The sequence below is a fragment of the Sturnus vulgaris genome, chromosome Z (genome assembly GCF_052056855.1).
Source record: "Sturnus vulgaris isolate bStuVul1 chromosome Z, bStuVul1.hap1, whole genome shotgun sequence".
Lineage (NCBI taxonomy): Eukaryota > Metazoa > Chordata > Aves > Passeriformes > Sturnidae > Sturnus > Sturnus vulgaris.
This window is the reverse complement of record NC_142283.1, coordinates 47,074,930-47,283,288: the sequence shown is the minus strand read 5'-3', so window position 1 is coordinate 47,283,288 and position 208,359 is coordinate 47,074,930. Positions and strand designations below refer to the sequence as shown.

At 39.2% G+C, this 208,359-nt stretch overlaps 4 protein-coding genes across 20 annotated transcripts; 1 reads left to right on the top strand and 3 right to left on the bottom strand.

The window, feature by feature from the left end:
- Positions 1 to 16,513: 16,513 nt before the first annotated feature.
- On the top strand, positions 16,514 to 108,249 carry FOCAD (focadhesin). Of its 2 annotated transcripts, none has more exons than XM_088156668.1 (44): positions 16,514 to 16,610; positions 20,947 to 21,035; positions 23,927 to 24,001; positions 25,943 to 26,097; positions 30,587 to 30,691; positions 35,715 to 35,816; positions 38,399 to 38,603; positions 40,770 to 40,976; positions 41,415 to 41,502; positions 42,145 to 42,347; positions 47,500 to 47,757; positions 56,097 to 56,201; positions 56,603 to 56,704; positions 57,772 to 57,902; positions 59,486 to 59,612; positions 64,725 to 64,859; positions 65,240 to 65,290; positions 67,014 to 67,097; positions 68,575 to 68,704; positions 71,356 to 71,544; positions 71,778 to 71,899; positions 79,119 to 79,211; positions 81,105 to 81,193; positions 83,873 to 83,914; positions 85,175 to 85,283; positions 85,537 to 85,653; positions 86,008 to 86,246; positions 87,652 to 87,741; positions 90,510 to 90,657; positions 92,489 to 92,608; positions 93,463 to 93,585; positions 94,442 to 94,519; positions 94,890 to 94,961; positions 95,117 to 95,219; positions 96,339 to 96,419; positions 97,490 to 97,618; positions 98,586 to 98,701; positions 99,920 to 100,180; positions 100,802 to 100,891; positions 102,513 to 102,690; positions 104,068 to 104,165; positions 105,031 to 105,282; positions 106,416 to 106,491; positions 107,821 to 108,249. In XM_088156668.1, the coding sequence occupies exons 2-44, from the start codon at positions 20,979 to 20,981 to the stop codon at positions 107,892 to 107,894; spliced, it is 5,409 nt and encodes a 1,802-aa protein (XP_088012794.1). In that variant the 5' UTR covers positions 16,514 to 16,610; positions 20,947 to 20,978; the 3' UTR covers positions 107,895 to 108,249. The 2 variants fall into 2 exon arrangements, with proteins under 2 accessions (XP_088012794.1, XP_088012795.1); XM_088156669.1 differs by having other exon boundaries at positions 16,557 to 16,603; positions 20,945 to 21,035.
- Positions 108,250 to 113,161: 4,912 nt separating this feature from the next.
- HACD4 (3-hydroxyacyl-CoA dehydratase 4) lies at positions 113,162 to 130,879 on the bottom strand. 2 transcript variants are annotated; one of them, XM_014870400.2, is made up of 7 exons: positions 130,759 to 130,879; positions 126,613 to 126,716; positions 125,606 to 125,733; positions 119,669 to 119,781; positions 117,195 to 117,301; positions 116,364 to 116,495; positions 113,162 to 115,638 (listed from the first exon to the last, which is right to left on the bottom strand). In XM_014870400.2, the coding sequence occupies exons 2-7, from the start codon at positions 126,707 to 126,709 to the stop codon at positions 115,556 to 115,558; spliced, it is 660 nt and encodes a 219-aa protein (XP_014725886.1). In that variant the 5' UTR covers positions 126,710 to 126,716; positions 130,759 to 130,879; the 3' UTR covers positions 113,162 to 115,555. The 2 variants fall into 2 exon arrangements, with proteins under 2 accessions (XP_014725886.1, XP_088012796.1); XM_088156670.1 differs by having other exon boundaries at positions 125,606 to 125,703.
- A 6,855-nt stretch (positions 130,880 to 137,734) lies between these two features.
- On the bottom strand, positions 137,735 to 138,440 carry LOC106863721 (interferon omega-1-like). Its single transcript, XM_014894594.2, has one exon. The coding sequence runs from the start codon at positions 138,287 to 138,289 to the stop codon at positions 137,735 to 137,737; it is 555 nt and encodes a 184-aa protein (XP_014750080.1). The 5' UTR covers positions 138,290 to 138,440.
- Positions 138,441 to 145,111: 6,671 nt separating this feature from the next.
- Positions 145,112 to 194,282, bottom strand: TJP2 (tight junction protein 2). Of its 15 annotated transcripts, none has more exons than XM_088156777.1 (24): positions 169,475 to 169,614; positions 168,814 to 168,922; positions 165,603 to 165,659; positions 163,527 to 163,651; positions 161,212 to 161,314; positions 160,203 to 160,782; positions 158,632 to 158,735; positions 158,337 to 158,490; positions 157,207 to 157,315; positions 156,956 to 157,095; positions 156,393 to 156,459; positions 155,093 to 155,243; positions 154,245 to 154,353; positions 153,402 to 153,612; positions 151,831 to 152,018; positions 150,702 to 150,797; positions 150,515 to 150,594; positions 149,852 to 150,062; positions 149,337 to 149,437; positions 148,751 to 148,963; positions 148,337 to 148,447; positions 147,013 to 147,354; positions 146,493 to 146,578; positions 145,112 to 146,042 (listed from the first exon to the last, which is right to left on the bottom strand). In XM_088156777.1, exons 2-24 carry the CDS (start codon positions 168,835 to 168,837, stop codon positions 145,868 to 145,870), a joined length of 3,537 nt encoding a protein of 1,178 aa, XP_088012903.1. In that variant the 5' UTR covers positions 168,838 to 168,922; positions 169,475 to 169,614; the 3' UTR covers positions 145,112 to 145,867. The 15 variants fall into 15 exon arrangements, with proteins under 15 accessions (XP_088012903.1, XP_088012904.1, XP_088012898.1 ...); XM_088156778.1 differs by having other exon boundaries at positions 165,603 to 165,656; XM_088156772.1 differs by having other exon boundaries at positions 168,814 to 168,837; positions 169,475 to 169,561.
- Positions 194,283 to 208,359: the final 14,077 nt, after the last annotated feature.

Sequence of the window (208,359 nt, the reverse complement as noted above, 5' to 3'; positions counted from 1 at the left end):
TTGACCTCTCCCCAAGACCACGATTTCTATCTTCTCTATTTTCATTTCGGGAATGAGCGTACATTGTCCAAAGTTTAGCATGACTTAGTAATTCCTTTGAAATCGCTGATCTGCATCTTCCTTTTCTTAAAGATGTTGTAAGCCCTAATTGATAAAACCGGTACTAAGAATTGAAAGGGATGAATACAATTTGTAAATATTCCACAAGTTATAACGTGATTTGAAATGTGTATGAATGTCCATGTATATGAATACCCATGTTTTAAAATTCTGATTTGCATATCTGAAACTTCACATATCTTCTAATAACCTTGCATTAGGCAAACTATAAAATATAAGAACTCCTGCTGAGTCCATAAACGCACCAAAGCCGATTCTGGCAAGTTTAAAACTGTTCTTCAGTAAGGACTAAACATGTAAGCAAGGCCAGAGAGGCTGGACCACCACTGAGCTTAATGCAGTGTGCTTCCAGCTGTCAGGACACATCAGAACAAAGCATCTTCTTCCTAGCTTGGGATACTACTGGAAGGAATGGAGCTGGATCGTCCTCTGGAGTCTTTCTATACTGACTTATTTCTTACGTATTTGGACAAAATTATTTGTCCTCTTGACTTAAAAGGGGACTGAACCACTACAAGCTGTTTTCCTATAAAACATACCAGGGTCACAGTGGAAATGCTTCTATTACCTAACTTCATTAGAATGAAGTGTCTTTTTAGCTACTTGACTGAGACCACTCGGTTGAGTAATCATTACTCAGAAACATCTGCTGATTCAGGCTCAAATTTGGAAAATAAAAGGTTGTTTACTATTTGCCAGTTCTGAAGCAATTATGATTTTTAAAAAACAAAAAAAAATCCAAACGCAGCATTTGTATTCAAGCTGAATGGGTTGAGATGCAATTACAACTATGATTTAAAAATCTAAAAATTTCATGAATTCCAAATATAATGTTTGGCTGACAGGAGCAGAATCAAAGAATGATCTCAAGCTGTTAAGTGACAAACTGGTGCAACTATTGACTTCATTTTGGATTAACAGTTAAAATAAACATTCTTTGATCTCATTATAGCAGATGGATGTAATTATGTGCATATGAATGTGCAAAGACACACACTTAAAGAACTACAGAGTTATAAAGGTGAAGGCAATTTTCTACAAGTGCTGTCCAGTACTGCTTAAACAAGCTTTAGCAGGGAATAATTACTCAGCCACTGGAAAATAAGACACATTTATTTTCTTAGAGGTGTTTAACAACGTAAATGTTCATGTAATCAACTCCTGCAATGCTAAAAATTCTTGCACTTTTTATGTGTGCTGAAATAACAGATACAACTGTAGGCTTCCTGGAAGGCACCAGTCCCTGTGTTCAGATGTCTTCAGTCATACCTGCATCTGACACATAATGCATAGATCCCTGATCCCTGATTTCCATAGAATACGAGTCAACATTTCTGCTCAGTATGCAGCTAACTGTGTATACAGCATAGATGTGTTAGTGCAGCATTACATCTGACCTAACAGGAGCTGTATTTCACAGCTGTACTGTTGGTGATCCCACACACTACTGAAAGGAATTGCTGTCTTTCTGTATTGTTTCCTTATACAAGGCAGATATGTCTTAACGCCACAAAAAAAGAAGACTGTTTCACAGCTCATTTGGATACATTGAATTGTCTTCAATATTTCAAACACAGCTGTTTTATATTTCTATTTGAAGTTCAAATTTTGTGACCCAAGTCTGACTGACTCTTAAATAGGCCTTGTTTTCAAATATTTCCAAAAAAAAGCAATGAACTGAAAAAGCTAATATACTGGGTATAAATGAAACCACAGTGCCTTTTAAATGTATCATCAGTCTGAATTTCTCTATATTTGAGATCTCTTATTATGCAGACAATATAAAAAAATCATAACCCATCTTGATCCAAGCCAGATATTGATTACAATAGCTTGAACCAGGGCCAAAAGTTAAAATAAGCATACAGCTGATCTTACACATACAACAAGGAATATGTCTAAGTTTCTTTCTAATGTGACTCTGGCTGCCAGGACCTAATGGCAGAATACTGTATCTGGATTGGCTTTCGTTAGTTAGCTACATAGGATGAACAAATGCCAAGCAGCCTGAACCAAATGTGTGCCTGTTTCGAGGTTTTATTGGCTTTTCTATTTCTAATCACAAATCAAATGGAAAATAAACACTTTAGATGGAAACATATAAGCCAATATAAAAGATCTGCAAGACCAAGGGCTGCATGATTTAGAATACAATATAAAACAGTGTCTAACTCACCACTGGCCACCTCAGAAGAGTGTAGTTATAACAACAGAAGATAAATGCAAAAAAGGTCTTGGCGATGCACAATATCACAGTATAAAACATTAAAAATAATTTTTAGTGGCCTCTAGGGACACATAAGGAAATTCAGCGAGAGTGGAAAAGTCCTGTTGAAAGATCGACAAGGAAGTATTTAGGGGTTTAGTTCCTCACAATGGTGGTAAATGCTCCTGTTAGTCAAAGAAATAAAGTCAAATTCTGTACTCTGTTTACAGCTGTGTAATGACTAAGTTCAGAGAACTTGTTTTGGATTTCCCCAGCCATAGCCAGGACAGTCTGAGCACATGTGCAAGGGAGATATCAGGGAGTAACTTCACTGAAAGCAGTGTTCTCAGTTTCTGGCCTGACAGAAAATCACCCCATTAGCAATCAGTCAAGTATAAAGCAATTATGTGACCATCTTCACTCTGCATCTAGTTCTTGTGGTGGCAGCAACCTCAATTTGAATGCAAGTCATGGCACCAAAAACACTGTTGTGGATTTACGCTGTCTGCATGCCAGGCACCCACCAAAGACTCACTCTCCTCTGCAAATGGACAGGGGACAGAAAATACAACAAAGGGTTCATGGACTGAGAGAGAGACTACTCATGAAATACCCTCATGGGCGAAACAGGCTTGAATTAGAGATATTAACTGAATTTATTACTAACAAAATCAGAGCAGGATAATTAGAAGTAAAATAAGACCTTAAAACCACCTTATTCCCACTCCTCCCTCCTTCCCAGCTCTACTCCTTCCCCCCAGCAGCACATGGAGACAGAGAATGGGGGTTATGGTCGGTTCATCCCCTGTTGTTTCTCCTACTGCTCGGGAAGGGAACTCCTTCCCCTGCTCCATGGGGTCCCTGCCATGGGAGACAGTTCTCCATGAAGTGTAAGAGTCCACTCTCACATGGACAACAGTCCTGCACCAACTGCTGCAAAGTGGGTCACTTTTCCACGGGGTGCAGTCCTTCAAGGACAGGCTGCTCCAGCGTGGACCCCATGGGATCACAAGTCCTGGTGTGGGCTCGTGTCTCCCCAGGTCTGCAGGTCCCTGCCAGGACCCTGCTCCAGCCCAGGCCTCCCATGGGGTTACAGCCTCCTCTCAGGCATCCACCTGCTGGGGTGTGGGTCTCCTCCACGGGCTTCAGGTGGATCCCTGCATCCCTGTGATCCTCCATGGGCTGCAGCTGCTTCACCATGGTCTGCAGCACAGGCCACAGGGGCATCTCAGCTGCAGCACCTGCTGGAGCACCTCCTGTCCCTCCTTCTGCACTGACCTTGGTGTCTGCACAGTTGTTCCTCTCACATGTTCTCACTTGGCTCTTCTTTGGCTGTGATCATATCTGCACAACAACTTCTATTTTCCTTCTTAAATCCATTATCACAGAGGTGTTACCACCATTTCTAATTGGCCCATCTTGGCCAGTGGCATGTCCATCTTGGAACTGGCTGGCTTTGGCTCTGCCAAACATGGAGGAAGCTTCCAGGAGCTTCTCACAAGAGCAATCCCTGTAGCCCCCATTACCAGAAACCTGGCCATGCAAACCCAATACACCACTATTACGTAAGTTGGCCATTATCCAATTCAGGAATTTATGCATAAGATGACCACTGCATCTTGGTCATAGAATACTTATGTTATTCTCGAGCTTCATTATGAGAGTATCAGAAAGCTACAAGACTATACTATCCTGGCACTTTTATTGTGAGAGCCATAAACCAGCCAAATCTTTACTTCCAGTATCACCAGAAAATGAGTGAGAATCTTAAATGGCTTAACATTACCTTGGTTTAAAACTCCTGGTGAAAAAAAGATTTTTAAATCAGTGATAAGTACTCATAGAGCCCCTGGATCTTAGCTGTCATCATCTTTAATTAATTCATTATTATGTCTTTACTGATTCAGAACATAATTTTTTCCCCAACTTTATGGATGGTAAATTGAAATAAAGAGACTAACTAAATTATTTAACCAGGAAAAAATCAGAAAAGGTATGAAGGTTGAAAGCAGTTAAACACAGTGAGAAGAAAGTTTGGCCCTGAAAACAAAAATATAAAAAGTTAAGAAACAGAAGAAAGCATGTAAGCAAAAGTAGCATTGGAGAACAGAGAAACTGAAATACACAGCTAGTTCAACAATCAATAAGAAATTATTTGATAGATATGCCATTTGAGAAAACATTGAAAAGTTTAAGGAATATATTACATACTTATTTTCAGAAGTTTGGTTTTAGGAGCTTGATAGGCACATTTCAGAAATCTAAACAGAAATCATATAAATAAGAAATAGCAACTTTCACATATGAGAAAGTTGTAAAGCATGATTGCTCAACATATGGGAATCAGCCAGTAATCAGCACAGCATAGTCATAAAGGTAGAAGTAATTTTTATGAAGTTATAGAGAGGAACAAAACAGAATTCAGATGGGTGGACATGTTTTGTCAGCTGCTGGAAGGGAATCAGTGAATTTGCAGTTTGTATATTCTGACTTGCCATACAGGATTCAGATGCCCTTCCATATAAGCTCTCTGTGGTCCACTGAATTAAAAAGATTTTAGTAGAAAGCAGGAGTAATTAATTTAGACTCCTCCTAATGGTAGGCACCTCTCAATGAACAATGAATTTCCTACAAAAATGAATTTTCATCACCATGTGACATCAATTCCAGACATTCTACATTTACATTTACATCTATATTTACAATTTTCAATAAAAACTTCCCAGTGCTCCAAAAGATACAAATTCAAAAAGCATGCTGTCCTGATTCACTGCAATTTCTACCTTTCAATGCTGTGCTGTCTCACCCATTCTCCATTAATCTGTTCCTCAGACAGCATATTTTAAACTGACCAAAACTATACATTTTATCTGCTTCAGACTGCAAATACATACAAATATGTATGAGTGTGTAGCAAATAAATTATATATATATATATACATATATATACACAAACATAGAGCAAGAGCAATGGTATCTCATCACATCATTCATCAATGTTCTACCCTTGCATCCCTCCCTCAAGTAAATCCTTGAGACTAGGGTGAAGAGGTGCAGTGATTCTTATGAAATGCATGCCAGGAGCCTTGCAAGTCTTTCAGGGGAGTTATAGAAAGCAATACATTCTCCCCTCAGGCTCATTGTCTTCAGGCCAAACAACCCCAGCTCCCTCAAGTGCTCTTCGTACATTTTGCTCTCCAGATCCTCCAGTAGCTTTGCTCCCCTTCTCTGGACACATGCTCCAGCACAGCGTCTGTTCTGTAGCAAAGGAGGGGCCCAAAACTGAACATAGGATTCAAGATGCAGCCTCACTAGCAAGGGGATGATCCCTTTTCTGGTCTTACTAAAGTTACATCACGACTTTCAAACACATGCTGTTAAATCTAAACAAATGAATAGTCCTGTTAATCTTAATGACAACAGTTGGAATACTTATCTATTTTTAATTACTCCTGAGCAGTCTTCTTGTAATTTTGTGATTTTAGCTAATGTTCATTTAAAGGAAAAAAGTGGACAAAAAAACCCAATAAAGCAATCTAAATCACATCCTGTCCTAGGGTGATGTTATGGTGTTTGTATCTCCAATCGTGTGTCCTGATTATGTTTGGTATTATGTCCTGTGCTTCCAGGACTGAGTCTGAGAGTGAAGCTTTGTTTTGTCTTGTTATCAGCCGGCTCACCTCCCCCATGGTCTATGTTTAGGAGAGGTTTCAGCTCGGTTTGCTTGCTTGCCTGCTTGCTTGCCTGCTTGCTTGCCTGCTTGCTCGCTTCTGCCTCTTTTTCTTTCCTTCGCTTTGCCCTTGCTTTTTTCTTATTAGTTAGTTCAGCTAGGCAGTCCAACCTTTTCCCTGGACTGTTTTCTCTTCCACCCCGTCCCCTCCCTCTCCTGGATACCATCTGAACCTGTTCCGGACGGGGACCTGGGAAACCCCAAGAAACACCGGGAGGCTACACTCTGTCACCGGCAGCAGTCATCCCCAGCGCCAGAGACTGATAACTGAGCGACCACTCGCCAGAGAGACTGAGTTTGTCATCCCTTCAGAACGGTGAAAGAGTTTTTTTGTCAGCTGGTGTTGTCTTTTTTCCCTGTGCTGGGGAGTGTCTTGCTTGTTAAATAAACAGGTTTTTTCTCCCACTCTTCTCCGAGGAAATTCTTCCCGAACCCGGTGGGGTGGGGGGGAGGAGTCGTGGGGTTTGCTGTCTGGGGGCTCCTTCTGGAGGTTTTCCCCCAAATTTGCCCAAAACCAGGACAAATAAATTGGCGCCCAACTCGAGGCTCGAGAAAGTGGGAAAAAACCCTGTTCTAATAATAATAATTTGGTTCAAATTCTTTTGTGTTGGTATAGAGCAGTTATTGGCTATGTTGTTGGAATTCATGTCTTTTGGGGTGGAGGCCTGCATGGGTTTTTGGTCCCTAGGGTTTTTTGAAGTCTTAATACCTTTGTGGTCCCTGGGTTTATTTGCTTATCCAGAAATAGCTCCGGTATTGTCCCTAATGCGTAGTTTCTGTAGCAGAGGGGCATTGACCAAAATATCCATCGGGCTGGGCTTGGTTTTAATGGCCTGCAGGAGATTTATAAAGGTGCTGGAATCTGTTCCAGGAATGTATGGTTCTTGGTTGTGGTTGTGCACTCAGTTTGTTAGAGGAGAAGCAGGGGATGAGGCTTTTCAGCCTTTGTTCTCCTTCTTCTCCTCTGAATTTGTTACATCCTTATTAGAGAATGTTCAGTTCCCCCTGAGTGTTAAAGAGACCATCTTTCTGGTGTTTAATATAGTAAGCTTTCTCTATACAGTCTGCAGTTTCTCTAGAATGAGAGCTGAGATTTCTAGAGGGGCTGAGACCCCTGACCCCAGAGTAGAGCCAGGCGTGAGGAATCCTGAATGGTGTGGGAAATGGGAGGATATGGGCCAAATCTTAAAGGAATTTTCTGACCCTACATCCTGGGATTTTCCATGTGAACAAATTCAGAACCCAGCTGAGGTGGCAAAGTACCTGAAAGAGAAGTGCCATGGTAATTCTAAGGAGAAGAAGATCATTGCAGTGAGCTGGGCCCTGGCATATGCTTACCGTACCCTGCTAGATACTGTAGGGCAGCAGACAGAGGAAGGGGGACAGGCAGATAAATCAGCCACTATCCCAGTCACTCAGGCTGCAGCCAACACCCCAGGCTCGAGGCCAACAACTACACCAGACAGTGAGCCTAAGCCAGCAGCTAAACCTGTCAGTAAGCCTCAACCAATGGCTGTTGCTACCAGCACGAGAAGTGGAAAGTGCACAGACAAGACTGATCGACCAGTGGATGATGATGATGATGATGATGCAGGAGAAGGACCCTCGACGCCTCCTGACATAAAACCAGGAGTCAAAGCAACTGGTAAAAGATCAGAGGCCAATATTGAGTCTTTTTCCCTAAAGGACCTCCGTGGCCTAAGAAAGGATTACACCCGACGACCTGATGAGTCTATAATTAGTTGGTTGGTCCGTCTTTGGGATGCTGCAGGCGAGGCTACAATTCTGGATGGCACTGAAGCCAGGCATTTGGGATCCCTGTCACATGATCCTGTCATCGACCAAGGAATGATGAGAGGGCCTAACCCTCACAGCCTCTGGGCACGGGTCCTGGACAGTGTAGCACAAAGATACCTGTGTGCAGATGATCTTTATATGCAGCAGACCCACTGGAAGACGATAGAACAAGGGATCCAACGCCTGAGAGAAATGGCAGTGGCAGAGATTATCTTCTCAGATGACATAACAACTAGGAATCTGGACTTGGTACCATGTACATCTGTGATGTGGCGAAAACTTGTACGACTTGGGCCCCATGAATACGCTTCTGCTTTAGCAATAATGAAGCGGGACGAGAGGGATGAGACCGTGCTTGATATGGCAAAGAAGCTCCGAGCATATGCAGATGCTGTGCATGGCCCAACACATGCCAGAATTGCAGCTGTGGAAACACGTCTGCAGAAATTAGAATACAAGATAGAGGACAATCATAAAAGACTCAGGGAGAAGATTAAAGAGGACCTTCTCCAAATCTCAGCAGTACAAATTAGAGGCCCTGGTATCCAACGCAGACGTTCCCCTGATGGGGAGAGGAGGTACACCCCACGAGCTGAGCTGTGGTTCTTCCTACGTGATTGCGGAGAAAACATGAGGAGATGGGATGGAAAATCTACTGCTGCTCTGGCACAACGGGTGCGTGAATTGAAGGAAGGCAAGACCCAAAGAGGAAGTTCCACCAAAAGGAGAGCAGCTCCAGTTGCCCGTAGCCAAGCTGCCAAGTATGATGATGATGATATATCTGATCCCCTTGAAGGAACCTCTAAGACATATGCCCAAGGAAAGAAGGATAAACAGGCTTAGAGGGGCCCTGCCTCTAGCCAGGGAGAGGCGAGGGAAAATCGTGTCTTCTGGACTGTGTGGATTCGTTGGCCTGGCACATCGGAACCACAAAAGTATAAAGCTTTGGTTGATACTGGTGCCCAATGCACATTAGTCCCATCAAGATATGTGGGGGCAGAATCTGTTTCTATTGCTGGTGTGACAGGTGGATCACAGGACTTTACCTTGGTGGAAGCTGATGTGAGCTTGACTGGACATGAATGGAAAAAACATCCTATTGTGACTGGCCCAGAGGCCCCATGCATTTTGGGCATAGATTACCTCCGAAGGGGGTATTTTAAAGATCCAAAAGGATTCAGGTGGGCATTTGGGATAGCAGCTGTGGTGACAGAGGGCATCCAGCAATTGAACACCTTGTCTGGACTGTCTGAGAATCCAAGTACTGTAGGACTTCTGAAAGGAGAAGAGCAAAAGGTACCAATTGCCACTTCCATAGTGCATCGCCGATAATACAGAACAACTCGAGATGCTGTGGTTCCCATCCATAAAATGATCCGTGAGCTGGAAAGCCAAGGGGTGGTCAGCAAAACCCACTCACCCTTCAACAGCCCCATCTGGCCTGTGCGTAAATCTGAAGGAGAATGGAGATTGACCGTAGACTATCGTGCATTGAATGAGGTGACTCCACCACTGAGCGCTGCCGTGCCGGACATGCTGGAACTGCAGTACGAGCTGGAGTCCAAGGCAGCAAAGTGGTACGCCACTATTGATATCGCCAATGCATTTTTCTCTATTCCTCTGACAGCAGAGTGCAGGCCTCAGTTCGCTTTCACATGGAGGGGAGTGCAGTACACCTGGAATCGACTGCCCCAGGGGTGGAAGCACAGTCCTACTATCTGCCATGGACTGATCCAGACTACACTAGAAAAAGGTGAGGCTCCAGAACATTTACAATATATTGATGATATCATTGTGTGGGGGAACACAGCAGCAGAAGTGTTCAAGAAAGGAGAGAGAATCATCCAAATCCTCCTGGAAGCCGGCTTCGCCATCAAGAAGAGTAAAGTTAAGGGACCTGCTCGAGAGATACAGTTCCTGGGAGTGAAGTGGCAAGATGGACGGCGTCAGATTCCTACTGATGTCATCAACAAAATCACAGCTATGTCCCCACCAACCAACAAGAAGGAGACACAAGCTTTCCTAGGCACCATAGGTTTTTGGAGGATGCACATTCCTGAGTACAGTCAGATCGTGAGCCCTCTTTACCTGGTCACCCGCAAGAAGAACGATTTCCATTGGGGCCCTGAGCAGCAACAAGCTTTTGCCCAGATAAAGCAGGAAATTGCTCATGCAGTAGCCCTTGGCCCAGTCAGGACGGGACCAGATGTGAAGAACGTGCTCTACTCTGCAGCCGGAAACCATGGTCTGTCCTGGAGCCTGTGGCAGAAGGTGCCTGGTGAGACTCGAGGCCGACCATTAGGATTTTGGAGTCGGAGCTACAGAGGGTCTGAAGCTAACTACACCCCAACAGAGAAGGAGATCTTGGCCGCCTACGAAGGGGTCCAAGCAGCCTCAGAGGTGGTTGGCACAGAAGCACAACTCCTTCTGGCACCCCGACTACCAGTGCTGGGGTGGATGTTCAGAGGAAAGGTTCCCTCAACCCACCATGCCACCAGTGCTACATGGAGCAAGTGGATTGCCCTCATTACACAGTGCACCCGGATTGGAAAACTGAATCGCCCTGGGATTTTGGAAGTAATTACAAATTGGCCTGAAGGTGAAAGTTTTGGTGTCACAGATGAGGAACAAGAACCAGTGACACGGGCTGAAGAAGCTCCACCATATAACCAACTGCCAGCAGAGGAAACACGCTATGCTCTATTCACTGACGGTTCCTGTCGCATTGTGGGGATGAATCGGAGGTGGAAAGCAGCCGTATGGAGCCCCATGCAACGGGTAGCAGAGGCCACTGAAGGAGAGGGTGGATCCAGTCAACTTGCTGAACTCAAAGCGGTTCAACTGGCCTTAGACATTGCAGGAAGAGAGAAGTGGCCAAAGCTTTACCTTTATACCGATTCATGGATGGTTGGAGACCTACCCTGTGTCTCATGCTACAGCCCGTAACACCATCCTGGGCCTTGAAAAGCAGGTCCTTTGGAGGCATGGCACCCCTGAGAGGATTGAGTCAGACAATGGGACTCATTTCAAGAATAGCCTTATCAACACTTGGGCTAGGGAACATGGCATTGAGTGGGTGTACCATATCCCCTACCATGCACCAGCTGCAGGGAAAGTGGAAAGGTACAATGGACTGTTAAAAACCACCTTGAGAGCATTGGGTGGGGGATCATTCAAAAACTGGGAGCAGCATTTAGCAAAGGCCACTTGGTTAGTTAACACCCGGGGTTCCACCAACCAAGCGGGCCCTGCCCAGTCTGAGTCCCTGAATATAGTAGATGGAGACAAAGTCCCAGTGGCACATATCAGAGGTTTGTTAGGGAAGGCAGTTTGGATCAATTCTGCCCCGAGTACAGACAAACCCATTCGTGGGATTGTCTTTGCTCAAGGACCAGGTTGTACATGGTGGGTAATGCAGAGAGATGGAACAACACGATGTGTGCCTCAGGGAGATCTGATTGTGGGGTGAGGCAGCATGAGACAGAAGGAAATATGTAAGTGTCAAAGGTCTGAGCAAGTGAGATAGAAGGAAATGTGTAAGTGTCGAAGGTTTGAGCAAGTGAGATGGAAGAAAATGTGTCCGAGTAAGTGAAAGATGGAAATTTCTACTTGCTGAAGTTTTTACATGCTGTTTAGTATGTTCACGATATGGAGATAAGGGGTGGAATGTCCTAGGGTGATGTTATGGTGTTTGTATCTCCAATCGTGTGTCCTGATTATGTTTGGTATTATGTCCTGTGCTTCCAGGACTGAGTCTGAGAGTGAAGCTTTGTTTTGTCTTGTTATCAGCCGGCTCACCTCCCCCATGGTCTATGTTTAGGAGAGGTTTTAGCTCGGCTTGCTTGCTTGCCTGCTTGCTTGCCTGCTTGCTTGCCTGCTTGCTCGCTTCTGCCTCTTTTTCTTTCCTTCGCTTTGCCCTTGCTTTTTTCTTATTAGTTAGTTCAGCTAGGCAGTCCAACCTTTTCCCTGGACTGTTTTCTCTTCCACCCCGTCCCCTCCCTCTCCTGGATACCATCTGAACCTGTTCCGGACGGGGACCTGGGAAACCCCAAGAAACACCGGGAGTCTACACTCTGTCACCGGCAGCAGTCATCCCCAGTGCCAGAGACTGATAACTGAGCGACCACTCGCCAGAGAGACTGAGTTTGTCATCCCTTCAGAACGGTGAAAGAGTTTTTTTGTCAGCTGGTGTTGTCTTTTTTCCCTGTGCTGGGGAGTGTCTTGCTTGTTAAATAAACAGGTTTTTTCTCCCACTCTTCTCCGAGGAAATTCTTCCCGAACCCGGTGGGGTGGGGGGGAGGAGTCGTGGGGTTTGCTGTCTGGGGGCTCCTTCTGGAGGTTTTCCCCCAAATTTGCCCAAAACCAGGACACATCCTTAACTTCATTCCTTGAATCCTCCTTAGGTTTTGCTGTGCTGCATCATATAAGCGAAAGTAGAATGCAGTTTGTTATTTTGGAGACTACTGAGGTTCAACTTCTATTACTCGCCCTTGGCTGTTCACAGTGTGTCTCATTCATTGTTGCCCATGCCAGTACGAAGATGAACCACCTTCAAAGTTAGATCTGGATTGTGCAAAGGAACATCAGTTACATCTGCCTGCAGTTTACTTGAAGTGTTCATCATCTGCTCACATTAGTGATGTTTGACCCCACTGCATCTTTTCTAATGTATATTATCCAGCACTGGAAGAATCCATTTGTACTTGTGTACCCATTGTGGCAATAAGGCTGGAGTTATGTACTGTTTCAAAAGTATTTCCACCTTGTGTGGAACATCAATTTGTTACAGTGTATTCCAGAACAAGGGGATAACTTCTTTCCAATACTTTAGCTGCTGCCCCCACTGATTCAACAAAATCAGATCTAGTTGTACAGAGTAGTATGAAACTGGTCTCTGGTGAGGCCCTTATTTCAGTGTTATCACTCCACTAGCTATTCATTTTCATTCATGCACATATAAATTGAAGGGCTTTGTAGGATCCATGAGCCTGAGAGTGAGAACTGATGCCAAAAATTCTTCTATCTCTTTAAAATCTCTCTGCAACTCTATATAATCAATGGGAAACTGAAACAGTGCAACACTGCTAGCAATTAGTCCATACCAGAAACATGCCTCAAACTTTCTACATTACCCTTCACTAGAGCAAGTGCTGTACAGGCAGTCAAAAAATGCCACGGCCTTGCTTGCACTAATACAAAGGGCGTTTTTATCTATGAACTCCCACAGGATAAACTTCAATATGGCATTTCAAGCCTAATCTCGTGAGTTGCAGAGCTCTCCCTGGCGAGAGTTAAGCAATTTCCACTCCTATTCATCTCAATAGCCTGTGAGGATGAAAATCAGGGACTTTTTTCTCCTTTCTGCCCTCACACTGGATTTGCATTGAAGTCCATGGAAGCACGGGTAGAGTGATGGCCCTTCATAGCTGACTACTGTTTGGAGCAAAAGCAACTGCATTTGAAAGTCGAATGCATTTTAAATGAGACTTCTTAGTTATAAGGGCTAAAGACATAGCTGACTGGGCAGGTCCATTTGCTAAAACTGTATTTCATTATCAGGCTCAAGAGATTTAAAATAAATATATTTCAATAGTGGCAGGCTTTGCTGCTATTGATTTCTGCAATATATTCTTAACTGGAACTTTCGTTATTCCTCTGCTTCATGATTAAAGCTAGAATTGCTTTCTGGTTTGGATAAATTCCATGTAAGAAATGAGATATGCAGATTAGGACATTATCAGAGCTATTACTGTACGATTTTCATTTACATAGTAACCTTCACTGGGAGACCTCACAGCACATTACAAATGCTGCCAAGAGAACCTTCTGGCACTTCTTGGAGAGCATTACCATGCATCACCCCTCATGGGATTAGATTGTCCCATAATAGAACAACTTAGAATATTCCAGAAAAAGTGTAACTGGAGACAAGGACTCCTGCCTAGTTTTCTTCTCCTGGAAGAAAATTCACAAGCCAGAGAACAAGACAGTTGTTTTTTTGCTGACCTTTTCAAGAACTCTTGTCACACAAACTGAAGGGTGGTAATCCTATTTGTCAGCCTAATAAAAGTCAGCTGACTTATATTTTTATTATTTTCTGTATAACAAATAGGCCACATTAAGACCAGCAGTAAATCGTGTTGGAGACACCTCCCAAAGGTGTCAAATTTCTTTCAAAAGGGAAAACTGATTTCAAAAATTTGCTAGGGAAAGTATTTTTCGCCATAATCTGCAACTGATACAAAGTGCTCTGAATCAAACCCAGTTATGGCTTTGACACCGATGACTCCCCAAGTATTTCTCCTACTTTAATGGAAGACCTTGAAAGTTGGGGACATCACTTCAGGCCACTACAGAAAACATATCTCGGTTTCACAGCCAGGTTATATAAGCCTTTTAAGTTGAAAGCGATCAACAGCAGTATCTGTAAATTTAAGTATGCCCTTTAAGAGATATCTTCTGTTTTTTTCCTGCTTCTGAGATATCAGCATAGAAAAATACGTTATTAAAACCAATTGAGACCATAGGACAGTAAATGATTTCACGAAGATGAGATGGGATCCTTTTGTCTCAAGCCACAACTGAGTCTCTGGAGCTACCAAGAGCTCCTTGTGAGAGCATTCATGTTACATACACTCAGTGTTCTCATGCCTCAATGTCTTTAGATGATCTGCATGAAACTCAGGGCTTAGAAACAGTGCTAGCAATTACACACCACAGTCAAGTAACCCAGAGAATGGATGTGATATTCCTGATACTTTCACACCAGCCATGAAACCTCTGGTGAGCAGCTTGTCAAAGCAAGATGCTTCACAGTATCAACACACTCAGAATGGTCTGCACCAAAATAAATTACTGTGTGCTCCTTTAATCTCAGGAGATCTTATTGTAGTTTGAATCAAACTGAAAGCCATTTTGGCTAATGCTCATTTGAGCAGTAGCAGACTTGGCACTGTACTCGGAACTAAGGCTCCCATGTCTAGGGCACAACATGGAGCTAACACACAGATGGAGAAGTTCCTCTGGATTGCACTCTATTGATATACTTCACCTGTCAGGAAAGCTCTGCAACCTGTCAATTATAAAAGGAAAAGTGCTGTATAGGCAGTCAAAAAATGCCACGGGCCTTGTTTGCACTAGCACAAAGGGAGTTTTTGTCTATGAACTCCTACAGGATAAACTTCAATATGGCATTTCAAGCCTAATCTCGTGAGTTGCAAAGTTCTCCCTGGTGAGAACTAAGCAATTTCCACTCTTACTCATCCTAATAGCCTGTGAGAATAAAAATCAGGGACTTTTTTCTCCTTTCTGCCCTCACACTGGATTTGCACTGAAGTCCATGAAAGCTCTGTATGAGTGGATTGATGGCCCTTCATAGTTCACTACTAATCACAAAATGTCAACAGACCAACCTGTCAATAGCGAGATGTCCTTAGATGAAAGAAAGCATGGAATGGGCAGAGTAGACTGAACACTGCCTTTGGATTCATGTCATCACTTATGGTCACCTAGAGATGGACTCAAATACATCCTCATTAAAGTTCCTACAGGTCCTTTTCCCTCATCTTATGATACTTCAGCAGCATGCAGACATGGGAGCCCATCTTGGCCAGAGGGTCCTGAACCAAAACCCAAGTCACAAACAATTGTATGTGCTGCTTGAAAGCAGTTGCTGGAGAGAGGTCACGGATAAAGCAAGCAATCCACATGTTCTCTGGGATCTGATTGATCTTCCCTTTTTATTGTATACGTATAGGCAGCTCAAGAAAATACAGTGAGCCACTTCTGGGCTTTCAGTGCCTCTTGGAAATGGCAGTGCATGTGTTTCCACCAATTTGATGCAGGCAGTGGCAGGACTCTTTGAATATCATAAACTGCCTATGGCTTTAGCTTGTGAAACTGAAAACGATATATCCTTGATATTTTAAAATTAAAAACCTGAAAAAATACTAGACAAACTTGTCCACATTTACTTTTGTTCCTTATTTGTCAGCATTCCACTACTTTCAGCTCAAACCAACTCAGGCAAGATAACCTTGGGAGAGAATAACCTAACAATCTTCAAACAAATTCCTTTCAAAATATTTGTGAATTTTTCTGAAGGTATTTTCACTGAGAGCCATTCTTATGTTATACATGCCTTGCATTAAGTTGTGTATTGCTTTGATGTTAGGGAACAGAAGTGCTGTTTTGTCTTAACTCTTAACTGAGAATACAGCATCTGTCTCAGATGTGTGATTACCAGTTAGTAGTTACCAAAATACATCAGAACTGCGCTTAAATAAAGGCTTCTTCTGCCTTTGAGAGAGCTGCACCCTCAGTGTTCTTAGAGCTGTTTTCTAACCTAATTGATTCTGTGATTATGTGGTATCATGCAGCAACTACAGCATCATTTATTTTTCACGTCCCTGCAGCTTGCTGATGACTGCCTGCCAAAGCGTTTAGGAGGCTGACGACACTCACTCTGCAGTAACTATGAAGCCGATAAAGATGCGCGTTCTTCCGTGTGTAGGGCATCGCTACCGAGTCCCCCGTCCTTCCCAGCGGTACCGAGCACCAGCGTAGCCCCGGCAGCGCCGCTGAGGGCGACCGGGGAACCGCGCCGAGCTCCTCCCGTCCCGCCGCCGCCGCCGCGCCTGCGCCAGGCGCCGCGCATGCGCAGTGTGCGCGGCCGGTTCCGGGCGCAGCGGGAGGGAGGCGGTGCGGCCGTGCTGGAGGCGCAGCGAGCCTGGCCCAGCCCGGCCCGACCCGACCCAGGTGAGGGGCGGTGGGACCGATCCGCGGAGTAAGAACGGCAGCGAAGTAAGGGCAGCTGCTGCTACTGCCTGTATGAGGGGGTGTTGTTTTTGTTTAAAGCTGGTAGCTCCGAGACGTTTGTGTATGTCGCACGAAAGCGATGAGGGTGTGTGCAGGGATTCTCACTCCTGGCTTGGTAGGAGCACCGGTTTGAATCCAGAGTCCTTAAAACGGAGCCAAAGGCTCTGAGCCCACAGATGAGAAATATGGTCTCAGCACTCGCCGCCATCATTTTCTGTTACGTAGCTTAATTTACCTTGGCAGAGTTTCTTCTGGAGAAGTGGACCAGATCCGAAGGTGTAGTGCCGTGACAGCTTCTCTCTGGTTCACTTGAATTAGCAATGCTTGTCCCTCTTAGCATTAGGATACTTTATTCAATTTGCATGGCAAGGATGTGGTAGCGGAAGGGTTACAGGGGTGGCCTCTGTGAGAAGCTGCCAGAACCTTTCCTCATGTCTGACAGAGCCAATGCCATCCGGCTCCAAACGGAGCGGTCACTGCCCAGGGCCAAGCCCATCAGTGAGGTGGCAGCACCTCGGGGACAAGTTTAAGAAGGTGAAAAACCTACACAACAGCAGCCCAAGGAGAGAAGTGAGAAGATGAGAGAAACAGCCCTTCAGACACCAAGGTGCAGGAGGGAGAGGAGATGCTCCGGGTGCTGGAGCAGAGATTGCTCTGCAGCCCATGGCGAAGACTGTGGTAAAGTAGCACGTGTGTGTTGCAGCCCATGGAAATCCATGGTGAAGCAGGTGTCCACCTGGAGAACCCCATGCCCAAAGGAGGCTGTGACTCCATGGAGAGGATCCCGTGCTGGAGCAGGCTCCTGAAAGTGGGACCATGGCGAGAGGAGCCCATGCTGAAATAGGTTTTCTGACGAGACTTAGGACCCACACTTGAGCAGTCTGTTCCTGAACAAGCGTACCCCATAAAAGGGATCCACACTGGAGCAGTTCGTGAAGAACTGGTTGGGACCCCATGCTTGAGCTGGGAAAAGTATGACTGCGACCTCATTTCCTAATCCTCTACTCTGTTCCGGGAAGAGGTAGAAAAGTTGGTAGTGAGTGAAGGTGAGAGTGACCCCAGAAGGAAGGGAAAGTTGGGGAGAACGTGTTTCTAGATTTTTTTTTTATAATTATTATTTCTCATTGTTCTACTCAGATTTCATTGGTAAAAATAAATTTCCTTTACTTCAGTCAGTTTTCCCTGTAACAGTAATTGCTGAGTGGTCTTCCTGTCATTATGGCACCAGCCCTTAATCATATTATTGCCCCTTTACCAGTGGAGGGGCAGTGATGGATCAGTTTTGTGGCTATCTTGCAGTAAGTCAAGCTCAAGGATACACAGGTGCTTATCATTTACATAGACTAAATTGGGAGAACAAGCCAAGGTCCCTTCCTAATACCTTGTTTTTTCTTTCTTTATCTTGTGTGTCTGTATGTGTGTGTTCAGTGGGTTTTTTGGGGTGGATGGCTTTTTATGTGTGTGGTTGATGGTGTATAATAGAATGTCCTGAAGTGGAAGGGATCCGCAATCATAGGATTGTGGAGGTTGGAAAAGACTTTCAAGATCATCAAGTCCCTCATTTAACTGAAAACCACTACATCAGCTAAACAGTAGCCCAGAATGCAACATCCAGTCATTTTTTGAACACTTCCAGGTGATTCCACCACTTCCATCCTTGTGGGTTTTCAGGACTTCACTGCATTTGGTAGAGAAGAAGATTCAGACCAGTTTTGATGGGAGGATTGGACGAGATGAGCTCGAGAAATCTTTATTCTTAAACTGTCTGATTCTGTGATTTGTACTAGGAATAATACACATGGGTGTGGATTTATCAAAGAAAAATCATGCCTGACCCACATGATTGCCTTTAAGAAATAGTAATTGGATTTGCAGTCAAGTGGAGGGGTAGGTGTCATTTTCCTCCTCTTGAACAATAGTGTTTCCCACCCTGTTCCTCAGTCAAAGGTAGGATGTGTACCTGCTGGCAGGGCTGTGCTCTTCATGGACTAGAGGAATAGGTGGTGGGACTCTCAGGAATTTCAGCAACGACAAATACCCTGTCTTGGCTCACCCCTTACAGGCTGAGCTGGGGAGCAGTTCCATGAAGCAGACGTAGGCCCTGGCAGGTGTTGTCCTGGAACATGTGACAGAGCTTTGTTAGGGTGAGGTTTGTCTGTCTTTGCTCAGCACTCCTTAGATCTCATATTAACATGTCCAGTTCTGGATCCTTATGTAGGAAGAGAAAATGACCATAAGGACTGAATTCAGCAGAGATCATTGAGATAATAGGGCTGGGGCCCTTGTCCTGTGAGGAGAAGCTGTGGTTTCTAGGATGATCCAGTGAGGAGGAGGAATAGTTGAACAATGGTACCCAGTAGCAGCCCTGGCACTGATGGGAGGGGGATGAAAGAAAGCGCAGCCAGGCGCTTCATAGGAGTTCATGGCAAAAAGAGCTAAAGACTGATGACGGAGAGAAAGCTTTTGTTGATTAGAAAGTTCAGTAAAATGGTGCATTTCCTGATCTTGAGAGGCTTTCAAAGCCAAAATGGAGCAAAGCCTTGAGCAGCCTGCTCTGACTACATGTCTGAACTTCCTTTGAATGGGAGGTTGAACAAAAAGCATCTTTAGGTCTCTGCCAGCCTTGATTATCCATGTATCTTGTAAACTTTGCAGGCATTCCTTATGCATACACAGTTGCCTTTGCTAAGGGTGAATGTTGAAGACTGAGGAACTGTTTATGTGTTATTTAAATGCATTTAATTGCACTGATACTGATAGCTGTTGCATTGTAATTATCCATAGATGTTTAGTTTAGATTGATACAAATTTGAGATTTGTGCAAGAGCAGTGGACTTCCAGTCTGTCTGGAGTAAGCTGATTTGTACTTACATTGTAAGTATGTTCTGTGCTTGTAATAATCCTCTGTAGTAGTTTTTACTTTTAATGTGGTTAAAAAAATTACGTGCTAAGGAATACAATGTAATTCCAGTGTGTTCATGTCAAAACTGCCCAGGAAGCAACCTTACCTCATTTTGCTGTTTGCTGGATAGAACTGAGGGGCCTTGAGTTTATATATACAAGTAGGCTGATACATCTAAATCCACTGGCGTTATTGGCCATGCTCAACAGATCTAGATGTGTCTGGAATTGTTTGCTGAAAAAAGAAAAAAAAAATTTTTTTTTTTTTTTGTAAAAGGAAAATATCAGCTCTGGTTTAATATGTGTTGATTTCATGGACACCTATTGTCTCAAAATGCCGTTACGTCTATTCTAAAACTGTACAAACCCATACCATGAGTAGTGATGGTTTTTTCTCCTGCACTTTCAGACATGTAATCCACAAGTATATGGGAATTATACCATAACTGCAAGGAATTTGCATTCACTGATCTATTACTGTAGCTATTAATTTTGAGTTTTCCTACCGCAAATGGTTTTTTTTGTGGCACATGCTGCATTGCTTGTATCAAGCAATTTAATTCCATCTTTTTTCGAATCAGTGGCAAGGCTCTGAATGCATCACACTGATAGTATGTCTTGGAATTTGGGTATTTTGCATGTATATATTTCCTCAGTGCTTATTGCAAAGGATTGCACTTATGTTTTCAACAAGTACTTTTTTGGTGTTTTTAAGGAAGCCATTCCAAGTGACTGGAGGTGAGTTTGTTACAAACTGAAATATTTGAGTATTTGCAGTGGCCGTCAGTTTCATTGATGTGTATGCAACAAACTGACTTCTAATTTCTCTTTAACAGAAGTTCATGTGTGCTTGTGATCACCTGCATATTCCAACTTACAGAGCAGGTTTTCCCTTCAAACGTTCCAGCCCCTAACTACAATTATCATTTGCAGTCTCATAGGTTGGTCTTTTTTTTGCATGAAATGATGGAAAGTTTGCAGATAATTTTGCATTTTAAATCATGTTCGTGAGACTGTGAACACTCCTTTTGAGCTGTCTCATTTTCAAGTCAATGAAATATACTTAAAATGCTCTCAAGAATACATGCTCTCAATACACAAATGCTGTGCCATATGGAATGGTATATTTATTGCAGCTTTAAGAAATGTCTGTAACCCATTCTTGGTGCAGGACCAGTATTCAGCATTTCTTGGGTTCAAGCCCAAAAGACAAGGTGATATTGTAGACTTCAGAGGGGGAAGAATATGCTTTAATGCTTGCATCTGTTGTTAACTACAACATAAACCAGTGGGATGGGACGGAGTGGGGGAGGTGGTGTAGAAAATAGTATGCTCTTCTTCCTAGTCCTAAGCATATTTTTTTAATCTCTCGCAGAGTGAAATTTAGTGTCATGTGACAGAGCCAAAATGTTGGATGACATCAAGAAGCGATTTGAATTTCCTAATGCAGTTGTTCAGTCACAGGTAATTTTAAAAAGCATTAAAACAAATCAAGTTGTCTGTAGAAATGTTTGTTCCAACAGCTGCTGTTTATCTGCCTATTTGTTTGGTTTTTTTTCCGAAGTCAGAAAACCAGGAAAACAGAGTATTCTTAAATTGCAATCAAATCCTAATTGCCCTCTCTGTGTAATTGAAACATAGGACATAATTGCTCATCACTGTAAAGTCTCTTCAGGAAAATCAGAAACTTTCCATGACTGGAAGGTTGGAGTGTGGCCAAGTGTTTTTCAGTGACCTTGTGATCTCAAGAGAAGACAGAAATTACCAGTGTTATCAATATGAACTATTACTTTGCAGTACTCCATAGAACTATTCTGTTTCTTTCCTGGTGATGAGAACTGATGAATTACTGCTATCTTATCTGTCATCAAGGGATAACTGTATGCAGCTCAGCTCAGCCCCCTTAATTTTCTGATCCATACATTGGCTCCTTGTAATTTTCGCCTGAAATGATCATGTACAAAAAGTGTTTCTCGTAGTATGTTTAATGGACAGGAAGGAGTGGTAATAATAATAGTCTCTGCTTAAAACATGCACCTTCTTTGCTTTGGCCATTTCTCATTTCAGTATTAAAAATTACCTCTCTGTAAGTTCATTGCTAATTTCCATGTTTTCTTCCTCATCTTGTTTTGAATCTAGGATTAAATATGCTCCCATTTGTTTGGTGAAATTAAGTTGATTGGAATGCAGTCTGTGCAACCTGGTGCCTCTCTTGCCTCTTCATTTCAGTCAGTTTGCCTTGGTTTAACAGTAATTAGGTTTGAAAGAGAGATGCACAAGTCCACTTGTCATCAACTTGGCATTTGGGAGAGAAAGTCATGTCCCTGAAAGCTGGAGTTCATCTGAGGTCTAGCAAAGTGTCTTGCACTGCAGATGCATTTATATCATTACTAGCCTTGATGAATAGGACTCAGCAGCATCTTTGAAGCACTTAATTTTTCTTTAGTATGTTCCCTTGATACACTGTTGTTTTGCTTAAATGTCTTGGGTCATTACTGCAGCTGCACAGCATTAAGGTCTACTAATGTGCTTTGGTTGATTTTTTCCTGTGCTTTGGCTATCTTTGATAGTTTCCACTTGTATTCTGTGACCCCTGGAAAGCATTCTGTGATCTTCAAACTATAATCAGGTCAGGATTCAACTTCATGAGAGTTGTCTTCTGTTTCTGGGACCAACCAAGATATCTGCTCTGCAGAATGTGTAGTCTAAACACGATCAGAAAAGTGAGGAACTTGAGCATAGGTTTGTAGGTCATAAAGTTTTACTGCTTAATCAGGTTCTAGAAATGCAGGAAGCTAATATGTATTTTGACTTTTCTGTATAGCTAGGTCATTGCAAAAGCCAAGTTCCTATTGATAAGCCCCTTTTCCCGTGTAACAGAAGTGTCTTAGGGATGTAGGTGTGAATTAATTTCTGAAGGTCCTTTTAAACAGGAAAAAGTAAAGATAACGTGGGCTTCCCTTGGTAAGTGCACTGAAAGATCTGCCTGGGGAGCACTCTGTTGCTCTTATTATGGGTTAGCTGCAGACAGAGATAAATGGCTGACTTGATCCCAATTTCTCCTTTTGTTTCCTCAGGACTAACATTTCCAAATGACCTTTCTTTTTAAGTAAAATGTGTTAAAGTACATATCCTTCCCGTGAAAAGCATAGTCCCTGTAGTCTAGGAGTGTTTAAGGTGCTGTCTTTCCAAGAAATGTAAGCTCTAATTTTTCAGTTTATTATGACAGATTAGCAACTAGTATATAAAGAAACCTCAAAGCATTGAAAATAGTCTGTTCCTGTCTTTTTATACAGTGAAATGCTAATTTAATTTTTATTCTTTGCTGGTCCAGTTTATTTTTCCCAGAAGTAACGATCTGTCATTAGCAGAGAAGAGTAGATGGTAGCAGCTGTTCTGGGTGCATTGCTAGTCTGAAACATTTTTGCGCTGTTACTATGAAAACATGTCTTTCTGTCTTTCACAAAATGGATTTTTTGTGTAACAGTATCAATAATTATGAAACAAGACAAATTAGAGATTAGTCAGAAGTCAAAAGCCTAGGTTCAGATAACCTGACACCTTTGAGTGTGTTTCGGTTCATGTTTAGATTTTGAAAGACAGTTTGAGGAAATCAGACTTCTACTAAAATAGAAGGAGGAGCTTAGTCTTCACCTCAAAAGAATAAGCCTGGGCTGTTGTGGGGAACTGAAACTTTTTGTTTTGAAGACCTTGACTGTTTAAAACTTGTTAATGATTTCTGCTACAGAATAGCTTAATGAGGAATAATGTTAATGTCAAATGCCCTGTTTAAAGTAAATTAAGTATTTCTGACAGGAGCTGTGATAAAGGGATATACAAAATGCTTAAGGCAAAACTTGTGACGCAAAAATTTAGGCAAGTTACGTAGATGTGCTGTGTTTTGCTTCCTCTCTTGCTTCTGCTTCACTATATAGTACAGGATTTAGTGATTACTAGTGCTTTTAAGGACATGGAGATCTGTCAAGCGTTGGAGATACAAAGTTTATTGTAGTTCTGCATTAAAATATCTCCAATTCCTAAATACCTATGTATCTCTAGAAAGAGGCCTTTGGACTTATGTGGAGCCCTGTGGAAACTTGTTTCTTTTGTGCCTCAGCATAACAGTACAAGTGAGTGAAAATACATTATGGAAATTTTTGACCCTAAAGCATATTTCAGCTTCAATATCCATAAGCTTGGTGTTCAGTCATAACAAAATGATCATATGCAACATCATTTTAAAGACTTCTTAATGGATAATTTAAAACTCATATATTTTTTATTTCTCCTTGTTTCTTTTCATTTTATTTCTTTTAATGCATCTGTGTGTGGTTTTTGTGTCTTTTTCACTTTAGGCAGTGGGCCATCTGATTGCTGCAATACTGAAAGAAAAAGTTTCTTCAAGGAAGATTAGTCAGGCTTCTGACCAGGTCTGTGGCATTTTTTCATTTTTGTCTCCACTCTCATTCTTATGTGATTATTCTATTATTCTTTTTCTAGGTTTTCCCATTCTCCACTGCTTAATTTTAATACAATTCTAGAAGTTAAATATGGTTGTTATTAATATTTATTTGGGTATACAGAAACAGCTAAACTCTAGCATCAGAAGAGCAGTTTTCATTCCATTACAAGACTTAATGGCAGAAGCTGTAATCCTGAAGAATACCTATATCTAGCTATGTTCAGTTTAAGAAAGTAATTTAGTTATGTTACTAAGAGTGAAATACAACTCTTTAGTTGAAAATTTGTTTACACTGCTATAAAAATTTCAAGAAGTATGACATTTCACATACCGGCATGTCTCCACATCTGTCACTGCAGGAGGACTGCAGCCACCATTTAATGGGACTGCTACCAACACCCTGACTGACAGGGTGTCAGGTTGTATTCTGACTCTGTCAGTGTTTGGTTTTTTGTGTTACTATATTTTTATTTTACTAGTAAAGAACTGTTATTCCTATTTCCATATCTTTGCCTGAGAGCTCCTTAATTTTAAAATTACAATAATTCGGAGGGAAGGGGTTTACATTTTCCATTTCAAGAGAGGCTCCTGCCTTCCTTAGCAGACACCTGCCTTTCAAACCAAGACAATGCATTGGTGATATATTTAATATCAGCTAGCTAGAGATTGTATTTCTTCAGGAGAGAGCAGGATGTAAAGGCGTACTTTGCATTTTAAATGAGTCAAACTCACTTAAGAGCATGTCTTGTTAACAGAGAGGTGTATGAAATGTTGGCAATTGCAAGTGCCACAGCAAATGGGAAAGGTGTTAGTTAGGATTTGCTCTTCTGGTGTTTCTCCCTAGGAGCTGACATACCCAGAAATGAACAGAAATTGACCTGTGGATTTTTTTCCACACTGGGGAATTCACCCTGACAAACCCAGGAAATTGCTACGTTTTGATGTAAGGGAGTATTGGAGGTGTGTAGTTTATCCAACAGAAGCTGAACAGTCCTGATCATAATCATGTTCCCAAATTATGTTCTGTTTTGAGCTACAAGCTGATGTTTTCCCCTTATTGCTGCTAATACGAAGATATTAGACTGAAATACAGTCACACCTTCTAAAAAGCTAGGAAGCAGAAGGTTGTGCTGGTTAGAAATTGCAGACTCCCTTTATATTCAAGAGCATTTTACAGTGTTGATTGTTTTACAACCTTCTTTGTTCTCCAGTTGGTAGTTACAAACTACTCTGTGAATACTAATTTACCATGGAAACCAGGTGCAGTTTCAGTGGCTACTGCCAAATCTTCATGCTTACTAGCAAGTAGAACTTCATGTGTTTAGTAAAGATGACTTACCTTTGTATCCCTGTCTTTAGCTGTCTGTGCTACACCTTGGTGTAGACAGAGCTTTTCATGGCAATTTCTGAGTTGTCTCCAATCACATCCTTATTTTTTAAATCAGGAAACTGGTGATAATCTGCCTGTGGGTACCCTATCCCTGGATGTGTTCAAGGTCAGATTGGATGGGGACCTGGGCAACCTGACAGTGAGCAGCATCCCTGCCCATATCTCAGAGTTGGAATGAGATGGTCTTTAAAGTGACTTCCAACACAAACTTTTCCATGATTCTATCTGTATAGGCACAGCTGAAAAGTTCATCAGCATTACCTTTTTGTCAGAGACAGTAAGTGTTATGCCCTAGCATGGACCTAGACAGCAGAGAGCAAGAAAAGTGGGAGCTGTCTCTGCAAAGTCTTTTCTCAGGAGTAGAATCTGTACCCCGGCTTGTGCTCCGTACCTCTTGTGCTCTCTAAGGCTTCAGGAGAAGCAGTTGAGCTCGTTTTTATTTAAAAGTGTGTTTGAGATGAATGAAGATAAGTCATTGTGGGCCTTCTCATTACTTGTGGTCTATGCTTTTGCCTTCAGACCCCTGCTCTGAACCTGCTTTGGGAGAAGTGCTGCAGTGAGAATGTTGCCTTGCGAACAGCCTGCTGTGAGGGCTTGGTGGCACTTGTGGTGGAGAAACATGCTGAGCTTGACTACGTTCTTCATGGAGCTCTCAACCTAATTCCCTCAGCAAGGTAGTGTTTGGTTGTGTAATTTTTGTCAGCTGGTTATCAGTCGTTGCTTTTCCCTTAAAAAGGCAGAGGAAGAGGAGAAGTTCTGTGTATTTTCAGATACAAAATGGCATTAGGGACTGCTACTGCCCTGCCACTCTGCTGAAGGATGTTGCTTTCACCTTTGCTATGTGACAGTGTGGGTCTGACATAAGAGCTCTTAAAGTATTCTATGGGTGTAAGCTGAAATTATTGTAGTTCAGGCTAATGCTCTGAACTTTGAACTGTGGAACCTCAGAAGTTAATGAACTTCTTAATTTTGTTGCCCAGTCATAGAAAGGAGAAAGCAAATGGCAGCGACTTCCATCGTGGAAGAGTGTGTTGTGATTTAACCCCAGGTGTCAGCCAAGCCTCACACAGCTTGATCATTCACTCCCCCACTGTAGGATTAGGGAGAGGGTAAAAGGTGGAAAACTTGTGGGTGGAAACAAGGAAAGTTTAAGAGGGAGAGTGAAAGCTATGTGCACAAGCAAATCAAAACAAGGAAATAATTCTCTGCATCCCACAGGCAGGCAGGTGTTCAGCCGTGTCCAAGAGAGCAGGACCCCATCACAAGTCATGGTGACTTGGGAAAACAAATGCCTTCAATCTAAAACCTGTTTTTCTTTCCCTCAGTTTTATATACTGAGCGTGATGTCATATGGTCTGGAATATCTCTTTGGTCGGTTGGGATCACCCATCGTGGCTTTGTCTTCTCCCAGCCTGTCAAACACCGCCAACTTCCTCTCCAGTGTGGCAACAAAAAAGGCCTTGCCTGTGTGTGAGCTCTGCTCAGCAATAACAGAAACATCTCTATATTATCAACCCTGTGTTCAGCACAAATCTAAAACACAGCCCCATACCAGCCATTGTAAAGAGAATTAACCCTATCCCAAAACCAACACAGAGGGAAATTATTTCATCAGTCTGTCAAAAAACTGGTTAGTCAAATAAAGTCACCATAAGAATACGTATTGGGATTAGGAATGCTGCAGTTTGTTTCCTTGTCTGCTGAGGAAGAAATCACTTTAGTTTGAAGTTACTTCCTCCTACAATTCTGAAAACTGAGTGCTTACATCTTATAGGAGTCTTTTGACCTAGACTGCCTGTCCAACGTAAAGAGAAAATGCAGTGAGGGAAAGAGGCACTGTGCATAACATTTAGAAACAGGAAGTCAAATGATGATTAGGGAAAGATTTAAATTCAAATTTACCAACCTTATTAAGTTCCCTTTTGACTGCTAAGTGGCGTTCTGCACCAAGCTGTGTAATTCTCTTGCTGGAGGCTGGTAGAGTTCCTTTTAGACAAGCTAGCTATTTAAAGCTGTATATGTGATACATTATGCTGATGGACTCAGCAGAGAGGTTGCAAGAATCATGTTGCTCAAGACATGTTCTTCATCCCTTCTCACCTCCACATAATCAGTTTTGCACTAAGGTGTCTCATATTCAGTCTGAGCTAAAGGTGAACTTAGGTCTGAGTAAAATAGTGAAATGCTTAAAAATTTTTCTAACCACATGACTTCTTGTTTACATCTAGGATCTTGCTGTGCTGATGCTAATTCTGTGCTAGGTTTGCTATAAAACTACAGTTTCCTAGAGAAATTTGTAAATAAATTTGTAAATACATTTTTGTAATATGGGTAATCTCTGCAAACCTCTGTCCTCCAAATGACAAAGAAGAATTTGTCTGTGAGACAAATGACTGTGAGAATATGAATCCTGTGGGATAAGGTGGAGTAAAAGTTTTGTTAGCTGTGATGATTTTTTGCCTTTTCTTTTTATATACCTTTTACGTGTTCTCAGTATTCTTAGCATACATAGTTGAAATTCTTTAATGTGATATCTAAGTTTAAGTGGTGGTATTCTGCTAGTCCAGAAAACCAAACATGCTAAAGGCCTCACAGTTGGGGGCTGGAAAACCTTAGGTTATCTTGAAAAACCAAGGCCCTTTCTAGAACATATTTTGTAAGCTAGGCTCAAGCCCATCTGGAGGGAATACTTCAGATTAGGGAGATGTCATGCCACTCATTTAAGCTCTTCATTGGGGTATCTTAGTCAAATATGCAAATTTGCAAGGAGTACAAAATTGTATACACGATATATGGTGTGTGCATTTCGGCGTATTCCACTTTGAGGAATTGTTGCACCTAAGGATCCTTATTAAATACCGAGGTAAAAACCCTTTTCTCCCATGAGCATGTCTGGCTCATAATTCTAGGACCAGGGAAAAGGCAGCAGCTGTGGCCTGCAGACTAAGAAATTTGAATTTCCTGTTTAGCTGAGAGTTTGTTACAGTATCAACAGTTTATAAGGTTATGAATATTAATACAGCTTTGTACTTCAGAAAATTAAAAATGTAAAATAGAATCTTTAGGATTAAATTAACCTTAAAAGCAAATTCATAGTTACATATTGAAGAGACTATGATCTGCCCAATTTCTACACTATTTGAAACTTTAAAAATTATTTTTCATGTGTGAAACTAACACATGACTGATTGCTATAATAAGTGCTGGCAAATTATGTAGTAACCTTTTATGTATTTTTGGCTTCTTTCCCACTGCCACCTACTCCTCCCCCAAACTGCTACAATTCAAACCACATACACTATGGATTGCAAAGCAGGGTTTATGTTGCCTAGCCACAGAAGTCTGTGGTTTAAAATGTCTGTAGCCTCAGGAGCTCATTAAACTGACAATTTCAGATTGCCTCTTTTCAATGCTAGTACTTTTTTTTTACCTTCCCTTAGAATTGTAGTCTGCAGTCCATCATCCTGTTCCCTGCCAATTTTCATCTGTGTGGCTTTGCAGTGCTTGGTATATAGTGTTGCTAAAACAAAAATAAGCAGCCAGTGGCAGCTAGCAGAAAGGTATTTGCAACCACTGAGCACTTTCAATGCTAATGGAGTTAGGTGTATATTTTATTGGCAAAGACTACTCGCATTGTATTCTTGCTTCTCTTTTGTTGTACTGGGTTTTGCAGGGGCTAAGTGCACCTGCTGGATTATATTTTGTCAGGTCTATCAAATTATGCACACTAGAAAAGACATTTTGGCAGAGATTAAGATCTCATGTTTATCTGAGTTAACTTGTGTGGTTCACAGTACCTTCTCATTGTATATATTATCGTACTGTAACTGGCTCTTAAATGTTTTCTTTGATGCACTAAGTTTAAACTTAATGGAATATCATATTTATGTGCATGTTTGTGTGTTTATGTATATATAGGAAAGATGTTTACGTATGTAGATACATACATGTGTATTTTCACATGTTTTTAGGATTGGTTTTCAGCATTCTGTTAAGATGATGATGGGAAAACACTGCCTGTGTTCAGTAATGAACAAGGATAAATAATCTACTGAAAAGCCTGTGAACCAAATAATTATGGTACTCTTAAAGAAACTGTCAGAAGTATTTCTGTGTATATGCATGTTTTCAGAATGTTTTTATTACTGACCATCTGTGCCTGTAGGAGATGGGAAATGGGATGGAAATCCTTTCAATATGACATGCCTTTGTGTTGCTTGTGTTAAGGAGATGAGTGCAAAGCCTAAAGCATCTCTTCTCTCTCCACTTCCTGTTTGGGAATTAGGACCAGGAATACAGAATTTTCTGAACAGGAAAGACAGTTTTCTTATCAAGTGTTTTATGGTTTGTTTTTTTCCCCTCCTTGCTGCAGTTACCCAATTGAAGCTGGGAAATGCACTTGGAAACTCCTATTTCAGTGGCTTTTTGTAGCAGTGAAGAATCTAAAAGGTTGTTGTATCTATCCCTCCCCTACACCCGTCCAAAAATCTCCTTCCTCCTCTGTCTTTTAGGTTGACTGTATTGGGGTTTAGAAGACTGCAGCACATCTGCCTGTTAGTTGCTTTGAAGCAGAGTTCAGTCGTCTTGTATTGTCAGATTTCAGTATTTTGAGAGCCAGGTGTCACAGCAGCCAGTCATTTTAAAGATGACAAGCAGCCACAGTCCCCATTTTATAAGTGGTCTGGTTTTGAAAGAGAGAGAGAGAGAGAAATACAAGCATATTCTCTCACTTTTGATGTGGGTCAATGCTTTCCATCACAGAAGACAGAATATAGTATTTTGCCTGCATCTGAACTATAAAAGTAAGCATTCAATACCACCTTATGGAAAAGAGTCTGTCTTCAGGTGGTGGCAAGTATGGTAAAGGCTTGACAGTTACAAGTACTATTTGCCTTGTATTCCCATTCTTGTAATATATGGTAGAAGCAACCTGTCAAAAGTTTTAATTGATGCATTAATATTCTCTTTACTGTTTTGCTCATTATGTAAAAAGGAAAACAAAGACTCGTAAATGCACAGCTTGCCTAGAACTGTGTGGGCATGTGTCAAGAGGTCTTTAAGTAGAACTCCAGGTCTCAAGTGTCAGTTTTGTTCCTTCTCTTATGTACAAATCAATTAATGTAGCTGTATACGTGACAGTAACTCAGCTCTTTTTGTCAACAGGAATGTGCACGGTTTAGTAAAAGCTATATGCAAGTTAATACAAATTCAAGCTATTCAGCTGGGAAAAGATGGAGATGAGTCTGTCTGGAGTCTGTATGGAATCAGGTTAGTTTTGCATTCCTTTACTTAGAAATACTAATAACTTTCTGTCTGATTTACAGAAGAAAATAAAAGGAAATTAAGTTAATACTGAATTTAGATCTTATTCTTTTTTGTGTGTTTTGCTTTGTTCACACTGTGCACTGTTCACAAGTGCTGGCACAGGTTGCCCACAGAGATTATGGAATCTCCGTCCTTGGAGATAACAGAACCTGATTGTATGTAATACTGGTAGCCTTTACTAGCTGGCTGCTTGAGCATGTGAATTGGACTGGATGATCTGAGTAGGTCCCTTTCAACCTAAATGATGATCTGATTCTGTGATTTTTAAATTATTTTTTTTGGTTGAAAGTTTTGAGGAGTTTTTTAATACAAGGATAAGATTGCCACCATAAGCTCAAAAGGAACAATGGCAGTGAGCCTTTGGGAGTGGGGCAGTGGGAGGCAAGACGGAGAGAAAACAAGTACTAGTACTTGTTCAAATACTGGATGATTTGTAATTTTTTTTTTAATAAGTATTTTATTTTAAGGCTATGAATCACTTCCTTCTCACTTATTTTTCCTGCTTTATTCTTATTATAACTCAAGTTCCTGAAATGTCGTCGTTGTTAAGGTAATTGACATGTAAAAATAAAATACTTAAAGATGCATGTAGAGCTACTTATCTAAAGCTTCTTGTCATGCAATAGCGGACTTTTGAAGAGGACATCTAGTGGCTTTATCCATCCCTTGCGAAACCGTGACATTTTACTGACATTAAAAGCCTCTATTGTATCTTTTCTGGTGAACAGAAAGGCTCAGTAGATGTCATGAATGCTTTTCAAGTTACTTTTTATGCATTTAAGAGGTATCACTGTAGGAGGCTGTAGCTATAAGGGTTTAAGGCTATAAAATGTATTATTTGAGAGACAGTGATCATGTCTTTAATTGAGCAAAATGAAGTAGTGAAGAAAAGCTAAACAGGCTTTGGAGTGCTGGATGTGTTTGCATTCCTGAAATCCTGCATGCATTTGTTTTTGTAGCTACATGAGTTCTCTGTACAAAATCCCTACTTGTATAGAGCAGTTTTAAATGAAGAGGCAGGTAATGAACACAGAATTCTTTTGGAACCTTTTTTAAAATCTTCTGGTAGAAGAAGCTAATTAAAGTAACTTAATTTTGGCATTGCATGAAGAAGCGTGTGGTGAGATATGGCTGGAATAAAGAAATAGCCTCTGCCCAATAGGGCAAAGAAAAGTCATTACTCACTAAAAGAGAAATTACTGGTAACATATAATGAAGGTAATTTGGTAATTCAGAATGGTATAAAGTAAAGTAATAGAGAACTGAAAATAAGAAGCAGACTTTTATTTAGCCAATATGGGTATTGTTTTCCCTTTTAGTTACAGTTAACTTTAATGAAGAGAAATTATTGTTTAACATACGGTCAGAGCCCTGAGCCCTGAGATTTTGAAACCTGACTTCTGGTTTTTAGTGTACAGAACAACCTATCTTTTCATTGTTATGTAACAATTTTTGTAGTTGTGCTCCATGAAATGCCATTAAAACCTGTTATTTTGTAAGAAATAGGAAAATGTATATAGTAGCACAGCAACAGTAATGTCCCATTACAGTATTCGTACATTATGCTGTCAACTGTGCAAAAGTATTCCGTATGGAAATCATCAATGAATAATAAAAATGCATCAGTACATTCACAAGTGGTTTGCTATTGTCACCAGTATTACAGGGTAATAAATAAATGTGGTTTAGGCCAATGTTAATTCTGGACAATAGAATTAATTTCATAATAGAGCTTCTTGGGATCACATTATATCATGATCAGTTCCTGAAAAGAAATGGAAGAAAATTAATGTCTTGCAGATTTGTGCATTTAATTATACAATGTTTTTCTGGGATGAAGATAGCTGCAGCCAGAACAGTGTTGATAACACACCAGTGTTTTGGCCTCTGCTGAACAGTGCTATCCCTCCAGCCCACTGTCATCCCTCAAAAGGCCAGTAAGGAAGGGGTGGTCAAGACTTTGGGAGGGGACATAGCTAGAATAGTTTACCCAATCTAACGAAAGGGATATTTCATGCTGTATAACACTGTCCTCAGGAGTAAAAGCTAAGAGGAAGGAGCCAGGATTGGATTCATTATTAAGGTGTTTGTCTTCCGAAGCAACTGCTATGTGTACTGAAGCCCTACTACACAGAAAGTGGCTACACATTGCCTGCTGATGGAAAGTGACAAATATATTTTTTTTGTTTTCCTTGATTTCTTTTCCGGCCTTTGCTTTTCTTTGCTAAACTGCCTTTGTCTTGACCCAGGAAGGGCTCCTGTTAGCCTTCTCAGTGCAGATGGTTTAAGATACACATGTCCAAATATTGGATATGATTTTTTTCTGAAAGCTATTAGCCTTTTTTATGAACTAGTATTTTATGATATTCTTAATGATTCATCATGCATGATTTTATTTAAAAGCTTTAAATAGAAGTTATAGAGAGCTGCTACTTTTCTGAATTCAAGATTCAGAGCAGGTACCAAAGTCCTTTAAAAATGCATGATTAATGGAGTCAAGTGATGTTCCTGAAAGCACCAGCTTTCTGAAAGGACCAGGGTCATATCTGCATATGCAGAAAGGTATATTGACTGCAGACATTGTTTCCTCTTAGAAAAAAGAAGTCTGTCACTGAATTTGTCATTTAAATCAGATTGGAGCTTACTTCTGTTCAGAGATGTAACAAAAAAGTTCGAATGACCTAAAAGTTAAAAATAAAGTCTGTTTTATTGTTACCCCTCATGAAAATTTATCTTTGTTTGCCTGGACATTTCCAAATTATGAGTGGGTAACCACCATGTCTGCTTGTTTGTTTTGCTTTATCTTGAACCCACTAGCAGAAATATAAGGTAGTGGTGCTGTAATGTCATGTAAGATGCTTGCTTTACAGTGCTGTTCTTGCAATTCTTAAGATGGTGTTGAAGAAATTGCATCTACACACTGCTAATAGCATTATCAAGTGGAACAATTTTGATTTGCACTTTTTCATGTTTCACTGTTAGTCACTGTTCATTGTGGAGCTTAGCTGACTTTCGCTATCCAGTTCAGTGCAGTTTTACTAGTTTCAGAACATACAGGATCTGTAATAAAAGGTTTGCTTTTTTTTCTAGATGGTAAACCATTTTAACTTGAAACTTGGTATGTCAGGTGCTGACTTTAGGAAGGTTCCCCTGGCTTTGGTGTCATTGCAGCATTTAAATTATGACTGGAGACATATTCTCTTGATTAGGAAAGGTAGTTAAAATATGACAAAGACATTGAAATAAGAAGCTGCTATAACCCTATATGTCTTTACAAGGACTATGTACTTTCAAGGTCCTGGCATTGCATGTGGACAGTATTTCTAGCTTACTGCCTATTAAAGGTCCAGTAAAATATTTACAGAATCTAGGAAGGTGGACATACGAAGAATATTTATGTAAGTTGACAAATGTTTGAGAAATGAATGTGAGAAGTGACAAGCTTCTAGCCCCAAATATGAGGGCCAGACCTGTAATATGCATCGTTGGTATTCTTAGTAGATGGCATCTGTTTTCTGAACCTGTTTCAAGTAGTCCATAGTGTCAGCCGGATTTCTGAAAGAAATTTTGTCTTCAGATTATTTATTTGCCTGAAAAAAACCCACGTCTTAAGAAGAAAAATTATTTGATGAGTAGAGGGAGAACCAGTATTAAAAAACCACCCTCTGTTTTTAGCTGTGTTGTAAGCACATAGCAAGGAAAATGAGTCATTAGGTATGTAAATACTCTGCAGCCAGCTTTCATAATTTGGTGGGCCTTTCATTCAGCTGATGGCTATGTAATTCTTTGATTATCTTCACAACCAGTCAGTTTCCCAGGACTCGAAAAATGTTACATTGAGAATGTAAAAAACCATAGTTTTTAGTTTAAGGATATGGTTGTTAGATGATGCTTTTTCATAAATAGTGTCTTGCTAGGCATAGCATAACTCTAAGCATTCCTGGTTATAGCAGGTAAATATTATCTCTTTCACCTAGCTGAGGGAAGCGTTAATGTACCATCACATTATGCATTTCAAATTTGTCATGTGACAGGAAGAATTAGATTTTTATTCTTTTATGTGTTCTTTCAGATCTCATTTGCTTCACCTGGAGCTGAGTTGGTTCAGTGCTGCATAAGATGAAGTGCATGTTGTGTTGCAGTGTTACTGGATATGAGCGTGTCTCAGTGAATGTTGTCTTCTCTAATTAAAAGACGGTTGAAAATTTTGGCTTTTTGCTCCTCAGAAGTTTTTAGAACAATGATAATAAGTGAAATACCATTGTGAATCCTTCCTAAAAGGCGTGTCTGACTGTCACTCATGTAGTGTCTGAAACTGAGGCAGTGTCTCTTGAGATATACCACTTCAAGGAGTGGCTCTCAAATCATCTACTGCTGTGTAGGTAAAACTCCCTGAAGGTCTCTCTGGTGTGTACCACAGATTTGTTGGATCTGTGAGATGGAAAGATGGTTAACCAAGCTGAAGGTGGTTTGTACCAGATTTATGCTGCCTTTCTCTCTTTACCTTTCCACTCATAGCATAGAAAGGTTTGGGTTGGAAGGGTCCCTAAAGATCACCTGGTTGCAGTGCCCCAGTCCCCAGACAGAGACACCTTCTTCTAGACCATATTGCTCTAAGGCTCTTCCAGCTTGTCCTTGACCTGTAGGGGTGGGGCATCCAGAACTCTGGGCAGTAAGTTACTCTAGTTAAATAACTTTAGTTTTGTTTCTGACAGAAGAAATTCTGTATTTCAGGCTTTCTTCCCAGGTTTTCCTCCACCCGGAGGAAATTTTAATCTTGTTTCAGAAGTTTTGAGAAAATACCCTCTTTTGAAAGTGTAGTAATCTTAGCAAAGCTGGTAAAGGGAGTTGGTGAAAGGAGAAGGCTAAATTGGCTGTTTCTACAGCCATGCTTATTTTGAATATAGCTGTTTTGCATACTTCCTTTCTGTGTTATACATATAAATGTGATTTCTTTGTCTTTCAGGAGCACTCCTCATCCGTTAATCACTGTCCTAGAAAACAGACCTGATTGCTGGCCAATTCTTCTACAGCAGATAACAGTATTTTTCCATCAGTGTCCAGAGAGGTAAATGAATGAAAAATTTTTAAAAACTAGCACATGTAGACAGCTGAATCATATCACTGTAACTGTTTTGTTGAAGGCAAACAAGCTGTAAGAATTCTGTCTTTTGTGCAAGATACCTGTAAAATTTAATTATATAATTTTACTATTTAAAATAATAATAATATAAATAATAATTATTAATTAATTAAATACTGGTATAATTCATCAAAAATCCATTTCATAACTTTTTATCAACTATGTAGATAAATTTTGTATGGGCAGCTGGTGCAAAATTGATAGCACATTTGATTTTTTTTAAAAATAAGCAATTTGGCTTATCAGCGTTGTCAAAATTTTGACTGCTTAGTCATAAAATGTGAATACAATGCAGCTGTAACTCATCTATACAAAATGGTGGGATGATGAAGGAAAAGTGAAGATGATTAAATCCCACAGAAAGGATGAGATCTTGAAAAACAATGTATGCTTTCTGATAGAAAAAGAAAAAAAATCAGTGGCAGAGCCTTATTATAAAGCATCATTAAAAAGACCAAATACCTAACAGCCAACAACAGCCTTTTTTTCATGCTTACCACTAAGGAACTTGTCCAATAAGCTTCAGTGTAAGACAATAAATCTGGCATTCACAAAGAACAGTTTTCACTGATTATACACCTATATGTATGCTTTTCAAATAAAAATATCTTTTTTCTCCTGTTTTCTGAAAGATTAATAACAGAGTAAATGTGCAAAGAAATCGGCTTCTCTATTCCGTTGTTCTTTGTAAAGAAACAAGTTAATCTCTTAAATTTCTGGTGGGCTTAGATTACATAATCTAACAGGAAGACTTTCAAGCAAAAGTATATTTTGCTCAATTTAATTGATCCGAGTATTTTTCAAATACTCTTAATTCTTTCACTCAGCTGCTAAATCTGGGATTCACGTAGAGTCCCCTCAGATGTATAAATGAGGAAGTGAACTGTGGATTTTTTTTCTGGTGGCTTCTTTTGAATTAAAGCAGGGGTTTTTCTTAGTGGAAAGGAAAATCTGTGACGCTCCTCTTGGTGCTCTTTTTTCAAGGTCTCTGTGGGTAAAGACCACAGAGACTGAGAATATGGAATCATAGAATAATTTAGTTTTGGAAATGCCCTTCAGAACACTGAGTTCAGCCGTTAACCTGATGCTATCAAGTCCACCACTACACAGTGTCCCTAAGTGGGATGTAAATAAGTTATGTTGATGAAGACCTGTTACTGAATTCTTTCTACAGTTTTGCATCAAGACTGGGTCTTGTTTAGAACTGAGTTTTGATTTCCTGTTGATGTGCTTGATAGTAGGAAGGCTCTGCAGAGGGATTTGGACAGGCTGGATTTATGGGCTGAGGCCAGTGGTATGAGGTTCAACGGGGTTCAGCCTCAAATGCCAGGTCCTCCATTGTGGTCACAACAATTCCATGAAGTGCTACAGACTGAGGAAAGAGTGACTGGAAAACTGCACAAAAGAGTGCCAGTTGACCGCAGCTGAACATGAGGCAGCGTGTGCCCAGGTGTCCAGGAAGGCCAGTGACATCCTGGTTTGGATCAGAAATAGCGTACAGGTATCAGATACAGGACTAGGAAAGTGCCCATGTACTTGGCACTGATGAGGCTGTGCCTCAAACAGTTTGTCCAGTTCTGAGACTTTCATGACAAGAAGGACATAGAAGTGCTGGAGCAAGTCCAGAGTAGAGCAATGGAGCTGCCAAATGATCTGGAGCACAAGTCTGATAAGGAGCAGCTGAGGGAGCTGGGAGTGTTTAGCCCAAAGGAAAGGAAACTGAGAGGTGACTTTATCACTCTCTGCCTGAAAGGAGGCTGTAGCCAGGTGGGGGTCATCCTTTTCTTCCAAGTAACAAGTGACAGGATGAGAGTAAATAAACTCAAATTGCATTAAGGGAGGTTTAGATTGGATATTAGGAAAAATTCCATCATGGGCTTGTCAAACATTTTAACAGTCTGCTCAGGAAAGTGGTGTAAGTATTCAAAAAGACCTGTAGATGTGACATTTGAGGACATGATTTAGCAGTGGGTACGGCAGTGCTGGTTGGACTTGACTCTAAACAATTCTATGATTCTGTATTTGTTATTAATTTGTATTAATAACAAACAAAATTTGTTATTCTGTTAATTTGTCTGTATTGACCATCAGCTTTATTTGGCTGTTTTAATAATGTCAAGGACAGCTTGTTTTCCTAACGTGGTCAAGCCAAAAGATTTGTTCAAATACTTCTTCAGACCGGCACATTAGTCTGTCATGACATTCAGCAAGCAAATTCACCTTCTTGAATTGATGAGGAGAAAAGAATAAAATTAGGAGTGTTATAACCTGAAGGTCCATATTGAGTCTTTTAAAAATTGCACTTTGAAGTATGGTTACTGTATTGGGTCTCATGACATTACTCAGTTGTGTTAAGTCAAAGTCTTTTTGTGAGACTTAATAATGATCTTCTCAACACTTTTTTGTTAATTTGTCTTGTGAATGTTTGCAGGTAATGTCGCATTACTTCCTTCTTGTTGTGCTTTCAGTAGAAAGCATTCATGGCAAACCTATTTCTTGAACTGCAGGGCAGAGGCTTCATGTGTTGGCATAATGGCTTCATTTCTAAGATACCTGTATTGTGAACCGTATCAGTTACGAGAATATGCTGAACTGCGAATGGGTTTACTTAAGATCTTACTGCAGCCTCATGGGCCAAAGCACAAAGAAGCACCCTCTGTGCTGGAATGTGAAATTCTTCAACTTCTGTGTGATTTGATTCCACACTTGCAGGTACATTTGTTGCCTGACCCTACTTTTTACAAATAGATATCAAAACAGCAGTAGTAATATTATTATTGTCTTTCAGGTGTGCAAATATAGCATTCTTTTCCATTTTCGATACATCTTGTTTGTTGATAGTATATACATCTAACAAATTGTCTATTTCTGGTAGAAGGTAAAACTTTATATGTTCAAATCTGATACACCTGTTACGATGTAAATTGAAACCCATTTACCATAATCACTTCTATCTAGTTGCCTCAGTAAACATACAGTAAACTTGGAAAGTCATGAGAAAATTTTGTTAAATGGCAAGATATTTGTTAAAAACAATTTTAACTTAACAATTTTAAAAACTTAACAATTTAAAAACAATTTTAACTTAAAATGAATCATATTAAAATTAAATAAACTACGTGAGAAGCATGATCTAAGTACTTCTAGATACTCCTTTCTTACTCTTTGTGCCAAAGTGATTAGTGGATCTCAAAACAAAATTTAGTCCTTCTGGAACATGCTGAAGGTTCTGAATGTTTTTTTAAGTTGCACAGTGATACATGATAGGAGCTAGGGATTTAATCTTACTGTCCCCTTTGGTGACAGGCCTATGATGCTGGCTAAACTAAAACACTCTGCTTTTCCTCATGCTTTACTGTGATATCTGTTAAGCTTTTTTGTATCTATCTTTTCCTTCTTCTTTTGATATTAGGACAACAGCTTGAGATGTATTCAGCCAAACACAAGGTGTTTTGTCCTTATTGTGGTGGGAGAGAGGGTTCATGAATATGCGTAATGTAAGGCTAAGTAGGCTTCTTATAAGGATATTTAGTAGCATCTTTCTCCTATGGCATTTTATTAGGAAAGTCTTCTTTGAGAAAAGCTACTTTTCACAGTCTTTTGGAAAACATATAGCTTGCATTATACATACATATTTATCTTGATTATTTTAGTCACAGAGAGATTTCTTATTTTGTCTCAATTTTACCCAAGCTTCAGTATAAGTGTCTTGAATGTATGAATTCAGATTTGAAAACATTTACCCATAAAAATGGCATTGAATGAAACTTACAAAATTAGTTATGGACCTTTCTTTCCTTCTTATATGTTGGGGCTTCGTTTTTTTTTTTTTTTTTAGAAACTAGAAATCAGTTGCATGTTTTCAAACTCACATTAATACTTGAACATTTTTATCTTGCCTGTCATAGAACTTTCACAATGGAAGGTACTTCCCTCAAGAAGCCTATTTGATGGACTGGTTTATAACCTGTCAATTCTTTCCTCTTCTTTCTGTGAACCTCAGGTTGTTCTTACCCTTTTATTTTAGCATAGCTAAATTTAATCCTCTGTGTAATATAAATGCTGGAATGTTTCTCTGTCATTTTGTCTGACAGTGTCAACCAAGCTGTCAGAAATACAGCTCTTTACCTGTAGAAACAGGAGATTTCTGATGATAGGAGATTATTTATAGAACAAAAAGAGAATAAAAATCAGGGTGCTATGCTTAATGCTGGCTCCAGAGTTTGGCTTGGAATAGTGTGTTTGTCTAGAAGAAGAATTTTCAAGGACGGAAAACAACTGTCATCCAACACGTGGGGACATTGAGACAACCTGCTTCTTGAAATTTTTTTAGCTGGCTTTCAAATATGGAGATACTGCTTTTGAGTATCATACTTCAGCTTTTAGTTTTTGTGGTAGCTAGATAGCATGGTGTTACAATTGAGTAACACCACTGCCTTTCTCTTTTGGGACAAATGTTAAAATCTTGGGTATATTACAAAGGAAATATTATAGAGCCAGATGTTTCTGTTATAAGAATATTTACCTGTTTCATGAAATCCCCACACTTTTTTGTGTTGTTATGCGAATCACAAGAGCTGAATTAATTGCTGTTGCTTTGAGTAAAAAGGGATTTTTCTCATCGGCCACCAAGAAATGTTTTCGTTCTTTCACATGTTTCTCATTTTACTTCAGAATATCAAATAGCAGTTCATAAGTTGGTTTTTTAAGGGAAGTTGGATAAGGGATTCCTGGCATTAGTTTATAAACATGTTTCTTCAAAGATGTAGTACTGTATGCAATAGAAACGTAGCAGAGCTCATAGAGCTTATTTTAAGTTCTGCATAGATAAATTGTCATGTGTTTTGGCTTTGTTTTCTTTTAACCACTTCTCTGCAGCTTAAAGACTTACTGCAAGTTACAGAAGCCTCGTTTTTCCTGCAAGAGCTGTTCCTCAGCCTACTACGCTATCCTTTGTTTTGGAGAATTCAGTTATCCCAGCTTAGTCTGCAACTGTTATGCTTCTGTGAAGTGTGTTTAAATATAACAGGAGAGTGTTCATCTTTGATCTCCCTAATAGAGGACAACTTTGAGCTCCTAAAAGAGGTAAGAGTATATGGTAAAAATGTAAAATAGTTCTATTAAATTTAAAGATTGTCATGTTTAAGACAGTAGAGACGCTTACACATGACATTCGCCTGCAGGTGACCAGGGTTGATGTCAAAAGTCTCTAATTTTTTTCCCTGTTTGAATACCTTCCAAAGGTAAAAACTTAACTGGTTCTGTATATATCAATTAATCTCTTAGTATGGAAATTTGTTTAAAGAGAGTTACAACAGTTAGGACAAAAATAACAAAGTGTTCTAATTATTTGGTTAAAATACTGTTTCTACACAGTTATATTCTTCATTGCTCTGTCACTGCATGTGCACTTACTCTGGCTCATGAAGATAATCTTGAAAAGTGTGGTAGTTTCCTGTTTGTTCTGTTTAATGTCACTGACAAAAAAAGGAGACTTGGAATTTTTTTCTTTTTTCCTCGTAGGTATTTCCAGTGGACCAATGTATAATTGGGCTAGCACTTCTACTGTTGCAAACTCCAGAAAGTCAGCAAAAGTCTGTCTTGAGTCTAGGTAAATCTCATCTTACGAAAGAGGAATCCACAATCTTAAAATTATGTCTTTGTTTCTTCATATCTATGAAATAAACACAGCATTCTGCTGGAGCTGGATTGGGTGCTGAAATGAGGTTTCTTTATAAGCAGAATTTCTCCTGAATTTTAAAAGTAATGGCAATAAAAATAAATTTTCATGCTATGCTGACTTTTTCCATTGATGTTACTGTATTTTAAGCTCCCTGCTGTCTTGGAGCTTATCAGTTTCACTTTTCAGCCAACAGGATATTCTTAGCTGATGTTCATGCATCCTGAATGGTTTCTTTATTGCAGGTATTGAGAACAGGTGTGATAATCATGGCAATGTTTAGCTGTGCTTTTGGCTTAGCAGTTTTGATTAGCATAGTTATTCCAGTAAAAACAAAGGTCTGTGCTACATTCAATTTTTGTATTTTTTGCTGCCATCAGGTACTTTGCTATAAACAACAGAAATGTGTGTCTCTCTAAATGAAAAATGACAAAAAATCTAGTACCCTTTATATAAACATACAGTAAATATGGGGACCTTTACTTTGCTCAAAAAGTGTTACCTAGAAGTGCCTGTGTCATGCCTAAAGGTACCAATGTTCATTCCATTTTTTCCTTAACTTGTTTTAAATAGCCTACAGGCTCCTTTCATGTTCAGAAACCCAGGACATTTCAACCACAGCCCTTACTTTGGTGATGCCTGTGCTACAGATCTTATCTACTGCAGCAGTTGGAGACTGCCTATCAGGGGATGTTTCTGAAACTACCAGGCAGCAGCTGGCTGTAAATCTTTTGGGAATATTAAAGGAGAAAGGTGTGAAGGATAAAGAGGAATCGGTAAAGTGATGAAGTTTCTTTCCTTTTTTGGGGGCAGGTTGGGGAGGCATTTACAAAGTCTTCTGCATGAAACCTATCTGCTTAGGAAAGACTCTGCATGTGTGAACTTCTTTGTGTGATACCTTCTGTGGGAATGTTTGAAAATATGTATAGTCCATAAGACCTAAAGCAGTGGTGAAGTGAAAGTTTATTTGTTTGCTGGATATTGGTTTTATTCAGCAAAGAAGTTTTTTTTACTTTAAGAGACTGTATAGATTGAAGAATTCACTGTATTATTAAGCAAGTAACAGGACTTAGAAATCAATGCTACATGTATTTACTACATTTCTTTCTCCGCATCTTTTTCCTTACTGCTATGTGTGACTGTTATGTAGCATTCTTTCTACCGTGGCTGAAGAGAGTTACAGAGCACCTAAGTATCAATTAGCAAATTTTGGCTCATTAACCTGAATCTTTTTATATGTTCTGTTGGGGATTTTTGGGTTTTAGTTATTTACTTATGTCCCACTTCTTTGCCGTGTAGTAATTTACCCTGTTTCAAGAACAGGTGACAGCAAATCACTTTGATCAAGATGTGTCTAGTACTGGGCTAGGTAAACTCCCTTACTTTACAGTCCTGTTTTGTGTAGAGAGAGTGTGATGTGGCAAGCTGGAGCCAGATATAGTGCCATTTCTGAGTCCTGCCTTGACTCCTTGGCCTGGAATCCCCCAACTTCATCTTCTATATCTCCAAATCTGAAAAGGCAAGCCCATTTGTGTTCCTAATGAAAAACAGCTTTTTTAAGTTCACAAAAACCTTACACTTCATAATGTGCTCTGAGAGCATAGACAGTGGGATGGCAGTGGTTACAGCTCACTTCCTTCTAATGGGACTTTCTGGGTGTCGGCCTGTACAGATGCCAGTGGAGGTTTGTTTCAGTGGAATGTCTTCAAAGCTCGTCAGTCCTCTATGCTCTGTGTCACTCACCCACATGTTTTGTTTTCTTTTGTGTTTTAGAACCTATTTTAATTTCTTGTCGTAACTCTACTGTATTACTGTACAACAATATTACAGAGCATTGTGTTACACTGGCTTCCTGTATCAGGACTTGGTTATACTAATTCTGGTATTCTCTTTGCTTCAGAAAAGCATGTGGAAGTTTTTCTGTTAAGGGCTTAAATAATTTTTGATGACTAACTTTTTCTGTTAGCCGTGTTACGACTGAAGACAGTTGTCTTTGCTGAGAATTCTTTAACAGTCTCTTCACTTGTGTCTCACTGATCTTTGCAGAGTTCATAGCAAGTAGCTTGGCAGATCTTTGGTAATTCATGGTTCTCAATGCAAATGGGGAGCCAATCATTTTACCTGATTGTTTGTAATAGTTACGCCGATAGCCTTTGGTTCTCAACTAAAAGATTAAAAAATATAGATTCTCTTTAATGGTCCCATAGTTAGAGTGAATTTGTGTTGTAGGACCGTATCAATGGTAAGAGAAAAAAATCTTAATTGAATTATCTTTTGACTTCCTACATATTGGAAACAGACAAGAAAAGAAGTAGTAAAAAGAAAGCAAATGCTATGTCCACAGTGAAAAAGCTTTGAGCGAGCATATAGAAGAGCAAACATGGTTAAGTTACGATAAATTTTCATAGACTCACAGAACAGCCAGCCCAGGCTGCGAGATCATCTGGTCTAGCCTTTCATAGGAAAGGGAGCTTAGATGAGATTATCTAGTATCCTATCCAATCGCATGTTGAAAACATCCAATGATGGGAACTGTACCATGTCCCTGGAGAGGTTGTTTCAGTGAGTGATTGTTTTCACTATCAAAAATGTCTTTCTTGTAATGTCATCCCTGACCTCCTCCCAGGCATCTTGTATCCATTGCCCTTTGTATTCTCCATGTGGCTCTTTGTGAAGGGAGAACTTCTGTCCTCTTGGTAACTGCCCTTCAAGTACTGTAAAATAATGACATCCCCTTTGAACCTACACTTCTGCGGAGTGAACTCATGGCACGCCTTTGGCCCCTCTTCAGTCCGTTCACATCTGTTTTGGAACTGTGGGGGCCAGAACTGGACACACTACTCCATGTGCAGTGTGACAAGTGCTGGTGGAGTGGGATGATCACATCTCTCTGTTAGCAGTGTCCCTACAGGTACAGCTCAGGCTCCATGTTGCCTCAGTAGCTGCAGCAGTGCACTTCTGACCTGGTGTCTCTGTGTTGTCTGCTGGGACCCCTGGGCTCCCCTTGGCAAGGCTGTTCCACAGCTCATAGGTCCGAGTCTGGCTGGGCTCTTCGGTTTTGCGCTCCCAGGTGCAGGACTCTGCACTTCCCTTGGTTCAGCTTTACACCGCTCTTGTGGCCCAGTCTCCCAGCTTGTTCATATCTCTGAAAGGTGGCTCTCCCTGCCAATGTGTCCCTCTCAATACCCAATTTAGTGACACAGCAAACGTGGGGAGTGCTTTTGGTCCCATCATCCAGATCATTCATGGAGATGTTACAATGTGGAGCCCAGTACTGATTCCTGGGGGGCCCCACTTGTGACAGGCTGCCTGCCTCAGTAAAACACATTGATCAGGAGGAAAGAAAGTATTGAGAACCTTTGTTTTGCCAGCATTATCAGTAACTTTTTCCATGTCCTGTCTAGTAATGTGTCTGTGTCTTCCTCAGGCTTCTGCTTAACTGCTTATGTATCTGATCAGCCATTTCTTCTTTTTGATATCTCTGGCCAATTCTAGTTCCAGCTGAATCCTGACCTTCATGTGTGCAACCCTGTAAACCCTAGCAAGAATTTGTAGTCCCCAGTGGGTATTTGGCCACCTTTTCATTGAGGTTATGCTGCTTCTTTTGCTTTTAACAGCACTCAAAAGTTAAATGTCCTTTAATGGTTTTGTTTTTTCTTTTGCATTGATGGTAGTGGGGAATATTTCTAACTTTCATGCCATGATTTTGAAACTTAGAATGGGGCTAGGCCTTCACATATGCTTCGCCATTGAGGGATTTTTTATATGTATATATGGGTGTATATATGTGTGTGTGTGTGTGTATGTAGGTGCATGTATATACGCACCCCCCCCATTTATATATATATATATATATATATATATATACATATTTTTGTTGATAGACTGAAATTTTGTACTTAACTCGCTTGATTTAGAGTGTAGCAATAAAATAAAATTGTGATCATAGCCTCTCAATAAAGGGAGAATGTAGTGAGTACAATTATTTAGCAGAACCTTTTTGGGATGTAATGTGGAATGGGAAATATCAATAGAATATTTCAGGCTCTACCAATTTTAGCAGTTTTTCTCAGGCACTTATAATCATATGAAAACCAAAACAAATGACAACACCACCACTGCAAATACAAAAAACCGCCCACAAATAAACAAGTCCCTCCCAAAGAAAACTCCAAACGAAAAATCTTTCATAGTCTGATCTTGATTTCAAGTCCTGTTATCTTCTACAGGCAGGCAACTAAATCCTGAAACTCTTATTAGCCCTCTGTGTGTCCTTGGTTAAAGTTTAAATACCTTTCTCAATAAAAGGAATTATCACAGCTGTATCCAGAAGAGATTTTTGGCTCCAAGTGATCTTGCCAGCCAGAGGAGATAGCAGTTTAAATTGCTGATTTTCCATGTACAGTAGCTGTAATGTGTAAGTAATGGAATAAGCTAATTTTAATGTCATTTTTTTAAGTAATCTAAAATTCAAGGGCATTTACCTTCCAGTAGCCAAAATAGATTTACATGGAATCAAACACTGTGATTGAAATGAAATTCTGCAGTTTTAATTAGAACAGCTTTTGCCACTCAGAGTCTTTATTTCCCTGGCTCTTTAAAGCTTAGTGGGCCCTAGCCTTTTGGATTCTGAATTCCACTTTTAATGTTCATTTGGTGATCTCTTCTCAAATACTTTCTTCACCTTAGCTTTATATAAATGTTCTTCACCTGATTACTGCCTGCTAACTGCTGTCTTGATAATGTAAAAATATTTTGTAAGGAAGCAGATAATTAGTGGGAGGGAGATGTCATGTCTGGTATTAAACTTTCCTGTTTTAACGAAAAACTTTGAACTTTATTTTACAGGAGCTTTAAAATATATATACCCTTATACAAAAAATACGACTTAAAAGAATTCCTCATTTGTGTTTTACAACTTTAATGCTGCTAAATGCTATTTTCCATGACTGCAACTGTTACCAAAAAGGCTCAGTAATATATGATCTCTATATTCCTGGTTAATGCCTCGTTTTGTACCCTTCAGTGCTTAGGACAAATGCAGGAAGTTAGTGTGGCCTTGTCTTAACTCCCTATGAGAGTGACTAATAAGTCATGTTCCAGCTAATACTTCCTTATTTATTTGTGTTAGTGATTAATATGTACTAGCTGATATCTTAGTTTTGAGAACAAGGGTTGTGTGTCACTCCAAAGAATGATGAGAAAAATGCATAATGACTTGATGGCATATTTTTGAGGTATTCTCAAGGAGAAAAGATATCCGTATCCAAAGACCACATCCAAACAAGTCCATGGAAATAGTTCGCATGTATCGATGTTTCAGAAATATAACCCAGTCTGTTACTGAGCATGGATGCTTTGAGGAGAGTTCTCCATGCATCCAGGAATGCTATTAAAGTAATGTTATCTTTCTAACCTAACAAATTGGATAGAGTTTACTTCCCTGTTTTCAGTGACACGGTAGAACATTTTGTTCTGAGAAGCAAAGCATTTCTTAAACGAAAAATGTGAAGTCAGGTTAACTTAAACTGTGATATTAAGTACTATTAAGAGTTAAGACAGTTTTTAAAAATAATATAGATGATAGTTAAAATTCTGGGATTATCCTGTCATTGTCAGAAATGTAAGTTTTTTATGTACTCCAGAATTACAATGTCCATTTTAGTCGGCTAGTAGCACTGCACTTACCATCAAGAGCAGGAGTGATGGATGTCAGGTAAAATGGGAACTCCTGAACAGGGAGTTATTAACCCATTGAAACATGTGTAGTGCAAGAATTCATATAATTTATTTTTTTTTAATTAATCTCAGTTTATTATTTATATTTATTTAATTGGGACCATTAAAAATGTTTTGGATGTTACGATTGTTTTTTAATGGTATATTATTTGTTTGATTGAGACTTCAATTTGTTTCACTTCTTCTCAGGTGTCCTGCAAACTCCTTTGCCCCATAACCAGCTCTTACAGTTCATTGTACACAACCTGGAAGATCATGGAGCTCATGAGAGAGAAGTCTGCAGTTACTAAGTGGTTATCTTCAGTGAAGTCACTGCTACCTGTTAGCACTCAAATACCTGTCCATGTTTTTCTTTTGTTGGCTTATCTATTGATCCAAGAAAATGGAGATAGTCTTCGTGATGTACTCCAGGCTACAACAGAAATAGCCAAGGTTGATTGTTCTCAGGTAAAGATTTTTTTTTAGTGGTTTGGGATTTTTTTTCCGGAGTTGGGTTGGATTTTGTGACCTGAGAGGGGCGAGTCTGCCGCAGCTTCATGATCCTAGGTCCAACAGGTGGCAAGGCTGCATTCGCAGTAGGTACAGTATAGATCCCTCCAGCAACAGATGGTGAGTGTGTTGAGAATGTGCCCTCTGGATCCCAGTCGCACCAGCTGTTGGCATCTGGACACTGCAGTTGCTGATGCAGACTGCCCCTCTTTCTGCACAGACATGCACACACGTATACTCTCAGCTTGCTCTCTTTTGTATGCCACTTAGAGCAAAATATGTGTATTGTCTCTGTTTTGGAGTATTTTGTGGTTGTTTAGACTTAGGAAGGAGACTGGCTTATTTGTGGATATTATCCAGGAAGCATGAAAATACAACATGAATTATTCTCTGTGTTCTTTTGTGGTTACTGGGAGGCTGTCAAGTCCCTTGTGACATTTTTATTCTTGCTACTTAGAAATATGTACATAGTCTTTGTCTCCTTCAGTACTGAGTTCAAGCTAGAATTATACGAGATCCTTAATCTTACCTATGTAATCTGGAAAGATGAAGAGGGTTGTTTGGAAACAGCAACGTAATACAGAAAGTATTGTACAGAAACAATCATAACTTATTTGTAAAACAGGCAGGAGAGAAGTGTTGATTCAGCTTTAATTTATGCCATAAGGACAGGCTTTTTTTCCTTGGGGGTTTTAAATTGCTTTCTTCTCAAAGAGTTTGCATGTTCTACAGCACAAGAGTTTAAAATGTTTTGACTGTGTTGTTTAAGTACATGCTGGAAAGCTGGTAGCATAAAAATCTTATCTCTAGGAAATGTTATCTCCAGGAAAGACAAAATCCTTTAAGAAGCAGAAAGGTTAGAAGTAGAATGATTTTGCTGGGAAATAACACTTTTTACCTCCTACAAGCCATTTAGACCACTTGTTGAGAGGAAGGGTACGGAGCTAATCAATGAAATGGGAAAGAATATAAAATTTAGAAGTAATGAAAACTGTGATCTGACTATGTCAATGTGATACTAAGCCAGAAGTCAGAAATGAGTCTTCCAGATATATTTCCTCTGGTATCTGATACAGGTTTTTGAGGGAAGACACAAAGCTTAAGGAATCTTGTAGATACTTTGTTGACCTACTTTTTTTTTTTTCCAAAGTAGTAATTAAAACTTCAGTTTCTCACTTAAGTAGAAAGCACCTGTGTTCAAAAGTTAGGAGGAGGAAAAATTAATTGCACTTCTGTGTAAAAGAAAAGCTCAGCTGCTGTAGAACCACCTGGGTATCTCTTCTTTAACTTTGTTTTTTTCTTGAAAATATTTCTGTAAATCAGCTTTCAAAACTATTATGAGTGGTAGACCTCAACTATGAGTAATTTGATATGTTAACTATATAGTTTGTAACCAGGCATCAAGGTCTCAGTCCTTGTTAATTAATTATTCTCTAGGAAATACATCTGCCCTGTTGTGGGGATCTTTCTTGGACTTCTGATCCAAGCTGCTGCAAGTAAGGCAGGTTTTTTCTTGTGCCTAGCTAGCTGTGTAAAAATGACCGAGATAGCTCCAGGTGCTCTAAGAGTGGGTTTCTATTTTTGTGGGCTCTAACCTGTTTTGTTGCATTGAGTCTTTGAGTTGGATGATAAACCAGTGGCATGTTACAGGAAAGGGAAAGGAATAATGCTTTGTTAGTTAACTATTTGATGTAGTTTTTCAAAATGTAGTTTAATGGTCATACAAGAAAAGTAATAACCTGCTGAAAAAAACCACAGAAGTAATATGGTATCTGAGCAAAAAGGCCTGAAGTCTGACTGTATGGAGTGACTGTTGTGAATTTCATTGGATTAATCTAAAACACCTCCACTGACTTTAAATTAACAAGTTTAGAGATAAATCAAAGAGCAAGTCAGCAGAATTACAGAAGCCTTAGAAAGATACAGAGAGAGTTATTTAACCTGAAGCTATTCATGTTTAGCAGTATGTGAATAGTTTTTCTGCTTTGTTTATTCTCATATTAGGCTAAAGGTTTTGTTCGCCAATACAGTAAGAAAGATTAATGGACATATGCTGTTGAGCTAACTGTGGTGGTCAGACTACCTTAGAATTAAGAAATCTTCCAGGCTCATTAAAAAGTCCTCCCTGGCACTGGGAAGCATAGCTTGTGTCCGAAGGCAATGAGAAGACAAAGTTCAGACTTCATCATGTTTGTTATTTCCCTAGCAGTCAACAGAAGTCCACATGAATTAGCAGCCATGGCCGAAATGCTGAACTCAACCTGATTTATTGATACTTTCTTACTGGCTCACATTTTGTCTGCTGATAAGGCGTGTAGATGGGGAGTTTTAGTTTCTAAAATTACCGTGGGCTTTAAAATACTGTTCTGCAAAATATGTAATGTAATCAGGTGTCTTTCTAGTAGTATCACATAAAGCAATCAGTATAATTGGAAATATAGCAGATGTTCTGCTGAGTAGCATTTGAAAATTTGGCGTGGAAAAAATAGTGTGCTTCATTGGGATGATGTTTCTGTTCCTAGTCCTCAGTTAACTGCAACCAATGGCACCATATTCTCCAGTTAGCAATATTTAATGCATTGCTGTCTTCTAAATGACGTATTTTACTCAAAAAGATTTTAGTGCTTTGAAACTTGAACTTACTGTCTGGCTCATTTGAAGGTGACATCAGCTGGCATCTGTCTTATCTTTTGACAAGTTATTTAATTCTGAGTCTGCTTAATGGCTCCCCAGAGATTATTACAGTATAGCACTGCGCTGAAAGATAATCACATAATTTCTTGTAGGTGCAGTGCTCTCTCTAAGGCAGAAGAATTACCTTAGAATTGTCTCATCTTTCTCTTGCAATAGCAGTATAGCAAGAGAAAGTATTGAAGCTCCCGGATGGAGGTTGTAACTGATTACGTCAATAAACTCAGTCAGCAGTGTGATGAAAAATAACACTAACATTTTGATGGCGGAGTTATACTTCAGGAATTGCTGTATTTGGTTCTACGTTTTATTCAGTTCCACAGAAATAAATGGTGCTTTATAAAAGATGGTGGATGTAGCTGGTTAGAATGTAAGTTAAGAAAGTGAAAAACTCATCACAGCAAGCTTGTTACACGTTTAGAGTCTTCAGTTCCTTAGGGCACTTTCTGAAGGATGCAGTGGAAGGTGGTATGCAGCATAGTAGTTAGAAGGCTATTCTGAAAAAGAAGGAAGTAAGAGGACAGATATGGAAAAAAGAAAAACAAAAAATGACTGTTAAGCCGAATCACTTGAATCTATTCCTTTGATGTTAGTGGCACTTAAACATCACTTGTAACACTTAAAACACTCTCTTAAACACTTATTTGTAACAGGTATATATATTCTGATTTTTTTAATCTTTGAATCATGTCCAAATCAAAGTAAACTTGCCTAGAAGTTTACTAGCTATTACTTCAGCACCTAATGTTGTAGAAGTTAAATCTCCAAAGGGCAAAATTAAGAAGTGTCTGCTTTGGAGCCACTGTGAATTACCTGTACTCCAGCGGAGTATGGAGAGGTATATAGTATATAGAGTATATTGAAATGCTGAGATGTCGAGGTGAAGGTCATAACATAAAAAGAATTGTGTGCTGGAGGTTTTTGTTGTTGGTTATTTGTTTTATTTTTTAAGTGATGTAGACAGTCACGAATTCTGCTGCTAGTAAAATTCTTTTACTTTGTTGCTCACAAAGGGGCACAATGGTTGTAGCTGTGGATATTGAATTGAAAAGCCACAGGTGATTCCTGTGCAAAATCTAGTTGAAGAATTGTATTTCAAAACAAAATAGTCAGAAAGAGAGATTGCTTTCATGTTTATTCCAACGCTTCACAGAGTTCACTAACAGTAGCTCCCATTTACACACTGAATGTTGTTTTTGTAAGGTGTCTGTTGTCTAAACTAATGGAGCACTACTTAAGAAACATCACTAGGTTTAAAAATTATCATACTTGATCTTGCACACATTTTTCTGGTTATGCTTTTTTTGGGGTGGGGCGGGGGAAGGTGGGGGAGGTCCTTATCCTGTCGATGAAAGAGGCTACAGAATGTTTCTCTACATGTATATCCTCTTTCCCCACTGAGTAAAAGCCTTATTAAGATGCAACATAATGGTTTTAGGTGAAGAATTGTGGAGTAGTGGTTCTGGACTTTCACTATGGAAAAAAAGCCCAAAAGAATTTTGTAAAGGCTGAGGAATTAAGAGTAGCACATGGGCTGTTATGCTTTCTGAAGTCAAATTGCTGCACAGGCTGCAGAGACACATGAAAATCTTAATGCAGTCTTTCTAATTGGATGAATTGTCTTGTGCAGAAATTGTTATTACACTCTGTGAAACCCTTAGTGTGCTGCAAGTAGAAGAAATTAAATCATCTGTCTGAGGTCACTGGTGGATATAGAACAAGATTTATTACAGTTATTTGAGGATTATGATTCTGTAGGGGACATGCATTCTTTATGGTCTTTCAACTGCTGGAATGAACTATTTTAGTGGTAAATGACACCTTCTGGGAAGTGCATCTGAAGATGCATTGTTTTCTGTTCTTTGGGGTTTGGGAGTTCATTAATACCGAAAAATGTAAAATACTTTTTTATTCATGTAGGAAACATGTTTAAGGATATGTTGAACAGAATTTGGCTCGTTCAAACGGTGCCTGATGCTTTTTTTGTTTGATTCATTATATAAACTTCAGTGAGTAGCTGTAGGGAAAGAATCATGTCGTAGTCCAAGCTTGTGGACAGACTCTTTGTAAGTCTTATGTGTCTTATTGGCTAGGATCCTGCTAGAGTACATAAAACTTTTGAAAACCTAGCTTGTGTTTTCTGAAAAGAGCTTCTCATTTTTGAGAGAAATTTATTTTATTGTTTTATAAAGAAAACTTAGCTACATTTATGAACTTACCTGAAAAACTTGTTCCTTCATTTGTCTGAATTGTCCAGTAGTTTTGTCTTTTTCATTGAAGCAAGAAATGCCAGAGTATTTTATGCTTTCAGAAATCTTCTCATTTCACTGTCTTGCCTACTGGACAACTAGGTTGATGATTGATCTGCCAAAAGCCCAGAAATGAACCTGCTATTCTCCCTTAGCTTGTGCTTTTGAAGAAAAACCATTGCCTCGTAGCTCAGAAAAAAGAAATCATGACACCAAATGGCAGAGGATGTATTTATTAAATTATATAATTTTGTCTCACATGTTAGTTTTATTTTAAAAGGGAGAATTGTTGAGAAAGCACAGCATCATTTTTGTGATGCAAGTTAGTTTTGAAACGAAACAACATGATGTCAAAACCCTTCAGATTCCTATTGATAGTCTGACATCTCTAGTTAGACTGCATCCTCTAGTACCATATGGAATGCAGAAGGCAGTGTTGACAGGCACCATGCCTCCCATTCTGAAGCTGATTCCTGCCAACTGGGAGCTAGTGAATTGTCATATCAGCTTTGTGAAGCTGTTGTGCCCTTGATGAAGATGTAGCGTAAGTTTAATATTGACATTAATCCCAGCATTGTATGAGAGAGATGAGAAGAGGAGCAGCTTTGCTGTACCAGAACATTTTGGAGTTTTTCCTAATCTTACAATTGAAATACACAAAAATATTAAAATCAAACAGACTGTAAAGGATAATACTTTTAAAGAAGTTTCTAACTGTCTTTACAGTGGCACATGCATAAATATTTCCTGAGAATTCTGTAAATCAAACTTAGTATCTGTTTACTAGATGTTAGTGTAAAAGTCATTGTAGAACATTGACTGAATACATGTTTACTGTAGAATAAACTTTGTAACAAGATAATTAACATAGGCACAGGACTTGAAATGAGCTTCCCATCACAGCTGATGAAGTCTGGGCTTAAGCAGACTGACTTTAGAGGGTTTGAATGCTATTATAACTAAGGATTATGAATATTATTTATTTTTAATATCATTTGGGCTCACTGCTGGTGTGCAGTCCAGTATAGCTACAACTGAGAAAAATGAAGGAAGTAGTCTATTGACTAGAGAACTAGCTTAAGATGAAGCTGAGTTGCCAAAGAACCTGCCTCTGGCAAGAGGAAGGGGTGCTCTGGGAAGAGACTGGAAGTAAGCAACTCAGGTAAGGATGTTGATCATTATAATGACATATCTGCAATCTCTACTGCTGTCTTATATAACCTATTTGCCCAGCACAGCATGTATCAGGGATGGATATTATTTAAAGGATTCACAAAATCCTCTATCCTCTGAGCTGAGAGCCTCCCAGTTATTCTGATGCATATGAAATTTTTTTGGATATTTTTTTAGAAGATATTTCTTCCCTATTCACATATTGACAGTCGTATGAAAAACGTGTGGATCAGTGGAGGAGCATGTGTGACCTCCTTGAAACTTAACATGGTGTTGCAGTTTGCTCTGTTAGCAACCTGCTCCAAAGATATCCACTGCACACTGTTTACTCATCACCCTGAAGTTTACCTTGTATCATTCAAAGATTTAGGTAACAGTATATCAGGTGATATATTTTTTCTGGATACTCAAGGTACAACTGGTAGCCAGAAATTAAAATGCTTTCCTCTATCAGGTCTCCTTTATTAAAGGGGACTTTTTGTCTACCTGCATTATTTGGTTTCTGTGCAGCCTTACCATTTTGATTTAGCCAAAGTCTTGATTTAACCAAAACAGGTTCTAGCTTGAAGGATGTTGAGCCTTCGGCACTCAATTCTTCTTTTGGGTTCTCTTTAATCAGGAAGTTAATTTTAGTTTTCTTCCTGTATACTAATGTACACAATTTTCTCTCAGGCAGTGCTGTTGTCTCCTTAGCATGGGTAAAGTGGGGGAATACAACTGCACAGACTAGCTTAAACAAATCATTACAGTTGGGGAGTGGGAAGAAAAGGTCAGGCAGCAAATGAAACCTCATGTTTGGAATGCAGGTTTCACGTTTTTGTGTTTCAATATTAATGTAGACATTAACATTTAATCTTATTGCTGAATTTTAACTGGGACTAGAATTTACGTTAATCAATTCTGCCATGTGCTAGAGAAGTGGTATAACTTACTTCCCCCATGCCCTTGTCTATTTTAAGGAATATCATGAGAGCAAGGAACATCAGTGTTTTCAACAGTGTTGCCAACAAGGTACAGTGAAGAAGCTTAGCTCTAGCTTAGCCAAAATCAGGACACAACAGAAGCCATAAAACTGCCCAAATTTTCTTAAATCCGAAAGTTTGAAAGAAAGGGGAAGGGAGGCTGCTAGTGGGAAGATGCTTTCAGTTTGGGTGTGAAAATCTATTCAAATTAATACTGCCCTAAATTCTCAGCCTGATTTATTGATTTTGCTTTGAAATATTTACATAAAAGTCAGTCCTCTTTCTAGGCAGATCATAGGGTGATGACTGATTCTACAGAAGGTAGATAACAACCTTGAGAAATAGAGAAAAAAGAAGACTAGTCAATTCCACAAAAATCTGGAATATTTTTGGTTTATAAAGGGATTTGTTCTATTTCAAAATGTTGAATACATTGGAAAATGGAAAAAAGTAATGCGTTATAGTTAATTCATTAGGTAATAAATGGAGATTCCAGAACTTAGTTGAAGTTTGTTGAAGCACCAGTTCACATTTCTGAAATGTAAAAACAGTGAGGACTTATATTTTTTTTGGTCTCTGATTTGGAACCAGAACAGAGCCAAGTGTGCAAAATCCCAGAGCACTTGAATTATTAATTGTTATTCTTCCTGTGGACTGAGACAGATCTATTTACAGAAAAATGTTATCATCTGCTCATGTAAAAATGCATGTTGAAGCAAATGTTCTATCAGATTTTCCCAATTTTTTTAACCAATATCTGTGTAAACCACTCATATATATATTAATCTCATATATAAATAGCATATATATTTGTGTGTGTCTGTGTGTTTGTATATTAAGTAATAAAAAAAAAATAGACATCAAGTAGACTTAATTTGCAATTAGATTTAATCACACAGTGATAAGAAGGTGGAAAAGAAAAAACTGCCGCACCTGCTGGTGTGAAGATACTGAAAATATGACCCAAAAGGGAATGGAGAAATACAAGTCCCCTTTATTTTATTATAACTTAAGCAGCAGCTCTCTAGAAGTTTTGTACCATATAGTGAAAAATGCAATAAATGATATTGTATTATGTGACAGGTTTGTCATATACACAGGCAGAAAAAGATAAATAAAAAAATTAGATTTTCTAATATATTGGGACAAGTTCATTGTCTTTTCTAAAATGTTGGCAAATTTGGCAAATTCCAATTTATTTCCTAAATTTTTTCTATTTTAGGTCCCAAATCTGATCCCAGTTCTGGTATTTAAATTGGGAAGACCTTTGGAGCCTGCACTTTACAGGGAGATATTGTATACATTGCCTACACTTGGTGTACATAAGGTCAGAATGAAAGATTTTTACTAAAGTGAAAACTGTATCAATAAAAGGTCATATATTTATAAAAACTATTTAGAATGAGCAGTATATAGCTTGCTTATCTGATTTTTAAGCTTCTGCATTACTTTGTAATATTTTGGATGGGATATAATATTTGTTTTAAAGTGAAATGTACATTATGCTTTACTGTCTACACTGTATGATCATTATATATGTCATGAGAGGACACTCTTGGACTTGTTATTTGCAAAAGTTTTTTGGAAAATGACTTTCAGTTTATTTCTGATATTGCAGTTGGATGGTTTTTCCTGGTCATACTTGGTTGTAAAATAATGATTTGTAGATTACTCTTTGTCCTTGGACATATAAAATAACAAAAACACTTGGTTAAAAATTTCTTTCAGGTTTGTGTTTCTCAGATTCTACGTGCCATACACATGCTTGGGAGCACACCTAAGCTCAGAGCAATTGCCTCACGGCTGATGACATCATTATGGGAAAGACAGGTTAGAAACTTCTTGTCATGTCACTATAATAAGTCCAGTTGAAAAACTTCATTACCACTAACCAAGGAAGAAAATAATAGTGGAGCATTGCTTATCAGCACTATGAAGAAAATGGTGTTAATGGTGCCTATACTGATCTTCTAATGGAATATTTCAATAGTATGTCTTTCATAAACTTTTCATTTCATGACATTTCAGACAGTGATTAGAAAAAAAATTGTTTGAAGGATGGCTTTTTGCGAACAAGACCTTAGTATTGTGGTTTATCCCCAGCAAGCAATCAAGTACCACACAACCAGTCACTCACGCTGCTATTCACCAACAGGATTGGGGAGAAAAATCAGAAGGGTGAAAGGAAGAAAACTGTTGAGTTTAGTAGGGAAAGCAAAAGCTGCACACACAAGCAAAACAAGACAAGGAATTACTTCACTGTTTTGCGTGGGCAGACAGGTCTTCAGCTATCTTCAGGAGAGAGATCATGTGTAATGTTGGCTTGGGAAGACAAATGTCATCAGCCCAAATGTGTCCCCCTTCTCCCTTCTTCCCTCTACTTTATATCTTGAGCATGATATCATATGGTCTGGAATGTCCCTATGGTCAGTGTGGGTCACCTATCCTGGCTGTGTCTCTTCCCAGCCTTGCAAGCATCCCCAGCTTCCTCACCAGCATGGAGAATGAAAAGCAGAAAAGGCCTTGGCTGTGTGTAAGCTCTGCTCAGCAGTAACAGAAACATCTCTGTGTTATCAACCCTGTGTTCAGCACAAATCCAAAACACAGCCCCATACCAGCCATTGTGAGGAGCGTTAACTCTATCCCAGACAAAATCAGCACAAGTTATGTACAATAATTTGCTTCTGGTTTTTTTAAAGATGCCTAGAGACCTGATCTGCAAAAGCCAGTTCAATTTCAATGTAGCATTAGAGCCGAATAATGAAAAAAACCAAAATACGGTATGCAATAATAAAAATCAAAGTGGTATGTAGAAGTCCTGTAGAAGTGCTACCAATTGAAAATCTGGTCGCACTTTAAAAGATGTGATGATAATTTTAAAACTAAATCTTTTCTAGGATCGAATTTACCCAGAACTGCAGAAGTTCTTGGCGATGTCTGATATGCCCTCTGTGTCTGTTGACAAAGATGCTCAATGGGAAAAGCTGATTGCTAAAGCTGCTTGTATAAGAGATGTATGTAGGCTGAGGTAAGTGCAAGTGTTTGTAAGTGTCTTCGTAAGGAAAGAGTTGTTTTCAGAAAAGCTACATCATTATTTTTACTTAATCCTTTACTTTAATTGTGAGTAATATTTTTCAATTTTCAGCACTGACTCAGCCGTTGCTAATCTGAGCAGCTACTACGTTTAGGGTTTTCTATTATGACGATAGAACACACATATAAATGCTGTTAAAATTAAATTATCTTCATCCTGAAACAAAAGATGAATCCTCTGCTGGTCCAGGATAGAAACTTCAGGCATAACACTTCCAGATTAGAAAAAGGGAGAGATAAAACAATAGAAGAAAGAACTAATGGTCTCTCTTTTGATCTATTCAAAGAAAGATACAATTTTTTTTCTGAAAACCATATTTTGTCACATTTACATTTTTTGTCTTTATTCAGATATGATACACAGAACACTGTTGTGCAAGTCTAACTGGATAATACATTGAACCTTTCTAGCGCTAACAATCCATGAATATCAGTACTTCATAATAATTTACAGTTCCTGTAAAAAGAGTATGTTTAAATGCATTAGTATTTACTTCCTGGTTTTATGTGCACCATATCATCTTTTCTATCTGTCACCTACATTGGGTTCCAGCTTTCACTTTCCTTTATGAAGGTCAGCTAATTACAGCTGAGAAGATGCATATCTCTTTTAAGTATCAACTAAAAACAAGCTTCTAGAGGAAATACCTTTTCATTTAGTTCTTCAACCTACTTCCATTTTGCCAGACAGTATTTTCCAAGAAAATTTTTAAAAGTGAAAAGCGAGAGAGAAATCGCAGTGCACCTGTAATATTCATTTTGCCAGGTAAGTGGTATAGCTGGAGTTCAGGTGTATGCATGTTCTTCATGCTTTTAGAACTCATTTGGAAGAATCTGTGAGCACATAAGTCACAATTTACCACACATATAAATCACCTACCAGGTGCCATTTACCAGAACCTCTTACAGAGATAGTATGAGGAACTGTTGAACACCTTGCCCAGCACAACCCAATAAAACTGAATGGACAGTTAGAAGACTGGAAAGCTAAAGCAGCCCATGCAATCACTGAGGGAAAGACAAGTGGCATTGCAGCAGAAGAAAAACAAGGAAAATACAGCTATCTGATGTAAGAGGGACAGAAAACATTTGGTGCCAGAATCTCCACCAATACACAACAGGGACTGCTTGCAGAATAATGCAACAAAGAATCATAAAATAGTGCATTTTTAATAGTGCATTTGGACTTCCATTCTCAATCCCTTCTTGAATTATGTAATTTTTAGTGAATACTATGCTTAGACAAAACCTTCCATAACTCAATCACTCCATGATCTTTTATTTGGAATTTGATGAGTACTGATTTAATTCCTCATGTCAGTCAGCCTTTAGAGCGCTCTGTCATATCCTCCTTGTATGTTTTTTTTTTGTGTGTGTGTGTGTGTGTGAACTTCCAGTTCTCCGCAGTTTTAGTTGTCACTTAGATAAAACCAGCACCTAATAGGTTTTTGTGTGTAAATTATAACTTGTGTGAATGTGTGAATATTGCCTCCTATTTTCTTTTTTTTTTTCCTTTAGACCATACCAGCATGGAGCAGATATGTTGGCTGCAATTTCCCAGGTATTAAATGAATGCACAAAACCTGATCAAGCTTCACCTGCTGCCATAGTATTACAGGGTCTACGGGCACTTTGTGAGGCTGAGGTAAGATTAGATTGGCTTGTTCTTGTGTTTTGAGTTTTGCTTGTGGTTCATGACCTTTTTTCCCAGTTGGCTTTATTTTAAGAGTACATTGAGTTCCTGCAGAATTTCTTTTTCTTCTAACAAATTTAATTCCTCTCTTCCAACCTAAGTTAATAGTTCATGGGAAATTGTACTGTGACCTTCTACCACAGCAGATCAGCCCTTCAGTGCATGGGCTGAAATTTTGAATCAGCTTTGCGGTTTATTGCAATGACATCCTTCCATGCATCTTTCCTCGAGATTTGAAAAGGAAGACTGTTAGGTACATAATTCTGATTGGCTGAAATGCACTTAAATAATGTAATTTTTGTATCTTCTTAGCGGCCTGCCCTGCTGTTTCTAATTCATAGAGTGTACCAGATAGGGAATGCAACCACTAGCAGCTGGGTGGCTTCTGTTTTACCTTCATGTGTTCATTGCTTACAGATGAAGAGTCAAGTAGCTTTGGGATAAGCTGCCCAAAGAGATTTTGCTGTGTCCTTCCCTGGAGATTTTCACATTCCTTTTGGATACAACCCTGAGCAACTGGATCAGTTCTCATTGTAACCCTGCTTTGAGCAGGAGGCTGGACTGGAAATATCCTGAGGTCCCTTTGAACCCAAATAGTGATGCTATATCTCTAAGTTAGGAGACAAGGTTCTTTGTTTCCCAAATCCCAGACATTGATATCCTGGTGTTATGATTCAGGCACAGACATGCTGTGAATCTGTCACTGACAAACTGTACTATACAGGCCATCTGAGTAGTGAATTATATCCTGCAGGAATATTTGATTACCCATTCTCTGCTAAACAGCAAGTTTATGTTTATCTGCTAATACATGTCCACTGCAGTGTTTACTGCAGTAAGGCCAGCCTTGCCGCATTATTTGAAATCACTTAGCAGTTCAAGAACAATATAGTGAATCATCCACAGATACTTATATTCATTATGATTACAAATCTTCCAACAATGTCTGCAAAGAAACAATTTATTTAGGGTAATTTTTTGTTTGCCTTTGGTGTGAAGCTTGGTGTCTTAAGGTCACATAGGTTCTTTGAATGCTGGCTTTGGTATTGAATTAGTGTTTTCGCAGGCTGGATTATATTTAAACTTCATCTTGCAAAGAAGTAGGAGTTAGATATATGATAAATTTCGCATCCTACTATAATAACCTCATTTGAGAACAGATGTATACTGTATCATTGTTGAGGACAGGAGGCTAGGACTACTCATGATGGAAGGAAGGAAGAAAGGAAGGATGGATGGACAATTTTGTGGACATGACCAGTTTTTCCTGTCCAAATTCAATTTGCCTTATTTCCCCAAATACAGTGTAACGGTCTGGGAGACCAAATCTACCACCTAACTATTCTGAAACTTTAGCAGGGAATTCTGTTGTGGTTTGGCAAGCTGGGTAACCATTTAGGTGAAGTAATTTAGTCTGTCTGTTATTTATTATTTAGACTGTAGTTTGCAGTGCAGAAAGAACGTAATCATAGAGATTGGTTTTGTTTTGGTGTTTTCTCTCTCTGCCACTGACTTAAGGGAAAGGGATGTCTCCAAGTTTTTCCATGTGCAGCTGCTTAGAAGTAGGATTTTAGAGAGCACTGAACTTTCAATCAGTTTCTGAAAAAGAATAATAAAAATTACGTTTTTGTACATAGAGAGTTCACTCAGTTGATTATGGAACCCTGTACATCATGTGGCTTTGTCAGGGTTGAGTTCTGAGAGTCTCAGAAAGGCTCCTTTGTTACAATAATAACAAAATGTGCTGTAACATTGATTAATTTTTTTGGTTGACTCTTGTGTAAGAATAGTTATCCTTTCGGCTGACTGCAGTAATTGTTTTGTATAAAGAGAGTGGCTTTATTCAAAGTGTATCCTACATGAATAGTGTTAAGAGTATAAACCTAGCTTTTGCAGGACTTGCAAGAAGGGCTGGCTGCTTCTGCCCCTCTCTTTTTTTTTTTTGGTAGGAGTAACAAAAGGTCTTTAATGAATAGTGATTTGCACATCAAAATTGGAAAAAAAATCACAACAGTTCTTCCCAGATCACATTTCCTGTTTCTCAGCATGTAATTTGTTTTTTCCCCAGTGATTTAAACAGAAGCTAATGTACTTCATTTGAGGCTATCCTGGCATCTAATTGATTTCGTGTATCAAGTACAGTATACAAGCTGAGAAACATTCAAGAATAAAATTTCTAAGCATGTGTTTAAATCCTCTTACCATTGAAATGTAGTTGTTCTCTATTTCTCTGCTAAGATTTCTCACCCTTTAAGGGCAGTAGGTCATCTGAAGCAAAAGTGCTTTGTTTCTCTTCAGCATCTGTAAAATTTAGCTTTTAGTTTTTTCCCATTCAGCAGTTGGTGTTTTGTGCAGTGGCAAGCTTGATATTTTAAAATAAATTTTGAAAATACAAGAAAACATAAGTATAAACCAAAATGTACTGTACCAAAAGTGCTGTGTGATTGTCAATGTCTCCAGATGACAATGACATGTTAATTTGAACAAACCAGAATGAAAAAAATCCACATAACAAAAAATGAAATCAGACTTAAGAACTTTTACTGAAGTATGACACTAGAATGTCTAGATCTGTAAACACACGTTTTCTGAATAGCACCTATACATTTTTTTTCAGACAGTAGTTGGCATACCAGTGTTGTAAAGTTCTCTTATCTTGCTAGTTTTCTAGAGTGTTTTGCATTTTCAGAGGACAGCTTTGTAGAGCTGAACAGAGACTGTAGAGTGTCTGTGGAATCACAGGGTTTTTCCTTGGGGATTCATGACTAGCAGATAAATTTCATCACAAGATATTTATCACATTTGCCAATTGCTCCAGGAAGACGCCATGTCAAGGTTATTACTGCTTTTATAATGTTTCTTTATTTACTGTGGGTTTTTAAAGTACCAGTTTCCCACTGTTCCCATCTCCCTATTCCATCAGTTTACAGTACATAATTTCATAGGAGCTTTCTGTAGGACAGCTGTTAAGTTGCAAGTCTAGAAAATACCATCTGAAAGGAATTGTACAGTCTTAAGCTACATCTGAAACTTCTGTTAGGATGCTGGCTATTTTTGAAGGCCTTTTTTTGCCTCTTAGCTGAAGCTGGAGAATGTGTGTGTTACACTAGGAAAGAATGAAATTAAACATGCTTGGCTAGCTGATGATTTGTTAGTCTTTCTAAATTACAGTATCAAATTCCACGAATGCACAACTTTTTTTCTATACATATTAATACATGTTGTGCTTTCCAGACAACTAATTCATTAAAAATTCAACATTTCTATATAGTCGAGGAGAAACTTCCAGTGCTAATAGAAATGTCTGTCTTTCTGAGCACTGGAAGACCTTTCTTCTTATTCTTGCAGTCTGTTTTGAAAGAATGGAATGAGAGGTATCATTTTCCCTTGGAATGTTACCAGATGAGGTCTTTCTAGCCATCAGTGGTTGTTACCATAGAAACACACTCATGGGTTTGCTATTCTTGAAAATTATTCAACTCGAAGTATATCTTTGGTTTTTAAAACTGCACCCTGATATGTGTTTGAGTGACACTTAATTTGGCAATTACCTGCATTCAGAGATACAAAACATTCTGGTTTTTCAGTGCAGAATAATACTGAAACTACCTTTCTCAATGCCTTTATTGAATATCTTCATAAACATACCTTTATTTGATTTCATTACATAAATACATTTATATTTCTCAATGTCTTTGTTTTCTGTTGCTTTGTTTTAATTTCTTATGCCGGAAAGACATTTTCATTCATGGCATTTGCTCAGACAGTTAAGTCTTGATTTGAAGGTTTTCACTTTAGAATGCTGAAAATTATACTTTGCTTTTCCATTGCTATTTTAAAATTTTTGTCTAGACTTTGGTTCTAAGCATACATGGTTTGGGGTTTTTCTTTGTGTTGTGGTTCTGTTGGGTGGGTGGGGTAGGGTGAACAGAGTTATAGTTTCTTGGGGTTTTTGGTTTTGTTTGCTGGGGTTTTTTGTTTATTTATTCAGTTGTATTTTTTCCTGTTTTGTACTCTTTGTTGCAGTGGAGCCTGAAATCTAAAAGACAAGTAGCAACAACATATAAATTATAGACAGATTTATTTTAGGTGTGGTGGCAAAATTCTGAAATGTTAATTCCTCCACAGGTAGCAACATTAAGGTTTGATGAAATCCTCCATGAAATTACTTAAGTTTTCAGGAAAATACAGGGCTCATTAACAAGAGAAAGCCAGGGCAACTGAAAAAATCTCAAAAGGAAAAAGAAGAAAGTTTTAGTACCAGTATTGCTGTCTAGTCAACATTCCTGAGAAACTTGACTACTGCTTTTTATGACTTCTGATAATTCTTCAGCTAGAAATGTACCACTGACTGAGCATCTTACAGACTTTTTCAGTGCCTGGAAATGCAAAATGTTGTACTGACTGCTTGTTGAGCTGTCATACAGATTTTTGAAGGTGAAAAGAAGCTGGGTGATGTGTGTTGTTTCCAGGAAGGAAATTATGTATCCTGGAAGACCACTTATGTATCCTGTTGTGCTCTAGTTATAGTGTAAATGTGTTCAATATTAGGTATTAGTGTTTAGTATTTATTGTAGTTTGACAGTTTCTGTATTCCTGAACTTCTGTGTTTTGCATTTGTTCTGCAAATTTTTTTGGCTTTTATTGTTTTTAAAGATTAAAGGCATTTTGCTTTGGAGGGCTTCCAGCAAAAATAGATTCCTTGGTGGCTTCCTCTGGTTTCGTCCTATTGAATTCCCAGAGACAGTTTGATTTTTAGCTAATTTGACCAAGTTAAGTGGAGCACTAATGTGGTATGAATATACATGTATAGCTCTGTGTATTGCTAACAGTGTGTTATTTATTCCTACCGGTAGTTGCTTTCCCTGGTGAAGTATGGTGCACTATTACTGTGTTATGCCAGTTGATCTACAAGTGAATTTTTAAAAATGCTTGCATTTTTACTTTTTATGAGCCATATATTAATTCCTTTTCTCAAGAAGTAAGAGTAAGCACTGAAAAGAAATGTTGTTTAAGTGAAGTTGGGATAGCTGTTAGTAATGATGTCTCCCACTTTGCTTGCAGGTTGTTTGCATCCGTTCTACATGGAATGCTCTGTCACCAAAGCTGAGTTGTGATACAAGACCACTCATTTTAAAAGCACTAAATGAATTGTTTTCCCTGGTTCCCTCATTAACAGTGAATACAAATGAATTTGAGGTATGGCCTAAGATGAGTCTTTCTTTTAGTATATCTTTATATATAAACTTTTGCATAAACCTGCTTGATTTTGATAAAATTGCACCTACTGCCTAGTTCAGATTAGTCAAATGCATGTTTTATACAGTTTCACTGTTTTCACTTGCGTTAGTGAGACCTGGGAGATAGATGGGAAATTCCTGTGTGAGGTTTATCCATGGTTCCCCTCTCACAGAATGTGAGGACATGTGAATATGTCTGGAGTTCAACACTTCAACCCTTCCACTTTCGTAGCTCAATGTATGTTCATGTGGCAGTAAGTTGTTTCAGGTAATTGCCTCTATTTCAACTGTGTATTTTGTCAAAGAAAACATAAATGCATGTTTCCTTTGCTTTTGTAGAAATTCAAAGCTCAAGTTATCAGTTTCCTTTGGAACAATACACAGAACGAGGTAAGTGATATACTTGAAAACTTTAATTTCTGATGTCAGCAACAGGATATTAAATTCTGTACTTTTCTGTCAAGACACTGTCATTAATCTCCCTTTCCAATAGGGTTTTGTTCCTGTTGCTTAACACTGTTTCTGAAGCAATGTACTACACGTAAAAGGTGGTAACTGACGTAACTTCTGCCATTTCCAAGGAGAATTACAAACAAACTGTGCACTAGTATGTCCTCACCTCACCTGCCACCTCCTGGGGGCAGTTTGGGTCACCACAATATAAGAAAGACATTAAACTATTAGAGAGCATTCAAAGAACAGCCACAAAGATGGCAAAGGGCCTTGAGTGGAAGGTGTATGAGGAGTGGCTGAGGTCACTTGGTCTATTCAGCCTGGAGAGGAGGAGACTGAGGGAAGACCTCATTGTAGTCTGCAGCTTCCTCACAAGGGGAAGAGGAGGGGCAGACACTGATCTCTGCTCTGTGGTGACAGTGACAGGACCTGAGGGAATGGCCTGAAGTTGTATGGGGGGAGGTTTAGGTTGGATATTAGAAAAATAGGTTCTTTCCTCAGAGGGTGGTTGGGCACTGGAACAGCTCCCCAGGGAAGTAATCACAGCACCAAGCCTGACACAGTTCAAGAAGTGTTTAGACAGTCCTCTCAGGCACATGGCGTGACTCTTGGGGATGTCCCAGGCCGGGCCAGGAATTGGACTCAATGCTTGCAGATACCATCCGACTCAGTATATTCTGTTAGTCTGTGAAACTAGTTTGACTTCTGGAAAATTTCAGCCTTAAAATAGTGAAGCATTCTTGACAAAGATGCTGCTGTGACAGCTAACTCAGTTCATTTGTGGAGTTTTGTAATGCAGTGGGAATGTTGGACTAGCATCACCAGGGGGCTGGTGGAAGCAGTGTATTTTAGTTTAAGACTTCCATCAGCCTATTTCAGTGAACTTTTTAGCCCCATGGTTAATCCCAGATGACAACTAAGTACCATGCATCCACTTGTTCGTTTCCCTTCCTTGTGGTGGGTTGGAGAGGAGAACTGGAAAAAAGCCCCATGGATTGAGACAATTGAAGTTAATAAGTGAAATAAAGTATTTATGTAATAATAATAACAACAAAAATAACAATAACAGTAATAATAGTAAAGAAAGGGGATATAACAAGAAGACAAAGAGGAATAAAAACTCAATTACAAACAAGTGTTGACAATTTCTCACCACCACTGAGGGATGCCCAGTCCATCCCTGAGCAGTAATGGTTACCTTCTGGCCAACTTCCTTGATTTTATGTACTAGGCATAAAGTTCTATGATATGGAATATAATTTGGTCAGTTCAGGTCATCTGTCTTGGCCGTGCTCCCTCTGAGCATTTTGTGCACCGGCACACTGGCACAGGAAGCTGAAAAGTCTTTGATATGAGTAAGCACTTTTTAGCAGCAACTAAAACATCAATATGTTATCAACATTATTCTCATATCTTGAATATTTTTCCCTGAAGAAGAATGCTCAGAATGCTTGTTATCAAGCCTAAATAATTGGTCTTGCTACTGTCATTGTGTATATAAAAAGTAAGCAATTGAGAGTATGCCTCAGGAAAATATTGTTGAACTCTTTTTCAGCATTCACTGGTTACTTGATAAACTCTTTGAATGTGGAGTTTCCAGCTGGTAGCAATATTATATACTGTGTTTGTGATTTTCTTTTTCTTCCTGTTAATTTTCTAGGATGCCCTTGTAGCCATTTCAGCCTATAAATCACTCTCATCATTTGACTCTGAAGAACATACAATTCTTCATCTTCCTGGACAGGTAGCCATGTTATATGTTTGAACATAAGCGCATCTGACCCTTCCGTCTGACACAGGTTATATCCTCTTTAAAGGGAAACCAGTCCTTGTGCCTTCTCTGCCAGAAATTCAGGAGAGCCTCCTGAAGGAATACAAGCTCCTGCTGATGACATGAGATGATGCCATGTGTGATTGGCAAAGCTAAGTCTTATGAGCAGGGAAAGGCATGAATGAAACATAGTGCTAAGCAGTCAGAAGGTAGTTTTTCTTATTTTTTGTTAATAAATTAACAGCTCTTTTTTTTGGCAGCTGATTTGCATTTTATGCTCTTTTTTTAGTGCTTGCATTTGGGTCTTGTCACTAAGCAGCTCTTGTGATAGCTGTTTCTTTCATGGCAGTCACACTCATGGATAGGGCTTTTTTTTCAAGATAGGCCCATCAGTTTGAAAAGCAGGTGCAATTTTTGGAATTAAGCTGAAAAGTTTCCCCGTGTTTTTGTTGTGAACTTTTACAGCAAAATATTTTACTGTTTCATCGGTAAAGGCAGTCAGAAGGGAGTTGAGATACTTACTAAAAGGCTTTTTAAGTATGCAGAGGGCTGTTAAACTCTGAAACTTCTGATTAGATGACTCAATAACCTAACAAAATGAAAGGGTACAAGGAGATGAACATAAGGTCGCCTAGGTGACTTCTTTTTATATTGTATGGGACCAGACAGTACTCAGTAGTCCACTGTTACTTCATGGAATAGTGAATCCTATGGCTTTGTAATAAAAGCTTTATTTACTGCTTTATTATATGATAGGCTCCATTCATGGGTTGTAACTGGCTGTTACGAAAAGGCTGGAATATGCAACTTTAAAATTAAAAAACGTTATTTTTATAAATCCATGAGAAGAGTTCAGCACAAACCTTACAAATTAAAAATGTGTTTTACATAGAAGACCACAGGATAGAATAAGGGAAATACATAAACTCTGCTGCAAGACTGTCTTTCACAGTGGTACATAGTTCTGTATTACTAGTATAGTTATTTGATAGTCGTATTACTGGTGCAGAAAGTGAGTAAATATGTTTTAATTGAAAGCAATGTAAATATGTTGCAGTTTTTCAAATTCCAAAACTAATATGTAAAAGTATTTTCTAGCAAAAATTTTTATTTATATTAAAGTGCCAATATAAAACACTGTTAAACTGAAGAAGAATCAGGGTGAAAGTAAAGTTTTATAAATATTAGTTCGACTGTAAGCATCAAGATTAATTTTACTATTACAGATATGTATTTGCATACCCTGTGATTTTTACCAACCAGTGTTGCCTTTCAGTCAGGTAGAAGAAAAGCTTTTATTCATTAAACTTCAGATTTATGAAATGGAGTGAAAATAATGAAACCGGGAACTTTTCATATTTAATTGATATTTTTTACTCTTGGAATCATGACTGGTAATGTGGACTTGGGATTTTTATGCTGACATTTAATTTTTTTTTAAATCTTCCAGGCACGACCAGTTGACTCATTGGAAGAGACAGACATGAATGAAGATGAAGAGGATCAGGAGGCAAATCTATTTGTTCCGGGTTCTTCATATATCAAGCTGTTGTCTCTAACACCAGCTGCTGTTTTAGGAGGTATAATATGTCCAGTGTTTGAGGTCACTTTGCAGATACGGAATCACAGTGACTGTACAGATCTGTGGCTCTTTTGGAATGGAGTGTCGTGTTAAAGTACAGCCTTCCTATTTTTCATTAACAAATAATGGGAAAAAATGTAAAGTAAACAATAAAGCCCACAACCCATTTCTAGGAGGATGGTGTGACAGAGGTCCTGTTGGTGGGGAAAAAAATGTTTATAATTAAAAATTATTTACCTGTCCTAAAGGGAAAACCATTTCCTTATTATTTACTTCAAGTTTACTTCAAGTACTCGTTTCATCACAGTGACTTCAGTAGGGAAGACTGAACAGATATTTCTGAAGGTAACTTTGTATTTTAGCCCAGGGCAGATTGAAGTAAAATAAGTTTTATATTTATTGCTTTGTAAACAGTATTATGGTATGAAAACAATGGTGTACACAAAGTCTGCTTAATTGATTAAGATAGCAGTGCTGTGCTTAATGCATAATTGTAGTGATAGTGATACTGAAGTATGCTTCAACAGATAGTCTCTGACACTCGTTCTGAAACCTGTGCAGGTTGGATTACCTTCAGTATTTGAGATTTTTGCCATTCACTTGATTACTTTCAGAAATGCTCATTATCTTACACTTACAAGATTTGAGATATTGTGCCAGGACATAGACACTGTTATTTCATTTTTTGTAGAATATGTGGGATCTTCATGTGTGATTGCAGACTGTAAACATTGCCATGAGATAGTAGGTGGTGTTTTGTAGTATTTTCCCCCAGTGGGGATTTCTAAAAGAGTCCATTCATCAAACTCTGCATGAACTGGCATCTGGAGTGTGTAAGCCTAATAGAGAGCCCTAACTACTAAATCCTGGAAGCTTTGTGATGGAGAATGGCATAACTTAGTTGAATGAAAGAGAGTGATACATCTTGACAGAAAACGCAATCTGTGTAATGAATGCTGAGACAGCCAGTTTTCTAGGGAGATGGGAAATCAAAATGAAATTTCAGGTGAGCAGACTGGATTCAGAGATGCAGCAACGACAGACTGGTATCAAAACAGTTGAATCCAAATATTCACTGAGCAGTTTCTCCCTCAGAGGTGTCTTCTAACAGTTAACATAGAGTTCAGAGCACTTGAGCAAAAGCTTTAATGACTGGCTGGACTCGTTGTTGAGAGTGAATTGCTTCACCAGGAGAGTATGAAACTGGATTAATGAGGCAATGTCCAAGACAGGCCAAAAGCCATGGAGTCCCTGTTCTATGAGAGCTGAATCTGTGTCATCTCATTTACTGGAATTCTCGTGTTGCATGTTACTGAGATTAATAACATGTAACTACTTACATGGAGCATTGGGAAGTGTAGCTTTCGGTAGTATTTTGTCTCAAACTCCTTTAAAAATGGTTTGTCACATCAGTTTTCATATTGTTTCTACCTTTTAGATTCCCAGGATATCAGAAGGGGTATGACAGGCTTAGTTTTTAATTTTGATAGTTTTTCATTCTGTGTGCCTGAGACTTTTTTCAACCCTGTAGTCAGAGAACTAAAAAAATTAATAAAAAAACTCTAAGCTTGATATTGTTGTTGTTGTTGTTAGTAATAGTGGTAGTATCCTTCTTGCAAAGGAGATGATGATAATAATGATAGCATCAACAACAACAAAAATAATAAAATTATTACATGTGGTACTAGTTACTTTTGTTTACCCTCAGATTAAAGTCAGTCATTGAAATACTGTATTTCTAGTATTTGTTGCACATCTAGTTGTTTCACTAAATTTATCCAGATTTTGTAGTTTGAGTTATACTTGTCAGTCTAGAGCCTTGGCTTGTCCCCTGCCTGAAGAATTGCTTCTGAATGGCTTCTATTTATGTCTTTTGGCACAACCAGCAAATGTACTAATATGACAGCAGTGATAAGCTGTGAAACAGCTCCCTCTTTGAGCAAATTTCTTCCATATTGTTCTAGCCATCCAAAACAAAAAAGTTTTTATAAAAGTCTAGAGGAAGTAGGTGGATAGTGTATTCATGTCAACAAACACCTACTCCAATAAAACTGAAGTGTCGAAGGTTGAAGACAAAGACTTAGAGTTTCTGTCTGTATCACTGCAGAGAAAATTGCTCACTGCATTCTGTGAGTTTCGTTAGAAGGATATTGCAGGTAGTGGAAAAAAAATCCCAAGATGCATGTGCCCTTCCTGACATGCTAGAAAAACGGGATTTAGACTCCGCTATGTGACCTTCTGTCAGCCATGTGCTGTCGTTACTGTTATTTTTGTAGCAATCAAAGAAGGTAATCAACAGCTCATGGAATTGTTAAGGCTGTATTTCTTTCCAACCATAAATATACTATGTCAGATTTGAACAGAGTAGCTTTATACTGGAACTTCCTCACATTTCTTGTTTCCAGCAAGTTCCCATGATTTTCAGTGAAGCTGTTTCAACTTCACAGACACTACTGCTTAAGGAAAAGAAAGTCCCCAGATATAGATATTCCTCGTCCCACGCTACATCAGAGTTAAACTGCTGCTCCACTATGAAGTGGAAGAGAAGTACTGGTGTCATTCTGGGCTTTCCAGGGTTAGTTTTGTCTCTCAATCATCAGCTTCTCACATTCCCTTTCCTCTCGCTTCATTGCATTGCACTTCATCAAGCGTTTGAAGAGTTTGCAACATCACTTGTGAAACAAGAGATGGCCAACATGCCCCGTGCTGTGTATCATTCTGCCTTAAGAGGAGGGACCACACGCTCAGACCAGGGGAAGACAGTGGCAGGTGTTCCAAATTTTTTGCTGAAAATGTATGAGAGGAACAAGCAACCAGGCATGACACCAGGCCTGGCAGGTAAGCTGCCACTTTCTTGAAGTAGACAAGTATGCATGTTTTGACCCAAAGATTTCTATGAATCTGAAGGTGAATCAACTTAAGAAACTATGTTTCATGCCGCTTAAATATGCTTGCATGTTCTTTTGAATTGTTGGCTTTATTAAGTTAACCTTACTTTGCTTTGCGTTCTCCCTTGACTCTGAGTGAGTGGTGGCATTGAATTTTCTGTTCCCCTTCCCTCCCTCTTTCAGCTGGCATGTTGCTGTGTTTCGACCTCCCAGTGCACATGGGCAAGGATGGCAAGCCTATTAATCGATTTCTGGCCAGCAGGGGCCGCAATTTTCAGCAAATGTTGGTCGCCCTCATTCATGAGGTAAGTTGTTGCTGGCTCTTCTTCACTTTTTGGAACTATTATACCTCCTTCCCTGCTATCTCTTTTGTTTAAGCTTATTGGGTGTTGGTAGCAGCTAGTGATGGCATGTATGAATGTATCAAAATTAACTGAAGTTGTTGTGAGAGACAGCTAGAATCACAGAATGATCAAGTCTGATAATTAGCCTACCACCATGGTCATCCACTCTCACTAACTTGAACTTAACATGTAAATACTTTTTCTTTTAAGTGCTTACTGCTGAAATGCCTCTTCTGAAAATCAGGAGAACAGGTGACCTTTGCCTTTTCCTGTCTTGCAGACTGCTATACATATATGACTGATACCTGTCATATGTAACCAGTTGTAGGTGAATAGTAGGCCTGAGCAATGATCGGGCTCTATGAGGAAACAATATCTACACCTTGCTAAGACTTGCCTTTTTTTTCTGTCTCTTAAACGTTTCAGCTTCCTGACCTATTAGGGTTGTGCCACGAAAACCGTGCAGTTAGCTTCATGTGGTTTTAGAAAAATGACATGAAATAAGCCCTCTCTCAATCATTAGAGAAAATGAAGTGTTTGTAATGAATATCTAAGTTCATCTTTGAAGATTTTGGACAATAGTGAAAAAAAAAACAAAAAAACCCAACAACAGCAACAACCAAAAAGCCAACAACAAAAAACCAAAAAAACCCACCCAAAATCCTCCAAACAAACAAAACAAACAAACAAACAAAAAAACCCAAACCCACACACACAACAACAACAAAAAAAACACAAAAAAACCACACAAAAAACCCCAAACAAACAAAAAAAAACAAAAGAACAAACAACAAACAAACAAAAACAACAAAAAAACCCCCACAAACAAAAAAAAAAAACCAACAACAACAACAAAAAAAAAAAAAAAAAAAAAAAAAAAAAAAAAAAAAAAAAAAAAAAAAAAAAAAAACACCAAACCAAAAAAAACCCAGTTCAACTGGATACAGGGAAATAAGGATTCTTTCCTAACTTTATGCCAATGGGAGCAACTTTTAACACAAGTAGCTTTTGTGGTAGCTTTTGTGCTAGCATACAGATGTAACTTCTGCTTTCAATATAACATCTGAATAATTTTGGTCCTTCAGGACTGAAAAGGCACAAAAAATAATCATGTCTTATGGCCACAGACACACCACATGGATCCTAATGGAAGTTCGGCCAGGTGTACAAGACAAAAGCCAGTCTTCATCAGTTGGACTGGAGTATAGAAATCCGTCCCTGACTCTATATCATGAAGTCAGTGTCAATGGGATTATGAAGTACTTCAAATGTCAAGTTCTTATCTCAAACCAGAAAAATTTAGAAAACCCACCCTTGAACACTGATGTCAAGATACCTAACCATGTATGCAAATTTAATAGATGTTTTTCATCTCGATATCTTTGCTAATAAAGAATGAAAGCAGAAACTGGAGATAATACCCCTCATTATCACAGGAGTGTAAATTAATAAATGTTTTCTAACTATTTGGAAGCTCCAGTGGAGAGCACCAGGGAAAGTCCACAAGAATATTTCATCTGTCAGAGGAACAGATTCAGATTAATGAGTTAGGAATGAAGCATGGACTTCCATAGTATCCAGAAAGAAAAGCTCTGCATTCTATATAATTGCTTCATTCAGAGAGACTTGAATTCTGTGACAGAGGTTCTGAAGAAAAACATGTTTAATTACCTTATCACAGAAGGCATTCATGGATGTTTTATATCTGTAAAATTATAGTGGAATGAAGATCAGTTCTAAACTTTGTTCTAAACACTTGCCTGTTGCCCTAAAGCATCAAATTAAATCTTGATAAAAAATATTTGTGTGTACTAACAGTAATTATAAAATCCAGCAGCATATGGAAAATTGACTTTTCTTTTGTGAATAAGCTACCTTCATAGAAGCACAACCTTGAAGTCGTTCACTGAACAAAATATAGCAGTTTAATTGTAGTGAATGTGGTGATTTGTATCAAGTTAGTGAATACATAGAATGACTGAGGACAAACATTTTACCAAGTCTCCCAGTATTTTACCTAGTTGATTGATTCAAGGTGTAAAACTAAAAATAAATCCAAATATGTTTATATTTTAAATCTAAACACAAAATATCTTCAGACAATGCTAACTTCACCATTTTAGAAAAAATCTACAGTAACTATAAAATTTTGATTAAAAAATCACTATTTCTGTTTTCAGTTTACACTGCTTTAAGAGTCAAGGGTTTTTTGTGCGTTTTTCCCTTTGTACATAGAGACAGGGTGGTCAGCAAAGAGTTGTTTGGGTCTTTGGCTAGGTGAGAAGCACGTCCCTGGACTCACCAAACTAAATTTCATGCTTTAATGTTTGTTTCATCCTCAGTGTAAGGCTAAGCTATAAACTGCCAAATTGGTTGAAGAAAATTGGGTTGGTAGGACCTAGACCCATCTGATTCTTGCAGTCCTTTAGTCCTTTAGGAATTAATGTGTTCTTGCAAAGTCATTACTTCACAGTTCAACACATAGCACTAAGCATATGTTTTAGGAGTTTAAATTACTCGAATGAGTCTTTTTTGCTACTGCTTTTACTCATTATTTTGGGAGAGGGAAGAAGTTGTGGGGGTTAATCCTTATAGTGACATTTTAAGTAAGGAGTGTTCTGTTAATAAGAAGTCTTAGAGTTGCCTTTGAAGCATCAAGGTCTGCGTAAACCCCTGAATAAAGTCTGAGGTCGATGTAAGCATCAAAAAAATACAATTAATTGGAGATAGCAGGTTTCTATTTATTTTATCTCAAAAAATCTCCGACAGTTGGCATTTTCTTAGTTAGGACTAAGTGGCTACAACTATACTGGGATAATAACATTTTTATGTCTTCAATGGTTAGATCTATTCTCACAGCTATAAAATACGAACCTGCAGGTTGTATATCTGTCTGTATCTGTGCATGCATAGTTGCCATTATTGCACACAGATTTTGGCAACTTGGGCAAGGTGAGGGGCATGAAAATACCTGTTTTATTTTTATGAGATTCTTTATGTGTAAAACTGTGATGCCTGGTATTCTGCTACCAAAAAGAAAGCGTTATATGATGTTTGTATGCAGAGGAAATATTTTCTTCTTCTATGTTGAAAAGTCTTAAAAACATAAAAATAACAAATGTCTGGGTTTTGCTGCCATTCAAATAATACATTAACAGCAGCAAAAATATAATTTACTATTCAACTTTAATAAGCCGTACTTATTCTATCACCTAGGTGCTATTCTAGCTGAGGAATTGGATGCATCTGTGATATCTGTCAGCAGGATCAGACTAAGATGCAGAAGGGTTTTTTTGATGTTACTTGAATAAGTATCTCACAGGAAGAAGAAAATAGTTTCAATAAACTGTGGTATGTTTCAAATGCGAGCTGTATTGCTCTTTAGTGGTCACTGGTGAGTTGAAAGAGGAAGATCATCATTCCCCTAGAAATGGAGATGTGCTGTTTGATTATTAAACATAGCTTGCCAGCCTCTCTCTGAGGGAATATGTAAGTTACTGTAGTCACAGTGGTCAGAGTATAAACCATGGGTTTTCTTCTTCCCTATGGCTACCTGGAACACACTGTACAAGAATCTCCAAATATTGCCTGTGATTGTTTCAGGTTTTGCAAGTAATAGAAATTGCTTCATAGAAATTCATAGGAATAATTTCTTATCAGATGCCCTTCATCTGTTGTGAAAACGATTGAGGATGAATAGTCATATATGTTCACATCATGTACCATATATTTTGATGGTTCTATTCATGTGTGTTTTGGGTTAGAGTTACTAGGCTTTCAGCTAGCTATCCATCTTTTTGTTCTTTAGTGTAGGTGAAAAGAGGACAGTTCATCCTGCATGCAAGAAGCACAGAGGAAGACTGCTAGTGGCAGACCAGTGTGGTAGATGGTGGCTTTGGCACTCTGAAATGGTGCAATTTTTAGGGCTTTTTTTAAATGCAGAATGGTCTTGCCTTTGCGTGTTTCTCAATATCCAATGTGTTGAAAATAGCACAAGTTGCTTTTTCCTATTTATGAGTCATATTTGCAAGCACAATTGCAAAGTTGAGTGGCAGAGGTGAGTTATGCAGTATTAAATATTTCCCTACAAGTAATAATCATATTAGGCACTCTGTCTACTCATGGAAGAACTATTCCCTGCATGTATTTTAAAGTGTGTTCAATTTTATGTGCTGTGATGACATGCATCTTTGAAAAGCAAAGTAAAAAGCTCCCTCTGTGCTTTTCTTTCTTGGTTTGGTTTTGATGTAATCAGGATACTCAAGAGTTTATTCAAACCTTGTACGTGAAGTACCTTGAGATGATAATTGGATTTTCTTGAGCAGAATTCATTGTAGTGTATTCTTCTGTGCCTAGATGGTTGAAGTGCTGAATATGAACTAGTGTGTGCTGGTTTCTGCTACTGAATTTACTGAGCATATTTCGTCCAGTGATAAAACAGTATTCAGAAATTAAGTTTCTGACAGATTTTTGTTTTCCTTGTCCTCAGTCCTACTGAGGAAAAAAAAGACAATTTTTTTCTCACAAAGAAATGTTAGGGGGTGGATTTGGAAGTATATGCATGCAAGTATGTTAAAAAGAGCCTCTAAGCAAAACTTAAAATTAAAAGAGAGGCTGTTTCACCATTTCCTTTATACAGATACATTATGCTAGCCTTATTTATGCAAGGACTGAGGTGGCACTTTATATGTCCCAAATGCAAGCAGGGCATTTGGATACATGCCTAAACTTTTCATTGACATAAAGGTATGGTCCCAAACACATACAGGAGTAGTATCTCATGTGGTTTGCCAGCATTACCTGTCTTGCATTTTGACCAACATGGTCTACGATTTTGTGTCTTTTCAGGCAGATAGGTCCTTCTTAAGCATCAGTTGACAGGCTCAGGTTACTAGCTCCAAGCTCATGCCATTTCTTACTGCCTCAGATATCAGGTTGCAGCTCTTCCTTAGAAACTGCTTGGCTGCTTGGTCTCGCCAAGTGATGTTCCTAAGAAAAACCCTGCATCAGTGAGGCAGTGTTCCACAAGCACTCATCCTTGGTTCTCAGTTCCCTTGAGCATCTCATTCTCTGCACTTTCCCACCCAGCCAATATTTTCTTACAGATAAATTGTGCACTTAATCTGAACTTCACTTGTCACCTTTGCCTGTGGTTGCTACCACACTTCGTGTAGTTCTTGTTACCCTTGATATCCAGCAATAGACAACAAGTAAAGGTTAATGGTTTCCTATACTGAAGTAGCAGCCTGCAGTACTGCTTATATGAAAATCTTCAGCACTATATCCAGTCATTTTCAGTTGTAGATGAATTTTTGAGTGTTCTTTGTTACGTCAAGATGTTCAGTTTCCTCTTTCCTTCTTCATATTGCACATACATGCAAAATGTTTACTGCCCTGAAGAAAGTTAATTAATGAAAAGCACCTCAATATTTCTATTGCGGTCAAACACATCTGCAAATTTTGGGTGTTCCTGATAGACCATGTTGTCTAGATGCTTGAAACATCTCGAGATGCCTAAAGCTTTGTAGTTCATTTCTGCATGAATACCTGCAGTATTTCACAGCCCTGCTTTTGACGTCTTTCACAAGTGTAGATTACATAGTAAACTTAAAAAATCACTACAAGACCAGTTAAACCTGAATCACAGAATTATTTAGGTTGGAGAAGACCTCATTGGGGGCCATCTTTGACAAGTCACCACCTTCTCAACTAGACCATAGCACTAAGTGCCACATCTCAACATTTCTTGAACACCTTCAGGGATAGTGAATACACCAGCTCCTTGGACAGTCCATTCTAATGCTTAACAGCTCTTTACATTAAGAAATTCCTCCTGATGGCCAGCCTGCACCTTCCCTGTCACAGTTTGAACTATGTACTCTTGTCCTGTCCCTGTCTGGGAGAAAAGGCAATCCCCACCTGACTATACCGTCCTTTCAGGTGGCTGTAGAGAGTAATAAGGTTCTGACAATCCTCCTTTTCTCCAGGCTACACAGCCCCAGCTCCCTCAGCCAATCCTCACAGGACTTGTGCTCCAGATACTTCACCAGCTCTGCTATCCTTCTCTGGACACAGTCCAGCACGTCAGTGTTGTTTCTGAAGTGAGATGCCCAGAAATTAAGACAGGATTTAAGATGTGGTTTCCCTAGTGCCAAGGACACAGAGATGATCATTGCCCTGTTTGTGCTGGCCACACTACTGCTGATCCAGGCCACAATGCCATTGACCTTCTTGGCCTCCTGGGCACAGCTGGCTCATGTTTAGCTGTCTGTTGACCAGCAGAAATCTAAATAGTCCAGTGCAGAAGTCTAAAATAGTTTCAGAGTAGAGGCAGAGGGGAAGACTGGACTTGCTGCAGATTCCTCAGGAACCCAAGGAAAGCAATTCTAACTGGAACCTTGACTTCTCATAAACTTTTGGAGGAATTGATAAGCAGAGATGAGAAGGAGCTGTGAATATAATTATAATTAAAAGGAAGGACTAGTGTTCATGAGTCATTATTAAGACGAGATTTCCTTTTTTTACTACTGGTCATATCTATATTGTCTGCAAAATGGAGTATGTTATCTTTTTTGATTGACTTTTAGAATGTTTTTATTTGTATAGGTGTATTAGTACTTATTTACAAGTCCTTCAGGTTCACTGAAAGCAGTGGTCATGGAGCTTTAGGACAGTCCTTTTTTTTGTTACAAAATCCAAGTGAAGAAAGAATACTGACTGCTTTATGTAGATCATTAGGGACATAAAATAGAGGTGAATAAGAAGGAAGACTCAGGAAAATAATGATACAAGGGAAGGTCAGTTATTTATCTAGGTTAACAATTCTGCTTTTAGAAACATCTAAGATGTTCACAAACTATAGAGAAACATTTGCCAGTGCTGCTAAGTGTTGTGCTTATTGCCTCATATGATTTCACTGTCTCTCTGGGATCAATTATTTGTTGCATTACCTGAAACAACCACTTTTGATTGGCCTGTTTAATGAAGTTGAAAGTCACTTGATGTGGGTAAAATCAGAAAGGAGAATAAAGTACATGATCATTTTAGTTTCCTACAGCCATGTATAATGGCCTGTGGAAATGAGTGAATGTTTGTCTGTAAATCGTAGACTGGAGAACATAGATTCTGCATATGTTAGATTTTATGTAACTGTTTCTAACCTTTCTGGTGTGTTGCACAGGTTAATATTCAGCCTTCTGAATGGCACCACTCCATACTGCTGCCACAGACGTGGTTAGGATTTATGAGTCGAACCTACAGTGCAGTCCTGCAGGTAATTTTGAGCTATATAATATTATGGACATTAATGCTTATTCAAATGGTATGGATTTTAATTTTACCAGCAAGAAAACTCATACAAGTTACAAAAAAGTAAAGCTTGAGGTGCTTAATTATAACATTTATAAAAAAGAAACAAAACTGAGTCTTCAGTTCCTGACAGCGCAGTCTGGGATACTTTGTAGAAGTGCAGTTTCTCTTTACAATTCAGGTTCATGCAGGTTTGTTCATGTGTCAACTTGCAGAATATGTCAGTTTTTAGAAGAAATTTTAGCTAGAACTCTAACGTATTCCTTGGGTAGAAAGTTTGAAACAGTAGTACCACAAAGGTGACAGAAGCTATCAAGGAATGATTCTATTAAAAAGAACGTCCCCTTAATCAGCATGTAATCCTGCTGCACTGCAGGAAGCTCCTCTTTCAATTTTTTCAACCCTATCTAATGATTAGGATAGATCTTAAATTCTCTCTTTCATTAGGTTAGCTGACGTGGTATCTAGACCATTGTAGTATAATTTGATTTTCAACGGGGAAATTATCTAAAAAAGGTTTAGCAAATAGCTTCCTTCTGGAATGCTCTCTTTGTGCTACTAGAAGGGCTTATTTGTTTGTATTTCCAGGCCACATCAACTGTTTCCAGCACGAGCACCTCGGGTTGCTGAACGAATTCTAGAAGCTTTGATTGCTGTGCATCAAAACATACACTTCTCTCACATTTTCAAAACAGTTTTTATCTTGACTGTCAATAAAATGCGAGGTCCTAAACCAATCCAGTCCCACTACAAAACAAGCAGCAACTAGTCAGATTGCAGGTTTAGGTCTTGGGGGACGCTGTCATTTGCATTTAATTACTTTCCTATTTTATTTCCCTTCCAAGGCAAGATTTCACAAGAAGCTTAGCATGTACCACATGTTTTCTAAAGGATCTGTAGGATTTCTTGCCATTTTACAGGACAGTAGAGCCTATGTTTGCTGCTTCTTTCTTAATTCTTAGGCTCTTGTAGTACATTTCATTGGAAGTGACCAAAAGAGACTACAGTATAATATGAGTAGTATGGATAGTACATAATGCAGTGTTTCTGAACTGCTATACTGCCTTCTTTTTGGTCAGTGTGTTGTATGTACTCCTTTAATCTCTGTGGAGGGTCACTTTTTGAGTGAGACCTGGATTTTCAAGATTCACTGTGTTGTATTTTCAGGTTGGTACATACACCCAAACTGCAAGCATTCAATACCAGAAAAACACAGCATATGTGCCTGTATTTTTTCATTTATTGCTTAATAACCTGCTAAGGAGTAGTAATTGACAACCTAAACAAGTTAAGTTATAGTTCTCTCAGCTGGAAATAGAATGGTAAAACAAAGCTGCTTTAGATAATTTTAGATAACAGATGTAAGTTGTAACATATGCTATAACATGTTAAAGGGCAGAATATGACCTCTTTAAACGTATAGAAAGAATGGTGTTGGAAATTACAAGGAGGCTGAGTTGTATAAAGTAAAAGAATGAGGAATTCTGCCTTAAGTAGAGCATCAAGAAAGCAATATTTTGCTGTTAGAATCCATTTTAGCTAGCAGGCTTCTAAAGCTCACCCTTCCCAAAGGAACTTGGCTCTGCATGTACAAGATAGATGCCTCAGTATTTGTGGCCATTTGTGCCATCCGCAGTTTGTTTTTATTACTCAGAACAAAAAATTGCAGATTCTTCTCCTTAATACATTGTATATTACAGTGGGATCCCATATGCAAAGCAGGTCACTTATGAACTAACCCTTAGGTTAGGCTACATGTGTTACCTGAGTATTCTCTGAAGAAGTCTTACAATGTAAATAAGTCTTATGATATATATATAGATCAGATCAATTTCTGACTTTTTTTGCAATTCTGCAGGGGAGGCAGGCAGAGCTGGAGATGCAGTTAAAACATGGAAAAGAGGATCCTGAAGAGGTGCAGTACAAACAATTTACAGCCTGGCTATGGTAAGGAAGTGCCTGTGTGCTCCTGATCACTTTTAATGGAAAGTAAGGGGACAGAGGAGGACAAGGTTTCAAAGCCTTTAATTTTGCAAGTTTAAAGACTGTATGAGCACTAATGAAAAAAAATTCCACAACAAAACAACGAGCAACCACCAGATACAGTAACCGTGGTGGGAGAAGGGAGTGAAAAGAAAGATTACTGGGTAACTGTAAGGATTTCCATATATGTAGGGTTATTTCTCTGGTGCTCTAGGCACCATTTGTTGGGTTGTGGTTGTCTTCTTTAAAGAGCCAAGCAGCTAATAGGTGCTATAAAGTAGTTTATTGCAAAGGCACATCAGTCTCAAAAAGGCAAAGAGTCACAAGCGTTAAAGTCCATGCTAAAACTTTGGTGTAAAGTCCCAAATAGCAGCTGAAGCTGCTCCCGGTGGTGCCAGCAGGGCCGGTGAAGCTGGGCAGCTCCTATCTTCTTCTTGGGTGTTGATGATGGCAGTGAGGAGAGCAGCAAGAAAGCAGGAACCAAAGCAAAGGCAAAGCAAAGCAAAAAGCTAATCTGTCCCCTATTCTTAGATTCTTATATAGAAACTTCTCAACAAGCTAAGGACACAAACTCAAACACTACTTCATAACTATTAGAATTCTGGTTCCTTAGCACGCCGGGTTACACATATGGTCTATTTTGTTCTATCTGAAAAATGTAAGCAATATTCTCACTATAGTTTTATTATGTCTAAAACTATGTTCCTGGAGCCTCCACGGAAACACTAGTATCTAGAACTATGTTTTTCAACCTTCACTAGTACTTGCTGTTCTCTCACTGAGGAACTCAGAGAGGCCTCTGTTTTCGGACTCCAACACGTATACACGGGTTCACAGGTACCTTCCCCTCTACAGAACTGAAAACTTTGTAGGGTCAGCAGCTGGAAAGAGTGAAAGAATTCAGGGGTTTTATAGGATGTTAAAGGAGAAGGGTTATGCAAAGATAAAAATTTCTTTCTTGAGAGTTTAGTGAGCTGTTTCACTTACAGAAATGCAAGTCACAATCTGATGTATGTAGTGGTGTACTGATGGTAAGTTGGCCTTATTGAGTGTAAGGATGTTGTTTAAAAGCAAGCACATAACGCCCACTCTTGTCCATATCCTCCACTACTTCTGTTTCAGTCAGGTGAGAAGTGTCTCTCAGTCTGTCAGGATTTAGCCATGAATGTGCATGGCCAGGAGAAGAAGGTGGGAAGTGGGAGGCTTCACAAGAGGAAAAACTGCCTCTCCATGGATAGTATAAATGTCTGTTTTTGTGCTTGTTCATAAGTGTATCGGAAAGCCAAAATGCTTTTTGTCTGATTCAATCAAAAAGGTGTGTTACTAAGTCCCATTCAAGAGGAATTCAGAATTTGTGTCTGTTTTATTCCAGCTGATTCTAGCATAGAGGCTTGCACTGTAAGATTTATAATGCCACAGCATTATAGAAAAGATCCTTTATTAATGGCTGATCCCTTTCTTGATAGGATATAAAAAGGCCTGTAGCAATGCTGCTTTTGTAGATTTCTCCTGAGAGAATTTCTGCTCTGTATTTCCTAAATGATTATAATGTAAGCAGTGTCAAAAATTAACAGAATTCCCTTTAGCAGGAAAGAAATCAAAGCAATAAATGAACTGGAGCCCAGTAGTAGCTTTTCCAGTTTCTTTTTCAGTTTCTTTTCCAGTTCACAATTATTTGCTTGGTTCCTCGAGTCCCTTACTTCAGTAGCTGTTAAGCATTTTTGTTGCTCACTGGGGTTAACCTAATTGTGGACAATGTGGTATAAACTTTAGTGTTAATCCTTTATTGTTTTGCATTGATATTTACCAAGTTGTAAGCACTTCTAGAGCGGTGGCTTTGAAACTGTGTGCAAAACCAGTGTGATTATGAAGGAAAATCTGGGTAGATTTCTTCAAAAGCTTGAGTGTAACTCAGTCTTACAGCATACAGCCCTGTTTTAAGAGATGTGCATTTTCAGTCTAAAGTTGTCTTTTTCTGAAGAATGACATTCATGGCCAGGCTAGAATTGTATGTTTTAGAATAGAGGATCTCTCTCCTCATTCACACGTTTCATGTAGGAGATTGATTGTGTCTCCACTTCAGTCTTGATATGAATGCAAAACTAAACAATTGAAAACAAGTAGCCTGTTATAAATAAACTACAGTAATGTGTAAGAAATTGTAACCACTCTTATGGCTTTAATAAATTGATTTGGGTTTATATACGTATCATAGCATAAATGCCTGTAGGGGTTTACAGAAATATAGTTAGTGTTGAATAAGTTGTAATGCTTGTCCTTTATAAAACATTCAGAGTTCATAGAACATAGAACATAGCTAGAACATAGCACAATGATCTGGAAACTTACGTGTTTGATATGCTCAAAAAGAATGAACCAGCATTTTACAAAAAGTGCTATTAAGTCAAATAACACTCCTTTATAAAACACTGGGAGTGCACATGTACATGAAGAAACTTGGGGTGGTGCATAGAGTTCTTACAGATTAAATGCTTGTAATTATTTTGTGCTAAATCTTCTGATAGGCTGATAGGTTAACAGTTGTTAACCTAGAGTAGACACATGTAAGACTAAAGAGGAATTTAGCTGAGTTCATGCTGTACTATAAAGAACGTGTTGTAAATTCTTTCTGTTCTCTTGCAGGGTCAGAGATATGTTGACTGATGTCATCAAAGGTGCTTCCAAGTAAGAACTGCTAAATTACTACAGATGATATTTTTTCCCGTATTTTCAACGAAGAATGGGACACTGCTCCTTTTCCTCGTAGATCTTGTTAAGATGATTTTTACCTTCTTTGAATTTAAAGCATCCAGGTTTCCTGAATGTGTAGATTTAGAAGCTTCTTTCTGAAGCATTTTAGAAGCTGATCATCAAACCAGCAAAGGTTCTATGCATAGATTAGGAAATTATTTAAGGTAAAAGATGCTGAAAGACTTCAAAGAACTTCACTAAGTACCTTGTTGTAATTCTTTGCAAATACTTCTTATCTGGGAGGAGATAATTTCACTGTTCCAAATGATAATATTTCACTAAGAGTCATGTTTCTTGTTTTAAAAAGCTAAACCGAAATCCAGAAAATACTTTCACTGTGATAATGATATCTTTGATATCCTAGTCATTACCAGGAAAACATACTGCAATATAATCCTGATGGAATTTTCTTATGCTTTTACAAAAGCAGCTGAACAATACGACTGTATTAAACCACTTACACGCCAGTAGACTCCTTGCATCAGTCTTCCATTTCTAAAAACTTCCTTGACTGCTGCTGTAAAAATATACATATTCTGCCAATCTGGCATTTATTGCCAATCCAATGTACTTCCTTATACAAAACTGAACACAGTTATGTTTTCCCTTTTTTGTCAGTGGCAGATTTTCTTTCTTGGTTTTCTTTAAGGTTTGCACTATAGAAGTTAGTACTCTTTGAATCCTATTATGTTAGTGGTTTAGTAGTGTAGGGAAATCAAAACTTATTTCAATAATGGCTGCTCTGCTAAATCTTTCCTTGCTGTTGCAATATAGTGACATCTCCCTCTCTAGCATTCTCCGTTTGAAGATGTTTTTGTTTTGTCCTCTATGGGAATGGTATTAGCTAAGACCAACTGCTGTATTTCTGTAGTGATACTTGCTCTGCAGGGTAGCAGTCTTTATTATAGTGGAAAAAAGCTTCTGTTTTTATACAATTTTGTGTGTGCTAGCCTTTATATAAAAGACAGACAAGAAAAAAACACTGAAACACTTCTCCCCTCCATTCTTTCTCTATTCCTGAAGATGAAAACTAACGGATTTCTGCTGAGCTGGAAGAGAGCCTGATGAAGTTGCTAGGGGCAAAGGCCTTCCCTCCTGGAACACCTGCAGCATAACTTTTCTGCTTTGAGATATATGTTTTGTTGCCAGCATCTCTGTTATATTTCTTAACTGTTTGCCTTTTTTTCTGTTCAGAGACAGCCCAGTGGTGAAAGGAAACTCTATTTTTGCTTTAACTGGCCTTGCAGTTGCTGTAGCCAAATATGAAAGCAGCCTTTCTTCAGACACTGAAGGGGTACCTGAGGTGAGTGAATCTGCAAGAGGGTCCCTTCTCTTAGTGGAATACAGAAAAGTAATATGACCAGGTGTTTGGGGGGCTGGTAAGTGAGGTACTGGAGTGTTGGTATTGACAAGTAAATGATGCTACTTACACTGCATAGGAATCACAAAATAATCTCTTTCATGATGGATCACAGCTGGAACATCAGCAGCTGAGCTTCTGTTTAGGTAGAACTTAAGAAGCAATGATGATGACTATTTGGGTTTGATTTTTGTAGACTGAACCTGATTTCATTCCTGTGAAACACTGGATTTCCATGGTCACAGAGACTCTCTTGAGTATTGTGAATAGCCGCTACCAGCCTAAAGGTCGAGTCTTCCCATGGTTCTATCAGGTATGTGCTGTGGTACTAAAGGCAAGACAATGTATCTGTATTTCATGCCTGGAGTTCTAATAATGAATTTCCTGGTTCTGTTTGAGTTGTAGTAGTTGGAATAGAGGAAAATCAAAACTTTTCTTGCTTTTGTTAATTTTCTTTCATTGTGCTTTCTGCTTATATTTGTGTTTGCATAAAGTTTTTTGTCTTTATTATCAAAATTATAAAAGCCACATGCAAGGAATGTCAGATTGCAATACATCTGTGCTGCTGTTTGCTCTATAGGTGTTTATTTTAAATTCCTCAAATACTGAGTGTTATTGCCTGGAAAGGAGTAAGAGTACAAAAATACTCTCTTTTGTGTTTTTCTAGAAATCCTATTCAGGTGAAAATACTGCTAGTATTATAGCTCGATCCTGTGCAGCCACAGCTTTGTCTCTCCTGGTGCCAATTTTTGTTGTATCATGCAAGGAGAAGATTGAGGAGGTCCTGAGTATGTTGACTGACAGGTTACCTGGGAAACCAAATGCTGATGAGTCTCAAGCTGTTCAAATCCACATGGGTCTTGGCTTGGGGATGTTCATCTCACGTTTGTATGAAGAAAAGATCAGGTGAGAACTACTGTATTTAATGTAGTTGTGAAAGTAACTTCATTTTTCTACATGTAGACTTAAGCTCTGAGGAATTAAAGTCATAGGCAAATGACTCTTGAAGAGCTTTGGAATGTTTCTTCAGAGAAACTTTAGCCCCCTCCACAGATATCCTACGTATTTTGAGAATCTTTCAGGATGAGTGACTAATTGTCATCATATATTAAGGTACAAAGTGCAAAGCAGTCAGCTAGAAGAGCAACACATATGCTTTTAAATGGGACTATGTTATGGGGTTAAATGGGGTTACGTTGGAAGATGCAATTGTAAAATAATTCACAGTTCTCATTGGTTCATTTGTAAGTGGCACTGGATATGGGACAGTGTTCACTTATGTCATGTGTGTTACACATGTGAGGATGGAGAGACAACAGGAGTAGTGTAATGAACTGTCTCTAAAGCATGCTGTTACAGCTCTGTTGGCAGCACAGAAGTGTTCTGAAGTTGTTAGAAAATGCCTCATTTTCAGAAAGGTTGGCCTCGGTTGCAAATTTATGGTGATTCCAGAGAAATTAAGAAGTAGGTTTGGCTTTATACTCCTCCAATTTCTTGACTGCTATGGATTTTGTCTTCCTTTATACCCATAGAAATGTTTAATTAGTATACAAGCATAGGTACCAAACAGATTCGATTGGCAGTTGTTAATTTGCTCAGTAAAGCTGTTTCCAAGGCACCTGCTTTTGTTAAAACTGAAGTATTGCTGAATTCTAATCTTCATGCTTTGGTGCCTTGATGCCTTCCTGCCACTGACTCAGTCACGTAATTTGGGAATGGACTACCTCTGGATGTTTAGTCAGTGGGACAACTGAGCTAACACAAGCATTAAAAGACTCTTAAAGAGAATGAAGTTACATCAGCCCAGTATTTAGGAGTATATGAATCAATATTTTGGGTGTTTGTTTTATTTCTGTGGTGAGGGATGTTAAGTGAATGCATTTGTCTAACCATTTCTTGTGGACTAGTTTTACTCTTTCATTGCCCTGTGTGATTTGAAAGCTTAATCTCACACATTCTTCAAATATTGTCTTGCAACAAATCAAAACTCATAGGAATGTAGCTGTAGCTTATATGAGATTATTGAGCTAGTTTCCATTAAAGATGTCCTGTTCATTATGAAACTGGTGTACATGTTTTATAAGAGGGGAGTCTATGATATTTTTGGAGTGAGATGTAAGTGCTTCTTTATCAGTAAGTTAGGCAATGAAGTAGAGAGAGATTGACAGAGCTACTAGCGTGAAATGTCGCAAATTTTCGGCGTATAAATAGCGTATAAATAGTTACAGGTCTAGCTGAGATCATGTTTTATCCTCCTCCCACTGTCAGGCATTGGAATTTTTTTTTTTTTGTTTCTGTTTCGCTTTGGTAGTGAAATACCTGGTCAACAGATGAACTTGGTTCTCATGAAGTCTTTGGATGTGTTGGAGGACTGCTGCTTTGACACCAATCTGGAGTACAAGTGAGTTTCCTTTATTACGGATGATACTTTATTTTGAACTCTACATTTTTAATTCACGCTTTCTTCCTTAATTTTATACAGAAAAGTATAAAACTAGGATAAGGAGACAGCCCATTCTGAGTACTTCCATATAATCACCAGTCAGGCAGGCTGGAAAGACCCTTTGGAGGGCCACATGCTCCCTAAAACAGAGTCAGTCACAGACTTGGTCTACATTGCTTAAGATTTTACAGTCAGGATTTGAAACTCCTAAGACAATAAAACACGTGTCAGTTGCCACGAGACAACTAACATAGAATGGCACCATGTTTCTTCCACAGTAGTAATTTCTCTTTTAAATCAGGGAAGGAGCCACAGTATCTTGAGCAGCTCAGTGTGAGTACATAAGGTTTTCTTTGATTTTGAGCATTACTCTGCCCAGCTCTTCCCTGTTCAAAAGAAACAGCAATAATTCCCATTTGCCTTTGCCCTCCTTTCTCTGGTGCACTTTCTGAAAAGCTCTGAGGAGTCCCAGCTGTGCACCATTGGACTGTGAATCTGTATAGCTCAGTGATGATTTCTTTTGCCTTTTGAGTGGCACAGGGTGAGACAGACAGTACACAGGGACTGTACCAGCTGCACCCCTTTGTGATGCCTATTGCTGCTGTTTTGTGCAGCCTGTTAGCTGGAGATCAAAGCCTCAGAGAAGAGCCAAGCCAGACATCTCTGGCAGCAAGAGGTTGCCAGAAGAATATGAAACAATGACAAGAAAGAGAGGGAAGATTGAAGAGTGGATAGTTTTTTGTGCTGCCTATGGTTTTTAAAAGTTAAGAGGAAGTTGATGTCTAGTATGAGTTCTCTCTGCAAGCAAAGAAGTAATGTAAAGCTGTAAATGTTGCAGAGTTGTCCAAATTTTGCATTTCTACACTTGTAAACTGCTGTTCCAAAGGAAGATCCTTTCCAGCCTCTTCATCCAGTGTGACACAGGCATGATCAGCTGTGAGGCATGAGCATTTTCAGCCGTGTTTCACCCCTGCTAAAACAGTGATTTTCTTTTTCACTAAAAGCAGGCTGACAGTGTTTTAGGCATAGGTTGGCTGAGCAGTGGAGGTGTGGGACAGTGCAGTGCAGCAGTGCGCTGTTTGGGCTCAGGCTGCGCCCAGTGGAAGGCAGGTTTCCCTTCAGCCTGATGCTCTTGTAGTAAACACTTTAAATGTGCTGGGAAATCTGAGATACCATGTAGATGAAATATACGTAAATACTAATTTTATGTAACTCACAAATAAGGTAGCCAAGTGAGAGCAATTGTTAGTTACAAAAAGGGAAGCAGAGAAGGTGAAGTTTCATTCTTGCTTTAGTCTCTAATTGTGTTTTAAGTCTTTATTAACAGTGATTAACATAAAATACTATAGCTCTAATGAGAAATTCCATTTTCTTTCTATGTAGTTTTGTCAACAAGCAGTAGTGTAAACTTGAATTTAGAACTCTTGTATATAAGCTATGTCCTTGTTTTGTTGGCTATTTATGAATTCAGATATACCAGTTACTTAAAAAGGTTTGCTTGATCTTTGCTGGAAAAAATACCACTCCCAAGATACCCCTCTATGTATTTTAGCCATGCTTAATCATCCTTAATCCCCAGTTACTGTAAAACATTATCTTAGGAATATGATTGAAGTTATTCTCAGTTGTTTCTTTTTTACCTAGCTGAGTAAAAACAGCAGCTATTGCCATTTTTAAGTTGGATAGGAGAAGCTTAGGAGAAGGTGTAAGATCCTAACCATGTTCATTTGACTATTTGCTGTTTGCTACAAGCAGTGTCAGTGAGATGTGCAAGTGGGAAAAACAATCATCTACAGATAAGAGCCATTGTGGATGTGTGCCAGTAAGAGATTACCTTCAGAGGCAATAAGTGTCTGCTATGCTTAGTATCTCATGATGGAACCCAGAACTGTTTGGAAGTTTTCTGACAAAACTGATGACTTGGAACTTGTTAAGGCAGCACACATGCTGAATTTAGTAAAAGATCTTTGGTCCAGAATGGAATTTCTGATAAAATCTGAAAAAGAGGTGGAGACTGTGGAGATGTTTGTGCCAGCTGCCCTATTAAATTGTGTCCTTGGAAACTATGTTCTTGTTGCAATTTTAAGTGTCCTCAGCATCAAACAGTTAATTATGCTGGATATGCCCGCCCTGATGAAGCTGCTCCACTGTAGTTAGTACATACAGGTTAGAATGTACACCTGATCATTCCAGTTAAGAAATACAGGTAAATACCTTAATCTTTACAGCCATTTTAGCAGCTCTCTGGCTAAATACTAATTTCATTTCTTTTACAAATGTAACAACTCTTGGAGGAGTCTGACAGCAGCAGGTGCTAATACACCCAGTGAACCTGCAATTAGTATGTTTAACTGGGATTTCCTAGTTTATACTGTCAGGACAAATCACACATTGAAATTTGGATCCATACTTCCTTCATACTAGTTTATGGCACTTGTTGGGACTACTGGTTCTTCAGAGGCAGAAGTATTAATGAGACTGTATGTGTAGGGTTTATTTTTAAATAGACATTTTCTTCTTATGCTCTTCTTTCATCTGGTGTTTCCTGAAAAAGACGGGCGAAATAAAAACCATTAGCGAAATTGATTGTGGTAATAAATTATCTACAGAGCTAGTTATCAGGCAAGGCCGAGAGGTGGTCTTTCCCACAAACTTTGTTGGGGTTTAAAGTGAGTTCAGAGCAGGTAAAGCATACTTAATCCTTTCTCTTTTGTTTTCTTTTAAAGCACTGGATGTATTTTAGGAGTAGGACTTGTTCTTTCATTTATGAGTCACAGTAGCCAAACAGAATCACGAGTGCATGTTGCTGCTTCATTGCGAAAACTCTGCAAATACCTGGACAGCAGTGAGGAGCAAAGCAGAGGAGTTCAGGAGGTATGACCTATTTTATCATAAATTTTAAATTTTCCTTTTATTTTGTTGCCTCCCTTTAAAAACTATAGTCTTTTTGCTGAAACTTTTTATTTGTGATACTGGAAGGCTTGAGTCCTACATTTTGTTTCACAGTATATAGGTTTATGTCTGCTGGGAAAAAAACGTGATAATAACGGCAATAATAAAAATAGAATAATGTGTAATACTGTACAGACGTTAAGAAACTGCCTGAAAAGATAATAGACATGATCCTTTAAAGGTCTACTTTAATTCCTTAAGCCCATTAAGTTTTTGAAAGTTGAATCATGAGTAACTATGCATATGGGTCTCTTATGTACAGTTGTTTACGACTCATCTGATCTACTAAAAGCAGATAACAAGCTACTCTCAGAGAGAACTTAAATGCTAATACTTCCTCTTTCAATATGCCTTCTGTATACTTCTTTGAAATTTGGTGTCACTAGCTAATGTGAATGATGTACTTGTGCATGCTGCTATGGCCCTATTTACTATTCTCTTTATGTTTTGGACGCTTAAACTGAGCCCTGCATTTCAGGAAGTTTTTTTCCAGGATATGTCCTGTAAGTTTTAACATGATCCATGTACTTAGCCTATAATTCTGCTTAAGTAAAACTTGAGAATGAAAAGTGATGAAATTCAAATAGTTTACTACACAAAACAAAAATCAGAGCAAGCAGATGTTGTGCACGATAAAGCAGCTCACTGTACATGATGTATGTAAGGCTGGAGCAGCTGAACAGTTGAGTTGCATAATCCTCTGTTTTTCTTACGGGAGTTAATAGAGATTGATAATATTATTCTTTTCCCCCTGTTGGGGAAAAGAGAAGTCTCTGAGAGCTCTTTATTAAATATCTTCTTCAATGGGGTTCTATTTTTTTGGCAGTACATATGTGTTGGGGATTAGCCTTTTGCAGTTTATGGTACATGCGTTAAAATTACTTACAGCTATGAAATAATTTATCTGTCCCCAGAGATCTTCAAGTGTATTATTGAAGTGAAACTGAGTTTAATACAGCAACTTCTGAGATGAAAGGCAGCAGCTGTTTAACATCATGAGATAGTTTGGATTAAAAGCAAAACCTACCTTTTGCAATTAAAACTTCTGTAAGGATTTGTACAGATGAGTAAAATTTTGGCAGCACTCTAGGATGAATGCTACTATGTAAGATGCACAAGAGATTCTTTCAGAGCTGTAAATGACTTGGATATAACCTGGTGCTTGAGGAGTAATTTTGGCCTGCTGCAGCAAGAGGTACGATCTGCATATTACTTGCTACAGGTCAAACTGATGTCAATCCTGCACAGTTGGCAGGTCCTCTTTGGTTCCCTCAGTCATGTGTTCTGCTGCTGAACTTTAGTGCAGAGGAGGTTAAACACTTGGCACCCTTGCTTTGTTGGTAGTTCCGACTTCACTTCCTTATTCTCTGTGGTTAAGGCGGGAGAAAATAGAAAAGCAGTGTTGCTGGTGAATCCTTCTGCAAGGACAGAAGGCTGGTGTTGAGGGCTGTGTGTGAAGGACAGTTCTACATGCTCGTTTTCTGGCTTTGTGGGCCTGCTTGTAGTCCTGATGGGAGCACAGCATGCTGAGTATGCTTACTGACCTCTGTAAAATAAGAAGTATTTCCATCCTTTAGTTGTGTTTATTAAACATTATTAGCATCCATGAAAAATCTTTCAGAGGGAACAAATACCTGAAAGTATAAAGTGAAAATGTTACATCTTTTCTATCATGCTGGCACATTATTCAATGTGACCATTGCTACAGTGAACTTGATGAGACTCTAGTTAATGGAATAAATTTTTTTTTTAGGTACTTGCCTATTCTGTGGCCTGTTCTTGTGTCTCTGCTTTCAGTGTTGGAATCATAGAAGCAGCTGAGGCTGAGAAGGCTATGAGCAAGCTACAGACCTTAGCAGAAAATAATCAGCAGGTAATAATTCTGTATTTGGGCTTTCCTTCAGTTCTCTTTCTCTCTTTATCTATTTTGTATTGGATACTGCTTTACTTGAACTGTAATTCAAGACAATTATATTGATCTGCTTTCATTGTTAGCTAATGCTGAATGTATTTTGCATACCATGCAGTTACTAAGACTACCACTTGATTCATTGATGTGATTACCAGACAGTGAGATAGAAGCAAGTTGTATGTGTTTGATAGCATTTAGAAGAGAAATTGCTAAGTTTGATGCCTTTAGTCCCTGTATCCTGCCATTTTTTGTCTCTTTTATAGCATATTTCTATAAATTCTTTTTCTTGGTGGGAAAATACATCAGCTGTGAGGTTCTGAATTTTTACTTTCCCTTAATCACCAGACAGTGCATCATAGCCACAGCTTCCTCCAGGTGTGTGTTTCATCCCTAGTGTACGATGGTACCCCTCAAATTGCCAAAAATAATCTCAGTATTTCTGTGCAAGTTCTTTTCTGGTTAAAGTTTTCCGGGAAATGAAGGAGCCAGGGTTAGGCAACCATATTTGAATCAAAGCCTGCTAGTACATTAATCATCTGTTCAGAATGTTTATCTGAAAAATAGGAAGTCAGAGCTAACTACCCATGCTAGAACTTTTTCTCTTCATATCAGAAAATCTACTCTAAAACAAAGGCTCTGTTTCCCAAAGATTTAATCTCAGAAAATCTCATGTCACTTGAAGTAAGGAATTACCTGGTATTCTAGACAAAGACATTACCTCTAATTCTTGGGAAATAATACATTTGTAAGTAATGTTTCAATAACAAATCTATTTTTGTAAAATTGTTTTTTAATAAGTTCTTTTCACCTTACAGACCTACAGTTTTGCTTTGGCTTTAGGTGCGATAGTACATGGATTGTCAGCTTGTGGTCATGGGAAAGCTGAAGACCTGAGTAACAGACTAATGGCAGCCTGGATAAAAATTGTGCTTGCAGAGGTAAAGGAGTTTGAGTGCATATTCTGGGTTTTGTACTTGTTTTGTTGTTTTGGGGTTTTTTTGTTGAGTGGGGGTAGAGGAAATGGGGAAGGGATGGTGTGTGGTTTAAAATAAACAGTAGGAACATAATTTTCCTTACTTCTGCAGGAATGATGCTAGGAAAAGTTATGACTATCTGAATATGCTGTTTGATTAATATTTGGACGCAAGAGTGTAACTTTGGGCTGTTTGCTAAAGGGGAAAAAATCCCTGCTTCTCTTCTACTTGGATAATTTGTGAGAAATGCTTATCTTAATGAGGTCTTAATTTGGACATTTTCACTCACATGTTCACATTTGGAACAGTGCCCAAGGATAAAGTCTAGGTTATTATGTGAAAACGTCTTGTGAAATCAGGTGCTGCTGGTCAAAACTAGAATAAAGGATGATTATAGTGCCTTAGTCATTATAATAATTTCAATTTATCTGTAAAAGTTAGATGTTTCAAATCAAACGCTAAACTTACACATTGAGATTGCAGCTGAAGGTAATTATCAATAAAGAAACTGGGTTTGAGTTGAATTGCACTGGTATATTTTGTGGAATAAAGATTGTGCTAGGGAAAAAAGTGATTTTTCAATCTATGAAGATTTCAGATTTAGAGGAGTGAGGAGAAGGTCCACATAAAGCTTTGTTTCATCAAGAAAGGGATTAGTATTGTCCACCATGCTGGAGTCTGATCTGAAAAGGCTGTTGGGATTACAGGTGTACTCGTGATAGTAGTTACAGTTTCTAAGTTGGAAGAAACAAGCATTTTGTCCTACAGTAGTGTTGTGTCATCACATTGGCTCACTGGTCCTGAATTCCTGAACTTCCAGGGTTCTCCAACAATGGAGCGTCTGGCTGCTGTCAGTGGGCTGGTTGCACTGGTGGGCTCTGAAGGAGGCATGATACAGGTAAGAATATGCAAGCAAATGGTACCTTAATCTCATGGAGAAATTTGGCTAGAAGGCAAGATGAGATGCATCTTCCCCATTCCTACAGCAATGGCTGTAAACCATGACATCACATTTTCACAATAATTCACATTGGGTACGAAACAAGCAATATTGAATTGCAATGCATAAAATGGAGTTTGTTCAATTTTGCCATCATATGGCCCATATGCAATGCCACTGGGGAAACGTTTACAGCCATATAGCTTTCTCCTTTTCTCGTTCTTGCTCCCCAGAAAAAGGCATGGGTGCAAATGTAATATTTTCAGAATTTTTTCTCTGTTGCCTCTTTCTTTGCCTCTTACAAAATTATTTTCGTTTTCTCTTGCAGCTGAAATCTGAGAGTATTCAGTCCTCACAGTTTCAAAGTAAGCTGAATGAAGTGATCAGAACCCTTACACAGGTAATGGCATCCTCCTTTGGATAATGCACTAGCGTACCTTCACACCTTGCACAACCGAGCCAAGTCTGTTGGAAAGAAACTATGTAATGCTTGTGTCCAGCTTGAATGAGGCAGTGTAGGAGAATTTTTTAACTAGTGGTTTATTGTCTCAACAGATAATTAGTTTCTCCGAGCAAATTGGTCTTCAGACAAATGCAGTGAGACTTCTGGGACGTCTTCACATGTCTTGTTTGTCTTCTTCCCAGAACAGGGCGTCTGGTAAGATGCTTTATTATTGCTTCTTAAAAAAACATGTCGAAATAGCACATCACTAAAAAGACAGTGAGGGCCACATTAAATGATACAAGTTAGACATTGCAGCCCTGTGAAGTGACATGAAAGCCTTTAAATTGGAGATCTCAAGGTCCTGTGTGCCTCAAGGTTGGAACATGAAGGAGGAATCAGTGTGCTGAATAGGATCCTCCACATCTGCTTTTACTTGCAGTGTGAAAGTAAGGTTCTAAATTGTTCTAGTGAAACTTGTATTTTGCTTCTTTATTTTTTAATAGGATAAACTCTAAACTGGTTTTACAGTTCCTGTGGCACATGTATTTGACATCTACTCTGTGCCTTTTAGATTAATCTACTATTTGTTCTAGCACTTCCACTGTATAAAAAAATCAATCCAAAACTGGTCTATAACAAGACCAAGCTGACTTTTTAAAAGTATTTTTCCAGAACAGATATTCTCTGGTTAGCTGAAATAAAAAATTTTCTGTGCCCTTTCAGGACAGCTGATACATCACTGATTTCAAGTTATTGTTTCAATAACCATTTGTAAAATTAAGGCCAGATAATTAATCATTAATGAAATACCAATAATAAGTGCAAACTAATAAAGCTGAAGCTGTTCACTTTGGTGTGAACTAAACTGGGAACCAAAAATCCAAAATGTAGATGAACAGAGAAAAGTCAGAGAATCACAGAGAAAAGTCTCTCAAAGTTTCTGCTTTTATGTATGGCTGCATGCATGCATGCCTAGGGTTAGATAGATACGGAAAGTCTCTGCTTCATTAAACTTCCTAAAATTTTGAAGCGCTCCCTTTCAAAGCTCAACTTGCAGTGCCCAATATATTTTTAAGGAAGTTCTTATCCTGGCTTTTCAATTGACCTGTGAATTTGTTTTTTCAGATCTGGCACCTCTCACCACCAGAAATGTTTAGCTTAAAGGTGAAAAGGCCAATACAGCTATCAATCTTGTGGTCTAAATACTCTGAGTCACCTACAGAATCAGTTAGCTCAAACATAGCTCAGTTTGGCCTTTAAATTTACATAGGAGCAGATGATGTTTTTTGCTGATGATGTTTTAGAACATAGGCAATCTTTTTATCTTCACAGTTCCTCCAGATTTTAGCTACTTACCTGTAAATAGTTTTATCAGGGCAGCCATTGACTTCGCCATTGAAAGTGGAAAGAAAGGTAAGGATCAAACTACTGTATTTCTCTGGGAAATTTGTTACAGCTGTAAAAGGTGACCTTAAACACTTGCTTTTATTTGCTAAGAGAACTTTTCTGAGTACAAATTTGAACTTCACTAATGTGAGGTATTTAAAATATGAATTTAATTACACTCAGAAAATTTAATTGCATTCAGAAGGATAAGGTAATACATCAAATATGTGTATTTAGGACTTTAGTTTCCTCCACCTAATTTTTGACTTTTAAAACCCATTTTCCTTCCCTCTCTGCTGGTGAGATGATGTTTCTTCCCAGTGAGAATGCAAGTCAGATCATTTTAAGTGGTAGCCTGTATGGTCAGTTAATATTCCATCATTAGACCGACTTTATGCTATTCCTTATTTCAGTGGTGTTGGATTAAGATTCTCTGTAACAGAGTGGAATTAAACAGATTACTGCTGTGACAAAAGCAAAGAAGCCTGAAGAAAGTATATTCTTACATGAAGAAGCCTGGTAAAAGAGAGATATCTTGGAATAGTCTTAAGGAAGATAGAGAAGATTACTCCTGTGTGGAGCTAAGGGAGCTCACTGCTGTCCTATGAAACAAGCTTTGCTTTAAATGGAGGTTAAAATGCCCATTTTTTGATTCCAGGAAGACTGAGTTAACTTATGTTGACATAAAACATTATGTAGCAAAGGTTAGCACTTACCTGACTATTCTTTTGGCCTGCATTTACAAGATAAGAAAGGAAAGCAGGATCAGGAAACTTTGGTGTTCTCCCAATAAGAAATGCAAAAATACTACCTTGCTAGATGAGGAATATCTGCAGTTAACTTGTAAATTGACTGAAGAACAAGGGATCAGAAAGTTTCTGTTTATTAGTAACAAAAAGCCATTTTTACATGAGCTTAAAACTGTAATTGTTCATTTTAAATGAAATGGCTAACTTCTCAAAAGGAAGTAACAGTGATTTTGTAAGAGTTTTCAGTTTTTACTACAGCTCGAACTACAGTGCAGTGTTCACATTTTTTTGCTGAGCTGTTCATCCAAATATGTGTGTATAAAATTCAGACTGAATCTTCTGTTCTAGGCCCTGAATCTGTCCCAGCTGAGCTGGTGAAAGTAGCATTGGCACCCATTGCATTAGTTGGAGAAAGCCATCAGTATCCACCTGTAAACTGGGCATCCATACTTTCTCCTTTGATGAGACTGGACTTTGGTAAGAGTGGTAGTTTTCTATTAAGACTTGTATTTGTCACAAGAGATATTTACTAATGCAGCTTTCACAAACTTTGGAGCCCTCTTCAGGACTTGAAGTTAGTGCAGTGGTTAGTTTTATTATGCTTTCAGGACTGACTTTTTAGTGTTTGCAAGTATATATTTGTCATCACCATGTGGACACTATTTTAACTGAAGAAAAGCTAGAGAAGATCAGAGCTGAGAAGTTCCCTAAAACATTAGTGGCCTGAATATTTCATCTGAACTATTTGCATAAGAGCCCATCATAAAATTTAACTAGTTGCTTCCTCTTTTCAGTACCTGTAGTCCAATGCCCATATCAGAGCCTGCATGCAGCTTTTCCACATATTTGAACTGTTTGGTAGTTCATCTGGCTATTACTGGTTTGAAATACACTTTCTACTAAATTACACAGGGTGATACATTTTCAAAATAGTGGAAAAAAATTTCTGTATGGAGGTTTGCAGTTCTTATGAAGAGCTTGTTAAATGTCAGGAAGTTTTTTCTATTCCTGCTTTTCACTTAGGTGTCTTACTTTTGTAAATCAGGGAATTTGCAGAGGAAACAGTACATGTGTTTTGTGGCTGGTTTTAGATTTCAGACAGCATCATAGTCCAGGAATGTTGACTAATTTTTCGTTCTGTGGATTAAATTTTAACTTTATTTGGCAAGGAGGGGCTTTTTTTTTTTAATTTTTACTTTTCTTAGCATTCTCACATTTTTGTTCCTGAGCGAGCAAATGCTGATATTTCTTGCTGAAAGTGCATGAATGGAAAGAGGAGTCTTCTAACATGAATGTGTTAAAAGCTTTAAGTAGGATTTTTAGAAAAATAAGTTGTAAAATAGTGGTCTAGTAGAACAATAACCCTCTTTTATTTTATGAGTTGAGAACAAATTTAAAGGGAAAATAATTTCTTTGTAACTTAGTTTGTTTTCTTCTGTTTTAGGTCATGAGGTAAAACATCTCTGCCTTGAACTGGCTGTGACACAGGCCCAGTCATCTCAAAATGCAGCAATGCTTTTAGGGATGTGGGTGGCACCTCCTCTTATCTACAGTCTCAGTGTACGTATGTCAGAAATCTTGTGGGAGCTCAGCACCTCTTTCATATAAAATTCCTCCGTGACAATGTTTAGGCAGTCTCACCAGAAAAGGATTACTGGGTTCAGAATCCTTCAGAAATACCATTTAGTGAGTATTTATAGTGAGAGAAAGGTTATTCTGGGGCCTTGAAATTCAAGGCAGACTTAAGACATGCTACACTGATTTTACTTTACTGCTTAAGACCTTTTTCCTCTCTCTCATCATGCTATAGGCTGATAAGCTGGAGACATAAATCATGGCTTGTAGGGAGAAAAAGTAGATTTTATTGTAACAGCTGATAGTCTTAAAAGAAAGGTCTACCCTAATCTGTCCAAAAGCTTACCTGCTTTTTCTAGCAAGGTCTCTTGATCTAACTAGTAAAAAAAGTTGTGCTTTGAAAACCTTGCCTTAATTTTGTACATACCTAACAGACTAACTACAGCATAATCAAATTTGGTCTTATCCTTCACTCTTCTGTTCTTCTGGAATTAAAATGTGGATTCCATCGTACGTATGTAAAATGCCCTGAAGCCCACAGAACATCTGACTGCAAATTTCTGTCATCTTATACAAGTTCAGGAGCAGATTCATTACAATTCTCAGAAAATTGTTTGTTTCTATGATCTCTTCAATGAGTGTTTTTTGTTTTAATTCATTAGTCTTAGATATGCAGACATTTGCTGTCAGTTTTAAAAAACAAAATTGGTAAGGTACCAAAAAAAGATTTTTGACTACCACTTTTCCAGCTGCAGTGGGAATTTGAGGTCACAAAATGAGGTGAGCCATGGAGTATGTAAGCTCTGCATTTCGTAGAGGTTATTCATTCTTCTTCACCAGCTAGCAGCATTAATGGTTCTATGGCTATCATACTTCTGTCCTTGACTGTCTGGACAGTATGCTTTGTGTAGGAATGCAGTGGGCACCATGTAATAAAATTGCTCTGTCGGTATGGAGATGTGATGTTTATGGTTCATTGAAAGTAAGTTCTTCAGTTTTTAATGAAAATTGAACATTGACATGCTTGAACTGTTTTTAATTCAAAAAGTTCATCAAAAAAGGGAAGAAGAAAAGAACTGAGAAATATTTTTTAATATTTTATAAACTTCTATAAAGCCACTTTTCTTAGAATTTTATCTAACAATCACTCAAGGTCAGTGAAGAGCTAGAATTTGAAACTGAGCAAAAACTTTTCCTTTCCAGATGAAAACCCAGAAATACCTTTTCATGTCCCTATCCCTGTGGATGCAACATGTTGCAGAAGACAAACTACAATCTTTTACTGAAGTGCTTCTGATACAACAATTTGATGTGAAGAACCGCACAAAAAGCCCAGAAACTTGCCAGTATGTCCTACAGGGGCTCCTCCAGGCAATGAAACTTCCCAATCCTGCCCAGTTTTGCTGGAGCTGTTTGTGTCAGGCTGTGGAGAAAATATACGATTTTCTTCCAAATGAGGTTCAGGTAAGGAGTATGTATGAGGTGTGTGAACTGTGTAGCTAGGTATTTTTTTAAGTGATGGTAAGTCCCATCTTTTTGCAGTGATGCATTGCATTCAAAACATGAATTAGATGTTCAGTTTTTAATGATAATAGTTAAAATAGCAGCATAATTTCAATTTAAGTTATTTTTGGTAATTTTCAAATATGACATAGTGAAGGCAATCTAATGTGCACTCTTCCCTCAAACAACTCAGTAATTGAAAAATACAGTATTAGTACTGAAATAAATGTTATTGAAAGAGAAGAAGTGAACAATGAGAAGGCTTTCTTTTTCCCCACAGAAGATTCAGCTTCCACAGTGATTTAAAGAAACTATTTAGCTACAGAAAATACTTCCAAAGAATGGCACTTTGCCATTAAAAATAATATAAACTCTTTGAACATACTCAAATACCATTATTCTTGTAGATTGATGTACATTGAATCCCTCAGCAAATGAAAGATTTCTAAAATAGATTAAGTGAAGCTAGAAGATAGATTAATTATTCATTATTATCATTAACAAGTTCCTAAACTCACCGATTTTGATGATGAAGAAAGCCAGATATAGACATTTAAACATGGATTACTCTTCTGTTTGCAGAGAGGTGAAGTGGAGATGTATATCAACGTAGCAAGATGTATTTCAGAAATGGCCGATTCAGAGATCAATCGCATTGTCCAGATCTCTAAGGTAATTGCATTTTAATTCAAGCAACCTTGTTATTTTTATTGTCCCCAGACTTTTTTAGTTCATTGGGAACGTTTAATTGTTTTATCTAACATGTAGGTAAGAGTGTCCGGGATCTAATCTGCAGGCAGTAGAGAGAAGTGATAAGAATCTATATCCCAAACTCTCTCAAAGCAACTGAAATACTCATGATTTCACCTGGGAAGTTTGAATCAGAGAGTCTTAACTAACTTGGTCAGGTAGGGGTTGGCTTCTTCTCTCAGGCAACCAGTCCCAGACAGGACGAGAAGACATAGTCTTAAGCTGTGCCAGGAGAGGTTTAGGCTAGACATTAGGAAGAATTTCTTCACTGAAAGCGTGATTAGACCTAAGAATGAGAATGTCACACCAGGGAGATGGTGGGGACATTGTCGCTGGAGATGTTTAAGGAAAGACTGGATGTGGCACTCACTGCCTGGTCCAGTTGATATAGTATATCATATGTTGGACTTGATAATCTCATAGGTCTCTTCCAACCTAACTGTGTGATTCTGGGAATTACTTCTATTAGCATAACAGGAATGGTATTGGGCTGTTTTTGAACATTAATCCCATCAAAATATGTGGGGGCAGAATCTGTTTCTATTGCTGGCATGACAGGGGGAATCCCAGGATTTTACTTTGGTGGAAGCTGATGCGAGCCTGACTAGAAATGAGTAAATAATTCTAGTGGGTGCACAGGCAATTTAGCCAGCGCTAAACCCATCACAGATATGAACCAGAGTGGTGTTAAATCTTTTAAATCTCAGACCAGTGATGCAAACAGCAGACTGCAGTTCTCTTTGGTTAATATACCCACCTGCTTGAAATTGGACTGTAAATGCATCCTGGTGACTAGGTGTCCTTGAACTAGTTGATCTGTGCTTCTGTTAACAATGTGAAATAATTGACTGAAAAACCTTTCATACTTGACTTCATGTTCTATATTTACATTCACACTCAGAATGTTTCCTGGTGGACAAGATGACTGAGGATGATAATAGAATAAAAAAAGCTTTCATCTTGTAGTTCACTAGTGGAATCAATTAGCAGTGGAATTCTTAGCAGCTGAAATGCTAAGGAAATGACCTTTGTGGAAGAACTTGATGCTTTCAGATCAAGCTTTTAAAAACAAACATTTGTGACGTAAAGCCCCCTGTTCTGTTTGCTATCAGATTTACTAGAGCATCAAGCATTCAAATAAGTTTTAGAAGCTGAACTGCCATTTCCTTATATTTTTCAGTTCTTTTTCACACTGGAAAGATAATTTAAGAAAACCTCTTTTTGTCACTATAGTGTATCTGTCTTGCAAGAAGACTTGAGTGTCCAGAACTGTTAAGCTGGTTCATTCCATTTCAAAGGGGAATGTAAAATTTAAAGCAATATGAAAACAAGCTGTACTGAGTTATACTTTGCTGGACTATTTCGAACAGTGTAAAGTTCAAGTAATAGGTACAGTCTTCTGTTTAATAATACGTCTTGAGGAAAACTGAGCCTACTAGTTATTCAGAGAGTTTCTTATATTTTTATAAAGAGGAATGCAAAATTTACAGTTCCTACAAGAAATCTGTCTTTCAATTTAACATGTTTTTTATTGCATTTGCAGAACAATATAGAGAAGGCCACATTCATCAAAGTGTATTTAGTTTCTCAAGGCAGATTGCCTCTGACGAACTTGAGTGCTATGATTGGTATTGTGGCAGAATATCACCAGAAAGAAAATATTTTATGGATGTTCTTGCATGCTTTCTATCATGCTCGTATTGTGAGACATGAAAATACAGGTAAGATTAGGCTTAAAGAAGAATCGACAATGCAGTTAACAGATATTTATGAATCTACATTGATTCCTTTACAATAATTTTAAGATGGTTTAACCAAAGCATTTCCAAATTTTTCCATATTAGAAACTACTGTCTTCAGAATTCTTGTATTATTCAAATACTTGTATAAAACTTTGCTTTTATGTCTTTCTTTAGTTACTTCTTTTTCTGTGGTCCAGCTACAAGTCATTTGTCTCATCAATGTGGTTTACAGACGAGAGTTTTAACTAGATCTGTCTCCCACTCTTTTTAGGGTAGTATTACAGATGTACATAGTACATCAGAGACCTCTTAATAGTGCAACTCTGCTAACCTTCTGACCTAAAATCTGACTTACTGGTATGTGACACAGAAGGTGGGGGATGTTCCCATGAGAATGGTTGAACTAGGGAGATATCTTTCTTTCCTGAACGCCTTGCACTGATTTAACACAGGAAATAAATTCTCCTCTCTTCCTCTTCATAACTATACCAGATAGTCATCTGGTGGGTTAATGATTTGGGCTGGCTCAGCTATGGGTCTGACAAAGCATAGAGGCTGATGCAAGAGAAGTAGGAGAATCACACAGGAAGACAAAGAAGGAAGAAACAAGAACAGAAAGATACAAGAATGAGGTCTCATTTTCATGGCACAAAGGTTTTTGTCTGCCTGTGTTCACTGAACAACTTCAAAGCATTATATTGCCAGATGCCTTAGCTGCCAGCTGTGTTTGAAGAACTTCAAAGAGTAGTGAGCTTTAATTGAGTGAAGTGAGGATTCTTTGGGTAAGAGAGGAGATTGCATTAAAGGAGGCACTTGTAAAGATTACATGGACGTAATAATCTGTAATGTAATGTGGTCTTGGTGGTGAGCGTGGTTATTAGTTTATAGGAGGTAGATTATGGATAGCAGAACCTGAACCAATAAAACATCCTTGAGATGAATTGAAGGCTGATTTTATTTGTATGCCTTGACGATATTTTACTGACTCTCTCAACACTGTAGCACCATTTTCACAGTACTTTGCACATTGAGGGAGGCTTTAGGATTCTGTAGCAGTCATATCATTGGTTAGTGGGTCTTGCAGGCTGCCATTATGTCAAATAATTCTCACTCAGTCTTTTTTTTTCTGTGTGTTCAGTGTGTTGCCTGCATTATAAACAGAGTTTCTGTACTGTTTAAGGGCCTATATGTTTTCTGTCAGTGGCAGAATTAATCAAATGTGATAGTGGTATTGGTGGTCTTTGTCCTTCTACAATTGGTGCTTTCTTGCTATAGTGATTTTCTGTGCTTGCTTTTTAATGAAAAGCAGTGCATTATAGTGTTTGACATGAGTCAGTGTTCTTACTCTTTTTCTAGGAGTTCTGAAAAGAATGGACTGGCTGTTAGACCTGATGGGCTACATCAGAAATGTGGCGTACAAATCAATATCCTTACAAAATGTTGATCTGAAAGAGGTAATGGTGTGAAAATTATTTGCAGCAAGAAGGAGGTTCTAATATATTCCGCATTTTTCCTCAGTACTAAGTATTATTCCCCATGCTTTTGTATTTTAGAAGATTGATCTTACCACCACAGAGAAAATTTTCACAATTTTTGTGAATTTATGTGAATTTAAGACTCTTAGTTTAAAATAACCTTTGCATTTAAGTTATGATAGAACCTAAAGGCAACTAGAGGAAATCATTACTTCAAATTTACTGAATTTAGAACAATTGAAGGAAAATTTTGAATTCACTAGTAGAACTGTCTAGGCAGGCCAGAACTGTGTAGCTTCTGGTTCTGAGAGGGCTTGGACAGTTTTAGAGAAATAATGTTTTTCAGTTATTTAGGTCTTCTGTTTGAGGGCATAAAATAAGCTGCTGCTTAGGTCAGAAAGACATTCATTACATTACTGCAATATTTCTCAACCATTTATAGCACCACAAGGGTGACCATCTCTGATTTCCCTCAACAGTCAGGTTGCTGTGAAAAAGTTGTTTCCCCATTTTAAATGAATTGTGGATTGGCTTTAATCTAAAAGATGATTTTAGAAGAGTGTGATTTTTACTTTTCTTTCTGTGAACATTTTACTTTGAATTTAAAAAGAAGTTTATGCTCTTCAAAGCATAGAAGGATATTAAGAACTTCTTAGTTCTTGCATTTTGAATTTTACCTGAATTCTTAGATTATTGTTTTTAAGAGCAAGTCACCATCTGGATTTTGGTGGATTTCTTTCTTGGATTAGTTTTTTTTGGTTGGGGTTTTTTTTTGGTGGGATTTTTTTTTTTTCTCCTTCTGTACTATTCATTTAATAAAGTGTTTTGCCTTTTTCCTGTTTAGTGCATAGATTTCCTCATGTGGCTGTTTGCAGCTTCGGTGTTGGCCTGGGCTGATCATGGTGCACCATTACTGCTTGGCCTCAGTGCTGACTGGTCACTGTGGAAACACCACGTGGTATCACCAGAATTACCTGAGGAACACATTGGCAGGCACGCCACTGACAAGTTTGCTGTGCAAGAGACTCTCACTCTCCTTCCAAGTAGCCTTTCCCTTTTGCTGGCTAAAGAACCATGGAAAGAACAAACACAGAAGGTAAAATTGCATGTAGTGGTAAGCATTTTACATGACAAAGCACCCAATTTTTAGCAGTCAGCTTGGATCTTAGATAGAGCAGTTATTTCCTCTATATTTTATTGCATCTCAATTATGATCTCACTTAATTTTTAATCAGATATGAAAGTAGTTTCTCAAGTAAAATTTGAAAGTTGCAAAAAAAATATAAAATTCCAAAACTAGGAGTCAAAACTCTTAAGAAAATAAGGGAGAAGAGAGTTGGGTGCTGCTAGTAGCAAGTCAGTGTTTTAAACACTGAAAGAAGGATCCTCTGCAGTTGAACACACCACACTGTAAATTCAGAGCAATCAAAGATCTTCTGTACAGTTTGAAGTGTGTGTCATTTATTTTGAAGTATGAGGTGAAAATAAATGTGGAAAATTGTGCCTAATTTGGCAAACCTACTGTGCAATGCATGTAATTGCTATATGTGGAAGTACTGCTATTAATCTATAGATTAATAGTTATCTGTTTTGTGCAAACTGGAATCTGTTGAGGACTGGTTTTTCTGTGCTGAAAGTTACCACTGAAGTTAGAATTCAGAATGTGGGAGGAATGCAGGGGTGAGCTGTTAGTATGCAAGAGCCTAATTAGGTTTTAAGGAAAAATGTGAGGCCTTGCCCTGAAAATCGTCCTTATGAGTTTAAATACCATATTGTCATCCAGGCACCCTGCACTGCCAGAAAAAAATAACAAAAAAATGAGAGAGGTCAAAAGAGGAACAAAGGCAGTAAGAGTTCTGAAGGATTTGCAGTAAAACATTTGGACAAGAGACTGATAAGAAAGAATTATATTAATAGGTTAAAGGTATAAACAGACAAGATGGAGGGAAGCTATTTAGTATGCCTTTTTCTTAGAAAGAATTACTGCTGAGATAATGAGAAGAAACAAGGGGAGTTTCAGATCCAGCTATGGGAAGAATTGCGTTGACAGGGAGATGTACTCTAGGGTGTTTTGTTTACTTGGGGCAGAAGTTTCATTGGCCTCTGCCTCTGATTAGATAACTGAATTTAGCAGAAATCAAATGTGGTCTGTCAAACTGAAAATAATTCGTCATGTTCTGATACAGAGGCTCTTTTAATTCAGATTTTTTTTCTTATTTCAATCTTCAGTTTATTGACTGGCTGATAAATATGATGGAATGTCCTAAAGAAGCATTATCAAAATCTTCCATGGACCTGCTAAAAGGTAATATATTTTTAATTGGGTCCTTATTTTTCCATAACTGTCAGTACAGATCAAAATGCAGTTGTTATAAGGAGTGAGATTTTGTCTTTGAGGTAATTGTCACAGATAAGTTGACATTCTTGTCTCTAACACCTTATATTTGCTGTCTCTGATGATGATGTGGCACTTGGGGTCCAAAGGACCTAGAGATACGTCTAGTGCACAAGCTTATTTCATTGATAGATCTTCCTGTGTTTGAAGTTACCCTTAAAAATAAGATGCAACATACTATTGGGAAATGCTCCAGTACTAGAATACAAATCACGTAACTAAGGTACAAGTAAAGACTGTACTGTGTGGAAGGGATAGGAGGTGAACTAGAACAGCCTAGTAAGAGTCTGGGAAAAAAAGAAAGAGAAATGAGGGTTGCTGAAAAGATACATGAAAAGAAAGATGGAAAGTAGACAATATGTTGAATTGTGGTAGGAGTTGTAGCCCTAGCATGCATCCCATTGCTTATGTAGGGTCTGTGCAAGTCACTTTAAGAGAATGCCACAAATATTCTCAAGTGAAGTAAGTGCACTTGTGTTCTTTCCATGAACACAATGCACTTTCTTTGGACCATCTGATTTATTGGACCTAAACAAGGCTTCCAGTTACAAGTTATTTTCATTTTTAGGATAATTACCCTTGTTTTGATGTCTTCAGTCTTTAGTAACTCTCTGGTAAATTCCTACTGTCTGCTAATCTGCACCAGAAGCAATGCTAAAGGCTGTTGGAGAACCTCCTCTGTATATCAAAAAGTTCTGATATTCACCATATATTTTCAGTATGCCCTCATAGACATAAGTCAGTGTTCCCCTTGAACTTCACGTTGTTTTTTTCCGTTTACATACTAGAACGTGCAACTTCCATCTGAATAACTAGACTGTAACTAGGTTGGTAACTGGATTTTGTCTAAACACATGATCCTTTCAAATTGAGTTTAAGCATCAGTGAGTTGCATTTCCAGTCAGAATTTGAATTGCGCAGAGGACTTTGTGTTTCTGCTGTTCCCAGTGCCTCCTAAGTCCTGGCTTGCATCATTGCTCGTTGAATTTCTGCAATGTTGGTTGATCTGTGTGCCTAAGTGATAGACAAATTAGAAGATGGTGTGATATGATTTCAGTAGGAGACATGCCACAAAGCAGACGAAGGGCCTGGCACATCACCACAAATTAAAGAATTATCAAGAGTCAGTAAAAGGAGAATTAAACCTATACCTGTGTTAGTAAAATTACTAGGAAGAATACTCTAACATCCTTTCCTTTGGACTGCACAACTTAATGTAATTTGTCCTTGTCTTCACAGTTACACTTCTGGCCTTGAGGTCTCTTGCAGAGTTCAAGAAGAAAGAAGTATGGACTAAAGCTTATGGGTGGTAACTGCACACTGTACCTTATCCAATGAAGAAAACAATCCATACTTGAAAACATAATATTATTACTCAGGCATCAAGAAGCTGTATTTCAAAGATGTTTCCTATCACAAGATTTTTAATTGAGTTTGCATTTTTTTCCCTTTTGCTTCATCATAAAAATTCCTATGAAAAACAATACTTTGTCTTTAACTGATACGTTATTGTTTTGCAAATGTGGTGAATCTAAATGAGAAATATGCACTCAGTTTAATTGAGTTGTTTCAGTAACATCTGGGCACCTCAAAAGCTGGAGTGGAATATTCCTTTAATTTGTGGAAGCTTTGAAGGAATGGCTGAAAATAAAACAAACTTGTAAAATTTGTTTGGATATAGCATATTTACTAAAGTATGTTTTAGTGTAACAGACTTGGAATTAGCGGTTTTTTTAACTGATAATCCTTCCTTTAGCAATAGCACAATATCCTTGTGCAGTAGTGACAACACATTATGACTATATAGTGTGAGCAGGGTTTCTGAAAAGGGGTGGTATGCATGTCAATTTTGCAATGGCTTTATAAAGATCGCTGAAATGAGTCAATGATCCTGATGGCTGTTGTATCTGCAGCTCCAGGACAGCTACAATTTTCTTCCCACTTGTGACTGTTCTTGTCTCTTTTACACTTCTTTGCACATAAGGATAGTTCTTCTCTGCCTCTAGAGAAAAGAGACAACACAGCAACTCTTTTCCACATTTATCATCTTAAATATATTCCTGCTATATTCCTTATTTTTTATTTATTATTTTTCTTTCTGAAGGAATAGAGAATTTTTCACTTTGCCATCTTGCCAAGACAAACATTAAAAGCACTTTTGTATTTAGCAATCCTCCTTGCTGAAGTAGGCAAAAATTAACTGAATATAATTAGGCACTGTTCTGTAGTGTCTTTCAAAACAGTACTGCTAAGAGCATTGTTGATTTTTTCATCAGGTTGAAGGAAATTATATTTCCATATATCTAGAAGACACACCCATTGGAGGAATTACGTTATTTTCAGAACTGACAACATTTCTTCTGTAAAAGAAATTCTACTCTGACTTCTTAGTCACTTGGTCTGTTTGCCCTGAAGGAGACAGAGGACAGACCTCGTCACAATTTACAAATTTGTCATGATGGAATGAGGAGGGGCAGGCACTGATCTCTGCTCTGTAGTGACCAGTGGCAGGACCTGAGGGAATGGCCTGAAGTTGTGTCAGAGGAGGTTTAGGTTGGATATTAGAAAGAGGTTCTTCACCCAGAGGGTGATTGGGCGCTGGAACAGCTCCCCAAGAAAGTCACAGCACCAGCCTCACAGAGTTCAAGAAGCATTGGGACAATGCTCTCAGGCACATGGTGTGATTCTTGGGTTGTCCTATGTAGGTTCAGGAGCTGGACTGTGATGATCCTTGTGGCCCCCTTCCAACTCAGAATAATCTATGATTCCATGACTCTAGGATTTTCTCATCCAATAAGGGTACTGTGTGAAGGTTGAGCATTTCTTCACTGATTGGGTGTGTGGGAGGATTGATGCAGTACTTACTTGCTTTTCCAAAATATTGAATAATTAGTGGTAGTTTTCTGCATATGCAACTCTATACTGAGAAAACTGTCTAAACGTGAATGTGCAGAAGGACTCAGTGACTAAGTCCTTGTCTGCAAGTCTGCATCTCAGTTCATGACATTGCCATTTGTGTGCACTTCTAAGTAATCTCTAACAAAGCCAAATACGTTAAATTTTAATGGCTCCATCTCTACTGTTTCAAACTAACTTACACCTTTAATCATCTCAGTTTGCATGTTTATTAGCATTTCAATTCAGATTAAATTTTGTCTTTTTTAAAGGGAATTGCTGTGTGATGCCTACTTGCTGTGTAGGTTTGCATTGAGGAGCAATGTATAAACAGCTAAATTAACTGAACTCCTGCTGATGTGTAGTAGAATATGTAAGCCAAGGAATGTCATAGCGTGGCCTGAGGGTTGCAATGCTAACAGAGCTGCAGAGAGCACTGAGAGTTTAGGAGAGTATCTGCAATGTCTGAACACTAATGCACATGATACAGGAAATAAACAGGATCAACTGGGAACATTTGTCAGCTCCCAAAGCTGACACATCATTGGGATTAGTAAGACTTTGTAGAATGAGTCCCATGACTGCAGTGTTGGCATGCAGGGCTATAGGCTGTTCAGGGGGCATAGGCAAGGCAAATAGTTTCATTGGAAGGCACAGTTTTCACTGTACATTCCTTGCAGTTAGGGATAGTGTGGTTGAAAGCCTCTGAGTGAGAATTAGGGAGATGGTAAACAAAGCTGTAGGTGTCTACTGCTGTTCACTCAGCCAAATGCTGGCACTGATTACTTAATCTATGGACAAGGAGGAGAAATATCTGGACCAGTAGCCCTAGATCTTATGGAAAATTTCCTGGACATCAACTGGAAATGCCAGACAGCTGTGACAAGGAAGTCTGAGAAATTCCAGAAATATGTTGAAGATAATTTCTTGTCACAAGTATTCATTGAGACAACTAAGAAAGATGTCTCCCCAACACTCACCCCTCTGCCCCCCATTCCCAACTTGCTGTTTGTGAATAGAGAAGATGGAATGTTTAGGTGGCTATTTTGGCCACCGGAATAGTGAGTTTAAATGATGAGTTTAAATTTTTTTGTTTTGGCTGAACAGGGAACTCCTCTTAGAACTCACAAAGAGAAGAAATTGTATGATGTCTATAAGAGAGGTCAGGCCTCAAAGGATGATTACAGAGCTGTGGTTCCCATATGTAGAGAGAAAACACAAAAGTCCAAAGCTCAGAGTTGAAACTGGCCAGTGTTGGGTCAGATAACAAAAAAAGAAATTCTGAGTATGTTTAGAGCAAAAGGAGATCTAAGGAATATATTCAACCAATTCTTGATTGAGGTAGTCACCTGAAAAAAGGATGAAGAAAAGGCAGAGGCATTGCAATGCTTTTGCATCAGTCATCAATAGCATAGATAGACATTGATCTGGCCTGTCCTTTCAGTTAGGGAACATACAGCAGCAGTGACTTTTCATTTCTGGATGCTGTAACTGTAGATGGGCAGTTGTATCAGTTTAATCTTTGTAAGTCCAGGGTGTCTGATGGGATTTATTCCAGAGCACTGGAGGAGCTATCTCTTGGGAGTCTGGGGAGATCCCTGTTGACCAGAAACTGGCCAACATTAATCCAATTTACCAGAAGGGCATGAGGAAAGACACAGGCAACTACAGGCCTGTTATTCTAACCTCATTACCAGGGAAAATTTACGGAGATCATACTGGATACTATTGAAAGGCATTTAAAGAACAATACAACCATCAAGCACACAGTCAACTTGAGTTCACAAAGGGAAAGCCCTGAGTAACTCATCTGATGTGCTTCTATGATACAGCCACCCGCCTAGTGGGGCTTTTGGTACTGTCCCATACAACACCTGTCTGAACAAGCTGTTCAATGGTGAGATGAGTGGGTCCACGGTGCACTGCTTAAAGAACTGGCAGAAGGGCAGAGCTCAAAGAGTTGTAGTGTGTGGGGCTGACAAACAGTCATCTGCAGTATTCCTCAGGATTAAAATCTAGGCCCAGTTCAGTTTAATGTATTTATCCATGATCAGGAGGCAGGACTTGAATGCATCATTAGTATGTTTGCTGATAATGCTTAATCTGAAAGTTGCTGTTGACGCTTGAGAGACAAGAGATCATGCAGAAAGATGTGGATCAATGAGCATTTGGCTATGGTTAATGGCATGACATTTAAATCAAAATGGTGGATTCTGCATCTGGTACAGAGTAGTGCTTGATACAATCTAAATGGGTAGAGGACTAGCTGGGGAGCAGCCCTACATAAAGAGATCTAGGAGTGCTGCTATCTCAGGATACAAAGATTTAAATTCATAGAACTGCAGAATTATTGGAGTGGGAAGGGATCTCTGGAGGGCAACACACCTCTCCTCATGGGCTCCTCCACCACTTGAAATAACAAATTGTCTTCCAGTATCTGCAGCCACGTTGTGCCTCCAACAAATATCAGGGTTGTTGAATTCTCAGAGGAGAACCATGGCCTGTCATCTCAAGGCTACTTCCAGTTGCCCACAGAAAGCCTTATCAACTTCCTTGTCTGAGTCAAGTGGCCTGTAGTAAACACCCACAATATTGTCACCCATTTAGCCAGGCCCTTAATTTTTATCCATAAGCTCTCCCTGTCTATCCCTGGGCAGAGCTTGATGCTCTCGCATGTAAAGACCAGCTCCACCGCCTCATCTCACCTCACCTCGCTAACCTGTCCTTCCTAAAAAGTACACACGAATCTATGACAACATTCCAGTGGTGAGTTATCCCACCATGTCTCTGAAACTGCAGTGAGATCATGGCTCTGTGACCACACATAGGTTTCCAGTTCTTCTTGTTTATTCCCTGTGCCCTGTGCATTTGTGTACAGGCACTTCAGGGAGGCAGTTGAGCATCCAGGTTCCCTAGGAGGGGTGTAAGAGGATTTCCCATAGCCATACACACCCCTGATGTGGTTAGCCCTAGGACTCTCATCTTCAGGCAGCCAAGCTTGCCCTGGTTGGCATGGCCCACTCCCCAGGAGAAAGCAATGGCATGAGCATTGCCACTTTGGACCACAGCCAAGTGATTCAGTTTAAAGCCCATCTCACCAAATTGGCCAGTCTGCTGACAGAGCTTCTCTTGCCATTTTTAGACAGGTGGATCCCATCCCTTCCAAACAGGCTATAATCGTTGAAGTACAACTCATTGTCATAAAAGCCATTGTCTTAAAGATCTTTTTGCCTGACCAGTTCTGAGCTTTTCCAGGAACCTAGGTGAGGCTTTGGAGCTGAAGTTACAATGGCCTCTCCCAGCTGCCTGACCCAAGCTACCTCTGTACCAGAGGGAGATAGGGAAGTCTTCTGTCATGAGCTTCATGCCTTTTTCATGCAGTTTATGTTTGGGGGTCCTCTCAATAGTGAATTTTAAAGGATTTTTTCCTATTCCAGCCTTTTGCCCAGCTGTAAGACTCAAGACATAACATTTTTTTTAACATAAAACAATAAACATGGCTTAATCTGTGATAGGTTTGACCTCATATGGGTTCCAGATGTCTGTTCAGCCCCATCTCCTCAACAGGACATTCATTCTCCCTCCTCCTCAACAGGACAGGGAGAAAATAGGATGAGAAAGTTCATGGGTCAAGATAAAGACAGAGTGATCATTTACTATCCACTGTCACAAAAACAGATAAAACTTGTGGAAGAAAAATTTATTGCCAATTAAAAATAGAGCAGGATGGAAAGAAAAAAGACAAAACTAAAACCACCTTCCCCTGTGAACCTCCCTTCTTCCTAGGCTCACTTTACTCCTTCATTCCTGCATTTTCTATCTCCTCCCTCCCCAAGCAGTACAAGGTGGCTGTGGGGGTTGTACTTAGGTAATAAACTTTAATCTCTGCTGCTTGTTTGTCTTCACACTGTTGATCTGCTCCAGCATGGGGTCCCTCCCATGGGACACAGTCCTTCATGATTTTTTCTCACAAGCTGCAGCTCTTCAAGCACTGTTCTAGCATAAGTCCTTTCCATGGGGTACAGTCCATTAGGAAAAAGCTGCCTCAGTGTGGCCCCTAATGGGCCACAGTTCCTGCTTTGTTTGTGTGGGCTCTCCATGGGCTGCAGCTTCCCTCAGGCCAGAACCACCTGCTCCAGCCTGGGGTCCTCCACTGGCTGCCATGTGGATATCTTGTCTGGTGTGTTTCTCCATAGGCTGCAGAAGGATAACCTAGTCCACCATGGTCTTCATGGGATGCAGGGAAATCTGCTGCGGTGCCTAGGGTAGCTCTTCCTCTCCTTCTCCATCGACCTTGGCGTCTACAGAGCTGTTTCTCTTACATTTTTCTTACTCTTCTTTCTCGCAGCTGCTGCGTAACATTTCTTAACTTTTCTTAAGTTTTCAGAGAGATGCCATGCCATCGTCTTTGCTCAGCAGTGTCCTGCAGTGGCTCAATTTTGGAACTGGCTGGAACCAGCTGTTTCTGTCACGTTGGATTGAATTTCCAAGGAAAAAATGTTCATGTTTCAACCTTAGCAAGTTTATATAGTGGTTTAAAATGGACTTACTCTGGCTGTCCTCAAAACTGTCATCTTATTCAGCGGCTCTGTATTTTTCTTCACACTGTTCACAGTTGAATTAGTTTGAGTCAGACAGAAACCCAAAGTTCAGGCACTCCTGTTTCTCTACTCACTTCCAAATTTCTGTTTGCAGTGGTTTGAAAAAAACGAATCCAGGGTTGACACTATACTATTCTATGCTTGATCTTGTTGCTTATGGTCTGCAAATACTCATTGGTCAAAACAGTCTGCACACTTTGTCTGCCACATGTATTAAATAACTAAAAATTATAGTAAGTGACCTTTCAAAACAAATTAATTTAGCTTCACTGTTTCCTTATATAACCTCTTAGGCCGCACGATTTGAAAAGTCGTACAGGCAAAAGCCTCTTTATATTGTAACAGTGTTTAGTTTCCCTTTAAATGTTACCTTCTCTCCTATTCCTATTATCTAGGCTCCCTTCCCACAGTTTTCACTCAGCTAAAAGAAAAAAATGTCTCACTTTTCTCCCCCACATGCTTGAATTGAATTGAAATGTGAATGATAATCAATACAGATGAAACATCAGAAAAACTCCTGCCAGCCTCTAAGGAATTATTTGCCTGTTCTTGCCTGTATAATCCACTGGGTTGCTGTGTATATTCCTCATTCCCAACCTTTGAAAAGCTATGATCTAGTTGCATTCTCACATATTATCCTAGAGAAGTATGAGGAGCAATACAATTGAGTAAAATGCCTAGAATTTTGCACATGGCTTTTGTAAGTCATTCAGTTCCCTTTTAGGAACAATATATTGTTTGACCTGACTATATCACACTTCTTTTGCACATTTCTGTCTGCAGTTCAGCATAGAAGAAAATCATTGTGGGAGAAGAGACTGACATGCCAAACACATGATTATAAATGTTTATTTCTGACCCTTAAACATCCCCTTGAATATACAGTAGATGAGTACCTTAACACTTGCCTTTCTGTTTTAGTTGCATTTTCTGGAACCTTCTTTTCATAACTGAAGGATGGGGCCTGAATGTGAAGGATCCTTAGTGAATGCCTGGGTTAATTAGCATATTGGTCTCTAGGTTGCAATCTCTCTGCTCCTTGAGAGATTCCAGTTCCAGCCAATTTAGCATTTATATGTGAGGTTCCTACATGTTGGCCTAGTATAAAGTAATCTTACAGATTAAATGATATTGTCATTACAAAATATCTGTAGCTAATGAGATAAGAATTAACACTGAAATAAGGGTGGCTGTGAGTTGCAGCACTCTTCAATTTTTTCAGAATTCTATAACATATGTTTGAAAAAATTAATTTTAAAACTCTAGCCACTTGAAGTCAAAACATTCCAAAGTTTTCAAAAGCTGCTCTTTTTTTGAGGTGCGCTCAAGAGATCTGCCTTTTCTGAAAATTCTACACAGCCAGATAATGTTCATACTAAGGAGTTTTGCACTGAGAAATCTTTGTCCAGTTTGTTTTTAACTATGATGGGCAGCAATCCTCTAGGAATATATTTTGTCCCTCCAAACAAAGTATCAACTTAGCTTCTTTTATTTTTGATGTTGCCTGTCCCTAGGTGTGCCGTTCTCTCAGAGATGAGATTCTGGATGATAAAGCACATACCTGAATCAAAACACAAAACAATGTAAAAACAAAGGAGTAGAATTCAAACTGTCTTCAATTAATTTAGAAGGAACTGTAAGCACCTTCATCTGGCAACTTGGCACAGTTCCTGACATGTACTTAGAAACAGAACACTACATCATAAAGATGAGATCCTTCAAATTCACTTTAAAGCCCATGACCAAACAAAGACTTCTGTATGATGCCGCTAAATTCAGTTGAAATTTTTCCAAAGTATTTTGATGAGATGCAGAAGGGATCTGTTTACATGTAGATTTTGGAATTGTCTTGGTTTTTCATCCCTTTAAATAATCACGCTGTAAAAGTCCTAATTTAGATATAACTTCTCATGCTAGCTAGGAGTTGTGAGTGAGGAAGAGTTACTCAGAGCCAGAGTATGATCAAATGGGAATTGTTCTTTTAAAAAAGCAAACATAAAAGCAAGTTTCACTAAATAGCTGTAAGGCTAGCATCACTGAAACAACTTTTATAGGTTTGTGTTTTTATGCACCATACACATAGTGTATCTTTCAAATTCAACTATTTATATTTGAAAGATACTAGAAATTAAAATAGGTAGTGATGCACTTTCCTGCAGTGGTCTGCAAAAGATGTACCAGAGAGAGTTAGAGTTTGTGAAAGGCCCAGTACAGATTTGATTTTTTTGTTGCCATAGCCATCTCAGTTGTGCTGAGACCCAGCTTTCTGGAAGATGAGATACTTACCTGCAAAGAGCACTAACAGGTACATTTTCAGAACATATGGGAAGTAGATTGAGAAGGTGAATGGAAATGGTAGCTTGATGGAGTATGTGCCAAAGGATTCAAAGTAAGGCAGTGATACCCAAATTGCAAATCCTGTAAAAACATGGTAAATCCTTAGTCTAAAGGAAGAAGAAGATCATCAAAAAGCTTCATGAACAAATCAATTACCTTTTGTATTTTATATATTTTATATATCTGTATATCCATTCATATACATATGCATGTTTTCTCTTTGAGTTCAGTTTTGTAGGTTTGGGGTGCTAATTGCTTTATATACTAGAATTAATAAATATATCCTATTCAATAACAAGTTCTGTAAGAAATAAGTACTTTCAGTGTGTTCTCAGTGGGCAGAGTTCTTGGTATAAGTATGATAACCTGCTAAGTATGGCCTGAGCCAGTAAGGTCAGCCTGATCAGGGGAGAAACTTTGGAACTTGCTGTCTAGTATACTCAGTCTGGAAGGGAGGAACACATATGTATTCTATGAGGGTATCTTTCTCTTTTACTTAGACAAAAAGAACATTTTCCCTTATTTTTAAAAACTTAAACAAAACCAAGCAGACAAAAAACCCCCAAACCTACCAGACACACAAGCCCCAAACCCCAGCTAGTTCCTATTAAAGAAAAAATAACAGAAAAGAGAGGCAGAGGTGACATACAGGTGAATATGAATGTACATATTTGGCAACACATGAGGAACTATGTTAAACACTAATGGCAATTGAAGTGATCACATTTTACTGAAGAATATTAAAGAAACAAGTGGTTGGTACTCTTCCCACCTCCTTACCTTTAGCCAGAACTGAAAGGGGATAAAGCGGGATGCATAGTGAGAAGTTGAGCCATGTTAGTGGTAGGTAGTATATGCCCACCCTTGCCAACATGTTGTAAGTGTACCTGCAATAAGAGGAAAGCAGATGAGCTCTAAGGAAATTATGATGTCTTTAGAATAAATATATATTATTGGAAAATTCATAGGAATTGCAGAAGAGCATGGAGCTGTCTGAGTAAATTTCAGAGCCAGCAACATTTTCGTTCAGACTTCAATGCCTGAAATTAGATGGTTCATTTTTTCAGAAGAGTTACCCTAGAGCAGGCAGACAGCAATAAAGCCCTCCAGACAGAAAGGTCTATCAGAAACCAGCATGATTTCAGACTGGTCCATCAGAAAATGGATTTCAGATGAGGGTGTCACAACTGAGAGGAGCAGGCAGAATATCACAGTCGCTTGGGACCAAAACAGTCCTGATTTATGATTGCTGAGCTAGCTGAATCACTCCTGGAGAAGGTTAAACAAGAAGGCAATTGCAGATACATAACAGCTGGATCTCAGCAGGGATAGTAGGTCCAAAAAAAGCACTTGCTCACCAATGTATTGCAGCATTTTTTTTTCTGTGGCTGTTACTGTTGCTAATTGAGAGACCAGAAGGCTTAGTACTTCTGTTTCCAAAGGTGACCTGATCTTGGTTTGATCTTAAAGTGGTACAGCAGCTCTCTAAACACTGGAGAAACAGTGTTTCTCCATTTTTGCATTTTTGGTCAGCTGAAAGACTTTTTGCCCTGTGGGCTTGCTAGAGATGTGTAAATTTATTACCCAAGACTTTCTTACAGATGAAACTAGTCTTAAACATTCTTCCTGTATTCCCTTCTTATTAGTTTGATTAATTTGATTAATTTTTCATCATACCTGGACTGTAGAAGAGTGTGATAGGCTGAAAATGGACCACTGACTCTCAAGGTTGCCCTCTGCAACCTCAGGATTGTCTCCATTTCTTATTATTGTTGCTTTTAAGGCTGAATCTCAACCCAGTACAAAAATGAAACAGCTACTCTGTCTCTATACAATTCCATGGGCTGTTACAGTATGAGCAGGAAAGATCAGAACTTGCTCTCAGGATATCACTAGCCATGATGCGTAATAAATAGTCCTTCAGAGAAATTTATGTCCCTGAAGGTTTATGTGGAAAAACTTGTGATACTTCAAGAGTAGTTGGCTAAGGGATAGGAGAGATCCCTATGTACTTTTAGACATGAATACTTCTTTGAGATACTAGGACATGGCACAGATGCTGTAAAATAAATCAGGTAAGAATTCTAAATTTGTATGGTTTATTTGAATTTGACATTTTCTGCTATAGACCACAGTACTTTCTTGTTAAACAACTGCTATTACTGCTGTGGTGCTTAACTCTGTTCTTTAACAAGTGTAGAAAATAATGATGCATCAATGATACTATTATGCAATGACAGGAATTCACAGCCAATATTGTTTATACTTTTGGCATTTCTTCAGCTGCAGTGAACCTTTTCATTTCAGATAAGGTTCTACTGTTTTAATTTTACAAACTTCAAAAAGAAATGGGATGGAACTATAATCAAAATAATTAATACAAGTAGCAGCCTATTAAAATGTATTTCAAAATGCTCTTAAGCTGACTTAAAATCTTTATCAATTCTCTCTGACACTTTCCTGTTTCAGATCTCTTTTATAACTTTTTTCCTTTGCTGCCTGAAACATTCTTCTTTAGTCAGTCCCCTAACCAATATATTTAAATTAGCAGAAAACTATTTTAGCAGAAAAAGAAATTTTGCTGCAATACATAGGTTGCTGTGAGAGCTGTGTCTTCTTAAAATGTTTCTTAATTCTGTATGTATCTGGTCTGAGTCTAAAAACTCAGGTGCATAGCGGCTTATATTACATATAAGAAGTATTTGTTGTTCTTGTGGTGTGATATATGCCCTGCTACACCAAAAATCTCAGTCTCCTGCAGCAGGAGCTCTTGGCTTTTTGGAAAGCACAGTGCAGTTAACCCAGAATAGTCTTTCTGCCTTTGCAAGAAGTTTTACTGGTGCTGCCTCACTGTGCTGTCAATCTTGGATCAAAGTGGTTAAAAAATAAAATAATAAAGCAACAGGATGGTAATGGTAACCATGATGGTTTCAGGAATTGCTGTTCTCCAGAAGGTAGCTGTGATTGCCTTCTGAATTTTTGTTAAAAACGTCAAGGCCTTTGAACTACAAATGTTAATGAAGTCTGCTAATGCATTACTCTCTCTTACATCTGTAAATTACTCTGCCTCTTAACCATGTGGATTTTTCTAAAAATTGTTAGTTAACTTTAAAAGTTCAATCTTTTATTTAAAAATGGATAATATGCTTTACCAATTTTGAAACAATTAAATGAGCTTGCTGCACAATGGGGATGGAGTTCTGCTGGCAAGAATAACCCATTTTCTCCTCATGGTTTTGATGTTGACTCCTTACCTGATCACGTCTAATAAATTCCAAAGGAAAAATAAAACACAGACGACATATTTCCCTTGAACTTCTTCCTGACTGTTGATCACGACAAATAAAACAATTATTCTCTCAGTGATCTGAAAAGAAAATAAAGCCTTTAATTCAGGTAGCACCTTATGTAACTGTTATTTTTGTGTCATTTTGGCAAAATAGGAAGCCACAAATGGATCCAGTTTTCTGTACACAAAATCGGTGATGAATATTTGTTTCATGGCCTGCTTTTGCTCAAGGTCCTTCAGCAACAAGAAGTGGACACTGCTGGCTGTAGCATCAAAGACCAGTTACATTCCATGTGCAAGTTGGCTTGTCAACAGGGATGACTTGGGTTTGTAGCCAAGGAAACCTGTGAATGATCCTAGGGAGGTCATGGAAGCAAGGACTACTCCTGCTGCCCGTGACTACCTGGAGGGCTGGCAGGGATAAGCTTCCTCGCTTGCAGGCTGTGGGAGGCAGTAGGATACAGAGGGCTCTTCTCGGCGGGGGCTGGGGACGTGGGTCCTATGCCAAAAAGTACTAATCTTGCACTCCCAGATCTGGTTTTCATATCTTGGAAATCTGTGTCCCAAGGAATCTCTTTCATGTAAGATTTGCCGAAGGAGGAAAAGTAGAATTCCTTATCTTTCTTTCCATCTTATTCTTGATTGCAGGAAGTGGGTTTAAACTTGTCACTTACGTGAATGACTGCCACAGTATCTAGTGGTTGAACTTTATCCAACCCACAAATGAAAAGCTAAGTGGATGAAACAGGCAGTGTCTCCAGCTTAAAATAAATACTTTGGTAATATTAAAACTCAAGAAATCATAAACAAGTGTGTCTTTTTGCAGCTTTCCTGACAACTTTTCTAACAGTGTCCATGCCCTGCCCTGTAAAGTAAATGTATCAGTGCTGGCAAGAGTTGTCAAGCTGTCCCAGAACAGTAACAGTTCACTCTAATTTACACTCTATTTGAAGGTGCTGAAATAGAAAACATGCACCTAAGGAGTTGGTATTAATTGATATAGTTTCATTAGGTTGGATTTTTCTACCCAATGCTATGTCTTCCATAAGGTACATCAGTTGTAATGATTTCACAAGTTGAGATATCAAGTCAGTTAAAAGTTGCAAAATGAAAGTGGATTACTGAGGTTGTTTTTATAAGCGCTGTTGTTATTCATTGGTTTCCCCAGACTCCTACCTAGAACAAAGTTGGAATTTTGCCTCTCAGCAAGTTTGTGTTGTAGTTTTGCTACATAATATTTACAGGTTCTTGCATGGACCATTCTGGCCACAACCTCTCTTTTTTTGCAGACCACATCTGTCAGATAAAGCAGCATTCACTATTCAGCAAAATTACGTCAGAGAAATTTTTCATACAGAAAGAGAGTATGTCTATCCCCCAGGGATCTGGTTCCTCATCTTGGAAAGCACTGAGGGGCCACAACAGCTAAAAACGGTTTTCCTGCTTCTCATCTTCCTATGACCATCATCTTGTGTTGCTGATTCCATAGGTCCCTAACTGAGGAACTGATTTTTAAAAAGGTCAGATGCTGGCAGACTTCTGTATAGATGGGTCAGGAAACAGAAAATGAGAGCTAATATGTCCTGTGTTTGTACACTGATGCTGAGGAACATGGCAAAAACACGGGGGAACTGGAAGTATTGATGCAGATCTGAAACCAGATAGAACAGAGATACAAGAAACAGTGCATGGAAACAATCACAAGAAGAAAATCAAAACAAAGGTAAAAGCCATGTGGGCACTGGGTGGGACTGTGTGCCAGAGAAAACAGTTAAAATAGAATCTGAGTTTAAATTGTTAGATGAAGAGTGGTAAAGCATGCAGCATTAGTAATGTGGGCATTTTGTTACTGACCCTAAAATCAGACTTGAGATGTCTGCAACATTGTTAATATAAGAGCTATTTCAGGGAATTGCCACAGGTAGTTGTCCTAGAGAATAAGGGCTTCATCCTGATAGTGAAAAGATGGACATGTTCTTAGATGTCAGAGCTGGAAGATTTTCCAATTGGTCATTCACTTTCAGAAGGTGGCTGGGTGGAAATGTGCTAGAAAACAGCATAAATAATCGTGGTCTAATCTCCTTTCATTGAGAAAAAGGACAAGCAGTAGGAAGGTAGTTGCCATTTCAAGCTCCAGTTTGAAACAATTCAGCCTTATAATCTGGAAATGGAAGAAGCTGTGAATTTTCTTCTCTCCCCAGGACACAAGCAGAAACACGAGGCAGTGAGAACCACCTACCTGGGGCTCAGCAGATTTCCTCCATCAGAGATTCACAGTGGGGAAGGGGACCAATGGAGGCACACAGCTTTACTAATTACACATGATGAAACTCGGTAATCAGACTGTAAAGTATGTTTAGCACCTGCAAGAGCAGGAAATTGGACATGGCACAAACTGGTCGCCTTGAAGTGCTTTGTTCCTGTTAGACTGCAGTCTCAACTGGCAAGCAATGGGCTGCATAAAGCAGCCATCAGACAGTGAAACTGGAAGGACATAGCCTTGGTCTGGAGCACATCTGTGGGGCAGAACACAGAGCTGGCTGCTCAGGACAATTGTGATATCACCATGAGGATGGACAGTGGCATCCTACCTCCTTTTCTGCATAAATCAGGAGGTTGTCTGGTTGCCTGCCTGCTTGCCTTTATTCTCTTTTCTTTCATAGCTGTCCTAGCCTTAGGTAACCCACACAAATCAATGGTAAATGCGGGGGTTAGTCAAAGGCTGGGGACATTTTCTGCATGTGAAGAGGCAGGGTGCTTCTTGGAGAAGAGTAGTATATGTTGATATTGTGTTCATACATGTACACAACTATCTGTTTGCATAAATACATGGAGTCATCTACATTTATTGGTACACACACATATACACATATAGATAAAATGTATGTGCTGCTGCTCAGCTGTGGATCGTTTCCTTTATGGATCATCTGTTCTTGCATGAATGAAGATGTGTTATTCTCTGTAGCTACTCTCTTGCTTTAACAAAAAAAGAAAAAAAAAGCAACCACAAAACTACAAGTCCTATGTTTTCACATTCATTAAAAGGAAGTATGTGCTAGCATGTCACAAAGCATAAATATAATGTTTTCAGTTTTCATTTCTTTTTTAAAAATCAAAGTGGAATTATCTTCCTTTTCTGACACTGATCTCTCATAGGATACAGAAAGTTCTGTAGAGTGACATAAATTTCTTCAAGGCAGACTGAGTTTTTTACCCAAGTAAGTGAAACAGAGCAAATCTGTCTAGGGAAAATAGCACATTCACTTCCATTTTTTAATAACCATGACTGTGCAATTTCGTACTCGGTACCTGAAATGCTTACATAGTTCTTCAATTTAGTGTATATTAACAAAAAAACAACAAGAGAAAGTGAGAAAAGTACCACTAAATATTTAAAGTTAAAAAATAATGTTTTTATCACAAAATCACAGTACATTGCTTTTGGTAAATCCAGTCTGCTTGCACAGGATGAAGAACTGCTCTTTGTTTCACAAAAACACCAGTCTTTTCTTAGACCTTTCTTCTCTCCTTGCTACAATACAAGTTCTGTCAGCCTTTACCCCCTAGCCAGATTAACACATTTCATTACCTTCTGTTTCAGTGACAACAGTGACATGTGACATGTTCTCCTGCCCTCCTCCAATTATTTAAGGTGTAAATGGCCTGAGAGACACCCCTCTGCACCAGCTTTGTGACCATCTCCTGCCTCACCTTACCCCACCACATCCATCACACAGGACTCATCTTTCTTTCGTGGTGTGACTTGGCCTTGACCTACCTTGCTCTTCTCAGGTCCTGGTGGCCTGAGACTTTTTCCCTCAATGGGGTTTTCCAGAAGACTCCTCTCAGTTTGTTTTTCCACTATCTGTACCATGTATCTCAAAGTGTTTTTCTTAAATGCTACTAAACCACGACAAGTGCAGTGCTAGGCAGAAATCTTTCACTCAAGGATTCATCTAGATCTTGTATTTGCTATAATGCCTACAGAACAACCTGCTGCCACGGAGCCCTTTCAGAGCTTGCTTATTCAATGTTAATTTATACCTCCACCCATGTGCTTCCCTACATTGCCTGAGCCAGCTGTTCTCTCATCCTAGTGATCACCCCAAGTGAACTTCACTGTGGATGTGCATGCATATGCCTGTTATGACGGATGCATACAGGGGTATGTTTTAAGCTGAGAGTTAGAATAGATGATGGGAGCACAGCACCAGGCAGCCACTATCAAATTCTTGCACCTTTATCAGTGCCCTGACTGTGCAGCAGTCAGGCTGCAGCAAGTTAAACATTTCTTAACTAACTTTCCTTCCTAGTTCATTGTGGAAAATATACCTTTTTTTCTTCCTAAGAGACAGTGAAGAAAAGTGTGACGAGGCATGTGGGAGCAGTGTTGGCACACAGCTGCTTAACCTACCCTCTCAGCAAAAGCAAGTAACCCACGGGGCTGCAGAGTCTCCACCAGGGAGCTGATACATCTTGTTTGGACAGCATGAGCCGGCTGCTAACATCAGGGGAAGAGAGTTGTTCACGGTGACAGTGCAGCTCGGGAAAGAACCAAGTGAGGATCCAAAACTATATTTGGTGTGAGGTGAAACCTGAGAGTCATGGTGCCCTGAGCCACCTCTCCATGCTGCCCAGGAGAGCACTGCTCAAACTGCACTGCCCAGGAAAGATCACAGTTTTCTTGCTCAGAATATCCATTTTGTACTAATGTCATTTGTGACAAGAACAGAGAACAGTGTTTGTGCAGGCTTCCCTGATCTCTGCCTTGTGTAAGTCTGGCTAGGAAGGAAACAGACTATGTCAGGGCTGGGGAATGTGTAAACTCTGCCAGGACAAGGCTTGTTTTAATGACTAAGAGCAGGCTGCTCTTCTTTCCAAGACATGTGAGATTTGTTACAGGTCATACTAGACAGGAGTCTTCTTTCTCCCCTAGATTAGCATCAAAGCATGTGGATTTAGGCAGGGAAAAGTGGTTATTTGCATTTTGATGAATTTGCTACCATACTTAGGAAGCAGTGTAAAGAACAGAGATCTGTATTAGTCAATTAGTTAATTAGTTACATAGGCAATTAGTTAATGGAAATTTGAAAAGAGGAACATCTTCACCCATGAATATGTCATTTGACAAAAGTGGGCTATCCAGAAAACTAAAAACATAACTAACTACTCTTGGTCTTCTGACTGCTGAGAGAAATACGAGTTTCACCATTATTCAAACACTAAGGATTGAAAAGGTTTGAAGAAAAATTCAAGTCATCATTTTGCTTTTTCCAGTGCATTAAGAAAAAATAACAAAACCTGAGATTAGCACCCAAAAGGGGGAAAAAATAGCGTGGCAAGGAAAACGTCAGAGTATCATCTCACTTTCTGCTGTAGCATGTGATATTTTGGCTGGTTTTCTGCCTACAGCTGAACATAAACTACTAGGGGAAAAGACCAGCCTGGTTAAACAGAGAACTTACTGGAAATCAGGGAAAAATCACCTCTGGAAGGAGGGGAATATAACTTGGGGGAACTACAGGGATGCTGGGAGGTTATGTAGGGAGAAACTTAGAAGGGCCAGGCCTCCCTGGAGTTTAATTTGATCACAGCAATTGGCCACTGACCCACTTCTGCTGATGGCTACTCATCTGAACATTTTCTGGGTCTGTGCTGGGGACGAAGCATGGGGTACTCATTACTCAGTTTTACGCAAAAAGGAAAATGTTGACAGGACAGTTCTTTCCCAATCAGACCAGTTCTGAGGAAGCAATTCCTGCAGTTAGCAAACTACCAGCAAACCAGGCTGCCTGAGGAAGGGTGCAGATGCAACATTCAGGGTAATTCAGCTTGGGCTTGCCCCAGGAGCAGCAGTGGCTGATGTGTGCCAGTCATGAGACAGTCTTGAGAACGAACTTACCTGCAAAAACCTGGGGAGCAGACGGCTTTTGTCAATGCCAATGAGGATGTGGAGGATCTCCAACACAGATAACAACTGGCAAAGGCGCATTACAAATCCTATGGAGTGAAACGTGTCAGCCAGTGACTCTATAGGCAAAATTAAGAGGAAGATTAGAGGATGGCTATACAGTAAAAGTCTGGAGCAAGTACTAGGTTTGCTTTTACCCTATCACCACTGGTGATGACAAGCAATACAGTTCACACGGTACCAAACTTCTGGGTAGCAGAAGAAAACCTTCAGGGAGTGGAGGAGGCAATCCCCTCCGTGTGTGTGACTCTGACACAGAGGCAGGAAGCTGAGAAAATAATTAAATTCCCTATACTATATGCATGGGCAAATGCTGTGCAGGGTATGTTACCTTAGAGATACTGCTTTAGGGTATTTCTGAATAGGAGAAAATGTTGAGGAAATGCATGAGGAACTTCTAAACACTAGGAGATGTTGAGTTCCTGCCTCTATCTGCACTGCCAAAAACAAGTAATCCAGAAAGTAGGCATTTTATATGCCTCCAAATATCCACCATCATAAGTAATTTTAAATTAAATTACCAGTCACTAGTTTTCTATTTTTGTGTCTTAACCCCAAGCAATGGAAAGATAAATATATTGTAATGTTTTTGGAGACTGTCATGTGCAATAATCACACATATGTTCTCTCCTGGTGGCTTCAGTAAAATTAATATTTGCCATATTGACTGGATCTAGTCACATTTAGGCTTATATCTAATTCAAATGTTAGTAGCGTACCACTAAATATTAAAGTTCATATAAAGCTTCATTCCCAGAGTGACAAGAGTAGAAGACAGGCACAAGTAATTTGTTCAGCCTTTTTAATGGAGTGTCATTCTGGTTGAATTACAGTCCCTGGTATTGGGCATAAATATGTTCAGAATCTTAACTTTGATATTTCTGTGTGTCTGTCACTGCCGCTTAAAATATTCAAGGGAAATAGAGAAGGAGGCTTACCTTTTCCAAATGTCATGAACCTGATGATCATATTTGTAAATATCCAAGAATGTCCACAGAATTGCATTAAGTCATACAAAAACAGGTACATGTTCATGGTAAAGCTGTGGAAAGTGAAAATAATCAACCATATGACTTAAAACAGCATTGTAAGAAATGGAACCCTCTTTGGACATGTTAATAAATCAAAGGAAAAGAACTGAAATTGAGAGCAGCTCTGCCAAGGAGGGCCTGGGGGTGCTGGTGGAGGAGAGGCCAGCCATGACCCAGCCATGCACTGGCAGCCTGGAAAGCCAAACGTGTCCTGGGCTGCATCCAAAGCAGCGTGGGCAGCAGGGGAGGGAGGGGATTCTGACACTGCTCTGCTCTGTGAAACCCCAGCTAAAGGGCTGCATCCAGCTGAGGGGTCCTCGGCACAGGAAGAACATCAATTTCTTCGAGTGAGTCCAGAGGAGGGTCAACAAGACTATCAGAGGGATGGAGCAGCTCTCCTGTGAGGAAAGGCTGAGAGAAATGGGGTTGTTCAGCCTGAAGTAGAGAAGGTTGCAGGATGACCTAATTGTGGCCTTCCAGTACCTGAAGCAAACTTGAAAAGATGGAGACTTTACGAGAACATGTAGTGTCAGGACAAGGGAGAATGGCTTTAGACTGAAAGAGGGAAGGATAAGATTAGATATTAAGGAAAGAGTCTTGACTGTGAGGGTGATGAGGGACTGGCACAGGTTCCCCAGAGAAGCTGTGGATGCCCTGTCCCTGGAGGGTTCAAGGCCACAAGAAGGACTGCATTCTGAGCAAGATGGACTAGTGCAAGGTGTCCCTGATCATGTCAGGGCTGTTGGAACTAGATGAAGCTGAATGGAACATAACAATTCCTAATGTCCCTTTCAACCTAAACCATTCCTTGATTCTATGAAATATAAACAGATCAGTGAAAACTGTGTGTGTCTCTCAGAGGTCCCAAACAGAACTTGGTCTAATGGATTAAAGGCTCCCTTTGTTGCTATACTTAGGATATGCCCAGAAAAATGTTCAGAATTCCCACCAATCATTAGGGTGATCTATAGCCATAAAGTGAAATTTGTGCCTCCAGAGGAAGAAATATCTAAACAAAGACTCTCAATTAACTTCTGGATTCAGGTTGCATTTAATAAACAAAATCTCCTGTGGGAGAAGACTAACTTTTGCAGCTATTCTAACCTAATTTTCATGGACAATCTGACTTTTTTCAAAACTTCATAAGCTGTGGATATACCTAATTACCCATAAATGTATTTTCTTCTGGTCTATTCTGGAAAGAGAGGCTTACCTTTCCTCCAGCAGTAAGACTATTTTTTAGGAAATTAGCTTGTTAATTTTGTAGTAGAATTTATCTCCTATGTTGGACCTATTAATTTTCTGCCCTAATAAGTAACATTATCTTCAAATTGTGCTTTGATCGTGTGTGTGTTCTTGTGGTATGTCTGTGCCAAAAAAGAGACATTTATATGTACATTAACAAATGGAATAAATTTCTCCATTCAAAAATATCTAAATTTGATAAATGCCCATACTTCATTCCTAGCATTGGACCATAAGTAACAATACAGAGTTATTTAAATTGATCTAGATAAACTGATCTTCTAAATTTTTATTGTAAGTAAATCCCAGGGAGGTCATAAAAAGTGCTTGTCTTCCTCTCTTCCAATTATGTAAGATGGTGGCTATTCACACCAACGCTTCTATAGGCACAAAAAGATTTGTGGGAATAAAATATTTCCCAGAAGGCATCATTATCCTTTGATACTGTGAAAATAAGACACATAAGGACCCAAACAAAGGAATCTATTCCATATATACCTTCCTTTTGGGAAAAGTAGGATACAACTGAATTGAACTGAAGTCCAGTGAGATCAATTAATATTTAACCCAAATTCCATCTGTTTTATTACTGAATGACTCTTTGTTCCATCTTGTCGTAAGAAGAAGTTGTCAAAAAATTAAGAACATTGTTCTGTGTTAAGAAACAGCCCTATTGCTGGATGGATAGGAATTACTGTATGGAAGTTACAGGAACAGACATTAAAATCTTGAGGCTTTCCAGTCAGCAGCTCCACCACTCTCTTTGGTCTGATACTGCTGTGCAGGCTTCACACTGGATGCAAGCTGAGCATATGGTTTCTCTTTTCTGAAGTTTAGTTTGCTACATCTGTCTGTCATCCTCAGAGCCTGTCTTTCAGTGATTTGGTTGCATTTTCCAAACTCTTCCTGCATTGGCTGGCTAGAAAACTGTTGTTTTTGCAGTTCTTAAGGTACTTAATCTTGACCAAACAGGGAATAACATTTGTAAATGCAGCCTCACTAGTGTTTTGGCAGTGTGGCAGCTGTTGCATGTTAAAACACATAATTTTAAAAATATACCAGTGACTGCTGAAATGTGTACAGACTGTTGACATTAATGGACGGCCCCATATTTCCCAAGGAGTGTAGAGATGTGCATTGCTGGGCAGTGTGCTGGTGTTACATGGAGGACAGATCCTGGCCTTAGAGCTGCGAGCAGCACAGTTCCCTCCCTTGCTGAAACTCTCCACTGTGAAGAAACAGCCCTGATCTGAGAATGCACCATGCTTTTTCAGCCTACTTTGTTAATCCCCACACAAAAGATACGTAAGACCAAACAAAAGCTTTTCACAGAAGAAATCTGAACAGACTGAAAGGTGATTTCAGTGTGATAAAAAGAAGCTGAAATGTAACTTTTCACCAAGGTCCTTCTCATCCAAAGGCTGGCCTTTTTACCTATAGAAACAGAAGCAAGCTAAAGAAAACCCATTTCCCTGTCCCAGCTCTGTGTCACAACACAAATTTCAGGCATCTGCTTCTATGTGAAATGGGAAGGGCAGAAGAGATGGTCTTTATTTAGATCCCCTACTCCCATCGGTTCGCAGCAGGGGTGATTCCACATTTCACTTCCAGAACCTGCTTCTGCAGCACTGTTGCAGACAAAATACAGACTATCCATCAGGTAGTGGTTCAGTCCCTGAGCCTGCCTCAGACTTGCTGGCTAGTCTTCCAAACTTTGCCACCCTAGTGCCTGACCTACTGCCACATCTTTCCCTTGTATTGTGATTTGCTTTAAGGCATTCAAGTTTCTTTTATTTGGAGGCATTGCAGGAGGCAGGGTGGTCACAGCACATTTCAGTACTCTGCCTGCATTGATGAGGTGACAGGAGAAATAAACAAATATAGGTCTTTCAGGAGATAGACCCAGTAGGCTGCATTTGCTGTCTGCTGTTCTAATTGTCAGTTTCACCTTATTTACTGTGGCTGATTTTATGCCAAATACATTGAAATGCTAGGGATGCACTTATCATATGTAATATCAGCCTTGCTTAGCAGAAAACTTATCTGTTTTCTCTGTGGGCTCAAAAACCAGAAAACCAGATGAAATGTTAGAAATGTCAGAACCAGCGCATGCAGCAAAGATTTTATCATTTTAGTTGCAAAGCGTGATATATTTCCTCGGGCAGAAATTTCACTAAGTGTAACCGTTGCATTTTATTATTTTTATCACAAAAATAGTGTCTGAGGGGTGGTCAGGACCCTGCTCCCCCCATGAGCTAAGGTGACAGCAGAAGCACCCAGGTCAGGTCAGGTCAGGTCAGCCCTTGCCCCATCTGTGTGTCCCTTGCAGGGTGCCAGGACCAAGGCCACACTCAGGATGCTCTCAGGGTTGTCCCACATGGAGAGTCGCACCCAGGCCTGCGTGCACAGAGCACTTCCCTGCTTTCCTCAGGACTCCTGTGCTCGCCGCCTTCCTGCATGCCTGTGCTGGCTGACCACACATGAGGAACCAGCCCTCATGCTGAAACCAGATATGTTCCTTTTTTTTTTTTTTTTCTTTTCTTTTTCTCAGCAGACAAGATCTGCTAGAAAATTCCCTCTGCTGACATGGTTTCCTTTTCTAAGTCACATTAAGTCATGTTGGTCTGAACTTCTGTGTCTTCCCCTTCCCACCCATGACAAGCTGCAAACTCTGTAGTTCAGGAAGAAGAGAGCTGCTGAGTACAGCTGCTGTACTTTTCTCCCACAGGCACATCCCGCCCACTGTTTTTTTCCCCTTTCCTTTTTGCATTTGATCAGTCTGTGTCACCTGCACTCAAGAAGTATTACCTGTTGCAGGGGTCGGATTGCTGCTGTTGCTCCTGAGTTTTCTCCTTTTTCCGCTCTGCAGCTGCAACAGCTGTTTGTTAGGAGATCACCCCTCCTCTTTCCTCTTACCCCACCCCACGACGTCACCGTAAGCAGGAACAGCACTGCACTTCCCGAGAAAGAAGTTTTTGAACTCAAATATCTCTGCTACATTTGCTCTGACCCTCAGTCAGCTCAGCCCAGCCCAGCCCAGCCTAGCACAACCTAACCTAACCTAACCTAACCTAACCTAACCTAACCTAACCTAACCTAACCTAACCTAACCTAACCTAACCTAACCTAACCTAACCTAACCTAACCTAACCTAACCTAAATTGGTTCTTACTGTTGTACCAGTAAGCTAGTGTGTAAATCCCACTGACTTTATTCCTTAACCCTGAACAATGTTTTGAAAGATTACTCGAGGGAAGAAATGCAAAACTGTAGTGCTTCTTTTATGCTTAAATCATCAGGACTACAGCAATGCTATCAACTCCATCAAATTATAAGGAAGGATGGAGGCAAATAAAAATTGAGAACTTTAAATAGATAGAAGAAAGACAGAGATAGAGATAGAGATAGAGATAGAGATAGAGATAGAGATAGATAGATAGATAGATAGATAGATAGATAGATAGATAGATAGATAGATGAAAGAATTTTCCACTTATTTTATAGAAATGTGTGTGTTTCCATGCCCCTGTGAAATATGGACACTACTAGCAGAGTGAAAACATGTGTTATTCCTAGTTTAGTTCTGCCCAAGGTGTCTGGGATATCTCAGCATAAATCAGATGAGGAATACCCTAACTCGTTTATAAACTCCCTTCTGCCAATAAGTAAGTTTGCCACAGGCATTCATGTTGAAATCACACCCCATCTTGCAGTGAGATTTGAAACTTGATGCTATAAGTGAGGAGCACACTGAGGATGTAATTAGCATTGGATGTTATGTGTAGGTACAAAACGCTGGCAAATAAAATGTCCCTTACTGGGTCTCATCCCTATTGCAAGTGGCACTGAGCTCACCACAAACTGGCAAGACCATGTCTGTGGTGTCCTGGAGTGGTGCAAAATACCTCCCTGGCTAGTGGATGATTTCCTGGCAGGCAGAGTGGGACACCGTGTTTTCCATGGTTATTTCTCTTCAAACCACTCTGTTCCTGTAGCACGCCTTAATCCTGTTTTTCCTTGAAACCTCTCCACATGGAAGAAACTTATTTCTATGATGAAAAAGGATGACTTTTTAGGCTGATTATTATAACCTGCTTTTACTGTTCCTAAGGAATCCAAATCTACATATTCAGGGATAGTATAATCTGTTTTTTTCAGGGTAACAATTTTTTACAATTGATTTTTCTTCCAGGGAGCAGTGCAATAGCATCTCTCATTTTCTGTTAAAGAAACCTAGCCTTTGTCACGTCCTTCCTTCTCATTCTGAGCCAGCCTCTTTCCAGCAGCATGGGAGATTCACAGGTTTTGCTTCGGAGGCAGTGAAAAGATGAACTAAGTATCAAAGACATACCCAGTTATGGAATGAGTCATGTTTCTACAGTATCTGTATGTCCTAGTTCACTGCTCTCACTTTCATTGCTGGATGAGACCCACAAACCCATCAAATATGTTACTACAATAATAAAGAGGAATTGCTGCTAGATGGGCTGGGAAATTTCACTTTATTTAAATGTTAGTCCTCACCAAGTCTCTCATAACGGAAGTTGTGATGATAGCTTCTGGCATTTTCTAGGAATTTAATGGTTTGCAGAAATACTGAACTCTGGGAAACTGGGAAGGAGAGGGAGATGTGCCCTATTTGTATTTTAAAAAGGAAACAAACAAAAAACAAGAAGAAAAAGGAGAAAGCAAAGTAAGCATTCAGTCTCTTGAATTACTTCTAATGATCAGTAACCCCTCCAACATAAATCCTTTTAAAATACAAATGAGTAGCTCTGACAGGATTTAATACTTGTCACAAGGACAACACTCTGAGTTCTATGGCAGGCAGCAGGAACTTATTTTTAATTTTTTAAATATTATAATCACAAGAAAAAGTATGTTATAGCCAATGCAAGTTTTTCCCAAAAAGTAGAGACCAGAATAGAGTACAACTCCATCCAAAGAGACTTGAAAATAAAGTATATTAATTGCTTAAAGAGAGAGCAACATTTTGAAAAACAGTTGAAGTCAAATAGGCTTTATTACTTTGTTGAAGAAAAGCTTTCTGTTTTATAGAAATATGTCTGTCAAGATATTTCCTTTCTGGGAATTGTAACACACAGTACTCCAGTTAAATCCAGAGGAAGTTGTGCAGGTTCTGTTCTACCAAGATAAGAAACTTAAGGAATAGCATAGACAGTAAGAGTTACAGTGAGTAGCTATGCTGGTAGCTGTTGTGCAGGGGCCAGATACGTTATGTGAAATCTCAGTAGTTAATCTCCTGAGTGTGAATTTTGACCTTGCAAATGCACTTCCATGCTTTAACAGTTAATTTTTAGAAGGTAGTGTTAGTTGTGTTTACTTTCACATGTTCAAAAGCAGGTGATATTATTCGCTTAGAACACTGAATTCTTCATTGATGAAAGTAATATGGTTTTAGGACTCTGACTGTGAGCACTTGTGCTCTACAAAGTTGGTCTTAGAAAATGTACTAACCTTGCAGCCTCTTGTATAGAAAACTGAGGCAGGACTTCAATTTCCCTGTGCTATCTGCTCATCACTTGGCATTGCTTCTTCCTCAGTTCCACTGAAATTAAGTCAGAGAGCTATCAGTTCACATGAGGTGGGATTTTCAATTTTGAAGTCATACAGAGGGAAAAATAATTAATTCAGGGCACAACTAATGAAGAGCCTGAATGGTGTCTGGAAGCATGGTGGGGTTGGCAGTATGGTGGCAGAGGGGTGGCCCCACAGCAGCACTGTGGCTTCCCTCTAGATTGCAGATTGGGTTGTGGCACTGGGATGGGTGAAGGCTGAGAAGAAAGATTGTCTTCACATTCCCTCTTGGATGATTGCTCCTCTAGGAACTCTCAGCACTGAAAAGGCCCTTGCACCTTCCTGAGGATATCATGATGTCAGTAGAAATGTGGGAAATTATGGTACAAATTACTCATACCTGCCTATATGAGGATTGAATATTTTTGAATATTTAAAAGTAATCACCTTGTTGGAAAGTATCAATTGCAATCTTACTTGCTTTGTTCATATTGTTTTCCTTTGCATTAAATTTCTGAAGCAAAGTAAATTCATTCTGTCTGTTAAAACTGAGAACTGACACTTTCTTTCACAATTTACTCTCTATCTTTGTCGCTGTCATTTCTTGATCTTCTCTCTGATTTGCTTCCTGGAAGAATCCAGTGTTCCTTCACAACTGGGAGGGGGAGAACAGATGAGGGCTAGCCCTAAAAAGGGGCAGACTGGCCTGAAAGGGGTGAAGACCAGCAGGATGTAGCAGTCTGTGGGCACCATCTTCCCAAGAGCAGTTCCTGATCCCTTTTCCTGCCCACAGCCCCAGCCCTGGTGTCAGTCTGCCTGCTCCACCACGGCCACCCCTGTAACTTCCCCAGGGCTGCTCTGAAGAACAAGCAACAAGGGCTAATCCTGGGTGATTGTTTGGAGTGTTATTTCCACAGGCTTTTGTCCTGTTTTGCTTTGGGATTTTCTTCTGGTTTGGGTTTACTTTTTTTATTTCCTCAATTTAAAACTTAAGCCAGAGCTGATGGAACAAGCCAAACCCATGGACAAAGTGCTTTGAACAGCTGTAGTTGATAGTTGACTGAGCTTTGTGAATAATTTTTTCCAAAATAAAGTCTGGAATAAGCATTCTCCAGCTCTGCTGTAGCTATTCTTAAATTTCGTGTGGAAGACAAGGCTTTTCACCCCAGTCTCATAAATCTACACCAGAAAACTAACTCTGCATAGATGAAAACTTGCCATTTTCGGTGTCCCCAAAGGTGCAACGTGACTAAGTCCAGCACAACACAGATAAACAAGGTGCTGTGAGACTAGCCGTGAGACTGGGTCCTGTGCTGCACAGCACTGGTGTGTGAGTCGTAGAGAAAAATTTATGAGGCTTCTTGGCTTATGATCAGTCCCTTCTTGGAAGGATTTTGTTTCTTCAATGCTAAATTATCCATGGGGACTTGAGACTTCACATTTACTGTTTTATTTATTTCCATTTGAAAAATAATGTATGAATTTGCCTCATCTAACTTCTAGAAAAATACTACCTGGAAGAAATACCAGAGGGTTTCAGCTAGCCAGGGGCATAACACACAGCTCCCATGGTAACAAAATGGCAATGAAATGCATATTACTCCAAAATGATACAAGGGCAAGATGAAGTGAATTGATCTGCTGAATCTCCATCTTTCTTACCTTACACTTAAAAATCCTTACCTTTCTTTAAAGTAAGAATAAAACAAAGGCATACTGGCTTCCAATTTTCTTTTTCCTTTTTATTTGTTCCGTAACTTTGACTATTCCAGGGTCCCCATATTTAAATATCTTCTAGATAGATATTGTCTTAATACAAATAATTTCTGTTGCCTCACAGCTGGACAAAAAATAAGTGAAATAAAATGTTGCTTTATGAGCTCCTGTCTTTAATCTGTGAGATCTTGTTTTTTTCAAGAATAGTTAATTTTTGTTTCAGTTTCCTTCTGTGGACCAATAGCACTTCATTGATAAGCATACTCATAAAGAGTTGAAATACTGTCTTGACAAAACACACGTACATTCACCTAAAATTCTTACATTTGTCTCTAATTTCACTTTGCCCTCTAGTGCCCATTCTGGTTTTTTCCCCGCACTGCAAAGTACTGCGTTGGCTGAAATACATCAAAATACATTTTTATTTGATGAGGATATTTTAAAGGACAGCTATGAGTTAGAAAGAAAACCTAATGATATGAAAGTTTCTGAACAATTAGTGGGCTATAAATTAACATATTTCCAATGCAGACAAGTTAGGCAATAAAAACTGGAACCTCTCACAAGAGTGCAGCTGAAAAATATTTCATATTATTTCCAAATTTCGGTAAAAGTAAGACTATTTCAATAACAATTTTCTGCAAAAGCCACCAGACAGGACATCAGAATCAGAATGGTAAGTAGGCTGAATGTAATTTTATTGTACAGGTTTGAAGAAGTACAAAAAACAAACAAGCTACAGAAATTAGATTTGAAACAGTCCCAGGGTGAGTCCATTTCAAGTGCTGTTAGTTATGTTATGAAGCAAAGAAATACATATTTTGTTGTAATACTTGTGGCAAGATGACACCAAGACACCAGGAAAAAATACTCTGATAATATACTCTGGTTTTTTGGTCTTTTTTGTTGTTCTGATGATGGTGAAGTTGCTAGCTGTTTTTATTTCTGATATTTCAGCTTCATCCATGAGATCTATGTCTGCCACCTCTTCTTTACCTTGTGTCCATGAGTGGCAGAGGGCATGGACGCCCTGCAAAAGAGACCTGTGTCATAGATATGATACCTGAGACCCCATGCACCATCACTGCTGTTCACACCAGTCCATTTTTATTATCTTCCCATTCTGTGATACTCTTTGGAATGGCTGTAGATCAGAAAAAACTTTAAAGTTGTTCTTTACCTGATGCTTAAACCAACCTCTGGCAATTTCAACCCTCCAGGACTAACACCACTTTCTTTTGGGATCCACAGATATGCTCTCCTCTGCTTCTTTATGCTAGAAGCCTGTGCCAAATGTACATCAGGGGAGCCACAGATAGATGATTTTTTTTATTTTTAAAATGTTACTGGGGTTTTACCAAAGTTTTAACTCTATTCTTTGGGTGAAAGAGACTTGATACAGCTCTGTTGCCCTCATAGCAAGTGAGAAGGGAAAACCCACTGTTTGAAATGGAGTTACCCAGGGACAGTTTCCCAAGGGTAAAATCCAGGCCCAGTTTTATTGCAAGCTATTTTAAGGAATTTGATTATATTGTAATTATTACTGAAGGCTGTGTGGTTTGGGGGGGAAATTAATTGGAGGGCTATACATCTATGTAGTTCAATTTGTGAGCAAAGGGAAAGAGGCATATTTCATGAAGCAATAAAGCACAGCACTGGGTGGTGATGTTTGAGGTTGCAGTAGCCAGGATGAATGAGCAAGTAGAATGTGCCACAGGCAGATGTGGTTTTAGGGTACTTTTACATAGAAAAGTTACTTCAAATAATCTTAGGAAAAAAGTTGATGTGAATTGGAAACACTGCAGGAAGGAATAAAACACTTGCCCCAAATAGTTGGAGGCAATATATTTCAATTAAAAGTTACACTATCCAATTGGGAAGCTACTTCAGAAGTATTACTACTGTGAAAAATATACTACGTAGATGAATCTTTCTAGAATTATTTTACATCTTTGAACAAAGCAAATGTTAGAATTACTCGAATGTAAAAAAAAGTACTTGCTTGAAAAAGAGGATACAAACGTTCAAAGAAAAATGCATATTCTCAACCTAAGTCAGGACCACATAAATAAGTAATGTACTACTTTATCTTCGATGCAGTCTGAATCAGTACAAATCTGGCAGTTCCTGTAAGGCGTGGGATGGGTAGCTCATTCACAAATATGTGATTCTCTACTTGTAGGTGAAATAGAGATGTAAAGTAACTGCATATTTTCTCAGCAGAAAACACCATAAGCTGTCACTATCTGTCAAAGGCTGCAATACCTTCCTAGGGAGTAACCCTCACTGAAAATTCTTATAAATTAATTTATAGCTAGAGTAGGCAGCTTGCTTATCAAGGAAAAATATTACATTACATTGAATAATACATTACCTTTGCAAAATTCATTTTCAGAAGCATAATTATTTAAATACAATAAAAATTAACTAGAGCACTGCCACAACATAGATCATAGAACAAGTAATAAATGTTATTTATAACATTTGTTTATAAATATTATAAATTATGTGAGGTTAAAATCTTTGTACCTTAGTTTTTAAGTTTCCTTGTCGCCTTATCAATCAGTTGGAGACATTTCCTCATTTCTGCACGGCTGATCTCCCAAGAACACAAGTCATGTTTTTTGTCTTTAAGAAAACAGTCTATTTTTTGGAAGTACTTTTTCAATTTCAGCCTGCTGGCTTCTTTACTCCAACGATGTTGGGTGTGCTTTTTGATTACACATGCCTCCAATTGCTCAATTTGCAGATAAAGTCCATTTTGGAGCTGATCCAGAGCTGTTCCATCCCAAGCAGCTAGAGTCAGGTTTTTGCTAAAGATATAGAAGATATGTTGGAAGATCTCTTCAATGGCAACTCCAACAGTCTCCTTCTGCCTGGGCTGCAGAACCTGCATAGGAAATCTGAAAGACATTTTCTCTCTTAGACATTTTTGAGGAAACTCTTTTCCTATTTTATCCAAGAGTCGCAGGCTGTTCTCAATCACTTTCCTTTGCTGCAAAGGGAGGTGGTGGCACTGAAGGCTGGAGATGATGGTGGCGCTTGACAGCATGAGGCCAATCTGTATCAGGCCAAAAGCATTCATGGTAAGGGCAAGCTCTAATGTTCCTTCTTTCCTGTGTATAAATTCTGAGTGCTGTGCTGGGTGCCTTGAAGTTATTTGTAGACTCCCATTTCTTCAAAATCTTGACATTTAATTATTCTGTAGGAGAAGTTTTCTTTCATCATTTGCTGGTTTTTAAGGTTTTCCCCCCTGTGTATGCTTTTGACAACACTTTCATTTTCTGCTTTATGACTTCATAGTCTTTTTTTTTGTTTTGTTTCGGTACTTTCTTTTAATTTCAAGTAGATATTAGAGTATAATGTATATGTATATGTAAGATTATTTATTCTCTCTACTACTAACATTCTATAGGATGTATAATGAGAATTCAAAATAAACAGCTACAGAAACACTTGTTTTCTTAATATTCTAGTAGTGGAAGAACATGCTGAAATAAAGTAATATTTTCAATGATGGGTCAGGGACCTGCTGAATACTACTGCCATCTTGTCTCCTATAGTATGATTTATACTTCCAAGCTTCCATTAAGCTTTCTCTACCTATGTTCTTTCAGGAAAAGAGTTTTATTTCTCCTCACTTGTATTTCTTATTTCTTACAGATACATATCATTAGAGTGTGTGTGTGTGTGTGTGTGTGTGTGTGTGTGTGTGTGTGTGTGTGTGTGTGTGTATAAAAATGTGTATTAATGTGTGGGGTTTGATACATAAACACTGCTAATTAAATGAAACCTTGATCTCATTTAGACACTATAAATGCCTTGCAATTACAAACACACTGACATGGGAAGAAGTTAGGTATTTGGATTAAATACTTTTTTTCCCTCAAATGAGTAACTGAGCAATAATTAATATCAATGCCAATTGAGTACAGGTCTGAATTCAGACAAAAACTGGGAAGAGAATGAATAGGGATGACAAAAAGTACCATTCAGCCATTTACTTTCCCATGCCATTTAATAGAGACTGTTATGATTATCACAGTTCTTTGGGATATCTGGCCCCTGCCTTTGACTATATTTTGGTGAAAGTTAGTCTTAAAATGCCATTTTGTTGTGCCCTCCTGTCTCCTGTGAATATATATATAATTAGAAACACAACAGTCTGTAAGTCATACTGTCTGGATGAAGAGGTTAGATAAACTAGTTTTTTTATCTGAGAGCTGGCTGTGTACATTTTGTATAAAAAGTATAGAAGACTGGCTGAAAATAAATCCCCTTGGCTCCCAGCTGGTCCCCAGAGAAAAGAGACGCTGGGTGCAGCTGGGCTTAATTCCCAATTAGAACCAACTTGTCACTCTAATTCCAGTCACATTCAGTGAGATCTCAGAGGCACCAATGGTGTGGGTTACACCGTAAGTCTGGTCTCATTTGTGATCACAGAGTCACAAATAGTGCAGTTTAGTGATTGAACACAGTTTGGTCAACCTGAATAAGAACTTTCAAGAACCCAAATTCACCAATAGTTCAGTTTATTGGAGCATTGAGTTGTAACTTATTGTTGGATTTCCAGAGATAGGTTCACATTAAAAAAAAAATGTACAGTGCTATGTGCAAATGTTCCCAAGTGCACTGTGACAGAGTTGCAGGTCAAATCTTGCCAAAGAGGTGTCTCTGCTTTGGGGAGGAGACAGGAGCAAGCCCACTGGCTTGTCTGCAAGGCACTTGTGTTCTCATCCTCTGCCATGAAGGATTTCAAATACCAGTTTACACTTATGGGAGAAGTGAACGTGAGACTGCAGCCAAATACCATTACTGCCAGCATGAATGTGGAGAGGGGGCAGCCAGTTTATGTGCCAATAAAGGATACAGAGAGATTACAAAACCTGTGGATCTTGTGCAAGGATGGAACACAACACAATAGGGACACCTTGGTGTCTCTCTCTTTTTCACCTGGCCAGCTGCAGCAGTAAGGGCCAGCCACAATCCTCCTGATGACCTGTCACCCTGTCAAGCAAGCCATCCTGCCCACGGTCATCCATCCCTTCATGACATATCTCATGGCTCCAGGCTTCATTCCTACAGTATTTTTGTTCTGTTGTTGCACTCACTGCTGTACGGTTGGCTTCATTCCCAGTCTGGTAGTCGCTCCAAGCAGATTAATGGTAGTGTTTTAGAGCTTCTTTTAGGTTCAGCATGTAGGTATTTGGGAGGCTTCAAAAAGTTGTTTAAGCAAACTTGGACTGGATGTGCAGTTGGTGTAAGGAAAAATGTATCCCCTATCTCTATGACAACAAAGAGTAACCATCTTCAGAGTGGGATACAAGAAGTGTAACATGAGATGAAATCTTTCCACTTTCTGAGAATATTTATTACTTTGGAAAACTGGCCTGAAGTGCCAGATCAGAAATCAGTAAAAAACTAATATACTTCCAGAAAATTATTCCCTAAGGCTACAACAATTTCCATAAATTATATACAAATACTTTTCCAAAACTGTAATCATTATATGAGTTTAATCCTTCCAGTGATCTAAACAGATAAGCTTTGTCACATTAATTATATCTCCCAGACACACAAGTTCTTCCTTTCCTCTTGCAAAATAGTTTTGTCCAGGTTTCCTTCTTAGTGAAGAACTGAGGACACCATATTGAGTGTCACGGAGGAAAAAATAGAAGATGGTCTCTTCCCTCTTTGTCAAGAAGATTGGGTAGGTCCATGTGTCTTATTCTCCTATCTACACTTTCTCACAGAACAGTTACACTTGACTTAGTCCACCAGGGTTTAGTTTCTGCTTGGTTTGGTTTGTGTGTGTGTCTTTGTCTAATAACAATAAATTGTTCCTCCACAGTCAGTCAGTTTCTTGATTATTGCACTAAGCAAATCATAGCAGTGACATTGCATGATTCAGTACACAATCTACTCTAATCCTCTACATTTACTGCTTCATTCAGGAACGAACAATTGATTAAAAGTAATGACTGGAAGGAGTAACCGAGTGATGTGAAGCTGCAGCAGAGATTACTGTTTATTTCTCTGCCTGTGGGTGAAGCACAGACCAAACCCTCTAAGCTAGAATGAAATGAAGAAAAGAGTTGATAAAACACAGCTGTGTTTCCAAGTAGACCTAACAGATCATTATTTTGGAAAGGTTATCTGGTCTTCAATTCTCAAAAAAAGATTTGCTCCTAAAAGGTCATCTAACTATATTCATTACAGGAAGACTAAAGCTAAACATATGCACAATTTTGTCATTCTAACATCTTTAAAATGCTGTAAATTATTTCTCTAATGGAAAGTTTTCATTATATCTTGTAACACAATAGAAGAATTAAATGAATATTTGCTATTCATAGCTTCTTTTATCTCAGGCACCAAGACAAACAGGAAGTTTAAATTCAGCTGTGTATAGGATGGCAAATGGAGCATCGAGACAGAACATTCCTACAAAATGGTCATCCTTTGACCTCTTACACTTACCTTGTGTTGAACTGTTTAATCTACTCTGGATACCAGTTTCTTTTCTCCATTCAGTCAAAACACACTGATTTTAAAAAGTCAGTGTGTTGCAAAGGAGTTTGAGTAGGTTTGACTTGGCACAAGACAGCTTCCTTCCCATCTAGCTTGACACCGCCCATGTTAAAAGAAAATGTGCTATGCTGTTATGCTTTCCATACAGCTATGTCTGCCAGTCTTCTCTCTTATAGGTGATAGAGTGGCTTGGGCCGGAAGGGACCTTGTGAGCTCAGTGAGGAGCGCCTGAAGGAGCTGGGGGTGTTTAGGTTGCAGAAAAGAGGCTCAGGGGTGACCTTATTGCTCTCTGCCACTGCCTGAAAGGAGGTTGTAGCCAGGTGGGAGTCAGCGCCTTCTAGGGACAGGACAAGAGGATACAGCCTTAGGTTCAGGTTGGACATCAGGAAGAATTTCTTCATGGAAAGGGTTGTTAAGCATTGGAACAGACTGCTCAGGGAGGTGGTAAAATCACCATCCCTGGAGGTGTTCAGGAAATAACTGGATGGTGACCTTGGTACCACAGCCTAGTTGACAAGGTGATGTTTGGTCAAGGGCTGGACTTGATGATCTCAGAGGTCTTTTCCAATGTAACTGATTCTGTTATCCTGTGATGATCTAGTTCCAACTCTCCTTGCCATGGGCAGGAACACCTTCCACTTGATCAGGTTGCTCAGAGCTCCATCCAACCTAGCTTTGAACACTGTCAGAAGTGTGCCATCCTCAGCTTCTCAGGGGAGGCTGTTCCAGTTCCTGTTCCTGAACAGTTTATTGTTCCTCATAACCTCACAGTAAAGAATTTCTTCCTAATATCTGATCTAAAATTATCCTACTTCAACCTAAAGCCATTGCCCTTTGTCCTACCACTACATATCTTGTCAAAAGTCCCTCCACAGCTTCTCTGTAGGTACAGGAGAGTTCTGTAAGGTCATCCCAAACTCTTCTCCAGGCTGACCAGCCACAGCTGCCTCAGCCTTTTGTCATAAGAGAGTTGCTCCATTCCCCACATCACCTTCATGGCTCTCCTCTCGAGTCTCTCCAACAGGTCCATGTCCTTCCTGTGCTGGGACCCCAGAGCTGGATGCAGCCCTGCAGGTGGGGTCTCACAGAGCAGAGGGGCAGAATCCCCTCCCTGCCCTGCTGCCCACGCTGCTTTGGATGCAGCCCAGCACATGTTTGTTTTCTGGTCGGTGAGTGCACACTGTTACCTCGTGTTCAAGTTTTCAGCCATGAGAACTTACAAGTCCTCCTCTCCATGAGTTCCCTTCCCACTGTGTACTCATGTCTGGGATTGCCCTGGTCCATGTGCAGCACCTTGCACTTGGACTTGTCGAACTACATGGGCTTCTCGTGGGCCCACTTCTCAGGTTTTTCCACGTTCCTCTGGATGGCATCCCATCCTTTTGCTTTTGCACATGCAGCAGCCAGTTTCATGTAATCTGCAAACCTGCTGAGCAGCACTCGATGCTCACTGTGTCATTTACAAAGATCTTGTCTTCCAGCTCAGGGGGCCGAGCACCCAGAGAGCAACTGCTCTCACTGTTCCAGCCTGAGGCACAAAAAGACATTCAGTAGCTCAGCCTTTGCCTCATCACTTGTCACAGCGTTTCCCCATGAATCCAAGAGTTCCGCCTCTTCATCCTGGTTGAGATGGACGATCCCTGAGTGAGTGAGGGCCGGGAAGCGAGGGAGGGAGCTGTGATGATGCCGCACACGTCCCGTCCGCCCGTCCCAAAGGCCACGGCCCGGGCTGCGGTGGGAGCCGGGCAGCTCCGGTGGCAGCGGTACCGCAGCACGGGCTGGGCTCGAACAGCTCCTCTAGGAGAGACCCCTCAGCTCTGTTACACTGCACTTAAATCCGTATATTTCACATGTTCTGTGTTATATCGGTATCTGCTTTATTAATGATCTGGAAAGGGATCAAGTGCCCCCTCAGTGAGTTTTTGGGTGACACCAAGTTGGGCAGGTGTTGATCTTCTCGAGGGTAGAAAGGCTCTGCAGAGGGCTCTGGACAGGCTGGACAGATGGGCCAAGGCCAGGGGTATGAGGCTTAACACGGCCAAGGGCCAGGCCTGCCCGTGCGAATGCCCCTCGTGTTGGGTCACAGCAACCCCAAGCAGTGCCAGAGGCTGACACCAGAGTGGCTGGAAAACTGCCCTGTGGAAAAGGACCTGGGGGTGCTGGTCAGCAGCAGCTGAACGTGAGCCAGCTGTGCCCAGGTGGCCAAGAAGGCCAATGGCACTCTGGCCTGGATGAGCAGGAGCAGGGCACTGATTGTCCCCCAGTACTGGGCACTGGTGAGGCCACACCTTGAGTGCTGTGCCCAGCTCTGGGCCCCCACTGCAGGACAGACAGTGAGGTGGTGGAGTGTCCAGAGAAGGGCAAGGGAGCTGAGGAAGCATCTGGAGCACAAGTCCTGTCAGGAGTAGCTGGAGGTGTTTAGTCTGCAGAAAAGGAGGCCCATGGGGGTCTCTACAAGGAGGCTGGTAGTGAGGTGGGGGTCAGTCTCTTCTCCCAGGTAACAGTGACAAGACAAGAGGAAATGGGCTCAAGTTGCACCAGGGGAGGTTCGGACTGGGAGCTAGGAAAAATCTGTTCACAGAAAGGGCTGCCAGGCTGCCCAAGGGAAGTGGTTGAGTCACCATCTTCGTAGGAATTTAAAAGACGTGCAGATGTGGTAAGGACATGGTTCAGTGGTGCATTTGGCACTGTTGATTTCACGGCTGGACTTGATGATCTTAGGATTTTCCAATCTAAATTATTCTAATTTGAGCAGCACAAGTTTCCTCACCCTATTGCTTTGACAAGAAAATTCTACCTTTTTTAAGAGTGTCACAGAATCATGGCCTTCCTGAGTCGGAAGGGAGCCTGCACAGGATCATCCCCAAGAGTCACACCATGTGCCTGAGAGCATTGTCCCAGTGCTTCTTGAACTCTGTCAGGCTGGTGCTGTGACCACTGCCCTGCCCTGGGGAGCCTGTAACAGTCAGTGCTGAACCACCCTCCCAATGAAGAATATTCTCTGAATAGAGAATATAATGGTTAGGGTTGGACGGCACTTTATTTTCAGAAGACCATTAGAAAACCATCTTTCATATTGTATGATCAAAAGAAAGACACTTTTAATAATTTTATTGTGTAAGGCTAAACAGCAGAAATGGTGAGGCAAAACTTAATATTCTAAAAGGTAAGTCCCTTGCAGGAATGCTATTGTTTTGCACCAGTTTTAAATCACAGGAGATTTAAAATTATGCTTAGAACGGTGTGAAGCACATCGATAGTGATGCTTCCCAGTTACTTGAACAGAAGGAGAAGAGACCCTGAACTGAAACAGTATACTCAAGAAGTCAGCAAATCTAGACTAATACTGTTGAAAAGAAAAATGAAATAGACAAGGTTTGTCTAGAATATATACTTTATTATTTGCAGTCTGTGTAAATTTTAATATGTGACTGAATTTTCTACACCATTTTCTCTTTTTAAGCACATCCTGGTCTTTTCCAACCACCCAGTCAACTGCATCCTTAATATGTACAGTCAGTATTTATGAATATTGCATATGCATCTATGAACTTAGAAAAATAACATGCAAGGAAAATTGTTACCATGAAACTGATAAAAAATAAAGATAGGTAAAACAGTCAATCCCCTTTTTAGTGTGTTATGGCTTTGCACCAAGTATCAGATGTCAAAACAAACAGCTTCAGATGCTTCTTGTTAAAGGCACTTACTGTTCTTCAAATACACTTTCACATTTAGTTTCTATTGCATTAGGAAGTGTGTCTCTGGGATCATACTTTCATAACACAGCAGAGAACAGTCCAAAAAGGCAACATTAATAAAAAGGAAAAAAGAGGGCTTATATTAGAATATGAAAATGCCAAGAATTAACACAAACTTTAAGGATTTGGTCCTTATAAAACAGGCAACAGCATTCAGGCAATAGTGATTTCTTTTCATAGACGCTGACAAAATAATATCCCCAAAAAATGAACTCTTCCAGTTCCAGTGTATAGATATGTCTGAGTTGAGTAGCGTACCCTCTAACACCACCCCCAGTAAAAATGCAGCTTTTCAAGACTAACTACTGTTCCACTTTGGCTGTGAAGGAAGAAACCTCAGAAGAGTGTTAGCCATGGACATGCTAGCAGGCCTACAACTCCGTGTCCCTGTATCTGGAAGGCTGTCCATAATAGCCTTTCTTAGAGTGGTCTGCCAGCTGCCGGCGGTATTCCTCCTCCTCCTCCTCCTCTGCTTCGCTGCCGTAACTGACACGATTCTCCAGGTAAGGTCTGACAGGAGCCTTCTGGGGCTCTGGAGGCCTGGAGCTAACAAGGAAAGAGAAAGAGATCATGTCTATTCCCATTATGAAAAACTGAAAAATAGTTGTGCTTAGTATCTGCTTTATGGCCACATACAGCTTAGAAAGGAAGATGGAGCAAATGAAACTCCTTCTAGCCAATAAAAAAACTGCATGACTATGGTAAACCTATCTGCAAATACTTCCCTGAAAGCCTATAGTGTTTCTTCATCAATTACTCAAATACTATAAATGATCTCACTATGAATGAACTAAAAGAAAAAAAAATCCTGAAATGAGTTCACTGAAGAGTTTGCTAAAGTTCAGCCCTACCTTTACAATAATCTTTAAGGCACCACAACAAAATGATATACCAAGGCAGGATGACTTGTATGAATAAAAATTGGGAAGATCAGTTTTCCTCCTGCCAGCAAAGTCAAGAATCAACACAGAATGCTTGGAACTGGATACACCTTACCTCATTGGCTGGGGCCAGTTCTGTTCTGACTTCTGTGTTTTGACAGGGACAGCATAAATATCTGGATGCTTCTGGGCTATTTCAAGCTTTAGAAGAAAGTAGAAGAAAATAATTGTTCTTTTTAATTCTTCCATTAGGGATCCTATATTAGTATCTAGGATCTAGCAGGTCACTGCTACATCTGAAACAATTAAAGCACGAAGTGGTAACATCTTATATTGATATTCCTACAATTATATAACCCTTTTCTAGCGTAGTAGTTGAAATTCTCACACTTGAGAACAATGGGCTTCCAAAAGCAACAGGATTAGGTTTCTAAAGTTACAACAGGAAACCTTAAAATATAACCAACCCCTTTTTATACACAAATATACACAACGAGTGAGAGCATGTCCCTGTAGTTTCCCAAACTTCTCCTTCCAAAAGCAACACACCACAAAGGGCATGATTTTAGTTTTCAGGACTCTGGCTGTTCTAGAGGTTGCAAAGCACAGGGAGGGGGAAAGGCATCTCTTCATACCCTAGCATTTTGGGCCTCTTGTAGCTCTTGCATTCTTTGCATCCTTGCCTTGTGATCCATCTCCTCAAATATTTTTACTTTCCTCAGTACTGATTTTGGAGTATTTTCTTGTTCACTTCCTTCTTCTTCCAATTTTGCCTCCTCCCCCTCCTCCTCTGCAGGCAGGACTGCTGGCTGGGAGTTTCTCAGAATGGGACGCCCAAAGACAGGTTTCACAGAAACAGGTGGTGGCGCTGCTTTAGCTGGTACAGTTGAAATCTCACTGCTGACAGCAACATTACTTGATCTGGAGTCATAGCTCTTGGGGAAGTCATATGGATCCTCTTTGTTTTGTAACTTTCCCTGCAAGTATAAACCCCACAAAGTTTATATCAGCAACTGTATAATTTTAGTTTCAAAAGAAAGCTTTAACCTGAAAGTAGTCACTTTGCCTATTTAACAGGGTGAATCTTCATATGATGTAACACTTCAAAGATATTTGAACTGCTGCAACATTTTGGGCATATGTCCATAGACTACACATCAGGCTATAGAAGACCAGGACATTTAGACCTTTTAGAAATTTGTTTATCCTATTTGTTAAGGATTACCAGAGCTACATGTGTTTGAGCACAGCACAGAGAAAACTGATGCCCCAAATAATTTTTCACTACTGCTTAATATGGAGTATCATGATCTAAAATTTAGAAGTGCATAGAACCCAATTTTGTTTTATACTCAGCTTTTCTTTTCCCTGCGCATGTCCTCCTCTGGCCTATCTTCATTGTCAAGGTACACTTGGGCTGTATTTTAAATATTTAGCATATATGAAAGAAAGGACTTCAGGGTCAGGTGAATTCAGAAATTTCTAAAATAGAACTTTATATCCAAACACTAATTTTTTTTCCCTCTTACATCATTCCTGCGCAATGTTTGAACAAACAGTTAACATAAATTTCTTGTGATGGTCAGGTGGTAGATTCTGATTTTGTGCTTCACCGTAATAGCCATCAAGTATGTTTTTCCTGGTGATTAGCCTGCTTTTGATCTTGCTGAGCTAAAAAAGTGCCTCTCAGTTTGCTAGTAGACACCAAAAGGAGTTTACTTTCTTATTCCATATGGAAATTATATATTAGAGATCACACGTATTTGAGAAGAACTGTTATCCAGTAAGTCTTCTTTCTGCTTGATCCTGCAACACTTTCCAGTCATCTCTTCTGTCAACTCTTCATATGTTTTCTAGCCTCTGACAATGCCTATTGCTCCTTCCAATCTGCCACCCTGGAGATTTCTCCAGAAACAGGATGTTTGTATTTTGTATTCAGAGTTGCTTTTACAAATTTACCTTAGGTGGTTCAGGCTTGAATGCTGGAGGTGGACTTGGTTCTCTAAGGATCTCCCTGCTACCAGCTTTTCTCAACTGAGCCCGTGGTTCTGGAGTAAACTTTTTCAAACTCTATGAAAGAAAGTAGATAAAATCACTGCAGTAGCCACTAATTCAGTCATTTTCCCCCTCTCTCAAATTTATAATTTTGGGAACAGCAAACAGGAGTCAAAATTTAAGGCAGAAAAGCAGAGCTATTATTATTTTCCTCTTCACAGTGTAGCTCTAAAACACTATCAACAACAGGCTGGTTATTAATTAACTAATAGCAAGGTAAAGCTGCTGTTTAAAAAAACCCCCTCTGATTTAAGCCATACATAAAGGGTTTTCAGAAAGCCCAAAGTTCAGTCCTAGTGCAAAATCCAATCATCTCACCTCCTCGTGATGCACAGGTTCAGAGGATCGGCTAACAGATGAAACCCTTGGTTCCTCCAAAGGTTCATCAAGTTCATTGTCAGTGTATGCACCACCTTCTCCATCTGTATCCTCCAGGTCACTGATCAGCCGACTGTCACAGCTCAAATAGTCAGCACCCATGGCAGTAAGGTAAGACATACGATCATCTGCATCATCTTCCATGCCATCCAACTAGAGAGAGTCAATAAGAAGTAAGGGACAAAGATTAAATAAGTTAGGATTAAAGTCCAGTTAAGTCTCAAAATCAGGCCAAACAAGCCCTTAGGAGTAACTTAGTGGCATTGAAAGAAACTAATACAGAATCACAATGAAATATTCTGTAAAAATCTATCTCTCATCATCATTCTCCCCTAGCCCAGCATTAATGATGAAAGCTCCGAAGTGTTACAAAAAGAATAATTTTTTGTTTTGTTACAGACATACATCAACTGACTATTTGTCTAGCCTACTGAGCACTGGCAAATCGAATTCTGAACGATTTTTACTGACAAGAGATGCTTTGAAACATTTGTACAGCTTTAGAGAGTATGGACCGACTGCTTACCTTTCCTTCCGATACCCATACTGCTTCTCCTTGCTGTTGCTGAATCGTATCCTTCAGGCTACCATACCAGCTATCGTTGGCTGAATTCAAATTAATGGTTGCTGCAAAAATTGAAGGAAATGGTGTGTGTATATACACGGTAAATGCAATGCAATCCTTTATCCATTCTTTGCTGCTTAACACTTTTTGGTTTAGGTATGTGATAATGTTAAACAGCCACTTCATTCAGATAATTGACAGAAGCACGGTATTTTTGTTTTATTGTTGGTCCATTTCCAAGCTTATTAAATCACTTATCAGTACACCAGCTCATAATTTCTTCTTCGTTAGAATTTAGCAGAACAAGGAACTTTGAAAGAAGTCAAGGAAGGCATTACTCATAACCGTACCTTCACACTCTTTTAGTTCCAGCCTGCATGAGTTAAAATGCAGAGCAGTAAGTAGATATCTCCAGACTTACACAGTCCCATACGCTATTCTCTTAGTAAGCAGGTTAAACAAACATTCTTCCTTACCTGTAAAGAGGTGGGAACAAGTTTTCTTCAGTTTGTTTGCTTGCTCATAAAGTTTTCTCGAGCTCTTGTTAGATGTAGAACATAGTCTTTGTCTCATGGTCTTCACGCCCTGTTTACTGTCTGGGTTAAAGAAGACCACAATTGGAAACCACTGGGTGTAATTTAGCAGGTCCACTGCTTTAGGAGTGACATCCAACAGAGCATGTTTATCCTGTTAACAAGAAAGGTCAGTCAATGTAGTGCATATGGGAATAAGTGGAGGTGACTGGAGCATGGGATCCTAAGAAAATCAGAATATTTGTCCAAATAAGAGCACAACTTGTGGAATGTTTTCCCACAGTTATATGGTATTTAGAATGTTAAGAGCAAGCAGAGCACTGCATGACCATAAAGCCTCTGGCAAATTCAGAAAGCATATAGTAGAACAGATTCTTCTCTGTCCAAATTTAGAATGGACTTGAGAAGAACAATGTAATTTCTTGTATCAAATTCAAAGCTATAAAAATTACCAAAATTGCTGTTGAACAACTTCAAAACAGCTTTATCATTAAGCTTATTACAGAAATAGATGCTCTGAAAACTTGAATACTCTGAAAGTTCTAGGAGCAAACAGATCAAACACCATGCCTTTGAGCATAAGCAATTTTCAGAGGAATGCCCTACCTGCTCAATGATTTGCCTCACAGTGTTCAAGCGCACTACCCCAGTTGACTTCTCCGAACCTGCATCTCTGGGCTCTGTCTCTGCAACGACAACATTTTAGCTTTTCTAAAGTGGCCAGGCAGCTGTGAATATTAAGTTATCCATTCTCTCAGTTAAGGATGACAGAGATACTAAGAGGACAACTTACTTGCTGTCTGGTACAGGTGAGGCAAATCATTTGACAACTTTTCCATAGCGACATCTGCAATAGGGCCAAATATCACCACTGGTCTCTTAAAACCAGCTGAAAGAAAAATATGTGGAGAAAAGAGAAATCTGATAAGACTGGTTTTATATATAAAAGACAAGACCCTCAGTTACTACGCAAGGTTAAGAATTAAGTTAACGTTATTAAAAATATATTTTAAAAAAATTATTTCTCAGAGGTTTGTGCAACAGCATAATAGAGAAAACTACTTTTACCAGCTGAGAAAGTAAGATACAGTTTCAACAGCTTTCTTATTCCTTCTAGTGGAATTGTATTTAGAATATTCTATATCTGAAAATGTACAGATCTTCATTTATCTTTCCATCCATCAGAAGTCCATGAACCTTGACACAGTGGGTTTTGTGTGAATAAAGACACAAATCATAAACCTACTGCAATGCAGCTTGAAGAAGTAAAGAAATCCAAAACTATGTTACTGCTCATGTCGAAGCAAGTGAAAACACAGTTCTCAGAGTTAATGGGGGAATGTCATTGCCCCAAGTCTTCATCCTAAGGCATTTGGGATCTCCTTTAAACTGTTTATTTTGTTCCAGAATACTGTCATGTGCTACTACCCAGAAAATCAGCTTGATCTGCACATCACTAGTAATACAGCTACTTTACAGTCATGGAGATAGACCACATGAGCCATGATTATATTTGGACCATTGAAAATATTTGGGTTCTATTTGCTCTGAAGCTGCTGCTGAAATGCTTTTTATGAAGACTGAGGTTAATCTCAGGCATACGGATTTCAGAGCTAGACAAGAAGAATCTGAGTAAACAAGGAAAACCCTGCTGTTTCATCCCTTTTTCATTTTAAACTTTAAAACTGGCAGGTGTAATTTGGAGGCAAGAGAGAACAACAGCAATTTAAAAGGGTAAAAAAGATTTCTTGTAATTAGTAGCAGCTAGAAATCTCCATTCTGAGAAAAATGACATCCTTTTGTGTTGTTTTAATTTAACATCGTTAGAAGTTGTTAGAAATCACTTTCTTAGCTGACTAAACATTTGGATGCTAAAGCAGCCAGCAATAAATGGGCAGCCAGCTCAAAGCAGTCTCACCTACCTTCTCGCAACTGAACTCGCTCGTAAGCTGGGAATTTTGTGCTCACAGATACAATAGCTGTCAGGTCTTCACGGCTCTTCCTCAGATTCTTCTTTGCTCCAGATCGCTGGCCACGTGTTCTCCAGAAATCTGCCCTATCACTTGAGCCATCTTTTTGGGCATTTTGAACACTGGCCATCTGTTCAGCTCTGACAGAGAAAGCAGTAAGTTCAGAACTAGTCAAAGAGGGCAAGGATGCTTTCACTGATGAACAATGGATTCTGAATTTGCAACAGACAATTCGCCAGATAGAAGGAAGGAGTGGAGATAAAAGTAGACAAGTTCAGGTGCCTTTGCCTTGGAGCAAACACATTGCAGAACAATGTGGTCTGACCAGCCACAGCTGCAAGCTGCTGGGCAGGAATGAGGTCTTAAATTGGTCATTTACACAAGTGCAAATAAAAGAATGCAAATAGCAAAGAAGTGATGACAGAGGGCAACTCAGAACCAAAGGCCTAAGAAATTACTGTCACTATTCTCTTCTCCATTAGGCCTCAAAAGTTAAGTCACTACAGCACAGAAACAAAGGCTGGTTTGGTCAGATCAATTAACAGAGAGGAGAAAATTTATTTACCAGGACACAGACAGGGGAATCACACAAGAAGTGGATTTTGTAACTTGTGTGTATCATGTAACTGTGAGTTTTTTCTTCCATCATAAAATCACAACCACACTCAAGAACTCAAAAGGTATAGTCTAAAAATTCTGCTACAGTCTGGTTGTGGTTTTAGGGTTTAGAGGTTTTTTTCTGATTAATTTTAATACTTTTAGCATTACACATTCGAACACTTATTGTTAACTCCCATAAATTTTGATTAGGAAAGCAAAACTATTGCTTAATATTTCACTCAATATTTGACACAAAAATACAGACTACAGCTACAAAAAACCCAAACAAATAAACAAAACCCAAAAAACCCCACCACCAAGTAAAAACCTGCTTTACTAAATAAAAACTAAATACTTAAAACTCTGCCCACAAGGATATACACAAGAAATTCAAGCACTGAATTATTCTAAAAGATTAATCATCAGAGTATTCTTGCACAAAGTCATGAGCTTCCCATGGTGAAGGATTTTTGCTTTTTTAGTTTTTTGTTTGGCTGGGGTCTTTTGCTTGTTTTGATTTGATCTGGTGAGGGTAGACAGACAAAGAAGAAGGTGGGGGAAAAAAGAAAAAACGAAACAAAAACAGGACCTACTACCCATTTTCTGGAAGAGGAACTGAAGCAGCTACTGCTCAAAGCTTATTTGATAGCTGAGACAGAAGCTCTAGGTCTGTGCTGCAAATAATAACCTGGTATGTAGATAACACCACCCTCTCTCACTGTCTCCTTGCATAAAGCCATGTTTCTAAAATAGGCAGTTTTTATAGGCACAATTCTTGTAAAAGTGAAGACAAAATAATTTACTCATTTTTGTAGTGGGAAACATAAAGGAAGAAAGGTATGACATAGGAAGCAAAAATGACCTGGTGGAGGGAAAAAAATCTTACTTCTAACAATGAGTAGGAAAACATGGCATCACCTTACCTGCTCTTATTTGGAATGAGGCCCTTTTCCAGTTCATTTCCAATTCTCACAGCCAGCCAGTTTCCCAGTTTCCCATCATACAGTGTATCAACTACTCTAAAGATCTCCCCTCTGGTGAACGCTAAGCTCTGTGGTGACTCTTTTTCACATTCAAAGTGACTCCTTATGAAGAATGAATCTCCTCTGCCACAGGCCATGATGTCTCTGTAGACTAAAACAAGACCTCTATTTTAGTTTGTATCTTTTTACACTTGAAAGAAAGATTAAGCTGTGATTCTAGCAAGTAAGGCTTTGAAATTCTAAGCGTCTGCTCAGAAAGATGTCAAAACTCAAGATCTACATTCCCCTACACACAGTTATCAGGAGTGTTCAGACTTGAATGTGCACAGCCCTTACAGCTCCAGGGCAAAAGGCAGCTATGGTACTACAGTCTTGCAGCAGGCTATGTCTCCCAAAAGGAAAACAAGAAGCTTTTCTTGCTCCTTAATCGCTCATGAATAAAACTGTCCATTTTCTGCTGACCAAATCCCTTCTGACTGCCAAGGCACAGCAGATCTTCTCCCAGCTGCTACAGACAGAAATGCAGAAGAAAAAGCAGTACCTTACCACTTTTCAGGATTAAGAGCTGCTATTTGCTAATAATAAAAGACACACAGAAGTGCTCTGAAAAAGACATCACACATGCAGCCTTGTATGTATGAAATACAGCTATCTTCTCAACTAGTGAAAAGGAGATAAACAAAAATGCAAAGATAAACACAAGAGAGATTATTTCTGGTTTCACTAACAAAGCACAGCTTAAAAGATTCATAGATACACAAACATTTTTTTCAAGGCACCTACCTTCATATTTGCTTTGAGCCAAAATTGTCACAGTTTCACCTTTGGGAATTTCTAGGAGATACAAAACAGCTTCTTCCCGAACAATGCCTCTGAAGTCTTGAGTGTTTACCTACATACCAAACAAACCCCACAACAATTATAAATCAACAATAAGAGGGATAACAACAGATTCTTCATTCATCTGAAAAATCTTAAATATTCTCTTCGTTTATTATACACATATATATATATATATATATACACATATATAGCTATAAAAGTCAATGATTGTCTCCTGTGAATATCTAATTACAGCTATTACAGTAATCTTCCTGAAATAAAATGTTCTGGTTGTACACTGCTAGATTGTTTCTTCAGCTTTAACAGCCTCTAGAAGGGGAAAATGAAAAGAGGTAGAGGGAAAATTATATTAACCTTTCGGGTGAATTTCCAGGAAAAAAAGCAGAACGAAGTGATTAAGTGGCACAGATTATATAAATCAGAAACTTGAAAAATAAATCATCGTAACACGAATAAACTGGAGAAAGAGGAAAGAAGAAAATTATGATGGCCCCAATTTTACCCCCTCCAAAATTAGGAAGAAACATTGTACAAAAAATTTATTGTTCCACCTTGCAGCATTTTTCTTTATTAATATTTAACTACTCCTTCCACAATACCATAAACAAACTAAAGTTTAGTATACAATTCTCCTTCAAAAACTCATTTCTGTAAGATCCCTTCACCACATATATCCCGTTTCAAAGCAATAATTTGATTCCTAAGATCATAATTTCTCCCGTATTTCTACTAAGAAGCAAACTAGAGTATACAGAAGTCATCTGCATTTTAGGGACCCATACTCATACCTTAAGAATCTGATCTCCTTCCTGCAGTCCCTCCTGATCAGCTGAGGTACCTTCTTGAATTCCAGCAATAAATATTCCTACATCATTTCCACCAGCCAGTCGTAGACCCACGCTGTCCCCCTTCTTGAATCTCACCATTTTTGTATTAGGACTACAGGATTTACGAACAGAAAAAGGAAGTAAGGCCAGATATCAAGCATATAACAATATCAGGATGCCAAAAGAAAAAAAATTACAACCCCTCAACAATATCGCATTAATAATAATCTTATCTCCTTTCTTTCACTGTATAGGCTGTATTTGCCACTGTATTTCCTGCCTTCAGTGAAGGCAGCAAGCAGAGAATTTGCATTTTCCAGAGTGGAAAATGAACTAGGAATAGTGACAAAGTGGCATGCACAGACCTGACTAAGCAGGGAAACAGGTCTCTGTTTTTGAAACCCCAAAGTAGCTCCCTACCTACTGCATTCTCTGTCATATGAACACCTGTGGTTTTTTGTGAAAACAGACCGAGTTATGAGTAATCACACTCATTGTTTTTTCTTTTATAATCTAAATAACTGTCATATGAATTAAACTGATACCTATTTTCTCTACTATTTAACATGTTTGCTAGAAGTCTTCAAATTTTCTTGTAATGAGAAATATTTTCAAGTATAATCTGATATGTTAACAATAAGTCCTTTAACGTTGCAGTGGGAGAGACTACTGGACTAGGCTCAGCTTTTTTGCTGTCAGAAAAGCTGTATGCCTGAGTGACCTTCCAACTCAGAGGACACTACTTATCTGTCAGCCATTCTCGGTAATACCCTAAGCCTGTATTATAAATTCCCCTTCGCCAAAATAATCACTTGATTAATTTGCACATCAATGACAACATATGCAGGGTCCAAGCCAGAAAAGGTCTGAGAAGAAAATCCATTTAAGAAAATACACCAAGCTCCAGAACATTTTCAAAATTTCAGGCTTCTCCTTACAATACCAACACTCCTATTCCTTAATTGCTGTGTTTGGAAACTCTCAAAAGAAAACATGTAAATTGATTTTCTATTAATAAAAAAAAAAAAAAAAACAAAAAAGCCAACAAAACTCTTGTATATGTTTCCATGCAGGCCCAGAAACACAGGGTGTTCTATAACTTCCAGGTAGATTCCAGGCAGGTATTTCTAAAACTAAGCTGATCTCAAATATCATCAGGTAGAAGACATGTCACCTCTTCTCAGCATTAAACAATAACGGGAGTATCACTGGTCATTGGAAGAATACTGAGTGCAAGAGAACTCAGCAAGTGCCACCTTACCCATATATTGCTTCATCTTCCGGGCTGGGTTTAAGAATTGTTCGTGTAACTGCTTTTGGCTGAGGCACTAAATGTAAAAAAAGAGACAAAGTAAGTTACTGAGATATTGGAAAAGTTATACGTAGCAGGAATTTTTAGCTATCAGATAGCAAGCAAACCCTCCATGCCAAAGATTAATACAGATTTAAAAATCGAGCATGTCTTACTAAAGAACATTTATTTCTATTTTTTTATTCTTGAAAAATAAAAAAAAGTTCAAGGAAGGGATACGCAACTCTTTCAGGCAAGCTAGATCAGACTTCATTTGTCTGCTTAGGGCAACAGTCTAACAGCAGATATTCTAGGACAGTATTTGCTTTTTTCTGGTGGCAATTGTAATGAGCAACTACTGTCAAAAAATATCAGGTGTTTCTTCCCTGCATCACAAAGCAAAGACAAACCTCTTCTCTGCCTGTCAGGGTGGGGCTGACATGAAGAGCATACCAGCTTTGTGAACATGGTTTCGGGAATGGACATTCTGTGGTCAAGAGAAAAAAAATCAACTGAAACCTTCATGCTCTGACCTGCTGGGTCATCTTGGTACTTGAGTTCTTTGTTTGAGTCTACAGCTGTAACAGCAGGAGTAGCAATGTCACCAATTGATTTGAATGGAGTAGGCATTGCTCCCATTCTGGACATCCTACTGGAGGGATCCTCTTTTGCACTTAAAGAAAGAAATAAAAAAAAAGTGTCATGAACTCAGATAAGAATGCATATATTTGAATACTCCTCTGATAAGCATGAGAAAAATTAACTAGAGAAGACCATTTCTTACTTTGGTTTCTCTTTCAGTTTTTCATTGGATGAATGTGACTCTAGATCAGAATGATGTAATCTGTCATCTTGAGGGGAGAACGATCTGTTTGATTCTATTTCAGAAATATCTGTAAAGAGAGTGGCAAATCAAGACATGCAGGATTTGTTTAAGTTATCTGCTCATCTGGTCAGCATGTGTATTTACAAAGTTTTCACATAGAGGATACACTGAACGTTTCAGCCCACTCTTATCTCAAGTTGGATTTGACAAAAATTCAGAAAGCGCATTTTAGCACTACCACTCCTCCACCCTCTCAAAGTATTTCAGGAAAGTTCCACAGAACTTTTAAGAAACGCCGTCACATCACACAACTACTTGGAGCACACCACAGATGCATTAGCTGGTGCTAGCAGGCTTTGATTTGAGGTGTCATGGACGTTTCCAAACAGAAGACGACCTGCACATCCACAGTGTGCATCACTGCCGTTCAGTGGCAAAGGAAACAAGAGTGGCCTTCACATTGGAACTGCACCCCAGACTTCACAGTAAAACCTACAGAAAGTTCCACCCCACATTCTGACACCAGAAAAACAAGTATCTTGTTCCAAATAATATAATGTCCTGCTCTCCCAAACATTCTGAGCCCTTCCCAAAGCAAGATCAGGCCAAGAAATACAGCTCACACACTTGTATAGAACAGGTGCTGGGAACAGAAACCAGTTATCCAGGGGCACTTAATTTTCTCTCATCCTGACATTTCTTCCCTCCATATGAATGCTGCCATGAATGTTGATGTCCTCAGAAGGAGAGACCAGTCCAATACACTTGTTTTAAAAAATTTTATTAAGGCAACTGATTTGCTTGTTCCACGAAGTAAGACTGATTTTGCCAGACCAACATTGGTCCTTCTATCTCTGCCCCTTCCTAAAACGCAATTATACAAATTTCAATACAAAAATTTGTTACTATAAAATTATTTTCACCTAAAGGAAGGGGACTTGTTGCTTAATTGAGTATTACTTAGATTTGTTTGTATTTCATTTTGTTTTTCTTAAAGAACCTAATACCATTCTACGGCAGCAAAACAATAAAAGTTCCATTTTGTCCTTGCACAGAGTCCAGAACTTTGGGTCCACATTAAACCTCACCATCCATTTCTGAGTCACTGTCGTTCAGGGAAGGAATGTTGAGCAGTGTCTGTTTTCGGTCCCTAAGAACAACCAGCTGGAGTTTTCCACGTGATTTCTCAATCAATTTTCGGGCATCAGCTAAAGACATGTTCTCTGTCACTGTACCATTGATCTGGACACAAAAAGGCAACAATAAAAAACATGTCTGCATTGTGCTCAAGTTTAATAGTGAACGTGACTATAACGCGATTTAGTTCAGAACAACTACTATAGCCAATGCTGCCAAACTGCCAGCAGTAAAACCAGAACAGACCTTGAGAATGATATCTCCTTCATGAAGGTTGCCATCTTTGGTTGCTAGGCCAGTACGAGTCATTTCTTTTATGAAGATCTGACTTCCAAGACGGAGTCCATATTCTGGAACCAAGAAGATAATCCACTGTAGTTTGATGCAGTGTACATGCATCAAACACCATTATACCATGAGAGAAGAAAAAAAAAAAGAGAAAAATGTAGGCCTAGTAAACCCACTTCACCCTAAGCCGAGTCCCTGATACCTGTGCTGCCATTACAAAATGAAAAAGAAACCCAATTCCAATTAAAGTTGGACGATTGGTCTGCACCTTCAGCAGCAAAGGTATTTGGCCTTTGTTTGGGAGCTGCTTATTAATGTACCAGACTAGCTTCTCTTTGATTCATATTTTGCATGGCATAGAGGGAGAAAGGGGTCAAAAAGCCAATACTAATAGAAGTATTTCTTTTCATCAGTTGCTGCATGCTGACCCTGTCCTATCTGTACTCCAGGAAATACCTTGGTTGTTTCAGGCAAAGGAATTTTTTTTATTCCCCTGCCCCCTTTTCTCCCTGTGATCTAAGTTACTTGGGTCAGTATATTTCCTACTTTCAAAGAAAGGCAACATCCTTAAAACCATGCATGCTAGAAAAACCGAATGTTACTCTGCTTTAAAAGATCCCCACATTTCAGCAAGTCTGCAAAGCATCCACATGAATGGCAGAGACTATTATGGCATAGCTAAACATAGAAGTTAACAAACGCACCTTAAACTTCTCCTCATTTGTATATACATATATGCATTATCTTTACAAGCAGAAATATTACATGTAGAGGAGGAAGAAGGGAAAAGGATTGTTGCCAGAGTGAATGAATGTCAGTGAAGTGAGTCAATGAAAAAAAGAGATTAGCTCCTGCATACGAAGTTTAATTAGCAAAATTTTTTTTCAAATTACAACAGGGCAGATTAGGAAAAAACCCAACAACCACACCCAACCCCTCCAGAACTAAACCACCACCCCCTCCAAAAAACCCCAAACAGAAAATTATGTACAACCTAATCTCAGATATGCTTTCCAGCGCAAGTCTTTATTTCACAGTGAAAAACTGTCAGGCTTTTGGCTTTCATTTACACACTTCAACACTCCGCAAAGAAAGGCTGAAATACTGGTATTTCAGTATTTCAGCTGCTGCTATTTCGGTATTCTTTAATGACCAGAACTAAAGAAACCGTATTATTAAAGGCAGAGTCTACTCTTTACCCTTTCTAGCTAACCCTTTTGTAGTGTGCCAAATGTAATCTGAATCATGATCAGATCCATGTTTTCCATCAGAACCAGAAGAAAAGGACAGAGAAAATGGAAAAGTGGCTTGAAAAGACTGAAATTATGTGGGTGAACAAATCTTTGTTCAAAGGTAAAGTTCGAGGTTCCGAGGGGAAAAGCACCCCAAATCAGCCAGAAAGAATGAAAGAACAACTTACACCATCAGTTAAAAATGTCAACACTTAACCTACAATAGCTCTTCTCTTTTCCCCACCAAAACCCATGCTGTACTGGAGGTTGGCTCCTCTCCTCCCCTATCATACCCACCTTCATTATGTCTGTCTTTCGTTAGGAGAACACTGACTGGTGCATTCTGATCCTGCGGCCCTAGGTACTCATGCTGGTGGTGCATTTCGGGTGAAGGACTGCGGGAACGAAGCCTGTCCCGACTACGACTCCTCATTTCCCTCCCATATCTAGGATCAGAAAAAGATCCATGACTGTAACTGGGTGGGCTGTAGTCTCCTCTGTAGTCCCGTTCATAGCCAGCATCCCTGTCGATGCTCCTTCCTCTGCTCCGCTCCCTTCTATAGTCTCGATCCAAGCTCCTGTCAACGCTCCTGCCACGACTGCGATCGCGGCTGTAGCTGCATTCCCTGTCCCGGTCTCTGCTTCGGTTACGCCCTCGGTCGTGCTCATCTCTGTAGCTCTGATCCAAGTTGTTTCCCCAGCTTTGGCTGCGCCCCCCGTTTCCACTGTGCCAGCTCCTCTCACTGTAGCCACTTCGAGCACTTTTCCCATCAAATTCTGCATGGTCATCCATTACATCTAAAGCTCTGTCCTCATAGTCAAGGGAGGGGCTTCTCTGCAGCGCAGCAGCCTGCACTTTCCTTGGTCTTTTCACTACCTGCTCAGTACAATACAAAACAAACAAACAAACTCAAAGATCAGAATGTGAAACTGAACAGATCAATATTCTTCGTGTTTTAAATATATGTTGGGGAAAAAAAGAAAGAACAATATTCAATTATTATTGGACAAGATGTATGCAGAACATCATTCACCTCACTATTTGTTATTCACTAAAATAAACATTATGAAATAAAAATTTTATTATCAGTTTTTCAACAAGATAACTTTGTGATCTTGTTGATTGATTTCCATTTGTTTCACCTGCAGAAACGATGTCTTTGTTTTATTTATTTTGTACTCTGCATCTGGCAAAGGACTGCTTTGCTTTATGCAGTTAAATACACTTTAAAGAAGAAATTCAAAATCCTGACTGATTCCGCAGGTACATACTGCTGTACACTGAATAAATTTGGAATTTACTTACAATGGTAGCCACTTTTCCACTTTTCCTAAGCTGCTGAACTGCAAAAGAATGTAGAACATTTTCCATCGGGGTCCCATTAACTATGACCACTCGGTCATTTTCTCTGGAAATGGGGAGGGAGATAAAAAAGGAAAGAGAGGATTTTAGAGGGGTCTTTATGAAAACAGCAGAACAACATTTCTTCTTTTTTTTTTTTTTTTAACAGAGAAAACCTATGTATTTAATTCTTTAATAAGGAGTTTTGCTGTAAAACTGTGTTTGCTATATCAATTCTACAATATCTGAAAACCAGAAGCAGCTTTCGGTACATGTAAAATTAGACACTGAGCAGTACTATCTTTGTATATATACTGTGTTCAGCTTAAGTACCTTGCCATAATGTTTTTTAAAGAACATTTGTTATGAGTATGGAAAATTTTTTATTTAGTTCTCCCAGGTCTCCTAGTTTTTCACAACTAGTGCTAGACTTCTTTCACATAAGAATTTCACAAAAGCTTCAAACTGCCGTAGCCATATCAGTATTTAGGCAAACATTGACAAGTGCAAATGCACTTGTACATTTTTCTTAAAGTCTGGTGTTCAGGTCATATTTACTCTGTAGAAAGGTGTTTGGGAGAAAAAAAAACCCACCAAAACAATAATACACAAGAAGTTCTCCCTGCCCTAAAACATAAGCTGAGATTACTAACTTCTCTGTTCAGACCTCCTGCATATCAAATAGACCACTAACAACTACCTCACCTAGCCCCGTATGAAATAGTCCCATAACACTCATTAATTTAACACCATAAATTTCATAAAGGCATTTCAATGCAAAAAGTGAAGAAGATTAAAAAACCCAAATTACCACTCCTCATATTAGTTTATTCTGGTGACTACCCAGTTACAGTCAGAATTAGCTCAATGAATTAATGGTTCCTTTGCCATTTTCTGCTAGATAAAAGAATTCTTTTATCAATCATTTTATCAAGAGTTCTTTTACCGACCACTTTAACGTCATCATAATCAAATCACATTGCAATCTTCTTTTTAAATAAGAAGATTATATACACTAAGCCTCCATTTGTAAGGCACTCTAACCCCTAAATTATTTTTTTGCCTCTTTTCATACCCTTCCAATTCCTTTTAGTGGATGAGTATGCCAGAACAGCATGCTGTATTTCAGTATCAATTTTTCCCAGGTTTACGCAAGAACTAGAATAGCTCTCTGGACAGTCCATATATCCAAAGCTACCACTGAACTTAATGCTGCAATATTATGTCAAGAAGTCCATCTACATGTGCTCATTTTACCCTACAAAAGATGACAGGATGGTATTACCCATACACTGTGAAGGTTAGACCTATATTCCTTGATTTGTTGGAGAAACAGCTTTGCCTTAATTTTTCCTCAGAATGTGTTTTGTCTGAATGTGCCCAAGTACCTCGGTATTCCCTTGCCATCATCAATTCACCTATGATCTTTCATAATTTCTGGACATGATTTCATTCCCAAATCACAGGTGATTATGGAACAGTGGTGGTAAGCAGGGATCACTGCTATAAAACGCAGGATTTGCACACTTACGTTAAAAATTATTTGTTACACGCTTTACAATTACCCTTTCATTTAACCTTTCACCAACAGCTCCCATGTCAGTCATTTCATTTTCTGACCAAAAATAAATGCATGGCAAAAGGGACAGAATCTGTTCTCTTGATTTATTATTGCTGCACAATTATCTGGCATTCTTACAAACAGTCTAGTCCTCATCAGGTATTTCAGATCAAACGATGAAAAACCAATGTAGGACAGAAACTCTCAGCCTACAGACTGTTTGTACATGATAGATGCTGCCTCATCAAAGATGAAGTTATCAGAAAAACAACAGAAACTCTTTATGTCCATAATTTTTTTTTCCAGATATAAAATAAATATTTAGCAAAGCTCTGGGCTGACTCAAGTAATTTTTGGAAACTAATGATTGATCACTAAATGTGTTTACTGGAGGAGGAACAAGGAGGATGTTTAAAGATTGTTTCTACTGTTTCTTTAAATGAAATGCAATCTTGAAAGAAACATACTTGACTGTTAAAGACTTTTCAACACCACCACTGAAACGTAATGTCTAACTGAAGAGCAACTAACACCTCTATGTTTGGTTTACTTGTTTTGTTGTTCTGGATTTTATTTTAAAAGAGACATCTAGATATTCAAGAGGGCACCAAATCTTGAGCCGATTAAATCACCAGCATTTCAACCATGTCTGTCTAAAGGTTTTATGTATTCTACAGCCATGCCCCTCAGAATCCCAGACAAAGAAAAATGTGCTTACTGAAGTAATCCATCGGCTGGACCACCTGGGAGAACATCTGAAATTACTATCGATGTTTCGCCATTTTCAAAATGAGGGTTATCTCTGCCTCCAGAAACTGCAATCCCAAATCCTCGTTTTGAATCCTTTACAATAAAACCAAATACAACAGAACTTGAATACATTGGCAGGAATTTTGACAGGGAGAAAGAAGAGGAACAGGAATGTTCTCATGATGGCACTCTAAGTAGGTATTATTTGAAATATGATAGCTGAGTGCAGAGTGCTGCAGAAACACACATCACCTATAGATTAAAGAAAGATTAGGTTTACACATCCATGTATGATGTCAAGTTCCTGTCTTCTGAAACCTGTAAAACCTAATGATTGTTAGTAATTAAATAAAGAACTCACTAAATTTGCCTGCATTTTGCTTCACCATTCCATGCATTATTCATACAAAATTTACTGTTAGGTAAATCTATTTTGTTAGTGATGCCTGGGAGAGTGGAATAGATTCCCCAGAATCTCATCTTCATTATGATTGCTAAGTAGTTCGTGACAACTACTTATTCCTCAATTAAAATAACAAGATCACGGTTGATTACAAAGAGCAAGTAGTGAACTTGTGCATTGTCTATATAATCGCCCTCCGTCACAATCAACTATTTTAAATACGTAAATTATGTCAAACCTGTCATCATAGAAATAACAGATCCATAGAAGTCCTAAGATAGCATTCATAAAAACAAATAAATGCTTCACAGAATGCCAAGGAAGCACGTCAATAGCACTAAACCTGAGAACTGTAAGCATAACTGAACTGCAGACAGAAAAGTGAGCACAAAACCACAAAAGTTTAACTTTATCAGCTATTTAACACATATCACTAAAAATCACAAATTGGGTTACATTTTAACAAAATTTTTAACATAGTGGCAAACTAATATACCGAATTAAAGCCATGCTTTCCCCCTAATACCCACTCAGTATGTGCAGTTTGTCATATGTCACCTCCTGTTCCACTCATGCTGATTATTTGATTATTATTGATTATTTCTTTGAGGAGGAAAAAAAAAAAGATTTTCTTTTTAAACAGCACTTCACTTGCTACAGCTTAGTTTTACACGAAGTAGTTTGACACTTTACACCAAAACAATGATTCAACATAATGGTAAAATTCAATGGTAGTGGCCAATACAGCAAGTTCAGTAGCCCTTTGCCATCCCAGTAGCCTAAGTTTGTCTCTGTGGTAAAGAAGTAACTCTAGTTTACATGGTCTCAGAGATCTGAAATGCTGAAAATTACAGGAACTAAGGTCTTTTTCTGCAATGTTTTTACCATCTACCTCTGCAACCTAAAAAATAACCTCTTCTCAACCATACTTTCTCACATGAAACAAGCTATGTAGAAAATATCACTATTACACTTTGGGTCATCAAGTTCAGTTCATTGCAGAAGACGTGAAAAAACTTGAGCAGCCAAAGTGCACACCTTGTACTGTGGTGTGGTAGCCTAGCTATTAAAGAACACAGGCACAAGTGCTCTATTTTCTTTAATTCAAAAGGACTCCACTTGATGAGATACTTCCTCTTTTCTTTAAAAAAAAACTTTTAAAGTGACACCTACAGTCCACCTCTTTTATAATTTTTAATTATTTTTTCCACTGCATTCTACACTAGTATATGTTAAAATATATTTCAAATATAAAACCAGTGGAATACTGTTCAGTTATTTTTACAAAGCTTGGACATTAAACACAATCTGCTTGATAGAACCGTTTGCTTTACTTTTAAGGGTCTTCAATAATGAATTTAGCTATGTGGCTGACATGTGGTATATTACGCTGTCATTAGAAAGACGAAACAGTAGCAAATACGGCACTTAAATTGTTAATTGAATTTACTCCTAACATTAAAGAGTTGGGCTATTGTATGAGTACAACTAAGCTTTAAAATAAAAACCATATCTGATTTGGAAAATGCATTAATCCTATTCTAGACTCAGACATGCTAATAACATCTATTGCAAAACGTATTCAGAGTAAACCAGTTCTTGAATATTTGAAAACTAAAAATATAACTGGCACTCACTCACCTTTTGTAAGGTCACTGTGTACTGTTCCCATATCAGCTCTTCCATGCCTGGGGCCTGCTGCACACAGAAACCAATTAGTAAAGCATACAGCATATAACTATTTAAATTAAAATGTGAAATACCCCACTAAACGCAGGTTTAAAAATAAATTGCATATTCTAATATTTTGGGAGAATTAGTATGAAATTCATGTATTTCAATTAATGAAAATTTTTCTTTAAAAAGAAAAAAAAATATTAATAGGTCCAGGGTGGTAGAATACCTTCATGTTTCACTGATTAAACAGTTCATTCTGATTTTCTGGAAAATCCCTATTCAGTAAAAGCATTTAATTCAGATCAACTAGCATTCTATAGCCCTGATTCAATAGCACATAAAATACTTATAGAAGACCTTTCTGTCCCAGTATGCAGTAAGATTAGTAGTTCAAACTGAGTTTTTCAAAAGGAACTAGACTTCAGATCTCTTGGGTCTTGTTCATGTGGATTTAACTAAATGTTTTGTCCACTATGAATTTCATAACTAAATATTTAGGTTCCCATCAAGAAATTAAATTTTACAGGAAAACACAACGTATCACTATATGGCACAGGTATAGGCATTTCTGTGACACTTCTCAGAGACCTTTTTTTCCCCCACATTTCCAGTTAAAACTGATCACTTTATCTTACATGATATAACCTGAAATCTTTCCAACATCACAGCTTAAAATATAACACAGAATAATCACCCAGCTGTGATCCATCATAAAAAAGACAGCCAGACCCTTCAGCCCTGTAAAACTAGGAGAAAAATGAGCCACTGCACAGCAGAAAAATGACACTGCAAACATTTCAAAATAGAAAGCATCCATTGCAGAAGAAAAATCCAGGCATTGCATATTGCAATGAACATACTCAAGCCATAGGTTTTACTTGTTTTTACTGAAAGTGGTCTTCCTTTATATCAGGAAACTGAATTTCAGACAGAAGCTCAGCTGAGACTTAGTGGTCTTTTTAAAGGCATCATAGGGAGTTACTGACAACTAAACTCCAAAGCAATAGACAGAGAAGTGACACAAGAAGGGTATGCCTGCACTTTAAGGCATCTCTTGCATTTTCAGAGTAAGACTTGCAGTGCACAAGTGTTTAGCAAGCTATGGATTTCTCATATGCAAAAAAACCTCCTTGTTGCATAGTTCCAGTTGATTCTGTGTACCACAAAGTGAAACTAGATTTACATTTTCCATTGCACGTTCACTGTACTGAAAAACAAAAGTAAGTCCTGCTCAGAGATCCTGAAAGAATATGCAAAACATTCAGCATTCTTACCAGGAATTTTACAACACTGAACAGTGTTAAATTTCCACTGTTCTGCCAGAAAACGAACAATGTTTTCCAGTTTCCAGAACCTCTGGTGTCTAATTAAAAAGAAAATTAAAAATATATGTTGGAGATGATGGCTTATATTAAAAGTAATACATGTAAGTAATTGCTTCTAAATTTTGACTTGTCTAGATCAGACAAGAATGTGTTCATAAGTATTAGCATTAGGACATATGTGTCTTGGGGTCAGCGTTGAATGTGCCAAATCATATAGTAAAATTATTTTATCTGGTATTACCATTTAACCAGCTAACATGTCTAAGCTTTCAGCTATCTGAAATTGAACTCACTTGATATACTCCCTTACACAGAAAATCTTTGCCACAAGTGAAAAATTCCTCCTTAACTAAGCTCTTCTTTTGAACTCTGATGCTGCCATAAATGGAAATGACTGGTGCTTGTCTGGCATGCAGGAAACAGTTTACCTACTACTGACCCTTCCTACAGTCCTGCTTTTCTACGTATTTTTAAGCTCTGCAAAAATTAGTCTGTACTGAAGAGGGGCCTCAGTGTTGTTTATATTCCATCTGATTTCACTGAATAAAGTTTTAGGAATGAAAGTCAGTACCAAATAATGGGTAAAATTTGAAGGACAAGCAGGTAGGTTCAAATTTTGTAGAAGCACAGAAGATCGAAAACCTTTTCCATCCTCCTCTTGGCAAAAAAGCCTCAACAACTTACACATAAAACACGAGCATCACTTAAATTCAGTTTGCACTGTATGCAGCTCCTACCAACACCACCTCCCAGCCAAGAACACTGAGGCCAGCTCTGAGCAGGTGGAAGAGTAAGGCAGGCAGAATGCAGTCACAGGGAGTTCACTACCCATGGGGACAAAAACAGGCCTGAGAAACGACTGCTTATTCAGTACAATACTGCAGGGAAAGGACGGAGGAAAGCACTGTAAAGATATCAGGGACGGATGAATGGATATGAAACAGGAAACTTACGGGAATTTCTTTCCAGAAAACTAGGCCTTCCATGAGCAGTGGCATTAGTATAACCTTGTGCACAAGTGGAGAGATGTATTGGGTAGTAAACCAAAGCATCAAAAGCCTACAGAGTTAAGTTTACTTTACTCTGACAAATAAGTCTTATGGTATCTGGTCAAAAAAAAAAAAAAAAAAAGTAGTAAGAATGAAAGAGAAACTACTGCCTACAGACACTAAAATTAAGGTCTTGCAAGATGCCAAGCCTATAGTGTCGTCTCATTTGTGCCTAGAAAAAGATCTTACAGTATCAGTAATTGTTTCAGGTACATTCAGTGTAAATTTTGGGTGTTTATTTTTACCTTGAAACTGTTACTGAAAATTCAACAAAAGATAATTAAGCAATTCACTTATAATTTCACAAGTATTTGTTAAAGTAATCCATTTTTTGAAACTGCTCCTTGGAAAACTGTCTCTCATTTGTTGTACTCTGCATCAGGGAAAGAAAGCACACTATGTACTTGCAAAGCTGATTTTGCACAATGTAATTACCACGACAACATGACTAGTTTCTCCTGTACTGATAAAGCAATGCAGGCTCTGCAACACAGTTCAAAGAACTGAATGGTCACCTTGCCGTAAGGCAAAACAATCTTTAAACAATAATCTCTTTAACATTATAAAATGTACTGCTGCTTGCCGTTGTCATGATGCTAACCCACACCATCAGAGTAAGGAGAAGAGAGAGAAGATTGAGATAAAGGGAGAGACTACAAATGTTACAAATCATCAGTAGGGACTTGATCAAATCTAGTATCTAAATCTCCACCCGAATTGTGAAATTCCTGTACTCCACATTTAGTGATGTGACTCTCCTCTGAATGCATCAAGTGATGAGTTATGAAAAGCCTTCATCACCTTGCCAATTTCTTCATACTTCATCTGTAAGGAAACACAAAAGGATCCTGAGCAGCTTGTGCATCCCTTACAGGATCGCAGTTTCACTGCAAGATTGCACACCAAAACACTGGAGAGAGAAAGGCAGGCAAAATGGTTAAGAACCCCACCTCCAGTTACTAACAGTAACTGCTTTATAAGTCCACCCAGGTTTCACACAGACAACAGGCTACCTGCAGTAAATGCAAATTATTGCAATTAGCTAATCTATATTCCTCAGGGACTATTGTCGGTCCATTTCTAATTAGAACACTGTAGCCAGGATTTGCTTAAATCTGTCTAATGCTAATATACTAAAACGACAGGTGCTTTCTAAATACCCAAAATAGATTGTTTAGCAGAATCTTTGGAAGGAAACTAGTCAAAGTGCTAAAATCGCCAGTGTGCAACAAACAGGCAGCTGTTGCAGCTCTGACAGTCATCAAGAGATTTACGCAATTACTTGCTACTGAGAGATCACAAAAGACAACTTCATTCACGCCAAAAGAAGAACAAAACCAGAAGACCTGCCACAACAATCATCTGTCTATAAAACTGAGTTAGTTGCAGATATATGAGGGGATATATGAGGGGAGGAGGGGAAGAAAAGATGTGGAGCAAGATGCAACAAAAAGCAACTCACGTGCCCTTTCAAAATCCCCAACTTTTTGACTGCATGTGACCACATTCTCTGCAGAGCCTGAGCTGTCTTCATTGTTGCAGGATATAATCTGTGAGGGAACGCCGTACATCCCGTCTTTTCATCCGTTTCCACCACTCAACACGGTTATGTAATTCTAATACAATAGTGGCCTACATACTCGAACAAATCCTGCCGTCAGTTTCACACAGAAACACATCAAAACCACAGCAAGGAAATGTACTGTGAGTTTAACTAACTCCCAGTTTCAGAGATCCCAGCAAAATGCAGTGCTGTAATCTCACATTTGTTTTTAAACAAAGTGTTGAAAGCAGATCACTATGCAGCACCTAATTCTTCTTCCAACTACTTATGGGTTCACCCCACCAAAAACCTCATTTAAACTTAAAAGAAAAAAGGCTTAAGAAGTACAGTGCAGATGAATTGAAAATTCATGTATTGACTATAATATTTTACAGTTTTTACATAACTGTGTGGGCTTGGCTCCAGGATGAAAAAGGAGAAATAAATACAAAATTATACTCACTGCAAATAACAGTATTTGCCATCAAACATTTAGTAAGGTATCATTTGTAAGAACGATAAGCTAATCACGCAGACAAACAGATAGGTTACTTTAGTGGAAAATAGGTCAAGCTATCACTCCCATTTATGCTGCATGAATGCTGTGAAATTTAAGCCTCAAGTGAACTTTTCCCCCAGACTTTATGTAAGTTTCACAGGCAGTGAACAGAAAGGAAGACATGTCAAGTTTTGTACACAATGCTAACCAAAACCTCCATACATATATTTTATATTTCACTAGTAGATCAAATTTAACTGCTAAAGAGCATTAATTCAGACAGCAGTGGAAAATGTGAAGGATTTTGTTGTTCATTTTTTGGTGGAGTTGTTGGGGTTTTCTGGGGGGAGAGCGGGGGTAGGAAGAATAGAGGGTAGGAGGGCCACAAAGGGACAATGCACATGTTCAAGTTTTTCCATCCAAAATGAAGACTGAATTTCTGCATTCTGCATTTTGACTGTGACTCCACCTCTGCACTAGCCAGCAGAATTAGGATGAACAGAGGCTTGCACCTTCATCACTGAGCTGCCAAGAGTGAACACCAAGGGGATCCCAGAGAAGCATACTGACACCAGCCCCCAACTCAGGCTACCCACTTGGACACAAGTAAAACTTTTATTCAGAGCTTGGTCAAAATTGTTTGGAATCTCCATCAACGTTTCTAAAGAGCACATTCCTCTCAACAGACTCACATTCACAGCTTCCAAAACTGGTATTTATTTATTTATTTTTACAAAAAGGGCAGGAAAAAGAAACAAATGTAAGTATGTCTTTGAGACTTCTCTAGCCCTGTATTCTTAGCTTTTCTGTTTTCCTTCCCCTTGCCCTGAAAAAGCTACAAGAGCATTCCAAATACAGAAGACCATGACAACATAAGAGAATAAAAATGGTGAAACATTATCCATGAGCTGTAGCAGTCAGAACAGCAAGGACTCTTCTTTCTTGGTTTTGGACTATCCTTCTTCTCTAAAGGAATAGAATGAGAAAAACAAATAGATTGCCTCCACCAAAATTTAAAACTATTTTTTTCTGAAAAGAAATTTTAGAAAATAACCAGGAAATCTAGGAATTTTGCTGCAAGTGAAAAGACCAGAGAGTTAACAGAGAGATGCAAGTGTCTGCACTTGGATGTTTCATTTTGAAGGAAAACAGTATCCCCAGAACAGGAATACCTCAATTCACTTATTTTGAAGTGAGATAGAAAATTTTCAAACAAGTATTGTCCCAGATATTGTCCTTTCACTCTACCTGCATGCCTCTTCACAAAAACTAACTATAAAGGGAATCTATAACCTAACTTCACTCCTAGCACAAGATTACAAAGGCAATTACATATCATACCTATTATCCACAGACATTTAAAATGGAATTTTTTTAAAAGCAAGCTCAATTCCAATGACAGATACACACTCCAGTTCTTTCTGGCAGTCTACCCTGATAAAATGTTCCTGAATCATGTGGGGAAAGAAAATTTAGCGTGATGATCTGGTTTACAAACTGGGGAAGGTGAAAAGAAAAAGAGAGCTCTCAAAAAACTCAACAGAGCAACCTCAGAATGTCACAATAAAATCTTACCACAGCAGGCTGCATCTCTCCACTTCTCCTGGTGAAAGTTTTCCACGTAGCACTATATTTTGATCTCTTCCTCTACAGACCAGGATGTGTTTCCTCACACATCATCTGTACAGGCAAGATATAATGCATCCAAGCAAGCAGAAAGGATACCTAAAACAGTTTTGTTGGCTCTATTATGGAAGTAACACAAAAAAAGAGGTCCTTGCCCTCCCTCTTTTCCTGTCCCTCTTTGTATGCTACTATAGATGTAAGTAAGCATAGAAACCTTGAAAGCTGAGTCCCTGTTTTCCCTAAAGACAGACTCATACAACGATGTTCAAGAACTTCAAACTTAACTGAAAGCTACCCACTTGTAAAAGACAGAGGGGCAGGGACTCTTCTAGCCACTGATAGGAACAGCCAGGTGGAGGGAGTCCAAAGCTGCATCAAGACCTAAGTACTCCCAGTCTCAAAGACCAGGTACACTAGCAGAGGATTCAGAAACTGTGTCTACATTGCACCTGCCCTCAAAAAGACAATTCTGATGGACAAAAAAGGATAGCCTTGGATTTACAGGTTTTCAAAGATCTTGATCCACTTCAGTATCTGGATGACACTTAAGAAAATGCCCTCTGTAGACAGTGAAGGCTCAGTGAAATGAGAAGCAATCTATACATCAGTGTGCAGAGTGAAGCACCTCACCTCCAATTTTTCAGCTGAATGTCATAGCCTAGGTTATTAAAGATATCTACAAAATGAAGATGATGCAACACAAGTAGCCAGAGTTTGCCAAGTAGTCTTAACATAGTGAAAAGTGACTGAAGAGGAACAGGACCTTCACCAGGCCTTTCCCTGCAGTGAGGAAGCCACTTGGAAAAAGGCTCCAACTGACCTGTTCCCATGAATTGTCTGTGTATGTACAGCAGACCTTTGATTAGGATCCAGGAAAGTGACAAAGAACTACTTTTACCCATGGATCTTTCACAATACAGCCAATATCTTGCACAAAAGGAGGTACCTTATTTTCTACCAATAAATGCTCTGATTCAGAGAAGCTTATGCTATTTTTTCATATAAGTTCCTGCATCAATACAGCAGCTCCCAGAAGAGTAACAGATCCTCTTTATGAAACAGGTTCCTAAAATTATGAATGGCTCAAATTAAAGAGAAGTGATAAAAAATTATTTGCAAAATATATCCACTAGAAGTAAAAGATAACTACTCTTCAACAATGGCAGAAGCTCCCTCTCTTTCCTCCTAGAGGCACAAAGAAGAAATCAGGTACAGCTCCACGTTAAAAGATCATCAATTTTACTTCCACATTCTAGTAAAATCAAAATGGTTGTTAACATCACAATGGGTTATATTATCAGGATGCAGGAAGTTGGGGGGAAAAAAAGTCACAAACTGTACACATAAGTATACTTCTGTAATGGAATAGAAATTTTTGAAGGAGAAGAAAAAAGTTCACATAGATATGAGCTGTGCACATAATCCTTCCTTCCTCTCCCCTCTAATGGAGAATTATCAGTTACATTATATAAGGTTTGCTTTCACCCAAATTACTCAACAACAAATATTAGCGAAATACTTTTACTGTATTGGCAAGGTAACAAACATATTCATCAGTAGCCTGGTCAAGTGGAACTTGTCCCTGCTCATGGCAAGGGGGTTGGAATTAAGATTGTTTTTCAAGTCCCTTCCAACCTAAAACACTCTGTGATTCTGTGTATTATCAGAATTTGTGTCAGAAACTCTTTTTTACACAATGCACGTAGAAACAGCAATTTGAAGGGCTGCCTAAAAAGACCTAAGAGAACATAAATTGAGCATACTGTTTTTAAAAAAAATTGTTTTTCATAGGTAAATAAGATAAAACTATGATAAGTTGAATGCCACTATACAGAAATACAAACCAGTTTTCATGTAAAACACAAGATATTGTTTAAAGTTTTTCTTAATCATATTTCACCCAGAAGTTATACCATCCAGTTGCTATAACCAATCTTTACTTCTTAAGTTTCATGAAAACTTTTAAATTATCAAATGAGAACAGTTAACTAAACAATAATGAAAGGGTCTTTTGTTTCACTTCTTTCAGGAATAGTATGAATCTATCATGACAACAATGCCCACAGTCATTACTGTGCTTAGCACTATTTCACTACGAATTTTGCTTCCAGTTAGCAAAACTACTACTTCTTCCAAACCACCCAGTACCAGTGCTCTCAGCTGCAGAGCCAAGAGCATAATTTAGGTTTCTTGACTTCAAGTCAAGTAGCCTAAGTGTTGCTCACAGAAGCCAACACACAGATTTACTCCATTTCTGTCAAATAAAAGTCTTGCAGGAAAAGAGCCCCAGTAACTGGAAAACAGGGATTAACCTTCTCCCATTGTGGGAGTCTGAGCCAGCTAACAGGTGAGAAAGAACTCCCGGGTTGCAGAACTTGCATTCATTTCTACCTCTTGTTGCACTAGGACACAACAAATGCCTTCCAGACTGCAAGCTGAACCAGAATCCAATCCTATCCAGAACTGAGGAGATGAAGGGCAACAGCACTGTTCATCAGACTATTGAGAATATTAATTGATAAATGCAACTAGGTCTCATTTGCATTGTAGCACTGATATTAACATTCACAGCATAATGCCCCAGATCTCCTAGTGCGCCAAAAATTGTTTAACAAATAAACCCAAGGGCGTGCAAAAAGGTTTCACACACAGAGAAGATCTATGCTGATCTGGATCTGTGACAAGTAGCGTGCTTTTCAATGCAAAATATAGCACTTCATCCAGCTCAAAGCATTTAAATGACAAACAATGCTTAAATGTAATGAAGGATATCACACAATGCACCCAGGGCAGCAGCCCCTGCAGTAGCATTCTTCAAATGGCTCAGTGATGAAACAGTATCCCCAGTTGAGAGAACTTTTGCAGGAAGTTGCCCAAGCACAAGGAAAAAACAAACAAACAAACAAACAAACAAAAAAACCCCACATGAAAATAGAGGCACGGGATTTGAGTTTTGTAAATATTTAATTTTTCTGCAATTCCAAAATAGAAAGGGACTCACCCAGGCACTGAAAAAAAGACAGTAAATAACAGAGCATAAGGCATCCCTTTGGTGGCTTATAGCATAGGGCACATAATCTCTGGATAGTTTTGTTTTGTTTCAGCTGTTTTAAAGAAACACCTAAATAAAAATGGGGAAACTGCACATATAAATATCTGAGTAATGCATACACTAGACTCTTTGGGGAAGGAAAAAAAAAGCAACTTGGTTTTGCGGAATTTTTTTTCTGTTCAAGACAGTAAGATACTCTCTAGAAAAAACTTTATTTCCTACATATTTTTACCAAACATTTATTAATTACACTGAAAATTTTCAGAAGGCAGGAGAAGCATTTTTAAAGGAAGAAAAGGGAGAATCAGGATTTTCTTACAATATTTTGAGGTCAAGTCACGATTCACCTTAGAAATAGCTCATGAAAATCTAAGGAGGGTTGCATTTTTAATTTGTTTGTTCTCTTGCTTTCTAGGTGCTGTCTTCTTCTCAGATTTATCAAAGTTTCCTTGTCTCTAAAAAAATGAGCACCTTTGGATGGTTCTCACAAGACCCCTTTTCATCTTTGGTAATGCAGGTTTTCCTTCCCAAACACACAACCTCATAGGCTGGGTACAGCTTCGTATGGTAAGAACTTCACAAATACTTTCTGACCATAACAGAATTTATTTCCACACGCCTCCTGTTCATTAACATGCAGCCTCTTGACTCTCTGTGAATTCTGCTGTTTAGCTCTAAAAAGGATGCCAAGACGGCTTTCTAAAGCCACAAAACCATGCTTATTTTTTCTAACTGAATTACTCTCTTGCCATTTCTGTCAGCTGAACTGGAGGCCAAAGGAGATGCCAGAACAGATCCTAGAACTCTGCAGCTAAATTCAACTTGGACAGCAGACGAGGCTTCACTTTTAAGGATGTACCGGTAAAACAAGGTTTTATAAAAGGGACAGTTTAAATTATAGAATCGTTTAAGTTGGAAATGGCCTCCACTGACTCCAGCTGTTAATATAACACTGCCAGGATCACCACTAAACCATATGCCTAAGAGTATACCTACATGGCTTTTAAATACCTCTAGGGACAATGACTCAACAATAACCCTTGGTAACTTGTTCCAAAGTTTGATAACCCTTTATATAAATAAATTTTTCCTAATATACAATTGAAATATCCTTCTGGCACTTGAGCCTGTCCTCTCATTTCGTCACTAGCTGTCTGGGAGAAGAGATCCACTCCCACCTGGGTACATCCACCTTTCAGGCAGTTGTACAGAGCAATGATGTAATCTCTGATCCTCCTTTTCTCCAGGCTAAACACCCCCAGCTCCTTCAGCTGCTCCTCACAGGACTTGTGCTCCAGAACCTTCCTCAGTTCTGTTCCCATTCTCTGGACATGCTCCAGTCACTCAGTATCTGCTCTGCAGTAAAGGGGCCACAACTGGGCACGGAATTTGAGGTATGACCTAAGCAGAGCTGAATACGGAGGAACAATCACTTCCCTCATCCTGCTGACCACACTACTGCTGACACAGGCTAGCATGCCAGTGGCCTTTTTGGCCACCTGGGCACACACTGGCTCATGTTCAGTTACTGTCAACCAGCACCCCCAGGTCCTTTCCTGCTGGGTGGCTTCTCAGCCATTCTGTCCCCAGCCTGTGGCACTGCTTGCAGTTCTGATGAAAGTGTAGGACCCATCCTTTGGTCTTGTTGAACTGCATGCTGTTGGTCGTGGACCATGGATCCAGCCTTCCTACACTTCAGCAGATCAGTTTTACACTCTTGTCTAACTTAGTGCCATCTGCCCAGATCATCAATCAACTCACTAAACAGGGCCAGACCCAGTACTGAGCCTAGGGAACTCAACTTGTTACTGGCAATCAGCTGGATTTAACCCATTCATCACCACTCTTTGGGACTGGCCATCTAGCCAGGAACATGGAAAAAAAGAAACAGAGAAAAAGACTTCTATGAAAAAGACAGAAATACAGAACTCCCCAAGTGGCTTTAAGACTACTTAAGAGTCTGAGAAAATATATGATACATTTACTGATTGTCCCACTCTGTTCTGTGCAGATGTGGCTGCACCTCAAGTCCTGTGCTCAGTTTTGGGCACCACAACACCGCAAAAGATATAAAGCTATCAGAGAGCATGCATCCAGAATGGTGAAGGGTCTTGAGAAGCAGCTGCATGAGGAGCAGCTGAGGTCACTTGGTCTGTTCAGCCTGGCAGAGACTAAGGACAGACCTCACTGCAGTTACAACTTCCTCGTGAGGAGCGGCAGGCACTGATCTCTTCTCTGTGGGGCCCAGTGACAGGATCCAAGGGAATGGCCTGATGCTGTGTGAGAGGAGGTTTAGGTTGGATATTAAAAAAATGTTTTTCACCCAGAGGGTGGCTAGACAATGGAACAGCTCCCTGGGGAAGTGATCGCAGCACCAGCCTCGCAGAGATCAAGGAGTGCTTGAAAAATGCTCTAAAGCACATGATGTGATTCCTGGGGATGTCCTGAGCAGAGCAAAAGACATTTTTTATTTACACATATATGCACGCTAAACATACGTGGCATAGACGAGCAAGCCTGCTCCCTTTCCCCTCCCTCCCTGGCCCCGGCTCATGCTGCACGTTAAAAGACCGACAAGCACCAGGAGGAGCAGAGCGTTGGCACTTCCTGCTGAATTTGCCCCAAAGTCGGGCACAGGCAGCACCGCACCGCACCGCACCGCCCGCCGTGTCCGCACCGCCCCGCGGCGCCGGCAGGGGGCGGCAGCGGCCCCGTAACGCACTGCTCCGCACCGCCCCCTGCCCCGCTCCCTGCCCCGCACTGTCCCGTGGCACCGGCAGGGGGCGGCAACGGCGCCGCCCCGCGCCCGCACGGCCCCAACACGGAGAAGGGAACAAAAATCCTGACCATTTGGCCATTTAGGCCAAAATACTGTCTGAAAACCTTCCTTTCATAGCAAATGCGATAAAATACGTGATGTTACAACGAATTTGTTAGGTGCTTTTTTTCCCTTTCATCTCAAGCCTATGCACTATCTTGAGGCAGACTGAGTTGGGGTTGGTTGGTTGGTTGGTTGGTTTTTAATTGATTCCGGTTTTAATAAGTGCTTTTTCTTACTACATTTATTTCAGGAATTGATTGTACTGTTTATAAAAAGGAAATAAACCCCGTGCAGTCTCATGTTCTGGAGAAAAGGAGAAATATCTGGTACTCCAAAGGTGAACCACGCACTAATGCAGAGACACCAAGACACCATGAAAATAGGTACCTGAAAATTAGCAATCCTACATTTTAGCACTTAACAACAAAATAAGAGAGCTATAGTTACATTTTCAGCGTGAAATTTTGTCTTCCAAACTGTTTTTAACCTGAACTCAAACAGTTTACACTTTCAGAAAGTACCACGAGGTCCTTTAAGGTCCTGATTTTGCTGACATAAAAGAGTAATTTCTCATTACACCAGAAAAGTAAACAACACACACACGGAAGGATTTTCTAGAATAAATTCACTTGTATTTCACAGTACTTGTGATCTCTGACAGTAAGAGCAATTGTTAATGATGTCAATTGGGTATGAAGAAATTACTAGGGATTGTGTGATGTGTTTTGAAGCAGTGACGCTTATTGAACAAACGAATCTTTTTAGCAAGAGATTCACATTCTCATTCCCTCTCTAACTATTGTGGAAAGGGGCTACTACAAAAGCAGTCATCTGAGCTGGTCTGGTGCTGCCCACAGCAGGTCATCATTTACCATGATCAGTGGCAGGGATGGAGGCAAAAAAGCAGTATGTATGCAGCAGAGTGTAACAAGTTCCAAACATTAAAACTCAGCATAAGTTTACAACCCTCATATGTTAAGCCAATTAAAAGTACACAGGCAAAACATTTCTGGGATGAGTGGAGTAGTTTGCACTTGTTACAGCTGAATTCTACTGGACTTAGATGCATACACATGAATCATAAAAACCAGTACAATACCCCATTACAAATGAAACAAAAACTTGTTCAAGATGAAGAAGGGAGAAAAAAAGAAACTGATTGTATTGAAAACACAGCTGCAAGATATTCAGGTCTTACCTACTGATTACCTAAATCTCAAAAATTCAGCTTAGACCTATTCCAGTAGCAAGTTCTCCTCTCTATCTTTTGCCCAACAACAGTTCTCTCATTGCCCTGCTAAAATTGTTCCAGTGCTCCCCCAACAGGAAGCAATCGATTCTTCAAAATTTGTGAGGGGACAGCTCCAGTTGAAATAGATAACTGCCGTTTTGGGAAAAAACAAAACAGATTTTATTTCCCTGTCATCCCTCTTCCCCATTAAATGAATTTAATTTTTAGAAAATAGTTTCTCTCCTTTGAGAAATAACACTCTAGCAATTAACATTCTTTTCATCAAAGATGTCTTCCTTTTCAAATATGGCTTCACAGAGGATAAGGAGCTGTTTTTCCCAAATGTTCTGAGACCTACAGCACCAGTCCAGTGGAGAAGCCTTGGAAATAACAATTTACTCTCCCATAGGTGTTGAAGGGGCTCTAAAGAAAACAAACCTCACCTTCTAAGGCACAGCTTTGCCCAGTCTTGCAGTAAAGTAGATTTCTCCACCACCCATTTTTTTAAAACCTCAGCAAGGTTTGAGGAGATAAAAACCTGGAAGCCAAGTGATTTCATCTGAAGATCAAAATTAATTGAGGTAAAAGGCTAACAAATCAATTATACTAGAACGTTGGATATGTGCATACACTCTGGAAAGTGGAGAGTTTATTTGCTGTTTTGTTTTCTGAATGTTTTTCCCAGACTTTCATTCACCCTGTCACACAATTATGGTACTAGGAAGGCTTTTTTGCATACACTTCAGGAAGGTAACTAGTGAAGGGACATTTAACTTTCAGTTCACCTGATCAACAGTGGTTTTAAAAGCTACCTCTAACTTAAGTCAGCCCCATTCAATTTAACTGTAAACCTAACACATTTCTTTCGAACACATGGCAAACTGCATATAAGCTAAGTTCAAGGGGACTTGAACTTGTCTTGGCATAATAAAATAAAACTTCAAAAATTTGGTTCTGCTGTGCTTGCAGTATCAGGATGTGATGGTGAGGTAAATCAGACTCAGTAGGTGTACATAATCAATTTCATTAAGCTGGATTTCATTAAAAAAATAAACTAACTGTGAAATAAACTAAGTGCAGCCACCATTCCGTAAGTGCCTCATTTCATGAATTATTTATTCTTTGCAGCTAAAACATAGTTTTTACTCCTGTGGCATCTTAAAATTTAAAAAAAGAAATAGGAAAAAAAAACAACCTACAGAAGCACCATATATATTACATGGTACAAAGTTCTAATTATAATTTTATTCAACTTCAGCAGTACACTTTGTACTGCTACTGTTTTTAAATGCTTCATCTTCCTGCATCCATATTCAAATAGCAAATCAAGCAGTAGAAGTGACAAACTGTAGCATCAAAAGATTATTATTCCATTGGTCATTCAACACCTGCAATTCTGCAGTCTGAGAAAAACAAGCTGGGTACCTGTCTACTACTTCCTGCAACTGGCTTTTAAAAGGCCCATTCATTACTGGGATACAATCCAATCAGGCCAGCATTTATATTTAATCATCCAGTCATAATGCAAGACAATTCAAACAATGGAAGAATTGTTACTTTCCGAGCTTCATCCCAACCAGATTTTCTATCTCTGTTAAGGTTTCTAGTAGCCTTTGCTCTCACTCTATTAATAGAATAACGATATAGCATATTCTTGGAAGTATTTTAGTTTTAGTCAAGCATTCCTGTGTGTATGTGTCTAAGTATGTAATCTTACTAAACACTGTCCCATTAGCTTTATTTTCTTGTCTGAAGGAAATAAACCTGAATTTAGCTCTGTGTAATGCATAAAATTTAACAGTACGTTTGATCATATCTAAATCTAAAACCCCATAAAATTCACACTATACAATGCATTTCATACAACTACCAACACTGTATCACATACCTCACAGAATACAAACATCAAACTGAAGGTCACATTGACCAAAAGATACCAAAACTCTATAAAATCAAGCTGTTTTGAGCTTATAGTCATACATTCAGCATCATTCACATACATGCCACAACAAACAGCTCTTTATTGCCAACTTTTCACTGTTTTCCAGTCACACTAGTCATACCTCTGCATTCCTTTCCTTCTACCACCACATTCCTGCATTCATGGTCTTAAGCAACTCACTTCTCCCTCTTCAAATGTCTCAAGTCTACTCAGTCATGCCAGAGAGCATTGCTGAAGTTCACTCCTAGACTTTAACATGTCCTGCATGTAACTAAAATGAAAACAAAATCTGTTGCAAAAGGGAGTTTAGCAATTTTTCTGTCATCCAGACAGTGGGATGCACAGACGCAAATGAAGACATGGGGATTGTATTTAAAGGGTTTAGGTCTGTAGGTCTTACATTGATACTCCTCTCAGTGTATTTTGAAAAAGAGGAAATAATCACCCCGCCCCTCCCAAGACCTTATATACCATGAGACAGTGGATTAAGCCAGCTGCACCTGCTTCAGTGAAACACATTCATAATCCTTTTACTCACAGCAAAGTTTCCTCCTCAGAGCCTCCAAAGGACTATAATAATTTTTTCAAACAACAAAATTAATTATATAGCGACAGCCCTGAATTTGTCTGGGACAGTGTCACCAGCAACCTATCATCCAACATAAAATAGTATTACACTAAAATTCACCCATACCTGGTAACACTGGTAAAACACTCTCAGGCAACAAAACAACAGACGGGCAGATGAGAGTGATAAAATTCAAGTATTTTTCATTCTTTTCCTTCAACCTTTTTGCAAGGCTGGATGTGAAGTATACCATGCAGTTATGCATGACTTTGCATAACATCGTTATGAAGAGTTTACCACATACGCCTCCAGCATATGTAGAAATTATTCCTACCAATAGTGTTAATGACAGCAGTCAACAAACAATCAGTAAATCAACACATGGGGCAGAGAAATCAGCTGCCCCTTTTCTTCCATATCAACTTTCACGTGTCTGGTTCATTCCTGTAGCACTAATCCAAGTTTATCTGCAGCCATTCTTTCTTCACTTGAAAGGATGCCAGCAGAACAATTTAAAACTAGAGCCCTTGATGCAATATTCCTACCGAATCAACACTTCACATGCATGTAACATCAATGTAAGTAACTTCAGGCATCATTCCAACCATTAAATGAAACCAAACTGACACATCCCTATGAATCAGGGCCACTTCTACTGAACTTCAAACTGAGTTACACAAAGAATAAACTAACTAGAACAAGCTCAGCAAGTGACAGAAAAATAATTTATTCCTCCTTTTGCAACTCTCATAAACCACATGAGGCTTTGAAAAGAACTCAAAAAGAAAAACAAGAGAATCCTTTTGCATATGTAGCTGAAGGGAAACTAAACCGCTCCGAATCATTAAGGTTTAGAAATGTTTCCATTAAATAACCACCCAAAGCAAATCTCATTTTGGTAACAACTGAAAGTTCATTCTCAACTGAGAGCTGGAACAGAAAGTTTTCTTCTTGTGGTCTGAGCCACATGAAAGAGCATTACACACTTCAAGAACCTCCTGACACACAAAGCAGAAGCAAACCATAATAAAGTGTCCTCCTTTTTTCCCATCTGAAAGAAACTAAAGTTATGTGCCTACTTATAGATTAAAAAGTTTTAAAACAAATCTAAGACAAATTTAATCCTTTTTTCAAATTATTGTGATCCAAGAGTTTGAGTTCATTCTTATTGCTGCAGAAAACATTAGGAACTTATCTACTGGCTTCTACAAGACAAAGCAGGAAAAGAAAGCTTGGAAAAGGAGCTGAAAATTAGGTAAAATTATAAAAACAGGGGTGAGAAGTTAATGAATAAAATTTAACTAATTAAATTCTATAGTTCACCACCATAGCAACATTAAATAATCATAATAATCTGTCAAATAAAAAGCCATTCAGAAAATGACAAAACATACTTAAGACTTCCACATATTTTAGAACTGAATTATAAGTATTTCACTTACACTAAAGGGACAGCAAAGAGGGCTATATCAACAGTACTCTGATACAAGGGGTCTCACATTCTACCAAGAGCTTGACAAGTGTCTCTGAGGTACAAGACTCCTCACCTTCTTCCACCACCTTAACCTATCCTTAAATCTTTCAGGTGCACTGGGCACTGCACACAAACAGCCAGGAAATAATTATTGTCCAGGGTGAGCTGAGTGCACAGCAGTTATTGGAGAGGTCAGCAGGCATCTGTCTGCAATCAACACCATGTCTTTAGAACTCTGACACTGGGATTTTTTGCCCTAATGTAACACATCACACTGAGGTAAAGCACATACAAGTATTTGTCAACTGCCAGCAACTGAAAGAAAGATCCTGCCAAAGTGCCAAGTCAGAAACAACATTCCCACTGAAAAAGTTTTAGGAAACTAAGTGCTAGAAAATAAAAATTTACAGCCAAACTATAATCATTACTTAGCCCCCTGACAAAACAATACAAGTACAGTTCCACACAGAAAAATTGAGTTCTTATGCATCATCTAAAGAGCATGCACACACATGCTACCAATTAGCTATGCTACTGTCACTTCAATTGCTTTAATAATCTATCAACTCTACGAACAGAATAACCAAAACTACTGACCACTTTTTATTTCTGGAATAAGAATTACTAAGGAAAACAAAGAAATAAAAAATATAAGTCCTTTTTCATTCTATTCTGCAACTCTTCAAAAAGCTTCTGAAATACTGGTTGGACAGAAGAATTCTCAGCCATGGCCATTATAAGAATCCCACATTATCCACTAGGTTTCTGCAAGTGCTGGAACATAGAAAGAAGAGCAATCAGTGCCAAGTGCTGACCCGGGCAGCAAGCTGCTCAGTTCAGTCAAAAGGCCAACAATTTGCTTCTCAGAGCTTTGTTTATGGAGCCTAGAATGACAGTCCTGCTAGACATTCTGCATTATCTCTGAAAAGTTCATACTGACTAAAAGTCATAAGGGGTGAGCATTCAGAATGCTCTCTCATCACAGAATAGGCACACATGTGCAAACAAAAGGTAGGGCAGGCTAAGTATATACATATTATTAAGTCATAAATAAATGAATAATGAATAGGGCCATTATTTCTTGTAGCTGTATTCAGATGCTGTAGATCACAGCTGGTTTCTTTCCAAGCTGTTTGGTTTTTTTTAAATACTGTGGCTTTTTTAAAATGAACCATCCAAAACTCAGTTATGAAACACTCCCGCAGTATTGTTTATCAGATCTAGAGCCTCCAGTGGCAGAATACACAAGAAGATATTGCTCTCTGATTACCTAATAGGGCACAACACAAGACACAAACACCTGGAAAGCTGCTGCTCATTATCTGCCTGTTTAGTTAACTGCTAGAACTGCAGGCCTTGAAGGAGCATTTTCTTTACTTCACTTTTCTTCTTTACTTCTTTATTTTGAAGATCTAGGATAGAGATGCCTGAAGAGTTCATGAAGGCATCTCTCCTACTACTCAGTAATGTAGATCATGCTTTATTCTCACAAAGCATTGAGAATAATTGCATTTACATATTGTTTTCCACTGCACAGTTAGCATGCATTTAGGAGCATAAATCTGCCTGAAGGCTGGTATTTGCAGTATCAGCATAGATCACACAAAATTCTTAGAGAGTACTTAATTTTCATGGTAAGAAATACATTCCAAACATGGCTTTAAAAAATGAAGCAATTCTAAGTTCATTTGCAATTTTAACAGCCGTGAATTGCACTCAGAATATCGTTTGCACATTTCCATTAGAAAAAATAAAGAGGAAGCTAGAACTCATAGCTGTAGTATCTCTCCAGGCTCTTCTCTCTTTGCCTACAAAATAATGAGCAAACTGGTGTCTCTTTAAAAGAAATGGAATTGTGGCCTTATTAGCAGCTGTATTATAAGGAACATAAACATTGCAGAAGCTACAGTCACCATGCCTCCCCACTTAAGTTCAGTCCACATAGGAAACATGAGCTTTCTCGCAGTTTCACACAATAGGCAGAGGGAAGGATCAGCCAAAGCTCCCATTTTGCTGACAGAGAAGCTGGCCCTGGATTCACAACCAGCACAACCAACTTCCACACTGCATGGACTCACAGCTGTGAACCAAAAGGAAGCTTTAACCAAACCGATTAATTCTTACTTCTTTACATGAAGGGCAGGCCCTAAAATGGTTCGAAGAAATGCCATACACTCAGTTGAGACCTGATAACCCACACTTTTTATCAAGCCCACAGAAGCATTGCAATTAACTTCAAAAGGATTCCACCAATATTGATAAAGGCAGGCCGGAGAAATGTTGCTATTTGAGACAAATGGAAGGAGACAGACAACACAGTCTGGCACTACATTTGTTTGAATACATTGTGAAGTGCCTTACTTCAGGAATCATTCCATAATGACTATAACTTGGTTTAAGCAAAGTATTTAAGCTATAGCATATGAAGAGTACATGTGTAAATGCAGGCTTTGTAACTCATGCAGTTCAAACGTGCATGAGTCAGACTTTCCATCCATCTCAGGAACAACACATGTAAACCTCATCCCCAAGAGACTGCAAAGCAAGTTACCAGCACATTAATACGGCTGTTTCTATTTCTCTCACTAGAGCCATCAGCAAATGATTACACCTACTTACCAAATGTACTGGAGCCACAGTGTCAGATACACTGGGATCTGTGTCAAAGGGCTTACAAGAAGGATTAAGAAGAGATGAAACACTCAAATACAGGTGAGGATTAAGATAACATAGCAAGAAGACTGGAGTAAGTTACCCAGATCAACTGTTCAGCCTCTGTGGTGAAACAAACCCTAACCAAACAAAACCAACAACAAACAAAAACCAAACCATCCAACCAAAAAACACCCAAACACACAGAGTATGGAAATAATCACATAAAATAATCATCACTACAAGGATACTTAAGAGTACGAATTATTCTACAAGACGCAAAACAAAGTATGAAGCGTAAATAAGTGTTTATGGCTTCCATCCACATTTTAGTAGGGGTGGGGAAAGTGACTACAGATAAGTTCAGTTTTCTGCATTTTCTGCATGCCAGCATGCACACCGCACCACCCCTCCACTCCTGATAGGCAGATGCTGCCTACTACTCCACAGACACATTTATTATTACAGTTCAGCAACTGACAATCAAAAACAAACAAACAAAAAAAACCTCAAAAAACCGGGACCAGCGAGAGGGGGAAGCGGCTTTTCTTCATCAAAGTTCTGAGTTTGTTCCTCCACATAAACTGGGGCTATTTTTCATTAAAACACTGACCTGCACCCTGAGCCCAGCCAGTATTTAAAAACACAAAACGAGGTGTCGCCTTCGGGCGCTTCAGGAAACGGGCAGCGCTTCGGAGGACCGCCTCCTCCCCGCTCCCATTTAACTGGAAAAACCACGGTATTCCCACCGCCCGCAGCTCCAGCATTGTCTCCGCCAGCCCGCGCGGTGGGGAGCGCGAAGCAAACCGCATCCCGCACGGAGGGGAGCTCCCGCTCATCCGCGGGGCGGGCGGTCCCGGCGCGCCCGCAGGTCATTCCCGCGGGCTGGAAACACACCTGTGCGCCGGCGATCCACGCTCTGCCCTCCACCTCTCCCCTCCCCTCGGGGCCCAGGGCCGGGGGCGCCGGGGGCGAGCCCGGCCGGAGGAGGAGCCCGCTGGGTGACGGGGATGCTACCGACCTGCTCCGCCCCCGCCGCGGGCTCCCGCGGGCCGCTCCCGGCGGAACCCTGCGTCGCTCCCATAGTGACATCGCCGGGCCCGCCGCCCGCGGCCCCGGGGGCTGGCGGACAGTCCGGCAGCCTCGGGAATGCTGCTCCCGCCTCCGCCCCGCGAAGGAACCGGCCGGGCCGCTGGCGAGGGGCTGCGGCGGAGCCCCGCGGGGGCGGCCGGAGCCCGGCAGGACAAAGCCGGCTCTGAGCAGCCCTCCACAGAGCGACTTTGTCCTGCCGGGGCCCGGCCGCCCCCGCCGCCAGCCAATCATGCCTGCAAACGCCCCGGGGAGGCGAAGAAACACTTCCATTCTCCCTGAGAAGAAAAGAATTGTTATTCTCCATTTACAAAAATATTTCTTCTGTTCCTGCCCTTGGCAGCGGCCAGCAGCTGACGCCTGTCACAGGATAAACGGGAGCGATGGGCCCGGCGGCCCAAGCCCGGGCAGCATTTCTGACATGAGGCTTTCGGACAGCATCCACAGCCCTGTGCTGTCCAAAAAACATGCACCAGTCATGTCCACCTTTTCTGTCAGTGTGTTTTTAGGAGTACGTGGATGTGAAAGCCTCCACACAGCTGATGGACTCGTCGCATCCACAGCCCTAGTCAGATTTCCTTCCCACCAGCCTTCCACATCAGTCTTGAAAGTCCATACCACTGCTATTAATTCAGAGGCCAAATTGCTTGCTTTGGGGGCTGTAATTACATATTATTTAAAAAAAAAGAAAAAGAAAAAAAGAGCACATTGTCGAGTAAACTATTCTCAAGAGTTTGGAGAAATGAATGGTCATGAAAAGCCCTAAGGAGAAGATGGGCAGAAGTTCAACCACATTATATTCAGAAATAAAGACTTCTTTCCCAAGTGCTGCTGTCTTCCTGGCTTTATGCTATTTTGGGTGGATGAGGCAATACTTGAATCAACTCTTGGAAGGAAGAAACGGAGAATGAGAACCAACTGTAAGGCAATGTTTAAAAAAAAGAAAAAAAGCAAACAGTCCATTACCTTGTATAGCCTACTCTCAAATTTGAAGAGAATAAGCCAAAAAAATGCCAAAGCATGAACTTTGCTCTTTCTTTCATGTTGTTCCTCTTCTCAATTATACAAATGAGTGATACCATACAACTTTTTTGCAACACTAGCGGTCCAGTATACGGCTGAAGTCAGGACCACTTGGAAAAATGAAGCACAGGTGGCCAAGTTCTTCACACACATGGGATCCTGCGATAGCTTCTGGTATCAAGAATTTGTCCATGAGATACAGCATGGCAAGGCAAAATAGCTGTCACTCTCCACACCAATGCACACCTCTGCAAACTGGAGGCAACTTTCCAAAGAACACTGTTTGGAAACATCAGCATGGAATGTTACATCACAGCATTAGCAGAGAAATTCATTGTCCAGTACTTGTTGAAACGACACGACACAATGAAAACAACATTGTTTTGCTGCAGACATATTTTTAGATGCAAGAACAACATTTGTTTTAAGCTGGATGGCAATATACTTTTTGAAAAGAAGTGCCTGTCAGACATGAGGTGGGACAGGAAAAGAAGAAGCCACCAGATCTCTTGACTGCTGTATCTTTACACATACACAAAGTTTGTGGCAGCATAAAGTAGAGTACCAGCTTCTGAAGCTGCTTCCCTCCACAGAGGTTCTGGCAAAAGACAAAAAGATTTGGTTCCCCCACTAGACTTGGTTACCCAGCTTCCTGGGGAGAGCAGGCAGTGCCAGTCAGAGCAATCTAAGGGTCTTCCTATCCTGTCCAAGGCCAAGAAGGATTATTTGTGATTCCAGACAAAAGCTGTGGCTTGACCTAACGCCTCCTTCTGGCATGTTCTGTGACTTCATCAAAGCCACAAGGTGTTATCACTAACAGAGGCTGTACTTCCCTGAGCTATAGGGCAGCAAGCAGGGTTAACACATTAAGCTAGCCTGAGGTAAGTGTAACACAGATGCAGGAACTGACCACAGCTATGCAAGCCAGATAGGCTGGTTTTCAATTTCTTACCACAAAATACCATCTAAAAGGGCCTATCAATCAGTTTGTCTCTATTTAGTTTCCTGCAGAAACAGATGGAAAATAATCCATGTGTGCTTACCAAAATATTTCCCATGTTTGTCCATAAAATTTCTCACTTTTAAGAGCAAAGTATACATACCATACCCTTTCCTGTTTTCTTATTTTTTTTTTCTAAAACTAAACAGCTACTCTGCCACAATGGGCATATAAATCATCCCATAGCAGTGTGCAAATGTGAGCACTAAGTAGCCTTTAGCGCTCATGCTCACTTTAGAGCTTGGCCAAAAGCCCAGATGCTCAAAGTGATGGCATGGACTGATGTAAGAAACAGAGTAGTAATAATTGTCAGGTTTCTTATCCTGCAATTCAACCACCAAGAACAAGCTTACAGGCCTGCTCTTTGACCAAGATGTCCTTCCAAGATGAGTATGCTGGAAGGTCTTATAAGAGGAAGATATTGCCAGCTGCAAATGCAACAAATGGAAGATACCAGTGTAAATAGCGATGAGAGTTGTGTGAACTCCTCCAGCACCTCGTTTCTGACTCCTGTGGTAGGAGAAGGGGGACAGGTTCTCAAAGCATTCAATTCACCTAACAGCTATTCCATGGAAGGACAGCATCCCCCCCATTCTCTTCCCTTTGTGAGCCAAACAAAACTAAACCCCTAACCTGCAGCTCAAGCATATTGTTTACCATTAGGTATAACCTCTCCTGTCTCATCTTCTCTGAAACACCACAAAACCTGCCAGTATGGATACAGAGTAACTATAACTAGCCAAAACTCGCTTGGGACACAACACAAGCAGAAGAGGTGCAGGAGCCCCAACGAAATGGTCTGATATGTCTGTGCATGTCCCTGAGAACACTGAGTGTTTGGAGGCATGGCTGCATGCACATTTCAATCACTGGTCTCCCTTTGAAATGGGAAATGCAGGTCCAGTTGTAGTCAGTCCTACAAGGGATACTGCATCATGAAGAGTAAAGGCTGGGTATCAGCACCATGTCAAAATTATAAGAAATCTGGGCTGCACATTTGCAGTTCTGTTCCCTGCAGTATTTAGGACCAGCTATTCTGCATGTGCAATAACTCTACAAAGCAGCATCATCTGCAGGGAATTTCATGGAATGTTATGTAGGTGTACAGGAATTTTAAAATTAACTTCAATGGAAAGATTATTGGTATTAACTTTATGAAAAACATGCAAATGACTTACAGTGAATACATTTCCCATTGAGATTTTTAGTTTAAGTAATCAAGGGAGACATTGTTTGCCTACAATCAGATTGAATCTATGGCCTGTGTAGAACTAATTTAGAGAGATCACTTGCTGTAACCTGAGTCATGCAAAACCTAGGACGTATTCCATAAATTATCTAATGCTACTGTGAATGAAGCAGTTGTGCCACTTCCAGCATCCACAAGGGGAACACGCATTTAACACTACTCTAGAGGATGCAAATTTAAAACAAGTAGCTGCTCTCAAAGTTACTCCAGCCAACCGAGTAAGACTATTCTGCAACTTGCCTGCATCAACCATGTTGAGATGCAGGTTCTCTCCGCCTTCTCTCCAACATCAAGCCTTTTAACCTGTTCCCATGACAATCAGTTGGTTTTCTGTTTCTTTAAACGTTACAGTTCAACACTTGGTAGTGCTGCTAGACAGCATGGCAAAAAGGCAACCTCCTTAAAGAGCTGGGAACTCCAGAAAGAGATACTGGGAATGTAGGCTGCTAGTCTAGTTTGGAACTATCTGAACAGAGATGTCAGTTTTGCTCTTGTTTTTAAATAAGTGCTCATGATCCTCTCATGAGAGACACTGTAGGAGTTTCTAAAAATACCATGTTGTCAAACAGCCTTTCCCCCTTCCCTTCCAGGCAATCTCTTTAGACTGCCATTTGTCATCAGCCTGCAAAATCACACAAATCAGTCAGCCCAGCCCTACTTAAATGATTCATAAATCCAATTACATCTGCTTCTTTATATAGTAAGCTGGGCCCTAACAGATTCAACCTTCAGGATTAGAGGATGTGTAGGTAGCTGACCTCTGACTCTCAGGAACTGCTCAGGAGCTCCATACATATGGTTCAAACATGCAGCTCTACACTGAGGTTGTCACATACATGGCACAGTAATCCTAATCTCTGTTTTGGGGGGACTGGAGACACCTTGCATACTATCTCAACACTTGCTACCATGTGCAGAAATGAGTCCAATGGAGGGTCACTAAGATGGAGGGGGCTGAAGCACTGGCCCTGCAAAAGGAGGCTGTGGCAGCTGGGTTTTAGCTTGGACAAAGGATGGCTTCAGAACATTCAGCAGCAGCCCATTGGTGCTGACAGGAAGAGATTGAAGAGATGAGGATAGGTTCTTAGCAATAGTACAAGGTGGATAAGAGACAATGGGCCAAAATTCAAACAAGACAGGTTCAGATGTATAAAAAGGGAAAACATTTTCCCCATGAGGACAGACAAACTGTGGACCCACTGCAGACGAGTTGTATGGTCTCTGTCCTTGGAGGTTCTCAAACCCACCCGGGTAAAGCCCCAAGCAGCTGTTCTAATCTCACAGATGACCCTGTTTTGGGCACAAGGTTGCACAAGAAACCTCCTGAGGTCCCTTTCCACCTGAATTATTCTATCATTCTGGAGTTACTGCATGACTCAAGTGCCAGCTTAAAGCAGAATGGTGCAATTATTATCCTGCCCCTTGTCTCCACTTCCAAAGTACAGCTTGTGATTATGCAATGTAAAGATTTTGGCATGCAGCTGCAGGGTCTGGTCTGTTGGCTGTCTGATCTAGTGTGAGGATGAACAGCTATACACTCTTTCCAAGTTTCAAAGCAGTTTCAAGGCTGTTATTTTAGAAAGCATAGATGTCCCAGGAAGAAACCCAGAGCCCAACATACACAGCATCCCACAATTTGTACATATTTTTAATAGGGTAATTAACAGTCCCAAATCCTCTCTCACGAGGCCACCTATTTTGATGTTTTCAAGAGCAGAATATTTAAAATTTTTTAAACCTAGACGCATAGATTTACTGAGACAGCTCAAACTGCTAAAAATTCTAAAATGTAGATAATTATTTAGAGCAAGAGGCAGCACTTGTTCTAAGCCAATCATAGACTCAATTTCAAGATCACAAAAAAATTGAAACACACACATGCTGAGCAACTAGGAACAGCATTGGACATTAACAATATGAAATACAGTAATATATTTTTTTATAATGTAATAAAATGTATATTTTCTTCAATGTTTTGGACAGTCATCAGTTCTACTAGATCTCACACATTACAAGTCTGTTCTGCTTTAAACTAGAAGACTGTTTGTTTTGTTTGTTGCAGCTTTCTTTTTGCAAAGAATATGGCAGTTAGAAGGCACAGATATATAGCATATTCACAGGATAAGTAAAACAGCACGAGAATATGCAGAAGTGTTGGGAAACAGTTAATAAAAATTATAGTTGTAAGAAAAAGACATGCATTCTGTTTGTTCTAAACACATTTTCATCTGAGCAACGTTTTAAATTACAGTTCAGTTCCTTGAAAATTATACTAGTGAGGCAAGCAAATGAAATAGTTTGACCGACCACTAGAGAGCGAAACAGGGTGTCTAACAGTGACTCTGCTTGAACACACACACACACACACTTCCCACAAATCCCCTTCTCTACAGACTGTGCAAATATAAACAACTTTCCTTGGCATGAGCTCTTCAACCTCTACTACTTTAAGAAACTACAAAAACTAGTACCGTTATTCTAAAGAGTGAAACAGGAATGTAGTTTAAACAAATCCAAACCACACAAGTGTGTACTGTTTTTCTCCCCAAACACCATACAAAAGTGTGTATCAACACTTGAAAGAAAATCTCTTTCCCAATCTCAACTTTTTAATTTTAAACAGCAGGTACATTCTGTTGGAACATTCATTTTGCTTACATCTCATTTCCTTCCTCTCTTCTCTGTTTCTTGACTACTCCTGGCAAGGCTGTGAAACAATCCTCTGCTTTTAGCTATTTATCTGCCTTTTCCCTAGAAGTCAAGCCCTACAACATCAAAGCTTTACTATGGCAATCAACTGTTATGGCTCAAATTAATTAAGACAACACAATAAAGAAAACAGATCCCATTCTCATGGAAGTCATGCTTATTAAAAACAAGAAAAAGAATATGCAGATTACACAAGATGTAACATACACAAAGATGTATTACTTTTTTCCTGATATAAAGGTTAATTAAAAAAACAAAGCTCCAGACAGCAGTTCTTCAGCCAAGTTAGTTCTTTAGAGTACAAGAACTATGCTTCAAAGCTCTGCCTCTCCCCATCCTATTTATACTGGCAAACCTCCCGCTGATGAGCTTACTAAGAAACAAAGCAGTTCTGCAGCCCTACTCAGAAACAGCAAGGTCCCAGCTAGGGACCCCACCCACTTTTGGGTGATATTTTTCACAAATGACTGAAGTGAGCCGGGAAGAGTCTAAAAGAGAACAGCAAGAACAATCAGGGAGAAAGCAAACGGACACAGCCATACCAGTCGTTCACTTGCCAGTTCCACAACTCCTAGAAGCCCACAGAAAAAGCAGCTGGATGCACCTTCTGAGCCATCTTGATCTTGCTGATAAATAGTTCTGGAGTTTCTTTTGCTAAGAGTTGAGCTCGTAACTATCCACATTCCCTGACGTGAAGTTAGCATAATCAACCATAGAAAGTTTTTGTTTTGAAGAAAATGTCAGAGGCTGCTTAAGACCTCAGCTGAGATATTCCTGCCTAGCTACTCTTCACTGATAATCTCATATCAAATTTTCCCTCATTCACAGAAAATTAAACTGAGAAGTAGTTTTGGTTAAGTATGTCACAAATTAGAAAGTCAGGACAGCAGATACACACATTTTTAAGTAATTACTAAAGCAGCAATAGCTATTCATCTCAAAAATTAAAGTCAATTACAGTTTTGCAAAGCATCAGCATAAAAAATTTTTCCTCTCTTAAAATCATCATCTGTTAATGACTTACAAAAACAAGCCAAGCATGTTTGATCGCCACATAAAACTAAGGATGCATTTTATGGTTCTTCTGGAAGCACTTGAGAAAAGGTTTCAAAAGCAAGGTTAATTTGCCAAAAGGATTATATTTACCTTAATGATGTACTGTAAGAAAATATGCAGCAAAACAACTCTCCCTGTGTGTGGCTATTCTGTTTCCCAGGACTGACTGAGTCACTAAGCAATTCCCATGAATATTACCCTTTGTGCTTAAAGCAATTTATTTATCCCCAAGTCCATGCTAAATATTTATATTTGCTGAAGACATCATCATAGATTACATCCATTCTTTACCAATGTTTAGCTAACAGATGAACTAGTACAGGCCTGTGCATTATTATTTGCATAACTTTAGCAGAATATTGACTTCATTGCAGAAACCTCTCCTCTTCTGGAGGCCTGTTGTACATCATCAAGTTCTCAGCAAATGTGCATGTAATTATTTTAAGTTTTTTTGAGAATTCAAAAGAAACTAGTTTAAATTTCATATTACTCTACTAAGTACAATTTCTTGAAGCCTTATAAAAACATAGCTAAAAGAATATACATCTTAGCTAGTGCATGATGAGAATACATCATTTTAAACGAATGACTAGCTCTAACTGATGCAACTTGAGTAGTACCTTGGGAGAAATGACGATTTTTGAGTGCCGTTGTCTACTTGCTGTGCAATGCTTTGGGCTTGATGTACAGCTGCGCTCCCAGTCCCACTCACAAGGAGACGGCAGTGCAGTGGTTTGCTCCCTGGAAAACAAAGTTTCATTTAAGTCACGTGTAACCACAAAAAAGCGCTTGTGAAGCCTGGAACACTGAAGTCCTAGAGAGGATATGAAATGTATTTCCCTGTTTAGTTTGACATGCTTTAGCTTCCCTGGCAATCAAGTGGAAATACTGCTTGATACTCAGCAATATTTACACACAAGCCTGAAAATTCAATCAAAACATTTTTGCCAATGAAATAGGGTATTGACAGGAAGCACACTTATAGTTACTTTGTTGCACTGGTCCACTCCACAAACCATCCGGATTTTTCTTTCAGTTTAGTTTTGGTCTGATTGTTTAGCTTGCACAAGACTGTGCACAGGAAAGCTATGAACAGCATTGTATCTTGAGTATAACCTCAGCAAGAACAATTGGATATTAGATGATAACTTAAGAACTTCAGTTGCCAAATGACAGAAAGGAAACAATTCCCAGTGTAATCTTCTTCCCCTGCTCAACTGGCTTTAGCTACCCCTCTTGGGCACAAGTAGCATGCCAGCTCCCACTCAGCATCCCTATCACGGGGCTCCCTCTCTCCCTCGGGACCCCTTGTCTAGTCCTTGATTACCCCCGGTAGGAAAAGAGAAAATGAATGGTTTCACTAAGATAAAGAAGGAACTTCTGACAGAAATAGAAACACAAGCTAGTGGTTAGGGTTTGGTGGTGGCTTTTGTTTTGCTTTTAAAAGAAAACCAACATGCAACTCGGTAATTTTAATTATTCTCTCAAAAACATTTTTCCAAAGTGTTCCATCTTCAAAGAAGGAGGTAGTCAGACTTCCCTAGAAAAGTATATTAGCCATTCTTTTAGCAGGTTTGAGTTTGTTTGCCTGTTTCCACCTCCTTCCCCCAAACCTCCCCCCTCAATGTTTTTTCATTATGGTTAATACTCCATTAGCCATTTCTAGATGGCTTGAGAAATGTAAGATAGAGATACTGAAAGAATTCTGCAGAACTTCCCCAGTTGTCTAAAAGTCTGGCCCAAGTCTTGATGTTTCTTGTGTGTGAGACCCACTTTTTCCTGAACACAAATGTAATGAGGTCACAAGTCCAAAAAAGCAAAATTAAAATTTCTAAAATATTTTAAAAAGACATGTTGTTTCAAATTAACTTTTAAAAACATGCAATAATGCAAGCACCTACCAGATATCACATCTTGAAACTTGAAGGTTATTTTCCCCTTTCTCCCCATGCTCTTCCAGCATAAAAGCTCTTTCCAAAAGCAAACTACAGTTTTAAATCAAGGCATGATTGCAGAAGTTGCAGAACAAAAACATGCTTAATATGAGCTTATATGACCGCCAAAGAGCAGCACAAGCTATACTGTGCATTCGAAACAAACTTCAGCCTTATTGTTCTAGGCTGTGCATAAAATACTATCCTGGAGGCTACAGAATAGTCACACAAGCAAGCTAAACCTAGCTACCACTGCTGCCATCACTTTTTCCCTTGTCAAACTTTATAAAAACCAATCATTCTGTAACAGAAAACACATCACTATTCCAAGCAAATATGGACGTAGAAAAACTTAACTTTGTAATGTCTTTGATAGGAAAATTTAAATGAATACTTCAGCAAAATAATGTTTTTATGCTTCAGAAAGGCAGATGCCTTCCCTGCTTTCTTTTGCACAGTAGTCTGGGTTTTTAAGCAGAATACTTAAAACTTTCAAACAATGGCTCTGGACCTAGTATCACACTCAAGTATATTTTTATTTTAAAAGATGTTTAAGAAAAATAAACTGCTTTATTATGCATCTGAATTTGTGCAGTGAGGAGTTGACAAATGCAGACCTCTATACCCTTTATTCTATATTAGGTTTGGAAAGTGTCTCATTATGTTACAAATTTTTCCTATACAAACACACTTCAGTAACATTTTATTTTTACAAAGAATATGACAGGGTGCCTCTAGAAGTTGAGTGATAAGCTGATCTTAGCAAAGTGTGTTATTAATGTGTTTATTCCAATCATATAGAATAAGCAGTATGCAGCTACAAAAATAACAGTGCTTTTTTTGTCAACTCGGTTTACTTTGACACAATTGCTGGTAACCAACCTTTCGTTCCCGGAAAGTTTTAATAAAAATATAAAAGGGATCCCTATTACAGTCCAGTGACAACAGCTTTGCTGCTTTTCTGAAACTGCTGGAATGGCAAATCCAAACATAATCCAAATACATCTTAACCAGCCTGAAATTCCAAGTGTGTACAACAATCACATTAACTAAACCTCTCCCAAAAGCAAGGAGATGTCCAAATAAGAATGCTCGAAATAAAAACAAATTTTAACAGTGTACTTTGTACTTTGATACTGACTAATACACAGTAATAGATGAAAGACAAACAGTCACAGTCACAAAAGAAATAGACATTACAGTTAATAAGTTTCATTTTTAGAGGGCGTGATTCAAGCTGTGACTCTGCCAGACTAACCTACTTGAAAATGAAGAATTCTACAAGAATATATCATTATTTTCCAACACAGCTTCTAAAAATATCAGGAGAAATCAGGTACCATTTTATCAGCATATAAAGAGCAGCTGAAAAAATTCAAAGAGATTTGCCTGTACATGATTTATATGGAACAATCAAAGGAAGTCACTATTAAGCACACTCTGCTAAGTCCTAAGCCCAAATAGACTGCGCTGAGAATCCCTTTTAATGGGCAAGTTTTTAACAAAAATCCCTACAAGTACTCATTAACATGACACTGGAAATTTAAAACCAACTAGAAGAACACTTGCATTAATTTAAAAGGCACAAAACAATTTCCATCAGTGTATTTTCTCGACTAATTTTTGTGGTTCTGGTGATAGATCTGGGGAAAAAAGTAAATCATATGGTACTTAGTGATTTATTTGATTTTACTGTTGCTACCACCATTAAAGAAAGCACATTTCTGGAAAAATTACAGGATAAATCTGAATACAGTTATAGTCAAACAGCTACAATTGTAATCCAAGTTTTTCTTTGAAGTCCTGCTTACACAGAACTATTCCAAACCAATAGAAACATACTAATTGGTCTTGGACAAAAGCCTCTCATATTTTGTACTCCCCTGCTATGTCTGAAACAAAGTGACAACATTCTATTGTATTACAAAAATAGGAGAGAATAGAAGGGCTGTAAAGACACCCATCTATCCATCCATGTGTGCTACTCATACAGGGGCAGGGGGGACAGAATGACAAGCCTGTTTCCCACAAACCATACGTTTTTGGTGGAAATAGTTGCATACAGAAGGATTTTTCTGAAGTCTAATACTCAAATTGTGTAATACAAGAAAGCATTCTGGATTTTTTTAACAAAATTCAGAAAAACTTTCTTGTAGGGAAACAGTGTTCCTAAGTATGATAAACTCCTGCTTCAAAGCAGAGAAGTAAAGTTGCCTGCACAGACAAAAGTGGTTTTTGTTTTCTCATTTTAAACACTGCTTCTTTGACAGATAAAAATTAAAATACACATAATTTTAAACGAGGATAGGGGAAACACACACATACATCAGGTTACTAGCAAGCAAAAATTACAAAATAGCCATTTCATTTCTGATCTGATGAGTATACACCTGTTTGTTCTTACTGTTCTTCAGCAAACTCCTCATTTAGAAATAGCACCTTCTAGTTATTCCTCTAGAGAAGGACAGGTAGCACACAGAAATCTCTAATGAAACCACCGAGTTCAACCACAGCTACTGAAGATACAGAGCTTGAAAGGTACAAAAAAGGATTACCTGTTTAATGAATAACTCTCCTTTTTCTGATAACAAGTTTTAAAATGCATGATTCAAGGTGAGCACCATTTTTCCCATAGTTACTCACTGATTGCTTTTTAACACTTACCCTGGGTGTTGCCACAGATTTGCATGTCTACCCTCAGGAAGCAGTTCCCTCTTGTTAAGGGGAGTAATACCTATTGCTGCTTCTAAAATAGTTATGTATTTCTTGTACCGCATCCTGCCTTTCTCAGGAGTTCCACCACTCTAAGTTATCATCCAAATGCAGCTGCTGCAACTGAAGTCATGCCTCTTCACGATTTGAAATGCTGTTTTTTAAAACATGCTGCAAGTTTGAAGCATAAAAATAATGCTTTTTCCCCCTCTCCCAGGCTAGGATAGTTAGTGAAAGAGAGAGAGAAACCAAAGAAAAACCCCTACCAGATTCCCCAGAAACGTCATTGTTACGTAATTCGATCTTTGAATAAGACACTAATGAAAATGATTGGAGAGACAATCATGGTTCTAAGCCTGGCCGGATAATGCACACTCTCCAGTTGTCTAATCCTTTGCTAAATCTCTGCTGTCTATAATCTTTCAACTGCTAATGGAGCACTAGGTAACTTCTCTGTCAAATCCATCCAGGGAATAAAAGAGATCTGCACAGAAAACTTGAGACCATTTTAGACAGTGACAGACAAAAATAGCTTTTGCCTTAACTTTTCTAATCAGAAGGCACCAGAAAGCTCTCTACCTTAGAAGTGTCATGAGGGATTTAGCTGATCTACTCAGAAAAGGCATGGAGAAATACTTCCTTATGTGGTTTGTAGAGAATTAAGAAAGCTAGAAACTCCCGTTATGATACCTACTAGTCATTCAAATGTGCCTCACATGATGCCAGAAGCCACATCCCATGTCAGAATTGTTCTAGCCATGAGGTAAGTAATTGCGTGCCAAAGACCTCAGGTATGAACTACAAAGGTGGAGACAGATGCACATGTTGAAAGAAGTAACAGTGACATTTCAGAAACACTGCAGTACTGTCAAACTGCAATATTCAAAGAGACGTACTTGATTGCAAAACTAATCAAGGAAATGTTGATGTAATGCTTCTTAGATAGTAAGAAATGAATGCTTACATGTATAGATAGATATACATAGTTACTTATAGGTATTATGCACTTATGCAGTAATAGCAATAAAAACATAGAAAGAAGAGATGTGACAGGAAGACTGAAGCCTGGAACCATGATTCCCTCTGTCAACAGTGCATATTACTTATTGCCTAGTATTATCAGGCATGTGTGTATTCCTATTGGAGTGATATCATATTGCTTATTATTTTCTAGAAATAACTTTCTAGAAACCAAGATGATTTCTTGTGCTATAAAATATTTAGCTCTTAACAACAAGATTTATATAATTATTTTCAGATCATACATTACTTACAATCCTGCATTAGCCGTGTGTTATTTGGTATTTAATATCCAATCACATTCGTATGTTATGTTAGCACACGCACACACTGAACTATCTCAACTAATTACTAAATAGCAATCCATGTGACTGATCTTAGTAGAGCAAAATAAAATCAAGCATCTTTTAAATTCAGGGAATACCACTACAATTGTCAGAGGAAAAAAAAAATTCACTTACATAGCTGCATGCTAATAAGGAGTCTGAAATGTGGTGATGTGTTAAGAAAAATAATTAATATATTTAAACCACATGAATAAATGCAGCAAAAAATTTTACTTATCTGCTTAAAAAAAAATCACTTAACTACAACTTTAAACATCTGTATATGAAGCATTAAGAAGCTTAGGAAAACAGAGTAGTAATAGAAGCCTCCAAGCACAGCTAACGTCATTAAAGCCTGCATGCATCTTGACTTCTGATAGCTTTGGTAGCTCTATCGTAAAGGCTGTACTGAGAAAGGAAAGACTAGACAAGACAAGAAGTGAGCAGTTTTTTGACAATTCAAATACTTAAGGATCTTCTGGCTGTATTAGTCCATGACAGTTCTATTTTACTCAAAAGCAGAAATATTTTTATAAAATCCCTCAAAAGTCTTCCCTCAAAGTTGGTTTCATTAACAACTTCAGGATTACCATAATTTCTCCTATGAAGTTTTGGTATTTCTTTCTGTCCACCTCCCTAAACACTTCTTTAACTCTAAAGTTTCCCCTTATAGATATAACAAATAGTTCTTAAAAAACTTTCCTACAGTAGTTTTCAAAGCCAGTCCTATGCATTTAAAATAATTAAGTGCAGCGCTGGTTCATCTTTTGTCTCTTTGAGCAAAGCATATTAATTTCGACTAGAAAAGGAGCCCCACGACTAGTGCTGTACACAGGCAAGCCAAGCCCACACAATAAGCACAAGTTACTCTCAAGTACTGCTTTCGGTTGAATGGTTCGTGAAACCTTCAGGTATCTACAGGGAGAAAGACTGACTCATAGTTCATCAACTTCCTTCAACTTTATTTAGAAACAAATTCGAAGCACTGGTATTCAAAGCATTGTTAGTGAAGGATAACTTTTGTAGAGCAAACAAAAAGTCTAAAACATACCTTCCTCCATTGTTTCCTGCTGCAGAATTATCATCCACTCCACTTTTCTATCTTTGGATTTTTTCAGGAAGAACAGAAACCAAGTTTTATTGGAAAGAAAACAGTGCAATTTTCCTGAGAACACACATGTGATCCCTCGGAAAGTACAACGTATTTCTCAGAATGGGGAAAGAATGACTGAGGTTTTTTTCTCCATTAAAGAAACATTTATGAGATCAAAGCAAAAACTTTATTTTGCTCTAATCCTCGACAGATGAAAACAGTCATACACTCTTAATTAGATGTAAAGCATACTTCTTGTAAACTGATGGCAGAGACAGGATCACATCTTCAGTCGCTTCAAACCCAACTAAACAAGAGACAGTCACTGCCCAATCCAGCCACAAATTACTTTCCATCTTGTGAAAAAAACCCAAAATCCTGTTCTTTCTCATATTTCAAAAAAATCTGGTGTAACAGCTACAGATCAAAGAATTCTCTTATTAAGAGAGCAAAGAAACAAGCGTCTCTTCCTACATGCTTTTGTTCAAGTGATAAGAACAGCTGTGACAGTTGATTGTTAACTTCCAGAATACACATGTTTTGCTTGCGCCACAAGCAGCACGTAAGTAAAGCATGATCTGTTTAAAAAATCTTAAGGTAGAGGAGCATCAAGAATCAGATTGGGAGTGTGGGTGGTGGGAATGAAAAGAGAAGAGAAGGACCTGGAAACTTCCTTCTCATGTCATCATGGTTTGCAGTTGCTTTTGGCCCCTGCTTAGAAATCGTCCCTTCCCTGAACAGCCCATATGTTCTTGGAGATTCTCAGAATCAGCTTATACAAAGTTGTGCTAAGGAGGCTAGAGACACCAGTAGTCAAATCTGCTGGCTATTAAGCAGAGCTAGATGATGAAGCAGATGTTAGAATAGAGAGTGCAAGTCGGACTAGAAACAGCCTTGCTGTTAAGAGTGACGTGCAGGAGAGATTCATGGGTTTTCTCTAAAGGCTTAAAAAACCCAACCAAAAATTTATGAGGCAAGGCAAATAGCGCATAGCTTGAACCAACATATGAAATCTTCGTTATGATGAGGCTGCATTGTTAAGCTTACACTCAGTTTATCAATACAATAGTGATGTAAAAAAATGAGTTTGGTACAAAAGAATTGTAGCAACACAATGCTTTTGGGAGAGGTATCATTGAGCCAGTCTTAGAAAAAGCCACAGTGGCCTAATATATCTGAACTCATGCCTAACTCAATGAAAATATACCTAAATCTAAGGGGATATCCTAAACCTGACACTTCATATGCATATAAACCACACCCCAGATAATTGCACACCGTTAAGAAGTAAAAAGAAATTTCTCAAAAGCAGTTCTGGATTGCTGGTACAAAACAAAAGCAGAGACAAAAGTATGAAAAGGGAGCAGGCATTGGGAAAAAACCAGAACAACAGGGCTTTATATTTGCCCTTGCACACTTCTTATTGACCTTACTGTTGTATCAGGCAGTATTTTTGTCTGTCGTTTTCACGTTATTCATGTGAGAATAGAGCGCTAATGAGTTTCGTTTTCTTCCTATATTAGCAACCATGGTTATCTGAGGTTCTGGGACTCAGATGCACAATGACAATGCTGACCTAAATTCAGGAAGACTTGGGTAGCTCATGTTTCCTAAAAACAAAGCCTGCAGCTGATGAATACACACCAGGGCAGATGCTGTACCAGATACCAAACCAGAGCTCCCACAGCTCACTCTGTTATTACTAAGCTTGGATCATAAACATCCTAAAGACATTCACAAATGCAAGGGCCATCTTACACTGAACAGAAAGGAGCTGGCACAGTCTGCATTCTCATTTGAAACAGAAAACTACAGTATTCCCTAACGACATGCACTTTCAAAAAGCATTCGGCTTAAAAAGAAAAACAAAACAAAAGAACAAAATCCCAATAACAAGCCCACTAAAACCCAACCCAAACATTACGAGTTTAAGGTGTTAAATGATCCGAGTGTACTTTGCTGCTGCATCAAGCTGTTTAATTACAATGCTGCAGTTGATACCTGTTTAAATTATGTAATATTTAAGTAAAAAATAACCGCAGCTCTCTAGAATGCTGGCTTTGTTTGGTAAAAGAAACAAACACAACAACAAAAAAAACCCTCTCAACCAAACACAGAAAGCACATAAAATAAAGCAAAATAACAATAAAGACACCAACCCCACCAAAAATAACAACAAAAGAAACCCCAAAGAAACCAAACTAAACAAAAAACCCCCACAAATAATAAACAAACAAAGAACCTTCCCAAACCCCAAACAAAAATACCCACATAATTGCAGCAGGTTCTACATCATAATTTACCCACTCAGGGAAAAAAAAATAATTACTCTCTGAAGTGGGACTAGGATAACCCAAGTACTGGTAAAAGACAATTAAAGAGCAACAGAAGGCTTCAAAGACTCTGGGAACAAGCAGTAAGCAAAGCTTTCAAGGGAGCAGACGCAGGTACCAAATACGGTGCTGTACTTTCTGAGGAAGAGGATAGATTTAGATAATTGAGAAAAGAGTCCCGTGATTGAACAGCTCTATTTTGAAGATGTAAGTTTTTAGTGCATTTAGAGCCCTTGGTCATGGGACTGAGACTGAACATTTGACTGAAAGATGACATACACTGGTGCGTGTATGCCATCACGGTCACGCAAAACCGCGCTGGTCATCCTCATGTCACTGCTCCAATCTTTGTAGGTAACACACCATTGGCAAACATTCTTCACTCTGGCAAGATTAGTATATTAGAAGACAAAATTATGCCCTATGTACTTACTGCCATAAATATTTGTTTTACAAATAGATTATCTAATTTTTGAGAAGTCTTCCAAAGTTCACAGAAATCCACTACAATTTGGGATGAAGATCTACAGCCTTTCTACAGCTGATGCCAAAGATAAATTGTCAAATTTTAAAAACTATTTTTTCCCCAGCAATTTGAATTTTTATACCTATTTGAAAATAAACCAGACTTGGGAATCTCTAACCTCACAGACCTGTAGCTGTTCTAATATGTAAGTGCTCCGTACCTCCTGTCATTAGAATGACCGATTCCAAGACTACTACAACAGGATGAAACGGATACAGCCACGGTATGACAGAAGTTGCACTGTTCCTGAGTACGTAAATACTGTTACTTAAAAGTGAACAGTCTTGTAACATGAGACTTCCTTTACCCTACAAGGAAGTTCTGGAGAAAGACAACGTTGGTAGCTATTAAAACACACACACAAACACTATCACCCAGATTTGCTCTAAATTAAATACAGCTTTGAAGTAGTCCTGGAGTATTAGGCCATTCCCCAATTAAGGATTACTGTGGTCCAGGAGCTTTGTAATGCTTTTAAGCATATAGGTTTTATAAAGGTACAGGACATCGCGTTTTGTGAACCACCCTGCTACATTGTTTTAATCACTGAGAAAGATTTCCTGGTTGCCCTTAGAAGACACGGAACCAGGAAAAGCGGGGGTTAAGCAATCAGAAAACTATCATACACCTAAAATACTTTGATGCTTCATTCTGAAGAGCTCTCTTTATATTATAGTTCATGCAAAGTGTTCGGATCATCCCAACTGTGCTGCATAATTCCCAACACTTGCCTTTAGTCTCACAAAAATCCAGTGCAGTGGCACTAAGCACCTCAGCAGTTACTGACAGTGATAAAGGGCAAGAGCAAAACTCAATTAGATACAGGTTCTCCAGTGCATGGTGACATCTTTTTATAAAGGGAAGAGGAGTCACTGCCGCTACTTGAAACCAGTGTTTAGGGCTTAAGATGTTTGCATGTAACAGTCCAGAAGTAATTATAACAGTAAACTCACCTAAAAGTCAAATACATGCAGAAAACTTCCTCAGAAGCCTGAAGACAGCCCTCATAATCCTTATAATAATGTTATACTAAGTATAAATCTTATTGGCCATGTCTAAGTGGCACGCACATGCTTACTAAATGCAAAATATTTCAAAGTCTCTTATAGCAACCTGATAATCTCTCAATTAGTATTAATTCACACAAGCACCCCTCCTATGCTTTCCAGTACCTGATTCTTGCCGTATCAGGACTTCACGGGTCCTGACAAGTATCACTATTTGAAAGAGCTGATAGTTAAAGCCTTAGACGACAAATGCTTCACAAATGAAAGAAGCAGTTTCACACATACTAGTTTCTCTTTTATTTTCCTTGAACTATGCGTGAATCACAGTTCTCAGCCTTTAAAATAAGACTTCGCACAACAAAGGAAAAGGTAAGCTGTTTTGTTGCAAATGGTGACGCCTTGATAATTACATCCAAAGGTTAAAACAAAGCAGACCTTTGCAGCCTCTGCTGAAGCACAGCTGTGGGGCCAAGAGCCTTTGAGTATCATCTTAGCTGTGGGAACCGACGTAATTTCATAAGCTGAAGCTAGGGAGCAGATAATTCAGAGATTCTCTCTGTTTTAAGTTAATTACTAGAAAATAACATTGGAAGTATGAAAGTTTTCTGATTTGTTAAATGCCTCTTACACAAGTACGTTCAAACAGCATGTACTTTCTTATGCTGGAAAAAATACGCAAACAGGTTTCAAGTACAGGGTAACTCAGGGCAGAGTTGTCTACTACAGCAAGTGCATGCCACTGTAGATCAACTTCGGCACTCCAGGGTGAAAATGTAATGTACCTGGGCTCCAGCACCGCAAACACTGCCGATGCCAAGGCACTTCAACAGGGTAATTAAGACATTTGTCTTCTGGAACTGCCTGTTCCTTTGTTTCACTGTTCCCTGTTAACTTGAAACTTCCCCTGACCCACTTAGCCAAAGCCTAAGGCACGGCTGGAATCCACTCAGGATGTGCCAACATAAAGATTTCAGGAATTCTGTGTGCAACAAAGGCAGCCCAAGCCCCCGACGGCGGGGGCATGCGCTGGCCAGGGGACCCGCCTCCCCTCCCCCCGGAATAACCCGAGTAAATAAACACCCCGACTCGCCGGTGACATCTCTCCCACTTTCCACGTAGTATCGCACTCTACCGGAAAGTACTTAACACGGAAAAAGTCACCGAGAGCCGCTTAATCCCGTTAGAGAAAAGCCGATCCCCGGCCGAGCCCGGCTGTTCGCGCCGCCCAGGTGCCGGACCGGACTGGGGGGGCCCCGCGGGGGCGCGGCGGGTCCGGCTCCCGCGGACAAAGGAGGCAAAGCGCGCCCGAGGAGCGCAAGCGAGAGGGCGATAAAACCCAAAGCACAAGAAAGGAACGAGGCAACTCGTGGCCGTAGCGCGGCCCCCAGGACGGGGAGCGGAGGCACCGGCCGCGGGGGACAAGGACTGCCAGGGGGCACAGCACCTGCCCGGGGAGAGGGAAGCGGCGGGGAGTGCGAGTTCGGGGTGGGGATATCCCGCGGGGATACTCGCCTGCTCGAGGAGGGCGTCCGGCAGCGGGAGCAGAGATCGCAGAGGCGCCCCGCCGCCCCGGAGCGGGCAGCGACGGGGGCGTCGAGTCCGAGTGCGGGGCCGAGGCTGAGGCTGGCTCCGGGTCCGCTGTGGCCGCTCCGGCCGAGTCGGGCGATTTCCTGCGGGGCGCGGGCGGGGGCGGCGCGGCCACGCCGGGGCGGGCTCCCGCCGCAGGTGCCGGCCTCACCCCCAGGTAGGGAGGGGAAGGATGGGGAGGGCAGAGAACGACAGGGGAGGGGCGGTGGCCGCCGGACGGGACGGGCAGCGCGCCCCCTCCTTAGGCGTGTCCCCACCTGCGGCTGCCGCCTCTACAGTCCAGGGGTGCCTTCGCCCGGCTCCCCCGGCCCACGCCCGCACACACCAACACCCGCGGCGGCGGCAGGAGAACAGGAAATACCGGTCGCAGCCCGGTGCTCCGCGCCGCTGAGTCACCGCGGCGAGGCCGCCCCGCCCCCGGCTTTTCTCTGTCCGTCCCGTCACCCGGCAGGGGACCCCGGCCGCGGTCCCGGCTCTGCCCGAGGCACCCCGCGCCGGGCCCAGGCAGCAGAGCGGACCTGCGGGCGGCACGGCGGAGCCCTGTCGCCGCTGGCAGGGCGCACCGTCACCCAGCCCAGCGCTTGGGTGTGTTTTCCGTTTACATCAGTGTTTTGTTTGGAACTTGGGATCACTGCCCATCTGAACCCTTCTAACGGCAAGACCTCTGAGACAGCCTTTAACACCACAGCGCAGTGTTCCACGTAGGCCTCTCAATCTGCTTTTCCCTGCCCTTTGTCACAGAATAGTTGCGGTCACTTTACTGACAGTTCGGGGGGGCTCTGCCCACATCATCACTCAGTTGAAATATACAAGATTAACACAAGTCAGAGTAGTTCCATTTCCAGGCCGGAACACTCCGCCTCACTCTCAAAGTCCACCAATACTGCTCCCGAAACTGTAACATATTATGAGAGAAATACACTCCAGGCTGGCATTCCACAGGTATCAGCTTTCGGCATCACTGCTGTCCTGCAGCCGAGATGAGAAAGGCAAAACAGCCCTGGCAGGATTCTTTGGAGTCATATTTCTTTTGCATTGTAAAGCACTAAACGTCATCAGGAATTCCTTATCTACCGCCTTATCTGGTGGGCAGTTAAACCCCCTGCAAGCCCCTCTAAAATTAAACAGCTCACTCCCAACCCTATCAGGCCTGCAGAACAAAAATCTTAGAAGTTTTCTGGTTTGTTGCTATTTGCAGGTGAGAAATATAATAGATTCCCATAACATTTCTAATTCAAATAAATTTCTTTCTCAACAGGTAGAGTTCATGCACTATGTCTCATACAGAAAGTAAGATAAGGAAGGCAAACAGTGTTCTTCATTAAGGGGCTGGACTTTGGAAGGAGGCCCTGAAAGAACCTATTTTATTACAGCAAATATGAAACTGCATTCAGACACTGTATGGAAAAAGCCTGCTTGTAGCTATTGTTAATAATTAACATGCATGTGCATAACTGGCCTTCAAGCACTTATTTCAGTCTAAAAGCCCCAACAGCAAAAATCGGAGAGGGGAAAATACAAAAAAAAGACTAATTCGGGGCTAATTCCTAAACTTGGTATTTTCAGTCAGCTAGACTAATTCTATGATCAGCATGTAATACAATATTGCTTTCAGGCAGAATCAAGGCACAAGAAATTGAAATTTAGTTTTACTTCCAGGTATGTGTCAGATGACTTGGTTTACTCTGTGGTGGGTGCCTGTTTCCTTAATCAATGTTTTAAAACTTCATCTCTTAGTTCTCCAAATCTTCTGCAACAGTGGCCTTAGGACACTTGGTTAATGTTTCTAAAATGTTGTTAGGAGGAGTAAGACTAAATACAGTACGACAGAAGAGAACATTGAAAGAAGAGCCTACATCTGGAAAGTAACGTTTGCAAAATTATTCATTGTGTTACTGATCACTTTTACCACGATACAAACAATTTTAAAATCAATTCAGCAAACTGGAGAGGGCAGCAACATTATATGCTTTATTTTAAACATCTATTGTTTTCTTATCTAAACTTATCTGTCTTTCATTAACCTGAATTTAAAAAAAGTTTGTAATCAGGAGTTGTTTAGAATACTTTAATTGTTCATGGCTCTGTTTTTCCTATCCCCAACAAAGCAGTCTCCACTGGCCATCTCCCTCAGTGAAAGACATGAATACTATCTTTGTTCTACAACTGCTACCAGTACAATTTGCATAAAAGACAATTTGGGAGAGAAATGGATGTAACACCACAGAATTTCTTCTTATCTTTATACAGGAATTTTAAAAATCCCAATAGCAAA

What these genes read in the sequence shown, in the direction of transcription:
- LOC106863721 (XM_014894594.2), bottom strand. Translation starts at nt 138,289, where the DNA reads ATGAATGCTTTTGGCCTGATACAGATTGGCCTCATGCTGTCAAGCGCC.
- HACD4 (XM_014870400.2), bottom strand. Translation starts at nt 126,709, where the DNA reads ATGAACATGTACCTGTTTTTGTATGACTTAATGCAATTCTGTGGACAT. An exon ending in CCTTTCAGTTCTGGCTAAAG is followed by an intron (nt 116,496 to 117,194) that starts GTAAGGAGGTGG and finishes ATGTTTTTACAG; the next exon opens with GATTTGCAATTTGGGTATCA. An exon ending in CCTGTTAGTGCTCTTTGCAG is followed by an intron (nt 115,639 to 116,363) that starts GTAAGTATCTCA and finishes GTTTTGATTCAG; the next exon opens with GTATGTGCTTTATCATCCAG.
- TJP2 (XM_088156768.1), bottom strand. Translation starts at nt 169,546, where the DNA reads ATGAAGACAGCTCAGGCTCTGCAGAGAATGTGGTCACATGCAGTCAAA. An exon ending in CCAGCCGATGGATTACTTCA is followed by an intron (nt 161,315 to 163,526) that starts GTAAGCACATTT and finishes CCCCATTTCCAG; the next exon opens with AGAAAATGACCGAGTGGTCA. An exon ending in TGAGGCAAATCATTGAGCAG is followed by an intron (nt 150,063 to 150,514) that starts GTAGGGCATTCC and finishes TCTTGTTAACAG; the next exon opens with GATAAACATGCTCTGTTGGA.
- FOCAD (XM_088156668.1), top strand. Translation starts at nt 20,979, where the DNA reads ATGTTGGATGACATCAAGAAGCGATTTGAATTTCCTAATGCAGTTGTT. An exon ending in CTACACTTGGTGTACATAAG is followed by an intron (nt 56,202 to 56,602) that starts GTCAGAATGAAA and finishes AATTTCTTTCAG; the next exon opens with GTTTGTGTTTCTCAGATTCT. An exon ending in TTCCCAGAACAGGGCGTCTG is followed by an intron (nt 95,220 to 96,338) that starts GTAAGATGCTTT and finishes TTATCTTCACAG; the next exon opens with TTCCTCCAGATTTTAGCTAC.